This window comes from Artemia franciscana, chromosome 2 (assembly GCF_032884065.1).
Source record: "Artemia franciscana chromosome 2, ASM3288406v1, whole genome shotgun sequence".
NCBI lineage: Eukaryota > Metazoa > Arthropoda > Branchiopoda > Anostraca > Artemiidae > Artemia > Artemia franciscana.
Window position 1 is genome coordinate 28,572,571 of NC_088864.1, and position 288,358 is coordinate 28,860,928.

Consider the following 288,358-nt stretch of genomic DNA (forward strand, 5'->3'; position numbering starts at 1 on the left):
TTTTAATTAAAATAGCCTTGGCATCGTTACTTCTTAACGAAAAGTTCAGCCAAGACTGTGTGATAAAAGCTAACATTTTACAAGCTAAAAAGGTTCATTCATTTCACTAACTGTATTTATTAAAAATTGGAATGATTTCTTACTGCGATATTTGCCTTCTCTGCAGCTAATCTGATAGTTCTTTTGGGATTGGGCTTGTTTTTGTTCGTTCCTATTTTTGTCTTATTTTTGAATTATCACATATTGGAGTTGAATTATCACATATAGGAGCTGTTTATTGGAGTTGAATTATCACAGCGGGGCAAGATAAAGGTAAACTCTGGAGTTGCGGAAAATTGTTTTAAAACTAATATTTGAAAAGAACATAAACAAGGAATTTAATTTGTTGTATCAGCATGTATCCTTAAGATGTGGTCAACGAAGGCAAATTTAGCAGTCTAGATTGAGTTTCATGGAGTTAACTTAGACGGGGGTTGAGTCGCATTTGGGGTGAGTTCAATGGAGGTTGAGTAAAGAAATAGGAACACAACCCCCCAGAAACCTGAAAAAAAAGAATAAAAACATAATGTGAGAATAAATACTATACGACACAAGGGGTTGGTAACCTTTTTTGGCAAAGGATTAAAATCAACCACTTTTAGTCAGGAATGTTTCCATTTTCAAACAGCCTTTTAGTGAATAAAAAGAACAATTTTATTGGGACAATACAATAAGCTTCTAACTCTCTCGCTGCCAAATTTTGAAATCTTTCGGAATCACATTTGAAGACACTCTTTATAGACTAGAAAATGGTGAAGGTTTCAGATATTTATTAAGAAAAGACATAAGAAATGAAAAACTGTCAATTTTGAAAGTGTCCTCATATGTGGACGTTGCCCATTACGAATACATGTTAAAACATTCAAAGAATTCACGAATAACAGAAATTTGGCACTTTTTACACCCAAAACGTGTTTCACGTTTAGAGGCATGCTCGTGGCACCTCAACGCGTTTTTATTTTTGGATTTTGAAGGCCAGTGCCCTGACATTGACATCTAACCTGACTTCTTTTGAGACTGACTGGGTCACAATCCACTTTGGAAAAGGCAGACGATCTGGACGCCCAATACTTGAACACACCCTAACCATGCCTTTGCTCAGAAGCGACACTGCAACAGACGCTTTGAATTCCAGAAGGTCAGATTTGGTTTCAGGCACAAGTTTGCGATGAGTAATCCAGGAATTGAGAACAGTAACGTCAAGTTGAAATAGTCGTATATACTACCTCTTGTTCCTAAAATCATTCTTATAGTGTTTTGTGAGAGAGTCTAAGAGGTCAACACCTCCCATAAATTTATTGATTCTTTGACAGAGAATGGTCATTCAACGCCTATTTTATTCTCCTCTGAGCTACTCCATCTCTCTAACTGGATGGTACCCAGCACATGAGGATCATAGTGCAAAAAGTTTGCTGTCTTTCCACCACAACACAGTGATGCCTTCCGCTGACGTTGCATATGAGGCGGATACTCTGTCTTTCTTTTTCCTTTCTTTCTCTCCGACCGTTTTGTTCGCAGCGTCACCAAGTTTGTTCGCACGCAGTGTACCGACGCTGTAAATATTATCTTTTGCTCAAGTTTCTACAAGAGTGGCTGAAGTGAAGAAGTTGTCGAAATACACCTTTGCATTCTTCTTTACAAGACCACGAAAAATGGGAACAACAACCTCACCCCCTAAGCCATATTCAGAGGTTTGAGTGCGACTACTGCTTCCCTGGTAAGGCCAGAAGTCGTAAACGTATCCTGACCCACCAGAACACACCAAATCTTAAAGCCCTATTTCGTCGATTTTGACGCCATATATTGTTTTAGGCTGCTCCTGCCTTTGAAGGTTCCATCATTTCATCAGCTGAATTACATTCTTCATCAGACAAGGCGGCTTTGTATGCACTGAGAAGAAGCTCTAAGAAAGGCTATAAGAAATAGCGTAGAGATTAGACTCGCGGACTATCATCAACAGGATTTCAGAAGTCATCAATGCTCTGAAATAGTCAACAGCATCTGCCTCTTCATTTAGATTTAAGAGGATGTTATGCTCACCGGTAAAAGGGGGTACAATTGCCCAAATAGGGCTGTCCCCGCTTACTTTCCATAGCCTTGCCCTCTTCACTTTAGCTTTCCTGCCCACACTGCTTACTGATGGCGTAGAATTGTCGTTCTTAGTCGTGTCAGAGCTATACTTTGGCTTGGCTGAAATATTAGTAGATGTTTGCTAACTAAAATAAGTTCTTATCCTTTTTGAGGAATTTGGTGGCTCTTCGTCATTTTAATCGTTTTCAGATACAACCTCGGCACTCGGTTGAGTAATTACTTTGTGACCAAAGAAAGTGCCTGCAACTTCAGATCAGACCCAGGTTGGGTCTCGATCGTCCTCTTCATCACCTGTAAGATCCACTTCTGACTTTTCATAATTGATGTCACATCACTACTACTACTACTACTAATCTAAGAATTACTACTACTACTAATCTAAGAATTGAAAGCTTCCTCAGAAGTCAAGGACTCAAGCAGATAGTAAAGTTTCCGACTAATAAAGGTAATACTAAACTCGACGTAACTTGCACAAATTTGTCAGAATATTATAATGAACCTCAAGACCTACCTCCCCTCTGTGGTACCTACCACCGCATCATAAAGTGGGCTCTGCTACCTTTGTATAAAGTAAAATATGTAGCTGAGAAAGTATCCTACCGACCTCTTTCGGATAGGGTTCTATTAGAATTTGGAAATTGGATTACATCCGAGTCCTGAAATGAGGTTGAAATTTTAGAGTCCTCCAATGAAAAAACTAAATTTCTGCAAGATAAATTAAAAAACAAATATGAAGAATGCTTCTCTGAAAAAACTTTCAAGCGGTGCAACACAGATCGTCCTTACATAACCCAAAAAATTAGAGATTTGATTCAGTATAAAATTACTAAGAAAAGAAACTAAAAAGAAACTAAAAGAATTACTAAGAAACTAAGAAAAGAAGGGAAAATAGGAAATGTTAATCTGCTCCGCAACAAAGTACGCAAAATGACAAGAAAAGCTGCAGCTGAGTATTACCAAAAAAAAAATTGATAACTTTTTTGAATCAAAGCCTAGAATGTGGTACAAGGAAATAAAACAAATTTGTGGAAAATCTCATAGTGGTGTTGATTTTTGTTCGGATTCTAATGATGGAACAGTTGCTAACCAGTTAAATGGTCATTTGGCCAGAATGATCCAGTGTTTTCCGCCTCTTGATGTAAATAAAACAAACCAAGAGTAAATTCCACATGATGATGCGCCTTTACCCACTATCTCTGAGAATCAAATTTTTAGTAAAATAAAAAACTTAAACGAACTAGTATAATTACCATAGATTTTCCGGTTGAACTTATGAAAGCATTTCCTGACAAATTGACTAAGCCACTAACACAAATTTTTAATTGCATTTCAACTTCTTCAGTTTAATTTTGCATTTCAAATTTCAAATTTTAATTGATGACGTGAAAACTAAAGCTTCCGTTTTAAATAGGACAGTGAATGACAGTAAATCGTCTATTTTTACTATTTTATTTTTAAATTCATCTCAAGTAAATTTCCTACTAACTATCTCTGATTCTCTTAAAGTCAGTAAAATTAAACTCTTGGGAGTTATTATTACCAGTGATATAAAATGGGAAGCAAACATAACAAGTCTAGTAAAAAGGGGTAATGCTGGGCAGCAGATGCTCAAGCTTATTTCAAAACATAGTGCCACTCCAGATCACCTCCTCCGAATATTTACATCTTTTATTTGCCCAATTCTGGAATATGCAGCTCCTGTATGGCATTTCGGACTGACGGCTGAGCAAAGCGCCAGGCTCGAAAGAGTTCAGAAAAGAGCTCTAATGATAGTTTCGAAGCAGGTAGAAATGTTGTATGAAGAGCTGCTGACAAAGTTTAAAATAGAAACTCAGGAACAAAGAAGAGAGAAACTGTATGGATTTCGGATGAAAATCTCTGATCCAACCAATCAACGAATCCTTTTTCCCCCTCAATCCACAACAGAACGACTCCCACGCAGGGTTGCAATGCCCATTAAAAAAATTCAGCTGGTACGCTGTGCCCACCAGCGGTTAGCGAAGAGCTTTATACGTGGTTTTGTAGAAATGTATAGCGAAAGTCAGGAGGATTGATTAGTGTTTTGTTTTCTTTGTTTTTGCGTCGCTTATTAATGTGACTATACCAAAGAAATTTGGCAGTGCCATGAAAATTTTGGTGAAAAAAAAGTTTATCTATCTATTATCTAATAACTCACTACAGCACCAAGCTGCCTGGGACCAACACAGCTACGCACGCTCCTCCTCCAACCTAATCTGTTCAAGGCCTCCTTCTTTACACCCTGCTAGGAAGTTACCATTTCCTTTAAATCTTTATTTATGAGCAATTTTATATTATGTATACTTTTATTTTATATTTTATTTATTTTATTTTATATTTTATGTTATGTCACTTTCCTCGTCAAATATGATTTTGACGGCTTTTTGTCAGTCACAGTTTTTACGGTAGACAACAAACGGGCACAACACTCAAACGGGGAAATAATGAACATGATTGCCATCTAGCTAAATCACAGCGATAATATCAACTTCCGTGGCTAGGTACCTCTCCAGACATATCAAGGAGGCACACTCGTGCCTCTATAAAGAGGCGACACACGACAATGTTAAGCGATCTTCGGTTCCAGTGGTCGCAGACGGATGGGGAGGGATGCATTTCGTAGCCTGAGCTCCAACTAAGAAACCTGCAAAATTTCATCCCCCTCCAACTTTTCCTTCATGGGGAAAATATGGCCGAAAGTTTCGACCTGTCAACCCAAGCCCCCCTTTAACGTTGTCCGATCGGGTTCAAATTCACAAGTTAAGGTCCCCTAGGGCCCAGGAGCTTATCCGCGAAATTTCAGCTTGATCCGATAACTCCTTCCCTGTTTTCCAGAAACCACGCATAGCCACTTAAAATTCATTTACTTTTTTTTCCTAGACGCCTACAGGTCACATCCGACATCGGATCTGGGTGTACGAAGACTCATTCGATGCGGAATTCTCCGAGTAATTTTCCTGGAAAGTTTCGTAGGAAAATCTTAACCCCCCGAAAGTTTCGACCCTCCAACCCCCCCCCCCCCCCCCACCCCTTTTAACGTTGTCCGATCGGGCTGAAATTCACAAGTTAAGGTCCCCTACGGCCCAGGAGCTTATCCACGAAATAGCAGCTCGATCCGATAACTCCTTCCCTGTTTTCCAGAAACCACCCATTAGCTATTTAATTAACGGATTTCTCTCCATAAGAGCCCATGTTAATTTATAATTTTTAAAAGCTATTGAGAAGTTATATTTACACACATGCAAGTTATTAGCTCAGTTGGTAGAGCGTGAGACTTTTAATCCTCGGGTCAAGGGTTCAAGTCCCTTACGGGCGGTTTTTTTTCACAACATCAAAAAATTTTTGATAACACCTGGACAGCTTATCATTTGAGAGATAACAGAATATTAGCTTCTTATGAGCAAAAGAAACATTTCGGTCATTCTATCTATTTTTTTCTATTTTATACAATGATTTAAAAGCGGGGGGGGGCAGCCACCCAAGTTCCTCTCCTAATTCCTGTACGAGGAGTACAGGAATTATTAAATTACATCCACCATGGATTGTAGAAAAACGTACAGAAATAATATGAAAAAAACTTCGTTTTCTTAAAGAGTTAAAGAGGCTGCGTCCCAAAGTCGAACCTTAAAACGTACAGAAATTAGAAGAGGCAGTTGGGGGGCTGCCGCCCCCCAAACCCCCAGCTTTTAAAGACTCTTTTGTACAGGTATTTTTTTGGGGGGGGACTTCATTGTTACTAATTACTAGTTTCGGCGCAATGGTTCTCCTGTCCTCTTGTGTTTAACATTTTTCGAAGTTATTCCATTATTCATTCATTTCAATTTTTTGTTAATTAAAAGAGGGCCTTTCCGAAGCCAAGAGCTGGGGGTTAGCAAAAAAACAAAAAACCTGTACAAAAGAGTCTTTAAAAGCTGGGGGTTTGGGGGGCGGCAGCCCCCCAACTGCCTCTTCTAATTCCTGTACGTTTTAAGGTTCGACTTTGGGACGCAGCCTCTTTAACTCTTTAAGAAAACGAAGTTTTTTTCATATTATTACTATTAGAAGGCACTGTCTTCAGACGTAGACACTAGACAGTGTTGATTCCGCATCAGTAACAAATTCGGGAATTGTTCTCACTAGTGGACAAAAAGAAGATGACCACAAATCATGGCCTGAATGCTTCTAAAACATAAAATAGCAACTAAGGTATGGGCAATAGGCTAGTAAATTCTGGAGAAAACTTCATGCAACTCAAAAACTTCTAGGTTAGATACAAAAAAAAATCAGAATTTGAACTCACCTTTTGTGTTTAACCACAGTAAATATTCCTGACATTGACTGCTACCTTTCGTATGTTTTGAAACTGTTCGGCAGATTCCTAGTACAGTACGATAGAAGCACCTACTGTGCAGAGACAGCACTGAAGCTCTAGTAAAAAAAACAAAAAAACAGTGAGTTTTAAGCTGGAAAAGGTTAAGGCTAAGTATCCTCAAAAAGCACCAGTCCTGCCAGAGGGTTAAACTTTATTTATTATCATAACAGCTAAAAAATTCTGCGGGTCACCCCACGGTGACCCATGAATTTTCTGGGGAGAGAATAAGGACAGAATCATTTTGACTTTACTTGCTTTTCCAGTTTGACTGTGAATCGTTTTACTGTTTTCTATAAAGAAAATGAAGGTTCTCCTTGATCTAAATAAGCTAAAACAAATTCAGATCAATGCATCGAACTTCAAAAAGCAGTGTTACACATCATTTAAGCTTTATATACGAAAAATAAACCCTTCTCGAGGTTTCAGTAAGAGGGGAATGAGACGTTCTAAAGATAGAATTTTAACATTCTCTTGCTTTGCCGCCAAAAGATTTGGGTGCTTGTTAATTAAATGAAACACACCCAAGAAATGAAGTTAGGCTAATCCTAATGATAACATAACCTTTAGCTTATATATAATTAGAGCTATATATTTGCATATTAAGGGGCTGGGGGCTAAGTATTTGGGCAGCACACCTAACCTAACTTAACCAACACCCCCACCCCTAAAGTGCAAATATATAGCCCAAATTATACAAGTCTAATGCATTCTATCACCTGTTACTTGTTTATGTGGGTATGAAACCGGTTTTCTGAGATCTAACCTAAGCGTCATTCTTGGGCGTGCTTCGGTTAATTGGCAACTGCCAAGATTTGCTTCTCTTCTATTAACTATGCAGGAGTAAAACATCTCTTTTACTGTCAGACTAATTGTTTTAAGATTCTAATTGATAATTGATAAACTGGGAGTGAAGGCAATAATCTTGGCAATAATCACCTTCTTAATCGACGTAGTTTCAGGAAATTCGACCTAAATCCTACCTTGTCTATTATTGAATAGAATAAGAGTTCTGTGGGGTTTCCCCTATGTTAATCTGGTAACCGTTGCATAGAGAAAACTTAAATAGGGGCTATAAGAACAATTCCTTACCTAGCCTTTTCCCTATTTACAACAAATGCTTCATCTTCCTTGACTTGAGTTTCGACACCAATGTATGGACCTCAACACTTTAGAATCATTTTAGGATTTGGTACTGCTGGTTCGAATCTCTTCTAGGAAATTTACCTATTCCCACAGACACAGTAGCATTAGTTTGAAATTTATCCCCTTAGAAAAAAATGGCCAAAAAATCATTAATACACTTGATTGCAAAAACCTGGACAGATTTAGTGGAGGACATGATTGGTGTTGCTTCAGTTCAGGCCTTGAGAGTTCGCTTGTAAAACTAAGATATATAATAATGAATGTCGATTTTAGTGTTTGATGTTCAGTTTTATTTAGTATAGTCCTTTTTTGTCTTCCAGTTCAAGGCAATGTTAGCTTATTATTTATGTTACAACCCATGTGGCTATTCTATGAATAGCCTTATGAAACACTTGTTCATTAATTTGTCCTAACAGTTTTCAGTTTATTTATGTGTAGTTTAGTTTGTATTTAATGTCATGTAATGTTACCCTTTTGTTTTTTGTTTGGGTGAAAGCCCCAAAGCTTCCCGGTATTCGTAATATAACAGATATATAAAATAGCCAGAATAATGCACTGATGCATATACGGGGTACAAACTTTAGTAAGTAGTTTATTTGTCGTCATTTGTTCCTTTTCCTTTATTCGGAAATAAGGATTTAGAATTTTATACACGTTTGTTTATTTTTAGACTACAACTGATGCAAATCATCCATGTTTTGACAATTTCGTAAATTCAGATCTGTGGGCCACGATTAAGACACTGAATCTTCGACAGATATTAATACTGTGCCGACTGTTTCGATTCGGTCAACATTTCCTGTGCTTCAAAGGGGGATTAGTAAATGGAAACACCCTAACCAGTATAAAAAATAGATTAGGGATATTTCTTCGTTTAGGAGTGCAATTAAATAAATACTTTTTAATAGGTATGGATGTTAGTCGTTTTTTTGGAAGGGGGCGGGGGCAGTTAATAAATAAACAAGTATTAACAATTATTATGTTTTATGTATTATTTATGTATTAATTATATTATTAGTATAAACAATTATGACCTCTCAGGGCAAAAATAGAATTATAAATTTGATAAAAGTGTTTGTTATAAGGTATGTAATGCCGATTAGGAATTGTGTTGTAAACTGGTTGTTATTTCTATTTTTGTTTTAGTGTATTTTTTTACCACCCCTCGGACCAGTATTTTATTTCTTGGGGCTGCCAACAAAGAAGGCTTCTCTCTCAAACAAGGTTTGAGGTTCTTGAGTCATAGAGTGAATTTAAATATAACAGACTGATGCAGAAAAATGGACTGATGTCGCGACCTGAGGCCTAAATTGTCCCACTGCTCCAAAATTGTCCTTCACTTAGTGAAAATGAATATCTGAGTCTTGAAAACCGCATTTAGAGAACTAAAATAACAAAAACTTTTGGATTCTGTACAATTAGTTTTCCAAGACGAAGGAAAATTAATTGTACAGATCGCTGTTTCTGTCTAACCCGGAGCTCGGAATGATTCTTACTCATTAGAAAAGGGACTTGACGATCTGTCAAGGGACTTTTAGGGGTGAAAAAAGGGACCAAAGTAGGAAGGAATTTTGGTTGCCATTCATGATCAAAATATTCCTATGCCCACAAATCAGAAACTTTGGCTATGTCGCTCTAAGAATAGTCATATTAATGAGCCTTGGAAGGAACTCATTTTCTGCTGGAGACAGATTTTCAAAAATCAAAAACAAAAAGAACAACAGGGAATTCTTTTCGTAAGACAGTGGAATGAATAATTCTAATGAATATTTCGGCCCTACATCCAAGGGCCGTCCTTAGCAAAAAATAAATATATAAAAGAATAAAAACTTACAACCATAAGACCAATAAAACTAAAATGAAAATTTTTAAATACAGTCCCAGCATCTTCATTTCAGCGACGTTTAACCACGACCGATAAATAAAGCAAGATAAATAATAATATTTCCCTAAATAGGGACTACACAAATTTAATCAAAACGATCTTACAAAATGTTTTAAAAAAATAAGTAAATATTAACACAGAGCCAGTCACAAACAGACCTTTGAGGTTAGCAGCCAAAAGAGCAAAATTATCACTATGACATGTTCTTAATTATTCTTCTTTCATTTCAATGAATTGCCTGGTTTCATCTCACTTTATTTATCAGTCCTTGTTGAACTTCGGTGAAGTAAGGATGCTGGGACTGTTAAAAAAAAAATCATTTTAGTTTTATTGGTCTTATGTTGTTGCAAGTTTTTCTTCTTTTATATATTTTGCTGAGAACAGCCCTTGAACATAGGGCCGAAATATTCATTCAAATTAGATTTTCAATATCTTACGAAAAGAGTTCCCTATTGTTCTTCCTGTGTTTGATGTTTGTGATGGAAAGGCAGTAAGGTTTTCGTCGTTGTTTAAGACAGGTTATCTTTGTTTTTCCATTTTCTTTTTGTTCATACTTTCAGTTATGTTGTAAAAAACAGGGAAACGATCAAAAATGGGGTTTTTAAGGCTAAGCGATTAAATAAACCAAGCAAATATTTTTAGAGGCTAACCGTCTCTCTTCTTCGGCTCGAAAAGAAATAATATATTCAAGGAAAGTGCTGAAGAAAAAACCAACAAAAGAAACACGGAAAGTCAATGTGAAAAGAAAAAAAACTAATAGATGAATACAATTCAATAAAAGCCAAAAATTATAAGAATTGAAACTAGCTTTATGGTTGTTAGGCATTTGGTTTTAATTTTTATAATTTTTGCCATTTACTAGATTTTATTCATTTTTTAATTGTTTGTTTTTTCACATTTACTTCCCACGTTTGGTTTGTTGGTTTTTTTCTTCGACACTTTCCTTGAATATATTATTTCGCTTCGCGCTGAAGAACAAAGGCGGTTGTGCTCTCGAAATATTCGCTTTATTTATTCAGCATTCTCGTTTGGCCTTAAAAACCCCATTTTTGATCGTTTCCCGTTTTTTTACATTATGACAGGCCAATGTGGTTTAAGCATTACCTTCAGTTATGTTCATTTAAAATAAGAAAAGAAAAGCAACTTCAAGACTAGAAACAAGTAAAGACAAGCCATAAGACTTAGACTAAACTCATTCACTTCTTTGAGATTCTGGTGAACATACTTATCAGGTCCAACTTCTTCTTTTGTATGTTCTTTTCAACATGCTTCTTTTCATCCTTTCGTTTCTTCATCTTCTCGCGTTTTCATGGCACCCTCTAGTAGAAAATTGGCCAAAGCGATGTCCATAGAATCGCTTTAAGCCATTGCTCTCTGTAAGCAATCGGTGGCTTCTTTCAAGAGGGCATCAACAATTGCTCGTTTTTTTTTGTTTTTTTTTCAGAGGCCCACTTCTTGCAATGATCCCACAAGTCTATCTGGCTTTTTTTATGCTAGATATGTCAACTAGGTTCAGCTCCCTTTTTTTCTCTAGGTCTTGGACGCTTCGTTAAGCAGCTTATTCTTTTGCCTTGCTCTCCACATAGTCTTGATATTTAAACCAAACTGACTTAGCAAAAGTAAAAAATTCTTTGCGAATAGGAAAACTTTTGGGTTTGCCTCCATATGTCTCCAATTCGTCAATCACATACAGCTTCTCATTCAGGATTCTTTCATGGAGGCTCAGTCCAACGTAAGAAGTATTCTTGGGAGTGAAAACACTCTCTACGTCAGCACTGCTGTGCAATAACGTTAACAATGATTTTACAAGCTTCGACAAAAGCGTATACTTTTGCCCACCAAAGGCGTCCGTCATAGAGAAATTTGATGCCAGAAATGGTTGACACGTGATAACGTTAGTTCTACTGAGCTCTCGGCTTACCGCAATATCCATTCACTTCTAACACTGTCAACACTTACCCCTAATGAGGTCTCTACAGCAAACTATATCTGACAGAATTCTACTCTTTTCCTTCTTGTGGGATCCAGGCATCTAAGCCCTTCGTGAAGGCTATTAGAAGAGATGGGGTACTTCTTGGTTAAGTGTTTGGCAGCTGCTTTAAAATGCCTTCGCGTCCTTCAACGGAACCCATGTCTTTCTGCTAAGGTGAGTTCCTGAATGTCTAACATAAGCCCAACCGGATCACCTACAATAGCGTTCTGCAAAGAGCTGTCCAAGTTCTCAAGGAAAATTGTAGGAAGTTCATAAGCAGACATGAGAATGTCAGGTTTTAGAAGTCTTGCCAAAACAGTGAGAAGCAAGTCTTTCAGCCCGGCATGAAGAACGTGCACGAGGGGTTCGTTCTTCTGAAACGCTGCTATGAACTTCGTAAAAAGCTCAGATACACGAATCCAAGTTCTGCAGACATATCTTTCCTTTTTAGGTAGCTTACAATCTTGAGGTACTTTGCTGACAACGCAACATTCTTCAACTGTTTCTCAGATGGCACGTAGTGGAAAACATACTCCAAGAGTGCCGGTGGCTGATCAATCGCTAGGCGAACAGCAGAATCTGACGTCTGTCACCTTGTTGAGATGTTCTGAATGGAAATATTGTATGGGAGGCCTCCCCTTTGCTGGCATTCTCTGGAAACATATTTTTATTTGTTTTATGTTGCCAGGTTTATTTTTCATTATATTCACTTCTTAAAAGCACATTTCAGAAAATCTATTTTATGTGGCCAAGTGTATTTTTCACTATATTTACTTCTTCAATAGATATTTCAGAAAAGCACATAATCTTAAAAAAACAAAATTATCATTTTATTATACCGAGAAGAGGCAAACTTTTCGACCTTATCATTAAGGGTTGTGATTTTCTTCTTTTTACTCTCTTTTTGGGAGATCCAGAGTTATGGATTTTTTTTTCAAATTTTTTTGGATATTCTCCTAAGCGAGGACTTTAAGTTCCACGGGGCTTAATTGGGACGAGGGATGAAAAACTTGCGACTAGTTTGGACCCAAGTAATTTTATCATATAGTTTTACCATATGAATTTAGAACCCACTTAATTTTATTAACTTGACTTGGCAACGGTTTGTTAAATAGATTTCAGTTCATTATGTTTAATAATATAGAGGAAAAACAAATAAGACTTTTTATTATTTGTCTAAAAAAAATAAATAAAATGGCAAAGTGGGGACATCAATGGGGTTCATCAACAAAACTGATAGTGCGTGACTATAAGTTAACACTTAACTATAAGGATTTGTTGTGATTGATTTGAAGGCTGTAAGGCCTAACAAGAGGGAGGAGGATCAACCCGAGATCTGCAAGTCCAACTGATAAGAGTTAACGATCAAAAGCTTGTGATGAAAAATAAATGCGCAGATTATGTAAAATTAATCTGTAAACATTTTAAAGATCTTGCTTTGGAATTTCAAATTATTTCTTTTTTAACAATCCTATGTCATATCAGCATTACTAATTTCCAACAGGCAACAGCGTGTTGTTCATTAAGTTTTTACATTACCTTTCTAGCTCATTGATATATGCCTTAATTAAATCGAATTTTGAAACAGCGAAAAAAATGACTTCAGCGACAATTTTAAAGACAAAGTGACAAAAAATGACAGACTAAAATCTCCTCTCCTCTAGTACTCTTCTCGTTTCAGTCAACCAGCTTTTAGTTTGGTAACTAAACTCTAGAAGGAAAGAATAATAATTTGTAAAATTGGAATACAAGCTAATTTGGACAAATTCATACTGGTATGGTTCATTTTATGAAGCTAAAGGAAATTATCTGTCCTTGAACATTACCATAATATGACCAATCCATCCCACCCACCATATAGGGCAACAATATTATCTATTTTTGAACAGTACCGCAACGTGACCCATCTAGTTCACCTACCATATAGGCCAGTTTTGTACTGATATTAGTTGTCTGTGATTACAAAAGTTAACAGACACTTTGACTGCAGATAAAAATTCCCCCTTTTTTGTTCCTTCTTTCTGAATTAAATATAATTTTTTTTTTTTTTTTAACTGAAAGTAAGGGGCGACATTGAAACTCAAAACCAGCAGAAATTATTCCATATATGAAAGGGGCCGTCCCCTCCTCAACGTCCCACTCTTTCCGCTAAAGTTTTTTATTGTTTTAAAAAGTAGAGTTGTGAGAAAGAGTCAAACTTTAGCGTAAAGAGCGGGGTGTTGAGGAAGGAGAGGACGGCCACTTTCATAGACGGAATAATTTCTGTTCAATTTAAATTATAATGTCGCTCCTTACTTTCATTAAAAAAAAACCTGTTTTTTTTATTTAATTTCTGAACGTTTTTGAATTAATGCAGGTTTTGATTTTGGCTCACCGTACATGAATCATTAAAACGAAAATTGCATATTAATTTTATTTTTTTGGCTAAACTGTCTTCTGAAAGTCTTGATCGGACGATTTTGAGAAAAAAGGCAGGGGAGGGGCCTAGTTGCCCTCCAATATTTTGGTTACTTGAAAAGGCCACTAGAACTTTAATTTTATTTAAGTACGTTTTTATTAGTGATAAATTTACGCAACTTACGAATTAACTTGCGTACCAAACTTCTATATTTTAATTACGTAGATGAGGGGGTTCGCCCTTTCGTCAATACCTCGCTCTTTACACTAAAGTTCGAATTTTGTTCCGATTCTTTAAGAACGACCCCTGGATCCCAAAGGTCGTTTAATTAGAATAAATAGCTCTTTTGAAATTCCTAAAAATACTTTAGCGTAAAGCGCAAGGTATTGAGGAGGGGACGAGCCCCCTCATATACCTAATAATTTCTGTTCGTTTTAAGTTTTAATGCTGCTCCTTACTTTCAGTTGAAAAAACTTCTTTTTTTTAATTTAATTTCTCATTGTTTTTTTTTTTTTTAAACAATGCTGGGAAATCCGATTCTTTAAGAACGACCCCTGAATCCCAAAGGCCGTTTAATTAGAATAAATAGCTCTTTTGAAATTCCTAAAAATACTTTAGCGTAAAGCGCAAGGTATTGAGGAGGGGACGAGCCCCCTCATATACCTAATAATTTCTGTTCGTTTTAAGTTTTAATGCTGCTCCTTACTTTCAGTTGAAAAAACTTCTTTTTTTAAATTTAATTTCTCATTGTTTTTTTTTAAACAATGCTGGGGAAGCAAATTCTCTTCCTCCATGGAAAGATCCTCCAACGTAACGATAACCTCGGAAAAAAAAACAAAAAACATATGAAACACGCATCCGTGATCTTTCTTCTGGCAAAAAAAAAATTCAATTTTTTTTGCAGACAAGAGCTTGAAACTTCTACACTAGGGTTCTCTGATACGCTGAATCAGATGGTATCATTTTCATTAAGATTCTATTACTTTTAGCGTTTTCCCCTTTTTTTCGAAAATAAGACAATATTCTTGAGCTCGTAACTTTTAATGGGTAAGACTATACTTGAAGAAACTTTTATAGTTAAAATCAAGGAGGCACACTCGTGCCTCTATAAAGAGGCGACACACGACAATGTTAAGCGATCTTCGGTTCCAGTGGTCGCAGACGGATGGGGAGGGATGCATTTCGTAGCCCGAGCTCCAACTAAGAAACCTGCAAAATTTCATCCCCCTCCAACTTTTTCTTCATGGGGAAAATCTGGCCGAAAGTTTCGACCTGTCAACCCAAGCCCCCCTTTAACGTTGTCCGATCGGGCTGAAATTCACAAGTTAAGGTCCCCTTGGGCCCAGGAGCTTATCCGCGAAATTTCAGCTTGATCCGATAACTCCTTCCCTGTTTTCCAGAAACCACGCATAGCCACTTAAAATTCATTTACTTTTTTTTCCTAGACGCCTACAGGTCACATCCGACATCGGATCTGGGTGTACGAAGACTCATTCGATGCGGAATTCTCCGAGTAAGTGCCCATGAAAGTTTCGTAGGAAAATCTTAACCCCCCGAAAGTTTCGACCCTCCAACCCCCCTCACCCCTTTTAACGTTGTCCGATCGGGCTGAAATTCACAAGTTAAGGTCCCCTACGGCCCAGGAGCTTATCCGCGAAATTTCAGCTCGATCCGATAACTCCTTCCCTGTTTTCCAGAAACCACCCATTAGCTATTTAATTAACGGATTTCTCTCCATAAGAGCCCATGTTAATTTGAAATTTTTAAAAGCTATTGAGAAGTTATATTTACACACATGCAAGTTATTAGCTCAGTTGGTAGAGCGTGAGACTTTTAATCCTCGGGTCAAGGGTTCAAGTCCCTTACGGGCTGTTTTTTTTTCACAACATCAAAAAAATTTTGATAACACCTGGACAGCTTATCATTTGAGAGATAACAGAATATTAGCTTCTTATGAGCAAAAGAAACATTTCGGTCATTCTATCTATTTTTTGCTATTTTATACAGTGATTTAAAAGCGGGGGGGGGCGGCAGCCACCCAAGTTCCTCTCCTAATTCCTGTACGAGGAGTACAGGAATTATTAAATTACATCCACCATGGATTGTAGAAAAACGTACAGAAATAATATGAAAAAAACTTCGTTTTCTTAAAGAGTTAAAGAGGCTGTGTCCCAAAGTCGAACCTTAAAACGTACAGGAATTAGAAGAGGCAGTTGGGGGGCTGCCGCCCCCCAAACCCCCAGCTTTTAAAGACTCTTTTGTACAGTTTTTTTTTTTGGGGGGGGGGGGGGGGACTTCATTGTTACTAATTACTAGTTTCGGCGCAATGGTTCTCCTGTCCTCTTGTATTTAACATTTTTCGAAGTTATTCCATTATTCATTCATTTCAATTTTTTGTTAATTAAAAGAGGGCCTTTCCGAAGCCAAGAGCTGGGGGTTAGCAAAAAAACAAAAAACCTTTACAAAAGAGTCTTTAAAAGCTGGGGGTTTGGGGGGCGGCAGCCCCCCAACTGCCTCTTCTAATTCCTGTACGTTTTAAGGTTCGACTTTGGGACACAGCCTCTTTAACTCTTTAAGAAAACGAAGTTTTTTTCATATTATGAGCATAAAGAAACCAATTATTTTGATGTAGCTATTGGCATCAAATTCCTTTTTTTAGAGTTTCGGTTACTATTGAGCCGGGTCGCACCTTACTAATTATTCCGTATATGAAAGGGGCTGTCCCCTCCTCAACGCCCCGTTCTTTACGCTGAAGTTTTTATTGTTTTAAAAAGTTGAGTCGTGAGAAAGATTCAAACTTTAGCGTAAAGAGCGAAGCATTGAGGAAGGGACAGCCCCTTTCATATACAGAACGATTTCTTTCCGTCGTGAGTGTTAATGTCGCTCCTTACTTTTAGTTAAAAAACTTGTTTTGTTTTTTTATTTAATTTCCGAACATTTTGAAATAATGCAGATTTTGATTTTGACTCACCGTACATGAATAATTAAAACGAAATTTGCGTATCATTTTTATTTTTTTAGCTAATTGGCTTTCTCCAAGTATTGATCAGACGATTTTGAGAAAAAAGGGGCGGGGGAGGCCTAGTTGCTCTCCAGTTCTTTTGGTTACTTTAACAGGCCACTAGAACTTTTAATTTTATTTAGGAACTGTTTTACTAACAATAAATATAAGTAAATTACGTATTAACTTTCGTAAAAAAACTTTATATTTGCATATTTTTTTACGTATATGAGGGGGTTCGCCCCCTCGTCAATACCTCGATCTCTACACTAAAGTTCGAATTTTGTTCCGATTCTTTAAGAATGACCCCTGAATCGTAAAGGCCGTTTAATTAGAATAAATAGTTCCTTCGAAAATACTAAAAATACTTTAGTGCAAAGGTATGGAGGAGGGGACGAACCCCCCATATACCTAATAATCTCTGTTTCTTTAAGGCTGCTCGTTAATCTCAGTTGAAAAAACTTCTTTTTTATTTAACTTTAAAATCCAGCCCCCTTCATGGAGAAAACAAATAAACACGCATCCATGATCTTTCTTGTGGAAGAAAATAAAAAATTCCACATTTATACAGGCAAGGGCTTGAAACCTCTGCAGTAGGGTTCTCTGATACGCTGAATTTGATGGTATCATTTTCATTGTTTCACCCTTTTCGAAAACAAGGCAAATTTTCTCAGGTTCGTAACTTTTGATAGGTAACACTAAACTTGATGAGACTTATATATTTAAAATCAGCATAAAAAAAACTACATTTTGATGATTGGTGGATTTGATTGGTATCAAATTTCGTTTTTTTAGATTTTCGGTTACTATTGAGCCGGGTCGCTCCATACTAATTATTCCATATATGAAAGGGACTGTCCCCTCCTCAACGTCCCGTTCTTTACGCTAAAGTTTTTTTTTATTATTTTAAAAACTAGATTAGTGAGAAAGACTCAAACTTTAGCGTCGAGAGCGAAGCATTGAGGAGGGGACAGTCCCTTTCATATACGGAATGATTTCTGTTCGTTGTGAGTTTTCGCTCCTAACTTTTAGTTAAAAACTTTCTTTTTTACTTAATTTCCGAACGTTTTTGAATTAATGCAGGTTTTGATTTTTGCTCACCGTATATAAATAATTAAAGCGAAATTAGCATATTAATTTTACTTATTTTGGCTTTCTCGAAGATTTGATCGGACGATTTTGAAAAAAAAAGGGCGAGAGAGGGGGCCTAGTTGTCCTCCAATTCTTTTGTTACTTTAAAAGGCCACTAGAACTTTTAATTTTATGCGAAAAGATTTTATTAGTAATAAACGTACGAAACTTACTAATTAACTTACGTAAAAAACTTATACATTCGTATATGAGGGGGTTCGCCCCCTTGTCAATTCCTCGCTCTTTGCCCTAAAGTTCAAATTTTGTTCCATTTTTTTTTAAGAATGACCCCTGAATCACAAAGGCCGTTTAATTAGAATAAATAGCTCTTTTGAAATTACTAAAATTACTTTAGCGTGAAGCGCGATGCATTGAGGAGGGGATAAACCCCATCATATACGTAATAATTTCTGTTCGTTTTAAGTTTTACTTCTGCTCCTTACTTTCAGTTGAAAAAAACTTGTTTTTTTTTCTAATTTCTGATTATTTTGATTTTTTAATGCTGGAAAATCCAGCGCGAGGTAATGATGAGGGGACAAACCCCCTCACATACTTCATGGAAATTCTATTCCTCCAAGATTTTTTACTTATACCCATACACAAAAAGATTAGGGATGAGTTTCCTTCTCTGCAAGACTAGTATAAAATATCAGTCAGGAAAATCTGAAAAACTTGGACGAAAATCAACAGGGTTTTCTGTTCTGCTTCTCTCTTTACTCCACCCCAGAACACCCCCCCCCATCCTAAAAACACCATTACTTGCCCCATCCTCCTTCAAAACACAGATCTCTGTGCACATCTGATTTATCTTATTATACTCTTAAAAAAAAAGAATCCTGACGAGTTGAGACTTAGAAAAAAAATACTGAGAAGAATAATTTATTTACTCTTCCCCGTAAGGAGTTCACTTGAAACCATAAGATTCAATGACTCGCTGGTAAGGTTCCATCTTCTTGGCGTAGTGCTTTTTTTCTTCTTCTTTCATTTTCTGAAAAAGGAAAAAACACATATTTGCAAAATGTTAAAAAAGCAATTGTAAAATTGAGGTCACAAAGCAAAAAAGATTTTGACCATAGAAGTAAATAAGTAAATGGCAGCGATTATACTTCTTAGTTCTAAACATGCCAATAAAAGTTAGTTGAATTTATAATCTTAGGTTAGCAAAACCTAAGTTCTTTGTAATACATCGCATTAAAGCAGATATTTAGGAATTAATCTAAAACAGCAATGAGCTAAGGTTACCAACATTAGAGAGGTGTACTATAAACAGGGCTGAACCTTAAGCCTCATTACAGAACATAATAAAAATAGCCTTGTTATTATTCTCTAGGCCTACTATGCTTGCCATTTTTATTATTTACTGGCTACAACATAAAGCCAGTCACCAAATGATTTTGCCAGGCTTAGGAGTCATTCTACAGCAACCAATTAACACGAGCAAGGCAAGAAGTGAAGTCCGCATAAGGCCATTTTAATAAGACGGCTGACTCAGTGGTTAATATATTTATGTTATTGCCACAAAATTCATAGACATTAAGAGATAGATAAACTCATATATACCAAACATTGAAAACATTCTAGTTTCAGAGACCATAGGAGACCTTCGACTCGAAAGCAATCTCATGAACAGCTTATTTATTTTATTTTCTAATGATTTGCACCACAAAATTTACACGGTTGGGCTGCTATTTGCCACTAGTGGCCATTTACCTACATTGTCTCCCTAGTTTTGATTTTTTATCTTTCTTTTAAAGGAATCAACAGAAAGGTTTTCAGGAATAATCCCAGACACTGAAAATATCTTAAAAAAAGCACCTAACATGGTATAAAAGCTAGAAACTACAAAACTGCAATCAACCACCTTCAATATCTACAGTACTAAGCCAGAGAACACGTCAGGATTAATTAATTTGCCCAAATAAAGGAAAGAAAAAATTATTTTTCTTCAAGATACTCATGAAATAAGGAGTCAATCGAGTCCCTAGTGACAAAAATCCTATGAAATGTAAAAAAGAATGATGGACCAATTTTTTTCTGAACAGCCCAATCTCTTGACTTGGTCTAAGCCTTATTACCCCAATCAGTTTTTCCTTAGCTTCTTATATATGGCAGGTGGCAAAAGCTGTTTCTCTGAGAACACTGAAGCTGATTAAAAGGAAAAAGGAACATAAAACTACTCAAGGAAAAAAAAGAAGAATGGAGCACGAAATTTTGATGTGTCAGTATAATCAATGCCAGAACCTAGGAATTAACATAGTTCTGCTTGTAGATATGCTTCCGAAAAGAGGCTGGAGAACAGTGAGAAATCCAGATGTTGGGATCAACTTTAGAAGGTATGAGTATATTTTCAAAATTTTAAATATAATGACTCATAATAGGTGATAACAAAACTTAATTCTAGCAATAAATTTGACTTTCATGTTTTTTTCTAGGATCGGAAGAAAAACTAGTATTTTATGGTTACTTCACTTTACACCAACGAAAATGAAATTCATATCTTGGATTTAATTCTAATCCTTATCCTCGATAGAACACTATTATGCAATGACATTAGGATAACCACTGGAATTACCTTTTTATAGCACAAATACGAAATTACAGAGAATATAAAAAATTCCGGATTAAATATCAGACAGATCAATGCATAGGTGGTAGAATTATTATAATAACAGGAATAAGTCTATTTTTTACTACTTATACCTATTCCTCCTAATCCTGTTATCCCTTAAATTTTTTTAATCCTGCTTTACGCCTTACTATTCCTCCTCTCTGGCTTTTTTGTCATGCTATTGCTTTTTTTTTGCAGGCTAATAGATTTTAATACAGTTTCAAGTTGAGAATCCTAATCAGAAAATAGGCTTACCATTATGTGTTTCTTATTTCGGTAAGCAACGGCGGCTTTCACTTTTCTCTTGGCCTCAAGTGTAGCCGTGACATTCTGATATTTCCAGCCAACCTCATGAGACAATCTTCCAACTTTGCAGTACTACAACAACAACAAAGGGATGTTAAAGAACAAATTAGCTAGGGCAATAAATAATGATGAAAATACAGCTCCTTTGCTTTTTACAAGGTCACTGATTGTTATTCATTTTGTCAAGATTTGACTAAAACTAAAAGACCAATAATAACGTTTCAACAGTAAAAAGGAATTGAAATAGCAAGAGCAACTTCCTTTATTAATATTACAGTAAGCATGGACTTGAATGAGGGAGTACTGCTACATGATTGCCCAACACAAGAAAAAAACAGCCACATACCCATACAATAGGCTCAGAATAGGCAAGGTCTGTGCAAGATTTATAAATGCAAATTTCGAATAATTTGTAAGTAAAGTGAATTATGAAAACTATATAGTAAATTAAGCCTAAAGGAAATCTATTTTAAAAAAGAAATAAGAGAAAAAAAAATGCGAAATCATGTTATCAACAAGGCTCAACCCTTAGAGCACTAGCCTATATGGGTTTGCGCAATACTTTTTTTTTTAAAGAAAAATTATTGACCGTAGTCAAAAACATTCCAGAAGAATCGCATTAGTAGTTTGAACAAAAATGTTAGAACAAAACTGAACAAGATTAGAACAAACATGTTTAACTACCAAAGCTTGAAGTCTACCTAACCCAATTCCATGGTCATACCTAAATTCATGGGAAAGGAACGATTTTTATAGTAGCCATGATAGTTAAGCATTTTTGACCCCTCCCCCTCCCGGTAAGACCTTTTCCAACGTCAAGTTAAATATATTACTCGACTATAAGCTACAATCTTCTTATTTTTTCGTTGAATAAAGAATCATTCCAGAAAAATTTTTGGAAACCTATTTTCGATTTCTAATAAAATTATAATAACACAAGATTCAGCTTTCAGACAGTTCGCGGTAACGAACTTTAGTAAGGAGCGACCCGGCTCAATAGTAACCGAAATTCTAAAAACGGAATGTTGATACCAATAGTTACATCAAAAGAATCGCATTTTAATGCTGATTTTAAATATATAAGCTTCATCAAGCTTAGTTATAACCATCAAAAGTTACGAGCCTGAGAAAATTTGCCTTATTTTAGAAAATAAGGGGAAACACCCCTTAAGTCATAGAATCTTAACAAAAATCACACCATCAGATTCAGCGTATCAGAGAACCCCATAGTAGAAGTTTCAAGCTCCTATCTACAAAATGTGGAATTTTGTATTTTTTTTTACCACAAGACAGATCACGGATGTGTGTTTATTTGTTGTTGTTTTTTTTCCCCAGAAGTGATCGTATCGACCCAGTGGTCCTAGAATGCGAGAGGGCTCATTCTAACGAAAATTAGAAGTTCTAGTGCCCTTTTTAAGTGACCAAAAAATTGCAGGGCACCTAGGCCCCCTCCCACGTTCATTTTTTCCAGAAGTCACCAGCTCAAAATTCTGAGATAGCGATTTTATTCAGCATAGTAAAAACCTAAGAACTATGTCTTTGGGGACGACTTACTCCCACACAGTCCCCGGGGGAGGGACTGCAAGTTACAAACTTTGACCAGTGTTTACACATAGTTTGGTTATTGGGAAGTGTACAGACACTTTCAGGGGGATTTTTTTGGTTGGGGGAGGAGTTGAGGGAAGGGGTTTATACGGGGGGAACTTTCCATGTAGGAACTTATCATGGGGGAAGAGAATTTCCATGAAGGGGGCGCAGGATTTTTTAGCATTTTTTTAAAGAGCAAGGAAAATGAATATGAAAAAGTTTCTTCAACTGAAAATAAGGAGCAGCATTATAGCTTGAACAGAAATTATCTGTTCATTGAAAATGAACAGAAATTATTACGCATATGAGGGGTTCACCTCCTCCTAATGCCTCGCTCTTTACGCTAAAGTAATTTTATTAATTTCAACTATTCATTCTACGGCCTTTGTGATTCAGGGGTCATTCTTAAGGAATTGGGACAAAATTTAAGCTTTAGTGTTAAGAGCGAGGCATTGACGAGGGGGCGGACCCCCTCATATACGTAATAAAAACATACGAATTTAGAAAATCGTTACGAAAGTTACGTATATTTTTACTAAAAAAAACGTTCGTAAAATTGTTTTAGTTGCCTTCTTAAGTAACCCAAAAAATTGGAGGATAACTAGGCCTATTCCCCCGCTCCTTTTTTCTCAAAATCGTCGAATCAAAACTATGAGACAGCCATTTAGCCAAAAAAATAAATTGATATGCAAATTCCGTTTTAATTATTCATGTGCGGAGAGCCAAAATCAAAGCATGCATTAATTCAAAACGTTCAGAAATTAAATAATTTTTTTTCAACTGAAAGTAAGGAGCAATATTAAAACTTAAAAAGAAAAGAAATTATTCCGTATATGAAAGTGGTTGTCCCCTCCTCGACGCCCCACTCTTTGCGCTAAAGTTTTGTAATGTTTGAAAAAGTAGAGTTGAGAGAAAGAGTCAAACTTTAGCAAAGAGCGGGTTGTTGAGGAGGGAACAGCCCCTTTCATATACGGAGTAATTTCTATTCGTTTTAAGTTTTAATGTTGTTCCTTACTTTAAGTTAAAAAAAATATTTTTTTTATTTAATTCATTCTAGGCATGACAATATCTAATATTCAAACAAACATCGAACACTAAAATGAACACTCATAAATTAGTTGGTACGATATTGATTCAAATAATCTTGAAGAGATCCAGATTACTCTCTGCTAATTGACACTTATTTTTGTGCTCTGGTTTCTTGACTAAGACAAGAGAAACAGATGGATTATGAGTATTCTTAGGCTACAAGAAAACTTCTCATCAACTATGGAAAACATCGCAATTATTCTGTGCTCGTTATAAAGACCCAGCAGACTTACGAATGGTATCTACCAGTCAACAAGTATATTTAAAACACAATCTGGCTAGTGGGGCTAAATCGGTGGGTCGCAACTAAATCATGAATGTGGGACAAAAGATATTAGTTTCCACTGCCAGCTCTTGTTAATATATAAAAGTTCAGCTAACTGTGCATATTATGAATTATGTTTTTTGTTTTATCGCTTCAATATTTCATAACTTCCACTTTGTTTCTTATTTTGTAGCTGAAGAAAGCCAACAAATGCAGGACCGAGCCATCAACCTTTTTTGCGACTCTAAATTGTTTGCGCTTTCAATGGTAGTTTGATGTCACAAACTTCCCATTTTGTATTTGATAAATGTTGTCTAATGAGACTTTGAGAAAGACCTGGACTCGAGCCCTTTCCCATCATAACACTGGCCTCAATCAACTCGCCCATAACAAGGGACCGTGACGTCTTGCAATTTATTAGCCCATGCATTATACTGCTTAAAATTAAATTTTCTAACTGGATCGGCTTCTAACACGTCTTGTGTTTATTAGGCCTATGGTCCATAAAAGAACGCATAAATTCATGTCAAAAGATTGGCTTTATTATTTGAGATCAAACAACACCACTGCCAAAGAAAACTGTCGTAACCTTCAAATTACAATTCTGATTACCATTTCATTCACTCTCTGTGCTAGAGCAACAGCATAAAAACAAAGAATTAGGAACTAGCCTATAAGGAACTTTTGCCAACGGAAGTGCATACCACTACCAGAAACAACAACAACATACCTTTCTACCAGGTTTGAGTGCAACGGCTCTAAGAGCACGAGGCGCAATTTGTTTAGTCATCCTCTGATATTTCGGTGGAACACCTTCGTAGGCACGGAGACGTTTCATTGCTTGACGACCGCGGGTGGTTTTGTATGGAATCATACCTAAAAATAATAAGAATATATACTACGGATCAAAGTAGGTTTGCAGTTAACTATATGACAGAGTTTCAGACAGTGGAACATAGTTATAATCATATATCGATCATAGAGCTGGGTTTTTCATCATGCCAAAAACTGGAATTATTCAAAGAAATAGAATTGTTTACATTGAAATAGCGATTAATTAATAACATTGTCCATAAAGCCACCTCCAATGACGCGCTGAAAGATCATTTTACAGAAGCATCAGTCTTCTGTAAGTGTAACAATACTATCTAGAAGATTCATTTTTTAGCAGTGTATCTCATGACTTAAGATATCACACTTCTAAGCAGCTTCTTCGAATCTTCGTATCAACTCAGCTCTGCTTTATGGCCAAGTCAACACTTGAAATGGAAATAAGACCACAACCAACTCTATGAGCTGTCGTTGAAGAAGAACTCATAAACAACTTGAAGCTAATATTTGAAAACCAATTAATTTGACATCAAACATGAAAGTTATAGTTAACATGCAAGTACCCGGACATAGTATTCCCTCCCCCCCCCCCAAAAAAAATTATTTCCTAAATTTCTAAGTAAAATATTCTTTGGGGAGCCTAAAACACTTCCAACACCCTTTTCCAGAATGTAGGCCATAAGGTACGCACAAACAGTATGGCTATAATAATGTAGTATAAATGTATCTAAAATTAAAGGGTTTGCTCCTTTATTAAACTCCATAAGATTACTTCATTCCCCCTTCCATAAAAAAATGGAGGAAATAATGGGATTTTAATGACGTAAAAAATTACAAAATCAACAAAACCTTTGATTTTACAAAGCGCAAAGACAAAAACCGTTGACCTTTGTTGAAACCACTCCCCAATTACAATCCTGGGTATAGGATTAGTAGACGCATGATAAAGGGAGAAAACCCTGATAACCAGGAATATTTCCAAGATTGTGAAAATAATAGTACCACACCAATTTCAAAGGCAGATTTCATTAGAGGAAGATCAATGCCCCAAGCCAAACTATAATCACATGTTGATAGTGAGCCAAGATTAATAGATGATACGTCTTCTTCAGTAATTTAACGTCGTACTTTTGCTAGAGAAGCTCTAATTAAAAAAAAACTAAATCTTTACTCTGACCGGCCTTTACACTTGACAGTTTATAGGTAATCTTGTTCTTATCTACAGATATGATTATAACATGGCTTGAAAGTAAGGCTCTTTTAGATGCATTTTCTTTTTTCTTCTATACATCAGGGTATATTTAAAGCTATGTTTTTTTTTCACTAGTATTTTGTTCTCATTTTTTACTCATATTTCTCTTCGCGTCCTGTTTTGCAACTTGCTCTTAAATGATATTAGATGTGTGTTATGCCCATTCCGGAGTTATTAGACTGCTTCATTATGGTTAACATCAGCAGAGTTAAACTATTTATTTTGACAAATTCATAGTAGATAATACTAACCTCTGACTGCCCTCTCGAAGATTTTAGATGGGGCTCTGTGATGGAAGGGACCTCTGGCAGGATTTACGTTACATCTTTTCTTCAAAAAACGGAGATACTTGAGCTTGGCTCTGTAAGCAAACAAATTTTTAGGAATTTATTCAGCACATCACAGTAAAAAGGCAGAATGTTTCGGAAGTATCAGCAATTGGAACATAGCAATAATCATATATCGATCATAGAGCTGGGTTTTTCATCATGAAAAATGAAATTTAACTATCCTAGGGAGCCAATCCCTTGCTATAAGCAATCGCGAAAAACTTACTCTTCATCTGGATAAAAAAATGTAGTTACTAAACTAAAATGCCCCATTAAAATCCCGTAGGGAACTTCATATCAAGTGAGAAGCATTGTCAGTTTGCTGATAAAAAGAGAAAAAGATCTTCCACATCTCTAGCAAGTAGCAGTCAATCTTATAAGACATTAAATAAAACATATAGACAATAAAAAAAAAACTTTTTTTAACTGAAAGTAAGGAGCAACATTAAAACCTAAAACGAGCAGAAATTATTCCGTATTTGAAAGGGGCTGTCCCCTCCTCAATGCCCCGCTCTTTATGCTAAAGTTTTTTATTGTTTTAAAAAGTAGAGTTGTGAGAAAGAGCCAAACTTTAGCGTAAAGAGCGGGCGTTGAGGAGGGACGGCCCCTTTCATATACAAAATACTTTCTGTTCGTTTTAAGTTTTAACGTCACTCCTTACTTTCAGTTGAAAAAAAAATTATTTAATTTCTGAACCTTTTTGAATTAGTGCAGATTTTGAAAATTGCTCACCGTACATAAATAATTAAAACGAAATTTGCATATCAATTTTACTTTTTTAAAACTAATCATAATCGCCTAACCTAAGTTTGTTTTTAGTTTGAATGACTCCTGAATTACAAAGGCTGTTTAATTAGAATAATAACCTCTTTTAAAAGTTAAAAAGAGGCAACCCCCTTCATATACGTATTTTCTGTTCGTTTCGAGTTTTAACATTGCTTCTTACTTTCAGTTGAAAAAACTTTTTTATTTATTTAATTTCTGGTCATTTTTTAAATAACGCTTGGAAATCCGGCACCCCCTTCAGGGAAAATGCTCTTCTCCCATGGAAAGATCCTCCAACATAACCTACTCCCCGACCCCACCCCTCCCAGAAGAAAAAATCCCCCTGAAAACGTCCGTATATTTCCCAATGACCAATAATATGTGTAAACAATGGGCAAAGTTCACAGCTTGCAGCCCTTCCCCCGGGGACTGTGCGAATCTCAAAATGATGGCTATACCAAAATTTTGGTCTGGTGACTTTGGGAAAGTTGCCCTCCAATTTTTTGGTCACTTACAAAAGCGTTAAAACATCTTATTTCCGTTCAAATGAGCCCTCTTGCCATATTCTAGAACCACTGGGTCGATATGATCACCGCTGGGAAGAAAAAAACAACAAATCAATATGCATCCGTGATTTTTCTTCTGGCAAAAAATACAAAATTCCACATTTTTGCAGATAGGAGCTTGAAACCTCCACAGTGAAGTTCTCTGATATGCTGAACCTATTTCGTTTTTTAGTTTTTCGATTACTATTGAGCCAGGTGGCTCCTTACTTACAGTTCGTTATCACGAACTGTTTGATCAGCAAACCCCTTTTTAAAAATGAATAGCTTCAATAAAAAAAAAAAAATTAAGGAGAGAAGTATTAGAATTTTATTATGTTCTTGGTTAGGTTTATTCTCAAAATTCTTTGTTTCCACATCCTTGTTATTTACAGTCATACTTTTGCTTATATAATTTCAGTGCCATGTCCTACTTCTCAGAAGAGTTCCCTTCTCTTGCTTCCAATATTTCTTGTTTCTAGAAACTAGAGTTACTTGTTGAAACTGCGCCGAGAACCTGCCTACTGAGTGGAACGAGCTGCTGGTCGTGGAAACTGTAGAAACATGTACCCACTTGCTTGTGCTATACATGCAACACAAGACTGTTCAGCCCAACTCAACAGAAAGGATACACTGTACAATATTTTGCCACTATCTCAGGTCTTTTGTTTGGGGACTCATGATTTCCCCGTGTTTTGTCCCAATTGTGTCCGTCTTCCACAATCCCCCCAAAAGCTCGAAGTGTTTCTTCATTGTGGCATGCCAAGATTGAGTTTAACCTCATTGCTGTTCTTCTATTTTGAAAGAGGCTTAAATTCAGTAGACTCCAAACCAACGTCTGTCTAAGTGTTGAAGATATAAATTACAGAACTTTTGATTATTATTTAAAAGCCAAAGACAAAAAACACTGACCTTTGCTGAAACCCACTTCCCCAATTGCATTCCTGGGTCAGCTTCTGACCAAAGGAGAAATGTCAGATCCAAGAAGCCTTTGGCACCCTAGATTTACCACTCTAATTTTTATATATATTCAGGCCTAATTCCTTTTTGATGATATTGATAATTCTCCTCAGTGCTTAACCAGAGTCAGTTTAATATGGCAGAAAAGATGGAACGCCGAGGCTCTCCCATCTGATCAGAAGAAGGGTGAGATCATCTAACCATTCAAGAAAGGAAAGAAATCAGAATGCAATGGGCAGAGAGGAGTAACAATTCAGATGATTGGATCAAATTTCTCTGTCAAGTAACTGTAAACAAAATTAAAGGACAAGTAGATTCTACGCTAAGAGATTAGCAACATGGTTTTAAACCAAACTGGTCATATGTGGAACTTCCAGTTTGGCCATATACTGGCCAAACTGGAAGATGATGGGTACCTAATCTTCAGTCTTTTGGCACTGCTTAAAGAGTCAAATTAATGGCAGGTAAAGATCATCTTGGTTTCCATGCCCTTAATGAAAACTTTTGATTCAGTTCATCAAGAAGCAACAGGGGATTTTTTTTTTCAGATAAAAACATAAAGAATATCATAGCCCCTAACAGTTGTATGTAACAGAGACTGATCACAGAAGATATGTAACAGAACATTGAGGAGCCAGATTCAAAAGCCTCCCAAACAGATCTGCAGATCATTGTGAGTAAGACCAAGTTAATGTTCATGGCATAATCACTTCGCCTACAGCAGGTCTTAAACTTAGGTAAAGAGAAATTGAGGAAGCCAGCAAATTCAAGTAACTGGGTGGTACACTAACACAAAATGGCAGTTGCGTTACAGGTCATGTTCGAATTACATATGCAGGTGAAGTCCCTGACTAAACAACCACAAATAACTAATAAAACCTGGCTAAGAAGGTAGCAATACTTGGGTCAAATGACGTGAATGAGACAATGGTACCCTCCTTATGCTGGACTCTTCTGGCCGAATAACAATTGGTTGCTCACTTGAAGATGAAGGTACTGTAGTCCTTGGTTCGGGATTACCCAATGTAGAGGTCAACCATTGCTGCCCTTTACTCAACTTTGCATAAAAGATAATAGTATCCTGTAAAAAAAACTCTATGTCCAGTAGTCATGTTTCATCTAAATGTACATGCCTCTTTAATATACCAAAAAAGCAAACAGTATTGATATAAGAGATTCACCTAGAATCCGAGAAAGCTCACAATTTATTTCGCATTTTAATTCTGTCTTTTTCTTAAGGTTAGCCCTAAAAGATAGAGATCCATTCTCTAAGACCATTATCATTCCATTATCAACAATGATACAAGATCAACACAATCAAAAGTTCAACAAACTGTTTTCATTAACTTAAAATAAAACAAATTCAATTTACAATAAGCAAAAGGTTGAACTAACTTATAATTAAGAGAAACCCTTAAAGTTTAAAAAACCAATGCAATCAGTAAAAAAAAAAAAAGAGGGCTGCAGGGATTTAACAACTTAAGAAAATAAATCCTGCCATTTGATGATGTAATTTTTTTTTTTTCGAAGTTCCTCGAGAACATTAGCAATGGTGATAGAATTACCCAATATATATTTTACCCTGCAATCACTCTGCTGACAAAGCTTACATGCAGTTGATGAATGATCAGCTAATTATTGTTATTTGGAGGCAAGACTCAAATCGGATTAGAATACAGCAACAACAACATATTAACAAACTTGAACTTGTTATGTAAAATAACCCAAGCTACCTTGCTTTAGTTTATCTACTTTTGAATACTGTCTAGTCAATAAGTTGTGACTGTCTGTGTACATTTTCTTTTCCATTTTGTTTTAGCAATTCTTGGATAAAAATTCTTAATCTTAAATTAAATGGTAAAACCCAAAGCAGGTCAGAGACATGATAGTGAAATCTTACCTATAAAAAGTTCCTGAAATGTTAATCTCTTCAGCCCTTAAAACAATAACCTTGTTTCCATTGAGAAGTGATTTTGCTACAACAGTAGAAAGTCTACCCATAAGATGCCCACTGGCATCAATGATAATTGGCTGCAAAGAAAAGAAACATATACAAATGATTGATAGAAATGTTTCTAGCCTCAGTTAATAAGACACAAAGTAAAGGAAATAACAACATTTGATGGAGGGGGGAATTCAAGAGAAGTACACACATGAGAAAAATCACCTTTTGGTATACACCAAGACTATACTGATGATGGGTGCCTCAGAAGAAAACCAGTTAGAAGCCAAATGACATCTATTTTAGATTCAAGGAGCTGATTTTCAGAAGAAGAAACAATAATAAAATCAGGCTAGCTTTCCATGCTATAACTTGGCTGCTTAACAAGAATACTAAAATACTGGTGGCTGAGAATTGTTAAACATGAAGCAGAAATTTGAATGCAAGTAGTAAAAAATAAAAATAAAATAAAAAACACAGTTAAAATTATTTGTGAAATTGTGAGTCTCTAGTCATATTTAAACCATATTTACCAAATGAACTGGACACATGTTTCCAATTTTGTTGGAACTGATAGGTGATGGCATCCCTGCTTTAGAATAAGTAATTTCAATATAATGGATTCTAGCAGAAATACAATGGCTGATGATATTATTTACTATTCATGACCTTGTTTTGAAATGTACCATTGGTCCCACTCTCGTGAAACCCTTCTTTTGAAATATCTAACACAGTTAATTGTTGCTGTTTTAATAAAACTGTTTTATTATCTAGTTCTTGACAGGAAATCTGACCTCTGATTAGGTTTCATTCAGAAACTATGAATTGGCTGGTATATAATCAGACAGCAAGTTTAATTGGACTTTGATAAACTTCTGTACTTACAGGTAATAAATTCTTTCATGACCAAAGTGGACCAACATTTCATACAAAATATGTTTCTGTCCAATGATTTATCTGTCTTTGACCCCATAAGTTCATATTTTCTCTTTTTTTTAGAATGTAGAGGGTTTTATGCAGTGGCCTATTTAGGGGGAAGGACTGGTCCTCCAGAATTCCCAAATAATTTAATAAGCAGCCCCTTTGATTTTTGTTGTATATTTTGATGATATATTGGAAGTGCTGCACTTTTTTGGGTTTTATATATCTGTCTAAGAAGTGCAGTGCATCAGTCATATAGTATATGCCTCTGTAGAACTGATTGACAGAGATAGTAGTGAATCAGATGAATTTTACTTAAAACTACAGGAACAAATAGACTGGGTCCCAGGTAAAAATGTGGTGTTTTATTAGGGAATTTCAATGTCAATGTCAGTAAAAATATGGATAGATGTTATCCTAGCCTAGGAAAAATTAGGTGCAGGAAAAGGCTGCAATTTTGTAGGCATAACAATTTAGTTGCAACCAATATAGTATTTGGTCATAAAATGGCCCATACATTAACATGGTATTCACATGATGGTAAGACAGCTAACCTTATTGATTATATTATTGTAAACTGAAAACTGGCAGGATCAATACAAGACACTACGGTATATAGGAGTGCTATTATTGATGTTAAAAGTAAAGATCACTTCCAGGAACAGTTTAATACTAAAATGGAGACTCTAAATTTGACAATGAAGAAGATGGATGGAATAGTTTCAGGAAAATAGTTTGTGAAGTTGCTGATGGTGTCTTGGGGAAGAAAGTTAGAAACAAAGCTAGGAATATTAGTGACAGTACTTTATGTTTAATAGAGAGGAAGGGCTTGTAAAGGAATTATTTGAGTCATATGTCATATGAAAATAAGAGGAATGTAAAGAAAGTGGAGAAAACACAAAAATATGAATTAAGGATGTGTGAAGTGGAAGCCATGGATAACATTGCTGAGATGCAGCCAGATAGTATAATAGTAAAATAATGTACTGGCATGTTAATATATTGAGAGAGAACAGTCAATCTGGACTTGTATCAGTTAAAGATAAGAACAGGGACACAATTAGAGATAATAAAAGAGTAAAAGAGGAATGGGTAGAACATTTTCAGAATGTGCTAAACCATAGTAGAGTTACAAGAGAATATATAGAAAATAATGAAAAGGTTGATGACACTTTGGATGTGAAGGAAGATTTATTTTGTTAGGAGGAATTAGTCACATTACCAAAAGGACTTAAAGATAATAAGGCCACAGGTGCTGATAGTGTGGTAAATGAGTTTCTTAAATATGGTGGTTATCAGGTTACAAATAAGTTACTGAAGATTACGAGTATGTTTTTTTTGAAAAAGAAGAACAGGAGTGATTTTAGGAAAACTCTAACTAAACCTCTCTAAGAAATTTGATAAGAGTGAGTGTGGTATATATAGAGGCATATACCTGGTTTCTACTTTCTTAAATATGGTGGGTATCAGGTTAGAAATAAGTTACTGGAGATTATGAATGTTTTTTGAAAAAGAAGATTTTAGAAAAACTCTAACTACACCTCTCTATAAGAAAGATGATAAGAGCGAGTTTGGTATATACAGAGGCATATACCTGGTTCCTGTTGATAGCACATTACTTAATATGCTCATGCTTTTTAGACTTAAAAAATTAAGACAAGAACAGTGTGGTTTTAGGTAGAACAGAGGACATGTCAACCAAATTGTCACTCTTAGATTAATAATTGATAAGTGCCTGAGTAATCAAACACCTTTAGTCCTCTGTTTTACAGATTATGAGCAAGCATTTGATTTAACTGATAGAAGAGTCTTAGCAAAGGTCTTATCCTTGTATGGTGAACCAGAGACATACATTTAAGCAATTAGTTCTACGTATAAGTATAACATTGCTGCAATAAGTTATGAAATGAGGTTTGTAGCTGCTTATGTATTAAATCAGGAGTTAAGCAGGGTTCCATTATATCCCTATTTGCATGGACTCTTTTGATAGACTTTGTCCTAAGAAGCACAGCAAAAACAATGACAGAACAGAGAATCAATTGAGGAAGTAACACTCACATCAACTTAGATTATTCTGATGATTTAAGCATCCTAGACAAAAGTGTTAGCAAAATGGATAAACTTTTAGAGGTTTTGTGAGTTCAGGGTGTGAAAACAGGCTTGAAAATTAACGTTAACATTGCATTTTATATTAACAAATTATTAATGTCATCAAAATTAGTATTAATTAGGGGCTAGGTCCCTAATGGTAGGAGTAGGTGAAGATGAAAAGGTGGTGTTGGATAGCAAGAAGATTGATCAAGTGGATAGATTCATTTACCTTGGTAGTATTATTAGTAAAGATGGTGGATGCAGTGAAGTTGTTAAAAGTAGAGTAGCTAGGGCACAGGGTGTTTTTTCATAGTTGGAAAAATTCCGGAAGAACAGGAAGATAAGTATGCAAATCCAGATTATAACATTGGAAGCTGCTGTGATGACATATGGTCAAGTACAGTTCTGAAGTGTGTGCACTACAGAAAACAGAGCAGGAGTTGCTAGATGTTTTCCAGAGAAATTACCTACAGATTGTTCTGTATACCCAAATGGAATGGCCATATTTCAAACAGTATGCTGTACAACAAGTGTGGTTCAATCCTACTTTCTAGGGCTATAATGAGAGAAAGGTTGAAATGACTAAGGCACCATCTGAGGCATCCTACTATGCTTGTGCTTCTGTACCATACTTATGCTTATATAATGCTTATGCTTATTTTATGCTTGTGCCTTGCTAACGTGTTGCTTTATTTTTTAAGTAGCTTGGGTCATTAAATCCTTATCAATACAAATATTGCACCATCTGTAGATAAAGGATTACAGATTGACCTTTTTGGCCAACTGTCTAGGACCAAATGAAAAGCAGATAATTCACAGTTCAGATTCTGTAGACATTTAAGGGAAATGGGAACTACCTGGGAGGGTGCAAAGAAGGAGGCTTTAAATAGATTGGGATTGAGAAGGAGCATGTATAGCTGTATTGGTCTCAAACAGCTGGCTGCTGCAGCAAGTTGTTGGTAGTAGTAGTATTCCATCACTTTGTTCAACTCTTAGGCAGCTCTTATTTCATACTTATTACCATTAAGTTTGATCAGGTGGAAAGCTGTATAAGCTTTATTGTTAGCATTTGACTAAGAATGTTATTAGTTACTGAGACAAAGATAAAAGGAACTCATCTAATCTTGTTTGTGGCAAAAGCATTCCACTCAAAGAGATTATTAACCAGTAACTTTTTTTTGCAGTTTTATAGTTTTTTCTTCACTTTTTAAATGCTTAAAGAAAGATTGGACATTGAAAATGAAGCATAGCAACCCCATAACAGCATTGCATGATGCCAATCATCCAAAACTATTGTCAGCATTTTCTCAACATTACAACCTCAACATTTACTTCAATAGCTTATTCTAAATCCTAACACCAATAATAAAATAGATTTCTTTAATACCTTAGAGAAATTCCAAAATTCTTAGAACTTTTTTTTAATTAAAGCAGCTGCTGAAAATCCACAACTCTATCAGAAAAGCTATTCTGCACAGCAGAGTAGTGACAGATTATTTATTAACTTAGTTGTTTTAGGAAATGAATATATTGATTGTCCAACTGGTCTTCTCTCCATTAGCAGAAAATACTTAGAAAGGCAAGAGTTGTTTAATTTCTTGAGAAAGAAGAGGTGAAATGAAGGCAGATGCAAGACCTAGAGGTATGGTGCTTACATATCAACTTTCTAATCTCATGACTAGACTAAAAAAAATGGCTTACACAATTCCACCAGAAGTATGTGCCCTAAATCTTTGTTGAATAAGGAAAAGACTATTGTCAATGAGCCGAGGCATGCAAGAAAAGAACTGTTGGACAACAAGAGTTGATTTTTTGTCCCCTATCTTCTGAGGCCTTTGGCCACTTTCCTGGTTATTGAACCAAGCCTTTTCTCCCAAGGCCTGCAAGAAGGGAGATGGCAACTATGAGGTCAGTTTTCCTATTTCCTCTTGGAATTAGCCAAAGAATCAAACAAAATGTGAAACATGGCTGAAATTATGTAGCTATGAATGAATGAACCTTATTTCCCACTAAAAAGACATATTGTCACTAGCAGAGTACAAAATTACAAAATTGCAGGGACATTTTGAATTGTCTCCTAGAAACATGAAATATGTTTCTTCTCTAGTGTAGGCAATGTCAATTGAAACACAATTCTGAATAAAGCAAAGAAATGCAGAGTTTATTGATATGGGCCAATCAAATGGGTGATGTAACTTTGAAAGAATAGCTTGTTCTTGTCATCTGTTTCTACAATCATAAATAGAAGAAAGGTTTTTGTGCTTTGACACTGCAAATGATTTGACTATTGTAGGTCTAACAAAGTAGGTTATTAGACTGTGCCTAGAGTTTGGATTAGACAAGAACAAGTTAGATGGGATTGGCTTTGATGGAGGTAGTAACATGTCCAGTTTGTGCAAGAGTGTTCAAGCAGTAGTATGTAAGAAGCATCTACTTTCTATTTACATGCACTGCTTAAACCTTGCCCTGATGAAGGCCTCCACACTGAACTTACTTTAAATACTATATAGCTTCTTTACTACTTACTATGTTAGTTTCTTTACTACCATCCTTTCTTTTACAATTAAAAAAGCAAAAGCTCCTTTGCTTTTGCACTACAAAGTGGGTTGAAAAGCATGATAGTGTCATCACAAATCTGGAGCTTTTCCCTACTCTTGTTTGAGTACTGGAAAGCTTTGTTGACAACCAGTCCAACTCAGGTCCAATGGCAAAAGCCAACTCTGTAATAGCAGCCATTGCCAGGTTCAGCATTATTTTCTCTGATTCTTGTTGCAAAAGTAAGTTTGATTCTGTTTCTCTGCAGAATAAAAATGCAGATCTACTTGCCCAATGTAAAAAGATTAGTCTATGCCAGTATGCATTTAAAAAGTTAGCAGAAGCAGCTTTTCCTTCAATTTAAGGAAAAACAGCTTAGACAGATGAAAATGTTGAAACACCCACCTCAATACCAAGATACTATCACAGGTCATTCAACTTTTCAAACACTTCTCTTTTTTAAAAGACTTGTCTCTTCCCCATACCTCAAGCAGCTATGTGAAGAATTCAAAATAATATTTCTTAACCATCTAACTACAGCATTTAAAATTCAACTTTTGCTACCTTGTTTTACTGCTGATGCTGCAATAGCCAAGCTTCTGACAAAGCTACAAAACAATAAGCAGCTATGTTTCTCTGAGACTAGTATCCTTCCTGATCTGACTGTCTGGCAAATCAAATGGAGGTCTATTGGTGAGCCTTATCCTTCTCATGGAGTTACTGGAGCTCTTAGTGAGTGAAACAGCCACTTTATTCCCACTATTCATTTATTCTTGATTGTATTTTCCACCCTTCATGTTCCCATGGCATCAGGAGTATACAAGCTAAAACAGTTCAGACATACCTCCATAACCAGACAGGAGAAAGCAGGTGGTGTAGTGTCACATTCATATCTATCAATTGTGATGTCATGTTGGATATTAACAATGTTTAAAGCAAATGTAGGACTGAAGCAGGATGGATGAAAATATAAAGAATATTTATGATTATGAATTTTTGTTTTCAATTGAAGGATTATTGAGATTAGATCTCTTCAATTGCATTAATTGAGCTGATTATTTTATCCTTTTTTAGTAGCAGAGCTCAAAAACAGGACTCTAACAGTATTTAATTCTGGAGTTTCTAGACTTCTGGTGGCTTTTAGCTGGTGCATCCCATCCCCCCTGAACAGGAATCCCAGATGTGCCACTGGATTTGTTTCATTTTCAACAAATTCTTGGTGCTGATGACTAGTCTATGCTAATGAATCCTAGCTTTATCTTGCAAAGTTGCATCTTTCTGAAAGATTTCAAAAGTGGATCTTCTCTAAGCAATCAAATAATACCTGACTCCTAATTGCCTATCCTACAGTGCTAAGACTGATGAAGCAGCAAATGTTTATATAATCACACAATTTGGTAAATATTGATCAGTTTGTATTATTGACCAACAAATAAAGTAATCATACCACTAGATGCCATTTTTTATGCTCTTTATTAATATAATAATTGCTTTTCTTATAAATTCAGTTTTAAGCCTTTTTTGGACCCTATTTAGAATGTTTTTTCTAAATTTAGGAAATGAATTTGCATATTTTTAAAATCTCAAAAATTGAGATTCAGCAAAGTTGTGAAGCTGAAAACAGTTTTGGGTAAAATTCTAAGGATAAGGTTTAAATCAACAGAGTATTCAGGTAGCTAAGAAATAAACTTACTTCTATAGTAAGAATTGTATCTTGAATCAAATTAAAAATGTATTTGCACCAGAGACAAACTTTACCACCACCTCTATGTATACCAATTAAGAGTAGCCTATATTCTAATCCACAGGATATATTTACACATTAGGGGGAGGGGAAAAAGGTCATTTCAGATGCAAATGAATGTTAAATTTAGATTCAGGATGAAGTTCTAACTATAGAGGAAGTTTGAACTTTACCCCAATCCCCCCCTCTAATGTGCAAATGTATAGGCTAAGCCTACTTTGAATTAGGATATATTAGAATAGGGGTCAAGTTTGTTTCTGATGCAAATGCATGTTAAATTAGGATTCAGGATGCAATCTGACTATACAGGTGAGTTTATTTCTATCTAAATAGTCCATTTACATAAACCTTATCAAGTTTGAGTTTGGCTACATAGCTGTCAAGTTTAGAGAATCTGTCTGAGATTAGGCTTCACTGTTGATTATCAGTATAGGCCTAGCTAAGATATTTACTTCAGTATGTAGTTATCTGGGCCTAAGAACATTTGCATTAAGAAACCATCAATATGGAAACAATCCAACTACTAAGGTATAGTTTAACAAAATTGGCCTGGTTTAGCAAAACAGCAGACTGTCGCCAATATACCTCTACCACCTTTTTGGAAGTCAATTTATGAAGCTGGTACATTGACAATCAGAGAAATAATAAATTTTACAAACCCTCGACATTTCTGTACTTTAGTACAATAGCGTTGCTGTTGCGCTTAGGAAGTGCTGTAGTTGAAATCTGGAAAATCATAGCTACGTTTAGTGGTTTTCGTTTAAGTAAGCAAAGTCACCCGTGCTGTTTTACTTTTCCGGTAGCTCCGGTCTCCATCGGTTTTTTTAACACTACTGTGATGCAGCAGCCTTCTTCTTCCTGGGTAAACTTGGAATTATCAAAACGAACATAAAAAAAACTCCCATTTTTTTCATGAAAGAAGTAATGCAGGACTCACATGAGCTTAAAAGGGGCTTTTTGAGAAATTATCTGCAGGAGAAAGTGGCTCGAAAATTAAACATATAACAATGGACCAAGGTTATTATGTAAAGAGCGGCTTTTTCGTCCCCAAACTAGATCGGAAATATCAGAGTGAATAGTCTATTGTTATATACGTAGGGATATGATCCAGGCACACAAACTCCTCTCTACCAATCAAGAAAATGAGCTCCTGGAGACTGACCCCTCCCACATAACACGAGGACACCCAAAACAAATCCGCAAACTTCATGCAAGGACTGGTGCAAGATCCAGCTTCTTTTCGAACCGGATTGTGAACTTCTGGAACAACTTCAAGGAGAACACTGTTTCTGCTGAATCAACAAATGTATTGAAACGCCGTCTGGATGTTGAGTGGAGTGACAAACCGCGGAGATTTGACTGGGATGCACCAAAATCTTCCACCAGAATCTAATCAACCATGTATGCAACTGTCATCATAAGAAGTGATTCAATCGAATCAAAGTCCTATTTTCACTCCAAGCTGTGAATTAAGGTAATTTAAGGTGATCTCTACAAATACAGATTGTTGTACACCAAAACAGGACGAGTTTATTGTACTCGTCAAAGCAGAAAATTCTATGTAATTAATATGATTGATGATGCTCTGCCTAAGAACTGGAGTTGTCTTTCTGTTCATTTTTGGTAATTATATGGGCTAGGGAGGGTATTTGGCCTCTGATCTCTTTAGACTCTTAAGAATTGAACTAAAAATTTCAATTTCCAATGAAATGAGCAACCTCTGAAGTTTTTACGACCACTCCTTACTCATAAACCTTATATGTCCCTGGAACATTACTTAAGACGAAATAGAGAATTTCGTCTTAAAATCTTAAGACGATCAAAGTTTAAGGTGAGTATGCTATCAAGCTTAAAACGAACAAAAACATTTTGTTATTGAACTATAAATGAAACCCAGAACGAACAAAAAGTAAATAAACAGTCATAGCAAACAAACATACAATAGATACTAATATATATGAACGAATAAAACTTAAAACGCTTGAAACTTTAATTGAATATGCAAATTAAGCTTGAAACGAACAAAAATACAACAAACAAGAGTTTGGGCTTTGCCTCTTTCTCTAACTACAGAGGTCTAAAACCTACTGCGTCATTGGCGCTTTGTTGAAAACCATATGTGTCATGAGCATTCTTGGAAAGTACAAATAAAATCAAACTGAATATTCGATTTTTAATGATATTAATTCTTGAAACATCATCGGTTTTAAGATTTTATTTCTCTTTAATGTTTATTTTTGTTTTAAATGCTGTAATAACTAAAAAAAAATCTAATACAATTTGTCTTTAGTGAAGCGCTAATGACGCAGCATGCTTCAGACTTTTACAATTAGAGAGGGGGCAGTATCCAAACTTTTGTTTGTTTTGAAACTATATTTGTCTTGAATAATCTTTGGAAGAACTAATAAAATTAAACTGAATATTTGGTATATAACGATATTAATTGCTGAAAGCTGATAAGTTCAAAATTTAATTTTACTGTAATTTTTATGTTTATTTTCAATGATGTAATAACTTTACATCATTGAAAACAAAGAAAATATTTGTAATATGATTTGTTTTCAGTAAAACGCAAATGACGTAGTCGGTCTTAGGCTTTTACAGTGAGAAAAGGAGGCAAAACACAACCTCTCGTATGTCGTAATTTTTGTTCGTTTCAAGCTTGATTTGCTTATTCAGTTTAAGTTCCACACGTTTTAGGATTTATTTATTCATTTTTATTAATACCAATTGTATGCTTGTTACTGTTACAAAGCTCGTTTTAGGATTTATTTATTCATTTTAATTAATACCAATTGTATGCTTGTTACTGTTACAAAGCTCGATGCTGATGATGTTGGTCTGCCAGCCTTTTTTATCCACCTTCCTAGTGAAGTACCATTCATTACTGCCGATACTTTTTGTGAGTTGAGTTGCCGTGTAAAGTCCAGTTTATCTGAGCTACACTCTTTGTCTGAGTGTTTGAGAACTCTCCTGCCTTGAACAAATGGACGTCCTCCGTCGTTAACGCAAGAGTGTTCTGTCTCTTCGAAACCGTGCTATGCAGTTATTCTAAAAAAAAAAACTCCTACTGACCTCAAATATCCTATTGAAGAAAAAGAGACCCTTGATACCCTGGATGGTCATGATGGCATCGTAAATGTGAGATCTGATCCTTACAAGAAAAAATGGGTAGTTCATACCCAAGATAAAGCCTCATCCTTCTCTCTTGACGGCGCTGCAACTAGTCAGCTTAATGTCTCCACTCATGTCCTTTATCAAAAAGTGCTTGGTAATATGAGTGGCATCCCTGCTGGTGTGCTAAAATCAGAGCTTATTAGTATGAATCCCGGTCTTGTTGATGCAACTAAAATTGGAAGTTCTAGATCCTTCCGCTTTGAACTTCTTGACAATGATGCCTTAAATAAAGCTATAAACAGTGGTTTGTAATGGAATTTAAAATTAGACTTTTCCAAAAATTCCCTCCTAAATGTTACCGTTGTCAATCGCTGAACCATGTTGTTGGTAATTACCCACTCCCATCGACTAATCAAAAGTGTTCAATGTGCGCCACTGGACATTGTAACAAACGTGATAATCCATGCACTGAAATCCCGGCATGTTTCCTATAGCCTCACATGCCCAGTCTTAAAAAAAGCTCCGAACAAGGATAACAAATGATTACTAGTGGCAATATATTTCGCTTTGTTTTACTTAATATTAACGGGGCCAAAGACAAAGATCTTCTTATTGATGAGCTTCGTGGTTATGATATTTTTCCTACAGGAACATTTTCTAATTAAATCCAATGCAGATGCTCTTGCACGGTCACCCACCTATCACACCTTTGTACGAGAAGCTAAAAAAACGCAAGGTCTGGCTAAAAATTGGAGCTAAACAACGTGCGAAGTTTTTGCTTCGCCTTTGAATTGCTTTTGATCGGCCCAAGTCTGGTTAAGTGTTTAAAATTAGGCAAAATTCGAAACGTCAATTTAGATCTTCTTCCCCTCTGGGGGCCTTGCAACTTTAATTCGCCTCGCTCAGAAGACTGAGCTTATTTCTATTTACTGAGCTATTATAACTTACTAGCAATAAAGTGCGATGATATGGTCCTAATCAATGTCTATACACCATGTAATAGTCAGAACAATTCTTCCCTAATTCCTTCGCGGGTTCTTGCCAGTGACTCATGACACATCTGCTAAGAGTGACTAATCAGGGATTTGCGGCTGCTAATATTAATGTCAATCTTCTGTCCCAATCTACAAGAAATGACCTATTTTTTGATGCCTTGCGTAGTGGATATCAGTTAATCAATAAAGACAAACAGTTTACTCAAATTTATACCAGTGATGGTGCTAGATCAAACCTTGGTCATAATTTTGTTTCAAATGGATCACTCGCGATTCCTCCTGTAATTGTTTTGGATGATAAAATTGAGGATGATTACTTGCCTTTAACTTGTGAAATTGAGTCGCCTGATTTACTGACTTATGATTCTTCTAACCATTACAAATGGTTTGATAAGCCAAATTGAAAACGAGTAAATTCTGAAGTTTATTTGTATATTCTTTGCTCGTTGTTGTCGAGCCTGAAAGTGCCTCTTCACCTTCTACAAGCCTCACTAAAGTCACCGACAGATGATATTGATTTAGAGTGTAGTTAATACAAGATTGTGCATTGTTTGAAGTCAGATGCTTCAGCTTCAGTTCCTATTGAACGTGTTAAATTTGTCACCAGAAAATTGTTGTAGAATGTGTGCCCAGAAGTGAAAAAAGCCAAACAAAGGGTGAAGTTATGGCTTTGCCTTTGGATTGCTTGTGATCGACCCAAGTCTGACAAAGTATTTAAAATTAAGAAACATCCGAAACGTCAATTTCGATCTTCTTTGCGTCAAGCCCGCTTGAATGCTTTGGATGGCCCCTCGGATCGGAAGTCTTGGTTCAACGAAATTAATAGAAGTGAGTGTGTGCCTACTACCGTTTCAATGATCAAAATCACTGATTTTGTTACTCGCTTTACTCGTGTTTTTCTACGTTTAATCACTCTATCCAGTCTATATTTTCTTCCTTATTGCATAATACTATTCCTCAAGTTCTTCAGCAAACCCATTTCATTATCTGGTGATAATATTTATCGTGCTTTAAAGAGGGTTAAAAACCAAGTGCTCCCGATATGGATGGTTTGTGTTACAATGGCTACGCCATTAAGTGTCCATTATTGTTAACATATTCAGCTCCTAATCTAGCTGTGTTTTGCCCAATCGTTAATTCCAGATAATGTACTTTCGGGGATCGTAACAAAAGCTTTGAAAAAGGGAAAGGACGCAAATCAGTGTTTCAGATATTAACCAATTACAGTGTCATGCTTCATGAGCAAGCTGTTCGAATATGCCATATTGCATGAAACTTTGACTAAATGTGATTTTTCTGATTATCAAGTTGGGTTCAGAGCTGGTTTTGGTTGTTCTTAAGCCCATCATATTCTTGGTCAGTTGCTAGTGTTGGAAAAAACGCAAAAAAGCCACTTTTTGCAAGATTGATATTTCTGGCGCTTTTGACTATGTTGTACATTCGCAAGCGCTTCATTGCCTAGCTAGGGCAGGGGTAAATTCTTCCGTCGTAAAAGCTATCGAATATTGGTATTTGAATTCGTTGGTTCGGTTAAAATGAATGTACGATATATCTGAGCCTATCTCAGTAGAGAAGAGAGTCCGGCAAGATGGTGGGCTGACTTCATATATTTCATCACTTTACAAATTAGTTCCGATTTAACTCCCTCCCCCAAGGATTTTAACGAAAATTTGGCCCTGGTTACTCTACCTGATAGGAGAAACAGCGATCTGAGGATCTGAGGATTGGAATTCCAATTTTTAAAACTTTGCTCGCGGACTGTTTGCAAATGCTGTCTCCTACTGTATTTTTAGAAAATGTTGTTGTTAGTCACATTGCCTATGCTGATGACTTACTATTAGTTAGTCATACTCGGTCAGGCCTCACAAAGAATCTAAATGTTCTTTTTAATGCTTTGAGTATGATTGAAGTGTCTGTAAATGCCTCAAAATGCGAGTTTTTGTGTTTAATATTTCTAACCCTGCTCCTCCTGTACATGTGGGTGCAATGCTGTTCGATTTTGTCTGGAAGTTGAAATGGCTTGGAATTACTTTTTCTGATACACTTTTGACTATCTGCTCGTCACTGGTTGCTAGTTTTCTGCAGTGTGTTCGCATCTCATATGGTAAAATCTCGCCTTAAAGAAGAAGGTGCAGTCACCGAGGCTTATGTAAACTTTACCATAGTTTTGTTCTCCTAAAATTCTTTTTCTTTCTGGTTTTCAGCCTCTAATGTGTCTTCATCTAAGGAGAGGCTATTTTAAACAATGTAAATTGTTGGTATATTTACCAAGATGGTATAGAAATCACAAGATTGTTTCTCATTTTGGACTTATCGACCTTCTAGTGCTGCTTCACAACATCGCTAAGGATCTGAGGACCAATTTTCCAAAGAAGATATGTGCCAGTGATCCTGCTGCCAGGTTTCAAATTCTAGATTCAAGGCGTATGCATCTATCACGGTGAATGACAAAGATAATATATCAATATTCCTGAATATAGAAGATTTGCTCACTTATTTTGTTGCGAGAGCAAAACTATGGTTTTGTCGTGTTTTTTTTTTGTTTCTAGCACCCCGATTTCTGCTTATTCCTAGAATGTGGTAAGGATCTAACCTCTTCAGTTTTTTCGGGAAATGTGGACCTTGGACCGGATTGATGAATATGACTTTGCATTTTGGAAAGCTTCGTAGAACTCTTGCCTGGGCCCAAAAAGGTTGGTGTTTGCTTGTCCTTGAGCAGGAGCCTATAGTGTGTGAAGTAAAATGGAGTTTTATAGCCCATGTTTGAGAGAACTATCTGAAGTTATGCTGTCAAGCTTTTGTTTCATCAAACCATGTTTCTGCTTTCAAGTGGAAAGCTCTGTTCTAGCAGGCCAGCAGGCAGGCACCAGTTTCAAATTGAAGATGGACTAAAATCTGTAAGTGTTAAATATATGTGGTAGTTACCCGGTCCCACAGCCAATATATCTTCTTTGAGTGATAAACAGAAAAATTACAGAAAAAAAGTGGCATTTTCCCACGGGTCCAAAAGTGCTGTTATCTATTGTTTCTACCCATTTCTGTTCGTTGTTTCAGCTGAGTTTGTCATTCGGTTTTTCACACTTGGGATTGAAGTAGAGAGATGGTATCAGATGTGTCTCTTAAAATTAAAAAGTTCTCTCATTGCTAAGGAAATTAGAGATTATTCTTTGCACCTTTCTAAGTGATGACGTTAGAAACTTGGCCTACGACAAAAAGTCAACTTTTGAACTAAGACAGATAGATTATTTTTTATATGGCAGTCGATAGCTCTTGATGAGCTGATCAAAGAATTATCTCATCCATTTTTTGGTAGAAAAATTCCTTCATAAGATGTACGAGTTTGAAAGTTCAAAGGGGTTGACAACTTCAGTAGTAAGGTACATACTGAAACCAAAAATAGGCCGAGATCAATTGTGAAAAATATAGGGGATTTTCAAGCAACAGTCGACTGTTAGCTCATATTTATCTTTGGCAATATGGGGTTCGGTATTTTTGCTAGTTGATGTACCTATTATTTGTTTCTAGTGTATTTGATGGTAAGACCAATTTGGTTCCAGTGGTAAGACATGTAGGGAACTTATTTATTTCAAGATCCTTACAGATTAACAACTTCAGCGTTTAATCGAAGCGAGGAAACAAAACCAAGGCTATGCGTCCATTCATATGGATCATTTCGACAGACTTTGTCCTAAAGAACACGGCAAAGGCAATGGGAGAACAAGAAATCAATTAGGGAAGAAAAATACTTCTAGATTTAAGTTATACTGATGATTCGGGCATCCTAGGTGAAAAAATAAGCAAAATGAACGAATTCTTAGAGGTTTTTAGGCTTTAGGATGCAAGAATAGGTCCGAAAATTAATTTAAAGCGGACTAATTCGCTATGGATAGAAATAAGGGAGGGTGAAGAGGTGATGTTGGGTAGCAAGAAGATTGATCAAGTGGACAGCTTCACTTACTTACTTATCACTTCACTTCACTTATATGAAGATAAGTGTGCGAACTAAAGATTAGAATAGTGGTAGCTAGATTGATAGAAGTTGTCAAGTTTGGCTCAGAAGTATGGGTGCTCCAAAAAACACAGGAGAATTTGCTAGATATTTTCCAGAGAAATTGCTTATGGATTTCATTTTGGGTACCGAACTGACTTACCATATCCCCAATAGAAGGTTACACCGAAAATGTGGTTCAGTTCCGCTTTCTAGGGCTGTAATGAGAGAAATAATGACGGCTATAATGACCATGATGCGTTCTGCAGATGAAGAATGACAGATTGCTAAAGATGGTCCTTATCGACCAGCCGGCTAGGGCCAAACGAAAAGCATGAGAGGGGATCTTTCCTCCTTAATATCTCACTCTTTACGCTAAGGTTTTTTATTACTTTAAAAAGTAAAATTATAGCAAAGAGTCAGACTTTAGCGTAAAGAGTGAGGTGTTGAGGAGGAGGCATCCCCTTTCATATAGAGAATAATTTCTGTTCGTTTTAAGTTTTAATGTCACTCCTTACTTTCAGTTGAAAAATTTGTTTTTTATTTGATTTCTGATCATTTTTAAATAATGCCAGAAAATCCATGAGACAGATAGTGGCTTATAGAAATTTTGAAGCCTATGTGGCAAAACTGATTCATCAAGAAGTAATAAATAAAATCAATTTTGAATACAATGATAATGTAAATTAATATTTATTTTTGTATTTACCAGTATCCTAAGTTCCTCTGGTTATTTTATTTCTTTTTTCCACAGTCTAGGACTGTAATATTTTATTATGTGATATATTTTTCATGATGTGCTGTAGCCATTGATCACGTTTCAATCAAGTTTTGAGTTATTTGAAAATTATTAGTATTTAATTAAAAAAAAGCTTTGATCTGTCCTAACTAAATGGCCCTTGTGTATCAGAAGTTGTTTCAAAAAAATTGGGTTAAAAAGTCAAAACTTAGCGTAAAGAGAGAGATATTGAGAAGGGGGCAGCCCGTCCCCTTAAATACGGAATAGTTCCTGTTCTTTTTAAGTAGTAATGTTGCTCCTTACTTTGGGTTGAAAAAAATTAGTTTTTTTAAATTTAATTTCTGATCCCTTTTAAATAATATCAGGAAATCCGGCTCCTCCTCCATGGAAAACTTTTTCCTCCCCAGAAAATCCCTCAATGTCAAAGTACATTTTAAATTCCTTACACGAAAAATATCCCCCGCCAGGAGAACTCATCCCAGACAATTCCATTCTAGCTGAAAATTCCCCCACAAAATTTCTTGCGGACGATCCTAGCTGTAAAATATATTTTAGCAAACTTTCATTTGAAAAAGACTTTAATTTCTAATTGTTCTAGAATCGTGCTGGAAATCGCCCTTTCCGTGGAAAATTCTTTTTGCAAATACCCCACCCCCTAGTAAAAACTTACTTCCGCAAAAAATTCCCTCTGGAGAATTCATGCCGTGGTAAACTCCTCCATGGAGAATTTCTCCCGTGGAAAACTCCCTCTACGGAACGATACTCTAAACTGTTCCAACCGGTTAAAAATTTCCCCCCGGCCAATTCCCCTTCACATTTTCACATGCAAAATTGGGAATTCTATACTGATAAAATTGGGGTTCAACACTGTAAAAACTGTAATTATTACCTAAAAGAGAGAACCAAAAACAAAACAATCAATTAATGGGAAAGATGAAGTTAAGTCAACGGTGGATCCAGGAGGGCCGAGGAGACCCTGCCCCCAAAATTTTTTCTGGCACCCTCTTTCCCATTTTTTTTCCATTTTTGCCCCTCCCCAAGATTTTGCTTTTGATCAAAAACCTAGCGACGCGGAATGGAAATTAATACTAATTGAGCAGCGATACAACTTCTAAAACTGCAAAAAGAAATGAAGCAAAGCGTGACATTGGCGAATTTAAATTTTTAAATTTATTTTAATCTTTAGAAATGATCACAAATCATTACGCTCCAAACATAAAACTAATATTAAACTACATATGGCTCAGTAATAATAACACCATTTTTTTAAAAAGACTAATTTTATTTCAGTGCATTTCATTTCGATCAAAACCTCACAGGTTTTGAATTTTAGTCGAAACTTCAGCACTATTTTTGCAAGTATTTACTAGCTCAATCAGTACAATCTAAGGTTCTTTTTTTTAAAACGACGGCCAGATTGAAAATTTCTGTAATGATCTGCACATCACAGGTGGCTGTAAACGATGGCGAAAACGCTGCTCATCAGAAGAATCTTTTCCCTTTCAGAAATTTTTCTTCACTTTCATTAATAATTCAAAAATTTTGGTAACTTCCTTAATCTGGTAAGTTTTGGTGTATCTTTTGTTATTTCTGTGTCATTGCAACTAATGGTTCAGATTGAAGGTTACTGCTTTTTCGACCAGATGAACAAAAGTTTGAGCATTGTATCTGGTTTTCAGCCCAGGTTTAGACCTGAGGAGGTAGACCCCTTCCAGTCTTTAAATGTTTACTACATTAGTGTTTATTTATGCATTGTTTGCTGCTGATGGTAGGATTAGATTAGATACTTAATGATCTGAAAGTGCATCTACAGGGTAAGGTTTATCATGGGTAAAAGTAAGGTAGGAAGAAAAAGAAATTTTGGTTAGCCTAGTAATAGATTTTCCATTCAGCAATTTTTCTAAATAGGCTAGCCTATACAAATGCTGGGTAAGGTTTATTTGAACAGACAATTCAGATAGCTGAGAAATGAACTTACCTCTATAGTCAGAATTACATTATGAATCCAAGTTTCACATGCATTTGTGTCAGAAATGAACTCTACCCCCCACCCTATAGCCTAGCCTATACCAATTCAGTGTATATTTTTTCACAATAAAGGGGGGGGTCAATTTCATGACAAAACTTTAGTTTCATCACAAGCTGTCTAAAATGCATATTACTGCATATAGCAAGATTCACATGATCACATAGGCTATTGTTTCTTTGTCATTATTAGAGAAGTGCATAGATTCTTTAGCTTTCTAAAATCCTCCTACAACAAAACTAAAAATGTGTAAAGTGGGCAGGCTGTTAAAGCAATATGAATAGATAATGACATAAAAACAATATGCAATCATTAGAATCAAGCTTTATGCAGTATATATGCTATATACTATATATGCTATATAGCATATATATGCTATATGCTAATTCAGAAAACTCACATAAACTAAAATATCCTCCCTTCAAACTTTTAACACCACGGAAGCTTACCCTTGCCTAACCACAATTTCTCTAGAAAATAAGGTTGTAATGATGAAACATCACCATAACAAACAAGACCTAACCAATCAGCTAAAACTACATCATAAACATCAACTAACAAATTGACCAATCAGAATACAGACCTTTTCCCACTTTTGATTTGAGCCCACAGGGCTCAAAGACTAATATGCTTCACTCTATAGGTAATGTTACCTGTAAGTAAAATCAGATTTTTGTTTTGTTTGAAAGTGAAAGTGAACCATCTTGGATATTAACATCAATATATAGGTGATTTTTTTTTAATTATCTTTCAACTTCCTACTATACAGAAATTAGCCTACCAGTGATGACTAGAATTAGTATTTAAAATATAATTTCATTTGTATTGTACAACCTCAACTTTTCCCTCAGCTTCAAAACCCTGCCCACTTTATGCATTTTTAGTTTGCCTCATTACCTTAAATTACCTTAAATTGCATTGTCCAGCAAAATAAGGATTAAATCCTGTAGAATCGCTGGTTAGTGATGATGATGGTTGGATATGTCAACAGCATCCCACTCAGTTTGCCATGGCTTTGATGACCATTCTCCATCAATGGTTCTTTTAAAGGCAGCTGTGCTGGGAGTAGTGACCACTTTTTTGGTGAGAGAATTCCACAAACTCACTATTCTGTAAGTGAAGAAGTTATTGCGCAGTCTAGTGGCAGCTCTCTTCTGATACAGTTTCCGACTATGCCCCCTAGTTCTAGCAGACTGGTCAGGTTGAAATAGCTTATTTAATGGAGAGTTGTAATTCAGGAGCTTATGTGTCATGATAATATCACCCATTTTGTCTGTAGACAAGAGTGGGGAGTTTCAGCCTCTTCAGACAGGATGAGTAGTTTAAATATTTGCATCCCTCAATTGCTTTTGTAGCCCATCTCTGAACTGTTTCTAACTTCTGCTGGTCACCTTTGTTGAGGGGGCTAGCAACACACATGCCAAACTCCAAATTAGGCCTGACCAAGGTCTTATATAATTTAGTCATCACCATAGGTGACCTGCTAGTGATTGTTCTTTTTATAATGCCCAGGGTTTGGAGTGCTTTGGCTACGGCTGTATGTGTGTGTATAGTGAATTTTAATTCATTATCAACTATGACACCCAAGTGTCTCTCCACTTCAGATGACATAATAGTCTGTCTTGATCCATCCATCCCTAACATATGATAAGGGCATTTCTCATTTTTCTTTCCAAAGTGGATTGTTTGACATTTGTTTACATTGAATTCAAGCCTCCACAAAGTTGCCCTATAGGAAAGTGCCCACAGGTCATTCTGCATAGAGGCTCTCTTATTGGGTGTATTGACAGTACCAATGAGTTTGGAGTCATCAGCTTGTGGGAGTTGACATCACTGACTTGAATTCATTCATCTTTGTGGTAATACAGTCTACATTGCTATATAGTACCATTAGTCCTTCAATAACAGTATTGTCGTCATTAGCTTTGCTTGATCCAGAATCACATGATTTAAAAGAAATGGTATCTGATATGAGTTCATAGTTTCTGGCATCCAATCTAGCACTAACATACAATTCAGTTTCTGAATATTTGGGAGAGCCAACTTCACTAGTACTATCACAAATGGAAACACTACTTATAGAACTATTTACAAGTCTTAAAGGGGTACCAGATATATCTATAATTCCATGACATTCTCCTGCAACGGTGACTGATGCGTTGTAAGAGTCTGGCAGTTTTTTGACACAATCTTATTTCCTCTGATTACTATGTCCACTTCCCCATTCAATCTTCTCTTATGCAATTCCTCATACAATCTTTGTCTTTTTTTGCAATCATGCTTTGACACGTCATTTCTAAATTGAATGGCACCCTTTCTTTCAAAAGATTTCTGAAGGATTAATTCTTTAGTTTGAAATTTGCCACTGAGAAGATAATTGGGACAGGACATTGAGTACTGGAACCTGGTGTGGTTGTTACGTTTCCTAGTCTGCAAACATTCAGGACAGTAACATCAGGGATTCCATAATTGTTAGCCAAATAATCACTTAAAAATCGGGCTTCATCAATTTGTGGAGGAACTCCAAAGACCACTATATTAAGTTTTCTTTTTTGTCTTTCATGGTCCTTGGCAATCATTGCCTTTACATGGTTTTCAAACTGTTCATCTAAAGTTTTTTTCAATGTAGCTGCTTCAGTGGTCACTAAATCTTTTAAGGTGTTATTATCCTTTGCCATTCCTGAGGATTGCTCAAGAGTATGAATCCTATCTTCTATTGCCTTAAACTGAGTGTTAATTTCATCTTTAAAGCTAGCAAAAGAGTCCTTAACTGCCTCCTTAATCTTAACATCTAGGGTCTTTACTGCATTCTCAAAACCACTAAGAGAGTTCTTAATAGACACATCAACTACTCGTGCAATCTTGGAGGCATTAACATTGCTCGCTTGGGTGTTTCCCTTGCACATTGGACATTTCCATTGACAACCCATGTGATGAGTCATTTTTGTAAGTAAGATGTATTCAGGTTCTGAGAGCTCAAGACATTTGATACATAACCAGCAATTGCAATCATCACAATTCATAGTGCTTGATTCCTCACTTAAATTAATTACACAAGACAAACACTTGTCCTGTCCTTTTACTGGGCTTGAACGCGCCTGTTTGTTACCAGCCATAACTCTCGGGAAAATAGCCAAATATTCAGTAGTAATTCCCGGACAAATAACAAAGCACAAAATGTAAAAACGACCTATGTTGTGGCCCACTGAAAGAAGGCTTCATGGTTCACTTAATATCTATAAACTACTTATATAAGTCTCTAATGTTTATTATTCAACTATATAAACTTGCCAATTACTTTTAATCACTAATAGCAGTATGCATCAGCATTAATCACTGTCTATAAATAATTACTGGATTGGACCTTTGGGAAGTGCAAATACCCAAATTGCCTATCCCCAGCAGTCTAAGGACAAATATCCAGCCGGTACCAATACGGCTCTTGGTGTTTGTTATTGCTCTCTTCTGCACAGGTTTATCCAAATGAAGAAAATGAGTTCCTCAATTTTTGTAATCTGTGGATATTTTTAAAGAAACAAATACTTCGCAACTCAAGAGAGGCAACACTGTATAATTTAAACAGTGAAGAAGAAGAAGATGCACAACTCCCAGGAGATTTAAAAAAAGATCAATTGACCTAGAAGTCCAAATATATAAAGTCCAACACTGTGGTAGGTCCCTTAAATTAACACCTAGGGTACAACAAGAATAGGAACAATGTAAATTATAAGAAAAAACTGTTTTATCTCACAGTTTGATATATTTTAATCCAGGGTATAAATTTATGCAGCCACATGGGTTTGTTTATTATGTTGATTGGAGGAAGAGGGTCAACCAGAAATGGATACACTTCTAGAATTAGCATATCTAAGTGCTATAGGCCTAGTATGGAAACTGCTGCTTTGCAGCATAGGTTCCAGTTTAGATAGCTTGTGATGAAACTAAACAATTGCCAAATTCATTTCTGGCACAAATGAATCTTAAAGTTAGATTCAGGATACAAATCTGGCTATAGAAGTTGGATACATAATACAATTTGGTAAATTTTTTGTAGTTAATGTAATTGACTTACCAATAAAGTGAACATACCACTTGATGCCTTTTTTTATGTTCTTTACAAATATAATAATCACTTTTACTGCAAATTCAAATTTAAGCACTTTTTGACCTAACCTAAACTAACCTTATTTTAAATAATTTTGGCACTGAGAAAATACAGTATTATTATGTTGAAATTGACCAAGAAAACAGCGCTAAGAAAATATAGTATTATTTTGTCAAGAACAACCAATAACTGATAGTATAATGAAAATTTGTCTATAACTGAAAAAATGCTGGACATGGCTGTGAAGTCTAAGTTTATCATCAATAATGACACCTAGATCCCTTTCTTCTGCTCTGTTCTCTAGTTGCTCTCTTACTTTGGTGGTGGGGTTGTAGATTGTGTAATTTGCCATTGGGCTATTGGGTCCAAGGTGTAATATACAGCACTTTCCTACATTAAATTGGAGAAGCTAGTCTTGGGTCCAAACTTGTAGCTCATCTATGTTGCACTGGAGACTCTGAGGGCATGCAATACTAAAGAGTTTGGCATCATCAGAGGCCAGGTGCATGCTGTTGTCAATATGGTTAAATATGTCATTGATGTAAATCAGAAAGAGAGTTGGACCCAGCATAGTTCCCTGCAGTACTCTGCTCATTACTTTGGCCTCATCAGAGTAGATTGGTTTGCCATCTGTAGCAAATGAGCAATCTTTCTGCTTGCACTTTGTAAGAAAATTCATCAGCCAGTCTACAACAGCCTGATTGATGCCAATAGCAGATATTTTGGAGTGCAGTTGACTGTTAGGAACCTTGTCAAAGGCTTTAGCAAAGTCCAGCAAGAGCAGGTCGACCAGATGTCTGCTGTCAATTAGGTCTGTGATTTCTTTGTATGATTCCAAGAGGTTTGTTTCAATGGATTTCCCTGACTGGAAGCCATGCTGCTTGGGGGATAAGATCTTGTTGGTTGTCAAATTCTTAAGGATTGAATCATTGACTATGCACTCAAGTATTTTGATGAGGACTGAGGTCAGGTTATTTGGCCAATAGTTTTCAGGCTTGGGATGATTACCTTTCTTAAAAACCGGTGTGATGTTGGATATTTTCTAGTCTGCTGGCAGCTCTCTAGAAGTAAGTGATGTCTGGAAAATTCTCCTAAGTGGTTCTGCTATGATAGCTGCAGTTTCTTTTAATAGCCTGGGATCTTGGTCCTGGTTATTTGTTAATATCTAATTTCTGTAAGTGATAGAGTGATGCTTTCCATTGGGTATTTTACAATGTATTCAGGTGAAGAGGGTAAAGGACCATTGGGTTCAGTGGTGAAAACAGAGACAAATTGCTGATTTAATGATTTTGCAAGCTTGTTGATATCAGTTATTTCTTCACCATCCTCAGTTACCAGTTTCCTGATGCCTTGTCTATCATGGTCTTGGCTAGAGACATATTGCCAAAATTTCTTTGGATTTTTCTTAGCTTTGTCTGCAAGTTTACATTTGAAGCTTGTGTATAAATTATGTGTTAAATTTTTAAGTTTGTTCCTGCTCTTTGAAAGTTTGTCTTTGTTTTCTGGGGATGGATGCTTTTTGCACTTCTTCCATTGTATGTTTGGTGGGGAGAGAAGGTGAATAGCTTCTAGTCTGCTTGCTGGAGGTACCTGTAGGTGAGCATTATGCCTATGCTGAATAATTAGTGCTGGGAGGTTAACAGATTGTAATCTACTGTAGTAGGGCTGACTGCATATACCATCAATGCATTTGGTGGCTCTCCTTTTTACACTTTCAGCTAGCTATATCTTTGTATTTCATGGTTTCTTTCTGATTTCTGCCCATTTTTAATACTAGCCCATGTTTAGCCTGTATCCACTACTCTACTACATTAACTTCAACACATTAGATTGTATTTCCTAATAGTAAAGATTTTTATAAGGTGGTATCTGCTTCTAAATAAGTTAAAAAAACAACTAGGCTACATTTGCTGTTGGTGCTGTTAGCACTGTGATGAATAATCTTGGTTCAAACTTCCTCTTCTGAATTAGCTATAACACCTTCAAAACTTGATCAATTCTTCTTAGAGAAGATTTATTCAATGCTTTCTTTCAGTGTTATTGTATCCTCCTCCCCTCACTAAAACCTGGACTTAACCCTAGACTGCATCCCACTGCATCTTCAATGACTTGCTGCTCCAGTCATGGTCAAACCAATCTTGAAGCTGTCAACTGATCTGGTCAACATGGTATATTTGCTGAGTGAATTCCACAGTGGAACAACATGATTGGTGAAGAAGTTGAACTGTTCATGCTTTCTGCTAAGTTTTTGATGCAGTTTTATAGGGTTTCCTCATGTTTTGGTGTATTCACTGGTCATCATCTTAAATACAAGGATGACATATCCTCTCTTTCTATTGTATGTTAGGGTAGGCAGGTCAAGCTTTTCTAGTCATTGGTCATAGGAGATTTGTTGGTTTTTTTTAAGGGAGCTTGGTTGCTCTATGCTAAACCTCCTCCAGTATCTCCATATCACACTTAAAGGTGTGGGATGGCAACCAACATATTGAACTCAAGATGGGGACAAACAAGGGCTGTGTAAAGCTTCTTGGTAAAATCTTGGCTGGCAGCTTGTCACTGAACAGTAGATCAAACCAAGGGCCTTGTTTGTCTTCCTCAACACTCTGAATGGGTATATTGGTACCTGCAGAGTCAACCTTGTGATAACTATGGTAGGGGATGTTTGGACTTAGATGCAGGACTTTGCATTTGCATGGGTTGAACTTGAGCATCCAAGTTGTTGCCCATAGAGAGAGGTTGTTGCATTCTTCTTGAAGAGAAGGGCAATTTTCTGTTGAGGCTGCTGAGGACCAAAGAGTTTGGAATCTCTTATTTTGGGATCTTTAAATTAATTTACTAGCTAAAAGATGAACATGCTATTTGATGTGCCTATCAACATCTTCCCAAGTTAAATAATGGCACACGGCTCTTTATGTTTCTGCTAGCAGAACTAATATATCATTGACTTATTGCCTTAATTTGTACTTTGGAGAAATATACAACTCAATGGCCTTTCCAAATAAATTAATCACTTTTTGTTGCAAATTGTATCCTAGGCTCTCCTCTCCCTACCAGTAAAGCCAGATATATCCCTAGGCTACAAAGTTTTCTGACTTTATTAGTGGCAGGAACATAAAACCTGAGTGTGCTAGAACACTAGGAACAAAATCAAAAATGCCCATTTCTTTACCCATACAGGACAGATGTAGCTGTGTTGTCTTTATGTAAAAATTTAGAGAGAAAATATGAAGGTTTTGGTAAGCCCTGGAGTCTGAGAGAAGCAGATTCTTTGTCAAAGACAAAATTTCATGGATGAATCTCATTAGAGGCAGGCTATATCAGACTACAAGGACCCCAAATTAATTGGATCCTAATTACATGCTTCTGCTTTTTTTGCAAAATTTATCCAATTCGATTTTCTTCCTTTGCTTGCTCCATTTTTGCAAACTATTTCCTTCCTATTTGCTCTGTGTCTAGGGTCAGTTCAATATGACATGAGTCATTTAATGTGGCATAAGATGGCCAAATTATTTTTAGACTGGTAGTAATTCCCCTTCCCCCAAAATGAATATGGCTCACTCCCCCCTGAAATGTTTTTTATTCATTGGATGCTACCTTCTCCCCTTCCCAGGAACAAACACTTGACATCCACCCTCCTTTTGCAGCTATGACTATGTGCTTATATGAAAGGAAAGAGCTATTCAGATGGCCAGAATAGGGCATTTTTTCAGAGATGGGTGTGTGTATAGATATATTTGTAGTAACAAGAGAGTCAGTCACTTGCCTGCTACAATTCTGGTTTCTTTCTATGAACACTGCTATGTGACCTCCTTAACATTAACAATGTAACAATAACCTTAACAATCCAGAATGCACTACATTCTTGGCATCAAAAAGCAAATCAATATTGTCTTGACTTTTGATTTGACTGGGTGACTTTCTTGGATTTAGTGATGATATCATCTTCCATTGGCTTGACTGATGCTTTCTTTGAGTGTCATACCAATAGTATCATGTTGCTTGTTCAGGAATGCCCTTTGACAGAAGCAAGATGATTTTGTGCTGTTGTTTCAAAATATATCATGTTTCAACTCAACATTTTTTTTTTGTGGTTAGTCGGAATTCAAGCAAAAAACTTGGCAACAACCATTTTCATGGTGAAATGTTTGGTTTAAATTTGGTGAACCAAACACCAAGATATCCAACTAATCTCATATAGTTGTTCAGTTGTTGGTTGGCACAACCAACAGAAGCTCTCAAGTTTTTCAACATTCTTGTCATGTCAGGCAGTTCATGAATATCCAGAGTGAGGTTTGTCCTCAGTTAGCACATCACCATTGGAAAGCAAGCAAACCACTTGTACACTTGACTTAATCTATAGTATCTCCTTATAAGTTGTTTCTAAGGTCACAACAGTTTCAGCAACATTTTTACTGAGTAGACAATATAATTTCCTTGCTTCACTCTGTTTGCTTAAACTTGCCAGCCGAAAAAAGGGCAAGAAAACAGTGCTAAAAACACCAACTCCAGATAAGTAAAACTAGCCTGGTCAGCAACATATGTGGTACTGAATTGGCAATGATCTGTGTTAAACATGCCTGGGAGCATACATTTACACTGTATTTAGATAACTTCGAAGACCACACTGCCTCTCCATGACGAAAGTAAAACAGTTCAAAATAGGGATGATACCTTTTTATTGACAGTGAATAGATATAAAATTATTTAACTGGATATTTCGAACACATACAGTGTTCATCATCAGCAGTAAAACATAAGTTTTATAATTATAAATAAATATATATAATATAATTATATAACAATATAATAAAAATAATAATATATAATATAATTAAAACGAAGCCGACCCCTATATACTTTATGTTGAACCCCGACACTAATTCAGACTTCCCGTTAGCTAAATAAAATGGAGTACGATTGGTCTCTGCCAGGATTGTAATGAACCAACACAATCCTAGAGGGAGACATAGACATAGGGGTCACCCTAGATACAAGGACTTAACTACATACCCCACTAGATCAAGCTTTTTGAATAACCATCTATCTATCTATTCACCGTCAATAAAAAGGTATCACCCCTATTTTGAACTGTTTTAATTTTACACTGTAAAAGCTCTGTACCACATTGTTATTTTTTGTGGGGGGGGGGTATCCCCTCAAATAATTTTTGAATTTTTAAGTGAACAAGTGGAAATATAAAAAGGAAATAAATTGCTGGACTGTGTGAGTTTTGAACATTTTTTGCTTGTTTTAGCAAATTTCCTACAATTTTTGCCCCTTTGTGCACATTTTTCCCTACAATTCCTACAATTTTTGCCCCTTTATACACATTCTTTTCCCTAATTCTGTTATGTTAATAGATAATCTGAAAAATTAAGGAACTAAAATATAAGATTCCTTAATTCATTTTACTCTATCAGAATTAAGCAAAGGATTAGAAGGTAGCATGATTTTGTTGTAGGTATGACAGAGAAACGCTGCTACTTAAATTCAATCAGTAAAGATTTGAAGACATTTATTGAAGAGATGGCAGCCTCTTAAAAAGTAGTTGTATGGAATCTTAATCTTCAGCTGGGAAAAAGTGAAGTGTTTGCATATATAAACCATTTTGATGCTTATTGGCGTTTCGATTCCGTATAAAAATGTGAAGAAAATATCACTTGGCAGTGTCAACTTCTCTTTTAGTTGAAGAAAATTTAGTTTAATGGTCTAACAATGTTCATTTCATTAGGTGTGTCGAATTCTTATTCATACCTTGTCTCATATCCTGTTAAACCTTAAGTACAATATTCTCCTACTTTCTACTTTGTTCCAAGGCACTTTCATGCTCAAACTCTAAATAATTGTTGGCTGCTATGTGGCAAATGACATTGAATTTTGCTGTTCCTCTTTACTCTAATAGAAACTGTAATGACAAATCTTTAATTTGTGTAGGTTGTACCCAAAATGTTATCATTCAGTAGCTAGTGTTTTTTTTTGGAGAAAGTGGTATTTACACTCACATGACTTGGTATTTTACCTGCTCACTTGGGCCATAGCCCCCCTCCCCCCAAAACCCTGGTCAAAACCAACAAGGGTTAACCAGTTCAGGAGTTAAAATCATCCAATCTTAAGCCAAGCCACAGTTGCCCAGTCCAGTATTCCATTATTCAGTTGCCCCACCCTTTCTGAACCAGAATCTTGGATTAAGTCTTAACAACCTTCCTCACACTCTAACAAAGCTCTAGGCATTATACTTTCCAAAAATTATATGCCTGCAAAGCAATCTGGAATGCAGCTGTTGCAATGCCTATACTGAAAAATCAGTGTATGATAATCTTGCAAACCAGCTACTAGAATTGCAATAGTGTATCCATATGTCAAGCACATGGACTCCTGATTCCCTATTATGCAAATAAATGTGATCACATTGTTCTGTAGCATAGATATAGGATGGATTTTCAAAGACACAATACTTAGCCATTACTGATGAGCTGTAAAAAATATATACATGTCCATAAGGTGCTTAACAGGCTTAGAATCCTTAATATCTCCTTTTCAGCTGTTATTTTGTAATCCAGTACTAATGGTTGCAAGAACACAAAATGCAGGACAGATGTTTGTTGTTTAGGTTGAAGGTCTACTGCAATGTGGACCATTGCTTTAGAGAGTAGATTTCAAGAGAAATGTTGTTCATCAAATGTTGAGATAATGCATCGACATGTTATATGTTTTCTTGTTGTAAATTTGATTTCAATAGATTTTGTCTATGCAACTTTTTGGTGTATGGTTGAAATATTGGCATTTTTATGTCATATTTGGAATTTATATTGGGAAAGAAGATCTAATTATTTGGGTGTTGTTTATTGCTCCAGAGAGGAGAATGGACATAGAAGTCAAAACAGATTGTAATCTACAAAGTTGCTATGAGTAACCTCAGAGGCTATAGATACAATGATAGTCATTTGGAAATTATGAAGTTGTATTTTTTCATCCTGTGCCCACCTCATTTTTAAAGCAGAGTAGAGCAATTCCACAGTTTCTAACGGTCTTCTGAACCAAAAATGGCTACTTTGCCAGACTTTCTCTGAGTAGACCTATCTTTTTTGAACTGAATACCATAGAATAGTGAGTTTGCTATTTGGGGTAAGCAAGTGTCAAATGTCAATTAAATTTTACCAAGTTTTCAGCCCCTGTTTCTTCCTCTTTGGAAGCCAAATCACCTGTAACCTTATCATTGACATTAAAAAACAAACAATATCTTTCAACTAAAAGTAAGGAGTAACATCAAAACTTAAAATGAACAGAAATTATTACGTATATGAGGAGGGTAGCCCCCACCTCAATACCTTGCTCTTTACACTAAAGTTTTTCTTAGATCTTAAAAAAAACTTATTTAATAAATAAGTCATTCTTAAATAATTGTGACAAAAAGTCAAGCTTCAGCATAAATAGTGAGGTATTAGGTAGGGAGCACCCCCCCTCCATATACATACTAACTTCTGTTCATAAATATGACATTAATAATTTTGACCAAATATCTAGCATTTTTCTTGAAATTTATCACTGTCTAATAAAAGGGTTTATCCCGATTTGAACTTTTATTTAACTTCCGCTTGTTTTATGTTTTAATGTTGCTGCCTACTTTCAGTTGAAAAACGTGTTATTTTTATTTAGTTTCTGGTTGTTTTAAATATAGCTGGGAAGTCCAGCTCCTCCTCCATGGAAAATTCCTCCCACATAAAATACAACCCCTCCTCCTGCCAGAAAAATTCCCCCCTGGACAAACTATGTGAAAATTCTCGCCAGAAAATCTGTTCTTGGTTAATACCAAGTGCCATAAAAATAAGTTTTTTAACTGAAAGTAAGGAGCAAGATTGAAACTTAAAACGAATAGAAATTGTTCTGTGTATGGGGGTAGGGCCGCCCTTCCTCAACCCTCACTCTTTACACTAAACTTTGACTTTTTGTCCTGATTCTTTAGGAAAGAAAATTAAATATAAAACAACTAGTTTTTTTTAACTGAAACTAACGAGCGACATTAAAACTTCAAACGAACAGAAATTACTCCGTGTATGAAAGGGGCTGTTCCCTTCTCAACGTGCCGCTCTATACGCTAAAGTTTTACTCTTTCTCTCAATTCTACTTTATTAAACGGTAAAAAACTATAGCGTAAAGAGCGGGACGTTGAGAAGGGAACAGCCCCTTTCATACACGGAGTAATTTCTGTTCGTTTTAAGTTTTAATGTCGCTCCTTACTTTCAGTTAAAAAAACTAGTTTCTTATTTATTTTCTGAACGTTTTTGAATTAATGCATGTTTGATTTTGGCTCTCCGCACATAAATTATTAAAATGAAATCTGCATATCAATTATTTTTTAGGCTAAATGGCCTATTAATTATTAAACTACTACTAATTAATTATTTTTTAGACTAAATGGTCTTAGTTTTGATCGGACGATTTTGAGAAATAAGGGGTGGGGAAGGGTGCCTTGTAGCCCTCTAATTTTTCGGTTACTTAAAAAGGCAACTAGAACTTTTAATTTTTAACGAATGTTTTTATTAGTAAAAAATATACGTAACTTAAGAATTAACCTACGTAACAAACTTCAATATTCTTATATTTTTATTATGTATATGAGGGGGTTTGTCCCCTCGTTAATACCTCGCTCTTTACACTAAAGCTTAAGTTTTGCCCCAATTCTTTAAGAATGACCCCTGAATCAGAAAGGCTGTAGAATAAATAGTTCAAATTACTAAAGATACGTTAGCATAAAGAGCGAGGTATTTAGGAGGAGAAGAACCCGTCATATGCGTAATAATCTCTTTTTGTTTTAAGTTTTAATGCTACTCCTTACTTTCAATTGAAAAAAACTTTTTCATGTTTGTTTTTTCATTGTTTTTTTTTTATAGTAATGCTAGAAAATCCTGCGCCCTATTCATTGAATTTCTCTTCCTGCATGACATATTCCTCCAAGGAAAGACCCTCCCACATAGCGCCCTCCCCTCAACCCCCCCCCCCCCCCAACCAAAAAAAAAATCCCCCTGAAAACGTCTGTACACTTCCCAATAACCATTACTGTTTGTAAACAATGGTCAAAGTTTGTAACTTGCAGCCCCTCCCCGGGGGACTGTGGGGGAGTAAGTCATCCCCAAAGACATAGTTATTATGGTTTTTGACTCTGCTGAACAAAGTGGCTATCTCAAAATTTTGATCCGTTGACTTTGGGTAAAAAATGAGCGTGGGAGGGGGCCTAGGTGCCCTCCATTTTTTGTCACTTAAAAAGTGCACTAAAACTTTTCATTTTCGTTAAAATGAGCCCTCTTGCGACATTCTAGGACCACTTGGTCGATACGATGATCCCTGGAAAAAAAACCAAATAAACACGCACCTGTGATCTGTCTTCTGGCAAAAAAATACGAAATTCTACGTTTTTGTAGATAGGAGCTTGCAATTTTTGCAACAGGGTTCTCTGATACGCTGAATGCCATGGTGCGATTTTCGTTAAGATTCTATGACTTTTAGGGGGTGTTTCCCCCTATCGTCTAAAATAAGGCAAATTTTCCCAGTCTCGTAACTTTTGATGACAAATTCTAAATTTAATGAAACTTATATATTTAAAATTAGCATGAAAATCTGATTCTTTTGATGTATCTTTTAGTATCAGAATTCCGTTTTTTAGAGTTAGGTTTACTATTGAGTCGGGTCGCTCCTTACTGCATTTCGTTGCCACGAACTGTTTGATTACTCAAACACAAGAACCATTGATTTTTAATGGGTAAAAGAGCAAGACTTTAGCTTAAAGAGTGCAGGTTGAGGAAGGGGCAGCCCGCCTCATATACAGAATAATTTTGATTTGTTTTAAGTTTTAATGTTGCTCCTTACTTTTAGTTGAAAAACTTTTTTTTTATTTAATTACACACAAGTTTCCGTAATTCAATATCTTAATCCCCCATTAGGTCTGAGGTGCAGATTTTCTATAGAAATCGCAGGGGTTAAACCTTACCTCTTTTCACAACACTTAATATTGGTAGGAAAAAATATGGACTAAATATAACTTTCACATCAGGGCTCTTATAGTAAAGAGTGAACCTCTGCCCATAGTAACTGGAACTTAAAAGACATTAAAAAATTGTGAAGTGAGCAAGAATCGTAATTTGAAGCCGATTTAGGAATGGTAACTTTTATTTCGGCTGATCTTAACTCTAAAATTTATTGCAAAAACCATTTTATCGGAGTTTCAAATAAAAGCCAGGAACCCCTTGAAAATACTGTCGGATCGAAAATGAAAATTGCAACATTAGGATAACCATAGCAAAAGCTTCGTACAGGAAAATTAAAATCCCTGTCATGAATAACATAGAAAATCCCTTTTTGAATGGGGAGGACTGGTGCGTCTTTTTCTTTTTTTAACTAGAAGGGATCGTACCAAATCAGTGATTGTAGAATGTTGGGAGAGGGCCCATTTGAAAGATAATTGCCATACCTACAGCCTTGTTTAAGTAAACTAAGATAATTTAAAATAAAGTGCAGCTTTTCCAAAAACTGCATCTTAAAATACAATATGATATAACATAGGTATCTTTTGGGTAATTTTTAGAGCATTCCTTGTATTATAAATTGCTAAAATAAAAAAAAAAAAATTTGAATTTTATCATAATTTGACTTTGCGGAAAATAATGTTTGAACTTATAATATACTTAATTGAGAGTGATAGCTTTAATTGTGGTATTGAAACAGTCCCAAAATTTTCACAAATTATATTAACTACACATCTTAAATTCTTTGATTATTCTTCAGTTTTTTGAAATCTAAATATTTCTCATTGAACAGTATTTCATAAATGATGTGAAAAAAATTATCTGCACCTCCTCAGAGATGCCGAGGATAATGTGACAAAATGGTAGATTATTTTTAGGGGACACTTGAGGGAGGTGCGAAGTAACATTTAAAAAAATTAATTAATGCTAATTAAAAAAAAGAAATAAATAATTCTGACGGAAGTAAAGAGCGAAGTGGAAACTTTAAACGAACAGAAATTATTGTTTCGTAGTTAATGGAACATAAATCTGCAATGCTGGTTCGAATAAAGTGACTCGTGGCATTTCTCTATATTTGTAGGGAGCTTTGTTGAAAACTCAAATTGGTGAGTTTTTTTAGATCTGCAGGCTACTTAAGGAATTCTGTTCCTAACCTGTGTTTTTCGTGTCATTTTAGTGTGTTCAGTAAGGTGCCCATTTTAGAGAATTCAACAAATATAGGGGAACAAGAGGAGTCAGTTTGATTGAACCAGCATTGCAGATATATGGTGCGTGAACTGTGAAGCAATAATTTTTGTTCATTTTAAGTTCCAACTTTGTTCTTTAGTTCCATCAGAAATTTTATTTTTTTTTAGAATACGGTAAAGGATTGAATAGTATTATTAATACCGGAAATATTTTTCAGTTAAGATGGTTTCATCGTATTTGCATGTTTTCATATATTTTCTTTGTTTGTATTTAGCTTTAGATTTGTTGTTGCAAAAATCTTACAGAATAAAGTCGTTAGTAATAAAATCGTATTTATTCAAAACTTTTTCTTTCATGCAAAAATCCTCAAGTACAAAAAATGGAATCGTATTATAGATTCAGTGATCATTTCATCTTGAACCTAAAATTCTTGTAATTTCGACACGCACAAAAGAGAAGATGCTGTAGCTGTATATAACCTATATGAAGATCCTTGCTACTAATACAGTTGTGCTTGGGTAAAGATTAGGCTTGGATTTTGAGAGGATTTTACACGTATGCTATCCCATCATTATTGTCAATAACCACTTGTCTGTGCTTGGATTTCACCCCCTCTCTTAACCTCGGGAGAATGCTTTTTTATCAGATATACCAAAAGCCACACATTGGAAATACTTTCGCAATTTTGAACTATAAACTGAATTTATATTGCATGAAAGAAAGAGATCTCAAAGATCAATTACTTAATTGTTCTTATCATGTTTGCGGTTCTTATCTCTTCTATATTAATAAAAGCGGAAATTGTGGCGGTATACTGATTCATTGCATTCTCTTCCAGGGCGATCTTCTTAAAAATCTCCTTGATTTGCTTCCTTTTATCAAGTAATTGAGTGCGCCGGTTTTCTGAGCTAGAGACAAAATCGGAGGAGCACGAGAATAAGGCGTCAGAGAAACAACTCTGAGAGTAGTTCTTTTGATCGATTCCAGATTAGTTCTGTTGATTTATACGAAAGTGGGAGAGATCAACAAGTGGATGAGCTCTTAAAACTGATGGAAATGGTGTTTTTTTAGAACAGTTATGGCTTAGTGACATCCCAAGTAAGGTGTTATTACAATCTCTAGTGAGCCTCACTATGTTTTGAAATGTAAAGCAGAATTTGGTATTTTCTTAGGTTTGTTTGAAAAAGGAAACAGTTAATAAATCATTTGGCTGTATCATTGTCGTACCTTGTAGAGCTGTCCGAAAGTGAAAACACACATACGGCCATTTTTATCTCACTGTAACACTGCAGTTTTTAATGGTTTGCATATTTTTTTTTTATCTTACTTCTCATCAATAGTTGTGTCATAATGCCGATTACAAAGAAAAACCTCAAGGGCTAGATTCTTGCATAAGCGGGCTGGGGGGTTGCTGGGATGCGGCTAAGCTGAAAAAAAAACTAAAAATTGTCACCAGCAATCGAAGAAATAACTTGAGCAAGTGACTGACATATGGTCACTAATTTGTATAAGGGAGGGGGGAAGGGTATTAAGACGGAAGCAAACAGGAACAGATGATTACAAAAAAATTATGGTAATAATAGTAAGAACATAAAATTTAAGGTGGAGAGGAGATTCTTCCTACTAACGTGACTCATGAAATCTGTGTTTAAAAAATTCTCATTTCGATTATAATTGCTCCCCCTATATGAGAAAGATGCTCCGTCCTCCATACACCCCTTTTTTATTAAATAAGTCGACTCTAGTTCGGCATTTGTGAAGGGACACACATGCACGGAAAGGTGTAGCATAAATGGGAGACAGTAACAACGGCAATCAAAGGGATAAAATTAACCCTTGACTGGGCTGCCCACTTAATTCAACAATCTGTCTTGGCTTTTTTCTACAATTGGCCATGACTTTGACTTTTCCCACAACTATTCCCTCTTTTTTAAATTCAAAAATCAACGGATCTCGGTCGAGGCCTTTAATTTTTGAATTTAAAAAAGAGGGAATAGTTGTGGGAAAAGTCAAAGTCATGGCCAATTGTAGAAAAAAGCCAAGACAGATTGTTGAATTAAGTGGGCAGCCCAGTCAAGGGTTAATTTTATCCCTTTGATTGCCGTTGTTACTGTCTTAAAAGATTTACCTGTCTTAAAAGAAGTAAACCTCTTTGCTCTTAGAACTAGAGGTTATATCTTACAATTTGTTTGTTTTTTGGACAGTAAAGGCTAGCTTCAGTTCATAGAAATGGTAGATTTCTTTCAAGGGTTTAGATTTTTTTTTTAGAAAAATTGTGACAATTACACTATTCAAGGAAATGATATAGCCTTACTTTTGCTTATAGCAAATAAGATTATATTTAACTGCCTCTGAGCTAGAGGGAGAGAATTATTTTTTTGAGATCGCTGATATCAGCTAGAATTGCATTGAGTTTCTCTATTAGAAATAATTCAAAAAAGCAAACTATTTATTAAATAGTTTGCTTAAATAGTATTTAAAACTTTGGTTGATAATTTCTAAGTTTTAACTTCGGTTGCGTTCTTCCAAAGCTCCGGTTGAAGAAGGTACGACAATATTAGGCAGCTGATGAATGAATAACCTCGGTTTGTGTTTCCTGGTTGCTATGAATATTTTTACTTGCTGGTAAAGTTAAAATAGCTCTGAAAAAAATAGTGAGGCTCCTTGAAAAGAATCCATACATTACAATAAGGTGACGAGAATATATCCTAATGTTTTCATATTTCTTCATTTGTAATGATTCAAGAAAAAAAGAACTATTAACTCATAGAACGTAACTTTTAACGATGGGTTGAAATAAAATATGAAGGAATTAAATCTCTGAACAACTGTGTCTCAGAAGCCGCTTTACCAGAAAAAAAAAATGATATTGGTTCAGCTAGAAAATTTTCGCACAGGGTGTCAAGGGTGAAAATTCGGTATCGATTTCTTGATTTGCCAAGTAACAATAAAATTTTCTGTGAATCTGCATAAACCAATAATTAGAGGAAAAAAATAGCTTTAATTTACTGTATCAGCACATTTCCAATCTCTACAAGGTGGTTCTTCGGGTTAGTTAGAAAAATATGACTTCCACTCAGCTAAGGGATTTTGTTTTCTTCGCTTTATTCTCTTTTGAGAATCCCTCTTCTCTGTGGTGACTGTTCTTTACTGGCAAATGCTTATACTAATCAGTATTCATTAGAGGTGTATCTGACACAAAACTTGTCTTTGTACCATTTAGATCGAAAGCATATTCCATGGTTTGGGTAACTTTATATTGTGACTTACACTCACGTTTATGGCTTGGTGTAAAATATGTATAATAACTAGTTTATATTTTAATTTTGATTGCAAAATGTTGGAATATACAGTACAAGAATGTAACTCGCTTGATACCAAGCATCACTGGTTATTAGGCATGGAAACTCGTAATTGAAAAAATTGCCACAAACTGCAGGATCAGGCAGAATCTGGTTCACTCAAGAGTATTCAATTTCGTCATGATCATTTGAATGAAACTCGAAGCAGTACAAAAAGGCATCAGGTTTTCTGAGGAAGATCACTTAACAGAATTTGGAAGGGGTGAATCAATCATTTCAACATACTCTTTTTCACAAGAACTTCCTTTTTTCTCCTTCACCTCGCATGCCATAATGAAGTACCCTTCGTTGATGAATTTGACTGAAATTCACCAGTTATTGTTTCAGGAGATTGTTACTCCTCCTTGCTGCTATTTCAGGATCGTTTGGAGCTTTAACTTCAATCGCCAATGATTTACGATCGTGAAATGATTGGAAGCGGTTATATGATGATATGGATGAAAAATTGGAATGAAATTCTGCTTGAAAGGTCTTTCCATTCCATGCTCAAGTAACTAAACTCTAAAGTGGAAATCGTTGATTTTAATGTAAATTTAATTGCACATTCCATTTGTGTAGAGATGTGTCAGACCAGGGTGGATTGGGACTCGGCTCTGCTTAGATTTTCATAAGGGGAGAAAACATCTTATGCTCAAACGTGACTTAAACTCTGATGTACATAGGCTTTGATGAATAGTCTGAAGTTATTCTAAAATATAGTGAATGTTCTACTTGAGGAAATGTTCTACTCTTCTCTTCAAAATAACTATAAGGGACATTTATTATTATGTTTGGGAGTCTAAGTTACGTTTTCAAAAGAAGTAATTAGGAAAAGCTTAATTAACTAATTTTTTTTGCTGTTTAAAAATAAACCTAGTTCGTGACCAAATACTTTAGGTTCTGATCTTTCAAATGATGCATTCGCAAGTTCAAAACTGCAATTCTTTGAATTTCGACCGTATGTCTAAAATAGCGAATTTTCACCCTCGAAAGCTCTACCCTGAATTCAAATTTTCTAATATGCGCTGTGTGCAAATGTGCATTCTCAGGCAGACAAATTTTTGGAGGGTGAATGGGTGGTTGTATTTTAATTTTTTGACACTATTTCCAAATACCTATATCACATATTGTCTATGCAAGTAATTAATGTCTCAAGCTAGAGTTTTCAGATACCTTGTAACTGGCGTCAACTTTTTTTTTTAATTCTTATGTGAAACGTATTGAAGGTACTTGAGATGTTTAGAATATTATTCTACATTATCGAGCTTTTGTTAAAGACCAATCTTTCTAATAATTCTCACAGAATAGCGGGATGACGAAAGATCAAGCTGCTGCTGCAGTCAATTTGATCTGCTTGTCGTCCTAGCTATGTTGCCCTGAGCTGTGCTACCTTGCATAGCGTACAAGTCACGTAATGTTAAAAATAAACTTTGGCAGTAAGCATTTTAATAAATTTACCTACAATGCCAGGCTATTTATACATCCTTTCATTGAGTTTTTTTTTTAATTAGTTTCTGCAATATAAGTAAGAATAAAAACAGTCAATTTTTTAAGAATAAATAAAGAAGATGTTTTAAACTAATGTTATGAAATGTGACTATTTCACTGAGTAAAAACTATCATCTGGATTTTTTTTTTCATACCTGAGGCCCGTCTTTTTTGATAAGGATTTACTACCTTTTAATATACATCTTTTTTTTATGGCAATTATAGATGTTATTGTGGAAATTTTCTGCAGATAAACTGTAATGCGGAAAGTTTTCATTTTATTACCATATTTGATTTATATTCTTGAACAATCTGACGTTTTTAACTAGGTAATAGTAAGCCTCGTAGCTTTAAAAAATATCAATGTGGTATACTAGGAAACCAATATATAATTTTTTTTTGTTTGGTAAAGCGACTTACGCCCTCGTATGTCAAACAGAAAAAGTGATCAACGAAACAATGTGAGTTTGTAAATGGTTTAGATTCTAAATTTACCTCAAAACAAGATATCTATAAAAGGGGCACATGTTTACAGTCAAAATGTCTATTGTTACTCTAGTCTATAACCTGCATATGTCCAGGATTTGTCTCATTTGGCCAGCACTAGTTCTTAAAACTCACATTACTGCAATCTCGTCACAGTGTTAAGCCTTGTAAGATAGACACGCTGACTAATGCTCGCCCTCTCATATCCTGTTTAAAGTTTTGGCCGTGTCAACCTCTTGTTTAATATTCAACTATTTTAATTCGTTTTTGAATCTCGTTCCATCCTAATCTGGGACGTGCGGTCACTTTCATGTCCCCTTGAAACTCCGTGCAGTAACACCACTACTAGCTATCCCATGGGTGTCAAATTTTACATTCCATAGTAAAGCCTTTAACCAATAATTCAAATTATGCATCATATTTTACCTGGCCCATTTTGATTGTGTTCTAAAGCCTTTTTGCACAATTCTTGTGAATTGTGCAAAAGTACTGAAAACGCCCTAAAGAATTTTGATATACAGTTGTCTTGGCTTATTAATTTCCATACATACGCTAGCATGAATTAGGGTAGCGTTATGCTAATTTTAAGTAGTTCTACGCTTGTAAAAGACCATTTTTCTTATCCGTATTATTCCATTAAAACCAAAAAGAAAAAACAGTGTTTATACCTGCTTTATCTTTAAAAAAGAAGTTGCTAGCACAGCTAAGCTGTGGGAGCTTACCTGTGCGCATGGATACTTCTCCCAAGGTTAACCAAAATGACCGGCCTCCTCCATACCTTCCTATGTCCACATATGCAATGATATCTACCTTAATATTCTTTTCCAGTTGAACTAGAAATAAAATATTTGATACTAGTGTCAACTTGAATTTTAGAGAAGATGGCGCTTTCAACTCCCCTTTTTTTGGTTTTGTCCTCTAGATATGGTTCAGTTCTATGAATGGGATAATTAATATCTAAACGGCAGGAGAAGATAATAGTAAGACTGAACTTAAAAGTTAGTGCTACCAAACAGCTTAATCTGTGCTGTTTAACTTGTAGAGGGACTCTGATATAGAATATAATGCTTACTTTTAAACTTCATTCATTTTTAAAGTAGATTTTAAGGATTCCAGCCGTTTTAACAAGCTCTTATCTCTCTGCCACTAATTTTGTCGCAGAAGTCGGCAGGAGTTTGGTCATTTCTGTTTAATCTTTAGTCAAAGCCAATAATATTTGTGAATTTTAAGGATTGTGTTTTTGGCCATCCATCTGGATCCAAAAAGATAATTTGGTTGTCCCTTAATGGGTCGGGAAGAAGTCATAAGCAAGGGTTTAAAGGAAATTGGAACTTAAGGTTGAAAATTGGTAACGAGTGAAGCTCTGAATAGATTGCGGTGGAGGGCGAGCGTGCGCAGCTGTGTTAGCCCCAGACGGCCTGGTGCTGCGGTAAGCTAGTAGTAGTAATAGCCCTCTTTAGTGAAGATCCTGCCCCTTAAACCAAGAGCCTATAAAAAGAGAAAAACATTATATAAAGGGTAAGGTAACTTCCCCAACTTTTATTGTTCTCTTGATATTCTCGTCATCTTAACGATCAAAATTATGCAGGAAAATGGCGAGTGCAAAGCAAGGAATTCATGTAGTGAAGCTGAAGCCTGTATCTTTGGATCCATCTCTTGTAAAAGGTGAAAAATTTATCAAGTGGGATGAAGACTCGCCTCTTTTAACCCCCGTTACATTGAAAGTTGATGAAAATGGTTTTTTCCTGTCTTGGACTGGGCAGCGCGGTGAAACAGATTTTTTGGATATAAGTTTCATTCGGGACACAAGAACAGGAAGATATGCTAAAACTCCCAAGGATCAAAGTGTTAGGGACCATGCTAACTTTGGGTCTAATGATAGTCTTGAAGATAAAACTGTAACAATTTGTTATGGCAATGACTTTGTGAATGTCCGGTTTGTGAATTTTAGTTGTGGTAGTAAGGATGTTGCCAAAATTTGGTGTGATGAGATATTGAAAGTGGCCTATAATCTGCTTGCTCTTAATGGATCAGTTGAAATGTTTCTCAAAAAAGCCTATACGAGATTATTATTTAGTGTTGACCGATCTGGATACTTGCCAGTTAGTTCTGTAGTGAAACATTTTGCCTCGCACAAAGAAGATAGGAGACAAGTCGAACGGGCGCTTGAATTGGCTGATGTTTTCAAATCTGTTGGAGGTAAAGAGAAAATCATAGATCCAAAAGATTTTACCTATGACCTTTTTTACCAATTTTACCGCAAGTTGACGGTCCGTCCTGAAGTTGATAAGATTTTTGCCCAAATGTGTAAGGAAAAGAAAAAGTATTTAACATGCGATGAATTAGTAGATTTTTTAAATAATGTGCAGAGAGATCCTCGACTCAATGAAATGCTATATCCTTACGCCAATAAGCAAAAGGCCTTAGAAATAGTAAATCAGTATGAACCATCTACAACGCATGGACCTCGTGGGCTACTTTCGCATGAAGGTTTTTTGCGTTATCTTATCAGTGAAGAGTGTTTACCGGTAAAACTCGATAAACTTGATCTTTGTAACGATATGACTGAGCCTTTAGCACATTATTTTATCAATTCTTCGCACAATACGTATCTAAATGGACACCAGTTAAAGAGCAAGTCGTCGTCAGAAATGTATAGACAAGCTTTACTATCAGGTTGTCGCTGTGTTGAACTCGATTTTTGGAATGGGAAATTTATCAATGAACCAATTGTAGTGCACGGTTATACTCTAGTCCAGGACATTCTAGCGAAAGATGCCATTGATGCTATTGCTGAATCTGCTTTCAAGACCTGTGAATACCCTGTTATTTTGTCTTTTGAAAATCATTGTAGCAAAAGAAATCAAGCCAAAATTGCCAAATATTGCCGAGAATCATTTGGGGAGATGTTGCTCGACGGGGCAATTGACGGTTATCCACTCGAGTCTGGCTTTCCTTTACCCCCACCTTCACTGCTAAAGCGCAAGATAATAATAAAAAATAAAAAGAAAGCTGATGTCGTTACAAAACCTGATATCATTGATGAAAATGAAGAAGGCGGCGATGACGATGTAATGGAAGAAGCTCCAAGCGATTCAGAAGCAGAAGAACTTAGTACAGAACAAATGCAGCTGCGACAACGGACAATGACTGAAAAAGGTACTGCCGGTAAAGAAACTGAAGCAGGTGCTGAAATTTCTGCCCTTGTCAACTACGTACAACCTGTCCATTTTCATTCCTTTGAGCAGGCTGAACTACGACAGAAAAATTTTGAAATGTCCTCTTTTGTTGAAACGCAAGCTATGGCCATTTTAAAAGAGCAACCAGTTGAATTTGTAAACTATAACAAACGGCAATTAAGCCGAGTTTACCCCCGTGGAACTCGAGTCGAATCTTCAAATTTTATGCCTCATGTTTTTTGGAATACAGGTGTCCAAATGGTAGCACTGAACTTTCAGACTATAGATGTTCCTATGCAGCTAAACTTAGCCTTATTTGAATTTAATAATCGCTGTGGATACCTTCTTAAACCAGACTTCATGCGACGGGAAGACAAAAGGTTTGACCCTTTTTCTCAGTCAACTATTGATGGTATTGTCGCTGCATACGTTTCTATCGAGGTAATATCTGGGCAGCTTCTCTCTGATAAAAGGATTGGGACGTTTGTTGAGGTGGAAATGTATGGAATTCCAGTTGATACATATCGTAAAAAGTTTCGTACAAAGACTATACCTTCGAATGGAATTAATCCGTTGTACGACGAGGATCCTTTTATTTTTCCCAAAGTGGTTTTCCCGGATCTTGCTTGCCTGCGACTGGCTGTTTATGAAGAGTCGGGGCGCTTCATCGGTCATCGGGTTCTACCTATCAATGCTATGTCTTCAGGTTACAAGCATATCTGTCTTCGTAATGAACTGGGTCAGCCGCTTTGCTTACCTACTATTTTTGTGCATATCATAGTAAAAGATTACGTCCCAGATATTTATAGTGAAATTGTAATGGCATTATCCAATCCTATAAAATATCAAACTCAGCTAGATATTAGAGAAAAAATTTTGAGAAGACTTATGGAAGACTCAGAAGAAATACGACCTATAAATGATGACACTGAACCAAATACACCAGAACTCGACAAGTCCTTGACAAAGTCTGCTTCAGTTTCTGGAGATTCGGCTCTAGCCCAGCCCACTAGCTCTAATCATACCCCTGTAAAATCCACAAACTCTAATCCAATGCAACAGACAGTGGCTAAGGAAAGGTCATTCGTACCTCCTGAACTTCTTCTCTTATCACTGACAGAAATTCTTGAAGCTAAATCCGTCTTTAAAAAGAGAGATGAGTACAAAAAAGAGATAAAACAAGTTCGTAGCAAGCTTGAGAAAACATTAAGCAGCTCTTCAATGGAATTGGAAGAAAACGGAATGAAAAAGCGGATCGTAAAAACCATTTCTTCCTTGAATATTAAAGAAACAGATGAAAAGCGAGGATCAGCTGACAGAAGAGTAGCCGCTGAAATTGATTGCAAGAAGAAAGAGAAGACAATAGCGCTCAAAACTTTTGAATCCTTCTGGAAAAGTGCTTTTAAAGAACTGAAACAGTCCCACAATGAAAATCTCTTGATTTTAATAGATTGGAAGAAAAAAACAGAGGAGGATATAATGAAAAGTATCAAAGCACAAAACAAAGAAAATATGAAGACGCTCAAATTACTCGCTGGAAGAAATAATGACAAAGATAGGATTAAATCTGAAGTGTCTGGTGGACTGATTTCGAAAGGAGTTGAAGATAAGAAAAAGCTGGAAGAGTGTTATCAGCTCGTCAAAGCCGGATTAGAAGCAAAGTACAAAGACATTAAAAGTACACTGGAGAGGTGCAAAGAAAAATGTCAGGGTGACCTGGATTGCTGTAACGATGATATTTGGCCCCATAACCTTTATGATATATTTGATTCGGAACGTTACTGGGCTTTGTGATTTTTACTGCGTCTAGTCATCTGGAAGTATTATTTTCTCCGTATATGCCACGTGTTCCTTTTTTTTTTATTATAAGTATGAATGTCAAACACAATTAGTGATATTAAAGCACATAGGAGTTTATATTTTTTGTTTGCATTTTTCCTCGTTCTGAAACTGTCTTTTGTCAACTGCTTTCAGTACGTTTATAGAATATTGGTGCTTTTTCATTCCAAATGAAGTGGATATTCATTTATTCGTTTATTTACTTCCCATACTACCTGTTTTGTCTAGTTGCTATTTCTTATACTGGTTTAAGAGTTTACGTTAATAAAATTTGTCGATTAGAATCCTTAGTTGTATCCCTACCAGGTATAACTGTCGTCGATTGGTTGTTTTCATGTGGGGTAAATGCAGTAGAAACTGAGGCTTGGCTATATGCAATGAAATATGTTGTTAGAAACTCAGATGCTCAGTTAAGTTTCCATATACGTCCACACTAGTGTAATTTTCTGGTATATTCTCATTTACGAATCTCAATCAATGGGGTAAAGACTTCTGTATAAGGTTATTTAGCCTTTAGAAATATACTCAGAAAGATAGTCATTATAGAAACGTAGTCAAAACACTCCTCTTCACAAGCGAATTTCGGGACTAAGTTCTGACAGGTCTGTTTTTGAACCTTTTTAATGTTTGGATCATCATCAAATATCCATAATGATCTCTTTGGTCTACAAAATAGATCTGCTTTTTATGTCGTTCAGTTTAGCCCCTAAAAACCTTCCAAGGAGATTTCTTTATTTAAAAAAAAAGTTGCATCTAGATGTTTGCCAGACGAATATAGACCAAAAGCTTGACTACTGCTTGACCGTGACCCAGTTGATGAGCCTTGTTTCACCCCATTTGAAAGCGTTTAAGGCCCCTGAGTTTTCAAATTATGAAAGAGTAATGGAAAATTTACTCAGATTACCAGATGACTAAAAAAAATGACTCCTGTCGAGTGCTTTCACTTTCCTTGGAAAGTGACCTTTGAAGCAAGTACAGCTCTTTTTTTTTGAAAAATTAAAGCAAAAGTAAAAAATTCAACAACTGAGGCTGGTCTACAAAAATCTTAGGAAATTCACCCATAGGTTGAACAATTAAGTTTATTCATGGCTTAAAAGATTGTACTATCGGAGGTCATTGCATTGAGGAGGTCATTTTCCTCAATTTTAGTGTCGTTCGAATAATTACGTAGAAGAAAGCGTACTAAAAAAAAAAAAAAAAAAAATCAAGATTTCTTATGCATTTTATTGTCTGTTCTATCCTAACCATTTGAATGAGAATTCCATGGTAAAACTTTTATCTCTGTCATTTCTTCATATATCTTACAACCCATTGCAAAAGTTTTTCTTTATTGATCATTTTAAAGTTTTTGAAAGAAAACTAGCAAAATCAACATGGAAGAGCTTTGCAAAGATTGGACTACTTTGATGTTAATCGGCTGCTTGTTATGTTTTAAAGAAGACCAAAAGTCAACTGAATGTTTTCAAAGAAAAGAAAGTGTCATGTCAAGTACTCTGGGGAAAAAGAATACATTTAAAGAAGGGAAAAGATTTGCCGCCGTTGAATTAACTCCTATTGAAAGTTGTATTACCACTTCACCAGGTCCTTTTGTTATCATTTCTTCTTCTTCTGATGGGTCCTTGGGCAGTTGTGGGCTCCTACATATAGCGTGTCCATGTATTTTGAAATACTATTTAATTCATACCGTCCAGTCAACTATTACAAGATGCACGTTGCTAGTTCTTGGATTAAAGCTGCTGATCCAAGATATTTACCCCAAGGCCTGGTAAGTATTTTACTGTTTATGCACTCTTGAATTGTTTGACATTTACTACTTATCTTCGTTTTTTTCTTTTCCAGAGTCTCTATTTTGGTTGTCTGTCCGTTTTGTTTGTTTTTCTCCCAATCTCTTAGGGAGGGGGGTAAGGGAGCCTGTGAATGATCTGGATGATATATTTACGCTTTTCTCGTGTGCTTCGCATTTCTTTCTGTTTACGGGTTTTGCCTGATTGTATAAGTTATCTCTTGAAAAAAAGAAGAGAACACGTTTAAGGCCCCATTCAGGCTTTCGTGGAATAAAGAGAAATTTAAATGATAAAATCAGAGCTGATCTGTCCATAAAAGTTCTTTTTGTCGTTCTTTTGTCTATATTGAGGGCTCTTGGGGTGGGGGAAATGAATGTAAGAGATGTGAGAAATTATTTTTTGAGACAGTTTTGAAAAGGAGTTTTGTACAATTGCCTAATATAATACGTGCAGTAGTATTTCAGCGAAAATATTGTACTTATTCTAAATAAGGTTCGATATCGTGCTTGATTTGAAGCAAGGTTACCACTTCTAATTTTTAGTTTCGAACTATAGGCAATAAAATAAAACAGTGTTTCCATGCTGCATCATCGGTTTTGGTTTTTCGCTAGTGCTAAGTTCTTTGAAATATCGGTCTCAGTAAAATCTAGAGTACTCCATGGTGATCTCCCAGAATATTCTGATAAATAAAAATTGATAACAGGGATTCGTGGAGTTGAGTCGAACACTGATAATCAGCGTTCGATTGGATACACCAATTCGAGGGGTATGTGCATGTAAAAAAGCTGGGAATCATATTTTACATGCAATTCATGCTCTAAAAATGCACACTTTTGCTATGCCTTTTAAAATAGTTTAACACGCTGTAATAAACATGTCGTTTGGCTAATGCAAACGCTGAATGATAACAAGTGATTTGATAGAAGTGATACTTTAAGGTGCAGGAGGAAATTCCTATTGATGAGTCGTTTATGATTTATTTGTACATTTTACTTGTCTTTTCTCTTGTTTTGTTTTATTAAGCTTTGCTTTTATTGTGGTGTTAGCTTTTCTATGTTTTTCTATGTTCCGCTTTTCGATATTCAAATAATACACTTGACTGGGCAATCGAAGAACCATCAGTTGACTAAGTTGTTTCTAATTTAGAGTTCCCGTATCTGCTACTTTAACTAATTCGTATTTCCTGAGATTTTAAATTGTATTACTCTAACTAAAGTTAGCCCTTTACGGTATGGCTTAATGATTCTCTAGATCAAGGGTAAAACTCCAACTGCTATTCCTTTTTTAATGCTCCCTGCCACCGAGGGGGTAAAATAAATACAAGATTATATATATATATATATATATATATATATATATATATATATATATATATATATATATCTTCAGGATTCCTATATAGATTGTATAAGAAATAATATGAAAGATTCCCTCTGTATCGTAGTTTTAATTTATCCGAGGGTTTAATTTATGTAGAACTTGTTTTACATGTCAAAACTTCTGACCATTTAATCAAGATAAACATTTATATAATATACTAATCCATGCAAAGCATCTTATGTAAAGCACATGAAGTAAGCTTTTCAGAATCCTATCAGCACTCGTCCACTTTTTACGGTTTTGAGGTATTGGTGCCAAATTACTATGTTTAATTTATTTTATATTTTCATAACGATATTGCCAAAAATAAGGATTAGTACAAAAAAAAGAAAAAAATGCAAAAGCTTTTTTACCATCGTGAACTAAATAATTTAAAGTTTTTTTTAAAGAAGTTTGTTCTTAAAAAAATGTCCACCAGAATAGTATTGCGTTAAAATATAGAACCAACACTTAATCTTATTAAAATTCTCCCTTGTTTGTATTGACAAACTTGGCCAAAGTGGCATATGAACGGCCCAAATCTGTCAGCTAGGGTTATGTACAACAGCTCATTTCTAGTTTTTATGGTGCGCGTTACATCTCCTTAATTTTTTGCTTCTGTTGAAACTTTTACCTTCCAAACTTTACAAGGTCTTTTCTTTCAGAAGTGTACTGGGAAAGTCTATTACCGAAATGGCCGATAGCGATCATACGCGTCTCTTCAAAAATAAAGGAAAAGATCTGGAGGTAAGATTCCATTGTTACTCTTTCCTTATTTTGTCGAAGACAGTTCCAGGTATGTTTTAGGAAAAAGTGCGTAGTATTTCTTACTGTGGAGTGAAAAATTGTGGCCTAGTGTAACTTAACTGGGGATGGAGAGTCAACTATTTGGGATTAAAGTGATCATTACGGAGTGGTACATTGCTTTTACTCCTTGCGTTGGTTATTGTGTATTAACAAATTTTTATTCATATATTTTCTGTTTTATTTCCAATTTATATTGAATTGAATAATATGTAGCTATAGTGATTTGAACTTATATTCCGATTAAATGAAATCAAAACGAAAAAAAAGTCACGAGTCATGTGGCACTGTCAAATTATTTTTTTTTTTGAGGAGTAGGAATAAAAGTAAGATAAATTATCTTACTCTAATAGCTCTATAGTTATTTTTCGTAGCTGTATAATCCTTAGAATACTTCTTTCAGCGTTATTGTTGAGGAGGATGTCAAAGTCAGTCTTTTAAAGTGCCATTTTTTTTTTTCAAAATTTGTGTTGGACTATTCAACGCGAATAAGATATGGATAGCCGAACCTAAGATTTGATGGATAATACAGATTTAGGCCCCCGAGAATATTTGACAACAACTTATCTTCTTTTCACTTATTATATAATACATTTTCATCTCTTTTAATAAATGTCAGTAGAGTACTTCTGTGAAATTTATCATTTTACTCAGTGTCTTATTTTTAGTTTTTAATGCGATTACTAACTTAGAGTATAAACTATTTATTCAACTGGATTTTTGTATACGTATTATAAAAAGTTCACTTCTGTTAAAGTATTATATAAGGTGTTAAAGTATATTTATTTAGAAAAAATTGAAATTTGTGGTATAAAAGGTGTTCTGAGTATATTTTGGTTCTACCAAGGGCTCAAATGCCTGTTGACAGCCTTAAATTGGCTTCAAAATAGATTTAGAAAAACTGCTTTGTATTCTTCTTCTTCTATGTAGCGAGTTAAGGAACGCCATGGAGGTCTTTTGACCTCCCGGGATGGGCTGTAGAATAGTTATTGTAGCTGATATGGACAGCCTAAGAACTAATAAATTATCATCTTAAGATGCTAATAATATATATAAAAGTTACTGATTTCCTCTTATGGGGCAATAGGGTGGATAATAACAGCCAAAATGTTTCTTGGATTTTTGCACGCTGGCAATATTGCTTTAAGATGCTGCAACTACCTGTAGAAGACGGACACTCAAACAAAATATACTGAACATTTTCATCAAATTGATGTCAGTGTCGACAAAGAGGAGAATAATCTAGCCCCCAACTTAAAAGAACATATCCAGCTTTCAGTCAGTAACAAATTATGGATAAGTCCCGAGACTGGGATGGAAGAAACAACATTTAAGAATGATGGGTCTTTGCTCTATACTTCAAAGCATCTCTAGTATTCCACTTAAAAGGAGGACTAAACTGTGGGATATCTGCTAAATTACCTGCCTGCAGATCTGTTGCCTCTTTCCATTTGATTCCCTTGTGGCTAGGAATATGCCAGACCTTGTATTCATTTCCCTTGCTCCTCAAAAATAAGTTAACTAATTTTCTTTAGATCTGAATCGAGTGGAGAAAAATGAACCGAACTGAGCAGAGATACAACGGACTAGGAGTCAGTCAAAACCAGTATATTTTTTTTATGTCAGGTTGTAATTAATAAGCACGTCTAAAGCTATTTCTTTTGATCAGAGCTCTACTGAAAGTATGGAATAAGGTTTAGGTAGAGGTAATATCATAGGCCTAAGTAAAGAGCGATGTGGGCACAGTGTTTTTTTTGTTTTTTTTTTTTTGACAAGACAAGGGTACTTAGTATCGAAGGAGTTGTCTTAAGAACTATGAAAAGGGCTCATTCGGAAATTAGAAGCGCTAGTGCCCTTTTTATGGCACTTGGTATTAACCAAGTGACATATAGCGATCGCAAATTCTGTCGGTCGGTCGGCCTGTCGGTCTGTCCCGGTTTTGCTAGTTTTGGCATTTCCAGATAAGCTATGACGATGAAATTTGGCAGGCGTATCAGGGACTAGGCCAGATTAAATTAAAAATAGTCGTTTCCTCGATTCGACTGTTCGTGGGGGGGGAGTGGGGGACGGCTAATTAGGAAAAATTTGAAAAAATAAGGTATTTTTAACTTATGAAGAAGTGATCGGATCTTATTGAAATTTGATGTTTAGAAGGATATCGTGTCTCAGAGCTCTTATTTTAAATCCTGACCGAATCCGGTGACATTGGAGGGAGTTGGAGGGGGAAACCTAAAATCTTGGAAAACGCTTAGAATGGAGGGATCGGAATGAAACTTGGTGGGAAAAATAAGCACAAGTCCTAGATACGTGATTGACAATGAACCGGAACTGATCCAATCTCTTTGGGGGAGTTGGGGGAGGGAGGATTAATTCTGAAAAATTAGAAAAAAATGAGGTATTTTTAACTTACGAAGGAGTGGTTGGATCTTAATGAAATTTCGTATTTAGAAGTACCTCGTAACTCAGATCTCTTATTTTAAATCCTGACCGGATCCAGTGTCATTGGGGGAAGTTGGGGCAGGGGGGAACCGGAAATCTTGGAATAGAGTGGAGAGATCAGGATGAAACTTGTTGGGAAGAATAGGCACAAGTTCAAGATACGTGGCTGACATAAACGAACCGGATCCGCTCTCTTTAGGAGAGTTGGGAGGGGGGGGGGCTAATTAAAAAAAAATTAGAAAAAAGGAGGTATTTGTAAATTACGAACGGGTGGTCAGATCTTAATGAAATTTGATATCTAGAAGGATCTTGTGCTTCAGATCTTTTATTCTAAATCCCGGCCAGATCCGGTGACATTGGGGGGAATTGGAGGGGAAACCGGAAATCTTGGAAAGCGTGAAAAATTGAGGTATCTTTATCTTACGAATATGTGATTGGATCTTTATGAAACTTGATATATAGAAAGATTTTATGTCTCAGATGCTCCATTTTCAATTCGAATGGGATCCGGGGACATAGAGGGTTGGAGGGAGAGAAACAGAAATCTTGGAAACCGAAAATCTTGGAAAACACTTAGAGTGGGAAGACCGGGATGAAACTTGATGGGAAGAATAAGCACAAGTTCTAGATAGGTGGTTGACATAATTGGAAGGGATCCGCTCTCTTTGGGAGAGTTGAGCGGGGGGTGTTAATTCGGAAAAATTAGAAAATTTGAGGTATTTTTAACTTAAGTACGTGTGACCGGATCTTAATGAAATTTGATACATAGAAGGAACTTATGTCTCAGAGGTCTTATTTTAAATTCTGACCAGATCTGGTGATGTTGGGGGGAGTTGGAGGGGGAACCGGAAATCTTGGAAAACGCTTAGAGTTCAGAGATCGGGATGAAGCTTGGTGGTTAGAATAATCAAATGTCGTAGATACGTGATTAACGTTACCGGACTGGGTCCGCTCTCTTTGGGGGAGGTAGGAAGGGAGGTCCTGTGCTTTGACGAGTTTGGTGCTTCTGGACGTACTAGGACGATGAAAATTGGTAGGCGTGTCAGGGACCTGCCCAAATTGACTTGGTAAAGTCGTTTTTCCCGTTTCGACCATCTGGGGGGCTGGAGGGAGAGGAAAAATTAGAAAAAATTAGGTATTTTTAACTTACGAGTGGGTGATCGGATCTTAATGAATTTTGGCTGTTATTTTAAATCCTGACCGGCATTTAGCCCCCCCCCGACATCTCATATTTTCTCAAAATACTTATAATATAAATTTTGAGATGTCCATTCGTTGGCGTAGAAACTTCAAAAAAGGCTTTTTCGAATGGAAATTGAAAGGGCCTTTTTTAATAGTCAAATGTGATTAGAGGGCAACAAGCCCCCCTCCATGCCCATCAATTCCTGAAACACATTTAATCAAAATTTTGAGATAGCCATTTTGTTCAACGAAGGTGAAAGATCTGAAAATTATGTCTTTGAGGATGACTTCCCCCCACCCAGAGCCCTCAGCGTAAGGGTTATAATTTATGCCCTGAGGGCAGATAAGGTTTTTATGGAAAGATCAGTTGTGTAAATTCTGGAGGGCGCTCATTTGATTGGAAATCAGATGTTCTAGTCAAAGTGATCGGGGACAGCCGCCCCTCCTCCCACTACGTTTAATTTTCCATAAATGCATCCGAAATTTTTTTTTTAAGATAGCCATTTGTTCAATAATAATCCAAAGATCTTATGATAAGCCCTTTGGGCTTATCCAAACCCAAAGACGCTATGTGGATGCACATTGTCAAAATAGCGTATCCCAAGAATTGATTTGGGTATTAAGTTGAAACTTTCAGAGAATAGCTGCTCAGCTGCTTTCAGAGAACTTTCAGCGGATGATCATGTTACCAAAAGGCAATATGTACACACTGCTGCTAATACTACTGTTACTGCTACATTGACTGCTACTACTACTACTCCTATTGCAACTAATAATGGGGCTAAGAGCGTTGAGATGAAAATTTCAAGAAGTATATAAACATACAGATTGAGGTTTAAGGATAAGTTTTGGGGGATTTTGAACTAGACAGAAGGCATTATATTATACTTTTAATACTACCACTACAGTTAATTTAACTAATGGCGCTGAAGGTATTAAGACGAAACTTTTAGGGAACGTTTAGGAGTTTCAATTAAAGGAAAAAAAAAACGTATGCATGCAGGTTTTCAAAAGGACATATAAGCAATATTATAGGCGGCACCACTCTATAATAACTATAAATACCTTCTTGTGTCCTTTTTAAGAGTAACGAGAGATTAGGTGGCAAGCAGCCCTACTCTCAAGCTCCTTCATTTTCCAAACGCATCCAGTCAAAATTTTGAGACAACCATTTTGTTCAGCATAGTAGAACGGTTCAGCAGCTATGTCTTTAGGGGTATTAGGCATGTCAACCCCCCACAATTATGTAATTGGTCCATTATGCTTTAAAACTAAATTTTACTTCATAATAAATCAAAAGGCAACCAAATTGTGGTTGCCAATAAGGCACCTCAGCAATATATCGAGAAGGACTAGGGGTAATAAGTTAAAACTTTTGGGGATACTACTATTACTACTTCTGCTCTTACAATCTAAATAAATAAAAAAAGTGTAAGTGTATCCAAGTTGTCAAAGAGCATAGATAGAACCTTTTGGGAATGATATTAGGTTATATTTTTCATGTCAACTTCAGAAGCTATAAAAATGCTCTTTGTGTCAGGATTAAAAATTGATGAAAAAGTTTCTCCAGCATATAAATAGCAACCCATACTATGGATTCTTATAGGAAAAAACTGGAAAGATATTAAATATTATTTTTTCCATGAAAAATAATATTTCAATAAAAAACGAACCGAAATTAATTTAAAAAACTTTTTCCACAAAACGAGTTTTTCAAAGAAAACTGAAGAGCTCCATTAAGCCAAGAATGAGGAAAAATAAAGTCAAAAAGTTTCCAAGCGTAGAACTACCACAAATAGTCAATAAATAATTGAAACTCAAAACGAACAGAAATTACAATAAATAGTCAAGTAAAACTCGAAACGAGCAAAAATTAACACGAGTAGGGCTGATAACCCCCATGCCTTCTAAGACCATAACACAATTTGCACTTTACTGGAAACAAAATACATTTGAAATATTATCATTTTTCTTATTTTCATAAATAAAATTTTTTCATAACTTCAAGGAATAAATATCAGTATATGTCAATTAAATTGACATTTTTTTTCAGTAAAGCACAAATTGTGTTCAGTTCTTTGAGAAGGCATTTGGGTTATCAGTCCTAATCATGTTAATTTTTTTCTCGATTTTCTCGTTTTGAGTTTGACTTGGCTATGTATAGTAATTTCTGTTCGTTTTGGGTTTCATTTATTTATTCATTGTGATTTGTCGTAGTTTTACGCTTGGAAGCTTTTTGACTTTATTTTTCCTCATTCTTGGCTTAATGGAGCTCTTTACTTTTTTTGAAAAACTTGTTTTGTGGAAGTTTTTTTTTTTTTTTAATTAATGAAGATTCAAGGAGGGGTTGCAAGAGCCAGCTCCTTGAGCACACTCTTTAATTGATTCATGCGAGTATAATTCAAAATGGTCAGGAAAATGATTAGACTTCTTCTCATTTAAAATTGTTTATACTTCCTCATTTGAGTAAGTCGATTGGTTATACGACAGTGGGTGGATATTGCAATGATTTGGTTTTATTAGGGAGATTTTGTGTAGAAATCTCTTAACCCACGTGGACCGTCAACAGAAGAATTGAAATTGTACTATTAAATTTGTAAGAGAAAACACAGTATTGAACACCGTATTTCAAGTTAACTTGCGTAATCTATATGCAACAAAAAAAAGCAATAAATCGGGTCATCTTGGGTCCTCAAAAGGCATCGACCCTGCGATTACAACATCCGCCCTCCATCCTTTCGTTGGGCGTTTACCTCTATTGAAATTATCGTAAATTCGACTACTAGTGATACTACGCTTTATTAGCAGGAGAAAGTCTAACCCTAGTTGCGTGAATAAGGTCGCCCTGCTTCCTCCATGCTTGCCTAGAATTTTTGCTGGGATAATATATTGAGTCATATTGTCTATCTCATAGAAACGCCTAAGACAGAGAAAAGGATCATTCTTTGATTCACAGCCACTTTCATTCTGTTTTTTTTTTCTGAGGTTTATTTTAAGATCGTTTTTGTTCCCTTCATGGTTTCTATCTGTAGCTGTTCAGTGTTTATAATCTAAAGAGTGAGAATATCTGGAATAGTCGTTCCCTTTTTTTTTTTTTTTTCTCTTTCTTTTCCGAATGAACTTTGTATTATATTTTGTCCATAAAATCGATCCTTATTGAATTTGTCGGGAAAATGTGATGTTTAGATAAAATAATCCCAATATGATGTCGAAGCGAAAATATACTCAGTCAGTCTATACGTTAAAATTATCTGTGTTTTTTGCAGAATTTTTGCTGGTACAGCTTCTGCTTTCTTAATCTATCAAATTATGAGAATGATGAGAAACTGGAAGGTTACCAAACATCAAATTTGTAGTGATAACTAGGCTTTATGCGAAAATAGCCAAATTGAAGTGCTGTCAATTAGATTGCCTGTTTAACAAAATTTGCAACTAGATCTCTCGTGCCAAGAACCTGTGAGTTGTTGCAGCGGTTGTGACCCATGGTTCATAACTGCTGAGAAATCAATCAATAGATCTATTACCCGAAAAACACACATGGTATAAACACAGTAAATAAAAAAGAGAAAAAAAAATAGACAAAAAGAAAATGAACAAAACACCTTCTTATCACAACAACTTCAAAAAGAAACACACTTAATAAAAATAATAATAATAATAAATTCTTCGAGTAACGATTTACAGAGAGGCAGTAAACAAGCTATTCGTCGGATCCAACAATTCATCAAACCGCAATATCCGTTCTGCGATGCCCTTGATAGGAACTATGACCCATACAAAGAAACTAGGCGTTGGTTTCTGGCCCACAGAGGTATTCCAAGTAAGAACTTTACATACCAAAAAAACAAAGACTGCAGCCTTCACTTATCTGAAATAATAAATACATTCCAAAAAGGTGACAGAGCAAGCAGAGGGGGCACAGCAAATGCATTTTAGATTTTTGATAGTATACTTCCTTTATATGTCTATGGAGCTTTACACTGATCAAGTACACCGTGTGTCTTACGAAGCTTTGAACCTAAAAATTCTAGCAAAAACCATCGGGTAATCTCAAATCACTCCCAATAGGAAGTCCAGGGTAATTGATGCTTGGTGATAGTGGCACCGGATGACTATCTAGACAAATATATCCAGGGAGGGCCGATTCCGTGATTTACCAATTGCATGAATCTCACTCCTCAGCGTTAAATTTCAGTCCTATCTTCCTACAAAACACAAAATTTTCTTCAAGTGTCCAAAATAATCCTGCTCACATCCAATATATCGTCAGCATAATTCAGAAGCGACAGGTGAAGACCTCGGTAACAGATGTCGTACGAACTTTCTTCTGAGCCATCAACATACTATTGTTACACGGTATAGTGGAGGTGAAGGCACGCCAACTTGCCTAATCCCTTTCCAGATACGTAGTACAATATTCGAGATTATAAATCCGTCCCGCGTCGAAACTTTAATAACAGCCTGCTATGTATACGCATCGTAAAATTGATCTATCTAGACCACGATTCTTAGCACTTAAAAAAGCTGAGGATATATTCCCCAGTCAAACACATGGCACATCGTGACCAGCCATAATAGCAATATCATCTGTCTCTTCAACGTTCAACGAAAACGTTACCAATCACTCTGTGTACATGTTCGCGGCTGAAACCATAATTAGCATAATTGAAACCATAAGTAGCTTTTGATCAGTTTGGTTTATTGAATTCCATCATCCCCACGTATTAATTTGGGCTAATCATAAGACATTTTGAAACCCCTACACCACCATATCCCCCCGTGATGCTGGGTCAAATGCAGATCCTAAAAACAGCACAACTAGGACCCAGTTCTTACTTCCCACCAGCCTTGGCTACGATTTGGCGTCTGATTCTAGTAGATGTGCTCGTGAATAGAATTAGAGACTCCCTATCTAGTCTCATTGAAAGGTATAATCGATTCCGAACTCCCAAGTGTTGTAACCAGGACCATTGCTTCTCAACCAAATGATTAATCAGTCATCCCGTGTGCTAGATGCACCAATTATTGAAATTTACTTACTTCTAACCCCCCCCCCTTCCATTCAAACACCCAGCCAGGAAGTTTATTCATTTTCTACTCAACTTTTGAAATCCAATACATTGCTCTAGTAGATGTCTGAATTTTTTGGAATTACAAGCTTTAACCTTTTCAAGTTTGATTTATATCTGACAATCTTTTCTGGTAGATGTCGCGAAGACAAGATTGAAAGGACTCCCTTTCACCATAACGACTAGTTTTAATACGGGCTTTCCAAACTCCAGAACTGGAATCTTACTTTCTCCCAAGTTTGATTGAGTTCTGACAACCCCTTCTGATGAATCTTGTGATGATAAGAACCAAAGTCCCCCTCACCTCTCTGCAGAAACCAGATTGCAACATGCAACTCTAAATACACACCTAGGACAATATCTCTTACTTCTCGACAGTCCAGGTGTGACGCTCCCATTCTTCGATTGATCTTCGATTAGAATTTATGATGACAACTAATTAGAGCCCCCTACCGACCAAGGTTGGATTTGTGACCGGATTGTCAAGAAGTACAACTAACACACTATTTTTTTATCCCCAACTAATTGGGTTGAAATGTGATGTTCTCTTCTTGTGGATATACTGGGGACAGAAATGTAGGGACCCCTCTCCCTACAGAATTTGGATTGGGACTGTACTCCGAAAAGGCACAATTGGGATATTAACCCAATTGACATTTTGTATACTTACAACACCTTCTGGAGGGTGGGATTTTCAGAATTGAGGATCCCACTTCCTTTTCCCTCCAGAGTGGCTGGGTTGGGTATCAACCCTGCAAGGTGCAATTAGAACACAAACTCTGACTTCTCGTCAATTATGGTCGAGACCGGACAAGTTTGAGGAAGATTTTCTGATGCCAAGAATTTTGCTTTCCTCACCCCACATACATCATTTGGAATGTCACTTTAGGTAGATGTCCTTATGGTAAGAACATGAAGATCTAGTTCCCCTTACTCAAGTTTCGGATCTCAGCTGGACTTGTTTCAGTCTGTCTCAGGGGCAAAACTATTTATGCGTACGACATTTTGAAAATTTAATTAAAATGGAAAATACGATTTATAAAAAGCGAAAAATAGCCGAATTTCTGGTTTCTAGCATGAATTTACCAGAATTACTTCTTTAAATCATGAAAAGATACAGGAATTTGACATCAATTAGTCAATAGAAATCTTGTTGGAGCTGATGCAGTTTCTTTTTACTTCTTGTTTGTACTATTTGGTACGCTAGAAGAAAATAGTTTCAATTTTTTCTGGATTATATGTGGACGGATGGATGATAGACTTATCGATCAACAAGTGAAACAACATCATTTTTATACAATCCTAAAAAAGGGCTTATGCCAGATTTGCCTCTCATCCGGACTATCTGTCTTGGCTTTATCTACAAGAAGCCATGGCTTGATGCCCCTAATTATTTTATTTTAATTAAAAATTATTTAAAAAAATCATTTCCTGGAAAACTTAGGCTACTGTATATATTTCAAACCGTGATCTGTTCCGTGATCCCCGTGTCGGAACGATAATAGATTTCATATGTTTCTGTTATCGTGCGGATCACAAAAACAAACAAAAGCAGTGACAAATGCAGCAGTGTTGTTTCGCAACACGACTAATAAAGGCCGTTTGCAAAATATGGTGGCTCTGAGGCTAGAAATAAGTTACTGAAGATTATGAATATGATTCTTGAAAAGGGGGAAGTACCTAACGATTTTAGGAAAACCTTAATTGTGTTGCGGAGCAACACTACTGCTTTCGTAGTTTTTTTTTGTTTTTTTTTTTTTTTTTTTTCACCGTGATCAGCGACCTGTAGCTCCGAAGTGGTAAGAGTTAAAAATTTGAGATTTTTCACAGGGAAGGGAAACGTGAAACAGAGTAAAAAAGTTCCAGAGAAGTTCCTAAAATTTCTAACAGTTTTCCATAAAAAAATATAAAACGGTTTTTTTCTTAGAAACTGTGCGTTCGATGTTTGGCGTCAAGTTAAGACGACCCTAGCTTCGGAAATAAACTTGTTAGAAATACAGTTATGCTGAACTCATGTAGAACTTTCATTTGGCTCTTCGAGAACCGGAGCACAAAATTCCGTAGCTCTTACAGATTTCCCGGAAATAATTCCGAAAAAATACATCTCGTTCCGATTTTTTTTGGAATTTTCTCAAATTTTCGATTTTGATGTTTCTTATATTTTTATCGAGTAGTGCTATGAAAAGTATGCAAGAAGAAGTGAAGTGTTCTATATACCAAGTTGCTTCGTTCTCTAAGAAATAATTTCCGAAGTTTCGACGTTCTAGAGGTAACTTCTGTTCTGGACCAGCTAGAATTTTTTTTCCAACGCGGTTCGACAGGTCTCGATCTCCTAACAACTGGAGCTTACAATAGTTTCTCCGAAATAAAATTCCTTCTTTGGGTTTTTCTATTTGGAAGTTTTGTCATGCCCTCGGGGCAATTTAAATTTTTTGGTGAATTTGGTTTGTTTTATATTTTCCTAGTTTAGACCATCAAAAGTTAAGCAGAAAACTATAAGACGTTATTTCCGTATCTCTTTCAGATTTCCCGGTTTGCACGTGTTGCTCCGCAACTGTGCCCTAAGGAACAGGGCACAGTTGCTGCAACACTTCCCGTTGCACAGGCAACGGAGGTCTAGTATAAGAAAGATGATAAAAGTGAGCGTGGTGATTATCGAGGCAATAGTCTGGTCTCTCTAGGTGGCTAATTACTGAGTAATACTGAGAGATGAAAGATGCTGTTAACAAAGTTTTAAGAAAAGAATAGTGTGGTTTTAGAAAAGGTAGAGGATTAGTCCACCAGTGTTTACTCTTAGGTTGATAAGTGCCTGAGTTATCAAACACCTTCAGTCCATTGCATTTACTGTTCCCATTTTAGTTTCGGTTTAATACATTAGAAGGCAAGTTTAGTTTTTTTTTATACATTAGAGGGCAAGCTTTCGATTCTGTTGATAGAAGAGCTTTAGCAAAGGTCTTATCCTTGTATGATATACCAGACAAATACATTAAAGTGGTTAGTACTCTGTACGAGAATAACACTGCTGCGGTTAAGGTAGGAAATGAGATTAGCAGCTGGTTTTGTATTAAATCAGGACTTAAGCAGGGCGTGTTCTATCCCCTTTATATGGATCATTTTGATGGACTTTGTCTTAAGGAGCACAAGAAAGGCAATGGGAGACCACGGAATCAAATGGGGAGGAAAAACACTCCTGGACTTAGACTATTCTGATGATTTAAGCATCCTAGATGAAAGTGTGAGCAAAACGAATGAACTTTTAGAGGTTTTGCGAGTTCAATTTGCTAGAATACGCCTGAAAATTGATGTTTTCATCAATTAGGCTAGGAATAAGTGAAAATGAAGAGGTGACGTTGGGTAACGAAAAAATTGATCAAATGGGCAGCTTCACTTACCTTGGTATTATCATTAGTTAAGACGGTGGGAGCAGTGAAGATTTTAAAAGTAGAATAACCAAGGCTCGGGTTATTTTTTCGCGGTTAAAAAAATATAGCAAGAATAGGAAGATTATTCTGCAAACCAAGATTAGAATATTGGAAGGTACAGTGATGACAGTGGTCAAATATGGCTCTGAAGCATGTGCGCTCCGAAAAGCGGATGAAGATTTGCTAGATGTTTTCCAGAGAAATTGCCTACGGATAGTTCTGGGTACTCGGCTGACTTATCGTATTTCAAACAGTAGGGTGTATGAAAAATGTGGTTCAGTCACGATTTCTAGGTCTATAATGAAAGAAAGGTTGAGATGGTTAGTGCACGTTCTGCGGATGAAGGATGACAGATTGCCGAAGATTGTCCATTTTAGCCAACCATCTAGAACTAAACGGAAAGCAGGTCGTCCTCTTCTGGGGTGGAAGGATGTCATAGAGAAAGATCTAAGGAAATGAGAACTTCCTGTGAGGGTGTAAAGAGGGGGGCTTTGAATAGATTGGGTTGGGGGAGGAGCGTGCGTAGCTGTGTTGGTCTCAGGCGGCTTGGTGTTGCGGTGAGTTTTTAGTAGTAGTATCTACAGTTTGTAAAAATTGTTCTCAGTTTGGAAGAGGAAAGGGGTAGTCGAGTTCTCAGAAAATGTGGCTTTGCTCAAAACCATGTTGCATCTATCTTTTAAATTAAAATTTTGCATCTATCATTTATCTCGTTGGATATAGTTGGTTTGTTTTTCTCTGAGGGGGGAGAGGGGCTGGATACTCCTTTGAACCATGTTAATAATGAAGAGAATGGCTCTTTGATAGGTGATTTATTACTATATCTCTTAGTATAAGTGTAAAATTTTGCCGTTTTGTTCAATTTGCGATAACCGTTTCAATTTATATATTCTACCTGTATATTAGTAGTTTCAGCTCAGGAAGAGAAGGGAATTGAAATATAACAAAGAAATTTTCAGTATCATTTTTAATTGTTTCTCCTTTCCCTCTCTTCCTTCTGAAAATGATGGGAAGAGGCACGCTTTTTCCGCGGAAAAAAGAAGTCGAGCTAGTGATCATTCATTTATATACTTTTTTTTCCAATTATACACATATAGTCTTGAATTTGAACCATTAGGAATCCTAATTATTTGTTTATCATACAGGATTTGCGCCGTAGAAGACAAGACCAAACAACAGAGCTGCGAAAACAGAAAAAAGATGATCAGCTAATGAAAAGGAGACAAGTCGATATCAGTGAAGAACCATCTAGTCCTTTGCAAGAGCGTGCTGGTGGATATGGAGTTACTCAGAATCTTCCAGAAATTGTTCAAGGTAAACATATTGTGTTTAAGTGACAGTTTAGTGGTTTAGCCAGGCTGAACTCTTCTAAAAATTAAGAACGCTTATTACTTTTGGTCTAGCTTGTGATTTACTCAATTATTTGCTTATATGGATTTGTAAACTCCTCGGAAATGAGCTTGCCTCGCCGATATATACCGATTATACCGATATAGATCTTGTAAGATTCGTCATTGTCTTATATATAAATGTATATGTATATTATTCAGTTTAGAAAGTTGAAGTCTTTGCTCGCACATTTATGCCTAAATTTTCTTCTCGTATTCTCCCTTTATGAATAAATAGACTCAGTGAAAAAGTCAAGTGAGTTGTTTAATTACGAATATTTCGTCTGTTTTTGGCAGAAGTTTATCATTCTTGCATACTTTCTTCTGAACCATTCTCTGTTTTTGTTCAACATGAAGCAAAACTCAATGCTCTTTCTTGTATTCTATCTGATGGACATTGACCCTGGAGATGTATCTTTTAGATTAGTTTTACGCCAGATTGACTTTAATTTGGCTTATGCTAACTTAAATCATATACTAAGTTTGATTATACTATCCTGTTATAGTAATTATACCAAGTTCTAAAAATAGCTCCATAATGTTTTCAGGAAAAAGGAGTTCAACTGGATTTGTTAAACTATTATAATTTGAAATTTAGCGTAATACTTGTATTGACTATTTGCCGTGCTAAAATCAAAACTCAAAATCTTGTGTCAAGTTAACACAGGCTTAAACTAATGTCTGTGCGCACGAAGGTAAAGAGTGTCAGGGGGGAAGTTAAGAGGGTCTAGACTGGCTGCTGGTGCTGTCACTATCCCATTCCTTGATAAGGCAGACAGGAAATATATATATATATATATATATATATATATATATATATATATATATATATATATATATATATATATATATATATATATATATTTTCATTGTATCCCATCTTGCACTCGACAATTGGTCGTCATTGTAACTACAAATGTCTTGTAGTTTTAAGATTTATTTTGCTAAAGCCATGCAAAATTATATTTAATATTTACAGGTTTCTTAGTAAATTGACTATTGGTAACATTCTATTTCTATTCTTTTTTTTTTACTTAAAAGTATGATTTCGCCCCCTAATTCGAATTTGAAAGATCAGTTAAAAAGATTGTGACTGGAAAGCTATCCCATTCCGTCATAAGAAGCTAAAATGAGTGTAATCGGGTAAATGACTTACTTACTTGACTTAAGTCTCCTGCCGGGCACTGCTCGGCGTAGAGAGTGACGTCTGCCTCCTCCACCCACTTCGGTCCATGGCGAGTATTTGCTCTTCGCCCTGTCTGATGTTTGCCATCGCCAAGAACTCGGACAGGCTGTCGGACCAACGTTTCTTCGGTCGGCCTCGAGGTCGCTTCCAACCAACTTTGATAGGGTCGAAGTCATAGATCATCTTTGCGGGTAGATGTGGTGGCATTCGAAGCAGATGCCCGAACCAACGTAAGGTTCGCTCGGCTGCTTGAGACGAAAACCAAGACTGCTTTGTGAGCTGCAGGAGCTTTTCATTGCTGACGAAGTCAGACCATCGTAGGCCCTCAATCCTCCTCAGGCTCTTTGCATGAAAAACGTCTATTTTCTTGAGGGTTGCAGCTGATGCTTGCCATGTCTCAGCTCCGTAAAGCATCACAGAACCGACTAGAGCGTAGAAGATCCGCAGTTTCGTTGTGCGACTGATATTTGGTTTTCGCCAGAGGTGACGGTTCAGTCTACCCATGACAGAAGACGCTTTAGATAATCTTGCCTGCAGCTTGGGGAGAAGTGAGCCATTTGAAGAAATTACGGAGCCCAGGTAGGTGAAGTCTTTGACAACCTCGGTGCTAGTTGTGCTGTCCAGGCTAACTGGAGAGTTAACAGCAGGAGAAGACGGGTGTATGGCCATAATTTTAGTTTTGTTCCAGTTTATATGCAGTCCTACTTTGGCAGCCTCTTCTCGCAGAATTCGGAGCGCTTCCAGCAGCTGCTCCATGGAGTCTGCCAGAATGGCCAAGTCATCGGCAAAATCGACATTGAAGAGCTCTGGGGCCACTGCACATCCTCGGCGCACCCCTGTCGTGATTTGAAAGAACGGGCTGCGCCGAGCATTTACTTGTACACAGCTCTCCGTCCCATGGTGCAGCCCCTTGAGAAGTCTGCAATATTTCTCGGGTAGGCCAGTCAACTCTAGGATCCGCCAAAGAGCTTTTCGATCGACTGAGTCAAATGCAGCACGGAAGTCAACGAAGGCAATAAATGCTTTCTGTCGGAACTCTGTGGTCTTCTCTACTATTTGTCGAATCGTGAAAATCTGCTCGATGGTTGAACGATCCGACATAAAACCAGCTTGCTCTGGTCGCCGGATTTTTCGAATGATGCTCCGACATCGATCCAGCAGGACCATTGAAAACAGTTTGCCAGGGACTGACAGTAGGGTTATTCCCCGGTAGTTGGAGCAGTCGCTTCTCGAGCCTTTTCTCTTCCATAAGGGGATGATGACACCCTTCCGCCAATCCTCAGGAATTATCTCTGTTTGCCAGATTGTAGAGAACAGGGTGTGTAGAAACAGGAGCATTGCAGGACCTCCATATTTTAGCAGCTCTGAGTTTAAGCCACAGATACCCGCAGCTTTATTATTCTTGAGTCTTTTTACTGCATGTCCAATTTCTGAGGGGCTGAAAGGCTCATCTGGAGGAACATCTGTTCCAGGTCTTTGACTGCAAGGTTGGCTGGGACTATCATTAGGAGGCGCAGACGGACCAGTATTGTTGAGGAGCGAACAGAAGTGGTCCTTCCACCGCTCAAGACAAAAACCTTCGTCAGAGAGAAGTGCACCATCCCTGGACAGGACGGGAACCAAGGTGGGAGTTTTATTTTCAGCGAGGTCTCGGAGATGCTTGAATAGGCTGCCCATGTCTTTCTTTTTTGCAGCTACTCAATTTCATCGGCTTTCCTTGCAACAAACTGGGTTCTATCCCGGTGAATGAGTCTGTTCCGCACTCCATTGAGCCTCCGATATGTGGTCATATCCCCAAGAAGTCTTGCCTTCCGTCTTTGCTCTATGACTTGCAGTGTTTCATTAGTTAGCCACGATTTCTTTGGATAACTCCTCTTGTCAAGCACTAGTTGTGCTGCTTCACTGGTCTGCAATTTAAAATGCTTCCAGAGATCTTCGCTGCTATTAAGTGAGCCAAGGGCCTCGAAGCGATTCGATATCTCGATACTGTACTTCTGGCGAGTATCTGGTTCCTTTAGTTTCCCAATATCTGCAGCGACGGGTAAATAGGTAACCGTATTTAAGGTTTGCTCAAAGAGAAGGGGGTATTGGTAAGAGTGAAAGTTCAAGTCAGTTTCCAACAAAAGTAAGAATAAATAGAGCACAAGAACAACCAATGATATTTGATGTTACCTGACAATGACAGGAAGCTCCATCCTTTTAAATTTTGACTTTGTACCAGTAGCAATAGCTGTTAGTACTACTGCTCCTTGCGATTAATGATGTACTCTCAGTGGGGCTAGTAGTTTTATTCATTACAAAAGTGTATGAAATCTTCAATTTAGTTTCCCACCTTCCTTTGTTCTGTGAGCGAATGAATTCTTGAAAGTAGCGACCAGTTAATTTCAATATCGTCCCAAATCCTGTCAAGTTACTGACTATGTCTTGATGGGCCGTACCTCTGGTATATAGAATTGTCTGTAAATAATTGTGTACTTATGTATGGCAATTCGGGTGGGTTTTTTCAAGTTTTTTTTTTTCCTAAAAAGGTGTCCTTATAAACGCACGAATCATGTATATTTCTAGGTTACATTCCTCCTTTTTTCAGGCCGAGGAATCCTATGTTCAGTTGTGTATATAATCGTTTGTTTGGTGTTGACACCTGTAAACAAATAAAATAAGCTGGGGTCTATTGATGATATTTGTCCTTGGGCCCTTTAGGGGGTTAGTTTGGTCCTACAGGAAACTCCAATTCTTATGGACCAACTTGCAGAAAATTAAATATGAATCGTTTTGCTAAATTAGTAACACTTATTAATTTCGCATTACTGAATAATTTGTTAAGCTTCATATACAAATTCTGTGCGTAAAAGTGGAATATTTCTTGTTTTGGCATCACCAAACCTGAGCTTGAAGTGGCTTACAGTAAAATAGAGATACGACAAGAAAGTGATAGGGATACACCCTGAACAAATTGCGAAAAAATTTTACACCATTCAATAAAGAAAAATGCGCTCATTAACATACCTAAAATCCGCATCGTTCTCCCTAGGCTAAATTGGTCAAACTGACCCTTAAATTATGGAGGAGGGGGCAAAAAGCTAAAAGTTCGTTATGCAATAACACGTAAAAGATGTCTTGTATGGAGTTGATGCGGTCGTAGATAAAGAAAATGAAGGTAAAGATGGTCCGTCACCAGCATAAGAGGGATATTTTTTGAAATTACTGTTTAGTGTTTGAAGTGGAGTGTATTATCTCCGAAATACAGTGATATATCCTATTTTAGCGAGTAAGGTTTTCTTGGTCATAGGTTGCGAAAAAAGAATAGAAGAGACTTTCTATTTTTGTTGGCATTCGATTTTGTTCGCATACCTTTCAAGTCTGCCCTCAAAGTGCAAGGGGGGAGGGTAAAAAAAATATATAAATTATAAAAATTTGTTGGAAGAAATAACTTTTACGGAGCTAAGGGATTTGAAAATACTTTCGAATAAGTTTAACATGTTTCACCAGCTTAGTAATTAGTCCTTCATCTTCGAAATTAAACCAACCAACACAACTGATTTCAATTTACTAACCTGAGCAACTTTAGAATTTTTGATAGTCTGAATGAGTTCTGCCCAAAGTTTTCTTGGATTTTGCAATCCTGGCAATATCGCTTCAAAATTTTGTTATCGCCTGCGGAAGAATGACACTCAAACAAGATATACTGACTATTTTCGTCAGTTTGATGGCAGCGTTGGCAAAAATAAGAGTGGTGTAGGCTCCAACTAAAAGAAGAATGGCCCATCTTTCAATTGGTAATAATATATGGACAAATCCCTAGACTGGAATGGACGAGACAACATCTGAGAATGGTGTTCTTTTATTCTATGCCTCAAAGCGTTCCTAACATTGCACTTCAAAGAAGGATCTAACTGTGGGATAGCTGTTGCCCTGTTTGCTAGCAGTTCCGCAATACCATTCCATTTCATGCCTTTGTTGCTAGAGATATGCTGGCCCTTATGCTTCCTTATCTTGCAAATACCTCCGAACTGTCTTTATATCTAAATCAAAGGTGGAAATCCCATCACGTATGCAGCCAACTAAATCAGTCAAAACCAGTATATTTTTTTATGTCTGGTTATAATTAACTGAGACTTCTAAAGGCATTTAAATAGCTCGGAGCTCTGCTGAAAGTATAGAATAAGATTTAGACAGAGAAAGCTAATATTAAGGTTTAAAGCATGGATGTAAGAGGCAGTATTTGCACTGTGTGTTTTATTGGAGCTATCCAGCAATCCACCTTAAGATGGTCAGGAAATGATTAGACTTTTTATGATTCATAATTATGTGTATTTCATCATTTAACTTGAACAATTTGTCATATGGCTGGTGCTGAAGATAGCAATAGAGTGAACTCATCTCCCTAGTTGGGGAATCCACGAAAGGGTAATTGTCATAGCAACTATCTTTTCAATTAGGAAATGCTGATTGAAACAAAAATAATGCACAGTCTACCATAATTTTGAATCCTAGAAAAGTATCTACTATTTTGTCTCTGAGGCTTTATCATTCAGAGACCAAAGGCCAGAGAGTCTTTAATTTTGGTACAAGTGTCTTAGTGTACAAAACTATGAAATTTGTTTTTTTTTTATGGGCCTTGGAGTGGCTAGTTGGGGTAGTGTTACTTGTTTTAGAACTATTGATGTGTTTCTGAAATCACAATAATATTGTATCCTTCGAATCCACACCTTTCACTGCAAAGATCGTTCATGACACTGTTTGAATTGGATTTTCTGTATTTTTGACGTACCTTCTGTTCAATTAAACAACATTTTAATCAAACAATGTAGTTGGAATAGAAACTCCGCATTTCTATTCCATAAAAAATGGAATAGAAACTCTGTGGTGGCTTAGAAGTATAGTTTTCCAAAAATCGTGTTTTGCATCGTCGAGAAAACGCTATATTTTATTTAACATGTTTCTAAATTCGTTCTAAAAACCCAATAAAGATGCACACAGAAAGTATTATTTGATGAAATGGGGGGAGGAGCGTAAAAAAATTTTTGACTGCCTTTACTTAAAACAACATTTTAGGTCTAAGTATGTCAAATATTTGCAGAATAGATACCAATATCAAGGGGGTAGTAGAACAGCCACCCCTGTGTGTAGACATGGAAAGAATAGAAGAAAAACAAACAAACAAGCGAAATATAAAAAGATCGAGTTTATCCATAATGAATAATTGATTAGTGAAAAACTATTTATATCAAACGTGGCCAAAGGTAAATTAAAAATAGGAACTTACACATTGAGGTGTAACTTTTAAATTTGAAAATTTCACTTGTTCTAGAACTGCAAAACAGAAATGACGTTGTTTAGTATCCATGAAAAAAAGATCAGGGTCTTCTAATGATGAAAGCCCTAATTAAAAGCTCAATTTGTTGTTAACAAAAAGGTATTTTTGTTGCTAGAGCAAAGAAATTGCCCTTTTTGCTCTAATTTTTTGTGCAGCAATTGTAGATACTGTACCATTAAATTTTTCACTATTATTGTATTTAATGTTATAAAATCATCTTAATCGTAATAGGTAAATAACCGAAAACCACACGGTTTTTTCTTCATAAAAACTAGAAAAATTTTCTTACGAAAAAAAGAGAAAAATCAGAATAAAACCAACAATTAACAAAGTATCTTTTAACGTTGGTTGTATTTTTAGTTTTCTAGTTTTTTTTGTCGTAAGTTAAATTTTATCTTTAATCTATATTTTTGGGTCGCTGAAGACTACTGTTTCACATATAGCCAGGAAATTCAATTATCTTTTTACTGCAGTTGAGTGTCTAAAATTTCCTAATTACACATTCATATTCTTTATGTTTGTAGAGTCTTAATAGGATTGCTTCAGAGATACTGAGTTCCATGCTTTGACCAGGTGGAAAATGGACTAGACGTTTGTTTGAATTTAAATTGCTTTCAATAGCTAAATTTTGTTTCTAACTAATATAAGAAATGATTTGGGTAGAAATAATGGTTTTCCTGATCCCTTTAAGTATTTTTTTTTATGGACATTTAAAAGGTAGGTAGATTATGTTCATCGCATTGAAAAGGAATAGGTTTACATGGCTTAGTACCAAATGTGTTATTTGAACGAATTGTTTCTTATAGTTGTTTCTAAGGTTATAAAATCTGAAACCGTCTTTTTTTCTGTCTTTTCGGATCAAGACGAACAAACATATCGTCAACTGTTTTAAAAGAAAGTATTTAGGTGTTCTGTCAGTTCACTAAGAATCACTGAAATTAGACGCTTGCTAAAGAGAAATTGATCCCCGGCTGTAAAGATTGCCACTTAGAATACAAATAATTTCAAAATCAAATTTGGAACATCCGTCGATTAGATATCACGTATGTAGACTATTTATTGCGGCATAGGGCTGTATTGCTGATCTGAGTCATTTTAAATGATAATGTAGGTGAAGGAGATAGTATCACGCAATTAGTTCTCATTCTCCTACTGACAAGGCCGCTGAATCCTCTTAATCTCATTTTCTATGAAATCCGTCTTTATATGAGACCTAACTCCTATTAACTGAATTTAAGTGAACTGATACAGTTGCCCTATGTGTGGAGAGATGGATGAGTCTTTGTAACATTTTTTAGGGGATTGTAGGGAGTTAAGGAATTTGCGCTTGGAAATATTTGGTAAGGAGGTTGGGGGGAGAGATTGGATTTCGGAAATTTTGAGAAGTAGGTGTTACTTAACTATAAATAATATTGGAAAGTTCGTCCGGGTAGGTATGAGGTATCGGCATGTTTTCTTAAATAATTAGTTTAATGTCTTTTCAGTCTATGTTTGTTGCTGTATTTGTTTTTACACTTGTTTTGTGTATGTCACCATGGCCTAATTGGGCTTTTCGTGTGAATAAATCTATCTATCTATTATGAGATAGCCCACAAAACCACACAGGACTTTTAATTGGGTGACTTAAGTTGCCAACTGAATCCTGTAAATCAGAAGATTAATTGCTCGCATGAAAGTTAATACAAAAGCAGCATTATGGCCTGGGCTGTGTGTTTTATGGCTATCATTGTAGGAGTCATACTCTGGGTAACCGGTATTGGCTCACCTTAAATGAACAAGAATTTCGAGATATTTCTTTCAGTTACAGTCATTGTATTCCTTCCTCACCTTCGAAAGACGAGATGCTCCCGTTTATCAGTAATTGACGGACAATATTGTTCCTTGAGATTTTCCACAACCCTTATGAGGGAATAATATATTTTGTTAGAAAAAAACTTGTGGACTCGTGTTTGAAGCTTGTAAGAAATATTTACAATTAATTAATATTGAGTCAATACAAAATGTTTTCTAGGTTCCATAGAATCAAGTAGATTCTATGCTCGCGTGTTAAATGTTCGTCTACAAAATTTGGTGTCAGCAAGAAAACCTATTTTATAGATAGCCACACGACTAGAAATTTTTGTACTAATGCTTACTTTCATTTGGACTCTTTTTTCCCTTAATTTCTTTCAATTAAAGTCGCCCTTTAGGTTATGCCCAATACCAGCGATTTTTCCCTGTCACATTTGTGATTTTTGCATCTTGTCGGAACATTTGCTTGGATTTTTGAATCAGACGAACGGATCGTGATTTTCGTCTTTTTTGAATATTTCAGGGATAATGTCCGATAATCCGGAGCAACAGATGTCATCAACATTTGCTGCCAGAAAGATCTTGAGTCGGGAGAAAAATCCTCCAATTGATGCTTTTATTCAAGCTGGAATTGTCCCAAAACTTGTCGATTTCCTTCAAAGAGAAGAAATGTGAGTTTACTTGTTATCTCATTTTATGTTTATACAAATGAATAGATTGAAAGATGGAATTTCGGAACCTTTTAGAATGAATACCCGTTTTCTAAATAAATTTAACCCTTGATTAAAATTAATTAAAAAAAAACTTTCCGAAAAAGAGGTTTTCGAAAGAAAAGTAAAGGTCATATTATACTCAAGACCAGAAGGAATAGAAACCTACAATAACTCAAAATCAAAACAATCATAGCAAAAACCATGCAACAGGTACTAATATACATGAATAAATGAATCTCAAAACGAGTGAAGCTTCAGTTGAATATGCAAATAAAGCTTAAAACGAACAAAAATATTTTGCTATTGAGGCATAAATGGAACACAAAACGAACAGAAATTAAATAAACAATTATAGCAAACAAACAAACAATCGTTGCTAATATAAATGAGTAAATATTGGGTTTTGCTTCCCTCTTTCACTGTAAAAGTCTAAAACCTACTGCGTCATTGGCGCTTTACTGAAAACTAGACGTGCCTTGAACAGTCTTGAAAAGTGCAAATAAAATTAAACTGAATGTTTTATAGATAATGCTATTAATTGTTGAAGTATCACCAGTTCAAGATTTTATTTCGCTGTGATTTTATTTTCATTTTCAACGCTTCAATAACAGGAAAAAAAATATTTGTAATATAATTCGTTTTCAGTGAAGCACCAATGACGTAGTAGGCCTTAGACTTTTACAGTTAGGGAAGGGGGCTGTATCTAAACTCTTGTTTGTAGTGAAGCTGTATTTGTCTTGAACAGTCTTGGAATGAACTAATGAAATTAAACTAAATATTTGATATATGATGATATTAACTGATGAAAGCTCATCAGTTCAAGACTTAATTTTATTGTAATTTTTATGATTATTTTCAATGTTGTAGTAAGTACAAAAGAAACTATTTGTAATATAATTCTTTTTCAGTATAGCGCCAATGACGCAGTAGGTTTTAGACTTTTATAGTGAAAAAAGGAGGCAAAACCCAAACTCTTCTTTGTAGAGAATTTTGTTCGTTTCAAACTGGATTTGCATGTTCAATTTAAATTTGACTCGTTTTAAGATTTATTTACTCATTTATATTAGTAAGTTTGAACAAAACTTACTTTAAACTATTTTGAACAAAATAGCTATCTCAAAATTTTGATTCGATGCATGTGGGTGAAAAGGCTTGGCTAGTTGCCCTCTGACCACATTTGACTCTTGAGAGCACTAGAAATTCTGATTTACAATCGAATAAGCCTCCTCCGAAGTTTATACGACCATCATTTCTATAAAAACCTTATATGCCCCCAGGGAATATTTTACAACACTTGCCCCTGAATTCTGGGGAGGGTTGCTGTTTTATCCCTTGAGTTTTTGTTATATTATCTTAGGTCTATTTTAAACAAATTAGCTATATAAAAATTCGAAAAGAAGGTAGGGAGGGAGGGGGGCTAGACGCCATCGGATCACTTTTGACTCTTAAAAGGTGAATTAGAGCCTTCAGTTTATAATGATTTGAGTCCCCTCAAAAGTTTATACGACGACCTCTTCCATACAAACCTTGTATGCTCCCGCCACATAAGTTACAACCTTTCCCCTGGCTCTGGGGGGGGGGGTATGTTGACAACGAAATTTTTTTATCTTGTCGCTGGACTATTTCAAACAAACGGGCTATCTAAAAATTTTCATTTGATGTATTTGAGGAAAAGATGGTGTTTGTGTCAGGGGGAGGGGGTACATGCCCTTCGTTTACTTTTGACTCTTAGAAATTACCTAGAACTTTCACTTTCCGATCAAATGAACACTCTCCGAAGTTTATACGAGCATCCCTTTCATAAGAACCAAATATGCCCCCAGAGCATAACTTACAATGCCTGCCCCTGGCCCAGGGGGGTGGCGTCTACGTCGGAGTTTTCTTATCTGACCTTCGAACTATTTTTGACAAAATGGCTATCTCAAAATTTTATTGGATGGGTTTGGGGAAAAAAGGGTGTGGAGTGATTGGCCTCGGATTTCTTTTGACTCTTAAAAAGTGAGCTAGAACTTAATAGTTTCCAATTAAATGAGCCCTCCCTGAAGTTTATACCATCACCCCTTTCATAAGGACCAGATATGCTCCATGGACATAACTTACAACACCTGCTTCCGGGCCCTGGTGCGTGGTGTTGACACCAGAGTTTTTGTTATCAGATCTTTGAATTTTTTTTTTTTAATTAGCTATCTCAAAATGGGTTTGGGGGAAAAGGGCGTGGGGGGACTAGGGTCCCCGTGATCTCTTTTGACTCATAGAAAGTGAACTAGAACTTTCAATTTCCATTCAAATGAGCCCTCTATGAAGTCTATACGAGCATCCCTTCGATAAGAACCATATATCTTCCCAGGGCATAATTTACAACGCATTTTCCCAGGCCCTTGGGGGCTGTATCGATACCGGAAGTTTCCTTATCTGACCTTTGGAGTATTTTTAACAAAATGGCTATCTTAGAATTTTTATCGGATGCGTTTCGGGAAAAAGGGGCGCGAGAGGGGGGTGGGCTAGTTACCCTCCAATCGCTTTTTGAGTTCAAAAACTGAACTTTAACTATCAATTTCCAATCAAATGAGCCTCTCTGAAGTTTATACGAGCATCTCTTCCATAAGAACCATATATACCCCCAGGGCATAACATACAACGCCTGCCCTGGCCATGGAGGTTGTATCGACACTGGTGTTTTCGTTATATTTTCTCTGAGCTATTTTTTTAAAATGCCAATCTCAAATTTCTTATCGGATGGGTTTGAGGAAAAAAGGTCATGGAGGGGGAGGGGGGCTACTTGCCTTCCGATCTCTTTTGACTCTTAAAAAGTGAACTAGAACTTTCAATTTCCAATCAAATGAACCCTCTCTGAAGTTTATACGAGCATCCGTTACATAAAAACCAAATATGCCCCCAGGACATAACTTACAACACCTGCCCCGGACTCTGGGGGGCTGTCTCGACTCCGTAGTTTTTGTTATTTGAGCTTTGGACGATTTTTACCGAAATGGCTATCTCAAAATCTTTATCGGATGCATTTGGGAGAAAAAGGGCGCGGGAGGCCAGTTTTCCTCCGATGACTCTTAAAAAGAGCACTAGAACTTTCTATTTCCAATCGAATGAGCCCCCATTGAAGTTTATGTGACGAATTCTTCCATATGAAGTGCCTCTGAAAAAAAATTTATAGATAATAAAAAATTAGAGCCGTATGGCTTTTACTATAGGCAACGCTATAGCGTTGCTTCTGATTCGATAATAATAGCTCCTAATTGTTGTTCTTGTCCCAACACATTTGTAAAATCAATTGAATTAATTTACTCTGTGCCTTTGAAACAACTTCTTAAAGTATGAGCGTTTGATTGTGGATTTTCTGTGAAAATCGTTTAGTTGAGGTCTCCAATGATGTAATCCAAGATGGTATAGTTGTGATCTTTGAGATTTCAAAAAACAGGACTACAGAGTTGTCTGAAAGATTTAGGTTGTAACAATAATCATGTAAGATAAAAGCCCAATAGATTCCTTTAACAAAATATCTAATGGTGTTTACTGTCATTGTCGCTTTTCTAGATGATTGTAAAAAAAAAAATGTAAATATCTAGTGGTATAATTACGTAAGCTGTATACTTTTCCATATTACGCCCCAAATGATTGAAATTTTCAACGTCGCTGGTTATAAAAAGAAGAATTTTCGTTTGAAGGTTAATAGAGGGCCAGAGTTAGAGTATACTGTCCTGTGTTATACGCATCGTATGTACAAAAGTGAGAACATTTCAGAAAAAAAGAAAACTTTCCCTTAGTACTTTCCTGTTCATCAGATAATACATCTCAATAATACATAAAGACCATCCCAAGTTTTCTATAAATATTCCAATTCAAATACTAGTATAAATATACGGTCCGTAGTAGAAAAAAATGATTTGGGGAATGGGGGAGGGTGGGGGTGTCAAATATAACAAAGTGCTTATTTATATTTTTTTTTGTCTAGCAGAGGAATATCTTTTGGGCCAATCTCAGAGTGGGAGAACTCCCTCTCCTTCATACCCGTCAATTTTTTGAGTCGATAGTACATATTAGGCCCGAGACGCATTTGGTGTTTCTTATCGAGCGTTTTTGCCGTTGCTACTTCAGCGCGGACGCACCGGGCGGTAAACAATCTTCCGTTGTAATATCAGTTGGTCATAATAGGTCTGATTGATCACATGTATATCATATTAATGTAGTAGATCTATCTAATAGATCATAAATATATCATAGGTCATAAGACTTTGTAATTTCATTCAAAATATTTGAAAAATGACAAAATTCGTCCCGCTTTCTCCTGTATACGTTGAAAAATACATGGTGGCTCCCCTCCCGCCCCTATATTTATATTAATTTTTCACAGGTAAAGGCATTTGGTGGGACAGTTAAGCTTGAAGCTACTCTGAAATGCTATAGGTAGAAATTGTCTTAATGTAAATGAATTCAGGTTTTGTTAAATTAGTATTTAGTTTAGGGCACACAAATTGGATTAACACTCATTTCTTTTTATTTATGATAAATAGGCTTTGATTTGCTCACGGGCGAAGGCAGGTACTAATTTGGGCCTAAACCCCTGACACTTTGATCTTCCTTGAATCTTAGTAGCTTAGGTATCTTAGTATCTTAGTAGCTAAGGAAAAAAAAGGGGAAAACGTCTTCAACCAGTAGTAGACATTTCGTCGGTCATGCGCCAAATTATTTTCGGAAGAAAGGGAAAAAAAGGGGGCAAACTACGGGAAAAAAGTCGGTTAAATAAAGCAACGAAAACACAAAATTGAACAAATTAATACTTAAAATAGGAAATAAAACCAAAAGAAGAAATTTTGGACATGCAAAGGTCTGAATTTACAACGTTTGATTTAAACCTATCTTGTAATAGTGTCTAAACCATAAGCACTTTGTCTATTATATTTATAAGTTATTATCTATCAGTATCCCTAAACCTCCTCTGCTTATTTGACGCTATATCCATTCATAATTAAACTCTGTGTTAATTTCTAGATGTCTCTTTAAGAGAGAAAGAGAGAGCAAAAACTGATGGATATTTTTTTTAGGCCGGAGCTTCAGTTTGAAGCTGGTTGGGCTTTAACAAATATCGCTTCCGGGACTTCTGAGCAAACAAGAACTGTGGTTATGTATGGTGCCATACCTGCGTTCGTCTCTCTTCTTACTTCTCGTCATACGAATGTTGCCGAGCAAGCAGTTTGGGCCCTTGGAAATATAGCTGGTGACGGGGCTGTTCTTCGAGATGAAGTTTTTAGATGCAACGTCTTACCGCCTCTATTGAACTTAATTAATGCAACAACCCCTGTGAGTTAGTTTCTTCTTTTTTTAGACCTAATTTTCACTGGATTTTTAAACATAATTTGCTTGGATCTTTGAAATCGTCTATACATTAAATTCATGAAAAAGAATGGATACAATTTATGAATACAAAGAAAGAATCTTTCGTATTCTCTTCGTAGCTTTTATACTCCTTGATTTATTGGATGTTTTTCTTTTATTTTACTATATTCTCATTTATGATTCCTTTTTGGCTTGGATCTAAATAATTGATATAAACAAATGAAAGTTTCAAAGTTTCTTCTAGTGACGTGGCTAACGAAAGTAAAAAAAAATTATATGCTTATCTTTGGATTATATTACTGTCTCCATCGACTAAGTATTAGAAGCTTTTAGTTTAAAGAAGAATTATAATTATAAATTAGATTAGAATTATAAAATATAATTATAACATTATAATTATAAATTAGAAGCTTCCTCTTCCAGTTTACCCCGGATAATTGTAATTTCGAAGTGCAATTACTGAAAACTGTGTAAACATGTGCAAAACGTTATTCAATTTAGACTATCAAATGATTCTTTTATTTTAAGAAAGCTACGATATTAAAACTGCTCCTTTTATATTATTACTGCTCCTTTTGATGTTAATATTTCTCGTTTTATGTTAGTACTACTCTTTATATATCAATGTTACTCCTTTTATATTATGTAAATCAAGAGTAAAAACATATACATAAAAGATCTAAGGAAAAAATGAAATGAAAATGAACCACAAAAACAAAACACGAAATTAAAATAGACCCTCTCCAAGCAATGAAGGAAAATAAAATGCCACTGAGATAGTTCAGTTTTGGGACTATATGAGCTTCAGAACGTATTTTTAGCTCTTGAATTCTGGTCTCAGTTTGTGGATGACATTATTTCTGTGTGAGAATATAAAGAGACGTCACTTAACTCCTTTTTGACATATTACGTTCGACTCTAACCTTCAGTTCACCTTTGAACTGGAAGATAATAATAAATTATCTTTTTTATGCGTTTTAATTCTCAAAAAGCCTTTCAGTCTTAAATTTTTTACATGTAGTAAACTTAAGCATAATGATAGATATATCCATTTCTCTTCTAACTACCCTCCTTGTTTGAAAAGAGGAGTGATCATATCATTAGTTGATCGACTACTAAAAATTTGTTCCGAAATTCACATAGTTCTTAAACAGAACTATTATTTCTATCGGTATTCCATTAATTTGCTGAAATCTGTTATAGAAAAAAGGCTTAGAAAGGCAAAAAAGATATATCAACTCCTCAACCCTTAATTGAAGCATCTCATTGGTGGGTAATAAAAAGAAATTTCACTGTTTTAACCTGCATTCCAAAATTGAGTAATAAACCAGGAAGAACACTTCCACTATTGCCCCCGTTAAAGATTTTATGCAGGTTTTCAGGGAGACAATTAAAATTAAGAAACATATTTTGTTCCTTTGTTAAATTTTTTTTTCCTGGTATAGGATGTTAGTCGTTTTGCTTTACCTTATCATCAAGAATATGTGAAAAAAAAGAAGGTTATGTTTGTTATTGTAGAAGGCATAAGAAGCTTACCATCAATCCCAATTTTTATTCGGTTGATCCTAGGATTTACTACTTACTTTGAATGTATATTCAAAATATCTGTTAAAACCAAGCAGATAAAATCTTGTACTTTCATCCAGGTTATGTGACAATTTGCCATCGATTCAGTTTTTGGTATTTCTCGGGTCATAATTTTGGCTCTCATAAATGCCCAAAACAAATTTCTATTAAGTCATCCCTCTTTATGAACCAGGCCAGAAACGTTTATGCTTGTATCTAAGCTTTTCTGAATGGCTAAAGAAGTTCAAAATTATTGACATGATAAAGCTAGTATGAATGTTAAGTTCGGGAAGTTGTCTCTTATCCTGTTCCTTTAATTGGTATAGATGATGTTGCGATTTGTTGCTATTCTATGCTCTAATGTCTTTCGTAGTAAATTGGTTTGTAAATTGAAGATTCCTTTTAAAAGGTTAGTAAGATGATTTACTTGGCGCCTTAAAATTGATGTGTTTTCTCGGTCGATGTACTTAGACTTAGGTCTTCACACGCCTGTTGGGGCATAAGATGACAGTGATGCCTCTCCTTGACAACCTATTAAGTAGACCCCGAAGCCGCGCTGAAATAAAATTCAGTGGCGGGGGACACAATTGTGCCGGTGGCGCCGAAATTTTTTCGTCGAAAAAATGTTGATGGCGCTCCGTCAATTTATCAACGTTTCTCCTATTTTTAGAATTTTTTCCAGCTACTTTCAAAAAGTTGTGAAAACTAAATTGGTATCAGTTTTTATAAGAATTCAGTCGACAAATTCCTTTTTGGCTTCGTTACCATGACCGCACCTTGGTCAAGATAAAGACGAGGTATCGATCTTAACTTCTCACAAACATTCTTTCAATCCAAATGTTTGATAGCAAGGCCTTAAACTGCCTGATATTTGAATTAATCCGACAAAATAGGTAATTTAAAATTCAATTTAAATCAAGTTCTAAAGCTTGAATTAAACAAATGTACTTGCACCATAAATCCCTGGCTGAAACCTCGATGATATCTAAGGTTACATCTTACTTCATGTCAGAATTTCCTGGTCTTGCAACCTGGATTCCACTTCTTTGACTACCCTGTCCCTCAACACCTCACTCTCTACGCTACAGAAGCTGTTATTTCTCATTGCTTCAAGGCTGAATCCTCTCACTTAAGAGTGATATAATAAAATTTTAAAATTAAATGTTTCAACGAAGTCCTTTGAGAATGAAAGAGCTTATTTATTCTCCTTCCCATCTCAGCAATTAAGGTACTGCAATCGTGTACTTTAGCTTCTTTTTTTACATAGCAAATTTTCAGAAAACTTGGCATGTCGTCCTTTAAAAACAGTTCTTTCCCAGTTGTTAGAAGAAAAAGAGGCAACATTTTCTAAAGAAAAGCTTTTAGCCTATATAAAAAGAGGCAACATCTTATAAAAAAAAGCATTATTACTAAATTGTTATTTCTGGCCTTAAATTTCAAAATTTGATTTGAATTAAGTTTTAAATTCCCTATTTTGTCAATTCTCAGGCAGTTTAAGGAGCCAGAATAAAAAAGTCAGAACACTTAGCTAGAAATAAACTCTTATCACTTTCCTTTAAAGCTTTGATAAGCTTGTAGTTATTATGTATAAAAATAATCTTGTTTACCCGGTCTTGGGCCAACATAGAACTTAGCAGTAAAGACCATAGAGCTTAGTCCCGCACCCCTGAAAACCCGTTCTGCTGCGGCACTTGTTGCCGCCAACAATAGAACTTTTCTTGCCATAGCTGTAATCCATGGGAGCTGAGTAAAATGTCTTTTCTAGAAGGCAATGGCGGTATTCATTGCACCTAATGGGGCAGGATCTTTTGATCGCCTGGCATGGGCTGACAAGCCCTGATGTAAATCTGCTTGACGCCAAATCACATCCCCCTGTTCTGCATTGTCGTTCTGATACATTGTTTGATCGAGCAGCCTCGTTTTTTTATGTATGATCATAAAGAGATTTAGAGTGGCTGCTCTTCTGAGAAAATCCACTAGCTAAATTCACTCAACAGGTTGGGGTAGCTGATCCACTGACAGCACCGGAGATTCCAGTCTCCTCTTCAGGCTTTTCTAGGGCCTTCTCTTCGTACAAAAAATTTCTACTTCATTAAATTGCTCACCACAAGTTGAAGTGGAGGGACCTGGTGTGTTGATTGGACAAATTTGGTTCACAGGAGATGTGACAAAGTACCTTGTGTCAGCCGACAGCACTAGAGGCTTAACCATTGTGAACTAGAATTCCCTTCTTGTCAGTGAACCATCAAGAAGGCTTAGACGCTCATCATTTTCATTCATCTTGAACGTTTCGAAGTCTAAAGGTGCAGCTGTCACAATGAGATCATCCTTTGGGAAGCGAAAGTCAAACTTGTTTGTCGCATTTTCTTTCAGAAGCAAAGTACAGCTATTATTATTAGGTTGCTCCTCAAGGTGACCTTTTACGAGGCCCCGCCAGAGCAGAGCAACAGGAAAGAATTCTCTCTCAATAGCTTCGATTGTAGTAGAAAAATTTGGTAGTAGATAGCAAAGTTCACGCATCAGTTCATATTCCTCATCATGTAGAAAATAGTCAGGTGTCCCAATTTTACACAGAACCTTTGCCAGAGGGCCTTTGTGTTGAATAATACTAAGCATTATGCAATATGTTGCATTCCACATATGGTAAAACATTTTTAAATAGGGTAGTCGAGGAATATCACGGCTAGTCGAAGAATATTACGATATAGCAAAGAGGACAGAAACAAGTGAATCAAACAGTTCGTGGTAACGAACTGTAGTAAGGAGCGACCCGGCTCAATAGTAACCAAAACTCTAAAAAACGGAATTTTGATACCAATAGTTACATCAAAAGAATCGCATTTTAATGCTGATTTTAAATATATAAGTTTCATCAAGTTTAGTGTTACCCATCAAAAGTTACGAGCCTGAGAAAATCTGCCCTATTTTAGAAAATAGGGTGAAACACCCCCTAAAAGTCATAGAATCTTAATGAAAATCACACCGTCAGATTCAGCGTATCAGAGAACCCTACTGTACAAGTTCCAAGATCCTATCTACAAAAATGTGGAATTTTGTATTTTTTGCCAGAAGACAAATCACGGATGAGTGTTTATTTGTTTGTTTTTTTTTGTTTTTTTTCCCTGGGGTGATCGTATCGACCTAGTGGTCCTAGAATTTTGTGAGAGGGCTCATTCGAACGGAAATGAAAAGTTCTAGTGTCCTTTTTAAGTGACCAAAAAAATCGGAGGGCACCTAGGCCCCCTCCCACGCTCATTTTTTTCCAAAGTAGTCGGATCAAAATTCTGAGATGCCATTTTATTCAGCATAGTCGAAAAACCTTATAACTATGTCTTTGGTGACGACTTACTCACCCACAGTCCCCGTGGGAGGGGCTGCAAGTTGCAAATTTTGACCAGTGTTTGCATATATTAATGGTTATTGGGAAATGTAGAGACGTTTTCAGGGGGATTTTTTTGGTTGGGAGGGGGGGGTTGAGAAGAGGGGGCTATGTGGGGGAAATTTTCCATGGAGGAATTTGTCATGGGGGAAGAAGATTTCCATAAAGGGGGCGCAGCATTTTCTAGCATTATTCAAAAAAACAATGAGAAAATAAATATGAAAAAGTTTTTTTTCAACTGGAAGTATGGAGTAGCACTAAAACTTAAAACGAACAGAAAATTTTACGCATATAAGGGGTTCACCTCCTCCTAATACCTCACTCTTTACGCTAAAGGATTTTTAGTAATTTCATCTATTTATTCTAACCTTTGTGATTCAGGGGACAAAATTTAAGCTTTAATGCAAAGAGTTATTGACGAGGTATTGACGAGTGGGCGAACCTTCTCATATACGTAATAAAAACATACGAACATAGAAGTTTGTTACGTAAGCTAATTCGTAAGTTACGTATATCTTTTACTAATGAAAACGTTCGTAAAAACTAAAAGTTCTAGTTGCCTTTTTAATTACCCAAAAAATTGGAGAGCAACTGGGCCTCCTTCCCCTCCTTTTTTCGCAAAATCATTCGACCAAAACTATGGGAAAGCCATTTAGCCAAATAAATAAATGTGCAAATTTCGCTTTAATTATTCATCTGCGGAGAGCCGAAATCAAAACATGGATTAACTAAAAAACGTTCAGAAATTAAATAAAAGAACAAGTTTTTTAACTGAAAGCAAGGAGCGACATTAAAACTTAAAACGAACAGAAATTACCCCGTATATGAAAGGGGTTGCTCCTTTTTCAACGCCCTGCTCTTTACGCTAGAGGTTTTGCTCTTTTAAAAGGTAGAGTTGAGAGAAAGAGTCAAACTTTAATGCAAAGAGCAAGGCGTTGAAGAAGGAGCAGCCCCTTTCATATACGGGGTAATTTCTGTTCGTTTTAATGTCGCTCCGTACTTTCAGTTAAATAACTTGTTTTTTTGTTTTTTTAATGATAATCTAAAGTCCATAGTTGACGAATAGGTTAAAAAAAATTTCAGAGGATCTAAAATTTTTGCATGTATCGCTAGATAGTAAATTTTGCAGTATATTTGCCTCTCAATAATCTCGGAATATGATTCGGCGCTTAAAATTTCCGACGGCGGCTTACTATAGAATTTTTGGCGGCGCGCCGCCGGTTTTTGGTGTGGCTTCGGGGACTACTCTTAAGCAGTTTTGACCAAATATATTCAAGAGACGACTTCTACAGCGCAGAATCCTTCTCGTGATAATGGCCAAGCGTTACTTTCTGTCGTACATGTCTTCTAATTCTGAGAGCAGTCCAACACCCAACATCAAAGAGAAGGCACCAAGTGTGCTATTAAAGTATTTGGAGCTTCCATATATGTTTCAAATGAATGCAAACTATTTCTCCTGTTTTAATTACTGGAATAAAGAATGGCTTACTATGCAGCTGGAACGGTGGATGCGTATTCAGTAGATAAAAATGCCGTTATATAGTTGCATACAAGGGATCGGACTCTCCCAAGCAAATTTATTAGGTCTACTCCGGTGGAAACAGAATTCGCTACTCACCTTATCGATTTTAGCTGGGACTTTCGATTTACAATCCAGACACCCCGTCCCCTCTCCCAATCAGTAACCAAACTATCATGGGTTCATATCTATGCTTCCAAAACTTGTATCAATTAATTTTGGCTCTACTAAATCTTAGCACTGTTTTATGAACTCTGTTGTAAGCCGACGCACGCATGTCGTACTTTGTAGACTCATCAGCAAAATTCGAATTTTTGCTCTTAAATGGTAACGAAACATCAATTCTTATGGGCTCTTTTTTTCATGCAAATTAGTTTTAATTTCTCAATCACTCAAAATCTATGCGTTATTATTGTTTAAATTTGCGTTCAGGGAATTTTAACTCTTTAAGATTTGTTATTTTTTTAATGATATTTCGTCTATTGCATCTTTGAAAACTAAGTCCTAGTTTGTAAAAGGCTAATATCCATTGTTTGGCGTTATTGGTTGTTTTTTCTTCTTTTTTAAATCTAAACAAGCATTTTTTGTCTGAAACAGAAAAAGAACTCTTTCACAAAAGCAACTGGGGTTAGACAAATCCGACTGTGGTTCAGAATCTTACATAACGAGCTGTACTAGGAAATGTAGTTAAATATCTTGAGTTTTTTTTTTCAAAATACTTAATTTCACCGAAAAAAAACTGTATTAAAAAACTTGATTATGGTATTTTTTAAGATTGACTACTGTTTTGCTAGTATGTTTCGTAAATGTTCTGTCTTCATGTTTCTCTTCTTGGGAGACAATTTTCAGTTTTTACGACGTCGCAACTGCTTTTTTCACGTCTCCAATTACTGACAATATTTTCTTCATGAATTCTTAGACAGGGTTTGTTGCTTGGCCATTCTCTTCAGTTTGTCTAAGGTTTCATATTTCTTTATATTATGTTACTAGAGCAACAACCTGAAAACAGCCATAGATATCTTCTTTTTTTTGTCTGCAATGAAAAAGAAAAGTTATTACTGAATCCGTTTTATTGGGCAACCGCTCCAATTACCGAAAATCCAAGATTCATTGTGTTGTTTTCTAATTGCCTTTGCACGGAAATCTATGATAAACAATGTTGTAGAACAAATCACTGGCTTCTCCAATTTAGGAAATTATTGTGATTTAGACAATGGGTGTTCACTAAATAGGGGGTGCAAGAGGTGGTTGTAGCTTTCAACTGTGAATGTGGGTAGATAAATACAATATGTTAAAAACAGCGGTAATTTTATTTATTATCTTTTCTAAAGATTGGAGAAAACTGGGATCAAAGCGAAATAAATAAAGAGATGAAATTTTAATGCCAGACGATTCTCCTGCAAAGAGTACACAAGAGTCTCAAGTTGTGCAACTTTTAAACCTAATAGAAGAATTGTAATGAAAAGCTTTTTCTTAAATTTGAATGAATCCTTGAAAATTCTTTGGCAGACCTCTCCCCTTCTCTTACAAAGACGTACAAAAATTGTTAGTTAGGATAGATGTTCGCTGATTTCGGATACCTCTTATAAAATCATATGATGACACACCCCACAGAAAAAAAAAGAAATGGCTCGACTGGCCACTGTTGAAAAATATTGCTGGGACTTAACTTGTCTGGTAGGTTTTGATTTTGGACCACAATGGCGTAAATTTAATAAAAATTCTCATTTTCAGTTTGAAAGTTTATAAAGGTTCGTAGAGAAGGTAGAATAGTTTATAATGGTCGTTTAAGTGTATTTTTTCCGCTAGGTCCTGCTAACCCTGATTCTTTCCAAGTTCAAAAATTAAGTATCTTTTCTTGTACCTGAACCGCTCAAATTTAGATATTTTGTTAAGTATATAAATCAACTGTAAACGATGGGGGAGTTGACGAAACTAACAGTATTTTTCCAGTGAAAAATGAAAAATTGGGAAGAAAATCTGAGCGTACTAAATAGGACAAACAAGAAGCAAAAATAAACCCTCCGAATTCTAAAAGTAAGCTTCCTTGGGATCTTTCAACGTCAGAGTCGTGTGAGGCTTGAAACTATTTCTTGTAGGTTTGAGATAAGAAGTTCTGTCTCTTATCTAGAGTTTAGGAACTAATCATAATTCTTCATTTCCTTAATTGATTCCCTAAATTCTTATCTTCAAGGTATCTAGCAAAACAAATTCCCCTTTTTAGTATTCGAATCCAACCTATCCATTGTTTGGGATAAATAGAGGGGGAAGAAGCTTGAGAAGCTATTATCTGGAAGAACAGGCTGTTGGATATCAAACAAACTTGATCGGAGCGTCATAAATTTAGTTTTTGGGGTCCTATACCAATTATCATCGGTACGGAGGGATAGGGTCTATAAAATCCTCTCATCAGGACATTTAGCAGAAAAGGATATCTGATTTTAACAAAGCTTGGTGGAAAGCAAGATCTATTGTTATAGTTATAATTTCAGGGCCTCGGGAACTGGTCTAACCTTTGGGGAGATGTCACTAAATTTTTGTCATTAGGACACTTTGCTGAAAGACGGATCAGATATATTTTTTTTTTTTTTGGCTAAATTTTGCCAGAAGCTTGAGAAACGGTAATAATTTTGCTTTCTCGTTGTCCCTATCCTTTTTGGCCATAGTGAGAGAAAGTGACCAATTTTGTCATCAGGACACATACCAAAACGGATTGTTGTGTCTTTTCAAACTCAGTAGGAAGTAAAAGTACCGGTCCTAGTTTTGCACGTCGAGTTTGTATCAGATGACACCTAGTTCTTGTCGTCAAGATATTTAGGTTGTAGGATCTTGCCGAACATCAGTTATCACGCAATTACTTTTCTATGAAATATGTTTTCCTTCAACATGATGATATTTATAACCACTGTTCACATTCTGAATATAGCTGAGGACACAATTACTCCTGATAAATCATAAAGTACCTCATTTATTCACATGAGATATTCTTGTTACTAAGGTGGTTTTATTTTCAGATATCATTTTTGAGAAATGTTGCTTGGACCTTATCGAATCTGTGCAGGAACAAGGATCCTCACCCACCCATCGATCAAATAAAGATGTGTTTACCTGGTCTAAAGCACCTCCTTACATTCAATGATAAAGAAGTTTTAGGTTAGTCCTTTCATATTTACATTGTAAGCTTACTGATTTGCTATCGTCCTTTGACAAAAAAAAATCGAAAAAAATACAAAGAAAAAAGTAGAAAAGTAAACAAAAAGTCAAAAAGAATGTGATGTTCATTTAATCTAGTTATATTTTCCAACGAGATACAAAAAAGTGATAAAATGATGTGAAAAAAAAATAATAATAAAGAAACGACGGTAAAACTTGAAACCGACAGAAGTTACCCAGAGTATGTGTAGAGCTACTCCTTCCTTCGCTTTACCTTGGTCTTTTCTAAACAAGATCCATATTTTTCAATTTTCAACTTTTATTAAAATGTTTGAAACATCAAGTGTGCTGAATTTTGGTGTTTCCAGTTATAAATCAAGTTTTGGGTATATTTAGAACGACTCTTAAGCGCTAAAGACGGGGATGGGGTATTGAAGGGTTTGCAGCTCTTCTATTCGTGTTATGTTTTTCTCGTCTAACAATTTAATATTGCTTTTTACTTTCATTTGTTTTTTTTTCTTTTTTTAACAGAAGCTTTTATTAAATTTTTGAAAATGTCGTGATAAGTTTGAAGTGTTGCCAAAATAGAAGCGGACGCCAATCGTAAAAATCTGCGAATTGGGGACTGGTCCTTCATGTTCTTGTTCGAGAAAACAATCTTCTACTCCTTCCGCACTGTGTTCAGCAGTGGAAAAACTGATGTGCTGTTGTCATCTTAAAGAAAAGATAAAAAAGTACTCATTGCTTAGTAGGTATTTATATTTATATTTTTTCTAGTTGATACATGCTGGGCTCTTTCGTACATATCAGATGCGAGTAACGACCGAATTCAGCTTGTCGTGGACGCTGGTCTTATTCCTCGACTTATTGAGCTACTGAATGGTGACGAAACTGCTATTGTTACACCTGCACTCCGTTGTATTGGCAATATTGTCACTGGAACAGATACTCAAGTAAGTCCCTTCTACTTCTATATGTTCACAGCCACTTGCGCTAAATGTTCAAAAAATGATTTGAAATATGAACTTATGCCTCCAAGACCGTAATACTTAGAATCATTTCTACGGATACACAGCGCTACCGCTTAGTGTATTTTCTCGGAAGGGTCAGAAACTAGTATTTTGAAAGGGGCCGCATATCTTCTCAATTATTCACCCTGATTAGAAATTTATTGCCTTGAGAAATCCCGAATTGGAAAAGAAACATTTTTCTGAATCAAGTTTGTTTCCAAAAAGTGATAGATATTCAGTGTTCGCACTTTTACGCTTTTACGTTCTAGGGGGGAGGGGAGGTATTGCTTCCCCCAAAGATTTTTTTTAGGGATCATAGTGGGTAACAAAAATCTATTCTCAAAATGCTCTTTTTCAGAAAGATTTTCTGCGCAAAGTTGGAGAAGGAGGGAAACCCGTCTCCCCTCTTTAAATGTGTTTGAAAGATCTTAACCCTCAAAAACTGGAAATTAGTTGCCTAACTATTTGTTCCACTCCTCTCCCGGACCCCTTTCTTGCCCACTAGTAAAATATTCCAACTTTTGTGAGAAAAGCGTTTCATAAATCTTTTTTTCTTTCGACCTCTTAGATCATTTAGTCGAAGCTCCGCTGTTTACAATATATTCTTAACGAAGTTGATTAATCTCTGACAGTGAGTTTATCGAAAGTGAGTAATCTCCTAGAAAAGTTGCAATGTTGCGTAATATAATTGGTAACGGAGGGAACGCCAACTCTACACCGATACTTTCTTTTATAAATTCAGATCAGTCAAGGATGCTAACATTTACCCGCTCAAGATCGCTTTATAATTATGCATATACTTTCGTGGCTTATTTCCCTATAGGCAAATTTATTCCTTTTTCCCCTCTATGTAAGTCCATTGTTTTGCGACACCTTTTTGGCATTGTCTAATTAGTAGGATAACATGGATTTTTAGTCTCTTTTCCTTAGTTTTTATTGTCCTTTATTCCCTTTAAAAATAAAATCAGTTTTTGACTTTTGACTGTTGGAACAGAATATGCTTTTCAACTGATAAATGAGCTCAATATGGCGGGGGGGGGGATTGCTGATAGATTTTTTTTTACACTTTAGCATTTTTAAGATATAAATATTAAATTGTCACTATCAATCGACGCATACCCTGATAAACCTATTGTTTTTCCAATGAATTTTTAAATGACACCATCTTTTGGTTGTCATTACTTTTCTATTTTCTGCCTATGCTTTTCGAGTTTTACATTTTTTAAAGAAAAAATTAAAAATCTATTGGATAACGCTTGCCGAAGAGTAGAGAAGACATAAAAAAAAACACTAATATTTGAGAAATGTCCTTGATTCGGAGCTATATTTTAGATCTTCATCTCTCCTTCGCTTGGTAGCTGAGCTCGTTTTAATAGATTTTACTCAAAATGAGCCCTTAAATAACTCTGTAATTTTTCAGTGCCCTGCTAGCAGTGGGAAAAACAAAAAAAGAGGATACATGAGTAATACCCGTGGAAAAAAGTGGTGTTCCTTGTTGTTCAAGCCAGGGGACTGTAATTTTCCTATAGACCAATCATGGCAATTTTAATGGCGTACTTTTTATTTCGATCTGATGTTTTTTTGTTTGTTTTTTTTTGTTTTTTTTTTTTCGAAATCTTTTCAAATTTGTTTTCACAATAACATTTTGCTATTCAGACTAATTTAGATTATGGTTACCATTCCTGAACCAGCTAGAAATAACAATTTATTTTAACTCTTTTTATAATTTATGGTTATTATGGGCTGTTTTTTTTTTTTTTTTTTTTTTTTTTTTTTTTTTTTTTACTTTGGGCCTTGGTTTATACCTTACGAAATTTCAGCTACCTCTGCAAACATGATGAGTGAACATACATAAATATAGAGGGAATATGGGCAACGTTGACTCACGGGTCACAGTTTTGAGCAGTTGAAGCCACCGTTTATCAGAATAGAAAAGTCTAGAAATAAAAAAAAATAGAGAGTGAATCCGAAAGTGCTGCTATCTACTATTTTAAGCCATATCTGTTTTTGATTTGGGAAGAGCTTGTCTTTTAATACCCTAAGTACTGGTATCATATCTGCTTCCCAAATTGATAAAGATTCTGAAAAGAAACGAGCTTGAGGCGCAAAGTATGCCCGTCACAACTCCGATATATTCCTTTTCTTTTCCAACTGTTTTACAAAAAAAAGAGTAGGTATGTTGCGCCTCATTGGAAGCTCACTCTTCTTCTGCCGGCTCTAGCACAAAGGGTGACCGTTTGCACTTTGTTTAAATCGAATTTCTTTTCAATCATTTTCAATCTACATCTTGGAGGAATAGTGTGAACCCTCTCCAATATTTCTCGTACTATTCCCACTCTAACTTTTTTAGCAGAAATGTTGGCATTTAGATCCGTAACTGAACCGGATTCTGATGCAATACAAACGTGGGCGAGTGACCCCTTCAACACCGCCCAGTCTACCGTCAACTGTTCAGTTTAGAGATAGGTTTGTGGTCCCTTCTTTTAACCTTAGTTATGCTGATATTTTCAATCAACATAACCGGAGGCATAGAGTACACTCATTGCCCCTCCGGTACCACCATCTCTAGATCGAGTCAGATGGAAAGTCGGTTCGAGATCCCTGCAGCAGCCCAACCATCCCCGCCTCTACGATCACCGATTCCTTAGCTCAAAATGAGACATGTCGCACCTTGCTTAAAATAGAATCACGCAAGGATTTTGAATCTGTATTGCTGAAGCCTTGTAATGGGTCTATAGCGTCTCCTACAGCCGATTTTTTTGTAGAAAGGCAGGCAGGTTATACGCTGTTTAAAACGGAATTACGCAAGGCTTTTCAGCTTTCATGATTGGAAAAGCAAATTGGAACTTTGATCCCTGTAACAGCTCCTCTGCTCAATGAGTATATATATATATATATATATATATATATATATATATATATATATATATATATATATATATATATATATATATATATATATATATATATATATATATATATATATATATGTATATATATGTATTATTGGAGACATATTTTGCTCCTAATGCTCCTCTGCATCCCTTTGGTTTCAATGTTTTAACTGAAAGGTTGGCCTGTCGCACTTTGTTTTAACTGGAATTAAGTGATACTTTTTTTCCCGCTTCTGATTACATAGCAGACCAAGAAGCATTTGGAGTGATCTTTGAAAGAAATTTTCAGCACGTGCAAAAACTGGAAGGTGGATTAGATACTTGTGCAAAGTAGATATTACCAATTTCTTATTTGCATTCGTAGCTAATAAATTAGTTTCTGCAGTTCGATTGTTACTATAGCTATATAAATCGGGAATAAATTGTAAATTACATTTTTTGTTTGAACCGGAGTTACAAAGTTTTAGCTTGCGTGCCAGGAAATAGATAATGTCAGTTTTATGCAAAAACGTTATATTTTCTGACTGCCCTTTAAGGAAAGTGTATCATTATTTTTCCTGTAAAAAAAATTTATTCTGTTTCATCAGTTTTTTGTTTCGAGGGTTGATAAATGCTGAGTTAGTCATTAGTAAAAGAAAAACTAAACCAAAGTGTTAATTGGTTTCTCATTACTTTAATCGACAAAGCCAACCAAAGGTTGCTACCACATTCAGCGCTGCCAGGAATCTAAATATTGTTACGATTAATCTTAAATTAAAAAAAGGTTATTTGTTGTATTTTGGTTTGATCTATTGTAGTTGATATCATTAAGGTAATTTCCCTGGTTCAAGGCTTATATGATATGGATATTTTACGCCTAATTACGCCCAATTAGAAGGATGAATTAAAAAAAAATTCTGAGTTTCTCGTTTTCATGCCTGATAAGGGTCTGAAGAGAATGTCTCTCTTTCCGCATCCGAACCTTTTGTTGCATCAGTTCCCCCCGTTTCTCGTCTATTTTTCTTGCTTATGCTGAGCAGTGTGATACAGTAAAGAAGTGCTGACTTTTTTCTGGCTTAATTAATAGCACTTGTCAACAAGATTAGTGAGATATATCAGCTTTAAGGGTGTATTTTTAATAGAAAGCTTATTTAATGCAGACACATTTGTCTTTTATTCTTTTCAGATAGGATTCTTTTCAAGTCATTAATTTGTTTAACATTGTTCCCAAATGGATTTAACGGGTTAACCTAGCGTAAGCTTGTGTAACCCTTTTTGACGAGTAGTTAAAGTCGCGATCATTCAGCCGCCTACGTTGTCTGTAAATCATTTCAGTAGCAAACAGATACCTTGTCCCTGGATCAAAATAGGCAATCAGAGTTTTTGACTTTGTTGGGCTCATGACTTTCGCGAAGTGAGCTTAAAGTTTGCTAATGGTTTCCAGGTTGCTGTTGTTGTTATATGAAGTCGTTTCAGGGATGTGGGTTCTTTATGTGATATTGAATTTTTTACCGGGGAAGGAAGAAGTTACAACAAAAATTACCAAATTTGGTGGCACATTGCATGGGGGACTTCGCTCTTTATTGAATTACACTTACACAAACTATTATATTACGTTTCTGCCAGGTGTTGGCTCAGAAGAAGGTCATTAGACTCTTGTTTTTATTTGTGGGTTAAAATATAGATGGTAAGCAAACCATGTAGTGAAAACCTCTGCTGTTCCTTGCTGCTTGACCAAAGCTGTAAACGAATCATTTATTAACATAATTGAATGTAACCAAAGTTGGGGGGGGGTGTATGAATCTTTTTCATGGGTAAGAGTATGAAACTGCACACAAAAGTACATTCTTAGGCCAAGAATTTCTGTGGATCATCAATCCCTTGCGCTGTTACGATGTGCCTTGAGATTTATGTGTATCTGTTGTATTATTCAATCTTGCTCGACCAAAGGTGGAAAAGAAGGGTGTATTCTTACTGTGCTGAAGTTGTTCACCTTGCATCTTTTGTTTGTATTATTTTACTATTATTAAGAAAAATCAAAATAATTAATGGGTATTTACAATTTTTAGACAGATGCTGTTGTATCCCAAGGAGCTTTGCAGGTTTTGGCCCGTTTGTTGAAGCATTCAAAAGTAAATGTTGTGAAAGAAGCCGCTTGGACCATCAGTAACATTACAGCTGGAAATCACGGTCAAATCCAAGCTGTCCTCACCTCTGGATGCTTGGAACCCCTGATTAGTGTGAGTACTCTTCGTTCTTAATAAGAAATGTTTGTCCCTTGTTAGATTCTTGTTCAAAACCTGATACTTAATGTGAACAGATATAAATGAGATGAAAGGCTGAAAAGGGTTACTTTAACTAACTTGGTTTTGTTAGTTAATGGAAAATCATGCAAAATTCAAATCCACTAAAATTATAAATAAGTTTTCAATTTTGTGTGCCAAACTAAAGTTGAAATTATTAAGTTTTACGATTAATACGTCAAGCTAATTTATACCTGGCTCCGTATAGGTAAAATTGGTTACTTAATTAAACAAAGCACACCCAAGAAGTAAAGTTAGGTTAATCCTAATGAAACTTAACCTTCATATAACCTGTAGTAATCTATATATATAAAAATAAGTTGTCTGTCTGTCTGTCTGTGGATCAGGTGACGTCATGTTTCTGTGTCGACTGACGTCATGAAATTAGTTGTCGTCATTTTTGCTTTGACGGTGACGTCATTAACGGTATTTAAGACATTTGTTCACGGAAAAATGTTTAATTGTAAAATGACTGAAGAACCTACAATGGCAACAGCCGAGGAAGCTGCTCAAAGAGTTTATGCCAAAAAACTTGCTGCTGATAGAGAAAGTAAGAAAAGAAAGGGCGTTGGGGTGGCGCGAAGCGCCACCCCAACAGCTAGTATAATAATATATTATAATTTGAACTATATATTTGCACATTAGGGGAAGGGGGAGGTAAAGTATTTGGATAGCACCTCTAACCTAACCTCCTCCGCCCCTAGTGTGCAAATATATAGCCCAAATTATACAAGTCCAATGCATTCTATCGCCCATCACTTGTCTTTGTGGCTATGAAATCAGTTTACTGACATCTAACCTAAGCGTCATTCTTGAGTGTACTTCGTTTAATTCACAAGTATCCAATATTGCCTTTTTAAATAACGAAAAGATTTCTCTTTTGATATTAATTAATTATTTCTTAGGATAATTAGAATTATTTCTTATAAAAAGAATATTTCTTAGGGATGTAAAGACCGAAGTTGAAACTGAAAACGAACAAGAACTATTGCTTATCAGATCACACAAGATATATCTACAAAACCATTCATCATATATGTGCAGTGATTTTTACTATGCTACCCCTGAAAAAATGAACTACTAAATTATTGCTGTCTACACATTACTGTGATTGTTACTATTGGTATGGTCTTTGGGGAGGGGATCCAAAGTCCGAATTGAAGTTCCTTTTTAGGTTCAAATTTTCTTGGGGGCTTTTGTAGACTAATCTTGACTTCCCTAGACTTTTCTAAACTAATCTCTAAACCTTCCTCTTTGGAAGGATCATGACAATATTCTTCTCTTTTCTTTTTTATATTCTCAGTCTTCCATTTATGTGTTTTATTTTTTATCGAAGCTAATCTCTTTTCCTGAAAGCTTTTTGTCTTATGCAAGTTCTCTTTTAAATTTCTTTTGTTTAAGTAAATCTCTTTCCCTTGAGTAAATGGATTTTTAATCCTTCGTTGAGGTTGTTACCTTCTTTTGTCTCCACATTAAAGCAGTAAAGCTATTGACTCTTGGTGTCGATTCCCAAAAAGGGATGTTTAGTGTAATGATATATCGTGTTACATTTTTGGGACTAAATGGGTTTCATTATATACTTGTATAGTCTATTATTCATAATTCATCAAAGCAGTAAACCTTTAGAAAATGGTATGTCTAACTTCTGTGTATTACATTTGTTCTTATATATTTTTTATCATAAAAAAAATCAGTAGCTGACTTTTGTTGTATCAATCTCTACATATATTTTGCCCATCTCAAATGAACGGATAGACTACTGATGCTCGATTTGCAAAGGACAAAGTCCTGTTGCTAATCAGCCCTGATGAATTTTGCCGATGTTTCATTTTTTTTCGGAAGCTCGAACAATAAAACAAAACAAGATCCGCATTGGATGAAAACCCCAATGTCCCTGTCAAATTTGTTGCAGAGTATTACTCGCCTCCTGGGGAAAATAAATCCCTCATTGTTACCCAGTGTCATGCGTAGGGGTGTTTTTTCATAGGGAGGGGCATTGAGCCCCTTTTAGGTCTTTTATATATATATATATATATATATATATATATATATATATATATATATATATATATATATATATATATATATACTTTATGTGTTATATTTTTCTTATGTAGTATTAACAGAGATGTCTTATGTGGTAAAGGCGATATATGAGTGACAGTATTTTTACAAGTGTTGAAAGATTTGTGGTCTAATTGATATTTGTATTTAGGTGCTTGAAAAGGGTGACTTTAAGTGTCAGAAAGAAGCTTCATGGGCTGTAACTAATTTGACGATGGGAGGTACGGTGGAGCAAGTCATCACACTCTGCCAGGCTGGTGCTATTAAGCCGATTTGTGATCTTCTCTCTGTTAATGATGGCAAAATATTGCAAGTCCTCCTCGACTGTCTCGAAAATATTTTGAAGGTAATTATTTTCCTCGCTAATTCAGATGATTTTTAACTTGTGATAGTGATGGCATGAGCGGGAGGGGACCAGGGTTACCTCTGATATATTGCTTTGGGAGCTCAATTGTCACGGTAAAAGGGCTCACTGACAACCTACTTTTAGTATAGTAGAATAATATTACTACCAATAGGTTGAACCCCATACCCTTTCAAAAGCATCTATGCTACTATGTATGAGGGCATACTGAAGAGAGGCTATCTGTAGCTTTTTCTTGTCCAATGTCTATGTATATCTAAAGAAGGTCTGAATTTTTCTTTTAACGTTATTTAGTAGCTAAATTGAACTGTTTTTTCCTTGAAGATGCACCTTATAAAGAACAAGAAAGAAAGTTGGGTTGGGTAAGGTAACGTAAATTCCTTACTAACTAAAAAGTTGCTAAGGAACTAGCAGGTTCTAAGGGGCGACTGAATGGGAAGCAATAAAATTTTATGCTACTTCATGTATCTGTTTTTGATAACCTATTATGTTTTGATCCATGTATATGTGATTTCAAATATTCATCGAACCAAAAATATATTTAAGTGGTTACTAATTTATCCTAACTCCGGTGCTGTATTGGGATTTTTTGCCAGTAGATGTTCGTGAGGATTGGGAGCAAAATTAAAACATAATTCTTAATGTATCCCTGTATCTCCAACCCGTATCAAACATGAAAAAGAGTGTATATTCTGTTTCACCAAAAAAAATACTTAAATTTTCGGGTAGAATCCAAATCTCTTACCTTATATTGAGCTACCATTTGAAATGTTTGAGACGCCCATGGATGCCAGAGCCCCTTCTAAATTGCCATTTATTGAAGCAAAATCACACACTAAATGTACTCGTGAAAAACAAATTTTAGTAATTCTTGAGGTTTTTAAGCGCCTCAAAGTTAAGGGGGATATGTTAAATGTTTTCCATAGGAACTGTCTGAGGATAGTTTTATGTACTACATATCAAAATTTCAAGTACTGTTTATCAAATATAAGCTCTATGAAAAATGCTCTTTCATCCGAATGTCTAGGGATATAATGAAGGAAGGATAAAGAAGGTTGGGTGACTTTTAGGATGAAGGATGATAGGTGGCTGAAATTTGTTCATTGGCCAACCAGTTGGGGCAGAAGAAGCCTTTTGCGGCGATAAAAGTGTTTCTAGGTTCTCGTATATATAACACTTTTATCGTGTTATATGTGTCACTTCTATGAGTAAGTATTAATACTGTGGGAAAAAAGTAAATACCGTATATTCATTAGATACGATTATTTACGCTTAATCTCCTTCAAAATAGACTCTCCATGAATATATAAACTGTCTCCTTTGTTTCTGACGCTCTTAGATACGTCCCTGGAAACCATTTTGAAACTTACCCGTAGATGTTCTGTCGTATTGTACTAAAAGTCATCCACCTCTTGGCAACACTGGCTTTTACGTACTCTTTTTACCTTCTTTGAAAAGTACCAAACAGAGCTAGGTCTGGTGAATAAGGAGATTGAAGAAGGATTGGGGTGTTGCTATGGCTATTTTAATTCCAGCTTTATGGTCGTTTAAACTCGTGTGTTTTTCTTCGTGCTACACCCCAGACACTGTAAGGACACCTATGCAGGTTTTTTCTGTAATAGTTTGCGCTTTTGGACTAGGCTCGTGACCGTCAATCCGTCGAAAAAAAAAATGCCAACTTAACTTACACAAGGCTGCGAGTTTGACAAGCTTTCGTAGGTTTCGCTTGTCATTTTTCTTCACTGCGAAAATTTTACCTCTGTTTCAGAATAATAACATACCCAGGTTTTATCAGGAACAGTAATTAATTTTAATATTTTTTTTTCTGGCTGATTCGGAGCATTGTAGCGAATCAGAGCCAATCTGTCTCCAATTTTCTTTTTTTCCTCTGATAGCAGTTTTTTACAAATTTGGGTGCTACAAAAGAAAGGCTATGTTTTTAATGCTTTCAATGTAGATTAGGCATTTTATCAAGTTTTCGACAAAAATTTTATGCACTTGCCTTGTTCTAAATTGTTGCTTTAGGTGTAATCTGACAAGACGTACAAACAGATTTTTTTATTTATTATTATTTTTTTTAAGATTTTTTTCTTGATCAAAATTCTTCCATATTAGTAGAATACATTATCTCTAAGTAATGGAAGCCACTATGCAAGGTAAGGCATTTCAGTTTTGGTTTCATGTAAGTCATTTTCAACATGTGTTCTTGTAACCATAGTCCTGTTTCACAGCTTTAGCATTACTGTCTGACCAAAAGAGACTATAAGGTTGCGAAAAGGACTGACTCCCTTTGCCTCTGGAGTCATCTTAGGATAATTTTTTTTATCCTAGCTTTCAGGAAATTTAATTATTTTTGTCAGTGTTATGCTAGGTACGTGGGCCTAGCTAGCCTTGAATTCTAAGGGGCTGATTATTTTGTCAGTATTATGCTTGATACGTTTTTTTATCCTAGCTTTAAGGACAGTTAATCATTTTGTCAGTGTTTTGCCAAATACGTGTGCCAGCCTTGGATTTTAGGGAGTTGAGGGGTAAAAACCTCTTGGAATAACTACTCTTAACTTCTCTTCTTTTTTCAGACTTAACAATAACTGCTTATATCTGAATTTAAATGGGAAAATCACATATTTAAGAATTTGGCTTGAGGGGAAAGATGAAACAGGGCACCAAATGAAAGAGTGGTGCAGGGCAGTCCCAGGAGATGTACTCTTGTTCTACTATGTCATTTGTAATTCATCACTTGCTTGTCATGAAGGTTGTTACTCTCTACGGCAGCACTCTCGGACTGGAGAACATAAGAAGAATGGCTAGACCAAGCTGAAAACCAATCAACTTCTCTTGACTTCAGCCTCCAGCTGCGCCCTGGAAGGTAATCAAACTGGGAACTGCACTTACTCAGTAAATGAGCAAACAGTGATAGCTGAAATTACTTGGGCTCTAAAGATGATTGAATCTGACTACTCCGGTAATTCGGCAGAAGGAATAGCAGAAATCTTCAAGAAAATGTTCAAGGACCCAGTTCTTAATAATTTCTCCATCAGGCAAACAAAGTTTACATACCTGTTGAAAGAAGTGCTTGGACAACATTTTGAGAAGATTACATTGGAGGAAATTGGTAATAGTTATTATGTGATAGAATTTGATAAAACTACCAACAGCGAAAACAAAAAGGAGTTGCAGATTAGAACTGTTCCTAGTCTGAAAAGATGAATCAGATGGTAGAGAGGCATCTGAAGACTTTTCTTTGGTCATGCCAATGCAGAGGACCTAAAATCGGAAATTCCGAACGCAATTGATGGTAGCAGTTTGTCCCTCTCTAAGCTGCTTACTTTGAGTAGTAACGGCCCGAATGTGAATAAAAGACTGTTCTGACTGATGGACAGTGAGAAACGTAAGGTAACAAAGGGTGTCGGACTTTTATACATTGGCACCTGTAGAATCCACATTGTACACAACGCCCTTCGCAAAGGCCTAGAAGATGTTGGGGAGACTTGCTCTGATCTCATTCTGAAGGTGCATTACTTTTTTCGTGGGTGGCCTGCGTGGCTGGAAGACTATTCAAAAATCTAGCAGAAAACTGGCGTTCACAGGTTGAACTTTGTCAAACATGGACCAGCCCGATGGCTATCGATTGTTCCTGCTGCTGCTAGGATGATTGAGCAGTGGCCAGCTATTGTCGAGTATTTAACCGTCTTCATTCCGAGAAAAATACTAGTTTGATGAGGATGAAAGCATATAAATAGATTACAAAACTCCTGAAGTAGTTCACTTTGAAAAAAGAGTTTCAGTTCATTGTTCATAGTTCTAATCTTTTAACTCGGTTTACTTTGAAGTTCCAGCGCGAAGAACCGTTGGTACATGAAATTTTTATGGAACGGGAGCTTCTTGTTTGGACGCTTGCTAAGCGTATATTGAAAGCCGAAGCAGCTCAGAAATTGTTAGAAGACTTGAGGCCAAGACTGTTTGAAGACGACAAAAATATGGTTCCTCTGTTGTTGGAAGTTGCTGCATCTCTAAGTGACGAAGTCCAGACCTGTCAGACGTGTGTTTATGCTGAGTGTATAGAAGCACTACATGTCGGCTGCAAAGTACATTTTAAAGCAAGCTTTGAACAGAGAATCTTTGTTGTTCCTGAAAAGCTTGTCTTTCTTGCACCCAAACCAGTTTTCGAAGTCAAATTCTATTCAGGATTGTTTGTATGTCGCCCGAAAACTGCCGATCCCAGTAAAAACTGATTTGCTGCTAGACGAGTTTAAGCTAGTTCAGATGAGTGAGTTCCCATCTGTGCTGGCAAGGATAGATGAACGTTGGAATAGGCTCATTGAAGATGGGAAGTATCCAAATTTGGCTGTCGTGGTGAAGAATACGTTGATTATTTCTCATGGTTCGGCCAGTGTTGAACGCGGTTTTTCACTGTCTGGGAGGATCCTCATTGAGCAGAGAGCATCCATGAATGAGCGCACATTGAATTTCAAGCTTTTTGTTGCTGAAGGGTTACGTCGAGTTGGTGGGAGTGCTTGAAAGGTTTGTGTTACTGAAGATTTGATAAACTTGCCAAGTCAGCGCAGAAGAGCTATCAAAACAATCTGGAACGGGAGAAAGAGTTGTGAGAAAATGGCGAAGAAGAACAGCACAAGTTGAAAAAAGAAGAACAGCAAAAGCAGCAGCTAGTTGCTGAAATGTCGTCGAACAAAGAAATGATAAAGACTCTGTAGGAGACATTGAAAGAGAAAAAGGAAGCATTCAGGACTAAGGAAAAAGCAACTGATCAGATGCTTCAAGAAGCAAGGAATCGACTGAAGAAAGGAATTCAGAAGAACAATATGGTAGAAATCCACCTTGCTCAGGCAATGCTAGATGGATCACTAGTACTCCGCGATGAACAAAAAAAAAAAAAAAAATCTCAGATCTTGAAAGCACGCAGACAGAATCCAGAAGAAGAAGCAGCTGCTCATGACTAGTTATTTGAAACAGTCAGAAAAGTGAGAAATGTGTTTCATCCAGTGTCAGTTTTTTTAACTTTTATATTTTTTACGTATATATCTGAAATAAAAATACAGAATCGAAATTAAAAATGGAAAGAAAGATTGAAAGGTGTTGTGGAAGGACAAATCTGCTCTATAACCATTGTGGGATGTGATGAAATTCCGTGTGATCTATTTTTTTTAGCATCCCTGGCCTCTGATCCTAGCTATCAAAGGGCATATGGTTCATCTGTATTATAGATTTGGTAGTAACGACTCTAGGTCCCTAAAAGTCCCTTTTTCGGCTCCAAAAAGTCCCTATTTTCGTGCCGCCAAACCTGGGGCAGCCCTGTATGTACTCGAAAGCCCTTCAAAAAATGACTTATTTTTCCATTTCTTCATACAAAGTTGATATAGTATTCAATTAGTCTCCCTTGCATATTATCTTTTATATTGTCTGAGGCTTTTGTAAACAGAATCTATTTTTAACCAACTCCTAGCTTCAAGTCCTTGGAAAAGGAATATTTTCTCTTAATTTCCAATTTTGTCAGGGAAAAGATTTGAACCAAGAGAAATGGTTATTGACGTTTTCAAGCAGTTACTCACTTGGATTCTTCGAAGCTATGTATAGCAACAAAGAAAGAAAAATAAATACGAGGATGTGGAGGAACTTTAAGAGTTGGAAAGAGACAAAGTTTCGTTCTCTGTGCAATTATTTACTAGCATTAAATGACTCGGAAAGGTCAATGAATCTAATGCAGAAAACATGTTCTAAATGGGGATGACGTTGTTGAGTGCCGATTGGGAATATCTTGGAAAATAGTTCTCATTTTAAAACTCTCGTTAAAAGAAACATGATTATGCAGATGAAATTCTTCAGTTAGTCAGAAAAAGACAAATTTCAAAATTATGGCGGTGAAGAGGTAGGAATTATTTCGCGATAGAATACGTCTCTAGCTATTTTTTTCTTCTTTTTTAAATTTAGAAAAATAACATTTTCTATCAACCTCAAAATCTTGTCTCGTCTTAATAGTACCTTCAGTATTTGTTGCTAATATTTTTCTTTCTTTCTTTACATATATACTATAAAAAAAAAATACGTTCTGAAGATGCATGAAAGTTATGGCCGTTCTTAGGTTTTACAGTAATTTCAAGGTTTTTTTTTCTGTCGAAAAAAAAAATCGTTCTGAAGAAGCATGCAAATTTATGGCCGTTGTTAGGGTTTTACAGTAATTTCAAGAGTAAAATATTTAACATAATATCAAAGTTGTTGTCAGAAATTCTACGGTTTGAGCAATCTAATTGTAGTCTATATGTTTGGTGCCTTTAAGAGAGAACTGGGGTGTCACACGCACATCCCACAGACAACAAAAGATTTAAAAAATGTGTTAACAGATTTAAGTGAGAAATATTCCCACTTAAACTCGTGGTAAAGATAAAGGTTTTGGTAACACTTACCCCTCTCCCCTCCCTAAGTAACTTTTTTGGTGACGCTAATGGTCCATATAATAGAGATCCCTTAAAATGGAACTCTAATATTGATTGTAAAGATTTCTCAACACAACTCATAACGCAGAAGAATCAGAAGCAGCATGGTAAATAAACACCGGGAACTTCAAAAGTGATAGCACATGAAATGCTTACCTTCGGGAGATCCAAAATATTTTTTCAAAGTTACCTTTACACACTTTGGATCCCTAATGATCAAGTATTTCCTATTTTAAAGTGTGCATCAAAGTCTCTAAATCATGAGATTTGTTTCTCACATTTTTCTTCTTGTTTTCTTTCCTTTTTTTATCTTTTTTTTGTCTTTGTAAGAAAGTGCTTATAGAAATTTGAGAGTGTTAGAGCTGCTGAACGGTCACTGCTGCTTATAACAGTTGTAAAAAAAAAAGAAAACACAGAATTTAGACAGAACCAACTGTCGTGTGTCGAGTGTCAGGGCCTAAGCTATTTTGGCATACGCCTTAGTAAAGGTGTCACTTTGTTTGATAATCATTCAGTAGGGTTCATTGCAAATTGAATTGCTTCACTTGATGCGGCATTAAAATGAGAAAAGGTAGATATGTGCTGAAATTAGGATTGCTTATATGTTCTTGTATCTGCTGTGAAACAAAGTTAAACCCAAATAAAATTAGTTTATTTTGTAGACGGGTAGAAAGATCAATGAACTAAGCCGTGTTGCATTGATGATTGAGGAGTGTGGAGGTTTGGATAAAATCGAGAGCCTTCAACAGCATGAGAACACTGAGGTTTACGAGAAAGCTGCCAGCATTATCGAAAAATACTTCTCTGATGAGGTAAGCTTTGTGATATTTACTTGCCTTCTTCTACGAATTGAAGGTAAATTCAAGCACTGTAGAAAATTAGTAACTGTGTAAGATCAAGCCAGTGTCAGAGAAAAAAATTACCAACAGGATCTAGAATCAAAGAGAAAAAACTCAATGAAGAAAAAAGACACGGGTATTTCGCCTGTATAAAAAGGAGGCGTCTTCTGCGTAAAAGAAACAAAGATTAAAAAAAACTAAAATAAACTAGACACATAAAAACCACCACTAATATTAAACTACTATTGTCGCAACAAACCACTTTACTGTTAGTAATACAGTAACTTCGATGAAAGCACCAAAGCAACTTGATAAAATTTTATAAAGTGAAATAAATTAATTATTCTATTGTGAAATAATCCTATTGCTTGCTATCACTGACGCAACTCTCTTTGGCCTTGTGTTTAATCTCGTCCCTATGTGATTTTGTAAAATCTTAATACCCTCGTTAACAACTGGTTCATTTTTCAGAAGAATGATATAAATTGGATCATTATTTAAGTTTCCCGTATCCCTATTTTTTGAAATATTTGCAAACATATATTTTTTTTTTTTATTTCAATAGCTTTTCTCGCCCATTGAGTATTACCTCTGTCATTAGAAATGGCCCTTGTATCATCGAATTTTACATGATGATCAGGGCTGAAGAAAATGGGCTCAGCCAACGCCGAAACAGAAGTTTCAGGAGGTATGCTTTTTCTATTGAATTACGATATTCAATAATATCCGCCAATGAATAGGCGAAATATCTGCGTTTTTTTGTTTTGTTTTTTTATCCTAATTGACAGTCATCACAGACACTCATAGAAGTTTTCCATTGGGAGGAATGGGTAACGGTTTCGGAATAGGCTTCTTTGCTCAGTCATTTATTTCCAATACTGGAAGATTATGCGTTTTATATGAAGTTTTCATTCTACTGGAGGGAGGGGGGTATCTCTTGTCCCATATTCGTCCTTGCGATAGTTTCATCGTGTAATCCTTTGATAGTGTTATCTATATGATGCTTTATTCACTGTTCACATTCAGAAATTCTTTGCTGACTACTTTCAAAACTGATAGTGCTATAATTAACATAAACTTTGTGCTCTTTTTATCATTTTATTTAAGTCATTTTTCCTTTTCCAGGAAGGGGAAGCTGAGAATATTGCCCCGGGAGTGGGAGCTGAAGGATATGTGTTTCAGGCTGGAGACTCTACGCAACAAGGTGGATTTACGTTCTAGGCTGTTTGTGAACAGTTTCCTGTTATCTTATTTCTAGGTTCAATTCAGAGATTCTTATATTTTTGGCATGCAACTATCAACCAGATATTAAAAATGATAGGTTTTTGGCTCTACAATGTTTTTGTTGTTTTTGCTTAAAGCTCCTTATGCTGGGCTAGATCTTGAACTTGCAATGTAGGGATAATGAGGGGATCAAGGCAACATAATTAAGCCGTCGGAATATATGAGAATTTTCTTTCAGTTTGGTATGATCAAAAGAGTGAAGATTATCATCTGATACATGTTGTTAAATTTTAAAGATACTCTAAATTAATAGTTTAGATAAATGTAGAAGGTGTTCGTAGAATTGTTGAGTCGCTTCCTCGTTATCTTGGCGAATCATTAATTTATCTTTTTTTTATATCTGGTTGTAAGCTTATATGTCAATTAATCAGATTTCCTAGAATGTAAGCTTGTGGAAATGTCTCATTATTTTGTACGAGCTAAATACTTTTTGCAAAAATTTTCAGTAAACGAATTGCGAATTATATTTTTTAGTTTTTGTAGTATTAAGTGAAGGCTGTGCTGTTAAATTTGCTAGCAGAAGTGTTTAAGTACTTGGAGGATTCGTTTCGCCTTTGCGTTCTGCCTGGATCAGATGAAAGTTAACATGATTCTGTGTTCGGAAATAGAATAAATAAATGAACTGACTTGATCTATTTCAAAAATAATAATTTGAGTCAGTGGCTCCATAATTTTGTATTTTTTTTATTCTAAAATCCAAATTATTTCATTTTCTTCCTGATTGCTAGTGGTTTCAACTTCTTCATTTTGATGTGCGATCCAAGGCAGTGGCGCTATTTTGTCAAAATCCTGGGGGAGGTGCAAAGTTGTATTCAGTTTTTCCAAATCGAGTGAAATGACAGTGAATACTGAAAATTGAGCCATATAGTAACAACAAAGGTAAAGATATACTTAAGAAAACTAACCCGTTTCTGTGGATGCTTGAATTATGCAGGCTTATCTCAGTTTTGACAAGATTTTTGGAGAAACCAAATTTCAGTGCTGTAGAAGTATCTAGATCCTATCTACAAAAATTGGAAATTTGTATTTTTTGCCAGAAGAATGATCATGAATGCGTTATCATTTGTTTTTTGTTTGTTTTTCGCAGGGTTAATCTTATCCAACCAGAGGTCCTAGAAGATCGGGAAAGGGCTCATTTGAATCGAAATTCAAAATTCTAGTGTCCTTTTTAAGTGACCAAAAAGATTAGCCTCCGTCTCAAGCCGCTTTTTCCCCCCAAAGACACCCGATCAAAATTTTGAGAAGACCATTTGGTTTAGCATAGTTTAAAGGTCCAATAACAACGCATTTGGGGATGACATGACCTGGCATGAACCGAAAAACGGTCAGAAACTAAATTTTGAAAAACAAAGGTTTTTTCAACTATAAGTAAGGGAGCCATATCAAAACTTGAAACGAAAAAAATTCTTCAGTATATGAGAGGGGTTGCTCCTTCCTCATCCCTTGATCCTTGCGCTAAAGTTTAAGTTTTGTCCAAATCCTTTAAGAAAGACTCTTGAAACATAAGGCCCTTGGATCTCAATGAAAAGTGTTTTTTTTTTTTTTTTTTTTTGAAATAACCTTGAGACTTTAGTTCGGGCACCTGCTTCGAATGCCACCACATCTACCCGCAAAGACGATCTATGACTTAGACCCTATCAAAGCCGGTTGGGAGCGACCTCGTGGCCGACCGGAGAAACGTTGGTCCGAGTTCCTGACGATGGCAAACATCAAACAGGGCGAAGAGCAAATACTAGCCATGGACCGAAGTGGATGGAGGAGACAGAAGTCACTCTATACGCCGAGCAGCGCCCAGCAGGAGACTTAAGTCTAGTCCAAGTAAGTCAAAGTGAGACTTTAGCATAAAGAGCGAAAGATGAGGAAGGGACAGCCCCCCTCATACACGTAACTGTTTTAAGTTTCATTGTTGCTCCTTACATTCAGTCGGAAAAACTTCCGACTGATAGAATTGAATTTAACTAAGTTCACACTAAAATATACTTGAGCACATTCTCCGTGGCCAGACACATGAGCAAAAAAACAAAAAAAAAATGCTTTTCCATACTGAAACCATGATTTTGTCTTCTTTTTTTATCAGTTGTCTCTTATGTAGGATTAATAAATTTGGGCATCTGAATAGAACATCCTTGTTTCTATGTATATATTTTCGTATCCTTAATTTCAGTGTTTTAAAAAAGATGCTATCAGTATTTCTAATTTGAAAAAGAAAGTACATTTTAAAAAACGCAAGTCGAAGGAAGAGTATCGGAGGTGTCTGTATGGGAAATAAACGGTGCAGAACAGCAAAAAAAGAACTTGAGTCATTTCGGGAAATGACCAATTGCTACTTAAGGGTTGTTTTTAGGGCGTCGACTTAACGGCAAACATAAATTGCTTCTAGTAAAATAGCGTCAGAAGCTTCGTTCTCCAACTATTACTGCATGTGGGAAAAAGAAGCTCATAAAAAGTCATAAAAGTCCAATTGCCACAGGAACGGCAATGGGACTCAATGGGAGAACATAGAATCAAATGGGAAGTAAGCGTCTCGTAGACTTAGATTATGCTGATGTTTTAAAAATCCTATATGACAGTTTGAGTAAAATGAATGAACTTTTAGAGGTTTTGCGAGTTCAGGAAGCTAGGAAAAGTAAAGATGAAAATGTGACGTTGGGTTGCAAAAAGATCGATCAAGTGAACAGCTTCATTTACCTTGGTACTATTATTAATAAAGACCGTGGGTTCAGTGGAGATTTTAAAAATAGAAGAGTTAGGGCCCAAGGTGTTTTTTTCAAAATTAAAAACAGTTTTGGAAGAATAGGAAGATAAGTCTACGAACCAAAACTAGAATATTGGAACCCACAGTGATGAAAGTGTTCAAGTGTGGTTCTGAAGCATGGGCGCTGCGAAAAACGGGAGAAGATTCGCTAAACGTTTTCCAGAGAAATTGTCTACGAGCTGTTTTATGTACCCGGCTGACTGACCGTATATCACCCTTGGCACATTGCCCCACTCCCCAAGATTTTACTCTATATCCGCCTTTGTTCAATAACGAAGAATTTATTGGGTGTGATCTTCCATACATTTGAAACAACGAAGAAGTAGATTAAATGCGTGGAAAATATGAGAAAACAAAAATATGGGGTTTGGAGGGGAGGGGTAGGGTCCGGAGCCCCACCGCACGTGTAGTGACAGATTAAGCGTGATTAACTTATTGAGCTAATGTATAAATTTCAAAACTGAACATGGAGCCATAATTACATGTTTTTTCCTGTTTTTCAGTATAAGTTTAAAACACCTATACAAAGATAATAAAATGCACTATTACTTTTTATTCGCATACTATTACAAAACTGACTTCAAAATTTACATGTAGTACCAGTGTCTCAAAAATCTAAAATATTAGCTTAATCTAAGCTACAACTAATCAGCAGAAAATGCTAACACCATTATCATTGTATAATTCCATTGGATCTCAATTTTGTAAGTTTAGTCTGTGGGGTCTAAAGCTACTAATTTGTGATCAATATTTTACTGAAGTAGGACGTAAGATTCCACAGTTTATTTCACTACTAAGGTAGCACATTCCAATGTCCTTTACATATAGCCTAAATTTAGACACTTGTCTGTGTTCAACATAAATGGTATTGGGGGAACTTCCCCAAATCTAGTGTGCAGGTTCGAAAATACCATCAACGATCTTTTACCCCGCAAAATACATGAGGCGCATGCCATAATTATGTCTTAATCCATCAGGAATTTCCGTTTTCGTCGCTACTTACAAGTTGAATAGCTCCTTCACCTAGCTGATTAAAATGAATAGGAATAGATATGTAAAACCATACTAATTACAGCTCAAAGAACTTTTCTTCAATAGAAAAGTTCTTGTTTTATTTTATACTTTTTAAGTGGAGATTATTCAGGATTCGTTTTCAAACAAATGTTTTATATTGCGTTTCAAAACCTTCAGAGTTAAATAAAAGGCCTAAATTAAAATGTAGTCGAAGTCGTGATGGATTAGAAACAATAACAAACGTACGTGTTATGTGCAGTTATTTGACAAAGATTTACTTTAAGTGATGAAGTGCTTTCAGAAAGCAAAATGAAGGACGAAATAACAAACTTTTCTACCCAATCTAATAAACTATGAGCATAGTGGAATACGCTAATTAAAACATTTTGTTACCACGTTGCTTTGCAATGGCATTATTTGTTTTAAATATATTTAAAATATCCGTATTTTTTTATCATGAACTTCCATGACGTTTTATAACCTGTTCTAAAACACTAGAAAGGCAACATAGAAGCCCATGTCGTCTAAGAAAATTTCAAGAGAAAGTCATAAAATATATTTTTCCTAATTTTGTCTCACAAGCTATTCCTTAGCTTTTGGTCATTCATTGCGGTTGATTTATTCATTGACTTGCTTATTCTACTTTATATTTCGTGTATTCGTTTCTACATTAACTGCCACAGCATAAATTATATTCTGTAGTTGGGTATATTATTCTGGGTTTGCTTGATGGAAGGCACTTCATCGCTGTCAAATTTGTTTATGTGTAAATGTAATCGAAGACCAGTTCTGGTAGATGGGTTGCAACATACACTTTGATCTTCTCGGGAAGCTGCATGGGTTGATACCGACATGATGGAAATGTCCTTGTGAGAGCGTCTGTCATAGCTTCAATTACAGGGGCAATGGTTGAGCTCTGCAAAAGATACAAGACTATATTTGAATACAATGAATATTTAGCCGAATATAAATTTAAAGCATCTATTGGGTATCTTCTAATCCTGACTAGCGTGGGGATTGTAGTATTTATGAGGTTTGGAACATCATTCTCAGGACCTTTTTCAAGCCCAGACACGATTCAAAGGCCAAGCAGAGTGCCAAAACACCACTAGATAATAGTATGTAAGAGGTGTTGTCAGTTGATGTTCCTTTGGAGGTTCATCAGCTGTCATTGCCGACAGTATTTCTTTCTTTTTTTTTCTCTTGTCGAATCCTAATTTTCTGCATCTTTGATTTTGATATTCGATAAATTTTCAATAAATTGAAAATTTATTGAATAAATTTTCAGAGCTCCAATAAATTTTTTAATAACCATTTATAAGGTTTGTCCAGCTGCTTCAAAATCTAGATGTAGGTAAGCGTAGCTTTATAAGGTTTTTGTAAATCAAAATTTTGGCACCTTCTCTTATGTGTTGGCAATGATATACGCATTTGGGTGTCTGATATATAGTTATTCATTTGCCCTGTCTAATTAGTAGGTTGTGTAGATTTCTTGAATTCTTCACTGAACCCTTTATGGGGACCCGTTACAGATTTTTAATTACTCTTTCCGAGGCGTTTCTTCCTTCAGATGATTTATGTTTAATATTCCCCATCTATCCTCCACTACTGAACTCAGTGAAAAATGAAATCAAGTCCTTGTAAAAAGCTGCTGCTTTAGATATTAAAATCGAACGTTCGATTAATTGATGAAGCGAGTCAAATATCATTATTTTCCTAAGCTACGAAGCCTCCTACCCATAGTCGTTTTTCCTTTTTTTGTTTTGTTTTTTTTTCCAGGTTCGGCAAGTTTTTTTTTTTAGTTTAATAGATTTGTTTTCTGAAAATGCGGGAGGCTTGCACTCTTATTAACCACCCTCACTCTGAGCTGAAGCAAAGCATTTTTTCAAGGATTCTTCATTCAATAAATATTTTGAAATCAATAGGCTAATGGAACAGCAAACAAATTAATCTGTTGTACAAAATGTTGTTCGGATTTTTAAGTAAGTACAATTTTTTGCCAGTTATGGGTGATAATTATCTCCAGGTGGAGATACCATTAACAAGGTGACTGCAGACAGCTTTACCGTCTGCAATCTCCTGCACTAAGCCAACAAAGCAGCAGGTTCACTTCTTAAGCCGGAACTCGAGAAGGCCGTAATCTCCTATTGACAAGGAATATGGACTACACGGCAGGTCATCATTAGGCCTATTGTCTTCTTCACCATGACTTAATGATTCATCAGATGAATGGGCGTCTCCTTAGGTTGTTTTTTCTCTCCCTTGCCTTGCTTTTTTCCTCAATTTGCTCCTTTTCTCGAGTGTCAATGAGTATCCTGGTTCTGTCTGTTTTGTGGCGCTTACGAGAGCTTGCGTGCTCAATTCCCATAAGCAGGAAAGGCCTAATCATTCCTTGGGTTATTCTTGCAAACTGACCTGGCAGGTTGGTAGTTGATGACCAGGGAGCAGGACGGGGTCAGTTGATCGTCCAGGAGTAGAAACATCATCATTGGCACGAGACTGGTAAATTTCGTCAAGTTCCAGGGCTGCTGCATATGCGTAATTTGACCTGATTTGAACTGACCTTGAATAAATCGGTCCGTCACTTTGGACGGGAGCAAATCCACCTCACTAGAAGTGTTCAAGTAGACGTTTTTCACAGTCAGTCTATTTACTTTCTGAATCAGGAAACTAATTCATGAATTGAAATTTAAGACTAAAATCATTTCAAATTTAAGATTCATAGTCGTAAGCAAAGAAACAAAACAATCATCTACTCTTGCCCACGTAGGGTCGAACCGGACACTGTCCGGCTCAACTCGAAAAAGAGTCCAGATTACCCCCCTTCCTCTTCACAATCTGACTGAGAAACACACATGGACAAACAGCATTAAAGAAAAGGTAGAATGCGCAACTTTTTACGATTCTAGAAGGACAAAAGAATTTAGAGAAACAAGCGAAAAAATTTCTGGTATTATACTTACAGCTTAGGACAATAATGTGCAAGGTGCCAGAAAAAAACTGACCTACCTAAAACAGTTTTGCAGTTCAATCACCCAAACTAGGAATTCGTGCCTGAGACATGAAAGTAAGATGTCACTCTTGAAAATAATTGTAGAACTTTTCCCCAGATAGTGTCTGAGTAATTGAGGGTGTCCGGTTCAACCCACGTCCCAGTTCAACCCTGACCTTCTCTACGCGTTATTTAGTGGAAATATGCCTAAATGGAAAGCTTAGAGCCGTATTTGACGACTGTTAGTATTTAGATAAGTAAGACATTTCCAATTTGGTTAAATGTAATATCTCACAACACGCGTAATAAATAGTATTCCTAACAATTACTGGAAAGACAGAGACCCAAAACAATGCATGTTGCTTGCAGGAAGTAATTGGCCTCAAGTGTCATTTAAGAGTCTAAAGCTTAGCTTTTAAATAGCCAGGTATCAGTAGAATAATTGTTGATCCCTAGCTAATACATCGCGAAATAATATCCAGAAGTACTAACTCCAGTGGCAGTATAGCCATGCATTTGGTCTATTTTAGCATCAAAGTAGGCCTTTCCATAATCATCCTTTACAACTTCAGGCATGTTCTCCCACATGTTTTTAGCTTGAGCATCTACAGAGGCCTTTGTGTACAATGCTGTACCTAAAACAGAAAGAAAGATGATTTAGCATAAAAGTATGAGGAGCTCAAGGAAGAAACGATCTAGAAACTATTATGATTTTATCTGAAAATGTATCACCACATGTTTTTTTTTGTCTTTATTTGAAAGTGGGGGGGGAGGAATTTATGGGATGTTGTGGGAAAACAAGGAAAAAGGCAAAGTTTTTCAAAGAATTAAAAATGAGTAATACAGAACTAAATAAAAATACTAAAAATAGCCTGCATTGGAACTGTTTTAAACAATTCAGAGCTGAATGATGGGCGTAATTTTGTTCTAGGAAGACCTTGGACCAAAAGAAGTAACTTTAACCTATGGATATGTAAACCTCACCGAATGGTAGCAATTGCTTTTGGAAAGAATGGTCATTAACGTTCTAAAAGAATCGTTTCAATTCTAAATCTAAGTTCGTTTCAGTTCTAAGAGAATATTGAAAAAGTTAGCGATTTTTTTTATGCAAAGTAGAGAGTACTCGATGGAAGAGGAGCGAAACATTTTAGATTATAATCCTACTTTTCTCCCAGTTCTATCCTCTTCAAACTCAAATTCTAGACATGGGTAATTGATACTTTTCCGCAAGACCAGAAGAAAAGTAAAGATATTTTGGTTTCTATTACCCCCTAAAATTCTTGAAAATCAAATGTATATTCAATAGTTCCTTTAGGCAGCTCATTTTACTTCGAACTTTTTATTACGTTTTTAATTCCTGAACTTTACCATGGTTTTGTTTTCTTACTTAATTCCTCTTAGTTTCCAGCTCCTGCTCCTGATAGAGAGAAATTATTTTTACATTTATAATTTTTTTTAATATTCGTGTTCCAATATTAAAAAAAAAACTATAACTATTGCTCGGGCCTATTATGTTTGTTTACCCTGCCTGCTCTGATGAACCATAGGCAATTTAAGTTATTCCATATCGAAGTTGAATCTTAATTCTTTTCGTCCACTTCTTTTTCTATTGTTTTTTTTTTTTAAGAGACATACACTTCTACTTATCATTTCAATTTTTTTTCTTTTTTTTGGAGAGGAGCTAAACAGCTTTTTTCGGCATCATAGAATACCAACATGATCCAAAATAGTATGTACATCTCCTAGTGTAGGAAAATTTCTTGCCTAACTGAATGAATTTGCAATCCATAATTTAGTTTATAGAGTCCTGACATATTTTTCAACTTAGGAATATTTAACATTCACGAGCGTAAATAAAATGTTCTGTATGAAATTTACAGAAGCAAAGATTACCTGCTATGTAGTTGCCAGGCTCAATTACAGAGACATTGACGCCCCATCGTCTCATTTCAAATCGAAGACATTCAGAAAATCCTTCAACCCCCCATTTGCTGGCACAATAAGGAGATCGCATCGGTGCTCCCATACGTCCAAGAATTGATGCAACATTCACGACACGTCCTTTAAAATAGCAAATAAATTATTAACAGCCCCCTGTTCACGTTTCAAATTCAATATCCTTAGTTACACAGTACATGTTGTGTTAACTTTTTAGGGATCCTTATTTTTTTTTTCAAGGCTGTTTACTCGTGAATTGAGTCATAAGAGACCAAAAGCGTCTTTTTCGATGGTGTATGTCAGTACAAATGAAATGAAAAAAACAAACGGGTAAAAAGCGTAGAGCAACGGGTAAAAATTTTGATGAAGATAAGGAATAAAATGAAAAAGCCTGAATAATTCGGTTTCCCAACCAAGATATTTAAAAAAAAGAAATAGAATAAATACAAGCTAACCATAAAAAGACAGCAAATTCTACATATAAAGAAAAAAGAGAATAAAACACAAGGAAACTCACATCTGAAAAAACAGGTAAAAATTTTGATAGTAAACTCCAGCAGGATAAAACAACAATAGATTCCTCCTTAAGGTGTGAAAAACGGTAAAAGAAATCCGGTAGGGTAGAAAACGAAAAAAGTCATTTAATAATTTCAAACTTTGCTACATAAGAAGGCATTTAACCAAATCTTACTTTAATTGCATTTAACTGTACTTAAACTTAGTTTTTACCAAAAGTCCTTATATAAGTAGGTTAGTTTATTTGACACCGAAAACATTACCCATTCTATCGGACTAGTGCATAATTATTGACTAAGCTTTGAGTTTTATTTGTGTACACTATCTTATCAACGTAATTGCAACAAAACAGACATTGTAAAAAACGATGCGCCTCTCATTTTTTTCTATCGACTTTGCATTCAATGTTTGGTCATATATACTTAGAAGGAGGTTGATTCCATCGAAAATTGAGACTTCTAGTGCCCCTTTTAAGGACCAAATTCACTGGATGGTGACCAGATCCCTTACCAGCTCCCTTCCCATGCCCCCTTTTGCCCTGTGTACCCAAATAATCCTTTATGGCATCGGGTCAAAATTTTGAGAATTCTATTTTGCTTAGAATAGTCGAAAGGTCCAATAAGTATGCCTCTGGTGACGATATGAGCCACGTATCCCGAAGGGCAAGGGTCCTAATTATGAAAACTTCCAATTCTTCATTGATAGGTTTTAGTAAAATAAAGCGGGAATGTTTGATTTTATCTGCCCAGTTGGCTTAAACATTCAGGGACATTTCTTAGAGCCATGGGTACCTTAAGCTCTAGTGAGAGAGAGGGAGGGTGTTGGTTAACAAAAACTAGGCTGCAAGTTTGTTGTATCTGATTTGTTTAAAATTTACATTCGAAAGTCCTTGGGCGGAGTGGATTCATTAAACTACCTTTCGAGGATAACATGGCCGAAGCAGCCCCGAGGACCTACAAAGCCTTGAGGGGGCAATGACGTTTGGAGGGCAACACAAGTTGTGTCTCTGAAGGGCTATATGAAGGTCAAAGGACCCTCCTGTACAAATAGTTCATACTGGGCTCCCAGTATATACAAATATACACACATAAATATTTATCCACCAAAAATGAGGCCCAAAAAAGAGCCAAAAACGTGCTTTTCTGTTCCATTGGTTTGAAAGTTTTCAGGGATCGTTCCCAGGGCTAAAAGGGCCTTTATTTGCTTCAGGGAAGGAAGGAAGACATTAGAAAGCTGAAACTAAACTAAAAAACTTTGCGTCTAAAGTCAATTGAATGCTTACATTCAGAGAAGAGGGCTATGATTTGGGAAAACGCTTTGGGGAGGGGGATCAAACTGGGGTAACCTCCTTGATAGGCCCTGCTAAAGTGACCCTAAATTACGAAAAAGTAGGTTAAGCGGCAGAGCCTTCCAAAAATAGGGCCCAAAAATGGATCAAAGCTTATTTTCATATCGAATTGAAGCTTATATCTTACATCCTTGGGCCAAGGAGACCCTAGTGCACAACAAAAAAAAATGGTTCGGCCGAAAATGGATAGGGGCCTAAAATTGATTTCTGTCCAATCGGCTTGAAACTTTCAAGGATCACTCTCTGGGCCATAGGGGTTACAAATAGACTGAAAATTTTGTCCCTTTTCGGTTGAAACTTACTTCGTAGCTCTCAGGAAAAAGGGGCCTTAATATACAAACAAATGGTGGCTGGGGACATGAAACATTCAAAATGGACATTATTAGTCTTTCCCAATTGGCTTAAAACTTGTGTTGGTAAGTCCCTCTGTTGATTTAGCCCAATGCATCATCAGTACCCACGAGTACAATGTATAAAAAAAAAGGTTGGAAAAACATTAGTCGTTGTTTATCGGGAACTTTTTTCCGAACAGCTTAAAGCTTATATCTGTAAGTCCCAAGTTCAATCCAGCATCAATGCTTACAAGCACAATGTCAACATTTGAATTACATACCAGAGTCAACGCTCTAGCATTGCCTATAGTAAAGAATTATAAGGGTTCAATGTATTTTTCAAAATCTTACTGATCATGATTTACTGGATTTACTTTCTAAATCATGGATTGGTTTTAACATTCCCCAAAGTTCCACCTTAATAGCCTTAGCCTTTTCAGACACGCCCAGAATCAAATATTCCTCCTTTTCCTAATCATAATTCCTGCATATAAGTAATGGGCAAAATTTATATTTTACGATCCTTGCCCCGTCACCTTTGGGGTATAGCATCCCCAGAAGCATAGTTATTAGGCCTTTGGCTATTTCGAACGAAACGGCTTTTTTTCAAAATTTCAATCAGTGATGAGAGGGGGAGATATAAAAAGGGTAGAGGGCTGGTTACCCTCCGATCATTCATCAACATCCTCTCAACTTACCCTGAAAGTTTCAACTTAATACCCACGGCTGTTTCTTAGATATTGCTGATGTTCCCTTTCGACAACAAGTATGTACGTATTGTGTTTTAATTGTGTTTGTCATCCCTCTTAATATTCACTTAAAATTTTACCTTAATGCTCTAAGCCTTTTTGGAGACCTAGGATTTATCATGCTGCTTTTTCCCAATAAAAAAACTTTATAATTATGTTAACAATGGGCAACTTGCGTTGGGGGCTTTGGGGGGGATGTCAAACCCAGGGGGATACTTAATTGACCTTTGTTCTATTTTGAACAAAATGGCTATTTAAAAATTTTAATGGTATTTATTTGGGGAAAAGAGCGTTGGATCCGTTGGTTGCCCTCCAATATCTTTTGACTATTAAAATGGTTACTAGAGCTTTTAATTTCCAAACAAATAAACCCCCTCCAAAGTTCATATGACCACCCCTTCCATATGAAGTCCCTCTAGAAAAGAAAATAATAAATTTACTGAAAAAAAAATACGTTTTAAATCTTTTCTCTTTTTTTAATTTTAGCAAATCCAAAATTAATAAGACTTCCAGGAATGAATATTAGCATGCGTATGAAACTGTCAATCCACATTCTTTTTTTTTTCAGCATTATTGGGTATGATGGTGATTTTATTTTGTTTTTCTTTTTTTTTCTTTTTTTTTTATTGTGAGAAATAAAAACACATAGCTCGAAACCGAGCACTTATTTCCTCGGTTATTTATTGTAATTTCTGTTTGTTTGTGCTTGATTTATTTTTATTTATGATTTGTAGGTGTTTTACGGTTTGACTTTGTTTCTGATCATCTTTAGTTTAATAAAGCTCTTTATTTTCTTTTGTAAAACTTCTTTTGTGGAGTTTTTTGTAATTAATTAGTTAAACTTATCCACATTACAAGGCAAGTGTACCACTTCGTGCTTTCTGAACGGAAAAACTGTGCGTCAGAACGGAAATTCTGAGCTAGCTCATCAACATTACAGAAAGACAATAAATCTCACTTTTCATAGCTCGCTTTAAACCCTCACAGTCAAATACTTTTTTCAGCGATGTTAAAGTTGTTTTTTTAAGAACATACCTTGTTGCGTGACTTTTCCTTCTCATAAATAATTTTCATGAGGTTGCATGAGATAGGTTTTGTTTATTTTTACACTGAATGTACAAATTTCAAATGCTATGACAAAAACAAAAAGGAAGGGAAAAACGAAAGATAAATCAGGCTTCGACGTCAATGCGATTAGACACTTGGCCAGAGATCCAACATCAGACACTATTATACCAAGCCAAAATTTCCTATCCCTATTTTCAGATCAATAGATCTTACAAGATACATTAGACTGTCATAATGCATTGTAATGTTTTTAGTTTTCATTTTCTATTAGATTTTAGCATGGCTATATTAAGATAAAAAATTAGTTTAAAAAACAAAGATTATCTTACGAACAAACGATGCATTTACAAAACTAGCTTCAATAAACTAACTCGTGGTACCCCCCAGCATTTGCAGAATTCAAAAAACTAGCGCTTTACTGAAAACACAAAACCGACGCAAAAAAAGACACGACGCTACCTTAGGAAAAGAAAATTCCGTAAGTAGTCTGAAGATGATAAAAAACTAATTTATAAGGCCCTAAACAGTTTTTCGTCAGCCATGATATCGATAGTTTTTAATATTTAATTATAATTCTCTAAATCCTCAAGGAAGCTCAGAACGAAAGGACTGGCTTGGAAATGTTAATTTTAAGAAATAGAATTTCGAGTCAAACATTTAGAGACGTGATCACTAAAACAAACACTTACCAAGAGCCGTTTAATTTACATTTGAAGTTCTTTCTGAAAAGAGGACCCTGTGCGTTTTACAATATATTTTGTCTTTTTTTAGTTTGAATCCCATTTTCAGTCTAAATTCTGGACGATAAATGTAGCATTCATAATTGTCAACCTTATTTATTTCCCTTTTAAAATGTTTTCTGGGAAACAGTGGTCAAACTTTAGCATAGAGAGTAGTGGGTTTAGAAGGGTGACAGGCCCTCTGACACAGAAGATTAATATTTCTTATGCAATTTAAGCGGGACTGTAGCCCCTTGATTACATAGAATATTTTTTTTTCGTTTTGAGTTTGAACTTTCTATCTTTACTTCCACCCAAAAAAACTGTCCGTAAGTCGTCAAGTCAATCCAGCATCAATACTAGTGAGTGTGACGCTAAAAATAATTAAATGGACTTGAATAAGAGACATAAAAAGAACTAAAAACAAGGTTAAATAATAAAGTATCTTAAAGAATTCAGTGTTGGATTATAAATATTAATACACATGAATGGGTTTATATTTAAGGTGACCGAAGTTCACTTCTTTTTGTCATAAAAGGCTCTCTGGATACATGATGTCCCTAGAGGTACCAATTCACGAAAATGTAGTAAGGGGTTTGGGCAAAGGTTTGACGAAGATGAAGATACCAAAAAAGGTGTCTTACGAAATCTAGGGGGGTATATTTTAGCTATTCAGTAATATGCTATCAAGTTTGTCAGGATTTTTTTTTTATCCAAAATAGAGGAGTTTGGAGCTAAATACACTTGATATACTTAAGAAATTTTTGTCAAGATTATATTGTTCATGCATAAAACAAAGCTTTGTCAAATCACTTCGGGAAGTTAGTAAAATTTTATAGAATCCGAATATCAACATTGCAACCAAAGGCGTTAATGTCAGACTAGACAAATTGGGGTAGCATGATTCTATTGTGGTTCCCAAGTCAAACAGTGCACGAACTGTAAGGAGCGATTTGGCCCAATAGCAACCAAAACTCTAAAAAAAACAGAACTTTGGTAACAACAGGCATTAAAAGAACTGAATTTTTATGCTAATTCCAAAAATATAAAATTCATTAATGTTACCCATCAAAAGCTAAGAGCCTGAGAAAATGTGCATGATTTTTTAAAAAAAGGGGAAACATCCCCAAAAAGTCAAGCGATCTTAATGCAAAATTACACCATCAGATTTAGCATATTAAAGAACCCTGTTATAGAGTTTTCAAGCTCCTATCCAAAAAGAATTGTGGAATTTTGTATTTCTGCCAGAAGAAAGATCACGGATTTGTGTTGATTTGTTTGTTTTTTTGTTTTTTTTTATAGAGGCCATCGTATTAAACCAACCGTCATAGAAGATTGGGAGTGCTCACTAGAACGGAAATAAAAAATTCTAGTGCTCATCTGAAGTAACCAAATAGATTTGAGCTCTACCAGCCCCCTCCCCCTCCCACAGCCCATTTTTTTCCAGAGAAATCTGATCAAAATTTTGAGATAGCCATTTGGTTCAACATAGTTAAAGTTCAACGACTATTTCTTTGGTGACGACAAGATCCCCCTTAGTCCCTTAGTAAAGGGCTGTAAGTGACACAATTTGCCAATTTTCAGATATAGTATTTGTTATTGGGAAATATAGTTTTTTTTTGGGGGGGAGGGGTCTGAATGGAAAATTTTCCAAGGGGCATGATTTGAAAAACTATAAAATAAAATAAAAATATTTTTTTCAACTGAAAGTAAGAAGCAACATTAAAACGAACAGAAATTATTTCATATATGAGTGGAACTGCCTCTTTCTGAACCTTATCTCTTTACACTAAAGTTTAAACATTTTTGTCACAGTTCTGTAAAAACGACTCCTGAAACACAAGGGTTATTCAAAAAACTTTTTTTTCGTTAAATTTTTCAAGGATCCACCAGGTGGAAAAATGTACATAATCCATTACGTGCTTACAAGATTTCGATCAATCTGGCTTGTGAAATTTTGTTTAAATTTTGTTTTGTACCTGGATAAGAGTTTTACTAGTTCAAATTGCAAAAATTAGACCAATCTAGCTCCAACAATGCTCATCGGAACTTAGTGTTTTTTAGATAAAAAAAAAAGTTCATATTTCCTTAGTAAAGTTTCATCGACTGTCATTTATTCTTACTTAGAATTCTTACTGAATAACAAAGAATTATGAAACTATTAAGTTATAATAACTTTCCAAAGATCCAGAAACTTCTTGGAAGAAAAATAAAAGCTTTCAAATTAAAGATGAAACTTCGTTTCTCTTTCTTTCTTTCTTTTTTCTTATTTCTTCAAAATTCTTTTGTCGCGTACCAAAAATGATACGGTGATCTGTACATTATTTTCGAAACCGAGTCAGAGAGTGAGAACTCTATGTAATGATTGTATTCTCAGAGGGATGATATGTCGTAAGAGTAACGAGGTATTTTCACTTGAATCTAAGAGTTACGTTTACGTATAGTTTACGAGTCTATTCTTTATTCGAATTGCTCGGTTTTCCTCGAATGGCCCCTCCCCATTTTAGAATAAATTTCTCGCATATTTACCTCCTCCCCTTCCTGAAATAAATTCTTGCAATTTCCCTACAATGTAATAAAGGCTTCCATCTAATAAGCTTCTTAATTTATGACTTTTCTTACCTTTGGCGACACGAATAAGGGGAAGGAAAGCTTTTGTCACTCTCATTGTACCAAACAAATTGATGCTCGCAACTTTCTCATATACATCCATGGGTACCCATTCGACTTCACCAAAGGTTGACCATCCAGCGTTGTTTACAATTCCCCAAACTCCTAAAGAAACAAAAAAAAACATATCATAAATGGCCAACAAGAATCTAATAACGGTCAAACTTTATACGTCTTAGCAAAAAGAATCAGAATCAAGATATTTCAAGGAGGGGAGGGGGGTATTACTTATAAATTACTTACTCCGAGCATAAATACTCTTACCTGATTGTTCTCATTGGTTTCCAACAGATGCCTCAGGGTTTTTTGAAAAAATAATAGGGAAAATGTTTACCCCATATTAGAATACAGTACTGTAGTATACCAAAATATAGTACAATTTCGTTTGGAGGATTGAATTTAAATTTTGTTATTTTTCCAAAAATATTCATGTATATGCTGCTTTTGAACTCCAGAGCTGACTGCAGATGAATAAAAACCAGTGTAGTATTATTATCTCTGATGGTCTCTACATTCTTCTAGTTGAAAAACCGAAAAACTGGAAGAAATTCAAATTTCAAAAATTGGCTGGCAAACTTTTCATTTCCAGTCAAGGGAAGGGATTAGCTCCTCAAGTAATTCAATTCTCCGAAGTCATTTACTCCCATCCTGGGAAAAATATGCCCGATTTTACCTAAATTAGCACAAGTGATTTAGTACAATTAAATAAACAAGCAAGTACAGAAAAACTAAGCAAATAGCACTAATAACGTCAGAAATATGTTTTCAACTATAAGCTCTATTTTATTTAAGTTTAGCAGTCTGGGATTCGGGAAAAGCTGTTTTCTAGTTAGCCATAATTGTTTTCTTTTAGCTCAATCTTAACGTGTCCCTCCTGTGAAGTATTTTCCTCTTCAATTTAATTGCTCTAATATTCACTTTCACAGTCAGCCAAAACCGCTCTTTTTTCTTTAAAAAGGCAATTAATTTCGCCGTTAGTTTTATTTTTTCCAATTTTCATGATCTACTTATTAATTTGGTCCTTTGCAGTTTCAAACCGGTAGAAAAGAAAATTAGATCACAGTTTCAAAAACCGGTTATTTCTGGTTAAAAAATTGTATTCGGAAAATTTATATGCTAAACTGGATCCTACTGCATTAAATTAAAGGTTATAGCTGAGGCGTTTTTACATTTATTAACCGGGCCAAGCAGTATTATTACATCCCTATATTAAGGTCAGGTTAAAAAAAAAAAAGCTGAGTCGAAGCAGTAGTCTAAATCTGTAGATGAGAGATGTAAACCGTGGATCTGTAAATCTGTAGATAAGATGAGAGATGGCTGTTTAGAGACTGCATAGTTTTTCGTCTGTTTTTTTTTTCTTTTTTGTGTATTTCTTTGATCTTGAATGAATAAGTTATGGTTTATATGTTGTTGTTTCGCTGCTTAACAGGGGCATTTTAGGTCACTAAACTGAGCAGCATATTGTCGATTGTAGTAGAATTTTAGTAATTTTTTGGTTGAAATAAATGCATACCTACCTACCTACCTACCTACCTACCTGTAAGGATTACAACAGGTTTTCAAAATACCAGGTCTTGTCTTCCACCTCTTTTTGTAAATTCTAAACGATAATGCTGCCAAGAAATACAGTCGAATCCTGTGTTCCAAGTTTTGCATAAACTAAATATATTTGTAGAAACAGAAATACCAGAAAGAAACCTATTTAAGATGCCACGAACAGACTTTTCCGCTTTACAAGTACATCTTGTAAATATTTGGGTTTACCATAGAGAGAGGTAGCTACCCCTTTTTATTCATTGCCTATACAGGTTTATGGACAGAGAACGACCCTCTATTTAGACCTAGTGTTCATTTGATGATGCTTCTTTTTATCGCTGCATAAATTTTTCGTTTCCTCCCAGCATGGAAACAAGAAGATTTTGAAATTTATAACAGGCTTGAGAATATAATTTAAACCTAGAAATAAGATTTCTAACTCTTTTAAAAACAGAATGACGTCTGAATTGATGAAAATGGAGATCACTTGTTACTGAGGCGAAATTATATAACGAAGTGAGATATTTCTTTTCTAATCTAAGAAGCCTAAAAATAATAGCCCTATAGGCCTAATTTTGCCAAGGTTAAATCTGATTGAAGTGCTTGCACACGCCTTTCCAATCGTCAACATTGATCTAAGACTCTTGCGAATTTGATAAATTCCAGAGGAAATGCCTACACATGGCAAAACGAATGATTCATTATTGTTAAATTCTCAGCTCTAGCTGAGCAATTGGTGGCCCATTTTTTATTTCTGAGGAAGCTCCTCAGAAATTCCGTTCAAACTTACTTCAACATAAAACTGAACTAATGAAACCGAAAAAATTTAGCAATTGTCACACAAACAAGAATAGTAAAATAAAACTTCCAAACATTAGTCTAGGGACGTAATCACTATAAATGCTTTTTTTTAGCTTCCCACATTTCTTTTAATATTTCGGTTTAATTTCTCAAAGCATATTTTTCATTTGAGCAGCCAATATCACTAGCCAAGAAATCACTTGGGCGGGGGAGGAGGCACCAGGACAACGGTTTCAAAAGGGTGGTAGGCCAAAACCCTAGAGGACTTGAGAAACGAATGGATCCTTTGGGCCAACGTGAGGTTAACAAAAATACCAAGCACCTTACCCTTCTATCACGAGCCCCAAAAAATCCCTTTTAAACAATTGCGGAGCCATTTTTTAATCAGTGCTAAAAAGAACCGACTAATGGTAGAGTGAAGGGGAAGTCTGCTCATAACCTCAAATCCTTGAATCTCTAAAAAGGGGTCTAAAAACGTGCAAGAGTTTCCTAAAAACTAAACAAAAGTAGACTAATATCAGTTGCTAATTTAAAACTTTCTTGTATCATGTAAAGTAAGGCTCGGGAGGTTGCGTATTCGTTTTGTCAATTGGCCCTCGGTGCACCAGCCCGTTTAATGACCCCCTGCTCTTTTCCAATGGCACTTCTTTTTACGTTAATTATGAACGATCGCCCATGGAAATGTATTCTGGCAGATGGACTCAAGAGGGCAGCAGAGGTCAAGTTTGTGACAATGCCACAGTAGTTGCTGGTGTGTACAAGAGAGTTCAATCGCCTATAAAAGACATTAATTCAAAAGCCAATTCCTAAACCTGGCTATGGTTCATAATGCTTGTATTTCAGTAAATACGACTATTTTTTTCGTAACTATTGACCAAGTGTTCCTCTATAAGAGAGGTGATAAGAGTGAGTGTGGTAAGACGTTAGCCTGGTCTCCGTAAATAGCAAATTACTTAGTATGATGATGCTTTTTAGACTTAGAGATACTGTTGATAAAGTTTTAAGAGAAGAACAGTGTGGTTTTAAGAAGAAAAATGAATGTGTCGACCAAATTTTTGGTATTAGATTAATAGTTGAGAGGTATCTGGGTCATCAAACACCGTCAGTCCTCAGTCTTATAGGTTATGAGCAAGCGTTTGATTACCAGACAAATACACTAAAGTGATTAGTGTTATGCACGAGAAAAACATTGCTGCGGTATGGTAGAAAATGAGGTTAGCAGCGTTTCGTTTTATCCCCATTAACATGGAATACCTCGATGGTTTTTGTCTTAAGGAACACAGCAAAGACAACGGGAGAGCACGGAATCGAATCGGGAAGTAAAACTCTTCTGGACTTAGATTATGTTGATGATTTAAGCATCCTAGATGAAAGTGTTTTGAATGAACTTTAAGAGGTTTTACGAGTTCAGGGTGCAAGAATATGTTTGAAAATTAATGTTAAGAAGACTAAGTCGATAAGGCTAGGAATAAGTGAAGATGAAGAGGTGATGTTGGGTAACGAGAAGATCCATCAAGTGGACAGCTTCCCTTACCTAGATAGCATTATTAGTAAAGACGGTGGGCACAGTGAAGATGTTAAAAGTAGAGTAACCAAGGCTCAGTGTTTTTTTTTATTGTTTTTTTTTTTTTTCACGGCCATTATCCCCTCAAGCTTTAATTTCTCTCGTAAAAAAACATTTTTTCGAAGTAGAAGAAAAGCTTCTTGTCTTACTTTTATAGCATCTAGAGATGAAACAGTCTGTTGGAAAACTCGTCTCTTTAGCTGAGTTTTATATTACCAGTAAGGAGCCATTTTTACAGGGGAAATATTAGCAGTCAGTTTATTTACGTTATTATAAAAATGCAACTCGTATGAGTTGTAATTGCTGAGAAGAAATCATTTTGTTCATCTTAGGTTTCAACTTTGCTCTTTACTTTCAATTAGAAAAACACTGTTTGCTATCTATTAATTTGGCCTCGAACAAACTTACTGTGGCAGGAGTCTTTCAAATTGGAAAAAAAATGCTATGACAGGACCTGCTGACCTCCAAAGGTTACCTATAATATTTACTTGGATTTATTTTTTCCAAGAAAGAAAAGACATACCCTTGCAATTCTTTGGTAATCTTTGCTCGACTTCCTTCGCAGCTTTCGTAACGCTTTCTTGAGAAGAAACATCCAGCTGGACGGTAAAAAGTCGCTGAGTTTTTTCACCTTCTTTTTCTAACTCTACGGCGCCCTTACCTCGAGAATCCTTTGTGAAGCAGCCAGCAAACACCACGTAACCCTAGAAAACCAGTGAACAATTTCCTTTAGTTCATTTTTTTCAATTCTATGTAAAAACATGAATGATCATGTGATCATAATATGACAACAAAATTATAAAATATGAAACATTTTTCCAAAGATGGCTGCTTTCGGGGTTACGACAGTTATTCTATTTATGACATTAGACAAAAAATATATTTCTGTTTTGTCTTTTGGATAACACTGAAAATCTTGCCAATTTCACACGAGCTTTTATCCCCTGTTTCATGATCCCCATACTAGACATCTTTTGTGAATTTTTTCGACTGAATAAACAAAGGCTAAAAAGGATCAACAGATTTGCCGTAACTAAGAGCGTGTTCCATTTTGAAATTTAATTTAATTCGCATTTACTTCAAATTTAATTCGAATTAATCGCGAACCCGGAACGGTTTATTAACCAATAATATTTTGTTAATCATTATAATTCACCGCAATACACATTAAAGTTGATATTTAAATATGGATAATATTACCAGTAAAATATGAGCATTTTTGATGTCTTAATACTCATTAATTCTTATAAATTGGTTGTTTTTTTCGGCTCAGTAGATTGGTTTTTTTGCCTTTATTCTCCACAATTTGATGTTGATTGTGCAGGAGTTAATACACTGAAGATGCTAGGTAACAGTATTCACAAAATTTTCTAAAAAATTTAATACACAGTTAATTTTTGATCGTTTTAGCCGTTAATTCTCTCTCACCGAAGGGATGGAAAAATATTTGACAGATAAAACTCATGGCAAAGGTCGAGAGAAACGATAAAATGTTTGCAACTGACAGAAAAAAAGGAGAGAAAAACTTCAAGTAGATGAAAAGTTTTGAACAGAAATAAGGAGCTGATTTCTAAATGGATAGGAGACAAGGAACTTGAATACCCTACAGAAGAAAACTACCAGAATACGAGCTTTGAATAGTCTATACATACCTCCCTAGTTGCAGCACTATTTCAATCTTACTTTTACAAAAAGAGATTCGACTCGATTAAGTCTAGTTATAATTAGCTTATGAGGATATAAATAAAAAAAAGCATGCTTGCTTGGCCTCATAGTGGCGTTAGGGTGGACCTTTCACGAGTTTGTCTAACCAGAACCGTGACAGCAAATAGCGCTACAGGGTGACCTTGAGGAGTGGGACCCCTCAAGAAAATTATAGCCAAGCAAGTGACACAACATTTAAACTAGATTCTTATTAATGGATGATTCTTCTAGGTTTAGTTTGTCTTGGTGGGCTTTTTTGGGCAGAACAACCTCTTCCTTTCATTCTAAATTATCTATAATAAATAATATAATATTCGTATATTATATATAAAACAGTACAATACTAGGTACTTGTGTATTATTCAGAGCACACTCAATAAGGGAAGTTAGGTTCTTCCGTGAATTAAACTACGATACAGGTACATTTTGTGAGAAAATCCGGTTTCATAGCCTCAAAGACAAAACTCAATTTAGTTTGCTAAGCATAGTGATAGAAGATAGTGTCTGAACATGGATTTTGAAATGAAGATTTGGGATTTGCCAAAGACTGAAAAAGAGGCAATTATATTTTTCCAGGATAAGGAGTTGTTGCCCACAACAAAACAGTGTGTAAATGGACACAACATGACTTAAAACTCTTACGAGAAGGAACATTTTTGGAAGTGTAACAATAAGCCATGTTTGAAAAAAGTCAATTTGCGTGTAAATACCCTACGTGGTTTACTGATAGTAGAATACCATTTATTTTCCTATTAAAGTATTATATTTTCATCATATTTTGTTTTATTACATTAGCTTAATCAAAAATATGGGCTATATATTTGCACATTAGGGCGGGGGGAGGGTTGCGTTATATAAAATACCTAACTTAACCTAACTGAACCACATCTATATATAAAATATTTAATTAAAATGCACCCGCATCGTAGTTTGTTTCACGAAAGAACCTAACTTCACTTATTGAGTGTGTTCTGAATAATGCAAAAGTACCCAATATTACGTATATTATACTCCAAAAATGGAGTGAGGAGATTTATGGGCACGAGTTCTACCTTAACCTGAATTTACCAGCTAGATATTTAACGTTGTGGATGTAGCTTAGGGCTAATAGCCTTCCAATTAGCGCAAGATTTAAAAAAATATTCTAAAGAAAGATGTTCCAACGAAGATCGATATACTTGCCCGCTTTGCAGAGTTAAAGAGTATTATTTGGTGCATTGCTTGAGCCAGTGCCAGGGGCTTTCTACGATAAGGGAAGGGATATTTGGAAAAAGTGAGTTGATACTTCCAGGTGTCTTAAATAGTACGTCACCCTTGTTTATTTGTCGAATAGCGAGGTATTGGGAAATTTTGTTAACTAAAAAAAAAATCCTAGTATGAAGTAAATGTAGTGTTTCACGTACGTGTTTTTTCCAAGTGTTAAGTGGTTTGTTTTTTTTTCAATTACTGTATTTCCAGGTATTAAGCACTATTATTAGGTTAATGTAGTGTTTAATTCAAGCGTTTTATGATGGTCGCTGATCAAAGTTTATGTTATTTGTGCCTTTCGTTTATGTTATTTTACTTATTCATGGCCGTATATTTGGCTTTAAAATACACTTATCTATCGATCTATAATGACATAATATTAATATGTAAGAATATATAACGAGTCGGAGGTAATAGGCTTGAGATTACTTGTGCAGGATTTCGACTCTTGTTCATGGAAGAGCATCGCCGAGTATGGAAAATCACGGAGAGACCATGATAGGCCCAGACTTGCACAAAGCCTTTATTCATACTGGAAGTCCCAGGGACTTCCAGTATGAATACTGGAATCCCCTGGGATAAAAAAAAGAAATTAGATATATAGAGCTTATTTACTCAGGCAGGAAGGATGGTGTGCATAGGTAGGGAGTATGACTCATGGTGAATTAGGAATTTTACGTTGGATGACATTTCCACGGAGGAGTTTTCCGTGAGGGGGAGGGGTATATTTCATAGAGCGTGAGCCAGATTTACCGGTATTATTTGAAAAACGAACAGAAATTATTCTATTTATGATGGGTTACCCCCTCGTCAATACCCTTCTCTTTACGCTGAAGTTTGACTGTTTGTCCCGATTTTTTAACAGCGGCTACCGAAACACAGGGGCCGTTTAATTAGAATAGGAAGCTTTTTTAAAAGTACTAACAGCTTTAGAGTAAAGAGGAAGATATTGGGGAGGGGACAACCCTTCATATACGGAATAAATCTGCCAAAATCAATATGTAAATTTGGTTTTAATTTTTCATGTAATTTGAGCCAAATTCGAACCTGCATTAGTAGAAAAACGTTCAGGAATTAAATACAAAAATAATTTGTTTTTAACTGAAAGTAAGGAGCGACATTAAAACTTAAGACGGACAAAATTTATTCATTGCATAAAAGGGGGTGTCCCCTCCTCAACGCCTCACTCTTTACGCTAAAGTTTGACTCTTTGTCACAACTCTACTTCCTTAGACAATTAGAACTTTAGCGTAAAGAGTGAGGCGTTGATGAGGGGACAGCTCCTTTCATATACAGAATAATTTCTGTTCGTTTTAAGTTTCAATGTCGCTCCTTACTTTCAGATAAAAAAAACTTGTTTTTATTTAATTAAAAATATATTGCTAGTTGCTCCTTTCATGACTAAAATTGTATGGTATCAGTGATATACGTCCCTATCAGTGATATACTGGTATCAATCATGGTATCAGATGGTATCAGTGATATACTAATAATGATATTAGTGATATACGTATAATATACGTCCCTGTGGAACCAACTCATGGAGGTAGCAGTGACACGGATGAATTTTACTTTCAACGATAGGGACAATTAGACAGGATCCCAGATAGAAATTTGGTATTAATATTAAGGGATTTTAATGCCCAGTTTGATAAAAATAGGGATAGATGGTATCCTGAACTAGGTAAATTGGGTGTAAGAAAGAAAATAGTACATTTACAGATTGCTGTAATTTTGTAGGTATGGGAATCTAGCTATAATCAATGCCAACCTTATTGATTATGTAATCTTAAACCGAAGATTGGTAGGATCGATAGAAGATACTATGGTATATAGGAGAGCGCTGTAATTGATGTTAAAAGTAAATATAGCCATAAAGCAGCATTTAGTAAGTAATTTTTACTGTTAAGATAAACAAGAAACAGTTATTATTTCTGAATACAATTTAAAACGAAAAGTTTTTATTAGGAAAGTTTATTTCCAAACGTATGCTTCAGTCCTCGCTTACTAGGGGGACGGGGAATCAAAGGAGGGGAATATTAAACCTGCGGTTTCAACTGTGAATATTTTAATGGTACACTAATTATGCTTCCCAACCTTCACACTACAGAAATGACACCAAAAGTGCCATAAAGCATTAACTTGCGCTTCTGCTTGAAGAATTAGCTTGCAAATGGGCTTTTGAACAGTTCTATATGATGTTTTAGTGCCAGCTACGGCTACAGAAATAAAAGAATTAACAAAAAACAAGGATTTCAGGCTCTTTTTTCAGATTCGCAAAAAATTGTTTGCAAAATTAAATTTTACTGTTAGGATAAACTCAAACGAAAAGTATTATTCCTGAATCAAATTTGTATGTCATTTTTTTTTAATTGTGCAGTTTTTTTGTTGTTGCTTTTTTTTTGTTGTTTTTTTAGTTCTCACCTACCAAGGGGGCTGAGAGAGGAGAAATCAAGAGAGGGGACTGAAAACTTCAAGTGACGGGGTATCTGCTGATAGAGATTGTAATGGTACCTTTATTGTGCTCCCTAGCTTTTTCATTCCAGAAATGGAACAAAAGAGTATCACTTTAGGTCCTATACGTCAAAATGGGTGGCTAAACCTCTAGTTCAGGGTCTAGTTCAGGTGGCTAAACACTGTTTCTGTTTTTACAAGAAGCAGAAGCGAAAAAAAAGCAGATGAAAAAAAACTGAACAGAAACTGAAACTGAAGAAAAACAGGTGATTTGATTCTCCTTTCTGTTCTGTTTTTTTGGAAACAGAACTAAAACAAACAGAAGTAAAAATAGATACGGAAAAAACAGATCGAAATAAAAACAGAACAGAAACAGAAACAGGCCCGTCAAAAACAGGTAACCTGTTCCTTCTTTCTGTTCTATTTTTTTGGGAAAACAGAAACAGAAATTGGATAGAAAAAAAAAACAGAAATAGAAGTAAAAAACAGAGACAGTGCCGATGCTTATTTCTAATGGCATATTTTTCAATTCAATCTGCCACCAGCTGGAAGGTGTTAAGCACTTTTTGAAAATTCCCCAAAAAATTTTTTACGATAAACTTTTATGATTCAGATAAATAGCTACTATTCTGAGAACAATTTTATATTATAGAAAAAATTCTCACCAGACGGTTTGTCTTAAACCATTTTCATACATTCAGTTTTTATAGGCCTTGGTTCAAGTTTTGTTAAGTTGCAGCTATTGCTGCAACCATGATGAAAGAGAGTACATAGTAAGAAGTCAATAAGCATGGTAGTAAATAACCTCTTCTGGGAAGTTGTTGTCTTGTCACCTCCCATTCCTCGCCAGCTCAGGACTTGGGCCTTTGATCTCGTAAGATGTCATTTAACTGTGACGTTAAAAGAACACTAAATATTGCGATTCCCCATTTAAATAAGCCCTCTCCCAACATTCTACGATTACAGGTAAGATGCGATTACCTTTCAATAAGGTAAAGAAATAGTAGTTGTCCTGGGTATTGAAAGTAAAAAACTGCACACGATATTCCCTGGGCCCTCTCCTGCTATAATATTGCGGATTACATGATATAGCGTAAATTGTTTTTAAAAAAATCACAATAAACCCCTTTGAATTATGAGGTAAATAAATTAAAACTGAAATTTAACACAAGTTTCCCCGCTAGAAAAATAAAATCTCACACTGGACGTCTTTGATGTTTGGGGTAACGGTATTTTACCCCCTCACTTCAAGACTTGTACCACCTCAAATCATCTTTTGGCTTCAGACAAGTACCCATGCGGTGAGACAGCCAAAAAAAAAACCGCTTAAATCATTGATATTCTCACTGCAATATGGGTTAATTATGCTTTTCTTTTTTTTGTCTCATTAGGCATACATCATCCAAAAATTCGGATAGATGCTGAATTAGCTGTAATACTTCAAACGATCCTACCTGAGGAACAAAAAGAACATACCAAAGAATGCAAATGTTTTGCTAAAGCATTGCCAAAGCCGGTATCGCATCCTGTGACAAAAATCGCCTTTCCTTCTGGGGTGACCTTGAATACAAACAAAAAAGTTTAAAAACATTTTAGATTTCACCAGAACTTGCATCAGACCTAAAATAGAATTATTTTCTGCCTTTTTTGCAAAACATCTGAAGCAGAAATCTAATCTAAAGGTAGAAAATACCTTCTTCCGATTTGAAGTTTCTGAGGTGAACTTGTCTATTTCAAGTGTATGGAAACGCGTCTAAAATTTTTCTAGCCACGGTCTGATACGAGGCATATTTTTCACAAACCACCTTATGAACAAAACCATTTATATACAAAATCAAATTTATTTTTTTTAATGAAAATTCATTTATTTGTTTGCTCATTTCAAGCGTACATATTCAATACAATTATATAAATAATATAAACAGATAAAAAAATTAACAATTACATACATTTAAAACTTTAATTAACGAGGCAAACTTTCTTTCCTCACATTTTGTCCTTAGTATTATCGGGAAGGGAAGGAAACAAACAAAAAACAAATCAAGCTCCGTAACCTAACTGTACCTACACTGGTTTGAAGTAATCATCAATAATTGTATTGCTGAACTGCTGTGGTCGAATTGTGCTATTTTATACATAAATAGTGACGAAGACCACACAGCCTTTCCATCATAAACAGCAAATAACAAGTAGAACAATAGGGAACTTTTTACGTAACACAGTGGAATTCCAAACTTTAAATTAATATTTCCACCCTATGTCCAAAGGCCGTCCTCAGCATAACACAAATGAAAATATAAAAGAGAAACTTACATTAAAATACGACCATTAAAACTAAAAAATAAAAATAATAATAAAAACAGCCTTAGCATCCTTACTTCAACGAAGTTCAACCAGGACTGAAAGATAAAGTGAGGTGAATCAATTAATTCAGACGAAATAAAAATAATTAAATACACGGTTTCAATGCTAATCTTGACTTTTTGCCAGCTAACCTCAAATGTCTTTTTGAAGCAGGTTCACAAGTAGTAGGTTCACTTGCCTATCGTGTAAGATTTTTTTTTCATTTTCTTATTTAGTCGGAGACCCTTAGGACTCTAGCATCAGTTATGACCTTTTCCAACTATCTGGTTCAAAAGAGCTTAAAAGCATATTTCTTGGAACAAGATATAACTCAAACTCTTCCTTTCTAGCTGGAACGTCAACAAACCTACATAATGCAGTAGTTACCTCAGAGATAATTCTTCTCTGTAACTAAGTTCAATATATTCTGGGGAGTGGAACAAATCGTAATGAACAAATCACATAACTGATGGAGTAGAAAAACAAAAAAGCATTATAAAACCAAATCAATACTTTAAACGACAGAACTAGTCTGCCGAAACGCATCTAAAATGTACTCTCAGAGTTTCGTCACTTTTGATGGGTTTCAAATCTTCTGCGGACAGAATTCAAAGGGTTAATAACCCCACACCTGATCGATACAGGGATGTTACTAGTCTAAAGAGGCGACCGAAGCAGGCACTGTGCATATTTATTAAGACCGACCGCGTGAAAATCGACAAAAATTGTAAAAGAGCGAGTAAACACGGGCTACAATACATTCTATACGGACAGAGTTTCTAGGGTTGGTGATGCCCAGAGAAAACTTAATTACCACTCCCGACTCAAATATAGGTAGACAAAACCAAACCTAAGTGAAAAATTCGATCAAAGTGGGAAAACTACAACCACAGCGCTCTCCATCCCCCAGCTGCGGCACTCAGGGATGCTGATGTGGTTGCCCCTCCTCTAAGAACGGTTCTGTATACAGAAGAAGACGGTGACTAAATTTAGTAGAAACTAGCAGCCCATAGCCTTTCCTAGTCTTGTTTGCCAAAAAAATCATACAAGGAAAGTCGGGTAGCACGTAAATTTTTCCCAAGTACTCCAAGGTAAGTGAGGTGTGACTATTTTTTTCGTTCTGCAAAAAAAATTGGACATAGAAGAACAATTATTTGAAAAACATTGGAAAAGTTTTACATTTGGTTAAAAAGAAGTTACTTACCGTTAGATACGAAATAAACGTAATCAACGGAACTCCAATTGCTAAAAGAAGTAGAAATAGTCCAAAAGAGCCAATTGTTAGCATCCAACCAAAAAAGTAACTAGTTATAAATGAGATTCCAGTTACGAGAAGGCATCTTTCTATGAGTCCCCATGGTGACTGTTGATTCAATATGTTCGAAGCAGAGGCCTATAATAAATGACAAACGTTATTAGACAGTTTAGAGCATTCAATTGATCTGCTGCTTTTTTCCGACTTTTATATATTACATTTTCAAAATATTTGAGGCTTACTGGCTCGGTTTTCCCCTTTTTTGTCCTCATCTCTCCCATTCCATTCTATTGCTGTTCATCCCTTTATCTAAAAAAAAGGCCGTGAAGTGAAAAGAGAGACAACATGGAAAACGATCACTTGTTAATTTAAACGAAACGGACAAGGGAAAAAAGAGAATTGATTTTCGTCAAAGAGCTTTTTGTCCTCTTCTAAGAAAATATTGACCTTTGAGTTCTTCCTTTATTGAAATTTTAATCATTAAAGCATCTCCTTTTAGTATGTATTTGTACTGTATGACTTTTTCTCGGGTGGGTAACCCCCTCTCCCTTGGTAGAATCAATGCCCCTCCCCTAGAAAATATGTGTACGTGCCTGTGGTGTATATTGTAAAAAGAACAATTAACAGCAAATACACTTAAAAAGTGAAATTTTTCATTGACTCGATGGGTCAAACTGCGAACATCCCTTAACAAGCAACTGAAATCAATAAAATCTTTCGGCCCCTTGTTGACGACAAATAATCTACTAAAAACAAACAGTCAAAAACCCAGAGCTTATTCCAGAGAGACAATATTCGAGGGATATAGGTCTCGATTTCACTTTTTCATGGGAAGGGGCGATTCCCTTATTAAATGTTGCTGAAACTTGTTAATAGCTTTCATAGAATGCTTAATAATTACCTATCTTTTCCAAAAAGCATAACAAAAAAAAACTGAATATTTTCCTAGTGTCTTTGGATAAAGTAACTCTGAGTATAGAATTGGATGGTCTTTTCTTTTTCTAATTAGAGATTGTAAAGCATTAGTCAGAAACTTTGGATCAGAATAACATTTCCCCATCCTATCGTTTGATTACAACTACAAAATCAATATGTTTTTATTTCTATTTTTGCAGGTTATTTCTGTTCGGCTATTTTGCGATTCATGGACTACTTCTAATAATTACTTGCTCTATCAGTTGGACCAACTACTCATTCGTGGTTTTAGGTCTTGGCGAGGGCAGCTGCCCCCCCCCCCGTTTTTCTGATATCTGACGTTAAAATCCATTTATGTGTTATAAAATGTATACCTGTAATACACTTCCCCCCCCCCTCAGATTATGAGGCCTAAAACCGCTACTGCAACCACTGCAACAGTAAAGTTCAAGTCAAATTTCGCAATAATCCAATTGCTACTTTACACAAAGAGAGTATTTCATGTTTTTATTCCCCCAGGGTACCGGAATTAGCAAGTTGCTATCCCAACTTCAGATTTGTTTTTGACCCAAAATTAGCAAAATGTTCTCCGTTTTCAGATCAAAAAGAGCACCAACTCGGGTACCAGAGGCCCAATTTTAGGGAAACCCCACCATTTTATTTAATAATATTTCTTCTATTTTATTTTATTTAACAATATTTTCTTCTTTGCATAAGGGTTCCCTTGACCCAATAGCACACATGATATAAGTGTTAAGCTTTCAAAAAAAACTGTCGGTCCTTTTTTTGGACGAATCAATCTTTAAGAGACAAAAGTTATTCAAAACTTTTATCCCTTCCCCCAAGCACGATATTTCAATGCCTCTTGTCCTCCCTAAACACTCCAAAAAAGTATTAACTCGATCCGCCCAATCGTGCCGAGATGTCACAAATATGCTATTTTGATTGCCTGGGTGAATATACTGTATTTTGGTTTATCCAACTATTTCCCTGTGAGTAGATCCAGAGTTAAACTTGTGCTAATACTGCCCAAACTTTTAGACGGATCAGACACCAACATTGTTTGGCCACCAAATCACATCCGTCTTAAGACAAAATAAGAAGTCCCCTTGCCCCTCCCCCACAAACTCCAACAGTGTCAGGTCGATCCCCTTTTGTCATTCCGGAGGTTTTGCAAGTATGCGGTTCTTGATTTTCCTCTGCTTCTCCCTCTAAGTCAAAATTCACAGTCCGCTTGATCACCAAAACACTCCAGGGAATTTCAACTCGATCCCCAAGCTGTGCCAGATATAATACAGATATACTATTCTGATGAATTGGGTTCCCGTGGCTTCTTTCGGTCTAAATCATTACTTCACCAGGAATATATATATATATATATATATATATATATATATATATATATATATATATATATATATATATATATAGGTATATATATTCTGTGGTATATATATTCATAGGTATTCTGTGGTAGGCATAACACTTGACTGGGTAGAGACTTTGAAGTGCCGAAACCCTATAGGCAAGTGTATTCTCCTGATGAGCCCTTGTGTTGGATTGTTGCCTCTGAATTATTTGTCTTTACTGTTTTTATTGATTGGTAAATGACGACTTATACTTATTGACGACATGACTGCCTGTCCATGGATTATTCTTTATGGTTGATTGTGTATGGCTATTCTGTTTGACCTATGTGATTGTATGGATGAGTAGGATTAAGGCCTCATTCAAGTGCTGGTCTATATTAGTCACTAATTTAGGAAAACAGTCTTCCTTTCCTCCTTCTGTCTCCCTTTTTTTTTAATGTGTTTGTTGTATATATATATATATATATATATATATATATATATATATATATATATATATATATATATATATATATATATATATATATGTGTGTGTGTGTGTATATATATATATATATATATATATATATATATATATATATATATATATATATATATATATATATATATATATATATATGAATTACAATTTATAATCTTATGCTAATGCCCCTTAAATCGGCAACTTAATTCTTACAAAGAGAAAAAAAATTAAATAGTGCTTAATTTTCCAGTAATTAATTATTTTCAATGGTGAGGAAACAAGGCTTTCTTTTCATGAAACATAACTTAGAGTTATGTAAGTTGTAGGATCAATTGAAGTAGAATAACGATTGTTTTAAATAACACAAGAAATGACACAGAGAGACATTTAAAAACCACAAAAAGACGCTTTTTTAGCAGATCATGGTTGCAGCAGCGGCTGTAACCGAAGTTAGCAGTAAACCATCGCCCGTCTAGTGATAAAAATTTCTCAACCAAGTCTGATTCAGAATTGGTGAATTTTTCCAGATGTAACTACTACTACTACTACTAATAACTCACTGCAGCACCAAGCCGCCTGAGGCCAACACAGCTACGCACGCTCCTCCTCCAACCTAATCTATTTAAAGCCTTCTTCTTTACACCCTCCCAAGAAGTTCCCATTTCCTTTAAATCTTTATTTATGACATCCTCCCAACCCAGACAAGGACGACCTGCTTTCCGTGTAGCCCCAGACGGTTGGCCAAAAAGGACAATCTTCGGTAATCTGTCATCCTTCATCCGTCGAACGTGGCCTAGCCATCTCAACCTTTCTTTCATTATAGCCCCAGAAAGCGGGATTGAACCACACTTTCCGTACAACCTACTGTTTGAAATACGGTCAGTCAGCCGGGTACCCAGAACAATCCGTAGGCAATTTCTCTGGAAAACATCTAGTAAATTTTCATCTGCTTTTCGGAGTGCCCATGCTTCAGAGCCATATTTGACCACTGTCATCACTGTAGCTTCCAATATTCTAATCTTGGTTTTTAGACTTATCTTTCTATTCTTCCAAACTTTTTTTCACTGTGAAAAAACACCCTGAGCCTTAGCTATTCTACTTTTAACATCTTCACTGCTCCCACCATCTTTACTAATAATACTACCAAGGTAACTGAAGCTCCCAGCCTGATCAATCTTTTCGTTACCTAATGTCACCTGTTCATCTTCACTTATTCCTAGCCTTAGTGACTTAGTCATCTTAACATTAATTTTCAAGCCTATTTTAGCACCCTGAACTCGTAAAACCTCTAAAAATTCATTCATTTTGCTCACACTTTCATCTAATATGCTTAAATCATCAGCATAATCTAAGTCCAGGAGCGTTCTTCCTCCCCATTTGATTCCATGGTCTCCAATTGCCTTTCCTGTGCTCCTTAAGACGAAGTCCATCAAAATGATCCATATAAAGGGGGATAGAACACAACCCTGCTTAACTCCTGATTTAATACAAAACCAGTTGCTAACCTCATTTCCTACCTTAACCGCAGCAGTATATAAAACTGAGGACCAAAGGTCTTTGACAACGAAGGGACTTCTCAATTATTAACCTAAGAGTGAAAACATGGTCGACACATCCTCTACCTTTTCTAAAACCGCATTGTTCTTCCCTTAAAACTTTGTCTGCAGCATCTCTCAGTCTAAAAAGTATCATATTACTCAGTAATTTGCTACCTACAGAGACCAGACTAATGCCTCGATAATTACGACACTCACTCTTGTCACCTTTCTTATACAGTGGTTTAATTAAGGTTCTCCTAAAATCATTGGGTACTTCCCCTTTTTCAAAAATCATGTTCATAATCTTCAGTAGCTTATTCCTAACCTCAGAGCCACCATATTTAAGAAACTCATTAATCATACTTATTATTTTTAAATCCTTTTAGTACTGTCGCTAATTCTTCCTCACTAAACAAATCTTCCTTCACATCCAAGGTATCACAAACTTTTTCATTTTCATCTATATCTTTTCCTGCAACTGTATCTCGGTTTAGCACATTCTCAAAATGTTCCACCCATCTTTCTTTAACTTTTTCCTTATCACTTATTGTGGCCCCATTTCCATCTTTAACTGGGACTAGTCCGGATTGGCTACTCCCTTTCAATTTATTAACATGCCAGTATAATATTTTACTATTATGCCGTCTAGCCGCATCTTCCAGATCCTCAGCAATTTTATCCATGGCCTCCACTTCACATCTCCTTAGTTCATATTTTAATGCTTTCTCCACTTTCTTTACATTTCTTTTGTTTTCATACGACCTATCACTCAGATAATTCTTATACAAACCCCTTCTACTCTCTATTAAACCTAAAGCTTTTAATTCCTAGTTGCAGTCTTAGCACTCTTCCCTAGGACACCATCAGCAACTTCACAAATTGTTTTTCTGAAATTATTCCATCCATCTTCCACATTGTCAAATTTTAAACTCTCAAGTTTAGTACTCAACTGTTCCTGGAATTTTTTTCTCAAATTTTCATCCTGAAGTCTACCAACATCATAACTTTCCGGGAGGGAGTTACCCTTCCGAAGTTTCAGCTTTAAATCAACCTTAGACACTACTAGATGGTGATCTTTACTTTTAACATCAATAAAGGCACTCCTATACACCCTAGTATCTTGTTTTGATCCTGCTAGTCTTCTGTTTACTGAAAAGTAATATATAATTAAAAACTTTTTTGAAATTTTGAAAGTTTTGAAACCATCGAAAATAGAGGCATTTTGAGATGAAAAGTACACCATTGGAATCAACATAGCTGAATACCGAAATCAGGGGTTTACAGCCCTTCATCTTACAAATCATCAAAAAAAGCGTAGCTCAGCACGAGTGGCACTAATTTATGCCTTTTTTATTTCTTGTTTTTCTCCAGTATTGATAGGTTAATAGAAGATCATAGAGAGTTGGCTAAGGGCTCATTCAAAAGACAAAATACACCTATGCACATTTTACAATTTTGTCTTGTTGGTGCCTGGAAAGTACCATATGGTACCAAAATTGCGATTTTTAGATCCATTTTCCAGAATGGGAAAGGCTAGGAAACTAATTAGACCCGGTTCAGATAAACACTGAAGGTTTTGGAATGAGTGTTGACTCGACTTGCTACTTGAATGAAGTACCAGATATGGTGACGGTACGTAAACATTTACTTAACGGATGACACAAGGATTTGGATTCGTCAGAGAGAAATTAAGCTATATATATATATATATATATATATATATATATATATATATATATATATATATATATATATATATATATATATATACTATAAATAAATTAGGAAATCTCCTGTTTACTTTGATTTTCTATTTATGCACTTTCCCAAAGATAACGGGGATAATACACCTCTCGGAATTCTTATCTTTATGGCCGAGTTGCATGTTTCCATGGAAAACTTTGAATTAGGTTGTAAATTAAACACATGATTAACACAATACTTAAAAAGAAAAATCCCATGTTGGCCTTTTTTGTAAATATTCTTAAAAACACCTTTCGAAAAAAAATTGAAATTTTAGATGAGCGGAAATAAAGTCCTATAGTAATTCAAACCTAAAAGTACCAGAAATTATTATCAAGGAATAATTCAAACCCAAACCGAACTGAACTTAAAGTAATCGGTAATACCAAACATTAAGATAGTAGATGCTGATAGAGACCAATAAATAAACCCTAAGACGAGTAAAAATTCAAATGAATACAAAGTAAAAACTTAAAACGAACAAAAATAACTTTAAACGGGAGTTTGGCGACTGCCCCCCCCCTCCGAACCGTAAACCTACTAAATCAAATTGCATCATTTGCGTTTTATTAAAAACTATATATGTTTTGAACAGTGTGCTTGAATATTTCAAACATCGACGCAAAAAAATACAAAATAAATCACCATAATAATCAAGATCAAGAAAAGAACTAATGAAAAGGAAAAGTACTGCACATTTAACATACGGTTATATTAATTTCTGTGAATCTCAGCAATTCGAGATTCAAGATTTTTTTTTTTTTTTACAATTATAAGAAAATGTTTAAAATATCTATAGTTTTTCACAAATGACGCAATAAACTTTAAAAGTTCACAGTTAGAGGAGGGGGAGGGGAGCAGCCAAACCCTTGTTTTCAGTACTTTTTGTTCGTTCTACATCTGATTTCAGCATTAGTTAAAATTTTTACTCGTTTTAGGATTTATTTATTCATCTATTTCAGAATCTCTTATCTGTATGTTTGATGTGGTGATTACTTTAATTCCTGTTTGTTTTTGGTTTCACTTATTCATTGAAAATAATTTCTGGTCATTAGAATTAATATAGGACTTTATTGGATATTTGCCTTTCTAGCAAAAACTTCTTCCCCTGAAAGTCCTTTTCTAAATTAATATCTGTTTGTTTTTTATAGCCAAAGTTTTATTATTGGTTAATAAGTAATGAACATTTCTCCATTTTTTAGGTCAACGGTTTAAGAATTAAAATAACGGATCTTAATTTAAATTTCTTAAGACAAGTAAAGTGATCTGAGCCTTAGCTTTGATTGTATTCAATACTATAAATTTTCGTTCAATTTGAAATCAAGGTGTGAAATGGTTCTTGAACTAAGATTTTGGTTCAGCAGTAACTTATAGATAATACACTCGAGAGAATCCTCCTTGGAAAACGCTAGAAAGATTACATATGAATAAAATGGAATAGGATGAAAAATGTATATCAGAGACATATCTCAGCTCTCTTTATTTCTGACTTTTAACTTTTTGACTGTGACTTTGACGTGAGAATTTGCTAGGTATGGTGTCGAAAAGATGTCATTCTAATACCCTTAACTATTCCTACGACATAACTGACATGATATTTTGACAATCTGCATAATGGCATTTTTTGATTTTCAAGTCTGACTAGAATACACATTTAAATTTTTACTCGTTTAAAGATTTATTTATCCATCTATATTAGCATATGTTATCTATATGATTGATATGATTACTTGTATCAATTTATGTTCATTCTGGGTCTCATTTATTCTTTGATAGTAATTTCTGGTCGTTTTGAGTTTGTATCACTGTAGAACTTTATTTCTGCTGGCTTCAAGTCTAATATGGCTCTTTACTTTTCTTTGAAAAACGTCTTTTTTGGATTTTTTTTTTAGTTCCCTATAGGCATAAATTACTTAAGTTTAAACAACTGAAAGACCTGCACACAACAATGTTCTATTATAATATTCAATATTCGAAAAACTCATTTTAGGATTTGGACATACATAAAACTCCCGTTTCTCCTATCACCCGAGCCCGACATAAGAAATATCGCCTTCACCAGGTTGAGCCCAAAAGGTCGTTGATGGGTTTTCGTAGAGACAAAGGTCATACCCAGGAAACCAGTTTGAACCCCCCCCCCCACACACACACACAAAAAAAAATTATTGTCCGATACGTAAAAACGTAACAAAAATGCAAATAAACAAATTTTGGAGTGTTTTTTTAAGTTTCTTTGAAACCTCCCCCCCCCCCGACAAAAAGAGCCCCCCCCAATGAAAAATCCTGGACACCTCCCTGGTAGAGATGAAAAAAAAAATTTGTTCAAACGAAAGTGAAGATTGATATCAAAACTTAAAGTGAACTGACATTATTCCATACGTAATGGGTTCTGCCCTCTCACTCTTTCTCTCAGCCTCCCCCCTCTTTAATCCGAAGTTTGAAGAACTTTACTAAAACAATATACAAGTGCAACAAATGTAGGAATTGAAAATTTTAGTATTTAAAGCAAGCACATCAATAAACTCTTTCGTTCTCGATTTTTTTCGTTTTCTTCGATCTTTCGTTTTATTCAATTTCAGGTGTCGTTGAGCTTGAGCAGTGGTTCATACAGCATTATGGGCAAATTCAGGCGAGTCACAGTATTTGCGGTACTGTATGACGATTAGGCTACCTTCTCTGTTACTGAGGATGTCAAGTCATCATGCGAATTCTCGATGTTATTCTGCTAGCACTGCCAGGACCAAGACAGCTTCCGTCATGACTTAAAACTGGAGGACTGGGCTGATTTGGCATCTGTCGTATCAAATTAAGTGATTTTAAACCACACAAAACATCCTAGATTATTTCATGCTTCTACCGTAACAAAAAAAAAATCTAAAGTGCTTTGTGTATCTGCTGTAAAAAATAACCCCATGTTGTTTATTGTTTTGTTTTTAATCCCAAAAACAATCCCATGTTGAGTCCAGATTTGTTTTTAATCCCAAAAATAAAGGGAAATAGCACCAGTCACTTTATTTGTCCTAGTTTATGTTGCATAGGCTGAGTAGCGATAGTTCTGTTTTTTTCGAACTCCGATTTTGCTCTTTCCGTTAGAAAACTTTTCTTTGCTAATATTTCAAAGTCTTTTTTGCTAATATTTTAAAATAAAGACAGAAGCATAAATGATCAAACGGACTATGAGAATAAGAGACTTACCCAATCTGTTGTACTGACCGAAGAAAAAAGAGCCGACTAGAAAGAAACAAAAAACTTAAAAACATATCGAAAGTAACAACAGCAGTTAATAAATTAACAGCGAAAAGAGAAAAATTAGGCGTTTTTTACAAAAGGCTCTGTTTAAGGACCCTATAATCGATCCTTTATGATCTTACTAACCAAGAATCTTGTTGGTACTAAGCAACAAGAGTATCGGCTACCCTTCAACCGGGGAGGAAAAGCCCCCTCCCCCAAAAAATGTTCCAAGGAGTAGGGAGGCTTTTTCCCAGATAGGTATTATATTTTTCTGGGATATCACGCAACTGGTTAATAGGGGAATCCCGGAGAGTAGAAAGGAGGATTCAGCCTCCTAGATGACCCGACAGAGGGATTTCATATTCTAAATATCTTATTTATAGTAAAAATATGATAAATAATGCTCCTAAGTTAACAAAAGGGAGCGGGACTTAACTAGTCGGCCAAACACAACTAACGAGAAAAATACCGAAATAATTGGACAAAAGCACACCCAAAGTGGGAGACGACATTGTACAACACCTTAGCGCGAGAATGCTACAACAGAATGGGCATTGCAATTTATTATTCATCGATACCAGGATCTGGACAAAGGATAGTTTTTAAAATAATTTATTTCGAAGAAAAACAGTTCCTTAAACTGCGCCATATTTCTATTGGAACGATTATATTTGTAGTATTGGCCATCTCGTATCAAAGTGTTAGTAGCAACAAACTGTAAGTAAGGAGCGACTCGTGCTAATGGTGACCGAAACTCCAAAAAAAGGAGTTTTGATAACATTAAATACATCAAAAGATTTGGATCTGTATGATGATTCTAAATCTAAAATTCATTAAGCTTAAAACAAGCCACCAAAAGTTATGAGCCTGAGAATTTTTTTCCTAATTTTAAAAAGTGAAAAACACCCACAAAAAGAGGAGCTGTCTTTGTGACAATTACACCATATAAATCAGAACACCAGGCAGCCCTATTGCAGAGGTTTCAAGTTCTCATATACGAAATTACAAAAAATTACGTTTTTTTCCATAAGGATAATCCTCAATGCGTGCTTATTTGTTCGTTTGTTTTATATGTTTTTGTTGTTTTGTTTGCTCTTTTTTTATGATTGTGTAGAACTAGGGATTCTAAAGTACTCCAAAATGGCTTATTCGACCGTAGAGTGAAAGTTCTAGTGCCCTTTCTAAGTAGTAAAAAGAGGCTGCACCTTAGAAATGGATTTTTCTGCTATGTTTTGTCGCAATGCGTAAATTTTGACCAAAAGAGGATTAAAATTCTATCGAGTGTTATAAATTGTCGAAGCGCTGTAGATAGAGCTCCTAGTTTCAGAGGCAACAATATCGAGTGGTGGCGTGGTGGCCCATTCGTCCCCCAAATGCTTATAGCCCATATAAAATAATCAGTTAATATATACAATTACTTTATAGCTTTATTTAACTGAATTGACTCATCTGAGGCTCTGTAACCTTTTGTGCCGTGATAGATAATTGCACATCAACTATTATGGAGGATAGCCAATGAATATTTGTGAAGATGATTGTTAGTGGGGGAGGATGCCTGAAGCCTCAAAAAGTGCGTTTTTATACAAAATATTATAACTTTGAGTGAGCGTTCAGATAAGTATAGAGTGGGGCGAAGAGAGGCTGGGATTAAAGCTCTAAAATCCTCTTAATTGCCTGGAATATTTTTGGACTAAACCTGTAAAATGGGGGCTGCGGAGCAATAGCTTCCTTCTTGTTACAGAAATATTTTAAATACATATCAAAGATTACATTTATATACTTACTTCAACAAGAGGAAGAGAAGTGGTGGGGGAAACGTCAGGATTCCCACTGAAAACTTTCAGGGGGAGGGCTCGAGGGCTTCCCAAAGTTTTTACAAAACTTTAAATAGGACCGTTTCTCATATCACGAAGTAAATCTCTTTTTCGTGAAGAATTGTTATGTAAAAGCTAAATTTTGAAATACAGAATGGAGTTTTAGGGGACGCTATCCTCCCTCATATTTAGGGTAGCCTTAGGTCTGGTGTTGAAATAAAATAGAAATCAAATAAAAAAAAGATTTTTTTCTTCAAACGAAAGTAGAGAACAATGTTAAAACTTGTTGAAACGAAAGACATTGCTGCATAGATTAAAAGAGCCACCCCTCCACAGTCTGTGCTTTTTACGCCCCTACTCTTTGAATTTTGCACCCAATAGTATATGAACAACTTCTCGAGTGCAAGGACAACTGGAATACGATAAAACGTATTTTTCACAATGCCCAAATAATGGAAAAGCTTATTGATACATCTTTGCTTTAAATAATAAAATTTTCTATTCAGTGCCTTAAAGCAATCTTTACATAAAGTCCTTTAAATTTCAGTGTAAAGAGGGGGGGGGCAAAGAGTGGGTAGAAACCAATATGCATAGAATATTGTCTGTTCATTTCAAATTTTAATATCAATATTCACTTTCGTTTGAATTTTTTTTAATCTAAAAAAAAATCTGGATCTTTTGAGCTCAATTTCGGGAAGGCGATACTTCTTAGATAGGACACGGCCGATAGGAAAAACGGGAAGTTTATCTGTATTCAAATCCTTTAAAGGTAGCTGGTTTCGTATTAAATCAGGAGTTAAGTGGTGTTGCGTTCCATCCCCATTTAAATAGATTAATTTGATGGACTCTGTCTTAAGAAGCACAGCAAGGGCAATGGCAGATCATGGAATCAAATGGGGAAGTAAAACTCTCCTTGGACTTAAATTCTGCTGGTGATTTAAGCAAAACGAGTGATTTTTTGGATATTATGAGAGATCAGTGCGCAAGAATATGTTTGAGATTAATGTTGAGAAGACTAAGTCGCTCAGACTAGGAATAAGTGAGGGTAAAGAGGTGATGGTGGATAAACAGATGATGGATCAAGTGAATAGCTTCACTTACCAAAGTAGTATTATTTGGAAATGTAGTGGGCGCAGTGAAGATGTTAAAGAAGGAACAGTCAAGACCCAGTGTGAATTTCCACAATTGAAACAAGTTTGGAAGAATAGGAAGGTGAGTCTGCGAACCAAGATTAAAATATTGGAAGTTACAGTGATGACAATGGTCCAGTAGGGTTATGAAGCGTGGGCACTCCGGAAGATAGAGGCGGATTGTCAGATATTTGGAAGGAAAATCGCCAACGAATTGTTTTGGTACCCGTCTGACTGACCATATCTCTATCAGTAAGATGTGCGTAAAATGTGATTCAATATCGCTTTCTTGGGCTATAGTAAGAGAAAGGTTGAGACGGCTATGACAAGTTCTGCAGATATGGGATGACAGACTTCCAAAGATCTTCCTTGTCAGCAAGCCGTCTAGGGCGAGACGAAAAGCAAGTCGTCCATGAATGGGGTGAGAGGATGTTGTCCGGAAAGAGCCGTATTAAACTTGAAAGAAGCAGAAATAAAGTTATATTATAAACTAAACTCGGAACGAGCGAAAATAACTATAGAAGAATAACAAATACTGATATCGATTAATAAATAAATCTTAAAACGGAGTAAAAATTCAAATGAAAATTCAAGTCAAACCTACAACGAACAAAAATTACTTCAAGCAGGAGTTTGGCTACTTCTCCCTTCTTCCACCCCTAATCGTATAATTTTCTTAAGCCTGCTTTAATTTTCAAAACATCGTCAATAAATAAAGAAAAATCATTATAATAATCAGGATGACTGGAAAGCACTATTAAAAATAAACTGAACATCTGATAGCTAACAATACTAATTCCTTAAAATCTCAGCGATTCCTGATTTATTTAACCATATATTATCTATTTTTAGTGTTATAAATGCAAAAGAAATATAGTCTATTTGTTATCAATAAAGAGCAAATGTCACAAAAGGTCTTAGACCTTTAACGATTTGAGGAAGGGGAAAGGTGTAGTAACCAAACTCTCGTTTGTTGCAATTTTTGTTCATTTTAAGTTTCACCTATATTTTTACTCGTTTAGGATTTAACGATTTGAGGAAGGGGAAAGGTGTAGTAACCAAACTCTCGTTTGTTGCAATTTTTGTTCATTTTAAGTTTCACCTATATTTTTACTCGTTTAGGATTTATGTATTCATCTATATCGGTATCCGTTAACTATATGTTTGATGTGATCATTAATTTCAATTTTTGCTCGTTTTGGGTTTCGTTTATTGTTTGAGACCAATTTCTGGTCGTTTTGAGTTTGATTTATTATAAGACTTTAATTCTAACCATGGTAAGTTTAGTTATTAAGTTTTTACTTTTCTTTTTACTTTACATGTTAAGTCTTTACTTTTAGTTTTAAGTTTTTACTTTGAAAAACCTCTTTTTCGGTTTTTTCTTAAAATTAATTTCTGTTCGTTTTTTTGTTGTCAAAGTTTTACTATTGGTTAATGTAATGAATAGTTCTCCAGTTTTTTAAGTTCTTCGGATTGAGAATTAAAATATTCGATTCTAACTTAAATATTTAAGTTGCAAAAGGTGGTCTGACTGTTGGTTTAATTGCATTCAGTATAATTATTGTAAAAGTTTTTTTTTTTCAATTTGAATTCAAGATTTGGAACTGCCCTTAAACCAAGATTTTGATTCAAAAGTAATCTCGAATACTCAAAAGAATCCTGGAAGAATGCTCAAGATATTACCACATATGAATAAAATAAAATAGGAGAATGAATTCGTATCAGAGACATCACTCAGCTCACTTTATTTCTGACTCTAAAATCTTTTATTTGAGACATTAAACGAGCGTTTGCATGGAGCGGTGAAGGAAAAATATATTCTGACAGCCTGGATGCACTTAATGTCTTTTGGTTGAATTCAACGTCCCTCTCAGCATTCCCTGGGAGTTCAAACTTAATATCCTAGCGATCTTTAAGATTTCTCACATACGCTCTTTCAGCAACCTGGATGCAAATTGTGTCTTTAGAGTTGTTTTTTTTCTCAACATTCCCTGAAAGTTTCAACTATATACGTTGCACACACAATTCTAACATTGTCGATCTACATAGTATCTTTTGATTTGGTTCAACGTCCCCTGAAACTTTCAACTAAATACCATTAGTCGATCCTGACATATTATAGATGCACCCTTTTGACAACCGGGAGGCATATAGTTATATTTTGATTAAGTTCAACGTCCCCTCAACATTCTCAGGAAGCTTCACAACGTCCCCTCAACATTCTCAGGAAGCTTCAACTTAATGCCCTTAACCGTTCCAGAGATATTTCAGACATGCCATTTTGACAGCCAGACATTTCTGGAAGTTCCAGTTCAATAATCTGAGCCGTTTCTGAGATTTTACAGCTACGCCCATTGGAAACTGGGATACACATTGTGTCTTTAAGTTGAACATCCCCCTCAACATCAACTGAATTTCAACTTGATACACTTCTCTAACTGTTCTTGGAATATTAAAAATATGCCGTTTGGGCAATCTGGACGCATGTAGTATCTTTTTTATTTTAAACACTCCCTTAACATTCCCTGGAAGTTTCGATTTAATACTTGTTGCCGTTCCTGACTTCAAAATAGATACGGCCAGATAGAGGCCGGCGTTTACCCCATCTCAGAAAATACATCCCTCTGAAAATACCCCCGGTGGAAAACACCCCCCCCCCGTGGAAATTAAGGCTTTCCAAATTTGAGAATTTTATTGAGTTTTTTCCATAGGGGGAAGGAATTTTGGTACTTTTGTATTACACGCCACTCACTCACTCAAGTTTACGCTGTGTTAAACTCGAGAAAAAACCGGTTTCTTCGTTAGTTCCTTTAAGCTTAGCGTGAGACAAGGCAAAGACAAGTGACAGAATAGATAGGAAATATATAATTCGGGCTATAATTTGAAGTCGGAATCTATAATAATATAATTTGAATCAATAATAAGAGGGGGAGTAGTTGGGCAATTTGAAGTCATAATACAATACTTAGTTCATAATATGCAAAATAATTGTACCTAACACATCTTGCATGCAGACCCGCCATACTTTACCCCCCCTCCCCTGATGTGCAAATATATAGCCCGAGTTTGTTTCTAAAGAAACGAAGAAATTTACAAAGAACCGGTTTGTTCCCGAGTTTTACACATCGTAAACTTGAGTTTACTGGGGTATAATACACAGGTACCGGAATTTTTCATGGAGAGACCCAGGTTTCCAGGTATTATTTAAAAGCGATAACAAATTAAATTAAAAAAAAATCCAACCGAAAGTAAGCACCAACATCTAAACTTAAAAAGAACAGAAACTGTTACGTATATGAAAGGAGTTGCCCCTTCCAAAAGACCTTGCTCTTTACGCTTAAGTTTTAACTTTCTGTCCTAATTTCATAAGAACGATTCCTGTAACATAATGGCCGTTTAATTAAAAAAGATCTTTGTTTTAAAATTCCAAACAAGAACTTTAGCATAAAGAGCGAGGTCTTGAGGAGGAGGCAACCCCTTTCATATACGTAATAATTTCTGTTCGCCTTATGTTTTGATGTTGCTCCTCAGTTTCAGGGGAAAAAACATGTTTTTTTTTTAATTTTATTTCTAATCGTTTTTAAATAATACAGGAAAATCCGGCTCTCTCTCCATGAAAAATTCCGGTAGGCTACTTGTGTATTATACGCCACTCACTCAAGTTTGCGATGTGTAAAACTCGAGAACAAACCAGTTTCTTCGTTAGTTTCTTCGTTAGAAACAAATTTGGGCTATATATTTGCCCATTAGGTGTGTGTATGGGGGGAGGGGTAAAGTATAGCGGGTCTGTATAACAAAATGTGTTAAGTACAATTATTCTGCATGTTATAAATCAGAAATTGTTTTCTGACTCCAACTGTCCATATATTTCAATCTTATCTGCAAAAAATATAGCCCAAATTATTTATTTTATTTATTTATTAAACTTAAGGCCAACTAGGGTCGCTTACAAAAAAAAAATAGAACAAAACTGATAAATCAATAACACACAAAAACAATCAACAAAAAAAGAAAAAAAATATTATATATTTCCCATCTATTCTGCCACTTGTCTTTGTCTTGTCTCACACTAAGCAAAAAGCAACCGATTTGTTCTCGAGTTTTACACAGCGTAAACATAAGTAAGTGACGTATAATAGACAAGTATAAAAATTCTTTTCCCTACGGACAATAAAAAAAATCAAATGTGGGGGTATATTCCGGGGAGGAGGGGCATTTTCCACAGTGGGTATTTTCCGAGGGTATTTTCCGTGGGGGGTCGGGTTATTTTCCTCGGGAGGAATAGGGGTATTTTATGGGGGATTATTTTCCGCGGGGGAGGGGTATTTTACCTCCCTTCAACTCCCCCAAAGAGATCGGATCCGATCTGATTATGTCAATCACGTATCTAGAACTTGTGCTTATTCTCTAACTCGCCAAAATACTAGAAATCCCCCCCAACTGCCCCAAAGAGATTGAAACCAGTCCAGTTATGTCAATCACGTATCTAGGACTTGTGCTTATTCTTCCCATTACATTTCATCCCGATCGCTCCACTCTAAGCGTTTTCCAAGATTTCCGTTTCCCGCCTCCACCCCCCAATGTCCCCGGATCCGATCCGAATTAAAAATAAAGAAAAAAAACATACTTTCATTAAAAAAAAGTTTTTTTTAATGAAAATAAGGAGCGACATTAAAACTTATAACGAACAGAAATTACTCCGTATATGAAAGGGGCTTTTCCTCCTCAACGCCCCGCTCTTTACGCTAAAGTTTGACTCTTTCTATTAACTCTACTTGTTAAAACAGTAAAAAACTTTAGCGTAAAGAGCGGGGAGTTGAGGAGGAAAAGCCCCTTTCATATACGGAGTAATTTCTGTTCGTTTTTAGTTTTAATGTCGCTCCTTACTTTCATTTAAACAATTTTTTTTTTGTTTAATTTCTGGACTTTTTTGAATTAATGCATTTTTTGATCTTGGCTCTCCGCACATAAATAATTAAAAGAAATTTTCATATTAATTTTTTTTGGCTAAATGGCTTTTTCATAGTTTTAATCAGAAGATTTTGAGAAAAAAGGAGCGAGGGAGGAGGCGGTTTCGGTTACTATTGAGCCGGGTCGCTCCTTACTACAGTTCGTTACCACGAACTGTTTGATCAAGTTTCATTAAGATCCGATCACCCATTCGTAAGATACACATACCTCAATTTTCACAATTTCCCCTCCCTCCCTCCAGCCCTCCAGATGGTCGAATCGAGGTAAAGACTATTATCAAGTCAATTTGTCAAGTCCCTGACACGCCTACCAATTTTCATCATGCTAGCACGTCCAGAAGCACTAAACTCGCCAGAGCACTGGAATCCCCCCAACTCCCCCAAAAAGAGTGGATCCAGTCCAATTATGCCAATCACGTATCTAGGACTTGTGCTTATTCTTCCCATCAAGTTTCATCCCAACCTCTCCACTCTAACCGTTTCATAGATTTCCGGTTTCCTCCTCCAACTCCCCCCAATGTCACCGGATCCAGTCAGGATTTAAAATAAGAGCTGAAAGACACTCCTTCTAAATATCAAATTTCATTAAGATATGATCATCCGTTCGTAAGTTAACAGTACCTCATTTTTTCTAATTTTTCCGAATTACCGTCACCCACGCCCCTCCAGATGGTGGAATCGGGGAAGCGACTATTTCTAGCTTAATCTAGTCTGGTTCCTGATACGCCTGCCAACTTTCATCGTCCTAGCTTATCTGGAATTGCCCGAACTACCAAAACTGGGACCGACAGACCGGCGGACAGACAGATCTTGCGATCGTTATGTGGTACTTGGCCGAGGGACAAGTGCCATAAAAAAATAGGTACTCTGCATACCGATATTGGTCTTACAATATAGATTAAATTATATTAAAATGAGGAATTTGAAGGTATATTTGACAAAGATAACTATTGGATGGGATTTACTGATGAAAAAAAAAAGAAGAGAAATATGTGAAGAACAAAAGAGAAGCCTCATAGTAATGTAATGCAAGTAGCCTCTGTATTGTCTCAGTAGCCTCTGAGACACCGTAAAAGCTACCCATAGCCTCATGCTCTTAAAGAAGATCAAAGTCTTCTCTTCAAATTTGTCTGAATGCTGCTGTGAGGCCACGCTTCAAACGGCTGCCAGTTTCTATTCTTAAAGGACGTGACTGTTGTGAACTGGAAAATCAGTGTCGAAACTTGCTTCAGGTGGACTAGGTGGAAGTGTTCCATGGCGAGGGCCCAGTGAATAAAGAATAATTCTTGTTCGATGTTAGCAATTACAAAGACATGCTGCTTCGCAGGCCTTTGTTCCACATAGCTCAAGCAGCTCTTTTAGTCTTAGCTTACCGATCAACAATGCCTTCGTCGAGAGAGTTTTCTGTTATTAATATTGTCAAGCACCAAATTCGAAACAGGATGCGGCTCAAAATGTTTAACTCTATTGTGGCCATCTGACTTGGACTAAATTTTCAGGGAAGGGGCTGCAGGGATCTCGATCCTACATGAATAGATTTACTAATGAGATGTATAATGACATAAAAAAAACCCGATAAGAATGAAAATGAAGACGAAATTCGCAAGAAAATATTGGGTGATATGAAAGGAGGGCTGGCAGTTTTCAAGGAGTTAAATTTGTATTTTATTTCTTTGTTGCCTAAATTTCATAAAGATCTGTAATGCTATTCAAAGATAAGTATGTCTTTGGCTCCTGTTTCGTGACCCGGAAAAAATCTCAGAACATTATCTTTTGCCTGCAATTTCAATGATAGTTCCATTAATAACAGCCGGTCGAATTTCCTATCTTTGACTCGGTTTTTCCTGTTGTTCTAATTTATATGCTTGAAAACTGAAAATCTTTCGTTCTTGTAACTCAGGTCAAGAATTTACACCTTTTTGATGCTTAAAATTGCAATGTCATAAAAACAGTGCATAAGGAACAAGAATTTGATTTCACTTACCTAAAGGACGTATTGGAGAGACATTTTGAATGGGTTCTGGATGGGTTACATTGCACTACATTACTACCATGCTTCTCTTTTGCTCTTCACATATTTCTCTTTTGTTCTTCATCAGTAAATCTCATCCAATAGTTATCTTAGTCAAATGCACCTTCAACTTCCTCGTTTTTATATAATTTAAAATATATTGTTAGACCGGTATGCAGAGTACTTATTTTTTTTTAGTTCTTCGATCACAATTTCTAAACAGTTCGTGGTAACGAACTGTTGTAAGGAGCGACCCGGCTCAATTGTAAACGAAACTCTAAGAGCGGAATTTGGTATTAATAGATACATCAAAAGAATCATATTTTTATGCTGATTTTGAATCAGCATAAAATATAAAATTCATAAAATTCATCAAATTTAGTTTTACCCATCAAAAGTTATGAGCCTGAGAAAATTTGCCTTATTTTGGAAAATAGGGGGAAACACCCATTAAAAGTCATAGAATCTTAACAAAAATCACACCATCACATTCAGCGCATCAGAGAACCCTACTGTAGATGTTTCAAGCTCCTATCTAGAAAAATGTGGAACTTATTATTTTTTGCCAGAAGAGAACCCTACTGTAGATGTTTCAAGCTCCTATCTAGAAAAATGTGGAACTTATTATTTTTTGCCAGAAGACCAACCACGGATGCGTGTTTATTTTTTTTTCCCAGGGGTGATCGTATCGACCATTGGTCCTAGAATGTCGCAAGAGCGCTCATTCTAACGGAAATTATAAGCTCTAAATTGGAGGACACCTCGGCCCCCTCCCACGCTCATTTTTTCAAAAGTCAACGGATCAAAATTTTGAGATAGCCATTTTGTTCAGCATAGTAAAATAACATAATAACTATGTCTTTGGGGACGACTTACTCCCCCTCAGTCCCCGGAGGAGGGGCTGCAAGTTACAAACTTTGACCAGTGTTTACACACAGTAATGGTTATTGGGAAGTGTACAGGCGTTTTCAAGGCCTTTGTGATTCAGGGGTCATTCTTAAATAATTGGGACAAAATTTAAGCTTTAATATAAAGAGCGAGGTATTAACGAGGAGGCAAACCCCCTCAAATACATAGTAAAAATATACAAATATAGAAGTTCGTAACGTAAGTTAATTCGTAAGTTACGTATATTTTTTACTAACAAAAACGTTCGTAAAAAATAAAAAGTTCTAGTTGCCTTTTTAAGTAACCAAAAAACTAGAGGGCAGCTAGGCCTTCTCTCTATCCCTTTTTTTCTCAAAATCGTCCGATCAAAACTAAGAGAAAGCCATTTAGCCAAAAAAGATTAATATGTCTCATGTGCGGAGAGCCAAAATCAAAACATGCGTTAATTCAAAAACGTTCTGAAATTAAATTAAAAAAACAAGCTTTTTTTAACTGAAAGTAAGGAGCGACATTAAAACTTAAAACGAACAGAAATTCATCCGTGTATGAAAGGGGCTGGTGCCGGGCAACGCCGAGCAAGGCGTTGCGGAGGGACAACCCCTTTCATACACGGACTAATTTCTTTTCGTTTTAAGTTTCAATGTCGCTCCTTACTTTCAGTTAAAAAACTTGTTTTTTAATTTAATTGTTCATAGGGACGAATTCTGTATATTAGTCAGAAAGTAATGTAAAATACCACCTTAAATAAGTATGATTTTGTTATACCATCTTTAGTTCTCGCTTTCATTAAATTCTCTGGCGCACCAGAGAACTGAGAAAAATAAGTTTTATGTCTACAGAAAATTTTGACCACAAAAGTGCATGTAAGCTGTCGAAAAATGCTTTACTGTATCAGATTTCAGAATCTGTCAGTGAAGACTGAATTTTACCAATTTTTAATTCTAGCTTTCTAAACGGCAAAATGCACACAGTTTGCGCATCTGGTAACATTGTCTCTAACACCCTTATTTTTATTTATTTTTTGCACTGATACCTGTACTATCTTCTTTCCTTTGAATTCCGGTCTCCACCCAAAAAACTTGTAGCAAAAATGCGCCGATGGCACATCTTCGCTTCTTTTGCTGCGCTTCTTCACATACCTGGCCACACTGCTGTCATGTTCATTCTTCTCTATGCAAGTGAATGCTAGATACTAAATGTCAAACTCAAGAAACGCGTCCTATCTTTTGAAAACATGTGTATTAGAAGAATAGTATAAATGTCGTGGCAGGAAAAGGTCAGAACATAGAAGTTTTTCAGCGAATCGTCCAACCATTAGTTACTGACCTTACCAAACAGTTCGTGGTAACGAACTGTAGTAAGGAGCGACCCGGCTCAATAGTAAACGAATTCTAAAAAACAGAATTTCGATGCTAAAAGATATATCAAAAGAACCAGATTTTTATGCTGACTTTAAATATATAAGTTTCATTAAATTTAGTCTTTGTCATCAAAGTTGCGAGCCTGAGAAAATTTGCCTTATTTTGAAAAATAGGGGGAAACACCCCCTAAAAGTCATAGGATCTTAACGAAAATCACACCATCGCATTCAGCGTATCAGAGAACCCAATAGAAAAAATTTCAAGGTCTAATCTACAAAAATGTGGGATTTCGTATTTTTTGCCAGAAGACAAATCACGGGTGCGTGTTTATTTGTTTGTTTGTTTTTTTTTTCCTCAGGGGTCATCGTATTGACCAAGTGGTCCTAGAGTGTTGCAAGAGGGCTCATTCTAGCAGAAATGAAAAGTTCTAGTGTCCTTTTGAAGTGACCAAAAAAATTGGAGGGCACCTAGGCCCCCTCCCACACTCATTTTTTTCCCAAAGTTAACGGATCGAAATTTGAGATAGCCATTTCGTTCTGCATAGTCGAAAACCATAATAACTATGTCTTTGGGGATGACTTACCCCCCCGCCCCCCAGTCCCTGGGGGAGGGGCTGCAAGTAACAAACTTTGACCAATGTTTACATACAGTAATGGTTATTGGGAAGTGTACCGACGTTTTCAGGGGGATTTTTTTGGTTTGGGTGTGAGGCTCAGGGGAGGGGGCTACATGGGAGGATCTTTCCTTGGAGGAATATTTCATGGGGGAAGAGAAATTCAATGAAAAGGGCGCAGGATTTTCTAGCATTACTATTAAAAAAAAAACAATGAAAATATAAACATGAAAAAGTTTTTTTTCAATTGAAAGTAAGGAGAAGCATTAAAACTTAAAACGAACAGAGATTATTACGCATATGAGGGGTTCTAAAAATACTTTAGCATAAAGAGCGAGGTATTTAGGAGGAAATAAATACTTTGCTCTTTATGCTAAATTATTTTTAGTAATTTCAACTATTTATTCTACGGCCTTTCTGATTCAGGGGTCTTTCTTAAAGAATTGGGACAAAACTTAAGATTTAGAGTGAAGAGCGAGGTATTAACGAGGGGACAAACCCCCTCATTTATATAATCAAAAATATAAGAATATAAAAGTTTGTTACGTAAGTTAATTCTTAAGTTTCGTATATTTTTTACTAATAAAAACGTTCGTTAAAAATTAAAAGCTCTAGTTGCCTTTTTAAGTAACCGAAAAATTGGAGGGCAACTAGGCCTCCTTCCCCATCCCTTATTTCTCAAAATCGTCTGATCAAAACTAAAATTTAGCCAAAAAAAGAATTAATATGCAAATTTCATTTTAATAATTTATGTACGGAGAGCCAAAATCAGACATGCATTAATTCAAAAACTTTCAGAAGTCAAATACAAAAAACAAGTTTTTTGAAATGAAAGTAAGGAGCGACATTAAAACTTAAAACGAACAGAAATTACTCTGTATATGAAAGGGGCTTTTCCTCCTCGACACCCCGCTCCTTGCGCTAAAGTTTGATTCTTTCTCGCAACTCTACTTTTTAAAACAATAAAAAACTTTAGCGTAAAGAGCGGGGCGTCGAGGAGGAAAAGCCCCTTTCATATACGGAGTAATTTCTGTTCGTTTTAAGTTTTAATGTCGCTCCTTACTTTCATTTCAAAAAACTTGTTTTTTTATTTAATGAAATATAAGAGATGGATGCACTTTGACCATGATCTTTGTATGCCAGAGGATCGAATCCCATGTGAATTTTATGAGTGGCGTAATGAAGAAAGGCACAAAAGAGGTCGACCAAGACACACCTTGCAACAACAGTATGAACAAGCTCTAAGCAGAGGGGAGATGTCTCTTAATCCACGGTGGGAGGACGTTAGGGGGTGCAGCTCACTTCCGTGATGGCTGGAGGGGTTTTGTGGACACCCTATGCACCATCACTGAGTCTGAAGGATCTAAAGTCTAAGGTAAATGGCTGCTCATTGCTGGCCACCAACACTATAATTACTAATAATATTTGATAGAAAACTCCCACGTTTGTAAAGACCCCTTCATCTCCGTATTGCACAATTAATTCTAACACATCTATAGGTTTCTTTAAGGAAATGTGCTGGTGTTGAATCATTTCTTTTTTTATCTTGGAGATCGTGGAAAAACTGAACAGGATCCATTTAATAGCAATATTTTGCTTTTATTGTTACTAACTTTTATTTTCAAGAAACGGTCATAAAGATATATAGGGAAAATGGACACTTGGATTCAATTTGCTTATATTTACTGCCAAGTGTGCCCTCTACTTCATTTAAATCAAAATAAAATTTCGAAAATTGCAAAGTGATTATAACCGTCAAGAGTATTTATTTGAAATTTGGCGCCACTAAAATTTTTGCCCCTTGAAAAGTGTCCTCTCTGTCCCCTCCCTTTAAAATCGTCTCTGGCGGACTGGGTCAATACAGGAGCTAGAGCGTATTATTGGGTTGAGTGAAAGAGAACCATATGATTAGGGGTAAATTGCTTCGTATATTTGGAAAAGAGCATAAAAAAGGCGTAAGCTAGTTTTTTCACCTTGTCGCTGTCAGTTTTGAGATCTCGTATATATTTTCCCAGAATATCATCATTCACATGTAATTATAGTGTTTACCTCAAATCTTGCACCTAGATTAGGCCATGCAAATATTATCTGAGGAGACTGACAGCTAAGAGTGTTTCTCTTGGGTGGGGCCATGTTTTCTTTCATTTGAAGGGGGAAGGGTACTAAAGTAAGGGGTATTACACTAATCCTTATCTACCAGGTAACCTATATGGTGCATGGTAACAGTCCACAATAGCAAAAAAAAACAGACTATAGTAACCAGAGAAGGGTTATTTGATGCCCAGCTCAAACTGTTTCCAAATTAAATGGCAGCTACTGTGACAATTGTATCCCAGTCCCCCCCCCCTTATGGTCAAAGTTTAGCCTTAGGCCATACTGATAATTATATATATATATATATATATATATATATATATATATATATATATATATATATATATATATATATTTAGGTGTGTGTGTGTGTAGGTTATATTTGCCTTGCTGACGCAAGCGACAGAATTTTCGAATTCTTGTGTAGCCTATAGCCTAGTTTAAGTATATAGTATATAGCAGAAGCCTTTATAACACAGTACATAGCACATAGTTTAGTTCAGAAGAGGTCATGATCTCATGAACAAGACTGTTGCACTTGGCAGTCTTGCAAGGAAATTTTCCCCATTTACCCCCTTTTCTGAATTTTGAAAACTAGAGGGTTGAGGCTCATTTATAGTGTCCATGCAGCGAATATAAGAAATTATGTTGGTAAAATTCTAGTTAATTGACTTCTTGATATCTCGGAAAGGGTTTAGGTTAGGAAAATGAAACTTACAGGGATGGGTCTACAGGCTAAAGTATGTCCTGGGAAGGTATTTTAAAGTACCCACCTCCGCTCCTTCTCCCTCTAGAGGGCCCTGAAATTTACCTACATGACAGGTCTATTACCTATTGAAAGTTTGACAAAACAACATTTTACCTTAATTTTCAGTTACTATTATGTTTACATTTGAATTATGTTTTTTTGTTTTTCTTATATAATAATCTATTGAAACCAACAGGCTCGGCAGACATACTTAATTTTCGTCCACAGAAATTATATTATTGTAGCCTATCAGATATAATAGTCCTACCATTGGATATCAACTTCAAAGATGACAAATCCTGACTAAACTAACATATGATTGAAAATGATTTTTCGTGCACATACCATGTCTTAAGCTCCGCCAAATTTTTTTGTTTGTTAATCTTAACCTATCTCATTCTGTGCCAACAGGATCAAAGGAAACCGGTGTAACTAACACACGAGTATAACCGGTCTTTCATTTATGTCACAAAATTTATCTGCGGGACTTATAGTCTGTGTTGTCAGACAGCCAAATTAGCTAAATGTGGCGTAATTTAAGGGGCCGAAGCTGTGCTTTTTAGCCCTTACTTTCAAATACAATTCAACACGCTTTGCTTGAATACAAACCTTTTGGCTTGAATTTACCACATAACTGTATCATAATTTTGTTGTGGAGCAACGCTATTGCTTTTACAGTTTTCTTTTTTTCTCGTGATCAGCAGTCTATAGCTCCAATGTTGTAAAAGATGCAAGCTTGAAATTGGAACATTGGACTTGCGAAATAGGGCAGAATGAGTCCTAGTGAAGTTCATAAGGTTTCATAAGTTCATAAGTAGTTTGTCTAAATAAAAAGAAAAACTGGTTCTCCTCATTTTGTATATGGTGTCAGAATAAAACAATCCTAGCCACAGGTGCCATTTGGACCAAATCTTGGGGTGGGCATAAACTCCATCTTGAGACTCACTTCGTGTCGCGTAATCATCTAGGAAATGGGCATTTGACAGAACTCAAGAATTTTATTATGTATCTTACCTACTTTCAAAGTTTACAATAATTAATAGCAAATAGCGTAATTACCCCAAGGGTCGTCAAATAATTACGCTCTTTGGTTAATAGGCGTGCAGTAATTTCAAATCAATTGGACAGAATGGATTATGTTGGACATAATGGATTATTATGGCCGGCAAAGGGCCCTTTGTGGTGGAAGCTTGGGCCCCCTGGAAAATCTGGGGTGGGCATTTACCCACCCCTAACCCCCAAAATGGCGCCTCTGATCCTAGCGGGTATAATTAACTTTTTCATAAGTCAGACTCTTGCACAACATTAAATTATTTTCTTGAGAACCCGAAAACAAAATTCTGCATCTGTTCTAGATTCCTTGGAAATAATTCTGGAAAAGCCGACTTCGATAGCCAAATTCTAATTTTTTGGGTTGTTTTCTAAAGTTTTTATTTGATGCTTCTTGTATTTTAATCGGGTAATACTGATGAAGTGAACTTGTCTATATATGACATTGCTTCATTCATTTAAAATAATTTCCAAAGTTTTCATGACTCATAAATTTTTTTCATATCTTAGGGTTTTTTTTTAGAGAAGGCAGAATTTTTTTTCAAAGTGGATTGACAGATTTTAATCTTTTATTGATTTTTTAGAAACAAAATTCCTTTTGGGGCATTTTATTCTGCAAATTCTTTATATTTTGTCTAAGTAAAACGCTTTATCTTCAAAGCTTAACTTGTAAAAAAGCAAATAGCTTTCGATTTTGATAGAAATTTCATCTTATCTTTCCATAAGGAGAATTTCTTTACGTTTTACAAATTGTTGGGAAATAGTACTAGAAATCCTGATTTTGAAATAGACATCTCAATTTTTTCTAGAATCCTTTTATTTTGAAATTTATTATCAAACAGTTCGTGGTGACGAACTGTAAGTAAGGAGCTACCCAGCTCAATAGTCACCGAATAAAATATGGCATTTTGATACCAACAGGTACATCAAAAGAGCCATATCTTTATGCTGATTTCAAATATATAAGCTTCATCAAATTTATTCTTACCCATCAAAAGTTACAAGTCTCAAAAAATGTGACTTATTTTCGAAAAAGGGGGAAACACCCCCTAAAAGTTATAGAATCCTAGTTAAAATTAAACCATCAGATTCAGAGTATCCGAAAACCCTATTGTAGAGATTTCAAGCTTATATTTGCAAAAATGTGGAATTTTGTATTTTTTTCTAGAAGAAACATCACAGATGCGTGTTTATTTGTTGTTTTTTTTTCCCCAGCGATAATCGTATCGATCCAGTGATCCTAAAATGTTGCGAGATGACCCATTAGAACAGAAATTTGAACTTCCAGTGTCCTTTTTAAATTACTGAAAAATAGGATGGCACTTAGGCCCCCTCCCACGCTCATTTTTTTCCAAAGTCACCGGATCAAAATTTTTAGATATCCATTTTGTTCAGCATAGTCGAAAAACCTCATAATTATCTCTTTTGGGGCGGCTTAATTCCCAACAGTCCCCGGGGGTGGAGCTGCAAGCTACAAACTTTGACAATTGTTTACATATAGTAATGGTTATTGCGAATTGTACAGACGTTTTCAGGGGGGCTTTTCACGTTGAGGGGGGGGGGGGGGTAGGGGGTTACGTGGGAAGATCTTTCCATGGAGGAGTTTATCATGAGGGAAGAGAATTTCCATGAAGGGGGCGCAGGATTTTCTAGCATTATTTAAAAAAACAATGAGAAAATAATTTAGAAAACAAATTTCAGCTGGAAGTAAGGAACAGTATTAAAACTTAAAAACGAACAGAAATTATTACGTATATAATGGGGTCTGTCTCTCTACAATTACTTATTTTTCTCAATCTAATTGGGATTTTTCTCTTGTATCATTTTAGTTCATCCATTTCATTTAAGGTTAATGTGTTCTTGTCTATGATGTGGTGCAGGGGCTTATCGAAACGGATAACATGTTTGCGCCAAAAAAATAGTGTCGTACTGTGTTACGATACTATGATTTGTCTCAGAGATGTCGTGGAGAAGAAGTCGAAGAATAGAAATTGAAAATTGGAATTGGTGCTAATTTGGGCCTTAAAATTTAAGCATTTTAATTAACATTAATCGTATTGCCAAGCGTCAATTTATTTAAGATAACTGGCATTGAAATAGTAGAATATTAGAAACCTGCAAGTTAGTACTGACCCTAGACAGGAACTAATCGTTGTTTTAAAATTCAAACCATTTTTTAAACTTGTATTACTTTGCAGCGCAATTACTTGTTATAGAAAAATCGTGGAGACTCTGTGTGGTAACCTCCTACCCATTTCCCGTTTTCGGTTAAGTGTAGAAATATAATATACCGACGAAATAACCATGTTTTAGATGTTAGATAAGATGGAATACACTTGGAATATATGAATTTAACATTGCTTTCCGGACTCTGACAGTTTCGGCAATATAGAGGAAGCTGCATCCTCGGCACCCGTCCTTTTTTAACGCTTAATTAATGTTCCATCAAGTCAATTACGATAAGATGGCAAATACTTTTGCGCACGAGTTTGAAGATGAATTACATTTTTTTTTTCTTATAAACCAAACTGACCGACATTATTCTAAGACATTATCCAGTACGTATTCATATTAACAAGGTAGCAAGCAAACAAAAATTATACGTAAATGATAAGATAAAAAGAATATTGCTAGCTCACAGTGATGTATCCCCATCGTGGTTTTAGGTGTTTATTCCCGTAAGTAAGACGGCACTAGACCCTTGAGGTCCAAACCGGCGGTGCTGAACTCCGTTTCATGGTCATTCAGCCAGGAAGTGCAATGTGGGGCTGGGGGCCAACCATCATGTGCTTTCACACACCCTTCCTGCTTACCTTCCCCAGATTTCTCCATGTACCCATTTAGAGCTGGGTCGACTGTGGCTGAGCTTAGAGAGTCACGCCACTGACCCCGTCTCAATCCAAATAACTGGTCACAAGCGCAATTGAACTCGTACCCCTAGGACAAAGGATTCTCAAACCACCACGGTAACCCCGAGAAAAAAAACCAAACGGAGAATACCCCCGTGGAAAATATAACCCACCCCACTGAAAATAGCCCCCAGTAAATACCCCTCCCCCGGAAAATACCCCTTCGGAAAATAAGGCTTTCCAAAGTTGGGAATTTTATTTGAGTTTTTTTTCCTTAGGGGGAAGGAATTTTGGTACTTGTGTATGATACGCCACTCACCCAAGTATACAATGTGTAAAACTCGGGAACAAACCGGTTTCTTCGTTAGTTTCTTTCAGTTTAGCGTGAGACAAGACAAAGACTAGTTACAGCATAGGTGGGAAATGTATAATTTGGGCTATATGAAAGGGGTTGCCACCTCCTCATGACCTCGCTCTTTACGCTAATTTTTTTAAGAATTTTAAAACAAAGATTATTATTCTAATTAAACGGCCATTGTTTTTCAGGAATCGTTCTTAAAGGATTAGGACAAAAGTCAAAACTTTAGCGTAAAGAGCAAGGTCTTATGGAAGGGGCAACTCCTTTTATATACGTAATAATGTCTGTTCGTTTTAAGTTTTGATGTTGCTCCTTATTTTCAGTTGAAAAACTTGCTTTTTTTAATTTGATTTCTGGTCATTTTAAATAATACCGGGAAATCCGGTTATTTCTCTATGACAAAGTCCCTTACTTGCGTATTAAATTAAATAAAAAACACTTTTTTTTTAACTGAAAGTAATGAACGACATTAAAACTTAAAACGAACAGAAATTACTTCGTATATGAAGGGGGCTGCTCCCTCCTCAACGCCCCGCTCTTTACGCTAAAGTTTGACTCTTTCTCTCAACTCTACTCTTTAAAAAAGTAAAAAACTTTAGCGTAAAGAGCGGGGCGTTGAGGAGGGAGCAGGCCCTTAAATATACGAAGAAGTTTCTGTTCGTTTTAAGCTTTAATGTCGCTCCTTACTTTCAGTTAAAAAAAAGTTTTTTTTTTATTTAATTTTTGAACGTTTTGAATGAATGCATGTTTGGATTTTGGCTCTCCGCAGATGAATAATTAAACGAAGTTTGCATATTTTTAATTTTTTTATTTTTTTCTAAATGGCTTTTTCATAGTTCTGATCGAATTATTTTGAGAAAAAAAGAGCGGGAGAGGAAGCCTAGTTGCCCTCCAATTTTTTGGTTACTTAAAAAGGCAACTAGAAATTTTAATTTCTTACGAACGTTTTTACTAGTAAAAGATATATGTAACTTACAAATTAGCTTACGTAAAAAAAATCCATATTCGTATGTTTTAATTACGTATATGAGGGGGTTCACCCCCTCGTCAGTACCTCGCTCTTTACACTAAAGCTTAAATTTTGTCCCAATTCCTTAGGAATGACCCCTGAATCACAAAGGCCGTAGAATAAATAATTAAAATTACTATAAATACTTTAGCGTAAAGGGCGAGGTATTAGGAGGAGGTGAACCCCTCATATGCGCAATAATTTCTGTTCATTTTAAGTTTTACTGCTGCTCCTTACTTTCAGTTGAAAAAACTTTTTCATATTCGTTTTTTCATTGCTTTTTTTTAATAATGCTAGAAAATCCTGCACTCCCTTCATGAAAATTTTCTTCCCCCATGACCAAATCCTCCATGGAAAGTTCCCCCAGCATATCCACCTCTTCTCAACCCCTCTCCCCAACCAGAAAATCCCCCTGAAAACGTCTGTACACTTCCCAACAACTATTACTATATGTAAGCACTGGTCGAAGTTTTTAACTTGTAGCCCCTCCCACGGGGACTCTGGGGGAGTAAGTCATCCCCAAAGACAAAGTTATCAGGTTTTTCGACTATGCTAAATAAAATGGTAAATAAAAAATGGTAAATAATATGCTAAATAAAAAAATCTCAAAATTTTGATCCGGTAACTTTGGGAAAATAATTAGCGTGGGAGGGGGCTTAGGTGCCCTCCAATTTTTCGGTCACTTGAAAAGGGCACTAGAACTTTTCATTTCCGTTAGAATGAGCCCTCTTGCGACATTCTAGGACCACTGGGTCGATACGATCACCCCTGGAAAAAAAAACACGCATCCGTGATCTGCCTTCTGACAAAAAATACAAAATTCCACATTTTTGGAGATAGGAGCTTGAAAATTCTACAGCAGTGTTCTCTGATACGCTGAATCTGATGGATTTTTGTTAAGATTCTATGACTATTAGGGGGTGTTCCCCCCTATTTTCTAAAATAAGGCAAATTTTCTCAGGCTCGTAAGGTTTGATGGGTAAGACTAAACTTGATGAAATTTATCAAACAGTTCGTGGTAACGAACCGTAGTAAGGAGCGACCCGGCTCAATAGTAACAAAACTCTAAAAAATGGGATTTTGATGCCAATAGTTACATCAAAAGAATCGCATTTTAATGCTGATTTTAAATATATATATTGCATCAAGATTATTCTTACCCGTTAAAAGTTACGAGCCTGAGAAATTTTGCCTCATTTTAGAAAATAGGGGGAAATACCCCCTAAAAGTCATACGATCTTAACGAAAATCACACCATCAGATTCAGCGTATCAGAGAACCTTGTTGTAGAAGTTTCAAGCCCCTATCTACAACAATGTGGAATTTCGCATTTTTTGCCAGAAGACAGATCACGGATGGGTGTTTATTTATTTTTTGTTTTTTCCCAGGGTGATCGTATCGACTCAGTGGTCCTAGAATGTCGTGAAAAGGCTCATTCTAACGGAAATTACCGGAAAATAACCTAATAACTATGTCTTTGGGGACAACTTACTCCCCCGCAGTCCCCGTGGGAGGGGCTGCATGTTACAAACTTTGACCTGTGTTTACATATAGTAATGGTTACTGGGATGTGTACAGACGTTTTCGGGGGGATTTTTTTGGTTTGGAGGGAGAGTTAAGGGGGGATTACGTGGGGGGATCTTTCCATGGAGGAACTTCTCATGGGGGAAGAGACTTTCAATGGAGGGGGCGCAGGATTTTCAAAGCATTATTTAAAAAAACAATGCAAAAATAAATATGAAAATTTTTTTCTACGGAAAGTGAGGAGCAGCATTAAAACTTAAAACGAATAGAAATTATTACGCATATGAGGGGTTTACCTCCTCGTAATACCTTGCTCTTTACGCTAAAGTATTTTTAGTAATTTCAACTATTTATTCTACGGCCTTTGTGATTCAGGGGTCATTCCTAAGGAATTGGGACAAAATTTAAGCTTTAGTGTAAAGAGCAAGGTATCGACGAGGGGTGAGCCCCCTCATATACGCAATGAAAACATACGAATATAGAAGTTCGCTACGTAAGTTAATTCGTAAGTTACATATATTTTTTACTAATAAAAACATTCGTAAAAAAATAAAAGTTCTAGTTGCCTTTTTAAGTAACCAAAAAATCGGAGGGCAACTAGGCTTCCTCCCCCGCTCCTTTTTTTTCTCAAAATCATTCGATCAAAACTATGAGAAAGCCATTTAGCCAAAAAAATAAATACTCAAATTTCGTTTTAATTATTCCTCTGCGGAGAGCCAAAATCAAAAGATGAATCAAAATCAAAATTCTGCTAAATTTCTTAGGCAGATAACCTTTGATGAGTAATCAGAAACTTAATGAATCTCATGCTTTTGGAATTAATATAAACTGTCATATATTTCAATGCTATATGGTCCTCAAAATCTCATTTTAGACTTTTGTTTACTATAAGTACAAGTTGGTCTTTACTTACAGTTCGGAATCACAAGCTGGTTAGTTAGCCGTTTTCTTTTGTACTATTTATAGAATCATAAACGAAAAAATAATCTCTTGGTTTTGTAAAAGTCATTGTCCATAATTATTTTCGTAAGCACTATTCTTTACATAATTTGCTGACAAAATTTAACACATTACTTGTAAAAATCCTCCCCGGCGGGGAATCGAACCCCGGTCTCCCGCGTGACAGGCGGGGATACTGACCACTATACTACCGAGGATCTACTCAACTAGTTGAAAATAAATATTTATGCAGAAGAAAAAACGGGTCTGGTTTTCAAGCTACTGCCTCGACTTTCCCTCTCAGTAAGCAGTGGCGTCAATTCACGAAATTAAGGAGAGGAGCAAAATGTATTTTTCCAATACCCAAGGGGGCAAATTTGTCATTTTATCGATGGAAATGCCAAAATAGAAAGTATTTTTCAATGAAAATATGCTACCCCAAAAAAGGGATTTTTCAAAATACAGAGGGGGAGCACTACCCTCCGTGCTCACCACTGATACCATCGATAAGCTTTCACACTATTCGTAGTACTGATAAGCTGGATTTTACTGTCTATAGAAAACCAACACAAAACAATAGATATCTTCATTTTAAATCAAATCACCCCCCACAAGTTAAAAGAGCAGTTGTAACTTCTCTCATTGATCGTGCCCTGAATATTGACTCTGATTCACACATAAAAGCAAAAATTAAATTTTTGAAACATCTTTTCTCATTAGTAATGATTTGGGCATCAAACATATGGTTCGAGAAAAATTGAAGTTAGACTCAAAATAAATCATAATATTTCTTTAAGTAGGGACTTAGGTGAACATTCGTTAAGAGGAATCTACACCATTTTGATCTAATGTTATTTTCGTATCTTAAACAATGCAAAATATATTTCTCACGAATTAGTATTTTTAGTGATAAATTCCTTGCTTATACCCCTAAGCACGGCCAAAAATATGGATTAGTTATTTTTTCCAAAAATACCATTGGTTATTAAATAAAAATAATCTGTCACATCCACTCTATTTTCTAAACAGCCCTATTTCAAGATCATAGAAATAAATGAAAATATGAATGGTATATAGTTTGAAACAGCTTAGTTATCTAAATCAAACGTTCGAACCCGATTTTATTTATGTCATCTGATTTCTTCAAAAGCTTACTTGTTAGTTTTTTTTCGAAAACGACCTCTGTTAAGACGACAAACTTTGTTTTGGCCAGATTACAGCCTATAAAGCCAATAATGATAAGGGAGGGTTAAATGTTGTAATATGTATTTGTAAAAAGAATAACGCCTTTTTCATTATATAAGAAACCGTTCTGTGGTGCCTCTGTTTTTCATTTGAGTGCGTGCGTCCATATCTTGTTTTAAGGTGGATCTCCGAGGTTTGAAGCCAATGCTATTTTCCTATAGCAGTGTAATGCGTATTAACAACAGACACGAGCAGATTCTTTGATGAAAAAATTACTGTGGCTTCATTGAAAGCTTTGACATGAATAGGCCGAACAAATTTGCATTTTTTTTCTTTAGAGCTTCATAAAAAATTAATTAGTGGGGACACCTCTAATTTTTAAAAGTAGCAATAAAATTACTTTTAGAAGACGTAGAGAATTGTAAAGTAGCCTCTCCATTTGCCACAAGATTTCAAAAATTTTGGCCGTGAATTTTTTTTTTTTATTATCATCAGTTTCCTTTAAAATTTGCCATTTAAGATATTCTTCCTTTACTGTTTAAAAGGGTTTTACTAATCATATAGCCTTGATTTTTGTGTCGTTTTGTAGATCTTATACCGACAAATAATCCCAAAGATTGTTAATTTTGTAGTTATAACAGATGATTTTTAGCAATAATTCTTAGTATTCAAGATTTCCTCCTTTCTCATTGGCTTAAGCACTCCTTGAGGGGTTTGCCAGAATGTCATTAAGAATGTTGACATCTCCTTAGCATTAAGACCAGATTTAAAAGGAAGTTGAAAACATGTATAATTGGCAACAACACCTTGAGGCAATATCATTTTAACACCATACGAATTGGAATTTGTTAGGTTACAAAGCAGATAACAGTTTGGCTTTACAAGTAAAGAAACACCGATTGTAGGCCTATAAAATGTATGAACATTATTTTTAAAAAGAATATTATTCTTAAAACACATCATTTTAAACATTATTGGCCTTTAAAAGTAAAGAAACACTGATTGTAGACCTATAAAATGTATGAACATTTTTTTAAAAAAAGAACATTATTCTTAAAAACACATTATTTTAAACATTATTGGCCTTTAAAAGTAAAGAAACACTGATTGTAGGCCTATAAAATGTATGAACATTATTTTTAAAAAGAACATTATTCTTAAAAACACATTATTTTAAACAATATTGGCCTTTAAAAGTAAAGAAACACTGATTGTAGGCCTATAAAATGTATGAATATTATTTTTAAAAAGAACGTTATTCTTTAAAACACATTATTTTAGACATTATTGGCTCTTAAAAGTAAAGAAACGCCGATTGTAGGCCTATAAAATATACGAACATTATTTTTTTAAATCTAAAGTTGTAGGATATTCGTCCATTTTAGTTCCACGGGATCTCATTTTATTCCTAATAGTGCCGTATCTTAGAATATTTTGGTTTTTCCCCGTCATCTCATATAGTTGATGATTTATAAGCTCGTTCATAAATGACTGATTACCCCGGTTTGGAACCGGGGTAATCATATACTTTGCTTTACGGAGTAATGCATATACTTATTAAATTAATGTCATTTAAAGTGATATGCTCCTGAAGGTACATAATAAACATTAGGCACCCTTGCCCTGGGGTCATAAATACAGGTAAGGGAGGAAGGAAACCCCTTAGGATTATTTAATAAATTTTTGAAACTACTTATATTTATATACTATTCATCAAAAACAAGAGCTAAGAGCTCAAATGGCACTTGTGACAAGGTCAAGAAGAGCCAAGAGCTCATATGATATGAGCTCTAGCAAAATTCTAAGAATCAATAGATTGCTTTAAAAGGAAAATCAGAGGCTTAATGCTGGTCGGGATTTAAAATAAGAGCTTTGAGATACAAGGTACTTCTAAATATCAGAATTCATTCAGATCCGATCGCCCACTCGTAAGTTAAAAATACCTCAATTTTTCAAATTTTTCCTCTCCCTTCAGCCCTCAAGATGGTCGAATCGGGGAAAACAACTGTAACAAGTCAATTAGTGCAGCTACCTGACATGCCTACCAATTTTTATCGTCCTAGCACGTCCAGAAGCACTAAACTCACCAAAACACTGAACCACACCACCTAACTCCCCCAAAGAAAACGGATCCAGTCCAGTTACGTCAATTACGTATCTACGCCGTTTATAAGCGTTTTCCAAGATTTCCAGTTTCCCCCTCCAATTCCCCCTCAATGTCAAAAGATCTGGTCGGGATTTGAAAGAAGAGCTCTGAGACCTGAGTTTCTTCTAATTATAAAATTTTATTAAGGTCTGGTCATCCATTCTTAAGTTAAAAAAACCTCAATTTTTCTAATTTTCCCAAATTAACAACTTCTAGCTCCCTCAAAGAGAACGGATCCGTACCAGTAATGCCGGTCCCCCCTCCTAATGACACTGAATCTGGTAGGGATTTAAAATGAGAGATCTGAGTTTCGAGGTCCTTCTAAATATGAAATTTCATAAAGGTACGATCACTCTTTCATAAGTTAAAATACCTAATTTTTTCTATTTCTTAGCAGTAACCCTCCCTCCCCAACTCCCCCAAACAGAACAGATCTGTTCCAGTTATGTCAATCCCGTTTCTAGGACTTGTACTTAGTTTTACCACCAAGTTTCATCCCGACCCCTGTACTCTAAGCATTTTCCAAGATTTTAGGCCCCCCCCCCCAACTTCCTCTTCACCGGATCCGGTCGGGATTTAAAATAAGAGCTCTGAGACGTGATATCCTTCCAAATATCAAATTTCTATAAGATCCAATCTCTCCTTCGTCACTCGAAAATACCTTTTTTTTAATTTTTCAGAATTAACAATCCTCCTCCCAACTCCCCCGAAGAGAGCAGATCCGTTCCAGTTATGTCAATCTCATATCTACGACTTACGATTATTTTTACCACCAGGTTTCATCCCGATCCCTCCACTCTAAGCCTTTTCCATGATTTTAGGTTCCCCCTCCCATCTCTCCCCCAATGTCACCGAATCCGGTCGGAATTTAAAATAAGAGCTATGAGACACGATATCCTTCCAAACATCAAATTTCATCGGGGTCTGATGACTCTTTCCTAAGTTAAAAATACCTCATTTTTTCTATTTTTCAGAATTAACCCCCCCAACTCCCCCAAAGAGAGCGGATCCGTTCTAGTTATGTCAATTGCGTATCTATGACTTTTGCTTACTTTTCCCATCAGGTTTCATCCTGATCCCTCGACTCTAAGCGTTTTCCAAGATTTTAGGTTCCCCCTCAATTCCCCCAATATGACCGGATTCAGTTGGGATTTGAAATAAGAGCTCTGAGACGCAACATTTTTCCAAACATCAAATTTCGTTAAGATCCCGTCACCCGTTCGTCAGTTAAAAATATTTCATTTTTCTATTAACCGAAATTTTTCTGAAATATTACCGGCCCCCGAAAAAATATTATTTTTCCGAATTAACCAGCCCCTACCCCCTCCAGATGGTCAGATCTGGAAAATGACTATTTCCAATTTAATCTGGTCCGCTCCCTGATACGCCTGCCAAATTTAGCTGTCCTAGCTTACCTGGAAGTGCCTAAAGTAGCAACTAAATCTCAACGTAATTAGAGTTTACTTATCAACATGGTTTGGACTTCGACAGAATGCTGAAATTTTTCAAATAGAATTTACTTACTAATATTTATATGCTATTCACCAACACTAATAGTTAACCTATAATAGTCTACTATTCAAACAACCCTAATAGGTTAAGGTTAACAATACTGCTACTAATACATTATGACCCCTAAACAATCTCTATACTATTCGCATGTCAATGAAAAATCCACTTTCAATATTCACTTTCAGTGTCGGACCAAGTAATTTTCTCACATCCACTGTCTTCTGGCTCCAAAGTCCGTTTCATTCCGCGATTTGCTGCAGCCCGGACTAAGGCAGGCTCTCTAAGTGGCATGTTCCTAATCAATCGCGAGTCTAATATCTCCGGAAGTAAACAATCGCTCCAAAACTCCTGAAGCTTTGGTAATATGGACAAAAAATACTCTTTTGATCTCGGAATAGTTAAAATTTCCACATCATGCTCATGGTGATATACCACCAAGTGACATTCTTCTTGATTGGTGATTTCTAGCTGACCTTGAATTTGAGCATAATATTTGTGATTTTTCTTTAACTCCAATTTTGAATTGTGTGACCATAGGAAAAAATTCTTTACCAATCCTTTTTGGGATGCCACTTCCCTTATGGTCATTCCTCTGGGAATATTATGGACAGTCTTCACTTCAACTGGTGTGCCGTTTTCTAAGCGACCATCAAGAGAAGCTCCAAGAAACTGGATATTTGGATGAATGAGTAGTCCCATTTGATCTCCTTTTATTAATGATACTCCCTCTCTCTGCTCGTACGCCGTCAGTGCAATAGCCTCCAGTTGAATTCCCCTAAGCATTGGAATAGATTTGAAATTAGAATTAATTCGGATATTCTTGACTATGGGTGCGGTTGGAGTATTTTTTTTTGCGAGAAGCTATTCTATGAAAATAAGTGGCAGTAATCCTTTTGCTCCTCTCAAATATCCAGTTATCATTTTGCCCCATTGTGTTTACGTAGATCTCCTGCAGTTTGGCTCCATCCAGATTCATATTTTTTGCAACATAATCAGCCTTTGCGATTTCAAATTCCTCTGGATTCATATCAGGCTTGTTGCAATTTGGTCCGTAATTTTGATCGCCTTTAGGCAAACTCTGATTCTCTTTCTTTTTGGCCATATATCTCCCACCCATGGTTGCGTAATATCTTTTCTGATTTGTTTTTGTCCGTTTCCGAAGATTAGAAGTTTTCACCGTGTATTCTTTTGTTATTTTGCAAGGACTGTAGCCAAATGTTTTTTTCCATGTAGAAGATTGCCATTTCGGGCCCAAGGAGTAGGATAGGCTTGCTCCACTTATCCTAGCATGGTATGACCAACGTTTCGAGCGGCTTATTTGTTTTCCGCCTACGAATTTCACTGCAACAGACATATAATTCTCGGCAAGATTGGTCGTTGCATCGTTTCTTAATAAGTCCGCTTTTTTACAAATATTTTCCACGCCAGCTTTTACATCCTCCAAAATAGTTTTCGGAAGGTTATTATAGCGGTTCTCCACAGTTTCTAAGACCCCATTCTTTTTGGCACAGCCAGAATCACACTCTTTATGATTACCAAACACATGCTCTGGGCCTCTTCGTAAGAGTTGTCTTAGATTTTCGGCAGACCCACCATCAGCCGAGTTCTTTTTTATTGCACCTCGTAGATTTTTGGTTAGCTTTAGAATTATGTCATTTGAAAGAAATTTGCTGTGCATCCCTTTTTTTGTCTTCACAACATTATGGAGGTATTTTGTATAGTTCTTGGTCACATGATTGGCACATTCTTCTTTTTGGATATATGATCCGTATGAAACACTTTGTCTTAGCTTGTAAAAAACACTAGAATCGCCGTCTCCGATGTATTGTAAATACTGAAGGTTATGCATGGCTTCACTTTGGCGAAAACCTTCAACAAGAATGTCGGTTTCCATGCTCTTCGAGGGACCATTGTAGTTCATAAAGCAAACATGATCTTTCACTTTCTGGTTTGCCTTCTTTGAGCTGAAGCAGAGGTAACAATATTTATTTCTTATTCCTACATATAATAATTTTTTCGTAAAGGCATCAATGATTACCCCAACACAACCTTTTGCAGTATAATCGTGTCCTTTGCTGCGTTTATTCCAGCCACCATCACAGATGACCTTAGTCCAGAAAAAATCGTTGATAAACCTGTCCTCATGAATGGCTAATTTCAAGGATTCACGACCATTTTCTTCTAAGACATCTGATAGTGCATCCATCCATTTGTTATCAACTAAGCGTTCTAAATTCATAAACGTTTTCGGATTCATATTTTTTATTCCCAATACACTTAATAATTCGTTCAAAGATGCGTAGCCTCCTCCGGTCCCCATGATACCCCATACAGCTTTCACGTTCACGTTGCCTCGTAAATTGCTGATCTTCTCTTTTTTGTTACCTAATATCTGTTCACTGAAATTTGTTAGGTATCCTTTTACAGTAGTGAGGGGGGCTTCCGGCTCACCTTCTACTCGCTTTTTCCAGCCACAGTCTTGGCAGATAACGACGAGCTTTGTTTGGAGTCCAGTGTTTTTAATTTCTTTCACGCAAAGCTTTGATTTCCCGTCCTTGCAATTGAACTGATGTTTTATTGCTTCTATAAACTCACTAAGCAGATGACGCAAGTTGACTATACAATTTACATCTGGAATTCCAGACAAATCGATTCCAAAGTGTTCTCCTGGCGAACCAAAATCGCAAGAGCTACCAGATGGCGCATTTTTACTAACCGTAGAATCATCTATAATAGTTAAAGCCGGATTCGGAGTTTCGGAAAGCCTGGAACAATTTGGAGACACTGGAAATTTTTCTTGTTCTGGTAAACTTTCTTGTTCGGGCAAGTTTTTCTTCCTGAAAAAAAAAACAAGAGCTAAGAGCTCATATGGCACTTATGACGAGGTCGGAAGAACCAAGAGCTCATATGGTATGAGCTCTAGCAAAATTCTAAGAATCATTGGATTGATTGAAAAGGAAAATCAGATAATTAATGCCGGTCGGGATTTAAAATAAGAGCTCTAAGACACCAGGTCCTTCTAAATATCAAATTTCCTTAAGATCTGATCACCCACTGGTAAGTTAAACATACCTCATTTTTTGAATTTTTCCTCTCCCTTCATCCCCCCCCAGATGGTCAAATCGGGGAAAACGACTTTATCAAGTCAGTTTGTGCAGGTCCCTGACATGCCTGCCAATCTTTATTGTCCTAGCACGTCCAGAAGCACCGAACTCGCCAAAGCACTAGACCCCCCTAACTCCCCCAAAGAGAGCGGATCCAGTCCGGTTACGTCAATCACGTATCTACGATATTTGTTTATTCTACCCACCAAGTTTTATCCCGATCTCTTCACTCTAATCATTTTCCAAGATTTTCGGTTTCCCCATCCAACTCCGCCTACTGTCACCGGATCTGGTCGGTATTCGTAATAAGAGTGCTGAAGCACAAGATCCTTCTAAATATCAAGTTTCATTAAGATCTGATCACCAGTTCATAAATTACAAATACCTCATATTTCTAATTTTTCAGAATTACCCCCCCCCCCCCCCAACTCTCCCAAAGAGTGAGGATCCGGTCCAGTTATGTCAGTCACGTATCTTGGATGTGTGCTTATTCTTCCCACCAAATTTCATCGTGACCTTTCCACTCTAAGCGTTTCCAAGATTTCCGGTCCCCCCACAACTCCTCCCAATGAAACTGGATTCAGCCAGATCTAAAATAAAAGATCTGAGTTGCAAGATCCTTCTAAATATGAGATTTCATTAAGATTCGATCACTCCTTCGTAACTTAAAAATACCTCATTTTTTCGAATTAACCGTCCAATGACCCAATGACCCAAATTCATTGAACAAAGAAGGTATTGAACTGATAATCAGCCAGGTTTATGATTCAATCACGCTCAAGTTTAATCCAAAGTTTGCAAAATCGAGCAGGCTCTTGTTAGTCTGAGATTTCAAATTGAAAATTTGGAGGAGAGAATCGGTCGAATAGAAAAAAAGCTTGATAATTATGATCAGGAGTCCATGCTTGATAGCCTTGTATTTCATGGGGTAAAGTAGTTACCTGGTGTAGACACTCATACGACAATATCTAACATTATAAATAGCAAAATGTCTGTGCTGGGCCCTTTACTTTATTCAGTTTATGTGAACAAGACGCGCGTTTATCTAAAGGATACATATATTGCTAACAGTATTTGCAAAATCCGCAGATGATTTAATAGTAAAAGCTCATATTACTCTCAAAAGATTAGAGATGTTTACAAGTTTAAGTTTGCTGTGTGTGAATGTAAAGAAAAATTCTTACTGACATTTTGTAGAGTGGGTGATTCTGTTGATGTAAGTAGTAAAGTTCTATTAGGTGAAAAGCTGCGGTACCTCGGCTTCCATATTGATTCAAATCTATCGTGGAAGCATCATAGCGACATTATCTCCACCAAAGTTGCACGTGGAGTTGGCATCCTCAAAAGATTGAAGCATATTCTGCCGGAATGTACTCTGCACGATATATTTTGCTATAATCTACCCATATATCATACGGATGTTTAGTTTGGAGAAGCAATTTTATGTTAATTACAAGCTAAATGGCTTTCTCATAGTTTTGATCGGACGATTTCGCTAAAAAAGGGGGGGGGGAAGGAGGCCTAGTTACCTCCAAATGTTTGGCTACTTAAAAATACAACTAGATTTTTTTTTATTATATTTTTACAAACGTTTTTGTTAGTAATAAACATACGTACCTTACGAATTAGCTTATGTAACGAACTTATATATGTGTGTATTTTTATTACGTATATGAGGGAGTTTGCCCCCTCGTCAATACCTCGTTCTTTACACTAAAGCTTGAATTTTGTCCCAAATCTTTCAGAATGACCCTTGAATCACAAAGGCCGTAGAATAACTAATTGAAGTTACTAAAAATACTTTAGCGTAAAGAGCAAGGTATTGTGGAAGAGACAAACCCCCTTATTTAAGTAATATTTTATGCTCGTTTTAAGTTTTAATGTTGATCATTACTTCCATTTACAAAAAAATATTTTCTCATTGTCTTTTTATAAATGATGCTAGAAAATCCTGCGACCCCTTCATGGAAATAATCTTCCCTCATGAAAAATTCCTCCATGGAAAGATCCTCCCACGTAACCTGCCCCCCCGACCCACCCTAACCCCAACACAAAAAAAGTCCCCCTGAAAACGTCTCTACACTTCATAATTAACAACTACTATGTGTAAACAATGGTCTAAGTTTATAAGTTGCCGCCCCTCCCCCGGGAACTGAGGTGGATTTAGTCATCCCCAAAGACATATTTATTAGATTTTTGACTGAGTTAAACAGAATGGTTATCTCAAAATTTTGATCCGGTGACCTTGGAGAAAACTGTGCGTTGGAGGGGGCCTCGGTGCCCTCCAGTTTTTCGGTCACTTAAAAAGGACACTAGAACTTTTAATTTACGTTAGAATGAACCCTCTTGCGACATTCTAGGACAACTAGGTCGATACAATCACCCCTGAGGAAAAAAACAACAAAGAAAAAACAAAAAATACGCACCCGTTATCTGTCTTCTGGCAAAAATACGAAATTCCACCTTTTTTATGATAGGGGCTTGAAACTTCTACAGTAGGGTTCTCGGATACGCTGAATCTGATGGTGTGATTTTGTTAAGATTATGTGACTTTTAGAGGGTATTTCCGCCTATTTTCTAAAATAAGGCACATTTTCTCAGGCTCGTAACTTTTGACCGGTAAGACTAAACTTGATGAAACTTATATATTTAAAATCAGCATTAAAATGCAATTCTTTTGATGTAACTATTTCTATCAAAACTTCGTTTTTAGAGTTTTGGTTACTATTGAGCCCCTTCGCTCCTTACTACAGTTCGTTACCACGAACTGTTTGAAAATGTAACTTGTACATGAATAAAAGTAATATAATCTACAATAACGTTGGAATAGAACTTACCAATGTCTCAGGTTTTCCCATCCTTTATTTGTTCTTATTTTTTTTCTGCCCATTGTGAAAATTCAAATGCTAAACTGTTATCTGACTTGTAACCAACCAAATTTCAATGGTCAGCTGTTACCAATTAGACATGTGAAAAAAATTTAAATTCCCTTTAAATCCGATCGTAATAAACAACAGTATTTAAATATTCTGGTACAACCCTCAAGAGAGCAATTAAGCCAATGAGAAAGGAGAAAATCTCGTTGCGTATTTCAACGCTATAGGAAATAGAATTTGCTTCAAACCTCGGAGATCCACCTTAAATACCCTTATCTTGGATCAGAAAATTAGCTCATGTCACTTAAGACATGTGAATTCCCCATTGAGTCTTATTGATAGAATTGGCTTGACTACGACTTGATGTATTAAGGTTTAGATAATTTGTTTAGGTTTAGATAATTTTGTGGCAAGGTGTATGTCAAGGGCTCATAGATTATTATGCATGGAGTGTGTAAGATACGAAAAGGATTACGATTCAATGGCCTAATTTTCTAAGCTTCACTGAGCCTTCAGATAAAAACTAAATGAGTTTTTGGGACTTGCTGTCTAATTCTTCTTAGTTTTCACGTATATTTTCAGTTTACATCTTTATTATTGATCCTGAGGCAGAGAGGGGGGGGGGGTATCAGTCCTAGTAGTGGTCATTTAAAAACGTACTTAAACCTTAAATCTTTGTTCAAATGATCCCTATCCCGACCTTATAGGGCCCTTGCTTTAAATAGTGACGAAGACCACACTGCCTTTCTATATCAAACAAACACAAAGTAGAAACAACAGGGATTTTTTTCCAAGGCAGTGAAATTCAACTCAGTAGATATTTCGGCCCTATGTCCAAAGTAGTCCAGGACAAAATTGCAATATAAACGAAAATAGTTCCAAAATGATCAGAAAAAATTCTGTACAACATACTAAAAGTCCCCATAAACCCGAGTGGGGCGAGTACCCGAAAAACAGGGGAAAAGGGGGAAATTAGGAAAACTGCCGAACATACCCAGAAATTAGTTCAAAATGAGTTTTCTGGGGCTTTCCCATGCGCTGATCACGATACTGGCATCTTAAATTCAGTGTAGAATAAAAATACGATGGAAAATGAGGGGAACAGGGGGAAGAGGGGCACAATTTAAAAATACAGGTAAGGAGTAGAAAGCACTTTGAAATATGTTCTCTGGGGTCTTTCTATCTGCTGATCTAACTGACATCTAAAATGAAATAAAGAACATGAGCCCCACCATGACGGGGGAAAGGGAAACAGAGGGGAAGAAAAGGGACAATTGAAGTCAGGGGTAGAAATAAAGTTTGAAATGTGTTTTCTGGGGTTTTCCTATCTGCTGATCACGAAACTGACACCTAAAATGAAGGAAAGAAAACGAGAACCATGAAAACCAAACAAAAATGGAGGAAATAACGGAAAAGAGGAAGGGAGGCCTGACTCCTGATCCATCTGCTAATGGCTAATAAGTAGGCCTATGGACAAAATAACTCGCTCAAGTATCATATACTTTCTTGAATCACAGACATTTCTTACAACCATTTGAATTGCTAAACGTAAAGAAAATAACCGCTTGGCAGTGATCACAGTATAAAACTTCAGCTATTATAAATAAAATTTGCACTTTCGAGGGCAATATCGTTGAATAAAAAACTAAAAAAAGAACTTAAGTATTTATAGGTAAAATCTGCACTTTTTTTTTTGAGAGAGAAAGATTGGTTTATTAATATAAATAACAAAACAAAACAAGCAAATGGCCCGAAGCAAAGCTTGTTTGGGCTTACAACCCCAATACACATACAAATAAAAACGATACGAAAAAGAAGAAGAAAATAAAAAAGAAAAGAAAAGGAAAAGAAAACAGAAAAGAAAAGAAGAAGAAAAAATTCAATTAACCTGCATTTCAATCGAAACGGAATTACACTTCAAGAGAGACAAAACAAAAAGAAACTAAAACCACTTGACCAGTATCGCCAAAAACAAAACCAACATCTTGGCTCCACTTGAGGTCCCCTCAGCTATGAAAACCATAAATATTAAGGCAAAATAGCTTTAATTCCCGCCGAAATTCAAGAAAATTATCCATGTTTCTCAAAGTCGTAGGTAAAGAATTCCATGCATGGGGTCCTAGATGCCGAATAGAAAATTGAGATCTACGGGTAATAGCAAGCGGACGACGAATTATATCGGACTGTCTCGTAGAATGTGTATGAATATCACTTCCTAATTCAAACATACTTTTAAAACATATTGGTAAACAATTTTGAAAATATTTATATATAAACAGGCTTCGATAAAAAGTAATAAGTCCTGCTAAACGCAAGATTTTGCATTCTATATACCTCTTTTGTACCGAGTCTTTAAAACCTACACCACATAACACTCGAAGCGCTTTATTCTGCAAAACTCGAATATGATGGAGATGAGAAGGAAATGTACCACCCCAAACATTACAACAATATAGCAGATAAGGATGAATTAAGGAATAATACAGTGTTCTTAAAATATCTCTTGGGAAAATATACTGCAACTTTCTTAAAATGCCAACATTCCTAGCGAGTTTAAGACTAATATAATCTATATATTCTCTAAAGCTGAGACATTCATCAATTAAAACTTCTAGATATTTTTTACAATTTAATCTTACAATTTAATCTTAAAATACTCATATCAGCAATATTAAGTCTATCTATCCAATGGTAACAATTTTTTGCTCCTACCATACAATAAAAAGCAAGATTTACTATAGTTCAAATTTTAACTTGTTAAGCTTCATCCAATTTTGTACAAACTCCAGACAAGAACTGATACGACTCAACAGCTGAATTCCTGTTTGTGCAGCCACAGTTATATGAGTATCATCCGCAAAGCTGGGAACAATTACTTTTTCCCCGTCAGATCCAATGTCAAGATCATACGAAATTATATTAAAAGCTCTACATAAATCATTTATAAAAATTAGAAATAACAGGGGACCAAGAACAGATCCTTGAGGTACTCCAAATTTAACACTACTGATTGAAGAAACATTATCTCCTAGTTGTACATATTGAGTTCTTTCTTTTAAAAACGAGGACAGTAATTCAAGAAATGGTCCTCTAAAACCGTAATTTTCTAATTTGGCAATGAGTATAAAATGGTCAACGCAGTCAAAAGCTTTCACAATATCAAGAAAAACCGAAGCGACTTTCATACCATTATCCAACGCATCACTCACAAAAGTTGTCAAAAATAAAACAGCATGCTCAGTAGATAAACCCCTCCGAAAACCAAATTGATTTGGATTAAAAAATGACTTACTCTCCAAAAATTCAACCATTCTTTTAACTATCAATTTCTCAAACAACCTGGATACTACTGATAATAAAGAAATGGGCCTATAATTTCCTAGTACATTATTATCTTCACCTTTATAGACAGGAATAACTTTTGCAATTTTAAAACAACTTGGAAACACTCCAGTCCTTAAACATTCATTAAATAAATACACTAAATGACCGGAAATAACAGGGTAGATATACATTAAAGTCTTAACTGTTACAAAATCAAAGCCTGAAGCTCCAATTTTTAATTTTTTCAATGTTTCAGAAAGCTCAGAAGCATTGATTGGCTTCAAATATGCTGAAACATCACTTGCATTCGATAAATATTTCTTAAAACTACCTTCATGCTCAGAAATAACTATACTTTGGACCAAATCCTTCCCCACATTAGCAAAATGACGGCACATTCTATCAGCAATTGTACTATCATTATGTATACCGTTAGGAAATATACCATCATTATTAGGACTTACGGCAGATTTTATAATTTGCCATGTTTTTCTAGGGTTACCTTCGCAAGATTTAAATTTATTACGATAGTAATCAGCTTTGGCTTTACGAAGTAGTGTATTTAACTGGTTACTATAAATCTTGTATTCTGTTTTATCACTCACACTATTACTAGCCGCACACATTTTGAACAAATATCTTCTTCTAATAATAGCCTTTAAAAGAGCTCGGGTGATCCATGGTTTCTTTGGAGTTTCTCTACGACGAGTTACATTTTTACAAGTACTAAAATCAACCAATAAACTATTTATAATTGAATACCAATTTTGAAACTTAGCATTAATATCTAGTTCATCACTATTTAAAAATTCAAAATTACATTTCTCTAACATTACTTTATGAAGAATGAGCACATTATTACGAATGATCACTTTTTTATATCTATTTTGTGAATTTGTGTTAGGCCTAGTACCTCTACTAAAAAAATTTGGAAATTAAAAATACTTAAAAATACCCCAAAATGGTCAGATACTTCATTTATTATCACACTTGCATTATGGTAACTGACATTAGCAAAAATATTATTAATCAACGATGCTGAATTCATAGTAACCCTAGTTGGGACTGTAATCGTAGGCTTCAACCCATAACTCAGCATAATATTTAAAAATTGGCTAACTTCTGTATTAATAAACAAATTCATTAAGTCAATATTGAAATCACCACACACAAATATAGGCAAGTTTCTACTCCTAATCATGTCCAACTATTTTTCTAGTAACATAAAAAATTCATTAATATTACTCGACGGAGGTCTATAAACAACAACCAAATAAAGCACCTTGGATTTCTTGCTAACCTCTAATACCAAACTCTCAAATACCATTTCTCTATTAACCCTTAAATCATCTCTTTCTATAACTAGCAAGTCTTTTCTAATGTAAGCACCCAGTCCACCATGCTGACGAGTCTCCCTACTCTTAAGACACAATCGATAATTACCTATTTCTAATAAAGTAGAATTATGATTCTGTAACCAAGTTTCAGTTAGAGCTAATATTTGAATTCCAGAAAACATACATAGTTCATTTAAATATGTTACACTGCTTTGTTGTCCCCGACAATTCAAATGGAAAACTGTAAGAGAGTCATTAGGCATCGATTCAGAAATATCAACCGGGCTAATATAGCGTACTGCTATTTTACTTTCCTCTACAACAAAATCATCAATCCCTCTACTTTCATCTACTAACTTCAAATGAGCCAAATTAAGTGGACTATTCTCAAGTGGACGCAATCTATCAAAATCTACAACCGTTTTCAAAATCATTTAAACGGTACTGGTCAAGTGAAAAAATATCATCATAACTATTCAATATTATTCTTCTCAGTAAATCCGGGACGAATGAAAGTTAAAAGAGCCTTTAGTAACTTCCTTCAAAAAACAGAAATAAATATAACCAACAATAATATGACTGAAATAATTATCCTTAACACAAGCAATAAGTGAATTAAAAGAAGATAGATTAAGAAAATATATAAACAGAAAAAAGATACAAGCAATACTTTTCCTCTCCAATATCGGCCAAGGAAGGAATGAATTGCAAACTAACATAATTCTCAATATTTATTTACCGGATACCTACACAATATACACTCACAAGCACACCAAACACTCACACTAAAAGGGAAAAAAGAGAAATTATTTACTTTTCTCTTTGACATAAATTAATCTTGACAACAAAAACAACATCTACAAACATACACTTAAAAGAAAAAATATAAGCAAAGGGGAAAAGAACAACAAACAAACAAACAAAAAAAAAAAAAAACAATTACATGGACATACTACATAATTATAATTTCACTGTGGAACACCTCCTAAATACATTGGTTGGCTTATTTGGGGAATTAATTGATCACATTGATAAACAGCTTTCACTCCATTTGCCCTTTCGATACGAATAACTGGCGGAACAGCATTCGAAACCCAAGACGATATACCCAGTGCAGTCAATTTATCCTTCATTGCAAATAACTTTTTTCTAGCAACACGAATAGAAATAGGCGCATCATCACTCAAATGAATGTTAATGTGATTAGCTACTGACTTGCCTTTCAGCCGTTTACCTCTTTTTAATATATCTACCTTAGCATCAGATGACCGAACATTCACTTAAAAAAAATTTTTCTCCTTTACCATCACAATAGAGAACTCTGGTACTTCAGACATCTGCAGACCGTCCTCACAAATTTTTTCAAAAATGACTTTAGCTTCATTTTGGCTTTCACACGGAACATTCTACACAATTAGGTTGCTGTCATTAGATCTATATTCAAGGGACATTAGGCGGTTGGATAAATTAGATGTAGAATCTCTTAAGAAACGAGCCTCTTCCGAGACAACACAGAGATGTTTCTTGAGTTCGTCAATTTCGGTTTTCACACCAGTAACTTCAGCTTCAACACGATTAACTTTTGTGTTTAAATTTGTATGTCCAGATTCCACTGTTGAAATACGGCATTCCAAAGTTTTTAATCTACCATCAATTGACTCCAAAACCTTCTTATTATCGTCCAAAACCTTCTTATTATCTTTTACAATTTCTAACATCTGAGTGAAATTATCTGCCAAAGATTTTAAAGATAACTCATCATTAGCTTTCGAAAACACTGAATTTAGACCACTAGATGCATCCGAATTATCAAACATGGAGCGGTTTGAAGGGCCATCATCATTTGATGCATTTTCAGTTCTTTTCTGCTTCTTTCTTTTCCCCATATTTATGTAAAAATATACGAAACAATCTTACCGGAAAAAAAGTGTCAGATTATTATCCATGCCAGTGCCTACATTCAATGCATTAGTCCCCAATCAAGGGCACGACTAACACCGCTATAATGCACAAAGATCAGTCCAGGAACACAGAAACTATAGGCCGAGAAAATCAAGTATAATCGCATCAGAAACTATAGGCCAAAACAACCAAGTTTGGTCACATCAAAAACACATCCATAATCACAACTCTTAATTCAGGGGCATATACAAGCTATTGATCCTTTTCTATTTCCCCTTTTTCATTCAGTTCTTTTTCCCTACCTCACCTTGCCATGCAAATGACGAAACATAGGGAAATTACTAGGATTATGCTGTTACTCGTTCAAAGTCAAATTCATGTAGTATTACCAGTCAAGATATTTTCAATTCAATGCAAAATTTCCAATAAGTTTTTATCCTCTGACACTAAATGATGTTTATAAGGGGGCTATTTAAACCCTTTCTTACAAAGAATGCCTTGTAGATGCTCCGAATTGACGACCAAATTTATAATGAACTATGTCCAATCCAGATATACTAATCCAATTATGCAAGTTAGACTATATCAAGAAACCGGTTTTTCTCACTGTTAACTTTGAGCATACAGATAGGTGTTCACGGAATGAATGCTATTTCAGAACTCAAGGCAGTATAGTTGACTTGAAAAACACAGCATTGATATCACAAGTCGAGCTCCTCGTCTTCGACATTCTCGTTGTCCCTGTTCAAATAGTTGATACCCTGACATTCTCCGCACGTGGACGTAGACGTTAATCTATTTTCTTGCAGCTGCATCGCGAGTTCTCACAGCCTTTCTTACAGTTGCATCTCACGACACTCAAAAGAGTCTTATGTAGAATTTAAGATGTCAATTTCGTAATCAGCGTATGTGAAAACCCCAGAAAACTCACTTTAAACTATTTTCTGGGTATGTTCGGCATTTTCCCCATTTTCCGCCGCATTTCCCCATTTTCCCCTGTTTTTCGGGTACTCACCAAACTCAGATTTATTGGGACTTTTAGTATGTTGTACAGAATTTTTCCTGGACTAAGGGCCGTCTTGAGCACAACACGAGAAAAAAAGCTTACATTTTAATGTAAGTTTATATATATATATACTAGCTGTTGGGGTGGCGCTTCGCGCCACCCCAACACCTAGTTGGTGGGGGCGCTTCGCGCCCCCACCAACTAGTGTTTTTCTCCTAGTGTCTATTGTCCTAGTGTCCTAGTGTCTTTTGTTTTTCTCCTTTATTTTTTTCCTTTTTTTTCTTTTTTAGCTTATTTAGATTTTTAGATTTTTTAGTTTTTTTATTAGTTTTTAGTTTTTTTTTCTTTTTAGTTTTTTTGTCCCGGTCGTCATTTATATCCCCCTGTTTCCCCCGGTGTCCCCGTTGTAGTTGTGTCCCTGTGTCCCGGTCGTCATTTATATTCCCTGTGTCCCGGTCGTCATTTGTATCCCGGTGTACCGGTCTGTATATACATTCGTTTTTTAGTTTTGTTTTTCTCCTTTATTTTTAGTTTTTTCAGTTTTTTTTTTAGTTTTTTATTGGTTTTTACCTTTATTTTAGCTTATTTTTCAGTTTTTTCCTTTTTTTAGTTTTTTTTAGTTTTTAGTTTTTTTAGTTTTTTACCTTTTTTTAGTTTTTTAGTTTTTTTAGTTTTTTATTTTTTTTATTAGTTTTTAGTTTTTTTTGTAGTTTTTGCCTTTTTTTAGTTTTTTTAGTTTTTTAGCTTTTTTATTAGTTTTTAGTTTTTTTTGTAGTTTTTGCCTTTTTTTAGTTTTTTTAGTTTTTTAGCTTTTTTATTTTTTTTATTAGTTTTTTTTGTAGTTTTTGCCTTTTTTTAGTTTTTTCAGTTTTGACGTCACCTGATCCAGTTTTTTCAGGTGACGTCTCCTGATCCACGATCCACAGATCCACAGACAACTTATTTTTATATATATAGATAGTTTTTTTTTTTTACTTATGTCCTGGTCGTCATTTATACTCCCTGTGTCCCGGTGCTTTGTTGATTGCTAATCGAACATTCCTTTTGTCCTGGTCGCTTTCTCTTTGAGTTTCGTCATTTATTTTTTTCTTTTTTAGTTCTTTTAGTTTTTACCTTTTTTAGTTTTTTTTAGTTTTTTAGATGAAAATTTTTTTTAGTTTTTTCCTTTTTTTCTTTTTAGTTATTTATTGGTTTTTACCTTTATTTTAGCTTATTTTTCAGTTTTTTCCTTTTTTTTAGTTTTTTTTTTATTTTTTATTTTTTTTAGTTTTTTACCTTTTTTTAGTTTTTTTAGTTTTTTTAGTTTTTTAGCTTTTTTACTTTTTTTATTAGTTTTTAGTTTTTTTTTGTAGTTTTTGCCTTTTTTTAGTTTTTTCAGTTTTTTTTTAGTTTTTTATTGGTTTTTACCTTTATTTTAGCTTATTTTTCAGTTTTTTCCTTTTTTTAGTTTTTTTTTAGTTTTTAGTTTTTTTAGTTTTTTACCTTTTTTTAGTTTTTTTAGTTTTTTTAGTTTTTTAGCTTTTTTATTTTTTTTATTAGTTTTTAGTTTTTTTTGTAGTTTTTGCCTTTTTTTAGTTTTTTTAGTTTTTTAGCTTTTTTATTAGTTTTTAGTTTTTTTTGTAGTTTTTGCCTTTTTTTAGTTTTTTTAGTTTTTTAGCTTTTTTATTTTTTTTATTAGTTTTTAGTTTTTTTTAGTAGTTTTTGCCTTTTTTTAGTTTTTTCAGTTTTGACGTCACCTGATCCAGTTTTTTCAGGTGACGTCACCTGATCCACACATCCACAGACAGACAGACAACTTATTTTTATATAGATAGATAGATATATATATATATATATATATATATATATATATATATATATATATATATATATATATATATATATCATATATATATATTTTTTCTCGTGTTGTGCTGAAGACGGCCGAAATATCCACTGAATTAAATCCCTCTGTCTTGGAAAAAAAAATCCCTATTGTTTCTACTTTGTATTTGTTTGACCCCTGGTTTGATGGAATTACCCATGAGAAAAACTTGGACCATTGAAACGTGCTTAACCACGCTAACGTGCTTAACCGTCCTGGCCGAGTGGGTTGGTGCGCTGGATTCGGGATCCCTTGTCTGAGAGGACGCGGGTTCGAGTCCCAGTGTACCCAATTCTTCAGTTTGGGACGGGGGTCAGTGGCGTGACTCTGTAAGCTTAGCCAGAGTCGACCCAGCTCTAAATGGGTACCTGGAGAAATCTGGGGAAGGTAAACAGGAAGGGTGTGCGAAAGCACAGGATGGCTGGCCCCCAACCCCCCATTGCACTTCCTGGCTGAAGGGCCAAGAAACGGAGATCAGCACCGCCGGTACGGACTGTAAAGTCTAATGCCGTATCCTTTACCTTACCTTTTTTGCTTAACCACGCTTCTCACGGGAAAATCTTGCCAGACAACTTGATCCCCGCTGAAAATTTCCCCTAGACAATTCCACTGCAACATTCTCTCCAGACGTAAAATTGCGCATCCTAAGTGGAAGAAAGACAAATAAAAAAAATTCTGTAGAAGAATTCAAGGTTTTATCTTCCTAAAATTTTCTTCCCACTGAAAATACCCCAGACAATCTACTCCCTTGCAGAAAACTCCCCAGTGAAAAATGTCGGCATGGTTCTTAACAATGGTGGCCTGTGTTTACCTCCCCCCCCACCCGAGGAAAATACTCATCGGAAATTCTCCCCCCGAAAAATACCCTTTCGGAAAACACCCCCTCCCCCTCCGTGGGGTATATAGAAAAATAGAAAATGATGGATTCTAATAGAAAAAAAACCGAAAAGATATACACTTTTTCCATGAAAAAGACTATCATGGGCGGCGCAATAGCGCTACCTAAGTAAAGAGCAATGTTGGTATTGGCACAGTATATTATATATATATATATATATATATATATATATATATATATATATATATATATATATATATATATATATATATTAAACCAGGGCACTTCGTATAGAAGGAGTTGTCGTGGAAACATCAAAAAGGGCTCACTCGATTGAAAATTGAGAGGGCTAATGCATATTTTAATAGTAGAAAGTTACTGGAGGCCAAAAAGCCCCCCCCCCCTCCTAGGGGGGGTGAAGTATTTATTATTGGGAGGAGATCAAGGCCAGAAAATGAAGAACCCTTCAAACCATTGACAGCCTAGAGGACCTGTAAGCCTTCCAAAGATTATTTTTCTTCCTATAGCTTTTAAGGAGTCCAGGGGTCATCCAAGGATTCAAAGGGGTTGTACTCTTCGATCTCAGATTCAACTGGGACACATAACAAGTATCCAAAGTATTTTTTTCAAAGATTCTTAAAAAGAATTAAAAAGAGAATCTAAATCTACACCATATTCATGATAGATGTATAACAGCAAAATAAGATGTGTAAAGGGGGGAGTTCGCTGAGAGACTCTTGAAATATACTATCAGATTATACAGCAAGAAATCAAAAGGACTGCTGCCAGTAAGAGAATAAGCTTTTTAAGAAAATCCTGAAGAATATCTGGGACCCTGTCCTTACCTTAAAGATGCCCTTGCCTACTCAGTCTGTAAGCTCTTATTCCCATTTTCTGGTTAGAATTCAATGTCGATTGTCTTTTACAAAGTTTCTTAGCACTCTAGCTAACTTAGCACACAAAAACAAAAAAAAATCACTTCTAAAACGTAAGGCTAAATATAGAAAAATCAGCGAAGTGTCGCAACGCTGATGGCATCGGTGGCACGCTGGCGTACCACTAAAACTTTTCTCCATGGTGGTACTTCCTTTATCTTTGGGGACCCACTGATAAATCGGCGAGGCGTCGGAGTCTAGTCAGACCACCATTTGAAGCAGTGTTTAGATAATAGACTCTGTCTTAGGTCGAGCCCAAAACTCAAAGTTTAACAGTGTGAAAATCAGTTTTAACAAATCACACGAATGCCACCGAACCACATAAAAAAAATAAATATTGTTATATCTCAGAACTGTTTTACCCTGTTTAAAAAATGACGAATAAGTCCTCGACCATGTTTTGGACTCAAAATACAACTATTGTAGTTGTGCTTATGAATGTGGGTATTGGATTAACAACACTTCGTGACTACAAAAGTTCTTGCGTCCTGTAGCCGTCCTGTCAGCCCTGTATTGTGTTGCTTCTGTTGAGTTCAAATTCTGGTTCCAATAATCTTAATATAAATTTTCTTATTCCCAAGGTGCACAATTCAAAACTGTAACTTTGTGCTTTTGAATTAAGTTAAGATATTTATTTAAAAGAAATCTCTTTCACAATAATTCACATTTCAGAGTCATAGGCCTAAAACTAAAAAAATCATAAATATAGCAAGCAACTAAAAAACTGGCAAAACAATTCCAAAAACAACAATATCAAAATGGCAAAACCATTCATTAGTCAGAAATATTAAGGGGCAAAATGTAAGAAAGCTAAAAAGGTAAAACTAAAAAACTAAAAAGGAGTCGAATAAGATATGCGTTAAAAATATTTAAAAGAGAACATATAAAAGGGGGGAGGGAACAAAAGAATCAAACGAACATTAAACTTGGGTATCGCCAGTACCAAAAAAGAGGAAAACTAGCAATTTATTGTATCAGTAATGAAGGAAACAAAAGTTTTTTCATGCCTGGAGGTAGAGCAACGGATGGGGGCAAGATAGGAACGGGTTCAGAAACAGCACGTGGCAGGCAGTGGCCTGAGGGGGGGGTGCCTTTTTGGGAAAATGATTTCCGATCGAAGATTTATTTTCGCATTTTTCTTCTAAGTATAGGCGCAACATTCCTCTCATGTGCTCAAAAGTTTTTAGCTTGGACTTTTTCAGAAGGAGCGAGAATGGTACCTTATCTTCTTTAAAAATCATTCTCAAGGCTCTTTTTTGAATGGATTCAATTTTTTTCTGTTTCAAAGTGGGAGATGCCAGGATGCCAAACTGGAAAAGCATATTCAAGATGTAGGCGGACAAAGGAAGTATAGATCCTTAAAGAATGGGATGGGGAGACGTTAAATTTATTCAAGAGCTTAAGGAGAGACAAGGACGCATTAGCTTTATGGACAATACCTTTAACGTGGATATCCCACTTTAAATTAGAAGAGACCCTAACCCCCAGTAATTTAAAGGAAGACACACAAATATCTGGGGAGATAGCGTTGAGGAAAATTGGTGAGGTTTTAAGGAAACATATTGGCATTATCATAGATTTAGAGGTGTTTACTCTCATGTCTAAGTTGCCAGGGTCATCTGCAATATGATTGAGAATACTAATAGGGTTGCTTACTAAGTTTCGAAAACAGGTTTCAAAAACCGTTAGGTCACCCACAAATTTCTATCTGTCGGAAAATTCCTTAGCGAGGCTATTAGAAAAAAGGAGGGGATCTAGAAAAGTACCTTGGGGTACTTCATTGTGAACAGGGAGGGGACTGGAATTTTGATTATGATATTTGACTTCTTTTGATTTTTTTGATAAAAAGGAGGCAACCAATTTAACCAGGAAAGAATTAATACTAAAGTCAGTTACAAGTTTTTCAGCTAAAATATTGTGATTAACAGGGTCAAATGCTTTTTGAAGGTTATGGAAATTAAGTTTAGCCAACAATTTAGTTTTTCAAGAATTTTCCCAATTGAGTAGACAAGAAAAAGAAGGTAATGGGAATGGGATGTAGAAGTGGATTTGAGGTTCCTGAATTGTCTCAATTCTGTAAGAGGTTGGATTTTTTCTTTTAGCCAATCTGTAAGGAATCCTTCATATAGTTTAGAGAACATAGGAGTGATTGAAATAGTACGACCACCTTCAAAACCAGGTTTTCCGTCTTTCTTTTTCAAGGAGGTTCATGAAACCCTGTTTACAAATCAGTTAATGAGCCAAGTCACGATTCGCTATCTTAGAAAAAAATTTAACCTAAAATTTCAAAGGAAGAGGATCAGATTTTTATTCATAGCTGGACTGCGAACAACACCTTATTCCAGACAGAGTTATTAATAGTATCCACTGCTGCGTCAATCCCGACACGATTTTTTTCTGGCGGAACAGACGTACAACAGAATTGGATGGAGGTTCAGAAAGAGACGCAGACTTTTGCGTCGCTGCGAAAAACTCTAGAAGTATTCAAATCAGTTTTTCAAACTCGTGATCCTTTGTGATCACATCGTGATCCTTGGAATATAATATGGGCTGGCACCTAACAGCCAAAATTTGCTTTTCAATCAGCTCCATAACTTTGGTTATGATTTTTTTTTATCAGAACAACGCATGCGATTTGTCGCATGAGTTGAAATTATTCAACACATCCGACATTGCAGCAAAACGGATGGTTTTGCGTCATTTGTCGCGTGTCGCGGGATTTTGCGCGAAATCGCAGCAGTGGGAACCAGGGTTTAGACGACGAGCGTCTTGATATTTGGATAACTTACAGTATCTGTCTAAAGGCCTTTTTTGCGACAATCCGAATTGCTAATCGACAAGCTGACTTGTCAAAAGTGCGTTTTTTGCGACAAGTGGGATTCTTGAAAATCGTTTTTTCCGACAATTTGACAATCCGGTTTCTTGATGGGTTCGTCGATTTCACGAACCCAGTCGGGAGGTTGTTTATAAGCTGGGATTGCTATTCTTAGAGCGGATGTTTTGAAATAAAGAACACACGATGGATCAAGGATATGCAACAAGCATACAAGAAATCATCACCTCTTGCTACTACGTGGGTGAATCTGACGGAAGCCAAACTTTTAAAAGTGAGTACAAAGAAGCTTTTCAAAAAGGTGATTGAGAATTGAGGTGGTAGGCTACTGAAAATCATGGATCCCACTGGGGGATGGAGTGATGGAATTATAGGAAATATGAGTCCTCTATAAATTAACTGATGACAATTTTGGTAATCAGTTCATCGACAGATAAATCATCCGTTCATTGACAGTGCTCATCTATATATATAAAAATAAGTTGTCTGTCTGTGTGTCTGTCTGTCAGGTGACGTCATGTTTCTGTGTCGACTGACGTCATGAAGTTAGTTGTCGTCATTTTTGCTATGACGGTGACGTCATTAAAGATATTTAAGACATATATGTTCACGTAGAAATCTATTAATGTTTAAGTTTAAAATGACTGATGAACTTACAATGGCAAAAGCCGATGAAGATGCTCAAAGGGTCTATGCCAAAAAACTTGCTGCTGATAGAGAAAGTCAAAAAAGAAAGCGTGCCGAGGAATCAAAAGAACAGCAAGGAAACAGGCTTGAGGCTAAAGAACGCAAAACCGCGCAGTTAGATGAAGATCCACCTGGACAGCGAGAGTCAAAACATATCAAAAATGAAAATGATAGCGATGATGATTGGGTTTGGGATTTTGACTTGGATAAGGTCATCAATGCCTACCAGATTTTAGTTAAAAAAACAAAGGTTCGGCGATATGTATTTCATAGTGAAGCTGAAAAATAAAGAAGAAAAAGAAAACTGAAAAAAGAAAAAATGTAAAAAACTAAAAAATACTAAAAAGAAAAAACACTCGAAGAGAAATTACAGACCGGGACACAAATGACGACCGGGACAGAGGGAATATAAATAACGACCGGAACACTCAAAGAGAAATTACAGACTGGGATACCGGGACACAAATGACGACCGGGACACAGGGAATATAAATGACGACCAGGACACGGGTATTTAAGAATATCGTTCAAAGACAAATTTTTAATTGTAAGAAAACCGTTGAAAGAGAAATTTCTAATTGTAAAATGACTGAAGAACCTACAATGGCAACACCCGAGGAAGCTGCTCAAAACGAATGTATTCAAGCCGAAGTAGCTGAGTTGGTAAAGCGTTATGTTTCAGGTTCTAGGTCCGAGAGGCTCCAGGTTTGAACCTTGGCTTTAGCATTAATACAAAAGAAGAAAAAAACTAAAAAAGGTAAAAACTACAAAAAAACAAAAAAGAAAATATATATATATATATATATTTATATATATATCTATATATATATAAATAAGTTGTCTGTCTGTGGATCTGTCAGGTGACGTCATGTTTCTGTGTTGACTGACGTCATGTTTTCGACTGACAAAATTACAGACCGGGACATCGGGACACAATTGACGACCGGGACACCGGCACATAGGGAATATAAATGACGACCGGGACACAAGGAATGTTCGATTAGCAATCACCATCAACAAAGCACCGGGACACAAATGACGACCGGGACACAGGGAGTATAAATGACGACCAGGACATAAGTAAAAAAAAATTAAAAACTAAAAAAAAGGTAAAAACTACAAAAAAACTAAAAAGAAAAAAAACTAAAAACTAATAAAAAACTAAAAAAGCTAAAAAGCTAAAAAAACTAAAAAAGAAAATAAAATGAAAAAGGAAAAAAATGAAAAATAAAGGAGACAAACAAAACTAAAAAAAAAGAAAAAAAAACTAAAAAAGGTAAAAAACTAAAACCTAAAAAAAGACCAATTCAAAAACGAATGTATATACAGACCGGGACACAAATGACGACCGGGACACCGGGACATGACGACTTGGACGCAGGGACACAACTACAACAGGGACGCCGGGGGCTCAGGGGGATATATAAATGACGATGGCGACACAGGGAATCGTCGATTAGCAATCACCATCAACAAAGCTCAAGGGCAATCATTAGAATCATGAGGTATAGATCTGAATACGGATTGTTTTAACATGGACCATTATATGTTGTATGTTCAAGAGTCGTTAAACCTGACATTCTATTTATATGCACAGACAATGGGACAGCAAAGAACGTTGTATATTCGCAAGTTTTACGTAGTTAAAAACATATATATATATATATATATATATATATATATATATATATATATATATATATATATATATATATATATATCTATATTCACAGGTGGGATATAGGGACACAACTACAATGGCGCGTAACTAATATGGCGCGTTACGACTTACGCGCGCGGGGGGCTTGGGGGGGGGGGCGCGAAGCGCCCCCACCAACTAGGTGTTGGGGTGGCGCTTCGCGCCACCCCAACAGCTAGTATAAAAATAAGTTGTCTGTCTGTGTGTCTGTCAGGTGACGTCATGTTTCTGTGTCGACTGACGTCATGAAGTTAGTTGTCGTCATTTTTGCTATGACGGTGACGTCATTAAAGATATTTAAGACATGTATGTTCACGTAGAAATCTATTAATGTTTAAGTTTAAAATGACTGATGAACTTACAATGGGAAAAGCCGATGAAGATGCTCAAAGAGTCTATGCCAAAAAACTTGCTGCTGATAGAGAAAGTCAGAAAAGAAAGCGTGCCGAGGAATCAAAAGAACAGCAAGGAAACAGGCTTGAGGCTGATAGAGAAAGAAAGAACAAAAAGCGTGCCGAGGAACTACCAGAGCAACGCGAAAGCAGACTTGCTGCTAAAAGAGAAAGTGAAAAAAGAAGGCGTGCCGAGGAATCACAAAAACAGCAAGAAATCAGGCTTGCTGCTGATAGAGAAAGTAAGAAAAGAAAGCGTGCCGAGGAATCACAAGAACAGCAAGAAATCAGGCTTGCTGCTGATAGAGAAAGTAAGAAAAGAAAGCGTGCCGAGGAATCAGAGCAACCTGAAAGTTATCGCCTGGCATTCAGGTACAGCCCAGTCGATGATTATAGCTTGAGTAGATGTGTTCAAATCGGGACAATGTCTAAAATTTGTCCCTATTGCAAGGCCTTGAAACTCAATGGTGAAACAATGGGAATGTGTTGCGCCTCAGGAAAAGTTAAACTTCCTCTATTGGCTGCACCACCAGAGCCATTGAAGACTTTCCTTACTGGAACTACGTCAGAATCTAAGCGTTTTTTGTCACAAATCAGAAAATACAACTCATGTTTCCAAATGACGTCGTTTGGAGCCCAAATCGAAAATCCAGATCAATTTATGTCTACTTTCAAAGTAAAAGGGCAAATTTATCATAGAGCAGGGTCCCTTCTACCATTCTCAGGCGAGAATCATAAATTTTTACAATTGTACTTCATCAGTGATAGAAATTCTGAATTGAATGCACGTTGCGAAATTTCTCCCAACGTTGAAAGGACAATCGTTTCCCAATTGCAACATCTTTTCCACGAAAATAATAATTTAGTGCGTCTGTTCAAAACAGCCATCGATTTGATGCCTACTGATACGCATAAAATTGTTATTTCCGCTGAAAAAACGCCTCCTGGCCAACATGTGCGTAGATACAATGCTCCAACTATCGACGAAGTGGCAATCGTTATGGTCGGTGATCAGTTTTTACCTCGAGATATTATTCTTCATAAGCGAAACGCTCAGTTGTTAAGAATTGCTGAAACTCATCGATGCTACGATGCCCTACAATATCCTATCATTTTTTGGGATGGAGCCGACGGCTATCACTTTAATATTAAATTGATGAATCCAGCCACTAACAAAGAAATGAATAAGAAATGCAGTGCAATGCATTATTATTCCAATAGACTAATGATTCGGCAGGATGAAGAAAATTATATTTTAAAATGCCGTGAATTGTTTCACCAATTTGTCGTTGATATGTATGCTAAAATTGAATCAGAACGTTTGCTATATATCCGCCTGAATCAGACCAAGCTCCGCTCTGAACAATACATTCATTTGCGAATTGCGTATGTTCGTCTCTATGGTCGTCCAGATTTATTTATTACATTTACATGTAATCAATCTTGGGACGAGATACTGCAGCTTTTACTTCAAGGACAATCGGCGGTTCATAGGCATGACATTACGGCCCGTGTCTTCCGGCATAAGTTGAAATCACTGATAAACTACATAGTAAAACTTGAAGTGTTTGGGTCAGTGCGATGCTGGATGTACTCAGTGGAATGGCAAAAACGAGGTTTGCCACACGCACATATACTAATCTGGCTACATAAAAAAATTACTTCGAACGAAATTGATGATCTACACCGTTCACCCCAATCAACATGAATGCTTCTTTCTACGCCTGCTTTTGGTGAATGTACCCGGTCCGACATCCTTTGAGTATTTGAGAACTGTAAACGGTACTATACATGACACTTACCGTAGTGCATGCCAAGCTCTGAATTTATTGGAGAATGACCAACACTGGGATAACTGCATCAATGACGCGTGCGAAACGTCAACCCCAAGTCAAATTCGTGCATTGTTTGGCATCATTTTAACAACTTGCTCTCCATCAGCTCCTACAGAGTTATGGGAAAAATATAAGTCAAATTTGCATTCTACAGAAACTCCCACCTACAATATTTCCAAATCATCTGGGATGGGTAAAGTATTGCAGCAATGCAAACTTATTATTTGGGATGAGTGCACAATGGCACACAAAAAATCGCTCGAGGCTCTGGATCAATGCTTGAAAGATTTGAGAGGGAAGTCGAAACCCTTTGGCAGCACATTAATATTGCTTGCGGGAGATTTCAGACAAACATTACCTATAATACCTAGATCAACTCCTGCAGACGAAATGAATACTTGCCTGAAAAATTCTAATTTATGGGCACACGTAAAAATATTAAAATTAACTACAAATATGCGTGTCCGATTGCAAAACGATGACTCTGATCAAACATTTTCAGATCAATTGCTGGCAATTGGAAACGGAAAGCTCCCAGTAGACTCAATTTCAGGACGTATACAACTACCTGCTGATTTCTGTAATTTAGTGACGTCCAAAAATGAATTGATTGAAAAAGTATTTCCGAATATTCTAAAAAATTAATAAAAATAATAAATGGCTAAGTGAAAGAGCGATTCTCGCACCCAAAAATATAGACGTCCACGAAATCAACAATATTGTTTTGACCAAGATTCGAGACCAGGCAGTCCTTTACAAGTCAGTCGACACAGTTTTGGAACCAAATGAAGCGGTTAATTATCCATCTGAATTTTTAAATTCCATAGATCTTTCAGGGTTTCCACCACACGTGCTACAACCAAAAATAGGCGTACCAATAATACTTTTAAGAAATATCAACCCACCAAAGCTTTGCAATGGCACGCGACTTGCCGTAAAAAAAAACAATGGAAAACCTAATAGAGGCCACAATCTTGACAGGGCCTTTTGAGGTTGAGGCTGTTCTTATTCCTCGCATTCCCATGATTCCAACGGATCTGCCTTTTCAATTTAAAAGATTGCAATTCCCAATTCGATTAGCATTTGCAATCACCATTAACAAAGCTCAAGGTCAATCATTAGAAAAATGTGGTATAGATCTTAATACTGATTGTTTTTCCCATGGACAATTGTACGTTGCATGTTCGAGGGTCGGTAAACCTGACAATCTATTTATATGCAGCGACAATTGGACAGCGAAGAATGTTGTATATTCGCAAGTTTTACGCAGTTAATTTGTATTGTATCTATCTATCTATCTATCTATCTATATAAAAACGAGTTGTGTGTATGCATGTTTGTTTGTTTGTAAAAAGAGCGTTTGCATATGACGTCATTATTAGTACATACGGCTTTGTATATGCACAGACAATGGGAAAGCCAAGAATGTTGTATATTCGCAATTTTTACGTAGTTTAACTCCTGCAGACGAAATGAATGCTTGCCTGAAAAATTCTAATTTATGGGCACACGTAAAAATATTAACATTAACTGCAAATATGCGTGCCCGATTGCAAAACGATGACTCTGGTCAAACATTTTCAGATCAATTGCTGACAATTAGAAACGGAAAGCTCCCATTAGTGGGAAAGCCAAGAATGTTGTATATTCGCAATTTTTACGTAGTTTGAAACACATATATAAATCTATCTATATTCACAGGTGGGACACAGGGACACAACTACAATGGCGCGTAACTAATATGGCGCGTAACGACTTACGCGCGCGGGGGGGCTTGGGGGGGTCGCGAAGCGCCCCACCAACTAGGTGTTGGGGTGGCGCGAAGCGCCACCCCAACAGCTAGTATTTTTATAATCATTGGTTGAACTTTTCAGGTGTAGATTTCAAAAAGAAGAATTTGAAGGCAAAAAAATAAGAATTCTAAACTGACAAATAGAATTCTGGCCACACACAAGTAAGCTGTGATTTTTTTTTCAATTTAGGCCTATCTGGATAAATGTTGGGTAATATCCTGCAATTTCAATCATATAGGTCAAGAGTTTGAATTTTGGCAGTAACTTTCACAATAAGGCTCCAAGACTTGTATAGATGCTCAGAAATCTTTGTTACAACCTTTTGATGCTCTAGGTTTGACCTTAGCTTGGTAATTTGGGACCTAGATATAAAACCTTGCTGAAGCAAGACCCTAGTGGTCACAAAGCATTGTAAATCCAATCACTATATTTACTATATGCTTCAAGATGAGTTGCATCTTCAGCAAAACTCTTTACATTTCAGCCTTACCCCACAGAGCTACAGATAAATTTTCTGGACAAACTCTAGTTTATCTACTTTTTGCTATCTTAGACAGGGGCAAGGTCAGGGAAATGAATCTAGGGCCAAAAATAAGTAAAATTCAAGTTTAGCTACTCTACACTATCTTGGAAAGGGATTAGGTTAGAAAAATGAAACTTTCAATAATGAATCCAGGGCCAAAAATATGCTCTGAAAAGGTGCTGCCAAGCCTCTATGTTAACCCTTTTCTTGTTTCTAAGTCTTAGAAATTTGCCTACTCAAGAGGTCTATTGAAATTTTGACAAAACAACATTTTACCTTAATTTTCAATTATCAGTTTCTTTCATTCTGGCTTTAGTTCTGAAAATGCAATTCCTTTTTTTTGACTAGAATTTTAAGCCATATCAATGTTTTTTTTTTAATTTAGGAAATGTATTTGCATATCTTTAAAACATTATAAAGTGAGATAGAGGAAAGTTGTGAAGCTAAAACCAGTTTTGCTGTACTTCATGTAAACAGAAGATCTATTTTGCAAGGTTCCACTTGTATAACACACATAATATTAAAGTTCATCAATGGTCAGAATCCTCTAGTAGGAGATGGAGTAGAGGTAGGTACTTCAAAATAACTTCCCAGGACATACTTTAGCCTTTAGACCCATCCCTGACAGTTGCAGTTTCCTAACCTAGCCCCCTGGTACTCTTTTACATGTTGAATAAATTGTGAAGAAATGCCTGGGCCCTCATTTCACTGATTTGGCTAAAAGTCTTGGGAAGTATCTTATTTCAAAAAAACATCTGATACAATTTAATTGTTTTTTAGAGATGACAAACAACAGCATTAAAACTGGGTATTTGCTTTGCTAAAAATGTGTCCCTTCTGTTGTAAAGCATTTTAGATAGATTCTAAGCAAACCATGGGTATATTGCTGTGACAAATGATTTTGCTTAAATGAGTTGTTGGAAAACAAATAGCAAATGCAAATTTTCTTGTTATAGTATTTTAAGACTAGAGTATCACAAAGCTAGACATTCAGATTTGCCTTAAGTAAATACAATTCCTGATGGAGTTTTGTTGATACCTGTCTTAAAATTTTTTTTTCTAAATAAAATATATTATTTATGGGACAGTAGTGAAAATAGCAACTACGATGAGTTTTTTTCCATATTTTCTTTTGCAAATAATTGTTGTTCTCTAGTCACATTTGTCTTCCTTGCTAAGTGGTTGGTACTCTGGGTTGGGAATTCTTTGGAATGGAATCCCTGCTGGAGCTTTGTTGACACCTGCCTTGAAATAATTTGTCTAAATAAAATACACTGTTTATGGAAGAGTATTGAATATGCCTGTAAATCCAAATTGGCTTTTTTTCAATATTTTGCTTTTTAAAATACTTGTTTTACTCTGGTCATATGGGTGATCCTGGCTAAGTGGATAAAACTCTCAGTTAGAAATTCTTTGTCCATAGCGTACAGGTTTGGTTCCTGGCATTGTCAGTTTATTGGGTTTGGGGGTCACTGATATCACTCAGTAATCTCAGGCAGATTTAAACCAGCTCTAAGATAGTTGTGGTAAAATATCAACAGCATTCATTATTGTCTCCTCCATATCTTCCTTTTTTCTTTTTAGTATATTTGACATTTAATAAAGTTAACAGTATCCTCTTAAACCTGATCTTGTATAAGAGTAACTTCAGGTGAAAATAAATTTCTCATAGTTTCCCCTTTGCTCCAATATCATCATGAAATACCAATAGCTAAACCTTTTAATTTTTTGCTTTTGGTGCACCATTTAATGTCAAATTTCCATGAATTTCAGCACAGTTCATAATAACATTACTAGTTATAGCATATTACTATATATTACTATATTATATAGCATATTATATATATTACTATATTATATATATAGCATATTACTATATTATTATATTATAGTGAAAACATAGTAGAATTTCTATTTCAATTTATTTGTAAATCAAAAATATGAACAACAAAAAATTTACCAACTGTTAGCATAGCTGCATGATTTTCCCCTGGGTATATAGACTATGTGGAAGGTCACTTGTACCTGAACCTGTCCCTACTGTTTTTACTTGGTTGAAAAAAAAAATCCAAAGAAAGTTCCCATTGAAAAGGAAAGAGACCAAAAGTGAGAGTGAATTTGTCATAGCTTGGAGGTTTGCCCCTTCAGTCTGTTAAAAAACATAGATTCATAATTGAAGCTTTGTTCATTTCAATCTTAGGGATGATCTACATTTGCTACTCTTCATTAAATGGTTGTAAAGGGTTACTTTTATTTATTTGTCTTGTTTGTTTTAAACATGATTTTTTTAATCTTTAAATTGATATACATTTCTTACAAATCAATTAGTCATACCACAGTTCCATTTACAAGTTTTGGCCTACTTTGTAACCCTAGTCTCAAAATTGCATATAAATTTATTGAAGCTAGAAAACATAGAACTCATCTCTGTTTAAAAGAAAATGGATGGACATGAGTAGGTTTTAATACACTAAAGTCCTAGGGCCATGGCAATTAAAACAAAACAATGAAGATTAACTTTAAAATGCTTGACATTACATAAATATAATATTCACAAAGAAAAACCACTCACAAAATTTTACTTTTGTGCTCAGTTGCCAACCTAAGCAATTGCCCTAAATATTCAAACCTTGGAAAACATTCACCAGCCACCTTTTATGACCTACACTCTCGTCTGTACATCAACAATTCATTGAAAAGGAAGACCATCTTACTGGCATTTCTTCCTTTGTACTTATATTTAATGGGTTTAAAAGAAAGCTTCTATGGCTAAGTCAGAAGCCCAGTAAAGGACCAGGTGGTCCTTTAGCCAGGAAGTGCAATAGGAAGCTAGGGGCTAGTCATCCTATGCTTTTGCATGCCCTTCCTACTTACTGACCCCAGATTTCTCTAGGTAACCTGTTAAGTTTGGGCCAATCCTGACTGAACTTACGAGTCACATCACTGACCTTTGTCCCAAACCAGATAAACTGCTAATGCCAGGAATTAAACCTGTGCCCTTTGGATAAAGGATTCTCAACCTAGAGTGCCAGCCACATAGGAAGGAACACAAATGTCACCAGAGAACAAAAATTATTTGAAAAAAGAAAATATTGAAAAAAAAACAGCTCAAGTCATAGTTGCTCCCATTTTTCACTGCTGTCCCACAAACAATATGTATTTTATTTAGACAAATAAATTTTAAGACAGTTATCAACAAAACTACATCAGGGATTGTGTTTACTTAGGATACAATCAGCAATATGAATGCTTAGTTTTGTGATATTCTAGTCTTGAAATAATAAAAAAAGAGAAATCATATGTTCTATTTGTTTTCCACCAGCCCATTTGAGGAAAATCATTTGTGACAACAATCTCTCTAAAATGCTTTAAATAGAAGGAATTGTAAAAACAATTATACTGATCAGCAAGAAGAATATTAACATAACTCTCTAAACTTGGGACTTTTTAAGACAATTTTTAGCAAAGCAAATGCAAAACTTTAATGGTGTCCATGTCATCAGACATAAGATGTGTCAGATGTATTTTGATATAAGATGCCTCAAAGACTTTTAGTTGAATCTATGAAATGAAGGGCCAGGTATTCCTTTACATTTTATACAATGTGTAAAAAGACAAACAGTTCAAATTTTTTCACAAAAGAAGAAGCTTGATGTAAAAAAATAAATGAATTTTTAACAGAAAGCAACTGACATTAATGAAATCGAATAAAATAAAATTCATGGAGAATAAATAACATAAGCCATAAATTTAACCTATAATGAGGTGACATAAAAGATTATTCCTAAAATTAGAAAAAAACAGTGTTATGGCTTAAAGTTCTACTCAATCAACAGGAATTGTCTTTTCAGAACTAAGGCCAGGGAAAAAGAAACTGATAACCAAAAATAAGGCAGCCAAATATTTCAGGACCCTCTAGAGGGAAAAGAGGTAGAAGTAGGTACTTCAAAATACCTTCCTGGGACATACCTTAGCCTGTAGACACATCCCTGAAAATTTCATTCTCCTAGCCTAACCTCTTTCAAAGATAGCCAAAAGTAGCTAAAGTAAAATTTTACCCCTACTTTACCTTAAAAATCCAGTTTAAATAGCAATCTCAACAAATATAGACTATATAAAAGGCTATAGGTACTGGCCTAATCATTCTAATTTTTTTCCACTAAAAATTATAGGATGGTTTAGAAACTAAGCCTGTTTGATATAGTAGTATTTGACTAACTCACCAATGTGATAGCTGCCCTCTAATTTCAGGACCCTGTAGAGGGAAAAGAAGTAGAAGTAGGTACTTCAAAATACCTTCCTGGGACATACCTTAGCCTGTAGACACATCCCTGAAAATTTCATTGTCCTAGCCTAACCTCTTTCAAAGATAGCCAAAAGTAGCTAAAGTAAAATTTTACCTCTACTTTACCTTAAAAATCCAGTTTAAATAGCAATCTCAACAAATATAGACTATATAAAAGGCTATAGGTATTGGCCTAATCATTCTAATTTTTTTCAACTAAAAATTATAGGATGGTTTAGAAACTAAGCATGTTTGATATAGTAGTATTTGACTAACCCACCAATGTGATAGCTGCCTTTCTAAGACCTTTTTAATAACCAAAACACTTTTCTTCCGAGCCCTAATGAAGCTTAGCCTATGCAAGACAGGCCTAGAACACCAAAAACCCTTTAGATCCTAAGAAATATGCATAAGATTACTTAAAGGTTACTGAAAAGCTAGATTATTTCCACTATTTACAGTTTCCTTGTCTTTTCTCTAGACTTAACCAGTTCCAGTTCCAAAAATTGTAGGGAGGTATATGGACTAACAACACGTCCTTTCACCTCTTTGACTTCTTCTCCAGAAAAACTAGCTACTGGAAGCGCTATTCTCCTCCAGTCTGCAAACAATGGATATATACGATTATGAACAATAATATACTCTTATTTATTGTGGGAAGTGCGAGTACCTGAGCTACCTGTCCCCCGCAGTTTAAGGCACTAGGCCGGCCGGTACCAATACGGCTCTTCCTACTCATTCCCGCTCTCTTCTGCACAATCAAAAACTATGGATAAATCGTGTCCCTTTAAAAATTGACTTCTTCAAGCTTTAATCTTTATTAAACAATATTTCTCTTCTTTAAGGTATTGATTGCTGCCTTAAATATCTTACGATCAATTTCCCATGTCAGGTTAGAATCCAGGATAGCTGTATAGGTATTTGGAATCTTAGCCAAAGAGCAGAAACGCTTAAAAGCAACAGTCTCCTCACTCTGAGCCTGGCAATCAAATAAAATATGCTGGATTGTTTCCTCTGTGAAAAGCAGATTCAGCATAAAGGGGAATGATGTAGCTTCCAATTAAATAACAAGCTATTTAGAAGTAGGGCACCTGATTTCAGCCGGTAATATAGCACTGTATTTAATCTTGTATGAAATGGAGATAATGTTAATTTACTGTGATTAACTTTGGATCTTTGCCTGATAATATCTCGTGAATTGAGGTCAGAGGAAGGACTAGGAGATAACATGGAAGCCTTTGCTGCTAGAGAATCAGCCATATCATTATATTTTATACCTTTATGACTAGGAACAAGTTGAAAATAAACTTCATTTTCCTTGATCTTAAGATTAAGAAGCTGTCTTCTAATATTATATAAATCTTTGTCATTAGCAATTCTATTAATATTTTGGATCAGTAGTAATGCTGATTTAGAGTCGGAGAGACAGAGTATATTTTCAGATTCCATGTTATAATTTATAAGTGCATCCAAGGCCAGACGGAGGGCACATAATTCAGCAGACAAGATAGAAGATCCCAATAGGAGAGGAGAATAAATGTTCAAATTCAGGGATGGGATACATGCTCCTGCTCCACCTCTCCCTCTGGACGGATCCATCTGTATATATTTTTCTATAGTTGGGGTAAGCCTTTGAGATGTGTTCAGCCAAAATAGTCTGGATCTCGTAATTAGGAATCAAATCTTTACTAATAGAGATATGTTCTACTTGACAGCTTGGAGGACTCATTTCCCATGGGGGGGGGGGCTCAGTAAAGGGATATGCATAAAGCGAATGTTGATTCCAGTTTGGGACCTCCAGTTGAAACTGATTCTATGATGAATGGGCATTGGGACAGGCTGACTTCTCAGCAAAGGCATGTGCATATACAGCATGCTTGGCTCCATAAGCCTGGATTTGCGAGAAATACTTTATCCTTAGACTAGACGCTCTTTCACTTAGGGACACCAATCCCGACAGTGTTCTTAACTTTGACAGAGGAGTATGCTTATGCACACCCAAAGCTATTCGAATAGCAGAATTTTGTAAAGATTCAAGGATTTTGAATGAGGATGGGGGACAAGCTGAAAAAATTTGAATCCCATATTCTATATTTGAACGAACATATAACTTGTAAAAATCCAAAATAATTTTTGGGTGACATCCCCACTTACTTCCAGCAAGTCTTTTTAGAATACAAAGTCTCTGAATAATTAGAGATTTCAAAGAATTAATATGTTTGTGCCACTGCCTTTTAGAATCCATTAATAAACCAAGTAACTTCACTGAATTGCAATATGGGATCTCCCTTGAGAAAATTGTCAGTGGATTAGGAGGATCTAGAGTACCATTAGTAAATATAATGGCTTTAGTTTTACTGATTGAGATTGGGAAGCCAAATGCTAAAGAGAATCTCTGGACTAAACTTACATCCTGTTGAATAAGGCTTTGAAGAAGGCTAATATCCCTTCCTGACTTCTAAATGATCAAATCATCTGCATAAAGGCCAAATGATGCATGAGATACTTGAAATTCAGAAACATACAAGTTGAATAGAAGAGGACTCAATATTGCACCTTGAGGAAGTCCTCTTGTAATGGGGCATAGCTCACTTCTAGACTGATTTACTTGAACATAAAAATATCTATCAGTTAGAAAAGACTTTATAAAACTTATAAAAGGATACAGGAAGTCAAGATTTATTAGGATTTCCAATAATTTATTGTGGACTACATTTCCATAGGCAGTTGACCAGTCAAACAGAACAGCCATTGTGACAGTCTTATTTTGAGAGAGTTACAAACATCAATTTCTAGCTGGGTAATGTTGTCTAAAGAGCTATGTCCTTTTCTGAAACCTGTTTGTTCACTAGGAAAGAGATTGTTGACTTCAGCAAACCACTCAATTCTTGATAAGACAAGCCTTTCCAGAACTTTACTAAAGGAAGGTAATACCGATATAGGACGGTAAGACTTGAGATCATTAGATGAATTAGAAGGTTTTAAAGCTGGGAATACCTGAGCAATCTTCTAGGCATCTGGGAACTTTTGACTTGACCAAATAAGATTATAAAGACTTAAGAGGGTTGTATGAACCACCTTTGGGGACTCAAGAATCCACTTCATATAAATACCATCATAACCTGGGGAAGACTTGATGTTAAGAGAATTAAGTGCTACACAAAATTCATCTTGGGAAAAAGGTTTCATCAGAGTACCCTTATAAGAACAGGTAAGAGGGAGATTACAAAAAAGAGGTCAGCTGGGATGAAAATCTGAGCAATCATTTTTAAAAACATCAGTAAACAGATCTGCCTTCTTTTTATCTGAGACAGTTGGATATCCATCCTGAATGATATCATATCTACGGTCATCATTAGGCTGCTTTCCACTATTTAGTTGGCTAATGAGATTATGGACCTTTGAAATTGGGGTTCTAAAACTGATACTTGAGCTGAAATTCAGCCATGTACTCTGTTTAGCTCTCCTACAAATTAGTTTCACCTTAGCACATGACTGCTTATAAGAGATTGCTATTGACTGAGATGGGTGCTTTTGAAACATTTTACAAGCCTTTCTTTTTGCCAGAACTGCAACCCTACACTCATCATTCCACCAATTCTTGGGTCTTTTGGAGCCATTGTAAAAATGTACCCTAGTCATTGGAATTGCCAATTTAGCTGACTCCAGCAGGATTGATCTCAAATCAGACTCAATGGCATTAATATCATAATTAGGAGAAACAAAGGAAAAATCTACTTCATTTAATATCTCACGAAAAAGGGACCAATTACCTTTGGAGTTGATAAATGTAGGGATGTAGGGTTTGGGAGTGTAGCATAAATCTTGAAATGATGTAAGAATTGCACAATGATCAGATTGAAGAGATGACACCTTTACCATCTGAACTAAATCATAATATGAAGAAGGACGTAGAAGCAAATCTATAGTTGAGAAAGAGTTAGAAGAAATATTATACCTGGTCTGAAAGTCAAATAGAGTGAAAATCAAGGTGTCAGGAAAATTGGACAATATGTACTCTATTCCTCTTCCTGCTTTGTTGCTACCAGCTGATTGTTCCCAGAGAGGACTATGGGCATTAAAATCACCAAAAATAAAGGTATTATTACCTGATAATTCTGTTTCCAAGATACTTTGGATGTCCTTATTCCCACAAGGATTATAAAAGGATTTTATGGCAAGATGGTTACCATTGGCTAAGGTAATTAATATACCTACAACATCTATTTCATCCCTGTAGATAGTTAAGGGTTGAGGGGAGTGTTGGATTGAAACATGAACAAAAATTGCCACACCCCCTCCCTTTCTGTTAGTTCATCTATCTTTCCTGTAGCACTTGTACCCAGGCATTTTGATTTTCTTGCACTGATGAAGATTAGTCTCTTGTATACATATAATTCCAATTCTATTATCATTTGCACATTGGATAAGATCAGCAAGTTTATTTGAATTTAAAGAGACGCAATTCCATTGTAGGATCTGCAGCTTAGTTAACATAGGAAGGGTTGAATAGGTGACATGCATGATATTTTGAGAGAATGGATGATAATTCTGTTCCTATTTCATTGAGAATAGAATTGGAAAAGTAGTGTTCTGCAATTTCTTTTGTTATACTGGCTTTTTTATCTTGAGCCATATTTGATTGTAATATTAGGTCCACTGATGCAACATATTTATTTAAATTAGTAATATGAGGTCCAACTCTATCTTGCATAGTGATGGCTTGAGTAGAAATATTAGGAAAAGCTGCCACTCTTTCAGACCAAGATTTAGGATTAGTTTTAGGATTGTTGAGGGATGGACTAGCTTCAGCCACCTTGGGATACTCCTTAGCCAATGGAGGGTAAGAAGTCTTAGTAGGAGGTATGAGTGCCTGATTTGGGTTGTTCTTGTGGACCTGTAGCCAGGGTTTTTGAGGAAGGGCTCAATTCCCTTCCTTGGCCTCATTAACTCTTGGTCCTGATGGTACTTTGGACAGCTTGGCCAGCTCCATTGCAGCTATCAGGAAAGGGACATTTTCTTGAAGAGCAATTTTTAAAATTTTAGCTTGTTGAACATATTTAGGACATGAATTGTGATCTGTTGATTGATGTCTACCATCACAGTTTGTACATTTAGGCACTTCAGTGCATCTACTTTCTGTAGACAAGGAGTGATTACCAAGGCAATTAGGGCACCCTGGTTCAGAAGAAGAACAATACTTAGATGAGTGACCAAGCTTAAAACATTTTGAGCATTGAAGAGGTTTTTCTTGGTATATTTTATGAGCTTTTTGCTGACCAAAAAGGAATACTGAGTCAAATTGGGAACTAGCAGGTAAGATAAAGAGGACACTCCTACTACTTCTTGTTCCCTTAGAATCTAGTTTGCCCATACAATGAACATCCAGAACCTCCAGCATTTCCCCCTTATTGTTCATAAGACCATCTTTCAAGTCATCATTTGACAGTTCCAATGGTATGTTGTACAGTACTATTTTTTGAGAATTTTTCAGGGTTGGTTTCCACCATTCAGGTGTAACAGGGATATTGCCAATTTTATGTAGGCTAAGGGCTTTGTAGGCTTCATTTCTGTCTAGAAACATAACCGTTAGTGAACCATCTCTGTTCACATTCACAGTGAAGCTGCATCTAAAAGGGATAATGGGTTTGTCCTTTATCTCCACAGCTGGATTTGAGTTTGAGAGGCCTATTATTTCAGGAGGACTCATAGAAGGCTTTTTTCGTTTCTGTTTTCTGCCCACTGTCTGAAAATCTTCATTTAGCAGGTTGTCAGTTTCAGAGATTGGTGACTCAGAGACAGTAATCATGGTTTCATTCAGGCTATCATCATTGGATATTGGAGATACAACAATAGGAATATCAGCTTCTGATAACCAATTAGATGCTTGGCCCCCTTCCCTGAGGGGGCTAGAAGAGTTAGGAAACATTGAGTTCAGCAGAGGGAAATTCCAGAAACTCTAACCACGCAATAAACTTATATGAAAAAGCAAAAGAATACTTCTCAAACAAAAGGAATAGCAAGACCTTTAGTTCCTTTCACTCAGAAAATAAATAAAATCAATATTTTTCATAGGCTAAATTGATTTCTTCTTTTCTTCCTATTTGTTAACGATTTCACATGTTTATCCATTTAAAAAAAATGTAACATTGATGTCAATAATCTTTTTTTTTCGGAATTAAGGCCTTTTTTCGCGTCAACCAGCTGGTTTAACCAATGACAGCTTTGGTTTAACCAGCTTGTATGTTTAACGCAAAAACGGAAAAAATTACATATGGTTGAGCTCAAACAAAACTGGTTCGCGAAAACACTTTTTACTTGTCGGTTTGGGCAAAAAATTTCAAACATAAAACATCCGTATAGTGTTAATAGTGTCATTCTATTATAATTAAATGATTTAGCACTGGCTTAATTTCCTCCGGATTTGACATATTTCACATTAGTTTGAGGTCAGAGAGAATTGAAAAATGATCTAGCATACTCTCTGGTATATTTGGAGAGAAAGGAAGGGTCTGAATTAGTGGAATCTTGGGTTAAATTGTTCAGGTAATATATTGGAAAATGTTGTATTCATACTGTAAAAGCAAAATTATCTATTAAAAAGTCCTAAATGATAAGACTTTAGCTTTGTTGAGCTACCCTAAACAGAGGATAAAATTCTAGTTTGACTTCTTTTTGTTTTGATTTGGAATTCTACTAGCCTACCAGGCTATAGATTAAATTTCCAGTCAAATTCCAGTTTAGCTACTTTTTGCTATCTTTGATTGGGGTTATGTTAGGTGAATGAAACTTTCAGTGATTAATCCATAGCTAAAAACATACTCTGAGAAGCTATTGCTAAGCTTATGTGATTACCCTCTTCTGTTTTTAAATCTTGGAATTTTGCATACTGGACTGGTCTGTAACTATTAAAATTTTGGTAAAACAACATCTTACCTTAATTTTCAGCTAGCAGTTTCTGTTTCTCGGGTTTTAGCTCTGAAAATGCAATTCTTGTTATTTGAGTAGAATTTTAAGCCATATCAGTGTTTTGTATTTAAATATAGGGAAATGTATATCCTGAAAGTTTCCAAATCTTGGAAACTTCATAAATTGAAATTGAGCAAAGTTAGGACACTAAAAACGCTTTTTTCTTGTCATTTAAGTAGAAGATTTATTTTGCAAGGGTTTCACTTTTATAACACAAGCATTTCTAAGGGTGTGGACCAAATATTGAGATTTCCAACTGTCATCATCACTAACCAGCAATTCTATGGGATTTAATCCTTATTTCATTAGACAATGTGATTTAAGGTAATTTAAGGCAAACGTTTTTAAGAGAGAGAAAGAGTAGAGTTAGATGCTCCAAAATACTTTCCCATGATATAGTTTAATCTCTAGACCCATCCCTAAAAGTTTATTTTCCTAACCTAAACCTTTTTCAAGATAATACAAATTTATCTAAAATAGAATTTTACCAAACAGAAGTTTAACCTAATAATTTGTAATAACATATTGTTCAGGCTAGCCTTTGCAATCCCTACAAATTTTGGCTCTTCACAATAAAGCGCTATTACAGGCTTAGCCTAACAAAAGAAAGTAGCAAACTGCTTAATCTTAATAAAAAATATAGTTTTTTTCTCACTGAACAGTTACCATAACACATAATGTGTTGTAAGATTTTTGCAGTACTTGTGCATTATAGCCACCACATTCAAGTTCTATTGAGAAGTTTAGTTTGGCTAATGTTAATGACATAAAATAAAATATAATGAATATATAAAACTTTATCAACAAAATTATGAAAACTACAACAAAGAATCCTGGAATTTGTAAATCAGCATCATATCTAAATATATTGTATCTTACATTGTGATAGATTGTTTTAATGCCCTACTGTACAGGGGTAAATATTTAAATTATGTATCATAGGCAATTATCTGAAGAGTAATCTATTAAAAGTCTCCTGAGCTAACTAGGGAAGTTTTTTCTTTCTTTTTTACTTGCTTTCGCCTGTATCCAGTTCCTGATTGCCATATAAATTCCATATTCATAGCTAAATAACATAAGCCTTTGTATATAGACTATACCTTGTTGCTAATTTTTCTGGGCATAGAATGTTTTATTTGGTAAAGCCCTAGAGAAGGACCTGAAGAGAAAAAAACATAATAAAAAAAAAATTCATGCTTCATAATTTTTAGAATAATAGCTGGTAACACATTTTATATTCAACTTTGCTCTACTTTACCCCTCAATCCTACCAATATAAAAATGTATTGCTGAAATTTCCTATTTTCCATTTGTTTTGTCAATCTGTCTCTCTAACTTCATCCCATGTAGCTGTAAATTAAACAAATGTGACAAACAATAACTAGAAAAACAGGTGACAGGAGGTTAAATGCATTGAAAATATGAAATTTGAGCCATATTTCTGCACATTGGGAGGGGGATTGAGATAAAGCATAGCCTAACTTAATGATTTTCTCTTGCTATATAGGGTAATTGGAAAGTCACTTGTATATCATGCTGTCCTTTTCAGTTTTAGTTGGATAGAAAAAATCCAAAGAAAGTCCCCTTTGAAAAGATAGGAGCCACAAAGTGAGATTGTATTTGTCAAAGCTTGGAGGTTTGTCCCTTCTGTCTGTTTAAACAAAACAGAATCTTAATTGAAGCTTTGTTCATTTCTATCTTAAGGGTGCACAACAATTATGATATAAGGTACTTTTCTTTATTCAATTGTCTTCTTTGTTGTCTAAAAGACTTTTTTTTAATCTAGATGTTTCATAAATTGCTCATTTTTACCAGAAGTTCATTTGACCTACTTTGAAATCCCTGGTCTTAAAATTACATTTGACTTTGTTAAAGCTAGGAGACATAGACCTTGTGTTTGTTTAAAGAAAGTGAATAAACATTAGTAATTTGTATTGCACTAAAGCCCTAGGGCCATCACAATTCCAAACAAAAAAGAAACTTCACTTTAGAATATTCAATATTGTCTAATATAACAGAAACAAAGAAAAAAAAATTACCAAATTTTACTTCTGCACTCTACTGTCAACATGAGACATTGTCCAAAATTTTAAAATCTTGCAAAACATTCATCCCTCATCACATTCACCAGCCATCTCTCATCAAGCCTACACTTCATTTCTCATCTCACTCAATCCTACAAATGCATCAAATAACCCACTCTCTCATTAGTGCTTCCATAGATATGGTCAAAGTAAGAGCCATCTTGCTTACATTTTATTATATCTAGAGGTTTTCTGTAGCTAAGTCAGTACTTAAATATTTCATACACCTTTGTAAACAACCTTAAGATGGTAAAATAGGTTGGATTATCCAAATTTTTAGTTGCCACAATATATTTCAATCATTATTGTAATATAAAGGGCAGCCAATAGTAAAGGACCTGAATAAATATTTTAAGGTAATTAAAAAGGTTTATTACTCAAAAACTTGATAAAACTAAAAGGGACTTCTTAATGATTGATTACTTTAAAATATCTACATTATACACAACAATAAACCTTTGCTATAAAGGGAAAGTCAGTAAGGCCCAAAAACTATTCAATACTAATTGTGGTTTGAGACAGTTTGCTGAATGTCTAAATGATTTTAGATAGTAATGAAGATAAAATGTGGGCAAACTCAACACCAATATGCAAGTAAGTAAGTATGGCAGCACTGACACATCAAGGTCTAAACTGGCAGTGCTAATTTCCACTTTGTGACCCTTTGGCCAAGAATTGCAATTAAGGGCTGGGGGCCAGAAATCTTGTGCTTTTGTACACCCTCCCTGCTTACCTTTTGCATATTTCTCCATTTGCATATTTAGAGCTGGTTTAGATCTGTCTAACATCACTGACCCCCATTTAAAACAAATAAACAGGCAATACTAGGAATCAAACCTGTACCCCATGGACAAAGGATTTCTTACTAAGAGTGCTTTCCACTTAGCCAAGAACATAATTACAACCAGAGTAGAACAACTATTAAAAAAAAAAAATTGAAAAAAAAAAAGATGGATTTACAGCCATTTTCACTAATCTTCAATACACATTGTATTTTACTTAGACAAGTTATTGTAAGGCAGGTGTCAACAAAGCTCCAGCAGGGATTGCTTTACTTAAGATGCAAACTAGCATGGTGAATACTTAGCTGGTAAAAACCCAATACACTAGCAATGCCAGGAATTAAACCTGTACCCCCTGGACAAAGGATTCCCAAACTAGAGTGCCAACAACTTAGCAAGGAACACAAATGTGACCAGAGAACTATTATTTGAAAAAAGAAATATTGAAAAAAACTCAATTCATGGTTGTTGCTTTTCTCTACTGTCCCATAAACAATATATTTTATTTAGACAAATTAATTTTAAGACAGGTATCAACAAAACTCCATCAGGGATTGTATTTACTTAAGATACAACAAGCAATGTGATTGCATAGCTTTGTGATATTCTAGTCTTAAATAATGACAAAAAAGCAAATTTACATTTGCTATTTGCTTTCCAAACCATTTTAAGCAAAACCATTTGCAACAGCAATATGTCCATGGTTAGATTAGTGTCTATCCAAAATGCTTTACAACAGAAGGGACACATTTCTTGCAAAGCAAATACTCAGCTTTAATGCTATTCTGTGTCATCTCTAAAAAATTAAACTGTATCAGGTGTATTTTGATATAAGATACTTCTAAGACTTTTAGCAAGGGGGCAGGCATTTCTTCACAATTTATACAATGTGTAAAAGAGCACCAGGGGGTGAGATTGAAAAAAAAAAAACTTTCAGGGATGGGTCTAAAGGCTAAAGTATGTTCTGGGAAGGTCTGCTTACATGGAGTACAAAGAAACTGTTTCACAGCTTTCCTCAATCCACTTTATAAGGTTTTAAAGATATGCAAAGACATTTCCTAAATTTTGAAAAAAAATATTGATAAGGCTTAAAATGCTACTCAAATAAAAGGAATTGCATTTTAAGAGCTAAAGCCAGAGAAAAAGAAACTGATAATTAAAAATTAAGGTAAATCTTGTTTTGTCAAAATTTCAATAGTATAGGTATAGACCTTTTGAGTAAGCAATTATCTAAAACTTAGAAATCAGAAAAGGGTTGACATAGAAGCCTGGCAGTACCTTCCCAGAGTGTTTTTGACCCTGGATTAATTACTGAGTTTCATTCTTGTAACCTATTCCCTTTCCAAGATAATGAAAATTAGCTAAACTAGAATTTTACATATTTTTTGCTTTGGATTCATTACTGGAAGTTCTATTTTCCTGACTTAACCCATTTCTAAGATAGCAAACAGTAGCCAAACTAGAGTTTGACCTGAAAATTTATCCATGGCCCTATAGGGTAAGGCTGAAATGTAAAGAGTTCTGACAAAGATGCAACACATCTTGAAGTATCTAGTAAGAATAGTAATTGGATTAACAATGCTTTATAACCACTAGGGTCTTGCTTCATCAAGGTTTTATCTCTGAAGCCAAATTACCAAGCTAAGGTCAAGTCTAGGGCATCAAAGGGATGAAACAAAGATTTCCAAGTATCTACATAAGTTTTCAAAAGCATATTCAAACTCTTGACTTCCTGTATTAAGGCCTATGTGAATCAAATTGCAGGATATAACCCAACATTTATCCAAATAGCCCTAATACGAAAAAAAAACAAAATTAAACCTTACTTTTGCGTGGCTAGAATTCTATTTGTCAGCTTATAATTCTTATTTTATATAGACTTATTTATAGCCTACGAATTCTTCTTTTCGAAATCTACGCCTGAAAAGATCAACCAACAATTATGAATGGTAGAACCCTACGGTTAAAAACAATGACAGTTCTGGTTAAATTAGAGTTCAACCAGTCAATTGTTTCACGCAAAATCACTTTTCATGACAACCTGGTTTGTCACTGTTTCACGCAAAAACAGCGGTTGAGCTCAACCACACCGAGTGGTTGAGCTCAAACAGTCTCTTTGGTTGACGCGAAAAAAGGCCTTTAGAAAGTGCAAGCCCACGGACAAGTAATCCTGAGCGTTTCAGGTGGTAATTCGAGTAGCCTCTGATGTCACGTGCGTCTCATAAAACGGTTGGATTAGTCAGATAAGTAATCGGACAAGTAAAAGAACGCTAGGTAAATTTTCGATTGCACAATTTTAAAGATCGCCATCATACATTTAAGTAACAAGCGTTTAAGAAACCACATGGTATTGCCGGTTTGAAATAGAAAAAAGCATGGAGAAGCTGTTGAAAGACTTTCAAACCAAGTTTAGGGTAGGTGAACTTCTGGTACTTCCAATCTGCTGTTAATAGGGAATCTTTATACCAATCCTAATTTCAATAAGCCTATTTCTACTGATTTCCGTAGCTTTTACTCCATGTTCAATATGCTTATCATGATTGATTTTTTTAATTTTACAATTTGAAATTCAGTAGGCAATTGCAATTATGGATCTGTCTTTGATAATTGTTGAATCCTAGCCTATAAATCAATCATTTGCAGAATATGACTAACTCACTAAGCAACTAACAAACTCACACAGTTCACTAAGCTGCAAATATAAAGTTTTTCTTCATATTTGAACTTTAAGTATTGAGTAAACCTTGGAATTAATAGACTATTCAGATAGCGTGTTCCAAACTATCCAGTTTCAAATCCTTTCTAACCTTAACCAGGCTAAAAACATAGGACATAGGCTATTATATATTTCCAATGCATCTATTGATTCTCAATTTTGTTACCATCAATACAATTTATATGTAAATAAGTTACATTGACAGTAATACAGTTATGTAAGCCATATCTAAAATAAGTGAAAAGGGTATCATCTTTGAGGATCTATAAAGACCTCAAAATTAAGTTTATAATAGGCTAGAAACAAATGTCACAATTGAATTTATGGTAAAATACTGATTCCAGAGGTAAGTTTGCAGTAAAACTGGTGCAAACAGTATTACTGGCTTCCATATAAAGTGAATAGGCTATACCACTTGATGCCTTTTTTAATGCTCTTTACAAATATAATAATTGCTTCTACTGCAAATTCAGATTTAAGCACTTTTTGACCTCTTAAAAATGACCTATATATGGGGTCATTACAAATCTGTAATAATTTAGAAACAAATTTGGGCTATTTATTTGCATATCAGGGGGTGGGGGTAAAGTATAGCATATATTAAATACGTAAACTAACCATTGCTGGTTTTTTTTTGTGCTGTTGCACTGGTGATCTCTTTTCTCATCAGATTCAATGTGCACAAACACATAAAAAAAAAACACAGCAATGGTTAGTTTACATATTTAATATATGCTATGCTTTACTCCCACCCCCCTGATGTGCAAATATATAGCCCAAATTTGTTTCTAAACTATTACAGATTTGTAATGACCCCATATATAGGTCATTTTTAAGAGGTCAAAAAGTGCTTTAAGAGGCCAAAAACTACGTAAATCTGAATGAAAGGTAAATCTACTGCACTTCTTGCAGTAGAAGTGATTATTATATTTGTAAAGAGCATAAAAAAGGCATTGATTGGTATATTTACTTTATATGAAAGCTGGTAATAGTGTTTGTACCAGTTTTACTTAGTTTGCTTCTTAGCAATCTTAATATTCTGTTAATATAAAGGTCTAGGTTACCATATAGACTATTGTCTATTAGCCTACTCCTGTAAAGAAAGCTGTTGAAGGTCAAACATGAGACAGTATTATGGATTTTCTCAGTGTGTAGTAAAGTCATACAGATGACTTGTTTCTCTGAATAGTAAGAAAATAACAAAAAATCAATAATTTAACTCAACTAGGCTACTTTTTAAGACAGTAAAGCCACTGACCTAGACTTTTACAATTAGGAGGACAGAACTTCCATAAATACATTCAGGGCCTAAATAATGTCATGGGAAGGTATTTTCAAGCCCCTATCTCTACTCCTTTCTTGTTTCTCATGCTTAGAAAATTACTTAAAAGACCTAGGCCTATCTTAACTTTAGAAAAAACATGTGTTTTTGCTTAATTGGGTTTAAGTCTACTTTTCTTTGACTATGTTTTGAAAGCACAATTCCATTGATTTAAGTAGGTTTTCAAGCTACAATAGGATTTTTTTTCCAAATTAAAGTCTCATTTTTCAAATTGATTAAACCCATTTGGCAAAGACATAAGGCTCAAAACACTTTCTTTGGACATCAAACATGTTTTATATCTCTTTCAGAGTTTTACTTATATGTTACAGAGTTATTTGAAGGTCAAACCCTTTGGAGAGGGAAAAGGAGATGCAAATACTCCAAAAGACCTTCTTGATGAAAACTTTAGGGTTTGGATCCATTCCTGGAACTTTCATTTGTCTAATTCAACTACTTATTGTAAAGCCAGTCACCTAGAATTTTACAGTAGCTTGAATAGATTTGTAGCCAAAAAATGTGTTTTGCAATAATTTTAGTTGGAGTCTGCTTTTCTTGGACTCTAATTTTTAGAAAAAGCAATTCTAATGATCATTTTTTTTTTCAAATTTCAGCCACAGTGTTATAAATTCTGCAAAACATTATAAACCAGGATTTAGCAAAGTTATGAGGATCAGACCAATTTTATCAGGCCTTCTGTTTACTGTTGATCTGTTTCTAAAGGTTTTGTTTTATAACATATTGTTTACCCAAGTTCATTAAAAGTCAGTGCCCAATGGAGAGGGAATGGTAGAGTAAGATACTTCAAAAGTTCTTCCAAGGGCACAGTTTAGGTTTTACAGAATTTCTAGAAATCTTATTTGGTACTTGTGTATTATTCAGAACATACTCAATAAGTGAAGTTAGGTTCTATCATGAAACAAACTACAATGCAGGTACATTTTAATTAAAAATTATATGTATAGAGGTGGTTAAGTTAAGTTAGTATTTGATATAATGCACCCCAACCCAATAATGTGCAAATATATAGCCTAAACTTTTGATAAAGCTAATAAAATAAACCGAAATATGATGAAAATATAATACTTTATTAGGAAAATTGTAAAATTACAACGTACCCAGAATGCAGAAATGCCTATAAGAATTGTGTTAAAAAGAGGTCTTCCTTCTGCCTTTACTGCCACCCACCACATGTACTCTACACTTTATTCTATCACTAAGCATAGCAATCTAAATTGAGTTCTGTCTTTGTTGCTATCAAACTGTATTTTCACATTGTAGTTTGTTTCACAAAAGAACCTAACTTCACTTATTGAGTGTGTTCTGAATAATACACAAGTACCTCTTATTCACCTAAGTCAACCACTTTCCAAGATAACAAGGTCTTCCTTATCTTGAGTTTGCCAAAAATTGTATTGAAGATAAGTATACATACCTGTATAAAATTTTGGGGGAAAATATCCTTTCCCCCCTAATTTTAGTTTAATTATACTTTGCTATGACTCAAAGTTCTGAAAGGACCATTCCCATGATTGATTAGGATATTAAGATATATTGGGAACAGTCATATATGAAGAATATTTATAACTTTGTGAAAGTTGATGATTGCCAGCCTCCATAATACACTTCACAGCTTGTTTCATAATCTATGGGAAGGGTAAGCTGCCAGAGGGCATGTCTGCTGTTTGAACTTGAAGTGTCTTAGAATACACAATTCCTCTTTTCATTTCAGTGATTAAGTGGCTATGATATAATATGTAATGCAAAAAGTGGTTGAGGAACCTGTGTATATGGGTTTAAATATAAAGAAGTTGATTTGACCTTTAAGAATCAAGGGCATGAAGTTGTTAGTTTAGAGTTGAGACATTCAAGTTTTTTCCAGAACGTTTGTTTTATTGCTATTTACTGTAGTCCTTAAAAGAGTGTTGATAGTTCTTTAAAAAATGAGAGCCTGCTCAGTTACTTTACTTACCTTTCCCCAGTTTCATCAAAATTGTGGTTGTTGGTGACTTTATTGCTCTAGGTATTGATTGATTATCACATGGTAAGTATGTTCTGATATGGTTTTTGGGCAAAGACTAATTCAAATGCTGGATAATAGTTTCTTTATCAACATGTTATTGAGCCTACTAGGTTCTGGATTGGATCAAATCTATCTATTTTGGACCTAAGCACACATCTGACCTAGATAGACTGGAATTGGTCTGCTGGGAAATCCAGCAGCTAATGTGCAACCTAATTCCTTGCTGGTAGCTCCTTTACTGCAAAATGAGTCACAGTTTGATTATTCATACATTGTAATGTAATAGTGTAGTAGTAGTACAGATTGCAATCCATAATGTAGTTTTAGAGGGCTGTGAAAAGTTTTCTTTGAGGCAGTATTGTAGATGGTGGTAAAAACATAAGAGCCTACCAAAATCTGTCCTGGATGAAATATTCATAAAAAATAGACTTTGGTGACATTGTTTGTTGGTTAAGGATGATAAATCCTGATGTGCTTATAAGAGAGCAAGAAATGTTGCAACAATCTCTCTGGAGTCATACACAGAATTAGTAGAGTCATCTATTATTGATTATCTGCAAAACTGTCCAAAGCGGTACTGGGAGTATGTAAATAGGGCCTTTAATGATAAATTACCATCATCTACAATCTTCAGTGATCTAGTCATTGGTGAATCTGTTCATGATGATAGGAGAAAGGCAACTATTTTTAATGAAACTATTTCACCATTTTTTGTAAAATCAGCTGCTCATGGGGAACCTAATTCCACGCTGATGGCTCCTTTACTGCAAAAGGAGTTGTAGTTTAATGATTTAGATGTATTATCTGAATATGTTAATAAGATTATACAGGATCTTTCTGTTGATAAAGCCCCTGATATTGACAGTGTTTCAAATATTATTGTGTGTGAATTGACTTCTTCCTTAGCCAGTCCTTTTGCTTCTCTTTTTAACCTTTGTTTAGATTATGGTAAATGCCCTGTTGCATGAGAAAAGGCAGTGATAAAACCTCTTCATAAGGGTGGACTTAGGTCAGATTTCAGTAACTATTGTCCTATTTCAAATATTTCAATTTTTTCTAGCATTATGGAAAAAGTAATTGTTGATCAGGTCCAAATTTATTTTGAAAATAAATAGCCTGCAGCATATAGCACAACATGGTTTTAGGCAAGGGTAACAGCAGAAAATTTTCAGGGGAGGGGGGCAGATGCCAAAATAGCAGTGGTGGTTTGGTGACAGGGGATTTTCAGGATGTTTTTTTATAGGAATAAGTTTATTTTTATATACACTAAAAAAACTAAAAACAGAACAATAAAATTGCATTTGAAATGAAACAAAATGCTGTAAATTTTCAATGACAAGGATTCCTGGCAAAGGGATCAATTTATTTAGTCAATAATATATTTAATTATTATGCATTTAATCTTAGAAGAAAATCAAATTCGAACCAAAATTACTGAAAGATTTATTACTTCCATTGATTACAACAGAGGTAGACTTGTCCTTATGCAATTTCAGGTGTCCTAGAATAGTTTACCGAAGGAGTTGAGATACTCAAAAATCATCCTGCCTGCATAGGTACCATGTTTTGATTTTATAACAGCCATCTATGTACCTCTGTCATAACAGGACAATTCTCTCCCTTGAACTAAAATCCCTCGCATATCCCACACATTAAAAAAAGGAAAAATAGAACAGCAAAAGAAAAACAAAATTTAAATTTAACTATCCAGCTGTTAAATCGACCCTCTTTCTTTTATTGTCCTATTCAACAAAATAAAATAAATAGGTTAAAAAAAATCATCACAATAGAATCTTATCTAATAGTTTGTGATATAAAACTGGAAGCCAAAGGGACTTGGCCCAATGTTCGCTAAAACTGAAAATGGAAATCTCCTGACAATTGCTGCATAAGCAGTATTGGCTTTTTATGCTGATTCTAACTATATAAAATTCTTTCAGTTTATTGTTACCCACCCAAAACCAAAAATCTGAGAAAAATTTGCCTGATCTTTGAAAAAGGGGAAACACCCCCTAAAAAGCATGCAATCCTATTGAAAAATTTTTTTCCCTGTGGTGATTGTACCAAACCGAAGGTCCAAGATAATTGGGAGGAAGCCTATTGAAACGTGAATTTAAAGTTCTTTTTTAAGTAGCCATATAGATTGGGGCAAGCGAACATCTTGTTTTTTGCCATTTTAGGACACTAAACTACAACTCACCTCAAAGATGATGAATTTGCATTCAATATAAAATTCTGAGAAGCTAATTGATTTAAAAGTATCAATAACTATATTTCAGTCCTCCCAGTTGCAAAAGAAAGAATGACCACTATGGCAGTACTGGAGTCATCCAAGTTGATTCACTTTATTTGGGATGAAATTTGGCTACTTTTGGTGACCTGTAATTGCTTATCAGCTACAATGTAGAGAGGATTGAATCATTGTTTAGGGGAGTAGGGTAGGTTCCTAAAAAACACATTTGAATGGACAAACTGCTTGCTCTTTATCATGCTTCAGAAAAATGTTGAAAGAGGGAGGGGCAAGTAGTAATTAATTAAAATGTTTCTCAATTTTCTCGTATAAATATTTGAATTGCCTGCTCACCCCTGCTTTTGAAAATCTTTTTGCTTTTAATAGAAACCGTCATGGTCATAATACAAGAAAAGCTGATAGCTTAACTCATGAGTTTAGGAGCATTCAAGGCATTTCTCCGATTTACTTGCTGTTAATTTTTTTCTGTAAATTTTTTTTCTGTCTTCTTCTTGTCTTTTTCCTCTTTCTCTTTTTTTCCTTTCTTCCTTCATCAGTTGAGTTTCTTTTGTATTGAGTAGCGTGATATGAACGTGGTTTTAATTAGCTGAGGGTGATAGCCTCGCTTGCCCTTACAAGCTTATTGCATTTCTTGGCAGGTGAATGGGGAATAGTGTTTGTTTTCTTTTCTTAATAAATGTATATCTCATATATCTATACAGCTAAAAGGTTACATTCCCATATCTAAAAGCACAGAGGTGGAAAAGGCAAAACAGGTCGTCATCAACTTGTATTTATCTATAAGAAAATGCTATTACAAAGGTTGTGACAGCTTCAGTTATGAAGAAGATCAAAAGTCTCACAGAATTTCCATCCATACCAACAACTATACCATAACCATAACATACCATAAACAACATACCATAACATACCATAACAACACTCCTTCTCATCCAACCGAAATTCTTTAGTAGTAAAATTAACAAGGATTTTTTACCAAATTGCTATTCGTCCCCAGTTTTTTAAGTATATTCAAATTTTATCCAAAATTGAAATCACAGATTTAAGTGTAGGACAGTACTAATCAACATAAAATTATTGATTTACACATTTTAAAAGCAACTAACCAGGGATTTAAGGGACCAGTACATCAAATTATATCTTGCTTAGGGCTGGGTATGATTTGGAAAACAATTAAAAATTAAGTAAAAAAAGGAGCTTTACAACTAAAATCAAGGAACGGATTTGAAACCTATTTGAACAGATTATACTTTATGTGAAGGGATCCATCTCCTCATTAGCTCCTTACTCTTTACTGTGAAGTTTGGCTTTTGTCCAGTCTGTTTAAGAACATTTGTAATTAAAAAAAAAACAGATTTTTCAAAGCATTAAAAAACTTTTGTTTAATGAGCAAGGTGTTGAGAAGGGGGCAGTCCCCCTTATATACAGAGTAATTTCAATTTGTTTTAAGTTTTAAACTTGCTCCTTATTTGAGTTCAAAACAATTTCTATTTGTTCAACTACATTTCATGAAACTGTAAAGTTTTATGAATACAATACTTTTGGTACCGGTAACGTAGAAAAAACGAGCAATATTCCAATGATCTTTGTTTGGATTTTGATGGGTAATCAAACAGTTCATGGTAATGAAATGTAAGCAAGGAGTAACCTGGCTCAATAGTAACTAAAACATGAAAAAACGGAATTTTGATACCAATAGATGTATCAAAAGATTGATTTATTATGATAATTCCAAATATATAAGTTTTAGTAAGTTTAGTCTTACCCATCAAAAGCTACGAGCCTAAGAAAATTTGTCTGATTTTCGAAAAAAAAAGGGAAAGACCATCTAGAAGCTATACAATTTTAATGAAAATCACACCAGTATATCAACAAACCCCACTGTAGAGGTTTCAAGCTCATATTTGCAAAAATGTGAAATTCTGTTATTTTTGCTAGAAAAAAAAACATGGATGTATGTTTATTTGTTTTTTTTTCCCAGGGGTGATTGTATCGACCCAGTTGGCCTAGAAAGTCAGGAGAAGGCTTATTCTAACGGAAATGAAAAGTTCTATTGCCCTTTTTAAGTGACCAAAAAATTGGAGGGCAACTTGGCCCCCTCCCATGCCACTTTTCCCAGAATAGTCTGATAAAAATTTTGAGATAGCTGTTTTGTTCAGCATAGTTGAAAGGCTTAATAAATATATCTTTGGAGGGAAAACAGCCCCCTACAGCCCCTGGGGAAACGTTTTTAATTTATAAAGTGTGTCCACTGTTTAAATGCATTTGTTATTGGGATGTATGCATACATTTTTGGGTGGGGAGGGGAAGATGAATTTTCTGCTGGGAGTATTTTGCATTTCTATGGAGAGGGAAGTTTCCAGGGGGTGAATTTTTCAGGGAAATTCTTACACTGGGGGAATTCACCAGAATTCCTATACAAGATTTCTTTATTTGTCTTGCTTTCTCTTTACCGGTTCAATTTTACACGTGGAGATGTCAAAGGTAATTGTCCTGGGTAAATTTCCGCCAGGATTGAATTGTCCAGAGGATATTTCTGTGGGGAGGGGGATTTTTTCGTAGAGGTGGAGCAAGATATGTTGGTATTATTTAAAGAATGATCAGAAATTAAGTAAAAAACAAACATGTTTTTTCATCTGAAAGTAAGAAGAAAAATTAAAACTTAAAACGAAATTATTACGTATATGAAGGGGGTTGCCCCTTCCTCAACACCTTGCTCTTTATGCTAAAGTTTGAATTTTGTCCCAGTTCTTTAAAAACGACTCGTGAAACACAAGGGTCGTTTCATTAGAACAACAAGTAACCTTTTTGTCAAAGTGCCAGAAACCTGTTGCGTGAAGAACGAGGTGTTGGGAGGAGGCAACCCCTCTCATATTCGTAATAATTTTTATTTGTTGTAAGTTTTAGTACTAATCCCTACTTTTTGTTAAAATAAAACTTGTTGTTTTATTTAATGAAGCTTAGAGACAAATATTTTTCTAAAGGAGATGGAAAAAGGATGTCAATTAAGGAAACAGTATATAAAAATTAAAACAAATTGGACGGATATTTTTTTAACAATATTCGCAGTTTTGAACTTAGTTATCAAACACTAAAATATTTAATGCCTTTAGACTCAGTGTTTGTAAAAAGTAACACATTATCAAAGTATTTTGTTCAAAGTAAAACATTAAAACTAAGATTGGGAAAAATCAAATAAAAGTTTCGAATTCAATGTTTTTAATTTAATTTCAAATACTAAAAAACAATATATTTGACACCTTTATACTTTATAATTGTAAAAAAGAAAATCTTTTTCAAAGTGACAACTAGATAAATAAAATTACTCTTCGAAAAAAAGATAATAAAACACAAAAAACGTATCTGTTCACGGGGAAAATACATAGATTCCTAGAATTCCATTCAGGGGAAACATTTCTGATCATAGTGCCTTCATATATCAGCTCGTGGGTGCTCTTTCAATGCAAGCAAAAGTTGACACCATATTTGTACCGAAATTGCCCCTTATTAATTTGCTTCCCTTATGTTTTCAATAATTATACGAACTTTAGGTGTGTACTGATAACTGCACTAATTACTACTAAACAAGTCCATATTTAGGATCACCATAAAAACCTGATTTGTTATTTATTTATCATTCATTGCTATGACGAATTTGATTTTTTTTTTGTTACTTCAACCAAATCATATAGAAAAATTGTTTGTGGAAAACGGGAAAGGGGTCACTCAGTCATTAAGTAGAACTGATATTTTCATTATTATGGGTCATCATCTATTGGCAGGTAGCCTACAATGGGGCAATACACATTTTGTATATGGTTTTTCGCTATTTTGCTCTCTTTCCTTTGGTTTCCTAATAATTACTTTATAGTCCAAAATTTCCAGAGAGGGGGCTAGGGCCCCTCCTGCCCCCCTGTCGGTGCCCAAGGTTTTAGAAAACATTGGTCTTGTAATACTCAGTTAATGGAAGTAATCAATGATTTTCAAATGATGGCTGAAATAGGTCAAATGTTTGATTGTGTTTACGTTGATTCTTATAAGGTAATTAGCAAAGTTCCAGAACTCACTGCTGGTAAAATTCACTGCTGATAAAATGCCAAAATTATGGGATTGGATTGAGAACTCTGGCTTTGATTACAGATTTCCTAACAGATAGGTCACAGAATGTTATGGTTGGTGAGGTCTAATCTAACCAGTGTAGTATAGTGTTTTGACTAGAGTTCCTCAGCGTAGTTGCTTGGGACCACTTTTGTTTTTTATACTTATAAATGGTTTGCCATGGGTAATTCAACATAGCAAAATTTAATTTTCTGCTGATGATGTAAGGTTTTATAGGGGCATGTCCATGCATGCAAAAAATGGGGTAGAATGGTAGCAATGCTACTTGGCAGTTTTCATGGCCTAGTGAAATTTCCCAGCAGACATAGTCAGAAAATCCTAGTGCTTCCACTATTCCTAAAATTTTGGGGATTTCTTCACAAAATTTTTATGTTTCCACAAAAAAGTTGGTTCTCTCAAATCACCTTTTGCCCAATGTTGCCACCCCTTGTGGTTTATCGCTAGTGACTATCCACCCCAAAGTGACTATCAATTTCACTTTGCTTGAGATAATTTTTTCACTACTTTCCAAAACTTTTGTCTCAGTTATTTTCTAAAGATCAAAAACTAGACAGAGACTGTTGAAATGTAGACCTTCCTTCCTATGTTAGTAAAAGCACAATGCTCATAATATTGTACCATGTCATCAAAGATTCTCTTTTGAGTCTTGGTAAAGAACTTTATCTGAATGCGTTTATGTTCAGTGTAATTCTGAACGTCAGTGCAAAGAGGGTTATTTTTTGACAGATGGATTGTGGGTTTTAATGTCGTTTTCGTTCGCCATTCTGTCTAATTGTCGAAGGTCTAAAAATATAAGGGAGTTAGAATGAAAAATAATTCTAAAATGAAAATGGTATACTTTACAAGACCATTCTAAAATCAAAGCATAACTTAGGATGGTACCTATGTAGAGAGGGTAGGGGGAATCTCACGGTAAATTTGGAGGTATTTTCCTAACTGAGCTGTGAATTAGGTGAACATTCCACTCAATGCTTTTTTTAAGCTCATTCCAAATATGATAGTCATTTTACTCGGAAACTAAATGACCCCTTAAGATGATGCCCTTTTATCTTATTTTGGGCTATAGAAAGGGGTTAACGTTAAAATATTGATTCATCATGATCCAATTGCAAAAAGAATTTACAAATCTTTTATGCATATTTACTTTTAGTTATTAGTGTCACTCTTGTTCAAACCTTTGCACCCATAAATTGAACAAACTGTGACAAAATCAAAAACGAGAAAAGCTCATGGGAAATATATAATTTGAGCTATATATTTGAGTATTAGGGGGAAAGAGTGGGTTGGGTTGGTTAAGAATTATGTAGCTACAATTAAAATGTGCAACTATTATTATCCTTCATATTATTAAGTAAGAATAATTTTCTTAAAATGCTTCCTTCTCAACAGCCCTAATTCTAGGCTTCTACCAAGGTGTTGGTCTAAGATATGTAATTTAAGCTGCTTCAAAAGAATTCAGAGCTGAAAATATCTCCTTGGAAGGTGTTTTCAAGCTCCTATTTCTACTCCCTCTGAACCGTCCTTTCTAAGGATTAGGAAACTGCATAAAGACAAGTTTATAGCCTACTTGTTTTAATCTTGGGAAGAAATAATTTTTTATGTAATTTTAGTTTGAGTTTGTTTTATCTTACTCTAGGTTTTGGACATAAAATGTTAATGTTAAATATATAATAAGTGAACACGTGAAGATTAAAGGAATTGGTCTTTCTGCCAGGATTCCTCACCATTTAAACTTCTGTTGAATTTTGCTTTATTTGGTTCATAAAAATAAGTACTTTCCTTTTTTTTTCTTGAGAATTTAATTTTTCATACCACCTTTTTATCTTCAAATGTATTCCCCTTCCTTTCTCCTCACCATTGCTATTCTAATGTCTTCCCTTGTAATTTTTTGGTGGGTGTCTATACTTGATTGAGTGGTTCAACTGCAGTTTAAGATCATTCTATGATCTAGGAAAATCTCTACTTTTTTCCTTGAGAATTTTATTTTTCATACAACCTTTATTTTCAAATGTATTCCCCTCCCTCTCCCATCACCATGGCTGTTCTGGTGCCTTCCCCATGTAATTATTTGGTGGGCGTCAATACTTGTTTGAGTGGTTCAAGTGCAGTTTAGGATCATTGTATGATATAGGAAAATCTTTTTTCCCTTTAGAATTATATTTTTCATATAACCTTTTATCTTCAAATTTATTTCCCTCCCTCTCCCATCACCATTGCTATTCTGGTGCCTTCTCCCTATAATTATTTGATGGGCGTCCATGCTTGTGTGGTTCAACTGTAGTTTGGGATCATTCTATGATTAGGAAACTAGTTAAGTAGGTGAATGAAATTTTATGGAATGCATATCCTATTCAATATAGGGCATTGGTAATTTGTTTAAATATTTTGGCCTACCTCCACAACTTCCATTCCTGGAACAATTATTAACCCTGTATGAAGGCTAATCCCAATATAGAAACAATAGAATTGAAAAAAAAATTGTCATAAAATTAAAGTTATCATTCAAACTCGTTCTAAATACAATCTTATTACCGTTAAATATTGCCTCCCTCCTATGCCCTTTTCTAATGAGACAAAAATTAGCTATAGACAATATTCAAAATCAGGGAATAGGTGATTAAAACAGAAGTGACCCCAAAAACAGGATTCATAAACTGTTGTGTATTAAAGCCAAAAGTTAAAATCTCGGTTATTAGTACCAGATTGTTTTCTTGTGTAGTTTTATATTATTATGGACTTGCTTCTCACGGACTGTTGGTCTTTATTTTATGTTCTGCTGCCTGATATCTGTGTTTGAAATTTGATCAAACAGTTTGTAGTAATCAGCGTTCGGACTCGCCTATAAATTCCAATAAATTCCTATATTCTAATGCACTCCTATAAAATGCCTATGTTTTGGCTAATATCCTATTATTCCTGTATTTTCGGCTTAAGAGCACAAATAACATTGCTCATGATTTGCAATTTTCACTTCTCTTTAAGTAAGCCAAGATGTGCTTTTCTTTTTGCTTTTGACTCTGTTGTAGACTGTGCTGTCTTTCGGTGTAGATTGATAATTAATTACAAATGTTGAGCTGTTTGAACTTAACTAATGTTTTGTATTGGGCTTAGTAAGCTGCTTCTGCCTGGGCTATGCTGTTGTTTTGACTTGGTAGCCTATGTTTTGTTTTTATGGAACTTGGTATTAACCAAGTGACGTATAGTAATCGCAAATTCTGTCGGTCTGTCGGTCTGGTTTTGCTACTTTAGGCACTTCCAGGTAAGCTAGGACGATAAAATTTGGCAGGCGTATCAGGGATCGGACCACATTAAATTAGAAATAGTCGTTTTCCTGATTTGACCATCTGGGGGGGGGGAGTAGGGGGCCGTTAATTTGGAAAAATTGAAGTATTTTTAACTTACGAACGGTTGATCGGATCTTAATGAAATTTGATGTTTGGAAGGATATCGTGTCTCAGAGCTGTTATTTTAAATCCCGACCGGATCTGGTGACGTTGGGAGGGGGAAACCTACAATCTTGGAAAACACTTAGAGTGGAGGGATCGGGATGAAACTTGGTGGGGAAAATAAGCACAAGTCCTAGATACATGATCGACATAATTGGAACGGATCCGCTCTCTTTGGGGTAGTTGGGGGGGGGGGGGGTAATTCTGAAAAATTAGAAAAAATGAGGTATTTTTAACTTATGAACGGGTGATCGGATCTCAGTGAAATTTGATATTTAGAAGGATATCGTGTCTCAGAGCTTGTATTTTAAATCCCGACCGGATCTGGTGGCATTGGGGGGGGGAGTTGGGAGGGGGAAACCTAAAATCTTGGAAAACACATGGAGCATGGAGTGGAGGGATCGGGATGAAACTTGGTGGTGAAAATAAGCACAAGTCCTAGATACATGATTGACATAACCGGAACGGATCCGCTCTCTTTAGGGTAGTTGGGGGGGGGGGGTTAATTCTGAAAAATTAGAAAAAATGAGGTATTTTTAACTTACGAACGGCTGATTGGATCTCAATGAAAATTTGACATTTAGAAGGATATCGTGTCTCAAAGCTCTTATCTTAAATCCCGACCGGATCTGGTGACATTGGGGGGAGTTTGGGGCGGGGGAACCTAAAATCATGGAAACGCTTAGATTGGAGGGATCGGGATGAAACTTGTTGGGAAAAATAAGCAGAAGTCTTAGATACGTGTTTAAATAATTGGAAAGGATCTGCTCTATTGGGGGGGGGGGGTTAATTCTGAAAAATTGAAAAAAATGACGTATTTTTAACTTACGAAGGAGTGATCAGATCTTCATGAATGTTCATATTTAGAAGGACCTCATAACTCAGACCTCTTATTTTAAATCTCAACCGGATCCAGCGTTATTGGGGGGTAGTTGGGGGGGAGTCTTAGAAAATACTTGAGGCGGAGAGATCAGGATGAAACTGAATGGGAAGAATAAAAACCTGTCTAAGGTGCGTGACTGACATAACCGGACAGGATCTGCTCTCTTTTGTGGAGTTTGGGGGGGGGGGGTAATTTTGAAAATTGAGGTATTTGTAACTTACGAAAGGGTGACCAAATCTTAATGAAATTTGATATTTAGAAGGATCTTGTGCTTTAAAGCTGTAATTTTAAATTCCTACCAGATCCTGTAACATTGGAGGGAGTTGGAGGGGGAAACCGGAATTCTAGGAAAACGTGAAAATTGGTGCATTTTTATCTTACGAATAGGTAATCGGATCTTAATGAAATTTGATATTTAGAAGGAATTCTTGTCTCAGAGCTCTTATTTCAAATCCCGACCAAATCTTTTGACATTGGGGGGAGTTGGAGGGGGAAATCTTGGAAAACACTTTGAGTGGAGGAATCGGGATGAAGCTTGGTGGATAGAATAAGCAAATGTCCTTGATACATGATTGACGTAACCGTACTGGATTCACGTACTGGATTCGCTCTCTTTGGGGGAGTTGGGGAGAGGAGTTCAGTGATTTGGCGAGTTTGGTGCTTCTGGGCGTACCAGGACGATGAAAATTGGTAGGCGTGTCCGGGAGCTGCACAAATTCACTTGATAAAGTCGTTTTCCCAGATTTGATCGTCTGGGGGGCTAAAGGGAAAGGAAAAATTAGAAAAAATGAGGTATTTATAACTTACGAGTGGGTGATCAGATCTGAATGAATTTTGATATTTAGAAGGGCATCATGACTCAGAGCTCTTATTTTAAATCCTGACCGGCATTAAGCCTCTGATTTTCCTTTTAAATCAATCTATTGATTCTTAGAATTGTGTTAGAGCTCATACCATATGAGCTCTTGGCTCTTAGCTCCTCTTGCCTCGTTACAAGTGCCATATGAGCTCTTAGCTCTTGTTTGTCATGTTGGGCCTGTCCGAAATGAGCAAAGATCAGTATACAGGCTGGCAGTATCTGCTTAATGAGACTGGAGTTTTTGCGACTTATGCGTTTCCTGCCTGAGCGCTACATATGGATGTAGTTAAGCAGTAACTGTGCTGCTTAACTACTTCCACTATAGTTTCAACTGAATGGACAATCTCGAGTTGATGAAACAACCAAGGATAAACTGTTAGTTGGTACAAACATGTTTTGTGAGCGTGATGCCGCTTGTAAAGCTGAGTTAATATGGGCACTTCAGACAGTACAGAGTTCCGTGTCTGCTAACTCTTCAGACCATATTGTCACAACCTTCCATGCAATGTTCCCCGGTAAGATCTCTGACGACATGCCCCTATGTGCGAAGAAACTCATGTATCTGATCACCGATCGCTGCATCCTTACCGTAGGCAAATGCTTGTGAAGGACATTCAGTCATATCATGTACTAGAATATGACGAGACAACCAACAACGCTGGTATGAAAGAGTTACAGATACGTGTTTGATATTGGTCCTCGTATGGAAACGAAATCCAGAGCAGACTTTTATGCACAAGTTTTGCCACGTGACAAGTGATGATCTGTGTAGGAAGATTGTCAGCCATTGAACAGAATCAGCTGCCACTTGAAAAACTGATCACGCTTGGAAGTGATGGACCAAATGTCAACAAAAGTGTTTGGAACAATTTCAATGCCAAAAAAAAGAAAGTGACGGGAAAGGGATGTTGAATATTGGTACTTGAAACATCCAGATAATCCATAACACTTTCTTGAAAGGTCTCGAGGTGTTTGGTGAAGAAAGTTCCGACTTTGTTATTCTTGTGCATTCATTTTTTGACGGCTGGCCTTCACGTTGTGAAGACTATTGAAAGTGCCAAAAGAAAGTAAGAGTGCCAGAGAATCCTTTGACATAGCATGTCCTAAGCCGCTGGCTAACGATCGGACGTGCCCTTGCTAGAATCATGCAGTAGTTGCCGACAATCTTAGAGTACTTCCTGAACTTCATGCCGAGCGAGAAAAAACTGAAGAAACTTCTGTCCACTCCCAAATTTCTAAAGATTGTGGCTTATATCAGAAGTGCCGCGATGAAGGCCCAACTCGAGTTTGTTCTAGCCTCAGCAGAACTGTTCATAAGTTTCACCCAACTGTTCCAGAAAGAAGAGCCTTTCGTTCATGTTCTAAACTCAGAGATCAAAATACTAGTTGTGACGCTTTGCAGACTGGTCTTTACTCCAGATTTCATGACCAAGATTGAAAATTTCTCACCAGAAATGTTGAACCTTGCTGAAAAATTTTCAGAAAAGCCCATAGTTTCAGAAAGTGTGGAACGAGTTTTCCGTGAGAAAGCAACACTGAAAGACAAAGCCATTTTCTATGTCAATGTGCGAAAATATTTTATTGCGGGCATTCGCCATATTTTGAACAAATGTCTCTGGAAAAGGATGGAAAAGGAGGATTGGAGCCATTACTTTTGACTGGTGAGTGAGCGCGGGGACAGCAAGTACCCGAAACTTAACAAGCTTATCAAAGCGATGCTGACGTTATCGCCTGGCATTGCAGATGTTGAGCGTGGGTTCTCGCGTTCTGGTAGGATTCTCGGTGAAGACCAGGTATTAATGTCTGAATGCGTTCTGGATAAGAGACTCATGGTATATGACACGTTGAGACTTTATGGAGGAAAACCAGAACGATTTGTTATTACAAAAGAACTGTTGAATCTTGCACATTCTGCACGGTCTCGGTATCAACAATATCTGCATGAAAAGAAAAAAAGAAGAGCTATCCGAGAAGGAGAAAGGAGCTTTGAAGACGACAGCAAAGTGGAAGTTGCAGGAGGTCCACGACAAAAAGAAAGAAATAGAAGACCTGGAAAGCGAAAAGAAAAACTTAAAGCATCAGAGCAAAGAGAAAAGAGAACAGTAGCAGATACTCTACTTTAAGAAGTGACCGATAGAATGAAGAAGGCTGCCGGGTCCAAGAGTTCCATAGACATTGCCTTAGCTGTTTCTTTGCTCGAAGGAGCTGTGAAGTCCAGAACAAGTGAAAGGGAGCAGACGGTGGAATCGACGAGAATGGAGCAGTCTCTTGCAAAGAGAAAAACTGACCTCATATCGAAATTGGTGCACAAGAAGCAGCAAGAGTGATTCCAGGTATTTTACCTGTATCAGTCAGTCGTTGGCACAGTATGTGTATCTGATAAAAAAAAAAAAAAAAAAAAAAAAAAAAAATACGTGACCAGGCATCCCACGCCATCTACCACCGATCTGATCCTGAAGACTTCCGAATCCTATATTTGGGCTCGAGAAATCCTATATAAATAGGACAGAGCCTATAATTTGAAACAAACCCTGAGCAATGAACTGTATGCAAGGAGCAACTCGACTCAGCAGTAACCTAAAGTCTAAAAAAGAGCAATTGCAAAACAAAAAGAGCTGTCTTCGTTTTTGATATTTTTTTTTAATCTGGTGATGTTTCTCTACCAGAATACAGCCAAACCTGGAAAAAAATACATTAAATTAACTCTGTAAATTTAACTGGAAAAATTAACTAAATATGCTACTTATGATAAAGATCAGGTCAAATTCAAAGGATAAGTACTGTATTTGGTATATGAGAGAAAGGGGTGGGGGCAAAAATTCTCGAAAGTTCTGTTTGAGATACTGGGGAAGCCAAAGTTTTAGCAGTAGGGTTTGAAAAAATAACTTCAAATATAGAGCAGAAGCTGTCATGCTGCTGCGTTTTAAAACTTGTTCAAACTAAAGGCTCATTGAGTTTTTTTTTAAGCTGTCATTATGCTTTGCTATTGTGAACAGGTTTTAACTTCCTTCATTTCCCTTCATTTGAAAGTGAATATTTACCCAAGTCTTGTACAAATTGCCAAACTCGTTCATAACTGTTTATTTGTCAGATAAGAAGAATCTAAAAAGGACTGATGGCTATCAGAGTCTATATACAGTTAAAGCGGGTAATAGGAAAGCTGGCATGTGGAAGATTATTAGCCTGAAACAGCTACGCTACAATATAGCAGCACTTCTCTGTTTTTTTTTGGGGGGGGGGATTAGATTAGAGCACAACTAATATCACAGCTTGAGAATGCATGTGATTGCCAGACTGCCAATCAGTATTGTTCTCCCAGAAAATCAGGTAATGCTTTTAATGGTTATAGTGATCAATGAGTCAAGCATGCTGTTGGGTATGCGTTATTTTCATATTGCATATGACATTGCAGAACAGTACTACATACCCCGTAATATTACATGTACCATTTTATCAAAAGTACCAAACCATATTCACTCTTGTAGATATGTTTACAATTTTCATGGTAATTCAGAAAACTATTCATATGTCTAACAGCAAGCTATCCTAAGCTACATTTGTTACTGTTCTGCAAACCGTACATGTAAAAATACTTTTTACTCAAAGCAAAGCTTTCCAGACACAAGTTGTTCTGCTAAAGTTCTTGCAGCTTTTGAAATTTTGTCAAGTTCTGCTACTTGCAGCTTTGGAACTTTTGCATACATGGGCATAATCTTCCCCGTTTGATGGGACTCTTCTACAGGATGATTTAAATGTGTTGGTTAATTGGTGCAATTTAAATTCAATGTTTATTAATCAGGGAAAATGTCATGCGGTGAATTATACTGAATGCGGTAGCATACAAGTATTCTATTTGTGATATGGTGATATGTTCTATTGATTATATTAGGGACCTTGGTATTATTCTTGATAATCAGTTTTTGTTTGATAAACAGGCATTAGCTGTATTTTGTAAGGTAAACTACAGTTTACTTTGTAATAAAAGAATGATTTGAAGGTTTAAATTGCAAAGCTTTACTATGCTGTGTAAGACAATGATGCAACGAGTAGTTGAATACTGGTATCTCATTCACGGCTTATTGAAAAAGTACAAAAACGAGGATCAAAATTTGTTCCTTATTTGAAGTGCTTGCGTTATGGGTAGAGACTAAAATGTTTGAGCCTATCATCTCTGCAATTCAGGAGGGACAGACTGGAATAAGTCAATACATTTTGAATTTTTAAAGATGCTGATAACCAGAAGCGTAGCTACGGTATTTTTATTGGGGGGGAATAGGAGGTGCCATTGAAGTAGGTGCTATTCTAGCGGTAGTGAAGAAAAGTAACTATTTAACAAACACGCTACTTGGTGAGTTTAGGCTATATGTATTATAAACAACAAACACACGTTAAACAATCATACACATATATGTGCTGATGCTTGGTCTTTACTAGAATTGTCAGCAATGAGCTGCTGCAGACGACAGTTTTATAGCGTAAACAAGCTTTCGGGTGGTTGACAGTTAATGTCGTATACACTCGGATTTTTTCAGCCAGATTCACCACTAATGCTGCAGTACATATCACCCCTCCGCTTTCCCCGACCCCCACGCCCAGCACAAGATGCTCAATCTCATAATTGAACCAACTCTATTCTAATAGCTCGCATATCGCACTATTCATTTGCTTGTAATTGTGAATGGATTTTGACTCTGTAAGATTTAATTTATCGTACTGAACTATTAATATACATGATTTATTGAATTACTATTAATGATTTTTATTAAATTGATTTATTTGTGGGTTCCCTGATTTATGTTAGTAAATAGTATTGATGTCAGTGGGCCAAATAAAGCCAAAAACAAAAAAAAAATGATTGGCAGCGCAATAGTGTTGTCTAAGTAAAGATACAGGATTAGTCAAAGTATTACCACATATTGTGTAACATTATGTTGTGAAATATTCCCAACATATGAATTAGCGACCTTATTTCAAATTTGAAAGTATTCGAAAAATAAAGCTGGAATTATTAACTTATCCGTTGGTCATTGTTCGACAAAAATATCCAGAAAATCTGAACAATTCTTGGCATCATTGAAGTAGAAACTTTAAATTAATTAAAACATTACCAGGGATGCCAATTAGAAGGGAAAATTGACTCCTAGGGTTTGAAAATTACCTACCTCTTCGTATCTTTGATGAAAAAAAAAAAGAATTTTATAAAAATTACACTGAAGTATACTTGTGTGGGTCAGGTATGGGGGTATATATTTTCGGAGTGGGGTTACGCTGAATATCGTTTTGTGTCTATAATTCTCTTCACAAGCAAAACGATCTTGTAGTGCTGCATGATAAAACTGATAGCAACAGAAAAGAGAATGGGTTGGTACCGCTTACACGTGCACACAAAATTCTAAATTGTGAGAAAAATATAAATATTTGTTTAAATTCACTTTATTCTATTCTCAGTAGACATTTCGTACAACATGCTGATGTAGAGAAATGTCCCACAAGTAGCTCTGGCGTTGTGGGAAATGCGACTAATTTCAGACATAATTCTTAGGACATTTACGTCTTTTTGAGCTGGGTAAAAGAAATATTTATAAAAGCGAAAATAGCAAGAAGTCAGCATTGTATTATACATAGAGGCAGTCCTGCATTTATGGGTTACTATGTGAATTCGAATCACAAAAAATAGAACGTTATCAGCGCTTATTAAGCATTTCAATTAGAAATAAGATAATTTGGAGCTATATTGGATTTTCAATTAAATACTGGAAATAAGAATTAAAGTTATTATATGATTTCTGGAGCAGATCTCCCTCTACCAAATTCCATGACCAAACTACGACCGATTTGACCTATCTAGTTATAGTACGAATATCATTACAAAAAACACTAAGTCTTATTTTCTTTTTCATTCAGGGAATCATATTCTTGATTTCTACCTTCTTATTCTTCTGTGATCCCATATCTCGCCTATTTGCAGATTTAAAGGGTTGTGATTTATTTTACATTTTTAAAAGTTTTAAAAGAAGAGAATCTATTCTTGCACCTTAAATATCAGTGGGGGGAAACTGACCTGAGCAAATGTGGCGAAACAGGAACCATAAAACTTGTTTCAATTTTCCCATTAATTAGGGTCACATTTTTACTTGATGATAAGGTTTCAAAGACAATATATTTGAACAGATATTAATGTGGAACATATTATGAAGTGTAACAGACCCCTATTTTTCTCGTATTCCTTATGTTTAAAAACGAGTATGAATTAATGTGACACTTAAAACGAGCAACATTTCTAAAGCTACTTAATAAACTATAGTTTTTTCAAAACTATTGGGAAGGGGTGACTGCCCCCCCCGCAACGACGCCACTGTTGATAACGTGTCTTTTATAGTGATTTCTTTCAGTTCAGCCATTATTCACCCAACTCATTAAAATTATATCAGAAAAGGGTTTTAAGAAAGGTTGGATGGGGTTCTTTTTTAAATTGGTCCATCAAATCATGGAACATGTTATCTGATCATACTATTTCAAGAAATAATGTTACAGCTTCGATTAAAACCTCTTTGTTTGAAAGGCAGTATATAGAACCATGATATTTATAGCATTTGTACGGTCTGTTTTACTCAGTGCTCCTAAAAATCATGTTGTGAATTTGTCTCTGTGCATTCTAAGATGTTTGTCTATTTCTGTAACGTATTCAGCCGAAGGAATTTTTTGTTATTGTGGCACCAGTCATTATCCATGGGTCCAATTCTTGTCTATTGTCTTTTCGTTTATTGTTTGTTTATTGTCTATTTGTAATTAGACAAGTCTATAGCCTACTCCGTTTTTTGTTTAAAATAAATTGTAAATAAATTAAAATTTCATGAAAACACATTATAAGCATTGAAAACTATGGATGAGCTGACAAATCTGTTGGCCAGTATTGTCATTATTACCTTTTCAAGCAAAGTTGGCGGAGTGCCATGAGTATCAATTGTTGTATTTAGATTTTCGTGAAGAAACCCGTTTCAAATGCATTTAATTTGCATTTTCAGACCTCAAAAATGCCCTATGGAAACTGGAGCAGCCATACCAAGTAAAACACAAACCTCAATGAAAACATCCTGTATTTGATTGCGGGAAACAAGTTAAGGTCAAAGATTACCCAATAAATCACTTTTTTGCTTACAAAATTCTGAGGCATTGTTTAGACTAGCTAGAGCAAAGATTAATATGAATGAAGTAGCAGTTATAAAATTATCCTGTGGCTATGAGACTAGTTAGTGATAACTTCTTTAAAATTCTCCTCCTTCAGGTATCCCTTAACAAAAATTAAGTGGTGAGGAGGTGGAGAGTTCATGAAAATTTACCACCCTAAGATTGGTGGAGGTGAAAATCAATCATTCATAATTCCCCGTATATTACATATAAGACCATAATCTTTGGTTGCAGCTGCAAGAGCCAAAGCTTATAAAAGTTAGATTTCCTTCCATGTTGTCCAGAACAAAACTTGCACTGTAACAGAGGCTACAAAAACTCTACTAAACTAGTACCGGAGCTCCAAGGTGAGTACTCAGAGTAGCTAAGTCTCACAGCTGATGGAAAGGTTCCCTTCCAGGTTCTCCTTAAAACTTATTTTGGAGTAAGTGAAGTACAAATTAACCTTTTAGCTAGAATGATTCAGCAATTAGTTAAAAAATACAAAAAAAAACAAAACAATCAAACAAACTTTGTATTAAAATGAAGCAGGAAATCTATCAAAATTATTTAACCCAGTCATATCTTGACTATTTACTGTCAGTCTATCATTTGTATGGAATTCTTTCAAAACAACTGGATTGTTGTCATGTTAGTATTCCTGATCCCCTTAGGTGAGGGAGAGGGTTGGGACATAATTTTACAGTACTGACTGTTATATTTGGAAAGAGAATTGAATTAAATATTTTTTTCATCTAATTGTGTTGCGAGAGCAACACTTTGGTTTTGTCGTGTTTTTTTTTTTTTTTTTTTTTTTTTGTTCCTAGCGCCCCGATTTCAGCTTATTGCTAGAAAGTGGTAAGGGTCTAACCTCTGCGGTTTTTACGGAAAGTGTGGACCTTCGGCCGGATTGATGAATATGACTTTACATTTTGGAAAGCTTCGTAGAACTCTTGCCTGGGGCCAAAAAGGATGGTTTTTGCTTGTCCTTGAGCCAGAGCCTATAGTGTGTGAAGTGTAGAGGAGTTGTATAGCCTATGTCAGAGAGGACTATCTGAAGTTATGCAGCCAAGCTTTCGTTTCATCAAACCATGTTTCTGCTTTCGAGTGGAAAGCTCCGTTCTAGCAGGCAAGCAGGCAGGCACCAGTTTCAAATTGAAGATGGACTAAAATCTATAAGTGTTAAATATATGCGACAGTTACCCTGCCCCACAGCCAATATATCTTCTTTGAGTGATAAATAGAAAAATTTAGAGAAGCAAAAAAGCGGCATTTTCCCACGGGTCCGAAAGTGCTGCCGTGATTTCGGCTGAGTTTATCATTCGGTTTTTCGCACTTGGGATTGCGGTAGAGAAATGGTATCAGATGTGCCTCTTAAACTTTAAAAGTTCTGTCATTGCTAAAGAAATTAGAGTTTATCCTTTGCTCCTTTCTAAGTGATGACGTTAGAAAGTTGGCCTACGGCAAAAAAGTCAACTTTTGAACTAAGACAGATAGATTTTTTTTTTCGACGGCAGTCGATAGCTTTTGATGAGCTGATTAAAGTATATGTCATCCATTTTTTTGTACAAAAATTCCTTCATGAGATATACCAGTTTGAAAGTTTAAAGGGGTTGACAACTTCAGTAGTAAGGTACACACTGAAACCAAAAATAGGCCGATACCAATTGTGAGACATATAGGGGAGTTGTAAGCAACAGTCGGCTGTTAGCTCATAATCATCCTCGGCAATGAGGGGTTCGCAACTCTTACTAGTTGGTGTACCTATTTTTTGTTTCTGTTGTATTTGATGGCAAGACCAATTTGGTTCCAGTGGTAAGACATGTAGGGACTTGTAAGTAATAATCGGCTGTAAGGCTACAATCATCTTTAGCAATGAGGAGTTTGCAACTTTTGCGAGTTGGTGTACCTAGTATGTATTTTAGCATCCTTACAGATTAACAACTTCAGCGTTTAGTCGCAGCGAGGAAACAAAACCAAAGTGTTGCTCTCGCAACACTTTACTCGGTGAAGCCGAGCAAAGGTTGCCGCAACACCTCACGTTGCCCATGCAACGCAGATCTAGTTTCTGTATTACAATGCAAGTTTACTGCCTATTCTACCCTGAAGCTTCAAAGAGGGAGAAATTGTTCCTACCAATCAGTTCCAAGCCCCAATCTCCTGGTGTGTACCTAGTTTATTTATTAATTTGCTTCAAAATTGAGAAATGTATAAAATACATTAAAAAGAAAATTGCAAAAATACTTCAACACATGAAACAAAGCAATGAATTACATTAGGCTTAAAAAACACAACTGAATAAAATAAAAATGCCAAAAAATAAAATATCAAACATTATTTAAATTATGAACAAAAGGGAAAAGGCTGTTGACTGATTGTAATGCGCTGGACCTTCATTGTTATTCCCTGGCCAGGAGCCCACGAAATCTTTTTAGCAAAACTCAATGCCCGCTCACTCGCCCAGCTGTTGCAACTAGTCAGTTCAATGAACTGGAAAATTAACAGCTCCATTGAAGACCACATATTTTATGACAATCTTTAAAAGACAGCAGTTATCGCTAAAGACGATAACTAATCTGTCAATCTGCTGCATAAAAATTGCTAGAATTTATAATCAAAAGCTCTCTTCTTCATCAACTTTCTCCTAATGATGTTTTGAGTGAGCCCCAACATGGATTCCAGCTGAGGATGTGAGTAAACATTGATCTCGTTGGCCAAGGGACTTAGAAGTAATTACCTACCTTCTAGGTCTAGACAATGGTCACACTGGAGACTTAATTTTGTTAAACATATCTAAAGCTTTTGATAAAGCTCCATATCAGCAGTTTTGCTCAAAACTTTGTGGAGTAGGCTAGGTTTAGAAAATATGTTTTAAGACAAAAAAAAAATCAGATTAGAAAAAAGAACCATACCATTCACTTCAACCTTTGATGCTCTTTTCAGATAAAATAGTTACCGTTGTAATGACTGTCCTATTAAGTGGGGCAGGGCAGACAGAGATGCAGTGGAAAAACCAGTGATTGCAAATTGGACTAAAAAACGTATTTTCTGATTTCACTTTTTATCCTTCTTTTGCAGGTGAAGAGTTTAAATCCTCTAGAACCTCAGAGCTCTTTCATAGTACTTGCCAAATATTTACTAGAAGGAAAATTAGTAGCAGAAATTTGTCTGTGGTTTCGTTCTCATCTGTATGCATTATTGGAACTAACCCTTGAAAAGGGTGTGGTTCAATCCACTGAAGAACACTCTGTCAAACTGTATTATCTTCTAGGTGAACTCTGTAATGAGGATTTGGTTGTAAAAAAGTAAGTCATCTATTTTACAAATAGGTAGTATAAGAGGAGTCTACTGTAACTATAAAATACTAATGCTATATTTTAAATGGTATTCAGATACTAAAATATTCCTAATTTTTTGCTGCTGTTTGAAATACAACAACATAATAGTGTTGATACAGCAGCTGGTACAAATACGTATATTTGATACATTGTTGTCACATCTGTACATCTCTATATCATTTTGAAAAAGGAATGTTCATTTTTCTATGATACAAGTATGTACCCTGTTTCATTTCTATCTGGACCAGTTGATTATCTCATTTGGTGCAATTAAGTTAAGTAAAAGATTCCAGTAGCAGAAATAATTACGCTTTAGGCTTCATAGGACCTTGTTGAACTAGCCATTCTATGTGCCCCCTTTGTCTTCCCCTTTTTAGCTGATATTCTGCTGGTGGATTTGTATCTTTTTCTTCTCTTAAGTACCAATACAAAAAAAAAAAAAAAAAAACCGCACTTTTTGGTTCTATCCTTGGTCTTGTTATACCTGAAAACCAATACTTTCTCAGATTTTCCTTTTGCTTGTTTCTAAATTATGAAGTTTACTTGGGAAGTACCCTGGTTTTGCCAGTGCTGCCACACTAAACTATGAAAATAAATAAGCAAACTAATTAGTTAAATTTGACAACAAGTTCAATCTATAAAAATTGAAACAATAATAATCTATTTGATTTCTACAATTTCAAAGGAAAACCACAGCTTCTTAAATTATTGTGCCATATCCTTTACCTTTTTTTTATGCTATGTATAATTAAAAATTGAATTCCCCAGTTTTCTTAATTTTCTTTTTTATGTGTATATATTTATGACCGTATAAGTTTTCACTTCAAACAATCAGATTTCATTTCCACTGTCCTTGGTACTTGAAGTTCTGGTACTACGTTTACTACCATACGGAAAGAGGCAAGGGATCATAAAGTAGATATAAAGTATCATAAACTTTAAAAAAATGCATAGTGAACCCCTTCATGTAAGCATTTCCGTGCACTTTTAACATAGAAAATAAAAATATATATTTGCAGAGATGGGGGGGGGGGAGGGTTGGTCTTTTGGCTCAGCCTTCAAGGAATACACGCCTCTCATTTCTGTGTGTCAGTGGTTTAAATCAAATTGTTCTTGACTTATTTAATGGGCTGATTTAATGGTGTGGGGTTAAGCATCAATGCGAATAAGTACTTGTTCTAGTGCATTATATTGACAATTCTGCTGTATTACTGTTTGACTGAAAACCTGAATTTTTGTATCGTTGGGCCAGTGTCCCTCTTATTGTCTCTCCTCCCCCTCCCCAACAGTAACTGTGCACATCTGGCCGTATTATACAACTTTTGACTCGTGATCAATTAGAAATTTTAACGAATGCTCCTTAATGGTTTATGACCCATTGAAAATAATTTAGATTGCAATGTCAATATGGTAATTGACAAAAAACTCCACTAATTAAGTAAATAATAAAATGTGTGTGGTTTCTACAGATATTAGTCTTTAATATTTTTTTGGGCTGTTAGCTACTAGTTTAGGAATAATACTGAAATATAAAACTCTTAAATTACAAGTATATATTTCAAATGGTTTTGGAGTTCCACCAAGTATGATGTTTAAAATTTCTGATCTTGTTGATTACAATTCAGAGGGTAACATTATAACATAGAAGTCAAAACTAAAAAAAAAAATATGAAGTATATATTCAGACATAGTGGAAAGGCTTCACCTTGTTGACAATCAGAGCCCTCCATTTCATTCCGCAGGATTGGAGGTCCCAAAATGCCCAACCATAAACAACCACAAATAGGAGTAGTGTCGCTACCCCCACTTCTCCAAAAGGCTAATGTCATTCGCACTTAATTTTGAAAAAGAAGTCTATTTATATTTTTTCTTCTTAAAATGAAAATGAAATGATGCCCAAATTCCAGGAATCCTTTTTTTTTTAGTAGCACTCTTATTTGCTTTTAAGCGTAGCTTAATTGTTCATTGAAATGTTCCTTTTAGGCTTCATTCCTTCATTAACAGTAATTTTTGCTTGTTTTTGATTTGAGATCTTATATAAGGTAGTTACTGCCTTTTTTAAGATTTAATTTGCTCTGTACCTTTCATATGTTCAAAATGCTTGTTGAAATGGTGAAGTTCTCGGCGATTTTACTTCAGTGTTGAGTATGTATCAAGTACATCGCGGGAAATGTGTTTATGTAAAACACAAGTACTTAAAACATTGATGTTTGTATCCGATTGTTTTTTTTTTCGGTAATATTTGTTACGTAGTCATAACTGATTTCAATGTGTTTAAGATATTTTTACTCTCTGTGAAATGGTGGTTTCAATGTAATTATTTCATAATTTGTGTTTCCTGGATTTGGTCGTGAAAAAACTATCACGGTTTTTGCTTTGTAAATCATTAACTTCTTTAGTGGATTTTACTTTACCTTTGTATTTCCAGGTTTGCATTGTCTTACTTCGAGACTCACCCTCCTCCTTGCGCTTCTGAGGAGCCACCTCCTGCTAAAAAAATGAAGTCAAAAATGGATCGCGACTTGATGGTAACTCGGTCTACATATAAGCTGCTGATTTGTGACAAGGATATAGCACATAACTGGGTTTGGGCTCCGTTTCTTCAATATTTGTCTAGCTCAAATGCCGAAACTAAATGGTAAGTTTACTATTCTTATACTCTTACTATTCTTATGATCTAATCCTTTTCCTGATATTCAGAATGTGGTTCGATCAGATTTACAACTCAGATCAAATTATATATGATCGTTTTTTCTTGCATATGTGAAATAATTTCCAAAAGACAGGGATGTTAAACAACCAGAAGCACATAGATTACTAGAAAATGTTCTAATGAATTCAAAGAGAAAAAACAAACCTTTTTATATGCGCCCTGTTGATTTATCGTACATGTTCAATAGCATCAATCCCATGCAATCTCTTGATGCTCCATTGCACGTAACGTGAGTGTGAGTATCTTCAAGATTATAAAGTTTTGGTTTGCGAATTTGACAGCATCTGCCAAATGGAGAGGCACAGCTTTAGATCCAACTAAAGCCAAAAGAGGCGTGAGGCAAGGCAGTGTTCTTAGTCCTGTCATTTTCAAACATGCTATCTCTAAGATTCTGAGCCCTATCTCTTCGTCTCTTCTACTTCACGGTACCGATTTATCTTACATAACTTAAGCTGATGATGTTCTTCTTCTCAGCAGATCGAAGGCAGACTTTGCAAGATAACCTTAATAAACTGCAAAGTGATTTCAACCTATCGGACTTTTTAATATTATTATACAGTGTGGGTATCTAACTTTCAACACGGCTAAAAGTGACAGTGTTAGCCCTGGAAATCATTCAGCTCCTGCCGTGTCAGACTTTAAATACCTCGGCTTAATGATTTCAGAAACGCTCCACAAGACCAGGTAAACCATTTTGAAGCGGACAATCTTTGCTATTGAATGTGCTTACGGGCCTGTTCTTTTAAGTCGGGGCGTCGGGATTTTTGGAAAATATATCTTTCAGAACTTAGTTGTTTTGACCTGGGGGAGAGGTTTGAGGTCTAGCTCTATTTATCTGAGGCACAGTTCACCAACTTGATTTTAATTAAAAAATCAACGTATATGTATCTGTATATGTTACATGTGCGTACATACTTGCATATATGCATATGGGTGTTGTGGGGTTATTTGAATAGTGTACACTAAAAAAAAGAAAAGAAAAAAAAGCAATGCAAACACAAAAAAAGTCTACAATAGCTTGAGATATCTTTTTTTTAATTATTTTGTCCATTAATTATTTTGTCCATTATTGGTTAATATATTGTAAGTTTTTCATTTCTTTTTAAGGTTAATTCCATTTTGGATTAAAAGTACGTGGATAGAACGTGGGTTATACCTAAAGGTCTAAAGTATGTAGAGTCAGACAAATCCTACTCTATATTTAGCAGGAGAAGGAACTGATTTTAAACTTTTTACATTTAATTCTCCCTTAAATATGATTCCCAAATCACTCGCTTTTCTAGACGACAGATAATCTTTTTCCCTTTTTCAGGTATGCTTGTGAGAGTTTGTCCATGGTTTTCAATTTGAGTGAGACACAACGAATGGTGTTCCATTCAGGACATATAACTCGAAAGGAACACATAAAACTTTTGCTGAAAAATTTAGAAGAAAAGAAAATCCCGCCATCAGAAAATTCAACTACAATAGCAGACATCCCTGTATTACCCAGTGTATTGTCAATTGACGGGATTGAATTATGTATTGAAAATAATTCATTTTGTAAAGAGGGTTGCCTTGTTACTGTTGACTCAACTAAAGAACATTTAAGAAGCTTAGCACTGGCTATTGCTAAAGATTCTCCCATTCTCATTCAAGGCATTGTTGGTTCAGGAAAGACCTCTCTTGTTGATCATTTGGCTATGATAACTGGTCGCTATAATACATCAAAATACACGAAAATTCAACTAGGAGACCAAACTGATAGCAAGGTCCTAGTCGGAACTTATAGATGTACAGACATACCTGGAGAATTTGTTTGGCAGCCTGGGGTCTTAGCGCAAGCTGTCGCTGAGGGAAATTGGATTTTACTTGAAGATGTGGATTATGCCTCAATGGATGTTATTAGTGTTCTACTTCCTGTGCTCGAGTCAAGGACTCTTCTACTGCCTGGAAGGGGTGAAAACATTAGAGCGGCGCCAGGATTCCAGATTTTCGTGACACAAAGGCTAATAGCTGGTACTACAGGGCTGTATAAACAGCACCTTGGGCACTTTCATATCATTGAAAGATATTTAAGAAAGATTCATGTTGAGCCACTCTCAAGAGAAGAACTAAAAATTGTTCTTAATACAAAATATCCTGTCCTTAGAACAGTGTGTGATCGTTTGCTTGAAGTCTATTTTTTTCTTGTTTCTGGGTATCGAGACAATATGGAATTAAATATAAAGTCACGTGAAACAAGACTCGTTTCAACCCGTGATTTGCTAAAATGGTGCAAAAGGATGACAGAACATTTTGATGTAACATCCTCAACATCTCAGCATAACGCGTTTTTAGATGCTCTAGACATTTTCTGTGGCTATCTTATAAATAATGAGACACGTCTCCCAGCTGCTGAAATGATTGGGAGCAGATTGAATATATTGAAAGCTAAAGCGGAGTTTTATGTCAACTCTCATAAACCAGCTGTAGATATTAATGACAAGAATATTAATATTGGACGTGTTTCACTACCCCTCGTGCCATCCAATTTGCTGCATAAAGAGTAAGAATTTTCTTAAGTTTATTCTTTTCCTCTTCATCCTTGTGGCTCGATAAGCTGTAGTAAAATACAAAGAAAAAAACTCCAAAAATGCCCATCTTTTTTGGAGTATTTATTACAGTAATGAGACTTCAGGTGTATTAGAAATTTCTGATGCAATACTTGACTATCAGCAATCTGCTGTTTTCAAATATCAGGCTTAAACATGCCCAAAAATTGGTTGGGTCTTTTATTGTATTGATTTATTTTATCTTTTTTTAGGTGTTGTTAGCGGTTGTAACACTTCAGGTAGTTACGCCATCTAATCAAGTTTGTATTATAAGTATTTCTGGCGCAACGGTTGACTATGAACAATTGCTGTTTCTAGATTTCAGTCTTAAAAAAATTAAAAAAAAAAAGTTCAGCACTCATTTTATATTCGTCAGTGATATAGCTTGGAAGATCAAAAACAGTTGACTGTAACTGTAACCCCCTCCAAAGGACTGTGTTTTTGGCACTACTATGTTTTATTAAGTAAATTTGCTTGCTTTACATGCTGAAATGAACTGTAGAATAGTTCATAAATTCTATTCTGATTGGGTGGATATTAGTCTGTAGATGGGACCTGTAATGTATCTGCAATAGTTATGCAAATTTTTACAGTTCAGGTAGGCCAGAACCTGACCTCGCCTCTTCTCATGTACCTTGTTTGCGTGTCAACGCTTATATTTTTGGACAATTTCCTGACTTTTTTTTATTACTAAGAAAGCTAGCCCAAAGAGACCCGTTTGTTTGAAATTGATAAATTGAATTTTCTATTGCAGTAAAGGCTCTCAACAATATTAAAAATAAGACTCATCATCACAAGCACGGGGTTAGCAAGAGGGGCATTTCGCTTCAATGAATTTAGGTAACATTTTATGGATAAACGGTAATAGGTTGTATTTTTCACAATTTCAGGCTGCCCTGTGTGTAGTCTAAATGTATTTTAAACCCAGTGATTTACTTATTTGATCATTATTATAAGAATTCTATACATTAATACACTTCAACCTTGGAGGCTTATGCTGCAGCATAACACACATGCAGAACTTTTTCTTCAGGCGAGGGGTGAAATTCGAAAAATACAACACTTTAGAGGTATATGAAATAAAATAGAGAATTGTAAACATTCTGAGGTTTTTTTAGGAACCCATTCCTAAAGTCTCCCCTCTGTACGGCTGGTTAATTAAGTGATGATAAAAGGTCAAAATCAAGAATATTAGGTTGATAAAACTGAACGAGGGTAATTTCGGACCAATGAATTGTTCATTTAAGTAGGGCTTATAAAAATATAGGATGGTGTATGAAATACTAAGGGCTTATAAAGAATAGCTCATAAAAATATCCCAGTTTCTCTGTTTAAAGTGAGGCACTTTTTACATGTATTTTATTTTATTTCTTTCTCTAAAAAGATTGCTGTAAACTATTTACTGTGGAGACTAAGGGTGAGCCATCAAAAAGAAGTATATAATCTGTTGGTCAAAAGCGTGGAAGGGAAGTGCATAACCAGGATCGTCATTTTCACTTTCAGACTGCAGATATTGGTGTGTAGCCTTTCTCCCCGCTGGTGATGGGCTCTGCTATTGTAAGATTTTCCACACAAACATGGGACTCTCAATCCATGACTATCAAGAATAGGATTAGTTCTGTCTTTCATGGAACTGAAAATTGTTAAACCTTTAGATTCTTTCTGAAAGAGATGGAAAGGTGATGTTTCCATAGTGTTTACAAGTTTATTGATGAATTTATGAATATTTAGAAATGTTGTAAAACTCTGTTTTCCTTTAAGAAGTCAACCAGTGAATGGGGGATGGGCTCGCATTATATTTCTTGTTTTGTTTTTTAATCTTTTTTTCTATAATTTGGTCCATATATTCAGCGGGGTAACAATTGGAGAATAAAATGTATTTTATGTAGTTTAGTTCAGAGACTAAAGGAATGCTTGAACAAATTTTAAAAACCACTAACGAAAGAGATGACCATGTCTCTTTTTAAAGAAGGGTCTTGGCTTGACGGGAATACAAATTATGATCAATGCGAGTGGATTACCGAGATATACAAAATTCAAGATGGGATCCATTTTTATTATATGGACACCTAAGAAAGGAGACTTCTAGGATTTTCAACCTCCAACCTAAATTGTAGATATGAATCAAAAGTGTTCGTTGTACAAAACAAGAGCCAAGAGCTCATATGGCACTTGTGACGAGGTCGGAATCTGGTCCGGTCCCTGATACGCCTGCAAACTTTCTTCGTCCTAGCTTATCTGGAATTGCCCGAACTAGCAAAACCGGGACCGACAAACCGACGGACAGAAATTGCGATCGCTATATGGCACTGGCCGATGGGCAAGTGCCATAAAAACTAATGCAGATAAGCATGCCCATGATCCCAAATGAACAGGACATCATCAACAAAATGCATCCAGAGAGAGTGTTTAATGGGGAACTTTTCAAATCAGCAGTTATGTGATATCTATATAGTAACTTGCTACATAGGGAGATAAAACTGTTCCAATTGATAAACCTATAATTTGACGAAAAATTTTGTCCCTGAACCTAAAATATAAGAATAATTTGTTGCAGATTCAAACAAGGTTCTTGATAGCGCCAGTTTCTAGAGTTTTATTATTAGAAAAACCAAAATGCTCATTCAGTTTTCATTTTAAAGCTTATCCATGTTTTTTTGATGTTGGAGAAAGTGCATATAGCACGCATCAAAATTCGCCAAGATACTGTATTTATGCCTTGATTTAAATTACTTTTCAACAAGGTGAATTGAGTTTTTTACGTATGGTGAACTATAGCATGCTACAATAGGGCATAGTGGAATATCTTTTACTCATGATTTTGGGAAGGCCATAAAATTTAGAAGAACAACCTTCAGGGTGAACCTTCTTGTACATTTTAGTGGCTATTAGTCTATCATCTTTTAAAGTATCCAGTTCCTTTATCAATTGGTATTTTATCCGTATTCTCTTGTGTTATCTGTAAGGGTCAATTTTGACCTAACAGATAGGGTCAATTATGTATAGGGTCAGTTTTCTTTGTAGGTAGTTAATCTATTAAAAGGATGAACTGTTTGATCATAATCGTCCATACAATTAACTATTTTTCACCTGCTTCCTTTTTTGATTATTGCGGTGGTTTTGTTTTTTTCAAACGATTAAAAAGTTCGATTACTTTTTATAATTGAGTTAAAAACACATAAAAAGTCTTAAAATTGAAGATAAAACAGGAAAGAAAATGAGTCATTTAAGAGTTAATGAACAAGTAAATTAAAATAAATCAACTTTAATCAGATCAATATTTCTGTTTGAATTGCTCTTTTATTTCTGTACCAATACCAATAACGCAGTTTTCTGAACCACCAAATGACTCCCCCCCCCCTTCTGAAATTTTGTCCGGCTCGTAAAATATAGTAAAAATGTATATAAACAAATTTCGATGCATTTTGTAGTTCTTTTCCACACAAGGGAGTATGATTGGCTTCTTGCCAAGTTCTTTGAACAAGCCCTTTGTTCCTAATTTCCACTACTGGTGAAGCGTCCACACTCCAGGGCTCCCGTAAGCCAAAAACAAACATAGAAAGCATTTAATGTTTTTAAAAACTGAGTCAATAGGACGTACTAAGCGCTCAGTATTATTATCCACAATTTATATCTAAAACGTGATTGTGATGGTTAAATTGATAATGAACCCTACTTAGTCCATTATTTACTTAACCCTACTTTAGGTCCATTCTTTACTTTTTATTTACTTATGTGTTTTTTCTTTATTTATTTATTTAGCTGCATTGTTTATTCATTTTTCAGGTCACGAAATTATACTTTCTCTTACACACGGCAAGCTGCTATACTTCTAGAAAGAGTTGCCATCTCTATCAAAAACAATGAACCTGTGCTCCTGGTTGGAGAAACTGGCTGTGGGAAAACAACCACTGTTCAGTACTTAGCAAATGTTACAAATCATAAGCTCACTGTGGTTAATATGAATCAACAAAGTGATAGTGCTGATTTACTTGGTGGTTACAAGCCTGTTGAAATACGGCATGTTGTTGCTCCTGTACGAGATGCATTTGAAGAACTCTTTGGACAATCATTTTCGCTTCAAGAGAATTCAAAGTTTTTGGGACATGTCATGAAAACATTTTGTAATCATAGATGGCAAGATCTGTTTACATTAATGCTGCATAGTCAAAAGGCAGCGGTGAAAAAATTTCGAGATAAGTCAGACATTTTAAAGAAATGGGAGGAGCTTGGAATTCGTATTATGCAGTTGAAGGCACAAGTAAAGAGTTTAGAAAGTACACTGGCTTTTGCATTTGTTGAAGGCAGCTTAGTCAAGGCGGTCAAAAATGGTATGACGAGTCTAACGTTACATAATTTAGGCTTTACTCTACTTTTTATTTGAATGTGCAAATAAAAAAAAATGAAATGATAATAATGAAATGATTAATCAAATGACAATAATAGTATTGAAGTGCGGGTGTGTAGATTAAATGCTTGTTGACTCCATTGGAATATTTCTAAGGTGTTTAAGTTTAGTTCTGATACAACGGAAGACAAAATCAAAAGAATAAAAAGTCATGGGTTTAAGGCCATCAGCAAAATGACAACTAATGAAAAATATGGGATTTTGCTGGAAATTTGCAGACTTAGCCATTTATAAAATGAAGCATCAAAACATCCTATGTGTTTAATAAAATTTGTTCATTTACGCGCTTTGAAGCTGGTGAATCTTTTATTGAACTATTAAAGCTATTGAAGGTGATTGATTTAGATTTTACCTGAGAGATTCTATTGCCCTACTATGGCTTTCGGTTCTATGATTCTGTCAATTTCTTATTTTGAAAAACAATGAAATTCACTATCGGAAATTTTAAAATACTATGCCCCTCCCCCCAAAAAAATACTATGCGTTCCTTAAAGACAGTCTCAAAACTCGCTGTGTTCTTAAAACTAACTTCATTCTCTATTTATTGACATCCCATAAATGTTGTTAGTTTTTAAATGCGCCTTTGCCTCTATCACTACCTCTGTGCATATATAAAACCTAAAATATATATAAGATATAAAACCTAAGTGGTTTCTAAAATTAGAGTGTTAAAAACTAAGGTTGTTTTACTCTTCCTTTTAACATAGCATCTGTTAGTTGTGTCCTTTGTAATTGATGTTAAAAACAGTTTGATTCTATTTCTCTTGGAAAATGATTGCCCCATGAACCCTTTATTAATAGTTCCGAAACTATATCATAGGATTGCACTATTATTTATAACCACTTGCATGAAGAAAAATTTTTCTACACTAAAATTGAATTGAAAGTGAATAGAAGGTGTATCGTTTAGAACAAGTATGTAACCCTTCGCCTCTGAGATGGACGTGCTTTATGGTCTTCCGTGCAAGTCACTCCCTGTACTTACGGAGAAATTACAAAACGAAGCTTAAAAGCTTCATTGGGTTGGTGGGTCAGAATAGGTGTTTCATACGCCTCTGAAAATTTACCATCTTTGTCATTTTCCCCAAATAATTGCCCCTTAAATTCAAAATGATTCGAAATTTCTATGGGAAGGTTGAAGAAAGACAGTACTTCTTTGAAAATCATCGTTCTTCGGTCTCATTGGCCCAAGGCACATGCCTCATAATTTCAAACCGATCGATAGAAAATACCCACCTATCTTTTTGCTGAAAAATTGGCAACTGGAAGGGGATAACTGAAGAACCACTGGCCCTTTTTGTGCCTCTAATGGTTTATATTGATTATTTTTATGAATATGCTTCAAACACCATTCCTACCTTTGTGCTAAAAAGTTGGAATGGGTGGGGGGCTTCCGACCCTTTTAGGTTTTTCTACCATATCAGTTGAAAAACCTTGCATGATTCTGGTTCAGACAATGTTTGAACATGCCTGCCTCCCAGCTGAAAGACTGGTGTGGAAGAGGCCGGAAAAGGTGGAAGGGGAAGAGACTTGATAAATCCATTTATGATTCCATTTCAAACGAAGTACCAATTGCCTTCTCTTTTTCTGTTAAAATTAGGGGTGGAAGTAGGGAGGAGTTGCAGCCCGACTTTGTGTCTCTAATAATACAGATTGAAAGATGCTTTCGTGGTTTTGCTTCTGACAAGTTGGCCATACCATTCAGCTAAAAAGCCGAATAGTTGAGGGAGAAGGGCTACAGACCTACATGGTGTCTGTAGGTTTCTTGCGCCAAATCAAGACACACATCTTTTTTGCATCGGATCAGCATATAGTTCGTTTATGTCATTCGATTTTTCCCAGAAATGGCTCGAACAGTAGATGGCGGCCCTTTTTTCTATAAGTTTAAAAAAAGTTGTCTATGGAGTAGAAACCGACACATAACTTAAGGACTTCTATATTTTTGTGTAACTTGAATCTGAAACTGGTGCCTGCGACACCAGTTTAACAGACCCCCCCCCCAAAAAAAAAAAAAATCTAAATGTGTCTTGAAGGAACGAAAGCTTTCCTGAACAACTTCAGGTAGTCCTCTCTGGCCATTTGCTTCACACGCTGCAGGCTCTCGCTCAAGGACAAGTGAAAACGGTTTTTTTTTTATCTCCAAGCAAGAATTATATACAGCTTTCCATACTGTAATGTCAAATTGTCAATACTGGCCTGAGTTGACGAGTGACTAAGCGTTATGTAGAAAGTCTAGATTCTATGAAGATGTAAATGAGGGACACAAAGTCTTTTTTGCGAACAATCAGGCTAGTTTACAAAAACCCATACATAAAAATAATACCTAATTATTATTTTTTTTTTTGGGGGGGGGTATTCCTTTCCATGACTGTGTAAGAAAATTTTCCCTATGCCTCACTAAAACGTAAAAAAATCATAATATATAAGCCTGAAAATTAGCTCTTTTAGATGATCAAAACATCCCCCGTTCACATTGAAAAAACCTGGCCTGGCTAGATAAGGCACATTTTCACAAACTGGTAACACTATAGTCTATTTGATAATTGGTTTCTTATACTAATGAATTGTGAAGGTGTATAATCTAAAGTAAGATTAATATATGAGTTTCTAGGTATTGCGAATTAGCCATTAGGTGTTTTAGAAGCACTAATCAGAATATCTTTTTGATTAGCAACATGATGCTTCGTTCACTATGTTTGATTTGACATAAAACTTGGCTTGAAATGCCTAATATGCATATATAAGCCACAAACTAAGTTTCAATGCTACGTTTCAGCTTTAAGCTGACTTCTATTTTGAATGGATTTAATGGGAAGTTTAAAAGAAAGAAAGAGTGGTTTTATGGATAGCATAAAATGCTGCTTTTCCAAATCATAAAGACTCGGAAGAGCAAATTAAAAGTTATTACTTGCCTTTTAATTCGAGAGGAAAGTGTTTCAAAGGACCTGACCATGAATGTTAAATGATGCTGAAAGTAAGCTAATGATGCCTCGGACAGTCTTTGTAAGAAGTTGCATAGGTTTTCAAAATTGGCAGAAGGAAATAAGACGACAATTTCATTAAGATTGTAAAAAGGTTTTGGGTGACGACCTAGGGGTTGGGGGACGGAATATATGCAAAAGTGCATATTTCCTATTTTCATGTCCGATTTTTTTTTTTTTTTTTTTTTTTTTTTTTTTTTTTTTTTTTTTTTTTTTTTTTTTTTTGTAAAGGAGGATTTTTTTTTAACAATATGGGCGAGAAGGTCTCCTTTTTACAGGTGTGAGCTATAGCAAAGATACCGCTTGGATTGTAGCCACTTTACCGTGCTTGAAAAACTTTAATTAACTAAAGATCAAGTAATTAAATAAAAAAAAGCAGAAAAATGCAAAGTTGTGCGCAAAGCTAGAGTTCAATTCTCTACATTTCAATGATAAAATTCTCAATTGCATACACTAGTAGGTCTTCCAAGTTCAATAGCAATGCTTGGAAATATTTTCTAAGATACGAGTTTAATATTTTCGTACCAAAGAGGTATATGCAATAAAATCTATCAATTGCATATGCTATGAGTTTGATATCTTCATACCAAAGAAATGTATGCAATAAAAACCGCGCAAGTTGAAAGTAATATGGTCTAATAGATCTAGATCTGTAGATTTATAAAGGTTATGAGACCCAGAAAGAAACAAAATTGAATCGCCAGAAAACGTAAAATTCAACCTTGCAAGGGATTTTCTATTGTTCTTGCATTGGTTCAGTTCTACCTTAAACTGTCAAACCTTTAGATTTGGTTTTGCATTGGTAACTCATTGCCGATGAGCGTAAGACTTGGTTATTTGACAATCAAAAGGCTATCATGCTAGATATGTTTATTTGTTTTATTTAGTGTTCGAATTTTGGAAACGCTAATAAGCCCACCTGGACTCAGATGGGAGTAAGAAAATGATTTAAAATGTTAGTATTCAGGTATGGTAACTTCTAGGACTTTGTTATTCTATAACTTGAGATAGAATATTGAACGATGAGTCAGTATCATTCTGTTGTTTATGTTCGATTAATGCAATTGCAACTGTGGTACTCAGAGAGATTTTTGCCCTTTCCTTTTTCTTTCTTTCTTTGGAGGTATTGCTTACAATTTTCATGGTTTGCACCCTCTGAATTCCGAGAGTCTAGGTTTGAAAATATTTAAGATGCATTTGGTCTTCGTTATTGACTGACCTTTTTTTCAAGGTGACTGGATTCTTTTGGATGAAATTAATTTAGCCTCTGCTGAAACATTGGAATGTCTTTCTGGATTATTAGAAGGCGAAGGTAGCTCATTATTTTTATTTGAAAAGGGTGACAGAGAGCCTCTGAAGATTCATCCTGAATTCAGATTGTTTGCCTGTATGAACCCTGCAACAGATGTTGGGAAGAAGGACCTACCCCCAGGAATCAGGAATCGGTTTGTTTACCTATTGCTTCCTTATTTTTTATGTTGTGCATAATATGTTAATGCATTTTTTTCTTTTCTTTTCTCCCTGCATTCTCAGCCATAGAGCCTTGCAGGGGATATATATAAATATATATATATATATATATATATACACACCCCGGAAAATACTTCCTCCCCCGTGGAAAATAAGGCTTTCCAAATTTGAGAAATTTATTTGAGTTTTGTTTTGTTTTTTTTTTTTGTAGGGGGAAGAAATCATGGTACGTGTGTATTATACGCCACTCACTCAAGTTTACGCTGTATAAAACTCAAAAACAAACTGGTTTCTTCGTTAGTTTTTCAGCTTAGAGCGAGACAAGACAAAGACAAGTGACAGAAATAATAATAATAATAATGATTTATTTATAACCCACAAAGTACATTAAACTGTGGAGTAAACACACACAAAAAGAAAAAACAAGACAAAAAACATAACAACATAAATAACATAGCAGCATAACAACATACAACATAAGTAAATTACCTCAATTCAAAAAATGGACAAAGAGGGTCAAAAACACCAATCATTTGCCGAGTTTTAAGACATATGTCCTTAGATAAATGTTTCAGTCGCGAGGGCGCATCAACGATGTCAAATTTAGAAACGACTGTACGATTCCGATACCACCGAGGCAGACGCAGCAAATACTTGCAATACTTAAAATATCCTGAGCGTATTTTTTTTTGTATCCTTCTTGCGAAGGAGGAAAGCAAAACCAGAAAGATAAAAAACAGCAGGGGCACAAAACTAGAATAAAGACGGCATATTCCTTTTCGGTTATACCGACCACGATTTGGTGAAATTTTCGCGTATCCAACCCGCATACTTTTCAGCACGCTAGCGGACGTAATAGCAGAGCAAGTAGACGAAAGTGACGTGGAAAAAGAGAGGCCAAACCATTTAATACTTGCTGAACATGGTATAGTTGAAGAACCCAAGCAAAGAGGTGATGCTGGTGGAGGACTCCCAAAACACAGAAACTCACATTTGGAGGCATTAACTGAAAGGCCTACTGTGGATAGTGCGACTGAAAGCCGGTAAAAGTTGGTAATTAGACTATGTTTTGTCCGGCTAAGAAGCAGAACCTCATCAGCATATGCAACGTGACTAATGCCTAAATTATCATTAAAATTGACGGTTGAAGACGTTCGAGACACGAAGCTAAAGCACATTTAAATATGCGCGGGGATAACACGGCACCTTGCCTAACGCCTTTTTTAACAGGAATATACTCCCCTACAGTACCATTCCACTTCACCCTAACCGAAGAATTAGCATACCAATACTTAAGCACGGAAACAATAGAAAGGTTAACACCTCAGGCTGCTAGAGAAAACAAAGCATTTGAATGAATTACATTGTCAAAAGCACTAGATATGTCAACAGTCAAACAATACTGGGGACGTTTTTGAGCAACAGCTTGTTTCATTAGCCGACCCACAATATGGTGAGCTTGAACACAGCCCATACCTTTTCTAAAACCAAGCTGGAAGGGTGCAAAATTGCACTTGGAGTTAATGGCCGGTAGCAGTACATATTCAAATAGCTTACTAACAAAACAAGACACAGTGATAGGACGGTAATTAGATATATTATTTAATATATATATATATATATTTAATGTATATATATATATATTAATATATATATATATATATATTAATATATAATATAGGTAATTTAATATATATATATATATATATATATATATATATATATATATATATATATATATATATATATATATACAAATCAACACCAACAGAAAATCAAATAAATAATGCTTACCAAGGATGAGATACTATCGAGATAGAAGAATGATTAAGAATCATCGTGATAGAAATCATGTAGCCTTTTATCAATAACATATGTAGGCGAATCTAGGCGGAATTTATTCATTATGTAACTATTTCTAGTCCAAGAAGGGTAACTGAGAAGGAATTTAGCATGACGAAAATATACTCTAGGAACAGATAGTTTCTAAGGTTCACTTAAAAACTGCCAAACCGGACAAAGAGAAAGGAGATGAGGTACAACTAGGCTATTATGAATTTTTGCAAGATTTAATTTATCTATGTGTTTAATATTAGATACAGTTGAAGCATTAGCAATTCTCAGTTTTCTTCAAATTTTCAAGGGATAATTTCACAGTTTCTTTCATATTTTTTCCAAGTACAAGTTAAATATATATTACAAGTACATTATATTCCAAGTATATTACAATTATGTTCCAAGCTTGCATAAAGCATAAAGGCTCGAGCCATTACGCAGACTTAACTTTACCTAAAAGTCTTTGGGCGACTGGATATTTGAAGCTGTAACAGAGATGATCCTGTGATTTGCACAATGTACATTTCTTGGGCCTTTGACAAGGAGATGTTTTGGAGCTTGAATAATCATGGTCACCGCAGACTGCGCAAATAGTTTCATTTTTGCAGCTGCTGGATATATGCCCGTAAGCTTGACACTTGAAATATTTCACCGGAAGGGTGAGATACTCAGCTACTTTGATCCTCTCATAGTCTGTGACAGGGGGATTTTTATGGCATTCAAAAGGTCAACTTTGGTTTCAAATTTCAATCGAAACGAGTGGGTATTGCCAATCTGTTTTGAACTGACACGTTTCGGAATCAGTGCGCAAAGTTCATCGTCATTACTATTGCTGGGGACAAATCGAGCAATACCGAGGTTAGAGGAGCTTCTGATTGTTAGAGAAAGAGATTTATCGCCGTCCCGAAAGATCCCGACAAGAGTTTCTGCATCAGCCTTGCTAGCTGTAACAACCCGCCAATTATCTTTTCGGGGATGAACTTCGACAATTTCAGAGCACTCTGCCACATTTTTTTGCAAAAAGTCTTTCCTCAAATCTGACTTCGTGAAGTCAGAGGGCAAATTCTTGAGTACCACTGCATATGAGGGCTTTGTTTCAGTAGCTGTAGGAACAATCTCGCATGCTTTACGACTTATCTTATCACTCTTATTTCTAGCTTTTCGAGCACGATTTAAAAAGTTCAATATCGCATTCCAAACTAATTTCTCCGACATAGCTATCGCAGATAATATCTCACCAAAAAAAAACAGTTCTTGCTTGGCCAAGTCACTGAACAAGAAATATGTAAGTCAAATAATATAATCCAAGTTCAAGGTGAACTATTTTCAAGTTCAAATCTGATTATAAAATTATTTCAATAAAAGACCATAGGGAATTACAGTTGTCTTACTGTATACACAGTCTTACTCTATGAATGAGATTGTATCCAAAAAAGAGGTGTTTGCAGTATGAACTCTGAATCAAGACTGATTCAGAGTACAATTATATTCCAGGTACAAGTTAAAATACCAGAGGGCGTTGCAACTTCCCCTTAAAGATGAATAATTTGCAGAACAGTTCATAAAATTATGTTTCCTAGTCTTAAAGCCAGAGATTAGGAATTGTCTTTAGCTCTAGTTTAGGATACTTTAGCTCTACAACTATCTCACACCCGGTAGGTATGACTTGTAGGTGCGAGCTGTGATGCATCTGCAATAGTTGCACCAATCTTGAGAGTTCAGGAAGGCCGCTCCCAGATCCCCCCCCCCTTTCTTGGGTTCCAACGAGTTCGCATTAATGCTTTTACCTTTCGACCATGTTCTAAATTCTTTTTTCCTTTGAAAGTCATGATGCGCTTAAAGAGGCCCACAATCTGAATAGTTTGGTTTGATTTATTGAGGTTTGTACTTCAGTAAGGGCCCTCTCAAGCAAAAGACTACAACAATATTATTCGCTATTGCAAGCATTGGGCTACACCGAGGGATTTCTTGCTTCAGTTTATAATTCATACTTTCTGACTTCCTTGTTTTAAGTCTGAATGTACTTTATATCAAGTGATGTACTTCAGTCTGTTCAAATGTATGCCTAGGATTCAATAACTAGGCGTAACCATTATTTAATATTTTAAAGTTACTAAGTCTTAGTTTTCTGCATACATTAATTTATCATTTTGTGATAGACTAGTCAAAATTCAAGACATTTGAAACACCTGTAAACACCTTTCTCTTGTTTTTATTTATAAAAATATAAAGTTTATTACTTTTGATTTTCTAGCTTCACAGAATTTTTCGTTGAGGAAGTAACAAGCGAGACAGATTTGAAGATTTTAGTAGGAGATTATCTCCGTGGTCTGAGCGTGACTAGCACTCAAATTGATGGAATTGTTAAATTCTACCAGAAAATACGAAGCGAAGCAGTTCGTGTTCTCGAGGATGGAACTGGTCACAAGCCCCATTACAGTCTTCGAACCCTCTGTCGTGCCCTTACTATCGCTGCCACTAATATGTTCGGTAGTGTGCCAAGGTCTATTTATGAGGCCTTCTGTTTGAGTTTTCTCACTCAGCTAGATAGAAAGTCACATCCTGTTGTTGAAGGAATGATAGCTACTCAAATTATGCAGAAGAAGAACTTAAAAGGTTTGTACTCTTTGTTAATTGTCTTAAAGTTTAGGTCTATTTTATGGACATTCCAAGGATTTTTTTTGTTTGAATCCTTTTACTTTTTTTTGGCTTTTTTATAATTATCCTTCATAGGTCACAAAATATTCAAACCTATAAACCCCTGCTTATCCCAAAAAATACTGAGTCGCAAAGCTTAGGGTGACAAGAACCGTTGAATAGCTTATCGAATTATTCAAACATGTAAATTTTACAATGTTTTTTGGTTTCAATTCTTTTTCTTGATTTAAATTTATTTTGACATAACGAAGCTATTTTTCTGTTGCAGCTTATATGTTTTTTGTCAGTACTGAAACAGTTCTTAACTTATAGAGCTTACAAAAAGAAGTGAAATCAACTGCCTTTTTTCAGCTATGTAAATCTGATTGTTCAAGGGTTAAACAACGTAGGCTACTGTTGTACAAACTAACTTATAGAAGAAGTTAATAACTCTCCCTTCCAACATATAGGGCTTGTATTTTAGTATTAGCAAAAAGTTTTCGTGGATTTTCTAGATTTGACAAAGATATTAACGAAAAGACAATATTCACGAAGAATAGTGAAGAGGAATGTCAAAGCCAAAAACGAACAGAACCGAGTTAAATACTAAGTCAAATCCAAAACAAGCATAAATCCATGATTGGATAAATGAAGCCTAAAATAAACATAAACTAAAATAAATAATCAAGATTAATCTTAAAAAAACTAGAAATTAAGATGAATGATTAGTGAAAGCTAAAAGAATCAGAAATTAAAATGAATAAATAAACTAAAAGTAAAATTGATGCTGACACAAAAAGGGTTTCACCGCCCCCTTAAAACTCGAAGGTCGAAGTTTCATTTACACTTTACTGAATAATATGCGTATGTAATTTTTAATATTATAATGAAAGGAGAAAAATTGTATAAGGGGGTACCACCCCGCTCCTATTTCTCATAATTTTCGTTCATATCAAGTTCAAAAATATAAATTATTTAATTTTTCTTTTTTTTTGTTTGTATTTTTTTGTTCTTGGTAATCTTTGTCCGTCTTAAGTTTGACTTCCTAAATGACTTAATTTTTGATTTTTTAAAGTTTTTAACTTATTCTGATCCACTTAAATTAATCTTAATCAAATCTCAATCTTAAATTAGGTTTTTTCTTCAGCCTCAAAGCCATGCCTGCTCTCCTGC

General features: G+C 35.6%; 5 protein-coding genes and 1 non-coding gene across 16 annotated transcripts in view; 2 read left to right on the top strand and 4 right to left on the bottom strand.

Annotated features, from left to right (window-relative positions):
• Nucleotides 1-18,892: 18,892 nt before the first annotated feature.
• LOC136039773 (large ribosomal subunit protein uL13-like) lies at nucleotides 18,893-38,547 on the bottom strand. Its single transcript, XM_065723641.1, has 6 exons — nucleotides 38,456-38,547; nucleotides 30,464-30,594; nucleotides 26,219-26,328; nucleotides 24,615-24,760; nucleotides 20,893-21,015; nucleotides 18,893-19,017 (listed from the first exon to the last, which is right to left on the bottom strand). Exons 1-6 carry the CDS (start codon nucleotides 38,462-38,464, stop codon nucleotides 18,934-18,936), a joined length of 603 nt encoding a protein of 200 aa, XP_065579713.1. The 5' UTR covers nucleotides 38,465-38,547; the 3' UTR covers nucleotides 18,893-18,933.
• A 9,555-nt stretch (nucleotides 38,548-48,102) lies between these two features.
• Nucleotides 48,103-133,373, top strand: LOC136039780 (importin subunit alpha-5-like). Of its 8 annotated transcripts, XM_065723706.1 has the most exons (12): nucleotides 48,120-48,197; nucleotides 64,812-65,071; nucleotides 78,115-78,196; nucleotides 91,508-91,676; nucleotides 100,568-100,715; nucleotides 105,815-106,070; nucleotides 115,585-115,723; nucleotides 116,501-116,676; nucleotides 121,676-121,846; nucleotides 124,125-124,319; nucleotides 131,449-131,598; nucleotides 132,751-133,373. In XM_065723706.1, the coding sequence occupies exons 3-12, from the start codon at nucleotides 78,143-78,145 to the stop codon at nucleotides 132,844-132,846; spliced, it is 1,554 nt and encodes a 517-aa protein (XP_065579778.1). In that variant the 5' UTR covers nucleotides 48,120-48,197; nucleotides 64,812-65,071; nucleotides 78,115-78,142; the 3' UTR covers nucleotides 132,847-133,373. The 8 variants fall into 8 exon arrangements, with proteins under 8 accessions (XP_065579751.1, XP_065579726.1, XP_065579742.1 ...); XM_065723697.1 differs by lacking the exon at nucleotides 64,812-65,071 and having other exon boundaries at nucleotides 48,119-48,197; XM_065723715.1 differs by lacking the exons at nucleotides 48,120-48,197; nucleotides 64,812-65,071 and adding an exon at nucleotides 51,437-51,446 and having other exon boundaries at nucleotides 78,114-78,196.
• Nucleotides 53,176-56,708, bottom strand: LOC136034688 (uncharacterized). The gene is made up of 2 exons (XM_065716014.1): nucleotides 56,625-56,708; nucleotides 53,176-53,778 (listed from the first exon to the last, which is right to left on the bottom strand). The coding sequence occupies exons 1-2, from the start codon at nucleotides 56,706-56,708 to the stop codon at nucleotides 53,176-53,178; spliced, it is 687 nt and encodes a 228-aa protein (XP_065572086.1).
• Nucleotides 133,374-136,202: 2,829 nt separating the features above from the next.
• On the bottom strand, nucleotides 136,203-187,290 carry LOC136039816 (D-beta-hydroxybutyrate dehydrogenase, mitochondrial-like). 4 transcript variants are annotated; one of them, XM_065723732.1, is made up of 9 exons: nucleotides 187,150-187,290; nucleotides 171,140-171,175; nucleotides 161,865-162,053; nucleotides 159,794-159,877; nucleotides 153,435-153,615; nucleotides 148,963-149,115; nucleotides 141,564-141,731; nucleotides 140,163-140,305; nucleotides 136,203-137,594 (listed from the first exon to the last, which is right to left on the bottom strand). In XM_065723732.1, exons 1-9 carry the CDS (start codon nucleotides 187,150-187,152, stop codon nucleotides 137,439-137,441), a joined length of 1,113 nt encoding a protein of 370 aa, XP_065579804.1. In that variant the 5' UTR covers nucleotides 187,153-187,290; the 3' UTR covers nucleotides 136,203-137,438. The 4 variants fall into 4 exon arrangements, with proteins under 4 accessions (XP_065579804.1, XP_065579799.1, XP_065579821.1 ...); XM_065723727.1 differs by having other exon boundaries at nucleotides 187,073-187,165; XM_065723749.1 differs by lacking the exon at nucleotides 171,140-171,175 and having other exon boundaries at nucleotides 187,150-187,171.
• Nucleotides 187,291-194,679: 7,389 nt separating this feature from the next.
• Trnad-guc (transfer RNA aspartic acid (anticodon GUC)) lies at nucleotides 194,680-194,751 on the bottom strand. The gene has a single exon. It is a non-coding gene; the product is annotated as a tRNA-Asp (tRNA).
• Nucleotides 194,752-242,709: 47,958 nt separating this feature from the next.
• LOC136039840 (midasin-like) overlaps nucleotides 242,710-288,358 on the top strand; it is a gene marked incomplete in the record, with an annotated part of 305,680 nt that continues 260,031 nt past the window's right edge. The window contains 7 exon segments of the mRNA XM_065723761.1: nucleotides 242,710-242,858; nucleotides 268,308-268,534; nucleotides 270,996-271,205; nucleotides 272,593-273,807; nucleotides 277,640-278,184; nucleotides 282,474-282,687; nucleotides 286,803-287,164. Coding sequence (XP_065579833.1) covers nucleotides 242,820-242,858; nucleotides 268,308-268,534; nucleotides 270,996-271,205; nucleotides 272,593-273,807; nucleotides 277,640-278,184; nucleotides 282,474-282,687; nucleotides 286,803-287,164 — 2,812 coding nt within the window.

What these genes read in the sequence shown, in the direction of transcription:
- LOC136039816 (XM_065723732.1), bottom strand. An exon ending in CGTTTATTTCGTATCTAACG is followed by an intron (nt 159,878 to 161,864) that starts GTAAGTAACTTC and finishes TTTGTATTCAAG; the next exon opens with GTCACCCCAGAAGGAAAGGC. An exon ending in CCTTATTCGTGTCGCCAAAG is followed by an intron (nt 141,732 to 148,962) that starts GTAAGAAAAGTC and finishes GCTATTTTAAAG; the next exon opens with GACGTGTCGTGAATGTTGCA.
- LOC136039773 (XM_065723641.1), bottom strand. An exon ending in ATTTCAGGAACTTTTTATAG is followed by an intron (nt 26,329 to 30,463) that starts GTAAGATTTCAC and finishes GTTTGCTTACAG; the next exon opens with AGCCAAGCTCAAGTATCTCC. An exon ending in CACTCAAACCTGGTAGAAAG is followed by an intron (nt 21,016 to 24,614) that starts GTATGTTGTTGT and finishes TTGTTGTTGTAG; the next exon opens with TACTGCAAAGTTGGAAGATT.
- LOC136034688 (XM_065716014.1), bottom strand. Translation starts at nt 56,708, where the DNA reads ATGATATCATCACTAAATCCAAGAAAGTCACCCAGTCAAATCAAAAGT. An exon ending in TGCTTTTTGATGCCAAGAAT is followed by an intron (nt 53,779 to 56,624) that starts GTAGTGCATTCT and finishes CCGGTTTTTAAG; the next exon opens with AAAGGTAATCATCCCAAGCC.